This window comes from Alosa sapidissima, chromosome 4 (assembly GCF_018492685.1).
Source record: "Alosa sapidissima isolate fAloSap1 chromosome 4, fAloSap1.pri, whole genome shotgun sequence".
Taxonomy (NCBI): Eukaryota; Metazoa; Chordata; class Actinopteri; order Clupeiformes; family Clupeidae; genus Alosa; species Alosa sapidissima.
Window position 1 is genome coordinate 17,941,012 of NC_055960.1, and position 221,122 is coordinate 18,162,133.

Sequence of the window (221,122 nt, forward strand, 5' to 3'; positions counted from 1 at the left end):
CTGGGCCCCCTGAACCGCAAAAAAAAAACAGTTTTTCCTAAATAACTACCTGAACCGTGGCACTGAGGATGAAGAATCTTTTATGGTATGTTGGTCTCAAGGGCCCACATCAACCTGGCTCATAATCACTCATTTGTGATTTGCACCCCCAACCCCCGGTAAAAAATGAAAATGCAATATTATTCTGCTTTAATCGCCCCTATCTTCAGTTAAGATGTTCAGAACTGCACCAAATGTTATGTGTATGATTGACCTGGCATTCTCCGGGGGTATGCCAAGTTTCGTAGAATTTCATCCATGGGGGGGTCTAAAAAAATTAGGTTATGTGTACATTTAGTGACTGTACACTCATTGGCCTGTAAATGGCGGTGCACACATATACACATGCACACACACAGGCACCCACATACTATCGGTATTAGAACGGCCGATACATAATTACAAATTCAGTAGGATTAAAAGAAAGCCAAAATAAATATTCATCATCATCATCATGGCTGCATTTTCAGTATTGGCGAGAAGTAGTCGTTTGTCCACTAGATGGCGCATCGTTGCAGTGAGACGTAATTTTGTTGGAAGTTAAAAGTGGGTTGGAAAAAACAATGGACGCTTCATACAAGGACTGTAATTTACCGCAGCGAACATCTAATAAGGATAGGACGATGTTCACATGAAGTGTAATTCCCATTTCTTCTTGAAGCCGAAATAAATCTGAGGATGTTTATCGGACATGCTTGGTTTTTACTGCAGGTACGTTAATCTTGTAATATCAATAAGACCTAGGTAATGTTACCGTTAGCGTTGGTTGAGTGATGGAGGCATTTGATTTATTGCATTTGTAGAAAACTATAAATGCGGTTATACCAAGCAAATGTATAGCAGCACTGTTTGTATCTTTCGACTGTCATTTATTGCACGTGCTACAAAATCATTCTGTGCAATGGAAGATTTACCAACGTTACACCGGTCTGATACAGTTTTGCCTATACATGCGTGAGACTGAGACGCCTGTTTATTTTGTTTTAAGTGCGTGCAGGGTGTGAGAGGGGAATCGATGTGCTTTGATTACAGCTTGGTAGTTGTAGTCTGTGAAATTAAAAAGCACGTGTGTGTGAAGTATCCAAACAATGACACCTTCATTTCATTATGGCTGCTTTAGCAAAACACCTTAAGCTACTGTGTAGTGGGTCCCATTTAGAAGTGGCTACTTCATTCGCGCTTTCCTAGACTCATGGAGCTGCGTGAATGTTATTACAACTTTTCGCCACGATATGACAGTTTAAGTCCGCTTGATACTGTAAGGCGTAAGCCATTGGTTTCCAAAGGAGATTTTATTTGTGTCGCCAGCATAGCCTATTGACAATTTATGTTGTAAATAGGCCTACCTTATAATCCTACCTGTAGGGAAGCTAACAGCTTTCTATTAGGATCTAGTTTGTTAGTTACCGTTTTGTCATAACTCCCTGATGCATTTTTGTATTTAGAATAGCCAGAGCGTGTATATCTCAATCGGAAAATTAAACAATATCGGGTGCCTATGGACTAGGCTGGGTGAACCCAGCCTGAGGCCATCCTTAAAAATATTTTCGTTTGCCGTAACCCGACCGACCCTGTCAATTTAGAACCGACCCAAATATTTATTTTTTTCCCCTTTTAGTCCGACCGACTTGCCGGTTGTAAACTTGCGTTAATACCGACCGATTGTTGTTTTTTTACTCTAAACAACCAATACAAATGCAATAAAATAATATTTCTTTTAGTAGGCCCAAGTATTGTGAATATAAATTGCCTACATGCAAACGTGGCTCACGTGTGGCGTCATCTCTACACCATTGGTTTTACACATGTCACACTATGGCCTACGCTTCGTTTCATTCACACAAACTGATAACGCTTTTACTTGGCACGAAGTTCTGGAAGAACTGTGGCCAGATCTTTTCTCATCCCTCCTCCCCCTAGTCTAACGGTGACCGTGTCGGAGTATTGAAATTGGTTGTGGTCTATTCAGCATTTCTCAAAATATGGGTCCGCAACATGGAGACTGCTGGTCCGCGGAGTCGTGGAGTGAAATTAGGCCCGGTGCTTCATCTGATAATTTGCTGCGCAGTTGATCAAGAAACCGCGGATCGACGAAAAAAGAAAACAAACGTTTCTGCTATCGATGTCATTAAACATGGAGCCCTACAATTAAGTGGTGGTATGAGCATTCATTCAGTGCGCGTCTGCGCGAGAGAAACTGAAACTAATCGATAACGTTGGTATCAAAGCTCCGCTTCAACCTGTTGGAAGGCTATTTATTTATTTAACGAAACTTAATAGAACGACGTTGTTTTTTGGAACTTCCTTAGAAACAGAGCAGAGACTGTATAATACACTGTATAGCATTGAGTATTGTATAGTCAAATTTCAATATAACGTGGCTAAGAGCTATTGTAGCCTTCTTTCTGGGTACATGTAGATGAGCCCTATGACCCAAAAGTCTGCCATGACCGGGCCTCAGGTCAAAGAAGTTTGAGAAAGGCTGGTCTATATAACCTGCATCAGAATGAGGTTTGCAATGGTGCGCCTGAAGGCACGGGTTGAAGACCCAGTCAGTTACGTCACGATATGCACATTTGTGTAAATTCATTCCTACGTAATCACCATGACCAAAATTGTACTTTTTTTTTTTTTACTTTGAATCTTGAAAAAAAAAATATTGACCTACCTACCGACCCATTTTTATTTTTTTTTGGCTGTTACTGCAAACAAAAATATTTTTAAGGATGGCCTGATCTGCCCGCTATTTATTTGTTGATTTCTTAAAAGATTGAGCTTGGTCTGATGAAAGCCAGACTAGCCATGGACCTCAGTTAAACAATGCAAGGGAACATGAATCAGCCTATATTTGCACTAACAATAACGGACAAAAGCTCTTCAACTTTGGCCCGTTAAAATGTGTATGAACAGTCTAGCGACGCATTTTGTTTTTGATAGCTGTTGAAAACGGCATGGAACTGACAGAGATGTTTTTGTTTAAAAATACATAAAAAATAAATAAATAAATAAATAAATAACATTATGCTGATACCTTTTGCTTTTCCCAAATACAATGTAGCCTACAGGTGTAAGTGACCTTTCATCAATCCAGTTGCAATGGATGAACTGTGATGAACTGCCCTACTTGTGATTGTTTAGAGATTTTAAAGGTTTTATAACAATGCTACATCTTCTTTGGCTATTCTACAATCTATTCACCTTTTCAGCACCAGTAGGCTACTTTCTGTGCAGCCGCACACACACACTCAGGCATGCCAAACAAGCATACACAAAAGTTTCAAGAGTGGGGGATGGAGTAAAATATGGAGACAAATTGAAGTGTGATTTATTTTCGCGGAACGGATGTACAGGACTGAGCGGCGGTCATATTTTGTACCGCTATGCGGTACATCTAGTTATTATTATATGCAATGGAAGTCAATGGCAGCCCATAGAACCGTCTGGTAAAAAGTTGGGAAATTTGGCACACTAATTGGGGACGGTCCCATGATTCATGTCACCAAGTTTCATGTCGGCAACTCGAACCCTCTAGCGCCACCAACAGGCCAAAGTTGGAAGTGTGTTCACTCACGTAACTTTTGACCCGTAGGTCCGATTTTCAAAAGTCAGGTATCGTTGGAATCCTTGGACCAAGCCGAGTTCAACACGTCATTTTCCGCCATGATGGATTTTCCGCCATTTTGGATTTCATCAAAAACACTTAAAATGTATCAGGGGTCACATACTTTCTCTGATTCCCACCACATTTTACACAGATCATCTTCAGACCAAGCCTCACAAAAGTTATCACTTTTCGTCTTCGGAAGTATTACCGTTCGCACGTAACAGCCAATCAAAATTTGCGGCGAAGCCGCCAAACAGGAAGTGAGCTCATATCTCAGCAACCCTTGCAGTCATCAAATCCAAACTTGGTATATGGACTCATGACCCCATCAGGAGGACGCTCTAGAAATTTGGTGACCTTCGACCTCTAGGGGGCGCTGTAAATCAGTAACATGCCTTTTGGACTGTAGCTGCTGTTGTGCCTAGAATTACAATGTACTAGTGGTGTCTGGTAATACTGTGGAGGATCCTTATGTCGACAGATGGCAATTCATGACATCAACATAATTGATTTGGCCGCCATATTGGATTTAATCAAAACCACTATCAAATTTCCCTAGGTCACAAATTTCATCGGATCCTCACCAACAACAACAAATTGGCACAGACCATCTTCAGACCATGCCTTATCAGTGCTTTGATTTCCATAACAATTGACGGAAGCGTTTGCCCGTAGCAGCCAATCGAAATTGGTGGCGAAGCCGGCAAACAGGAAGTGAGCTCATATCTCAGCATCCGTAGCATCTATCAAAACCAATTGGTGAGCAAACTAAGTACATTGACTCCTGACCTAATTGGGAGAACACACAACCAATCTGGTAACCTTTGACCGCTAGGGGGCGCTGTAATTAGCAAAACCTTTTTTGCCCGTAGCTGCTGAAGTGTATTATTCTGCCATGGAAGTCTATGGCAGCCCATAGAACCGTCTGGTAAAAAGTTGTGAAGTTTGGCACACTGATTAGAGACAGTCCTGTGATAAATTTCATCAAGTTTTAAGTCGGCACCTCATACACTCTACCACCACCAACAGGTCAAAGTTGGATGTGCGTTCACGCACCTAACCTTTGACCTGTCGCTCTGAGTTTTCAAAAACCAGGTGTTGTTGGTGTCCTTGGACTAAGCTGAGTTCAATGCACCCTATGATGTCAATTTCCGCCATGATGGATTTTCCGCTATATTGAATTTTATCAAAAACACTTAAACGTTTTCATAGGTCACAAATTTTGTCCGATTGACTCCAAACTTGATGCACATCATCTTCAGAGCATGTCTCACAAATGCATTGCTTTTTGTCTTTCGAACTAAAACCATTTGGCCATAATAGCCAATCGAAATTGGTGGCGAAGCCGGCAAACAGGAAATTACCTTGTAACTCAGCCAATCTTGGGTTGTTTGGCATGGAACTTGCTGTGACTGCTTAATGCTATATACCTGATGCAACCGCATTGAGTTACATGACAAATTTGGACTGCTGAACTGACTGCTTGGCCCCCTCATTGCTGCTTGCAGCTATATTTCTAGATGTGTTGCTGGCATCAAATTAAAAAAGAACATGACAAGCCCAATTATTTTCTCAAAGTTGGTTGATCCCTGGATTGATGTGGAAAACCTGTACTATATAATGTGCGTTATTTGATATAACACTGTTGTCATTCTCGACATTAAGTTGTTGTTGAGTATGTTTCAGTTAGAACATCAGTTTACCTAGCGGATCATAGTTTGTTGTTAAGGTGGATTGAGTGTCTTTAAAACATATTTATCAAGTTTATATGTACTTTCTAATTTTCTTTTACCAATACTTTTGTTTTACTTATTATATTGCATGTTATTGATTGGATCATAACTGGCCACAGCAACGAAGAGGAATGACTGAAGTGTTGCTGATCGGATCATAAACGGCCACAGCAACGAAGAGGAATGACTGAAGTATTTATGATAAGTATTTATGATAAGTATAAGTGTATATGATAAGTATAAGTATTTATGATAAGTATATACTTGGCATTGGCAAATTTGGTCTCTGCATTTATCCCAATCCGTGAATTAGTGAAAACACACTCAGCACACACACAGGGAGGAGAAGCACACACTGATCCCGGCGCAGTGAGCTGCCTGCAACAACAGCGGCGCTCGGGGTTAGGTGCCTTGCTCAAGGGCACTTCAGCCGTGCCTACTGGTCGGGGTTCGAACCGGCAACCCTCCGGTTACAAGTCCGAAGTGCTAACGGCCACGGCTTCCCCTTGATATTGCTTGGTATGTCAATATGTTGCTGATCGGATCATAAACGTCCACATCAACGAAGAGGAATGACTGTACATGTTGCTGATTTGATCATAATCGGCCACAGCAACACCTAATTCAATGAAACACCTATGAAGGAAGGTGCCTGCTTGATAACCCAGGTCAAATGCCCTTGAAGGCTGTTCTGTTGTTGTTAGTGATTTGTGATTTTGATTTTGACGGTAAATAGGCTTGGTTGTTGATGTGTGAGATCCCCTATCTATAGTACTAGGAATTTAACATCTCTCCTGTGTATATATAAAAATTACTGCTATTTTGATTGTTGAAGTTAAAATAGTACTGGGATGGCACAAAACAGCCACAAGCTTATAGTAATGGAGACACTTACTTTATTATAAATAGGAGGGAAAACAAGTCAGAAAACTTGAAATATGTTTTGTATTGTTTACAATTTTTTGTAAAAAAAAAAGTCTACGCTTGGGTAAAAATGTAGGCTTAATCTTTGTTTTCAGATTCCGGGCTATGTTACATGCACCATTGTCTTAAGAACATGTCTTAGAACATGTATTTAAATTAGTCAAAGGATTTACATGTGGGGAAATGCAAATTCAAATGTTACAATTTATCAGGGGACACACAGCATATTTACAATACCAAGAACAAACACACATTCAGAATAAATATGGTGTATACAGGCTTCTAGAACTTTGTTGCAAGTACAAAGTCTCCCTTCTCAATTTCTGTGCCCCTGTTCTTAAAGTTTAATTTGTTAAAGTCTTCAGTGATCTCCACCATAGTTTTTCCTTTTGTTTCTGGGATAAAATATAACATGAATGCTGCGCTAAAGATGCAGTATGCAACGAATATCAGGAAACAGAACTGCCCCAATCCCTCCTGCAAAAAAGGAAGATACATTCAAATCAATGATATACACACTCCAAACTGCTTCATACAATTTGTCCAACTGTTACTAGGTAGATACAAAGTTTCCAATGTGCCTCTAACTGCCCTTTACTGTCAAGGCTGTTAACCGCAGGAGGCTTGGACTCACCACAATGTATGGGAAGAGCATCCCAATGACAAACAGGCTGAGCCAGTTAATGGTGCCGCTAACCACATATGCTGATGGACGCCAAGCCTGCAGGAAGAGGTCAGCTGGCAGGCACATGGACACCCCCGCTACAGACACAGTAACATACTGGATCAAAATGTATTCAAGGCAATCCCTCTCCTGGACAGAGGAGGCAGTGGAGTATGTCTTTGCCAAATATCTGTGAGTTTGTTCCTGTCTTTGCGGCATCAATCACTACATTTAGGTACTGTATCCCCCCTTTCATCCTTGATTTGAAAACTGTCAGATCCATACGACTTCATCTAAATTATGTCATCAAATTCACATATAAAATACTACTCTATTATTGAAAAAAAAAAACTAGGCCTGTTTTGAGTAACTGAAAGTTGGTGTCACAAAGCCCTGCACTTCCTGGTATGCTTGCTATGTGAAAAACAATAACCATAAGAGAATGCTTACATGGTCCCAAGCCATAGACGCAGATGACAGAAAAGATCAGTGCGATGTTGAAATAGGGAACCCAGGTGTACATATCCTAAGGTGGGATAAGATCATTACTCATAGATTCTAAATTAAATTAATGAGACTTGGATGAGTTATGGCTTTGGCAGTGGCAGTTACCTTGATTGTCAACATGACAATCAGCACGGACATTATCACACCCATCATGAGGTAACCAAAGCCCATGAGCTTCTTTCTGCCAGCTCGGTCAATCACAAATGCCTGTATGTAGACACACATTCACAAACACAACCACATTAATAGCTTTCCAAATGCATGAGATGAATGTGTATTTATGTGTGTATACATGTTTGAGGAATTACAACATAATAATAACTAGATGTACTGCAGAGCGGTACGAAATATGACTGCCGCCCAGTCCTGCACATTATCTCCGCAAAAATAAATCACTCTTATCAATTTGTCTCCAACTCCTACTCCATCCTCTACTCTTGCATGTAAATGAGTGTGTGCATCTGTGTGTTTGTGTTTGTGTACATGTGTGCTTTTGTGTGTGTGTGTGTGTGTGTGTGTTCGCTTGTGACTGTGTGTGTTGGGAGGGGGGGTCATGGTGTGTGTGTGTGTGTGTGTGTGTGTGTGTGTGTGTGTGTGTGTGTGCGTGTGTGTGTGTCTGTGCGCACATGTGTGTGCGTGCTGGTGTGCGTGTGCATGCCTGTGTATGTGTGCTTGTTTGCTTCTGTGTGTGTGTGTGTGTGTGTGTGTGTGTGTGTGTGTCTGTGTGTGTGTCTGCGTGCATGGATATGTCAACTCCACCATCTACAGGACGATTGGTGTACAGTGACTAAATGTATGCATAAATTAATTTATTGTATGGCCCCCCATTGAACGGAATCCCACGAAAGTCAGCATGCATTCAGAGGTCATAGTGATCTTACACGTCAAATTTTGTGCAGTTCTGAACACATCAGCCTCACAACACCTCATTTTTGCATTTTCAACTAGGTAGTGCTATACCGCAAATGAGTGGTTATAGGATGGGTTGAGATGGCCCCTGGAGACCAGCGTACAAAAAAAGGCTCTACGGTCCTTGAGATATTCACAGAAAACTGTCCGCCCAACCCACATTTGGGGGGGTCTGTTGTGGCGGGGGTGGGGGGTGGGTTGGTGGTTGGGGGGTGATGGATCAAAACGAAAATCAATGGTTCCGTGTCATCCTTGTGGGGCTACATGCCCACCAGCTTTTGATGCAGCCCGGTCTTTCAGTGTCCGTTCGGAATCGATAACACAAAATCTGAAAAAAAATCTCAAGAAATCTGAGAGCACTACAGGATAAAAAAATGGCATAAAAAGAAAAAAACAATAAAAAGCAACCATCAAGATTTAAATTAGCTGCTAGCCAGATTAATGAAAAATCAAATACTCTGCTAAAAATAAAACTCAGTAGACTGTGGTGCCCTCAGAGTGTATGGGAGGGCACTCCACAGGCGAGGGGAGTAAAAGGCCCAATCACTCATTGTTGTTATTTTGGTCCTGGGGATGTGGAGGTGGTTTGAGTGAGTGGAACGAAGGGATCATGTCGAGTTTAGTGGGGTGAGTAGCTCTTTGAGGTGTGTGTGTGTGTGTGTGTGCGGGGGGATGGGGGGGGGGGGGGTTCAATTCTAGCAGACTTCCCAGACTCCACAGACTTCCAGTAGAGTGAGTGGAGAATGGGGGTTCAAATTTCTGCACTCTCACCAGGATCCTAGCAGCAGAGTTTTGAATGTATTGTAGCATTGTATCCATTGGCATGGTACTCTGGGAATCCAGAGTTCTCGCAGAAGCATTTGCTCAGCGAGAGACTCTGGCAACGAGTAATGATGCACGTAACTTTTGCTCCTTGCATCGCGGGGAACCAATCATATTTGTGTAACAGATGACAGTCATAGTGTTATCCAATTGTGTGCAGTGAGATTTTCAAATGCATGCTTGGTGCCGCCCCTCGAGTTGGGCCATTACATTATTCGTGGCCAGACCCATAATCTTTCAGATTTGGATCTGGAATCTCCAGGCTATTGGCATGGTATCACAGAATAGAAAACTAAAATGCCATGGTAATGACATGTCAGCAGCCAAAAGATGTCGCTTCTAATGAGATTTTAGCAGAGCAATGGCTTGGTCAGGTGACTCTCCACCTCTAAATTTGCACCCTCCAGTTCAAACTGTTCTCAAAATTTATAGATTTGGAAGTGAGAGACAGACACCATACAGCGTAAACATTATATAAAATGTGTCAAAAGTATATAACTTAAATTGATAGACATTAGAAATGTACTACATTTAGTTTTGTCACACTGTTCATTATAAAAGTTTTTTGTATAAAAAATGCATAGGCCTATAGAGGACATGTCTTAAGATACTCACGCAGATTATTACAGTGATCAGTTCTGTTGCTCCAATGCCAAGGGAGAGATAGTGCATCTTGTTCTCTTCAACTCCAGATTCACGGAAAATGTCAAAAGCATAGAAATAAAGCTGTGCACATAAGGGAAATAAAAACGATCCTTCAGTTGCAAATCATGCTACACATATCTCTTTTTTTCTTCATGGAAAATAATCTTTCAACAAAATAAGCAATAAGTAAGCCATTGCCCTCCCTCACCGCGTTGATGCCACAGAACTGGACACCGGCACAGGGAATCGCCAGTGCCAGCAGCTGCCAGCGCACGCATCGAGATTTCAGAACGTCCAGTACAGTCTTGGCCTTCTCGCCCTGGGCTTTCTCCCTCTCCTTCATCATGTCCTCCAGCTCCAGCTTCAGGTCATCTTCTTGCCACAACCAGTGCAGGGCTGTAACACACACACAAAGGTTTGAGGTGCCTTTATATTTCTTGAACCTTTTTCACTTACAGGTTACGATCTGTGATTAAACACATTAAAGCACACTTTTTGTAAAAAGGAATTAGAACATGACTCGGACATAGCTAGCGTTACCTACACTATTCCAGCTAATCAACAACTTGGAGGCGCTGTGGCCCATACCCAGTATTGTAATGTAATTAAGTAGAAATTTCACGTATCTGTACTTTACTTCGCTATTTAAATTTATGTCAACTTTCACTTTTACTCCACTACATTTACTAGATAAAATGTATACTTTTACTCCGTTATATTTCCACTAAGCATCTTTGTTACTCGCAACTTAAACATGACATTAGAAGAAATGTGTGCGACTGCAATAAGGGAGGTTTGGCGAATCACTGCTCCTAGATTGCTCCGCACGCTGCGCGCTCTATTTCAGCGCTTGTTTGTTGCTTAAAGGAGAATTCCGGTGTGATATTGACCTAAAGTGTATTGAAACATGATACCGAGTGTGAACGTATGTCTCATAGCCCATCTCTGCTGCTAATAATTCAGTGGAAATGCATGGATTCCAGTTTCTTCCAGTAGCAGCAACTGGAATCCATGCATTTCCACTGAATTATTTTTGGAATCTGATCCCTTATCATAGCTGTTCATTCTTACTCGTTGCTCGACTTATTGTGACTAAATTCAAGATGGCTGCAAACGCTAAACTTCGTGAAGATACTGTCTGTATAAATCGTCTTGTAAGTAAACTACCAGTGCTTTTTCAAAGTTCTCAATGTCTCGTTTTAAATGTCAGGGCCCTAGGAAGTCTACCAATGAAGTGTGGAGATACATTGAGCCTCGTAAATGGGTGTAAAACAGTGATTTATTTGCATGGCTAGCCCGATGCCGAAGCACCACTATTGAAGAAGATGTTGGTAGCATCGGCTAACTAGCGCCAGATTTTGGAGTGCAGGGGACAAGCCGAGATGGGCTATGAGACATACGTTCACACTCGGTATCATGTTTCGATACACTTTAGGTCAATATCACACCGGAATTCTCCTTTAAGGAGGAGGACACATAACTGAAACCGCCATGGAAGCACGAGCACCTACTGGAGGACCTCCCGTTATCATAGACGACCACCCCGACGATAGTGGTGAACTCGGTGAACAGGGTAGTGGTGAAGATAACGTCATACACCCGTGGCCGTATTTGCAAGAAATGTTTCTGTACATTGGCAGCTTTCTGTGAAGCTGAACACTCCGCTACCTGCCTCAGCGGCCTGTGAAAGGCTATTTAGCATCACAGGACTTGTCTTCAGTCCAAGAAGAGTAAGACTGATTCAGGCTCGGGTGGGTAATCGGGAGAATTCCCGGTGGGCCGCTTCACTTTTGGGCCGGTCGAGGAAAAACATATTGCAAAAATATTTGTTACGTTATTCTATCTTTTCTTAAAGTAGGACACGTTCCGCATTCTGTGCATGACACCAATGCAATGCCTCTGTATGGGTTGTAGCCTACGTGAGGGAGTTCTCCCCTCCCAAAAAGAGTTGGTTGGGTCCATATAGCCCATCTTTTCCAAAAAGTTTTCTCAGATACGCATAGCCGAGCCGGCCCTACAGTAGACACAAGCGTCAAGAAGGATTGATGGTAGAAAGAGGCCAGGAGAGACTGAGCAACAGATCAACCAGTCGACCACTGAAAATACATTGGTGGCCTGTGTGTGTGTGAGAGTGACCTGGGGAGTAAGCCCTAGGAATGCTCATACCACATGACCAAAATGTTCATGCAGGTGTACAATGTACAAGCAGGTCATTTTTTTCAAGTCAAGTTATTTATTTTTCATTTTTACCTGAGGTTCATACAAAAGTGACATTTCTGTTTCTGTTTTTTTCTTTGATGTCAGCTCTAAAAATATACTGTTTGTTCTTGGAACTTAAGAGAATTGTGCCTAAAAGTCCTAGAAAATAATGTGATTTTGATTTGATGAGTGAGATTAAGAAGATATGGGAACCCTGACTATGCTTTATTATAAGAAAGCTAAAATTAAGTTCACAATAAAAGTTCAAAATAAAACCGCTTGCTTTTTACTTTTTACTTTTACTTCAAATACTTAAGTACATTAAATATCAGAAAATTACTTTTGATACTTAAATACAGTATATATCAGATACTTTAAGACTTTTACTTAAGTAATATTCTAAAAGGTAACTTTCACTTCTACCAAAGTCTTTTTCTAGTACGATACTTGTACTTTTACTCAAGTATTGCTTTCTAGTACTTTATACAACACTACTTTATACCACATATGGGTTCAGGTGCCCATGGGAACCAAGATTTAAGTCCGGTAATTACCCGATCCCATCCCATCTCTCTCTCCCACTCTCTTCCTGTCGATCTCTAACTGTCCTATCACAATAAAGGCAAAAATGCCCCCCCCCCCCAAAAAAAAACAAAACAAATAAACAACAAAAACAAATGTATGTGTACTCAATGTTTTTTTCTCTGTGTTTAAATAAATGGCTGAAATGAAAGACGTTACTACCAATACTACTACTAGTATCTATTAACTGCACAGCTTATGCATTTTACAATGATAATTGTCACAAAAAAGAGCATGGAAACCATAATGGTGGTGAAACCATTATCCGCCTCTATCTTAAGGATTAACTGGGATCTAAGAACAGAATGTTAGACGTAAATATCCCTTAATATCTCTCTTAGCAGGACGGAGCTCTCTTAGCAAAGACACACTGGGACTATAAACCTATCAAGTTGATTTTGACTTATTTGCACCTTGAGATACAGGAAATATGACTGGAAATGTCTGAAGCTCTTCATATTCAGTGTCCATTTGTCATACATGTGAAGTGTAGCCTCACCTTTCTTGCAGCCATCCTCGTCTCCCTTGTCGATGTAGAGGTAGCGCGGAGCCTCTGGGAAAAACAGTAAGGACACAAACTGCAGGATGGCAGGCAGGCCGCTCACGGCCAGCAGATACGGCCACATGTCCTCTGTGCCCATCAGCTCTCTGTGGAGAGAGAGAGAGAGAACCTATTTGTTAGTATGATGGGAAAGATAAGAAAAAAACAGCTGATGTAACTGAGGCACATGACACAACTCTTTGATATCATATTTTGACATGACACGTTTTCCTGCTTCTCAGTCATTGTTAGCCATGGTATTGTGGTATTTGACCACAGTATATGTGTACAGTATATATATAATTTATATGTATATATGTAATTTGTGTGAGAGTCACTAAAACAAGTCACTAAAATGACTCACTTGATTCCAACCACCTGGCCCAACAGTTTACCGAGACCGATGAAGATGGAGCAGGTCAAGGTGAGAAAGCCACGCAGCTTCTTTGGTGAGCTTTCTCCCACATACATCAGGTGCACACTTAGCCCCAGACCTGGATGAAACCATTACATGGATACAAGTCAGGATATACAAACAAGAAAAAGGAAGTATTGCATTTATGAATATTTGACAAAGAATGACAAAAAGTGATTCATTAGACAAGAATGATTAGACAAGAAATTCATTAGACTATGGCATGTAAAGATGATAGCAAATAGAAACACATACCAACGTTGTATCCATACAAAAATCTACCAATCAAGATCATCTCAAATGATTTAGCTGTCCGGCTCATGATCATAAACACAGCTGCAACGATGGCCACCACATTGTTAAAGAGGAGGGCCTTCTTCCTGCAAGACAAATGAGTGACAGGACAACAAAGTTGTCACTGAGACAATATGCTGATATGCTGTAAAGTATGTATTGATACAACAATACAGATCACATTACATGATACAGTATACAATAATGCAAACAACACAATGAGCTGAAAGTGATGCATATTGTGACGACACACATGCTTGTGAGCGTGTGTCCTTGTGCTGAATCTCACCGTCCATATTTGACTGGAAGGCTGCCACTGTGGACAGCCCCAGCCCAACCCCCAAGGCTGAAGATGGACACGATGAATGACCATATGAGGGTGTTGGTGGACTCTCCCACAGGGATGTCATACCTGCCCAGCCATGTCTGGTTCACAAAGCTCTGGACGTGCTGCAGGCAGAAACACATTATTTGTATTTGGTATCATCACCACACACTTCGAAGAGTGCAGGCTGAGATAATATCTTTGCATGGTCCTTGACATTTGCTCCTTAAAAGTGTTTGCTGTGTGTAGTGTGTATACACTAACCTCAGCAGGCGAGGCCATGATGGAAACTTGAACTCCATACTGGAGTGATCCCCCAACGCCAAGCACTAGTGTCAACAGGTACAGCCTCCAGTACTGAGTCTGAGAATGCAGAAGCAGATTTCACAAACATCCATCCCACAAAAGGAGAGCATGTTAGACAAGGAGAGCATGTTGGCCAACTCAAAGCAAATTATTATACACATCACAGAATAACAATATGAGCAGGAGCAACAGTTTTCCAATTAAACCTACACAGTCCACAAATAAACGAGGAGTTCACTCCGAGTGATGTGCATGTGACCTGTACCATCCCATCACTCTGCTCTGGCACAGAGAAAAGGCTGTTTACACAATTTCACAAATAATCACCGGGACCGAAACATACCTGCCAACTTTTTCCAGATTTATCACGTAGCCTATTTCAACTCCCCCCCCCCCCCCCCTCGGTCTTGTCGTTTTAACATTTTCCCGTAAAAATATCCCAATACTCTCATAACATTAGCCCTGCCATCGGGGCTGTCTCTGTGTCGCCCTGTTGCTACCCCCTTTCCCTTCCAGCGAAACAGATGTCTTCAAATCATCGTTTTGCTTGCTTGAACACGAACTTAGAGTGATGTTAACCTATTTAAGTTAACAGCGTGGTTGTCTTGAGAGCACGATTCATTGGCGCTTGCATAGTGTACACTACGGCCGTATACGTGCGCACCTACCATCAGCCTACACAGCTACGAGTAGAGAAAGAATTTCCCCTGTTTGTATATTCACTCCAAGTTGGCCTACCATAACTTACCAACCCGGTCTGCACTGTAGACCATAAACTGGTTATTTATATTTTTCTGTAAAATAACCAAATGTAGCCTATTTGTTCAACTTTATGAAGCAGAATTACGCACTAGGCTACTTGGAATGTAACACATTTTGTTTGCGCAGGAGAGAGAATGACAGCGATTACAACTTGCATTTGTTGCTGGTTACCAATTTACTATATTTTTTGCAAACAACAAAAACAGAAATGATGGAGACAGCAAAGCTAGAGAGATGGGCAGGAACAAGGTCAATTGGTAGATATGCTTGTCAAAACGTTAGGAGCTGAATGTGTGGAATGAAGCACAATTATGCTACTAATGTTAAGCATGCACACTGTTTAAAGTCACACAGTGGTACCAAATTACCAAGGGTAAATTTAGCCTTTTTAGGGCTGTATAAGGTGACCAAATGAATATAGGCTTGAATAAAGTAGGCTACTTTGTTGCTACTACTGCAACCCTAATGGGGACGAATGTTGAAATTTTCCCGTATTTTGGGTGAGAAACACGGGAAATCTCACTTATTTTCAATGTTGACAGCTATGGAACGAAAGAGAAGATATAGAATATTTGCTAGAGGACCCTCAGTCTCTCCGATCGAAAGCCACAGCGCGAGGCCTTTATAGGCTACCCTGCAAGAAAGAAGGGAATGAAGGATAAACGTGGTGTGTAGGGGAAAAATATGCACCAAACCAAGCCAGTTGGGTGACCCCCCAGACTAAAAAAAGTTGGGTGACCCTCCCCTCAACAAAGAATAAAAAGACATGACCCTCCCCTATTTTCCTCCGGTGGTCCAGAACGGTCCCTTACCATCTCTTGCAGCGCGGTCTTCATGGCTGTGGACTTCCTGGGTGATGACTGGTTAAAGGATGGAACACAGGCCAGCGTTTTGCTGAGGCGAGGGGGATGAGAGAGGTTCTCATATGCAGCACTTATATATTCTCCTTGGTCCCATCTTGGCAGGTTATGTACAAAAACTGGTCATGTGTGTGTCATTGATCATTGACTGAGAAGACATCTGGACGTACGTCACGGATGTAAGATCCTTCCTGTGTCCTGATGGAACTGGATCTAGGCAGAAGCTGGATATGCTCAGTTGCTTTGGAGTTACCATGTGTTAGTCTTTACACATTGTACAGCATCTAGGTAGTTACAGTGCATGAAAACGTTCTTCCAAGGCTTCTTCTTATTCTTCTTCTTCTTCTAATGTAATTAATGCAGCTTCAACCGTTTAACGTAGAACCTTCATTAAAACTATGTTACGTAGGTCTTACTTAGGACCAGGGGCGCAGCTACCGATTTTTGAGGGGTATGCAACAACAATATTGCCCCCCCCCCAAAAAAAAAAAAAAACAAACAAAACACAAACAACTAAAGCAAAACAAAAGGCCAATAATTTACACTATTATTTTGCATTGGTGTCTATTGAATATGTTTTTAAAGAAATGCTGCCAATTTAATGTTTAACTTGATGTTATACTTTATAAGTGTTGATAAATGGTGCATTGCCACTTTAAGAGAGTCTAAACGGTTCTCATAACGTCCTTTTTTCCAGCTATTGCTTGCAATGGATAAGGTTGATAGGCACTCTAGCTTTGTTTGTTTGCACCATTGACAACACAATATTAAGTTATTACATGGAGCCTTCATTGTTAGGATATGGAAACATGTAATGAGTTGCTGCTAGCATGACATTTCTGTTTGCAGTTGGTCATTAAAAGTACAGTATGAGCATGGTAGCCACCTAGCTATCTGAATGGAATAGGCTATGTTTCAATCGACATTTTGCTTAACAAACGCTAGTTAGTCTGTTAACATTCATATTTGCAAGCCTCCAAATACAGACGTCATCACTTTAAATCCTACCTGTTGCCTTTCACCGTCCACTTATTTAACTGCTGTTGCATCCCTTGACATGCCATCTCCTTTTCTCTCTTTCTTTTTCTATTTTTAGTCGTCAACAGCTTTTTTTTGCTGTATCCATCTTTTTCCATAGACGGCAACTCACTACTCGTAGGCCTATCTGCTCGTCCAGCGCTCACGGCGCCCCCACTCCCTCTTCTATGTCAAAATTCTGATGGAATCTTATGAGATAGGGCGCCTACTCTAGCCTGTTAGTCCTCTAAAATGTTATAGAACATTGAGAAAATGTTGAAATGATTTAGAAACGGACAGCAGTAGCTACATATAGAAAATACCAAATATATTATTTTATTTTTTTTTACCATATCTTTGGCGCCCCCATGGAGCTGCGCCCCTATGCGCCGCATATAGCGCATACCCACTTTTTGCGCCACTGCTTAGGACATCTGGGCAATGTATTTTTCATCTTTGTAACTTTTATACTTTTTACTATTTATTAAAAACTACTCAACATTTCCCCATAGATTTAACATTAGGCTGATGACCGCGTCATAGGTGGGCACTCTATACAGATTTCTTCAAATAGTTATGTCTACATATGCTTCATTTTGTAGTCACCAAGGACACAAAACATAGCCTAGGCCATTAGAAGGTTAGGAGTTTTTGTGACATTCTTATCTCTCTAATTACTAACTGGTTGAATGGATCACTGCTAGGGACATATCTTGTGGTTTTCCATTCCACAAGAACTCACTTCAACCACAGATATGTGGGTTACTTTGACATTTTGTGTGGGTAACATGCTCCCGGTAATGAGAATAAAGGCATCATGTTTCTCTGGCACGTTTTTGGATTAACATAGTAAATTAGTACCTAGGTTGACGTAGAAAAAACATTTACACATTTATTCGGCGGAAGACTTGATGTATGAGATGACGTGCAAGGAGGAACTGAAGCATGAAAGGCCACAATAACAAGAGACAAGATTTGTATAAATATAAACACATAGATAAAAATGCTTGATTGTGTTATTTCCTTTGTGGAAGTTCATACAGCACCATGCACCATTTGTGTACAATATGATTATCTCAACCCCAGCAATGAAATGTATGCTTGCTGACAGCTAGCAAAAGTCTCCAATAAAATGTGACATGTCCTCTAGTCAACACAGAGTAGAACATATCATGCCAACAGCCATGTGGCTCATAGGCCAGGATCTGCTGCAGGTTCTGCTCAATCAAGACCAGATCCACCTAAACAGTTATCCCCCATGGCCATTACTGTCATCAACAACCAATAGTTCCCACCTAATTCCCATGGCAAAACCCCTCCACCCCCCGGCCACACACATATACAGTGCCCATAAGAAGTATTCACCCCCCCCTTGAATATTTGCCTCTTTCTTGATTTTATAAATAGAATCTTGGTCAATTTAATTGGGCCTTTCTTTAAAAACAATAATTTACAAAAAACTCTCTTTAGTATCAAAAGTGAAAGCAGATTTCTACAAAGTAATGTTAATTAATTAAAATATATAATGTAGAATAACTGGTTGCATAAATATTCACCCCCCTTAAAGTGACTGACCTAAATCAACAGCAGTCCAGCCAATTGGTGCTAGTAGTCTCACAATTAGTGAAATGGAGATTGCCTGAGTGCAGTGGATATGTATAGTTTACAGACAACTGTGTCTGGACAGTCAAGTCACTGGGTAATCAGTATTCCTGGCTACAATTCCACCAAAACAGATTGGTGAATGACTATCCAATTGCATACAAAGTCATTTGAACTATGCCTGTTGATCACGCCTCTTGTGCAGTAGAAAATACATAGCAGACTCCCCAGACTAATGTTCAATCCTAAAAGACTGAGCTTGGTCTGGTAAAAGCCAGACTAATAATTGAGGGGATGGATACAAAAAATGTACAAGTCACTGAATATTGCAGAGACCAAATTCCTTGTATACACAAGTATACTTGGCCTATAAACCTGATTTACATTTACAACTATTGCCGAAGTTCTTCACCAGTCTATAGGTGAGTGGCAAAGCTCTTATTAAATCTCGACCAAAGTTCACCCAAAGACATGTGGGAAACTCCAAGGTCAGATGGAAGCAAGTTCTTTGGTCTGATGAGACCAAAATTGAGCTTTTTGGCCATCAGACTAGATGCTACTGTATGTTTGGCAGACACCAAACACTGAACATCACTACTCCACCATCTATAAACTGAAGCATAGTTGTGGTAACATCATGCTGTAGGAATGCTTTTTAACAGCAGGCCCTGGAAGGCTTGTAAAGGTAAAGGAAATGGTTTAAAAGATAAGGCTTGAGCAGTTTTGCAAAGATTTTTTTTTAATTGCAATATCCAGATGCGCAAGCCTAATTGAGACCTCCACGCCTCCATGCTGAATACTTTTTATAGGCACTGTACGTATTGTTTTTCTTGTTTACGGCTATTTAATTCAAGTGTTTCCCTTTCTATTCTCACTTTATGTCATCTTTGCCTGCTCATCTATTATACGCCTTGTTTCCTTATTTCTCTGCGCTGTATCACCATGTTAAATTGCTGTGTACATTGTACATTTGGCAAATGAAGTGATTCTGATAGGTATTTCAGTTTTCTGCCTTTAATAAATATCACTTTCATAGCTTATAGCACGTTTATTTGCTTTTTCTGAGATACCATGTTGTAATTTTTTTAACAAAATGCTCCAATCAGGTACCCATTTTACAACTTGTATTGTATAATCTAAAAGATTCTGAACTTAAAGTTACAATTCTTACAACAAAATCAAAATAAAACAAGAAAAAAAATGTCCAAACATGAATTAAATTAAATTATGTTCACAGACATTTTTGCAACTGGAGAGGCATAAAGGCTATGACCCATAGTGACCAAAATCACTATGGTAATGGTGATTGAGATAGGTAATGGGAATTGATAATTCATTGAAATGCTTGCATTTCAGTTTTTAATATCAAGCCCACCTCCACACATTGATATGCTCAAAATATTGTTTCAGTCATTAAGTCATTACTCACAGTTCAAGTGTTAGTGTTCAGCCCAGTCGCTACTCCGATATGAAATATAATGTTACCATATCATATAATAAAAATATGATAAATATAATTTATCATATATAAATAAAATTGCATTATATCATATATAAATATAATTGAGTCATATCATATACAAATATAATTTGTATCATTCAAGGATGGGCTGCATGAAAATGTAACATACATATCCCTTTACCAACTTATACAGCAACAATTAGTCATTGAGCCAGAGGGGTTGGTCAGTACCATCTGTAGGGTTTTTTGGCAAGGTGTACCACCCAGAGTTAGAAAATAAGTGATAGCATAGCATTGGTAGTAGCTTTTTGTGTGTTATCACCCTGTATATGTCTATTTTGCAGGGATATATTACAGGTGAATAGGCTAAAAAGAAATAACAACAATAACTAGAAAATGCAATTCCAGGGAATTACGAGTGCATGAAAAGCAAAAACGACTGCTGAATAAAATATTGTTATTGTTTAAAATATGATCCAAGTAAAAAGATGGAGGTCAGATAGAGAAAAAAGTCAGCAGGAGTCATAGTTAATGTTAACTGACAGTTGGAATGGCTGAACAGTTAAATAGTTGGATAGTTTAAAAAGTTAAATTATTTAATAGTGAATTATTGTAATGATGACTTTTATTTTGAAACAGCTGTGGAAAGAGGAAACAGTTGACAGCATACCTGGAAAAAGGTAACGATAAAGCACATAGATTTGTTTACAAGCTAGCAAAACGGTTAGCATAAGTTCGGCAGACAATGTGGATGTTACAGGGTAAGAAACATGATTTAAAACGAGTTTCTTGTTTCACACTTCTCTTTCCGGGACGGTAGTCTCAATGTTGCAAGGTTGGTTTTCCGCCTGAGGACGCTAGGGCAGCGGGAAAAGTCACCATTTTCACCGGAACAGGTCATTTAACCATCCAAATGATTTCTAAACGGGTTTATTACGTTGAAATAGTTGCCATGTTCCCCTTTAAATGGTTAAATTATTTAATAGGGAATTATTGAAGTAAGGACTTTTACTTTAAAACAGTTGTGGGCAGAGGAAACAGCTGGCGGGAGTCATAGTTGATTACAATTGAGAGTTGATATGGCTGAACAGTTACATAGTTGGATAGGGAAAATGGTTAAATTATTTAATACAGAATTATTGTAGTGAGGACTTTTATTTTGAAACAGTTGAGGACAGAGGAAACAGTTGGCGGGAGTCATAGTTGATGACAACTGAAAGTTTGAATGGCTGAACCGTTAAATAGTTGGATAGTTAAAATGGTTAAATTATTTAATGTAGAATTATTGTAGTGAGGATTTTTATTTTGAAACAGTTGTGGGCAGAGGAAACAGTTGGCGGGAGTCATAGTTGATGACAACTGACAGTTGGAATAGTTGAACAATTAAATATTTGGATAGTTTAAATTGTTAAGTTATTTAATAGGGAATAATTGTAATGAGAACTTTTATTTTGAAACAGTTGTGGGCAGAGGAAACAGATGGTGTGAGTCATAGTTAATCACAACTGACAGTTGGAATGGTTGAACAGTTAAATAGTTGGATAGTTTAAATGGTTAAATTATTTAATAGGGAATTATTGTTGAGTACTTTTATATTTTGAAACAGTTGTGGGCAGAGGAAACAGTTGAACAGGATCTGTAGTCTTAAGAGAGCCAGGTTGTATGCTTAAAGCCTGAGACAGACAGTTGCTGCAGGTGGCCAGAGCACTTGGCATAGGATTCTAATTGCCCTATTGTGATGTCATAATCGCCAATGTTAAGTCTATGGGGACATTTTCAGTAGTTTTTAATGAATAGTTTAAAAAGTATAAAAGTGACAAAAATGAAAAATACTTTGCACACCTGTCAGTTTGAATGAAGTTTCTACGTTAAACGGTTGAAGCCGCATTAAACGCGGAAAAAGCGTTAGAAGAAAAATAAGAAGAAGAATTCGGATAACAGTAGAGTGCATTTTCATGCACTCTAATAAGATATCCCCACATGACACATGCATTATAGAAATCTAAACATTGGATGAAGTCAGGTTCAAAATTCTTGGTTTTGTTTTTCATTTTGGAGACATATTAGAGTAAAATGTTATTCCTGAAATTTCTCAACTGCTGTATTTTTGAGATTGTCTTCATACAATTTCTGAAAACCCATGTTATAAATGTTCCAGAACTGTTATTTACTTTCCATACTAACAAATCATATGAAGAACCTTCTCTATAAAATCCTCTGGCATATAGGAGTATAACTGGAAACAGTGTTTGTAAGTACAATTGAAGTGGAGATTTCTGGTTCAGAGTTGTGAAAATGGCAATAATAGATTTTTTTTAATGGCTGTTGGCAGTATTATGATCTATTCAAAATATCCAAATTCAAAACACCCACTGTAATAACATTTCACTCCAATATGTCCAAAATGAAAAACAAAAAGAAGAATTTTGAACATGACTTTATCCAGTGTTGGTTTCTGTACTTAAACCAGTAGATAATGGCTCATTTACATGCTTATACTATACATCAAATTTCAGAAAAGTTGCAATCCAAAAAAATATAGACATAATGTAAATAATCATGTGGGGATATCTATTAATTATTATTTTAGTTTATTCACCTGTAAGATATCCCTCTATAGACAGACAATGGACATAAAGAGGCTGATAAAACACAAAAAGATACCCGAAATGCAATGCTATCACATATTGTCTAATTCTAGGGTGGTGTATCGTGTCAAAAATCACTATGAGACTTATTCCCCTTGAATGGTACCGATTGACCAAAATTAGGGGGTCTGGCTCAAGGACTAAATCCTTGATTGTCACAGGACACAATCTTTGATTGCACCGCTTTGTTACAGTAGTGAGTCTGCATGTGACTACAGGGCGGTGGAGTGTTGGACTTCCCCTAGTTTGTACTCTGCTTGGCCAGTCCTATCCTGATTGCGGAAGTTGAGCCGGTTAAATTCACTGGCAATGACAGGGAGGGTCTTGCCTTTGGTCTCAGGCAAAAACAGGCCAATGTAGAGCGCCGTGAGGACACAGACGGCACAGAACGGAACGAAGCAGAACTGGCCTAGTCCATTCTGAAGACATAAACACACAGTTAACACGACAGAGTGCCTAGGATGGAACAGAATACAGAGAGGTTTGAATTATATTCCTTAGTGAAATGATGTGCATTTGTGTAGTTATCAGTGCTTATGCTCCCTAATAATCGCTGTTCTCCACATTTTTAGAAATGTATGAAGGATTGATAATATTTTTCTCCTGTAATTTTTGCTGGATTGACAAAATCATGACATAAAACTGTCTTTGTCACACATCCTTTTGTGAGACACAGCAAGTCACGTAACACTTTTCCAGACCTAGAATGTTCATAAATCACTCCATCTTTGAAAGTTAAGGCTGACTGAGTAGTTATAATGTGTTCTTTATACTAAATATGGTGAAAACACTGTGTAGAAACTCAGGAATGATCTCATTCTAATAGTTGACAACAGAGCTTCCACATGCATATCCAATCTGATTCAGGTCAACAGCTCTTACCACAATGAAGGGGAAAATCATCCCCACAATGAACAGGTTCAGCCACATGAGGGAGCCAGCAATCATGTAGGCAGCCGGCCGAGCTGTCTGGTTAAAAATTTCTGTGGGCAGCACTCCTGTTACACCAGCTGAATGGGAGACATGCAAGAGAAACGCGTGCGCACACACACACACACACACACACACACACACACACACACACACACACACACACACACACACACACAAACACACAAACAAAAACACAAACACACACACTAATGAAATATAAAACTTAGTTTAAAACTGGAAACCCAAAGAAACATATGAATATACATTTGCCTATTTTAGATGCAGAAAAAAAAACTCTTACCTGGTCCCATTCCAAAGCTGAGTATATACGTAAAGATGCAGGCCATGCTGAGGTAAGGCATCCAAGTCACTTTATGCTGCAGTGGGAAATTACAGTGGGAAATTACAATGGCAAACAACACTGTCTTTGATGCGGAGAACTATGAAAACTCCATTGTCACATAAGAAAAATATTTACTGTGTTAAATGACTGTAAATGTGTTAATATGTACTGATGAGTACATATTCCATCTTGTTAGTCTTGAAACACATGGCCTATTTTCCTATGAGATACTGCAACACTGGTGCTTGCATTACGATCATGACTTGAATTATCAGTATTCCATGTGTCGAAACTGAGGCAGAAAATGGTCAGCGCCACCCTCCCCACCCTGGTTGACATGTACAGTACAACTCTCGATGTCTCAGCAGAGTGAGAAACATCATCACAGACATTTCACACCAATGCCACCATCTGTTTGACCTGGTGCCCCCAGGAAGGCGCTACAGGTGTATCAAGGTGGAGAGTGAGGGAGAGTGAGTTCTGTCCATGCCCTTTAAATTGGAGTGTACCTGAATGCACTGTTTGATTGAGTTAACACTTGAACACATGTGGTTGCATGTTCTCGTTGTTCATGTCGGTGCCTAGTGCACTGCTGTTATCACAGCTCACTGGTGTTGCTAGCCTCAGTCAGCTCCTGTGGGACTTAACATCGCTAGTCATCAGATGCTGCATTTCACTGGATGAACTTGGTGGTTACTTGCACTGTCTCTGAAGTGCTATGGTACTTAATATGGAGCTGATAAACAATAAAACAGATTGAAGCCATTTACATGTCACATTGCAGATATGCACTTTACTGTATAATGCAAAGCTTTTCATTTCATTGGACTTGTCCAATGACAAATAAATTCTGATTCTGATTCTGTCAATGTGTCTACGTGTCTGTCAAAATCTCATGGGAAAATGATTCATGTAAGTATAAGCCTTACACAGAGGGACCAAGTTGTAGGAAAGCAGATGTCTGGATACACAGGCTCACAGATTTGTTCAATATGCTGACTGAAGTCAAGCTGGTGTATGGTGAGCGTTCTGGCGCATTTTGGCTGCCATGCATCACCCAGGTGGGTGCTACACATTGGTGGTAGTTGGTGAGGTTCCCCCTTCACTTTGAAGCGCCTTGGGTGTCTTGAAAAGCGCTATATAAATGCAATGTGTTGTTGTTGAACTGTTAATTCAAATTCAATTAAAAGAACTCCATCAAAGGTCAAAATCCCTGTGCACAGCTCTTCTTGCTCCAGGTGCTGATGGTGTGCAGTATAACTATTGAAAAGTCAAAAGAGTAGTATACATCGCACACTGGATTTTGATGACTTTATTTGGCGTGAACAACACGTTTCGCAAGTTGCTTCATCAGGTTCACGTTCACAGTCAATCTGACACCCACAGGTGAAATAGGTGGTAACATCATCACATGACCACACCAGACCCAGTGAAAGTACTCCACTAACAAACCAGAAATTGCAATCAATATCATCAATTCAATATCCTGCATATTTTAGCTTGCATATAGGCCTACATATACACAATCTATGTCATTTATGATTGATGTCATTTATGATGATGTTACCACCTATTTCACCTGCGGGTGTCAGATTGACTGTGAACGTGAACCTGATGAAGCAACTTGCGAAACGCGTTGTTCACGCCAAATAAAGTCAGCAAAATATACCCTCCAGTGTGCGATGTATACTACTCTTTTGACTTTTCAATTAAAAGAACATTCCGAAAACTACAGCATTTCATCTCAGAATAACAAGGAAACAAAGAAGAAATACTTCCCCTCAAGCTCATTTCAAATATTCATGATTTGGACTGACAAATTGTTAGTCTTATCCAGTGTAGTGTTCCAGTGTATTCAGTGTGTAGTGTAGAGTGGTCAGGTATCACCTGTGGACAGGAGGGGGTGTACCTGTAGTGCCGTTGGTTAATAATGCATACCTCAAACGACAGAGCCACAGTGAACACCACAGCCCAGCATGCCATCAGGACGTAACCTCCCATCAGTAGCAAGCGCCGGCCCTGTCGCTCAATCAGTAGGCTCTGTTAATCACAGGCATTTACATTTACATTCATTTGTTTACATTGCAGGACCAGACCAGGCACATTCAACACGCACAGGCTTTACGCGTTTATCTTGCATTACATTTACATTTAATTATTTAAGAGACTAATCCAAAGACTTTATCCAAAACAAGGGCCATTCTCCTCAGAGCAACTCAGGGTTAAGTGCCTTGCTCTAGAGCAGGGGTTTTCAACCAGTGGTCTGCGGCCCACTTGTGGTCCGTGAGGACTTTGCTAGTGGCCCGTGACCATGGATTCAGTAATGTAGTTTCAATGTAGGAATCAGTATTTTCATTCAGAGGTGGTCCTGGGGTTGCGTAATTAGTCAGAATGGTGGTCCCTGGTTCACACTCAGTTGAAAACCCCTACTCTAGGGCACAACAGTGGAAGGGAAATGAACCTGTGGTATAATTTCTTATATAAGTTTCTCATTTAATAAAATATTAAACCATGTATATGTGCTATGAGAATATAGTTCCCTTCCTCCTTCTTAGTAGTATTGCCCCTGAAGCCTCCATCTGTGGAAATTTCCAGAGAGTGAGAAGAATGTTTGTTGTAGGGTGTCTGATGGTCCTGACCCCAGGGGCACAAACATGGCCAAGGAGTGGGGAGGCTAATGCAGGTTAATACTAACTGGTTGGATGAATCATTGTTAGGGTGGCATCTCCTGATTTATGTGTGTGTGTGTGTTAAGGATATAAGAAGTGACTTCAAATACTGAGATTTGGGCTTGTTACTTGACATTTCGTGTGGGTAACACGTCCCCGGTGACGTGAATTAAGCTGCAGTATCACACCTAAATTGTCTTGGATTATTTTGACCACAACCCCATAATTTTTCAGGCTACTGCATGCTAGCCCAGCTCCTTAGTCCCTACTACCACCCTCATCTTCCATCTCTACCTTATATAAATATTTTAGAATATTTATTATAAAAGCACTATTACCTTTTGGAAAGCACAGGCTTTACACATTCATCTTCAATCTTTACCTTACTCCTATCATATTTTGTCTTCTATCATAATCCTATTATCATCACAATTCTTTCTGCCAAAAAGCAGTGATAATATCTCTTATAAAACATTTAATGACAGATCCAGAGTTCACAGCTCAAATAACTCGTTTTCTCAAACTGTTCAACAGCCAACCAGCATACATTTTTGCAAGCCTTTGCTAACAGAGGTGAAAGGTCATTTTACAGTTTGTGTAATCCGGATAAGTCCCATATACTTACAGATATTATACAGGCAGTGAATTCACACGTGCCCGTGCCAATGGTAATATACTGGATGGCAGCGGGATCTATGCCAGCTTCCTGAAATACGTAGTAGGCGTAGAAATAGATCTGTACAAGGAGACATAGAGAGGGAGATGTAGAAATAGATCTGTACAAGGAGATATATAGAGAGGGAGATTTCAGTGATGTTTTAAAGAAACAAACACATTCACTAACTAAAACAAAAAGGGTTTGTTTTTGACAAAAAAAAAACAAATACGTTCCTTGTTTCTTGTTTGTGTCTACTGTATATCAACCATGATTTGCTTGGTTATTATATTCACACTAAATATGTTATCAATTACTATGAAGTGGTATTCTCCAAAATCTTTCCCTCCTGTATTATTAAAGGCACATATCAAATTCTCAGGTCTATTACAAACACAGAAATAGGAGCCACAAAGTCCACTGGATCACTGACTACAGCGTGGTAAGTGGAAACATCACCTTGTTCGATAACTAGATGTACCACAGAGCTGCACATTCTCTCCGCAAAAATAAATCACACTTAATCTGTCTCCATCTCCTACTCCATCCCCTACTTTTGTGTATGTAAATGAGTGTGTTCATAGTGTGTTTGTTTTTGTGTATATGTGTGCTTCTATGTGTGTGTGTGTGTGGGGGGGGGGGGGGGGGGGGGGTTCGCTTGTGAGCGTGTGTAGGGGGGTAATGCTGTGTGTGTGTGTGTGTGTCTTTATGTGTGTGTGTGTGTGTCTGTGTACCTGCTTGCCTGCATGTGTGTGTGTTTTTATGTGTGTGTGTGTGTGTTTATGTGTGCATGTGTGTGTGTTTATGTGTGTGTGTGTGTGCATGCATGCGTGTGTGTGTATGTGGATGAGTGTGTGTGTGTAGCTGATATGCCCCCCCATGAACAGAATTCTATGAAACTTGGCATGCATTTAAAGGGTGTCATGATGGTCCTACACTTAAATATTTTGTGCAGTTTTGAACCTCTCAGCCTGCAAGTACAATACCTTGCTTTTCCACATAAACCATCTACAGGCCGATTGGTGTACAGTCACTAAATTTACATTTATATTCAAAAAGTTAGTAGGCCCAACGGTTCTCAAGATATTCACAGAAAACTGTGTCCGGCCTACCCTCCTTTCGGCGGCCCAGTGTGGCGGGTGGGAACAGATCAAAGTGAAAAACAATGGTTCTGTGTGATCCTTGTGGGGCTATGGGGCTACATGCCCACTAAGTTTCATGCAGCCCTGTCTTTTGGTGTACCTGGAATCGTTGACTGAAATTCACTGAAGAAGAAAAACCTCTGACTAAATCTATAGCTTCGCTAGTGCGGCAGTCATAATAAGGTACTGTATTAAAGAAGCAGTCCACGATTTTGGTGCAAGGATGATCTCACAGTCAATTAAAATACACCCCTCCCTTCCATGCTCCATGCTCCTGGACGTGCTGATTGGATGGAATTGTTTAGGGCTCCGCCCGAGCCACCATGTTTGATTCTCATTAGGCTTATTCGACTTCATGCTGCCCTGCGCAGATCTGGCTGAATGTGATGCATGCTGGCCCTAACACAACGCCTGTTTGCACTGTGCAGAAGTCCAGCATGCGTCACGTTCAGTCAGATCTGTGCAGCGCTGCATGAAGTCGAATTAACCTATTCACAGGGGAGATGTTCCGAACATTTGCAAACAGTTTTCTGTTTGCCTTGAGTTTTCCAAAAATGTTTGTGAATGCTCAAAAACAGTTTAAGGGGGTAGTTTTCTGCTGGACGGATGGCTACTATTGAAATGGAATGTTTACACAAAATCACTCAAATGTATCTGCTCAGAGAAAACATGTTTGACACAAAGGTTTGCCTCTGTTCAAGGAATTTTATTGCATCTCTTTTAAAGCTGCAGTTGGCAAGTTTGACAGATTGAGGGGACTTGTTGTGTTAATGTTCACAACTCTCATGCCCCTCCCCCACTACCACCGAGCACCCTGTCATTGAGTTTGTGCTCGTCAGTGCACACCAGACTGCACCAGACTGTGATTGACAGTCAGATCTGACACAGCCCTGCTCTGATGGGACCAGAAGAACCGGGAGCTGTGGATTTTTTTCAGTGAATATGATCAAAAAAATCTTGCCAACTGCAGCTTTAAGAGCACATGCATTGAATAGACAGCTGGAGGACCATGTGGAGCAACTTTGCAAAACACAAAAAGTGTACTAGATTAGAATCACTGACTGAGCCTTCATGTGAGTACGAGTGTGCATACTGACCGAGTCATTACCACAGAGCTGCATAGCACTGCTGATGATAGCCACGGAGATGACCTGCCAGCGGACCGAACGGTCCGAGAAGAGCTCCCACATTCGCCGCGGACGCACACCCTCCGCCTCGGCCTGCTCCTGAAGCATCTCCTCAATCTCGACAGGCGTTACCTCACAGCCCCTGAGACGCCTCAGCGCTAAGGAGGCCGCATAGAGAGACATCAGGTCATGAGCTAATAACACCATTTCTTAGCATTACGGGTGTACTGGGCAACCAAGCATGACTTGGGAGAACACAGTGCGAGCATTGTTTTGTGATAATGGTGGACACTGTAATACCTCAGACTGTGGGTTTCCTCTGAACTATTGGGGAGGGAGATAAAACTAAGGTGATTGGCCTATTTGGAATTCAATATCATGGCAGAATGACAGGTTAAAGAATTAGAACATAAAACCCTAATGGGGAGATGTTTGATCCATGTGAAGCATTGTTGAGTTTGCCTCGCCCTGCTCGAAATGTCCTACCTGCGAAGCAGGCTTCCTTGTCCCCACGGTCTATGAGGAGGTAACGGGGGCTCTCAGGGAACCAGGGCAATGTGAGCAACTGTATGAACCCAGGGACCGCATTACTAGCTAGCAGGTACTGCCAGTATGGCTCGCTGCCCAAGATCTCCCTGTACAAAGACCAAAGCACCCCAAACATAGCACACCAGATTATCCCAAAAGCACTCAAGAATGAAGAAAAAAATTCAAGCAAAAGAGAGTAAATACATGAATGCTCTTACACTACTTTAACCTAGAGTCTTTCTCAATTTATATAGTTTTAGAGGACATGACTTTTAGCTAGCAGGTGCCTTGGTCTTACCTGAGACCAACAATCTGTCCTAATACCACTCCAAAGGCTGTGAAGACAGCAGAGGACAGTGATACTGCTCCTCTGAGATGTTTTGGGGCACTCTCACCAAAATACATGGGCTGAACATTCATGCTGATCCCTGCAAAAGGAAAAACGGAAGAGGCCAGTCATTACTTTCAATTAGATGACCGACTAATCTTATGGTCTTAGATGTCAACTAAGGCGATTAAGCTCAAATATGGGAGTCTTTTTGGTCAGCCATTAAGGGTGAATGTGAACGTGCCTGCATTAATTCCCACAAGGATTCTGGAGAGGATGATCATCTCAAAAGATTTTGCTGCTCTACTCGTAAGACCTAAGAGTGAACTCAGCATAAGGAAGATATTGCTCAGCAACATTGTCTTCTTCCTACAACAGGATTATAAACCAAATAACATACATTTTAACAAAAAAAATGAATGTGTCTCAAGGACTCAATTTACAATTCATTCTACATTTTGCAATTCCACCAAATAACTGACAGGCAACCCTCTTCAGAACACAGGCAAATATTATCTTCTTCTATTATCTCCTTCTCAACTTCTTGATAACAGGAAGCACCAGTAGCCTACCTCCCGAACCGTATTGACATGGGTCCAGCAATCAGTGCACCTGTCAGTCCTCCGAGTGAAAAAATGGACACAATGAATGTCCAGATCAGAGTGACCTCATACAACTCCAATTCCATGCCCCATCGTTCCAAAAACGTTTCATTGATGAAAGTCTGAATATACTGCAGAAGGAAACAGGATTGGAGCCAGGAGCCATTGATTGCCATGGATATACAAAGCCAACAAATTCAGTTATGTATGAAACCAGCACACATTAAAATGCATTTAAAGACACAAAGAAATACATACAACCAATAGACGTAATACAGAAGAATGCCCCTTACAGTGGTTGGTGCATTCATAATAGCAAGATTATAACCATATTGTAGTGTTCCCCCTATGGCTGTGCAAGTCACCATCAAAGCCAGTGTCCTGGAATTACCCTGAAAAATACATAAAAAATACTTGTCATGTCGGTTAAATGAGTGTAAAAGGCTATTGACCAAAGTGAAACCATCTGCATTCGAGACTATCTGCATTCGAGCATCTGCATTCTGAGCCATATCCAGATGACCTTATAGGACAGAGGTGGGCAAACTAATTCCCGCGAACCACATTGTGGTCCGTTGCAGTTTAATCTGGTCCGGCAACCATTTACAAATTAGGTCTAAAATTAAGGTAACAAACTGGTATTGATGTCTTATTATCGTTTGTCAATTAATAATAGCCCAAGGGTTATCAGAAGGGTTTTCACGAAGGGTTATTACGCAACAGTTGGTTGTCTGATGAATTGCATAAGACATGTAGGGTTAGTGAACTGGCTGATAGAATACCACACATTCCTCTGTGATCATTATGGAAAAGTGCCTGAATGTCACGATGTTTGTATTTACAGTGATATCTATATCTTGCCTTGTAGCTAGACGGAGAAAGCAACCACTGTTGACCACAGCAAAGTCACCTCTTTACAAAACCTTTTATTTTTCTTAGTTTAATAGTTACTTGATTCTAACCTTTTAATGGAGCATTGCAAGACCCGTTTACTTAGAGCTACATTCAATGATAGACATGATCAATTCACATTCAACATACGGTGCGTAATAACTCCACAGTAAATTCTGGGGTTTAAACTTATTATCCCATGGGACAAGATTAGTACAGCAACCTGCTAATGCAGTTCTTGTGACCAGAAAATGCTCATATGGCCCAACTTTCTGTAAACCTGACTTATGCAGATCAAGTTGTAGCCTACAATACACGGTGCGTGAAATAATGCTGCGTCATAAAACGTAAATTAAACTAGAATTACCTTGTTCTGAGGATCAGCTTTCATCCTGGCTCACGGTTGCTAATGTCGTAGTGCTATCAATGTATCACAGGCATATCTCTCAGACTCAGTGCAGTCGCTTTAGTAAAGTGATCATAGTGTCAGAGGGTGAACGTTTTTGCAAGCATCTGTAGAGTGCGCCCAATTTGCATGGATTCACGTGAGTCGTCTTTGCAGCCTGGCAACACATTTTGACACCCTGTAACTACACGTGTGTAGGCCTATGAATGCGTGTATGAATATATTATGTTAACTTATTACAACGTCCTCTCTAACTGCCCTTACGGATTAACCATGTTTTTACTATTTAATGTATTTTTTTAATAACCAAACCATGGTTTATGACTATGCTTTTTATCATGATTTCACTACGGTTAAACTCTAGTATAACCACAGTTACCATGAAGGTAAACCATGGTATAGCAAAAATAAGATTGTTCTACCGCACACTGTTGACTTTTTACTCGGTTTTATTCAACCTGATATGCGAAACGCGTTGTTCGCTCTGAATAAAACCGAGTAAAAAGTCAACAGTGTGCAGTAGAACATCTTATTTTTGCTATTTAAGTGTTCCTGCAATCTACCTGCACCTAACCAGGCTGTGCGTGGATCTTGGTTTCATTTGGAATATTTAACTGTAAACCATGGTATACCACAGCCACTGTGAAGTGCTATGGATAAACCACAGTAGTACCATGGTTAGGGGCATAGTAATCGTATATCACCATGATTTACCATAGTAAAACCATGGAAACTGTACAACCCGAATCCTGCAAAGTTGGGACGTTTTGTAAAATGTGAATCAAAAAAGAATGTTATGATTTACAAATCATGTCAACCCTATATTTAACTGAGAACAGTTCAAAGACAACATACACTGTTTAAGGAGATACATGTAATTGGTTTTGTTTTGAAAAAAAGAAATATGTTCTTTTTTTAATTTAATGCCAGCAACACCTCTCAACAAAGTTAGGACAGGGGTATTTTACCACTGTGTTGCTTCACCTCTTCATTTAGCAACATTATGTAAATGTTTAGGAACTGAGGAGACCAGTTGCTAAAGTTTTGAGAATGAAATGTGGTTCCATTCCTGCCTGATATACGATTTTAGCTGCTCAACAGTCTGGGGTCTTCTTAATTATGCTTTTCATTCCATGATGCACCCAATTAGACAGGCCTGGACTGCAGACAGGTCATTTTAGCACCTCTTCCTCTATGGAGAAATACTGTTTAAATATGTGCAGAATTAATGTTGACATTGTTTTTGTAAAATATTCAAGGTATTCCCTTAAAAATATATTGTATGTTTCTCAAACCTTGTGTACATCATTCAGAATTGATTGTACCTTGTCAGATGTGCAAAATGCACCTCCACACCATCATGGATGCTGTTTTGAATCGACCATAACAAGTTGGATATGTTGGCTTAATAGGCTCTCTCTTTAGCCCAGAGGAGTTCATGATTTCCAAAAATAATTCAAAATGTGATTGGTCTAACCACAGGGCCCTTTCCAACTTTACCTCAGTCCATTTTAGATGATGAATTTCTGTATCATATCTAAATAGATTTCTTCTTTGCATGGTAGAGTTTACAATAGTACTTGTGAATGGAACTTTAAACTGTATGCCTACTGTAGACAATGGTTATCAATGTTTTCTTGATCAATGATTTTCTTTACAGAAAATGGTCTGGTTTTAAGTATAAGTATACTGTATACAATATACTCTTTTGATCCCGTGAGGGAAATTAATGCCATCCAAAAGAGCTCAGCCACCCAATATTTTTTTCAGCCCTGTCCCTTGTTTGTATGAGGAAATCCTCAAATCCTTTGCAATTGTATGATAAGAAACATAATTCTTATATTGTTTCATTTGCCCACACAGGTTTACACAGAGTGATGAATACTCCACATCTCTGGGATGCTCTTTTTTATATCCAGTCATGGTTCCAGTTCACCTAATGAGTTGTGAAATGTTCCTCCTTTTGTTGTCTTCATCATTACACCAATTTTCCAGCATTTTGTTGCCCCCATTCTAACTTTTTTGAGACATGTTGCTGGCATGAAATTCAAAATGTGCTTATATTTTCCATGAAATAGTCCAAGTTCTCTCCAACAGTTGATATCATGTTGTCTTTGAAATATTCTCAATTAAATAGGGCAAAATCTGCTCCATCAAGGAATTAAACCTGGATAACTCTGGAGCTGTGTACATCAAATTAACCAAATCACCTTATGAAAGTACCCAGTGCGGTATAGTCTTGCATTTGTGTACCTTATTTTCTATTTTGTTTTTCTTCCAAATCAATAACCTTGGCTGACTTATAAACGCTGTTCATGTCTGTGAAGAGTTTATGTTTTCTCAACCACTAATGCCCTTGTGTCAGTGTTTGAGGAGCACACTGGCAGTATGCAATAGATCTACACATTTAATGAAATTAGGAGAGCAGAGATTTGGCAAAGCAGTTATTACTTCCGATTTTTTTTTTATGTTTGTTTGATATGGACATAGCAATTACATTGGACAAACCAGATGCATTGTTTGAGTGTTTTAGCACAGGTGCTAATTCTCAACACTTGTCCATAGGCGGCTTTTGGCCGAACTAATTGACATTGTGCTACGAATACATTGAGGTTGGTACACAGTTGAACTCTGGTCTGATGATCTGGAATGGGGAAAAACTGAGATACCACTCAGCAAGCAATTAGCTAATGAAGTTTTATTATTATTTTATTATTAATCTTCATTACTATTGCTATGACCCAACCCCCACTTTGGTAAGCATTTGAATAGGGCAGAACTGCCATTATGATCTATTTCAATCAAGGGGTAGAAAGAAACATTATGCTATACTGTAAATTGTCTTCAACATTCTCTATTACAGACAAGAGACAAGTTACATAATTCTGTTTTCGAGTTGAATTTGGGATATGGCACGTTTCTGATTCTATAGGTAATGCTTAATGCAGGTTATAATGTTATCAATGTTCATTAAAAAGATACATTCAATTGATATTAAGTACGGTAGGCATAAATGTACAGTTTAGGGAGTCACTCTTTATAATGGCCTATCCTTAACACTGGTAGGCATACAGTAGCTTAAAAAGGCTAGTCACATAGGCTAATAAAACTCTTTTTACAAATTATAACCTTCACTGACAACTATTTTCTCATTAAATGTTTTGTTAAACAGAATAAAAAAAATTCTGCACTGTGTTTGATATCACTTATTAAAACCATCTAAACAAAGAAAATCGAGATGGCTTTACCAAAGTGATTCTTCATTTTCACCCTCACTCTTCAGGTACTTCCTAACCAACTACACTCCACACTGCAAGTTATGCAAGAATATCTCAGACGTTTCCTTTGGTGTTAAACATGACAACAAAGCCATTCTGACGACACAGAATATCTCAGACGTATTTCCTTTGGTGTTAAACATTACAACAAAGCTATTCTGACGACACAGTATGCACTGAGGTAAAAATTCCAGTTACACATTTGTTGACACCCTGTGGAGCTGGAACGAGATGGGATTACTGCGGCACTCTGGGGAGTATTGATGCAGTGCAAGCTGATACATGAGAATGGAGCAGATATATACACAAACTTCTCCTGTGAAAGTTGGACATGGTCTCATGAAATAACAGTATTTTTATTTCAGTTTCCAATTAAAATAAAAATGAGTAGTTGCTGAATTTGTAGCAGAATTTCAAGCACAAAAAAACATGTATGCTTAACATATTTCCATTAGACTTACTAACGTTACCCTCTCCTCTACCCTTTATCCTAAGATATAAATATTACAACCTGATGGGATATAATTTCTAATAGGCCACTGAACAAAAATAAACAGTAAATATAAACACGACACATTTGTTTTCATTCCCATTTTTCATTAATTGAAGTAAAATATATCAAATCTGTTCAACGCACACAAAAGGCTTATTTCTCTAACATGTGAACAAATTTGTTAAAATCCATGTTAGTGGGCACTACCTTTAATCCATCAAAAATCATAATTGCACAGATGTTCACCATAAAAGGCCATTCTAAAATGTGCAGAGTTATAACACAATGCCAGTGATGTTCTTTTGGGGGCGTGGGCCGTTGCCAAGCTGACAGCAGGAATGTCGGCATGTCAGATATGTTGCTCATTAACTGAATGTAAAGGTCAAGTGCTCACTAATGTTTTTTGTTTTTTTTACCAAATTATTGAATCTTATATCTTTTACTTAAGTCATGAAAAAAATCAATGTGTGTTTGTTCATTATTCTGTATTTATGAACGTAGTTGACATCATAGTGATGACCTTGGGGATAGCCCCTTTAATCCCCATTTCATGAGTTATCCACTGCAGTGCATTATAACCCCACCCCCACTCCTTGAATTAGTTGTTTGTAAAGAAGGATTTGCAAGATACAGCCAATGTAATTCAAAGCTTAAAGACTAACTTTTGATTTTTTAAATATTGATATTCCTCAAATGATTCATTTTTTGCATCTGACATTACAAGGGTTGGCAGGGTTTTGTTTTCAGTTGATTAGCACATATGCATATCATAAGAGTAAGACACAAAACTCCTCCATGTGCATCATCTTGTCATTAATTCAGATGTTACAGAGTTGCACAACCAATAACAGTCACAAGATGGAGCCACAGTCATAGGCAGCAATCTCATCTGAGGTGTTTTACTAGTGGTAAACCACAGCCAAGATAGCAGTTATACTCTTTGTGAATACTTTTTTACACCAATCAATGAGTCTGCTGAGTGGTCCATCATAGTGTGCTTACATGCCCTTATGCATTTTTACACAGGCGGCGCCCCTAATGCATCCACTAGCCATACTTCTCCCATCCCAGCATGCCCCACACACTAGTGGTTTACCCATCTCTGACGTCCCTTTCTCAGGTGTAAGGGATTCCCAGGCTGATAATCCTTCCAACCAGGTGAAATATTTGCTCAATTAATCTGCCTCATGGTGGTGTGGGTTTATTGTGGGCCTATACTGTCACATATCACTGCTGTCTCTTATCTTACACCATTTCTCTTTAACTCTGACCTTTCCTCAGAAGTTAACTGGAAACCAGAAATGAAATCAAATATGTTGCAATGACTTCATCTTTATTTATGTCAAATAATCTAGATTGGATATTAACAACATCAACCTCAATGGCTACAATCTAGTTGTGCCATCTGAACTGACACACTTCACACAAAGGGTAGCTGTTTCAGTATTACATTACACTGCATGAAAGAACATAACATACATGAAAACACACACACTTTGGGAAGTATTACATATTCTACTAATAACATTTACATGATTTAATAACCAAATATAACCAATAACCAAAACATTATGAATATCCAGCAAAGCACAATGGGTAATGAACATTCAACACTTGCTATAGACTTGTTGCTAAGGAATCAATACTAGGAAGTCCAGAAGATTCCTCAGCCGCTACAATATATATAAATGTAGGGACATTCATGTAATATTTAAATATTATATATTTAAATTTTATATTATTAATATTATATTATTATATATATATATAAAAGTTTTTTTGGGGGGGGATTTTTGCCTTTACTTGGATAGGATAGTGAAGTGTGACAGGAAGTAAGTGGGAGAGAGAGATGGGGTGGGATTGGAAGATGATCGCAGGTTGGATTTTTGGTCTCTTGGACCCGAGCATGGTATGGACACTGTAGCATATTGTGGGTGTTGATTTTTGAATATTGGAGGATGACTATCCCTCTCACTTCAGCCTATATCAACCCTTGTCTCTTACAACTTTTTTGTTAAATGACAGAAATCAAACTTTTCCAAATCATACCATGGTGATGTAGGCTATATCTTCTAATTTTCTGAATTAAATAAACTTTTTGTGATGATCTTGTACACACATGTCCTGGCATGCATTTTATGTGACACTGATGCAACACAACTTCCTTGGTGTGCTCCGTTTGGTCCTTGGTTAAAATATAATGTACATTGTTTTGGACAAAAGCATCTGCTGCTAACTTTAAATATAAACATAAACAAATGTGATTTCCTGAGCAATCACTGACTGCACCTTTAATGTTTTTAAGTGATTTATACCAAATTAGCTATAAGATTGTTTTTAACAATCTTAATTTTAGGCTAGTCCTAATGTCAAATTCTCTCATCTTCAATCCATAATGTTGAGACCCTAAGTATTATCCTGACCTCTGATGGAAGGAAGGGTGTCTTGTAATCAGATCTGTCTGTCTATGTGCATCTTCTCACATATACTGGTCATATTTACTTCAGATTATTTCAGGTAAGCTGAAGGGTTAACCATATGTTGGCCCACGGGACATGATTATGTCTCCTGATCTGAGCCCTGGTATTTTCTTTCATTTCATTCAACACTGCAAGATGCAAATGATGGACACACCAAAACCAGTGGACATCAGCCGATTCTTTCCCCATGCCATCACTCTCATAAACAGCTGACCAGAACTATCAATGGCACATACAGTACACTTAAGCCACTTGGGCCCTGTGTCTCTCTTGTTGTCTCAACTCTTGTTGCACTATCACACTGCACTTAATGCACATTTTTCTGTCTTTTATACAGGGTGTATGTCTCTGTGTCCAATAAGCAAAGACAAATTCCTTGTGGGAGTTACATATAGGCAGCTACCTGGCCATTCTGTTTCTGGAGAGTCTATGGTTGCCTAGTTGCTCTTGCCCTTTAATGAAAGACACTTCTAATTGTGTTAGTAAACTAAACCCATGATAAGTTAAGGAAAGCCTGCAAGAGGAGGGTATAGGACAATAAACAAAGTTGACTAGAAATAGGCCCTGTAGGCCTGCATTTAAACAAGATGTGCCACAATTGGACGTGTCTACTTAGCCTACAATAATGCATAGATTTCTGTTTACATGATGTGATGGTTGCACTTCATTATAACCTCAATATGTGCTTGAAGCATACTGATAAAAACCTCAAATACCTGACCAGAGATCTACAGAGAAATGGCTCAGCTTTGCGAGGATGAGGTCCTGTTTTAGATTAATCAATCACAATCACAGCTCTATGACAGTAATTAAACATCGCTACACTAAAGCATTGTTGACATTCAGACAAGATCAAAAAGATCATATGGGGTGAAAGAGCAGAGTCAAGAAGGTCGAGCTAGAAAGCGATGAAACAAATTTGCGGCCCAATATGAAAGACATCTACCGACCAAACCAAATATAGGCTACGAAATATGAAAATTTGAAGATTGAGTTATCTTAATAAGATTCTTGTGATGAGAGAGGTATTTCAGATTAAACATAACTCATGAACAAGCTATTTCTGGAGGGAAAATAAAGATATCGCCAGTTGGTGAAACTCGCCTATACCCCGCCTCCTTGTCTGCCTGTCAATCGCAAACACATTCCTCACCATGCTGTCAGTCACCCATACGTTCCTCTCCCGACGCACACGCGCAACCATATGGTAATTCCGTCATTCCGGCACATCAGCGTAAGACCAAGGTAGTTCAAGACAGAGAGAAGACTTTCTGAGAGAACGTTTACCTCGATATTGCGTATGTCTTTGAAGCAAGGAAAATAAGTGTGCATGTTACAGTACTGTCTGCATTTCTGTAGTCAATTGACCTGAGAAGCTCCAAACTTGAAGAAAATTGTTATCTACTGGGTAAAGCAGGCTCATGGCTTTATCAGCGAATGAGGGGATCCTTGCTCAGCCCATTTCACTTCTCCAGCTAGGAGCTGAACTCCAAATTAAACGCGTGTCACCACAAAAGTCGATGGCCTTGGACTATAATATTTTTTTCAGCGCATAAATCCTACAAGTGCGCCGATAGGTCTTGGTTCTCACCACAGCCTTATAATGAATCTAGTTTTTTGGGATACGATTTTTCTCCTTACAGGTGAGTATTGGAAAACACATCTGTGTCAAAGTTTGTTTGTTTAACCTGGCTGCATTCAGCATGAAAAGATTGCTACCGGATTTATTGGGGATCTTGAAGTAAAACCAACTGAGTTTTAAACATTTTTGCTTTTGCTTGATGTTGTTTGTGAAATTATTGGAAGAATGTGAAGGGTGTATGTTCTTTCCTGGGATCGTTGACACCAGTATTTCGAGTGACCTAACTAAATTAATTCAAATAAAAAAAGAAAGAGTTGTGTTATTATTAGGAATATTTTGTTCAAGTTGAAGTCAAACACAATTTCACAGAACAAAAAGGATAGGCTAGTCACAACAACAACCACCGTGAATTGGTAGACTGCGATTATCTGTTCATGGCTTTACCACAGAAAGGTCTTTCCCTCTCGTAATTAATAAGTTTAGGTAAGCTTAGGTTAAATTTAGACCCATTGTTGTAGGTCCTTATAGCTGTCTCAGAAGGGGTAGCCTATATAGGCCTACACTTCGCCTTCAGAGCTATGCAAAGCAGAATTAGACATAGAAAAGACTTACCATTAACATTTACCAGCAGTTACATGAAATACTGCTTCACTGTTGTCTTTGTAGGTTTAAATCGTTGTTGGATTAGCAAAATGATGTTATATAGACTGATGTAGGCTATCTCTATTTAATTTAGTTGCTGCGTTCCCCCTCCCAACAGCCTATTTTGAAATTCAACAAACCCATAGCAGGTAATAATGGAGTTTCAAATTGAACTTGAGTCATGGATATTGCTCATGTCCTATCACAAAAAATAACATGAAATGTGTAACCTATGCTGCAGAGTAGCCTACTTTTCAAAGTTCAAAGAAATTGATAGGAATTATTAGAGAGAATTTAAAGCATTTTCACACAGCTCCATTTTACCCGGTTTGTGAGAATACTTACTGTAAAGAGGAGCCTTTTGATATTGGCTAATGATGAGTTTCATCTTGAGATGTTAATATAAGGCATCAGTAGGCTACATGTAAGGAAACTTAATGATTTAAAAGTGAATATTAAATCAATGAACTATCATTCATTTTTTTGCCCTATATTTAGATAGTGGACTTTACAGTGATGCTATTTATTTGATACTGGATGTGCTTGTGCTCTCCCTGGGATGACTTAAACTCCTCATGCCTTTATGTTATCACCCTTCTGGAAATATGTGCAGATATCTTTACAGATCCAAAAGTCACCCTTTGACCCTGTGACTCTGTGAAGGGGATTTGGAGCCAGCTAAAAACAGGTGCCATGACTCATATTGGAGTATACATGCAGACCAATGACTTGAAATATGTTGCATTCCATTTTGCAGGGTCATTTTTTAGCTATGGACAAGTCCCAGAAAATTCTACTTCAGCCTCAACCACACAATCTACACCGACCACGCCAACCACACCTACGGCAAGTCCAGCCACCAGTACTGTGTCCAGTCCTACCACGAGCTCCACCACTACAACCCATCACCCAGTGAGAAGTGAGTCCTCATTCTTCAGGCTTGACTGGAGATGGCTATGCATGACCACTGTTCATTGTGCATGTGAGACGAGGGTCTATGGCTGTTGTGTTTGTGTGTGCCCTCTGGTAACAGTTGTAGGTTGTTTGCTTCTGCCAGCCAGCCAGACGTGCTCCTGCATACGACGCCTGATAGATTTAATGCATCTTATTATGAAGTCAATTAAGCCAGCAACGCACACAATGTTTGAATAGAATGGGCAGCCAGTCCTGATTAGGCGGAAATCTGCGTGTTCATGGGAAAGGAACTCTTGGGTAATGGTTGAGTTAAAGCTTTACTTCATCCTTTGGGTTACGCTTGGCCAAAATGCCGATGAGAGAATGACCGGACATCTGTAGGACATCTGCCTGAGGGACACAGTGCTTTTACTGCCACTGAAAGCTGGGGACAATACAGGAATACTGGAATTCTAAGCTTGTTCATGGTCTCCTATGCCATTCTCCTTCTCCCCCCCCCCCCCCCCCCCCCTCTCCCTCTCTGGGTTGTCTTTTTGATGATTTATTCTCTCAACCTAATTTCTTTAACTTTTCACTCTTTCCCTCTTTCCCCCTTTCCCCAGCTGTTATATTTTGAAGTGTAGGCTACTGTGTAATTTGTCAACAGGTAAACATCATCTAACAAATAGAATTTAGGCTAATACAGGGGCCATTTAGCTTTTTTGTGTTAGTGTCCACTCAGACAATCCACCTTCATCAATAATCTGGAGAATTGTCTAAGGAGGCAGAGACAAAGGGGTGAAATGAGGCTGAAGGCTGAAAGAAAGAAAAAGATAGACAACATTCAACCCTTTTGCTGATTTGAAACGGTCATGAAAATAATTCTTATCTTGATATAAAATGCTACACAACAATGGAGACCATGAGTCTAACGGTAGCATTGTGTATCTGAGTATTTGCATGCACACAGTGCACATGTGCTGTTGCCTTTAGCCTCTCTTGACCCGTTTTCCAAGGCCTTTGTTAAATGATGACACAAGGCCAGTAATGACAAGCAGCCTAGTATAGATGCTGTCAATATGGTTTATTGTTACACAATATACCTTAACCTTCTATTTATTATGAGTTTTGTGGTTTAAAAAAAAAATTCTATTAGGCCTAGTCATTAAAACGGGTAGGCTATTTATTTACAGTTGTTTTCTCTGTTAGTTTGACTGCAGGCTGGAGGCTTCAATGTTTAAGAGATCATCATGGAATGATCATAGGAATTGATGTGATCCAAGAGAAATTATTTAAATGTCTTTCAAAAAATGGGAAACGTAACGTGTTTGAAATGGGTTTTATGGCCGTAATGGGCAATTCCACGGAAAATTGACTTTTTGTCACATCCATAACGCCAGTGAAATGCCTTGGCTTTTGTATGATGTGAATGATAACATTCATTTTTTGTGCATTTTTTCTCATTTACATTCTTCAGCCAAAAATAGCAAATGCTCAAATTTCATGTAATCATTCACATCATACCATACCATCACATTTTATTGGCGTTATGGATGTTACAAAAAATGTAATTTTCCATGGAATTACCCTAATGTTTTTTTTGCTCAAAATCACTACATAGCTGAGGACATCATTGAGAAGTAGAATGTTCTGCTAATTGCTATGGCGCCCATTATTCTGATTGGTTGATGATAGGGTTAAAGGGTTGGTTCAGGATTTTGGACATAGGACCTCATTTCCAAGTTAGCAAGTGTGATATTTATCTGTGGAGACCGTTTTCAACACATATCCTCCGCTCCTTCTAGTTGCAGAGTTCGCAGGTGCTAAGCTAGCGCAAGTCATCAGTATGTGTTAGCCTGCCACTAAAAACGGTCTTACCCACTCCACAGTACACCCGAGGCAAATAAATTATAACGCCAGACTATCGATGTAAATGTCTGTGTTGATAGTTTTATTTCTAACATTATACAATGGGGATGCCTATAGTAACCTTGGTAATATCAGTCCGCCGCTGCGTTACTTAAATGCCTAGGCCTAGGTCTACTACCAACTTCAGGGAACAAAGTATAACTAGAATGTAATGCCAAAGAAATTACAATAGTGGATGGAAAGCTGCTAAAGTTGGTGGGGAAATTCCTGAAAAAAAACATTAAATCACTTAATCTTTGAGTTCATACAAACCCTCATACCAAAAGACCTTGTGTGTCAAGGCGTTCTTGAGATATAACACTCAAGGTGTTTTTCACCTTGACATTTGACCTTTGACCTCCAACATCAATTCACTTCATCTTTGAATCCATACAAATACTCATACCAAATTTCAGGCATGTATGTCAAGGCATTCTTGAGATATCGCACTCAGAGTGTTCATTGACTTGACCTTTGACCGCCAACATCAACTCACTTCATCTTTGAGACATACAAACACTTGTACCAAATTTGAAGCACATGCGTCAAACCGTTCTGGAGAAATAATGCGCAAAGCATGAGATATGGCTGTGACTTTTATTTTGACACACGGGAAACACTTAAACAGGATGTGTAGTTTTAGGGAGCACCAGATTGTATGCATTAGAAGCTGAGACAGTTGATTTCACAGGTGACACCTGTGTCAGTGTTCTAATTAGCCCGGGAACTACTCTGGGAGCTTAACAAGCGCAGCTGCCTTTAGGCCATTATGACATCACAGCCTTTGAAGTCTAAGGGGGAAAATTGAGCTTTTTAACATTTTTAATCCCCTATTTCTCAAAAAGTATAAACTTTATATAAAATCTGAAATAATAACTCTCTTGCCCCACTCCAGACCTTCAGAACGGTTATTTCAACATGTCTGTACGTTAAGCGGTTAGAGTCGCATTAATTCTTGAAAAGGTAAAAAGAAAAGGTTATAATAAGAAGAAGAAGAAGCCAGGAGATTTCAAGATAGTGGATTCCATCCACTATAACTATTGCAACGCGATGTGAGGTAGTTGTATTTCTAACACTATTCTATCAACACAGACATTTATATCGATTGTCTGGAATTTGCCTCAGGTGTGGGTAAGACTGTTTTTAGTGGCAGGCTAACACATACTGATGACTTGCGCTAGCCTAGCACCTGCGAACCCTGCAATTAGAATGACTTGATGAAACGTGTTGAAAACGGTCTCCACTGATAAATATCACACTTGCTTACTTGGAAATGAGGTCCTAGGCTATGTCCAAAATCCTGAACCACCCCGTTTAAGTAGGCTAATTAGATTTTGTTTTAAATGAGAGTCTGGACTACTGACAGAAACTTGACTTTTTTCTGGCCATCTACTAACTTGATAGCTTATGTACTTCTGGGGAATCTTGTATACATATTTTAGATGCAATAAATACAATAAAATATAATGTAATATAATGAATGAAATGTGAAAAAATAAAAATGTAACCAAATAAATGAAATGGCTTACTTAAAAACAGGTAATTATGTGTATATGTAACCATATGCTACCCTGGAAATCCAGAGTTCTCGCGAGAGCACAATTTGAATCTGGTTTACCAGGCTAACCATATGCGAGTGAGACACTACAATACTTGACACTGCAAAATTTGATCAGGTTTGTGTAAAATAGCACATTGTAGTTATTGTTTAATTTTTTGTTTGTAAAAGCTTATGCTTAAGTGATGGCAAGGCTATGTTCTTCAAAGCTGAAGTAAGCTTTTTTTTTTTTTTTTTTTTTTTTTTTTATCATATTCAGCATAGATTTGAATTCTTTTTCTTAGAATGTATTATGCCCTTGAAAACTAATACAGAGATAATTACTTTTATTTTATATTTTTCTAATGATGACATTCAAGGTGTTCAGTGGTGAAGATGAAAACTATATCAAAGCAAACCACTGACTAAGATCTGTAACTGCAAATGTGAAATATGATCTAGGAAGCCTTTTGTGTAAATAGAATCATGTCGGTGCTGGTTGTTGGTGTATCGCTATGCTTTTGACGCGTGTGTCTGTGTGACTCTACCCCTGCCAGAGTTTGTAGCGGCGGCGGTCCACTCCCACTTTGATGACTGTCCTGACTCCCATAGTCAGTTCTGTTTCCATGGCACCTGCCGCTTTCTGATTCTGGAGGAGACTGCGGCGTGTATGTGAGTACAAAACACCTGATGCTCCCACCAACACATCAAGCACAACACCTCAATGAAATAGTTCTTTCATTGGCTTTCACTTAAATCAAATGGATGTCTTCAATTTCTTTTGTCTGGCTAACCTCCTAAGAGAGCATTTCATTTTGATTAGAGGTGATAACGTAGTAATGAAGATTGAAGATTAGCTTAATTGGATTGTTTAAAAGTCATGGCAGGATTCTCAAATGTGATGAAGAGTGCATTACTTGAAGATGACTTTCTATCGGAGAAATCCACTGGCTAGTTAGAACCGCTGGCTTTGCAGAAATGCGTAGCCCAGGCATACAGCTTTTGTCTTTGGTTGGCTGGAAATGCTGATGTGATGGACGAGGGAAGGATCATTAGGGGACACAGATGCAGGGGATTGGTTGACTTTGCGGGGACTCAAAAGAGCACAATGGAACTCAAGGGCTCTTGCCAGCACAGCAGATCTGCCATCAAAGATATTAACTGGTCTTTTAGTTTTCATGGGACTGTAGATCTCAGTCCTCTATGTATCTATGTTGCCATTCTGTCTTTTGTACCCCTTTCTTTGCTACTTTTAACCCTTTCAAATGTGCATATATGGTCATTCTCTTCTCTCTCTTTCCCACTCTCTCTCTCTCTCTCTCTTTCTCTCTCTCTTTCTCTCACACACACACACACACACACACACACACACACACTCCCTCCTCTCTCTCCCCACTCTGTTCCTCCCCTTCACACTGTCAGATGCCACCCAGGTTTTGTTGGGATGCGCTGTGAGCATGCTGACCTGCTGGCGGTTGTCGCCACCAACCACGGCCAGCACACAGTGGCCACCATGCTGGTGCTCTGTGTGGTGGGATGCGTGATGCTCATGCTGCTCTTCACCCTCCTCAAGTGAGTAGCCACTTCCTCATCCTCATCCTCTTCCTCTTCCTCCGCCTCCCGAAGTGCCGCTGACATCAATAATGCACAGCCTGAACAGTAGAACAGTCGTTGGGGTTGTTGTTTGCTGGAGGAGTACCTGACCATCCCTCTTCATTTTAACCCACCAAAGAATTTGGTCTCCTCTAATCCAGCACACCTGGCTCCAGGGATGGATTACTGCACGGGCCTACCGGGCCCAGGCCCAGGGGCCCAAGGGGTCAGGGGGCCCTGAAGCCCAAGCCTTTGCATGGAATCATTGCCTCAATATCAACAAATCAGGATGTAGGCTATGAATCTGATTGAATTTAGTATTGGCCATCCCCAAAATGGACCAGAATACAGGAAATCACATCAAACTAATTAAAAAATGTCTGGGGGAGGACCCCAAACCCCCCCCTCCCACATATACGACAATTAGTGGGGGGCCCTTAATACATCTTGGCCCAGGGGCCCGAAAGTTCATAATCCGCCCATGCCTGTCTCTAATATTCAGATTCTCCTAAAGGGCTTCATTAGCGGAACAAACAAAGTCCATTTCAGGGTACTAACAGCATTTGGCATGAGTAGTTCAGCAAGAGATTTGCTCTGGTTTAATATGTCATTTCTTTCAAACACTTTAAGTACATCTTTGATACTGTTTTTTATAAACACATAAACCACTGAATCTTGCCTTAAAATGTTAAAGGCCCGTAGTTTTCAAGAGGGGTATTTTCTCTTATTGATTGTGCTTTTTAAAACTAGATGTTCCTCATAGCGGTACAAAATATGACTGCTCACTCCTGCACTTTCTCTCCGCAAAAATAAATCCGCTTGTCAAATTGTCTCCTACTCCATCCCCTACTCTTGCAACTTTTGTGTATGTAAATGAGTGTGTATATGTGTGTTCCTGTGTGTGTTTGGTTGCTTGTGTGTGTGTGTGTGTGTGTGTGTGTGGGGGGGGGTGTTTATGTGCATTTATGTGTGTGAATGTGTGCAGGCGTATGTGTGTGTGCGTGCGTGCGTTTATGTGTGTGTGTGTGTGCCTGCGTGTGTGCATGTGTTTGGGTGTGTTTATGTGTGCATGTGGGTGTGTTATATGTGTGTGTCTGCTTGCGTACGTGCATGTGTGTCTTTATTTGTGTGTTTGTATGTGTGTGTGTACGTGTGTGTGTGTGTGTGTGTGTGTGCATGTGGGTGTGTGCGTGCGTGCATGTGTGCGTGCATGTGTGTCTTTGTGTGTGTGTGTGTGCGTGTTTGTCTGTGTGTGTGTGTGTGTGTGTGTGTGTGTACGTGTGTACGTGCATTTCTTTTTTGTCACAAACACACACACACACACACACACACTCAACACAACCATCTAGGCCTATTGGTGTGCAGACACTAAATGTACAAACAGTGTTTCCCCTACAATGTATTTAACAGCGGCGCAGCGCCACCGCTGGATTTTCAGCGCCGCTGCAACATAATATCACGAGATTCACTTAACACACTGTAAAAGCACAACAGCCAACGTCATCTCGAAATTGTCTTAACGTTAATTGTAGCCTAGACTTGTAACGTTAGCGTAGGGCTATATGTAATGTTTGCATGGGAAAGCTAGGCGAACAAAGTCTAGGCCTGTTTAAACTGTCCTGGAAATATGAGCATATGTTGGCATATACGTATAGCCTAAATTCTGTCCACTTAGCTATAATAGGCTATCACAAACAGACCTTTTCTACGTTTACGGCATTAGACAAATAGGAGCCTACATTCTCTTATCAGAAAGACGTGTTCTCATAACTTCAGCGTTCTCTTGACGGTGAGACGAACGGTCGCACTTAGTAGCCTAGGTCTTTTGTGAGTTAATTGTGAGTGAGTTGTATGGTAACTGTGGGAGTGATGTAGAAGAAAAGTGAGTATTTACTTTTTTATACGTGGGTTTGTTGTTTTGGGACTGAGAAATAGACTACAAGGAGAGCATCTGGCTACGTGCATGCGTGTCAGCATTAATGCCCCCCCCCCACAATTCAATTCAATTACCAAAGAGCCTTAGAGATGTTCTTTGAAAAGCCCAGAAAAATTAAGTGCTCGCAGATTGGGTGTGGCCTTTGCCATTAAGACAAATTTAAATAAATTGTAAATAATCTTTTTCTGGGTTGTGCCCTTTCATTTTTCTTCTATCATTTTTAACCAATAATGTAAAAGAAAGCTGAAAATGTCCACAAAAGAAACACGAAGGTATGATATAAAAAAAAAAGAAATGCGCAACAACAACTTTGCTCAATTGGCCAGACAACTCGTCTGACCTGAACCCCATAGAGAATCTATGGTTTATTGTCAAGAGGCAAATGAGAGACTTGAGAGATGAGTGAACTTTTCCACGATATTCTAATGTTTTGAGACCCACCTGTATCCTATCTAATAAATGGCAGGATCGTAAAGTAAACATCTTCTTAGCACTCCTTTTTAAGGGCAGAATTACCCAAGACAATCTTTAAAAGACATCCTTATAGTCCTGAATAGGATGTCTGATGGCCCTGTTAAAGTGAGAATGTTATATATGTGTAAAGCCTTTTGAAGGTTTAAGTTTCATATAACCTGCATTCAATGGTCACCAATCACATAAGTCCATAACATGTTACCAGACACTGTTTATCATCTTACTAATCAACACATTGCACTTGGCCTTCCTCCCTCTCTCCTTCTCTCCCTCTGTGGTGTAGTTGCTGGTGGAGGCGTGGAGGTTGTGAGAGAGGCCGACTCCTGCCCTGCTTCTCTGAGAAACCCAGCAGCATACTGAAGGCCAGGACCTCCTGCTGCCACTCAGAGACCGGTACTACACTCCCCTATCCTATACTTTCAACCTTTTGGCCCTGCTTTAGTTTTTGTTTTAGTTTTTTGCTTTGTAAGCACATTGTCATTCTTGTCATATTTGTCGTGGGGAGCTTAATTATATGTGCCGATGGGGGATCTGGGTTTTGTCATTCAACATTGAGCTGGACTGGGAGGTGAGATGTGCAAATGACCTGCTGAGCTCGTTTTGCTGAAGCGTTCATGTTCACCTGGTGGCCCATCTGTCTTTCGTCCTCTCTGAGAGGACGGCACAAAGACAAACTCTTTTTGGCTGAAGTTCTGTCAAAGCAACTGATGTAATTTCAGGTTCTAGTTCTGTTTAGCACTGCTCGTTCTGAACATATTAAATTCCTGAGTGCTTTCTCGGCTCTTGTCCTCAGTTGAAAACAGACTTTGGGTGGGATATTCAGTATAATAGCAGAGAGCTTTAATGGCCTTCACAAATTATTAAAACAAATCCATGTCTATGAGCCATAGCATAACATTGAACCAGAGACGTACAGAGCTTGAGGGCTTGAGGTCAGTTTTGCACGATCACAACCTTACAGGTTTGACTGAGAACCATTTGAGCAGTCAGGGGATTTGGACCGAAATGGACAAAATGATCATCCCATCATTTGCCCCCTTGCAAGGCACCGGATAACCACACAAATATATGCAATTCGAATTGGAATTGTAGGAATCTTGGACAGTCGGGATCTCTAATTATCCTGTTCCTAAGGTTGCTGTGTGTGTGGAGTATGCTTTCCTTATTGAATTAAATTTGGCAGCTGAAAACCTCTTTTTCATGACAGTAGCATATGTGAGACTCTCTGGTTATATAGAGGTCATTGTTGCCATAGAGTCAGTCCCATGCTTCTCTTTGGGTTTTTTTCATGAAATGCTGTTTTTTTTTTTTTACTGTCTGCCTTTTAAATCACCATTCTTTCATTCCTTTCTCTGCATGTCTTTCCAGACCATGTTCCCTATGCACGAGGTATCATCTTGTGAAGTCAACTGTCCTAGATAGTATACTGGCAGTCAAAAATATTGCTCATATGCATCATTCAGTGATATTTAGCAAGTCGTCAAAGGAGGAAAAGAACTAAACAACTACACCTACATTTATCTTTTTGGCAGAGTTTAGGCTGCAGATGTGGTTGAAGTTGGCTGCAGCCGTTGTGTAGTCTACAGTACATGATGCGTAGGACTACGCAGTATACCCACTTAAAAAGCATCACCATCTCAGTATACCCACTTAAAAAGCATCACCAAAAAAAAGGTCACCAAGGCTCAAGGAATATCGTGAATACTGATCAAATAGAAACTGTTTAGTGTTTTCCATTGTCCGCAAACTGTTTGGGACTATATGCGATATGAGCAGTATTTTATGCCTGCCAGTGTAGAAGTCAGGACTGATTTTATTAAAGATAATGCTCAACAAATTGCCCGTTCCATCATGATAGTTTTAATGAATATGTTGTGAGAACGTATGTTTGAAATGTATGTATTTTTTAACAGTGGTTTGAAAGCTGGGTCTGCCGAGTGCCTCCAGTGTCCTTCCCAAGGCCATGCTCCCCCTCTCAGACCTTCGCCTATTACATGGACAAAACTTGGAGTCAACCTCACAGGCAGACCGCTCCGAGTGATGGATTTAGAGAAGGATGCAGTCATTTTCTCAATGGATTTGGACACCAAGCAGACCTGTTATGTGGATGGTAGAAGGACCTTGCGTCTCTCTTGAATGTCAAAATGTCCCTGGACTTAATGGGATTGCAGACTAGCAAGAGAACAAGGGTGTGAAACAAGACCGAATGAAAATATTAACCACAAAGATACAAGCTAAGTATTTGAGTTCAGTGGATGTCTGACAAATGATTTAGCATACATCTATAAAACCCAGCCTGAACAGTTACCTAACCCAGGATATTTTAGGGTCTCAAGAATTAATAATTAGGAATGTGACTTTTAATTGCACATATACTTGACCCCTAAGGACATACAAAAACACTCCAGGTGTCCTCCATTTTTGTCTTTTAAATATATATATATATCACTTTTTTAAAAGCGGTCACATGCTGGAAACAACAAGCACAACAGTATTTTAGTCTTTAGTTTATATGGTGTTTGACACTGACAGAGGAACAAAACCTCTATATTAAATACTTTTGTTTTTAGCATCTAATAATGAGGGGTTTACACATTTATGTCACATGTGGACAAAAATGGGACATTAATTTGCAGCCTGAGTGTCTATTATCATGAGCTGAGCCCCAATGCACAGAAAATGAGTAGAAGGATAATGACCACTTCAAAGAGAAATCGTATGCATGTACTTCAAAAACTCCTTTTCACATCAAACACAATGAAGTTCCACTCTTTAAGTGTATGGTGGTTGTGAATGCTTTGGAGAGGAGAACTCTTGCTAAAACAGTTATCCATTATAGTACCCTTTATCGACATGCTAGTTCATAATTAGTTTAACATATTTTTCCTATCTTTGCACTTTAAGCACATACAGCCTTCAGGACATATTTTACATGGCTTAAAGACGTTCCAGTTATTTTTCTGGCATTTCTTGAATTTAGTAAGCAAACAGCATCTTTGTTTGAATAATATTAATTCCTAGGGACTTCTTCAATGTTTGTATGAAATGAGTGTCCCCATTTGTCTTCACTTGATCACATCGAGCACTTATGGATTTAAATATATTAGAGGATAAAAGCAACCGTATAGCTAAACAGACAGGATTTTCCACTTAGAATCAACCAAGATCACTCTAGCCAATTAAGTCCTCACAGTTACACTTAAATGCATTAGGTCAGCTATTATGACAAGCTTTTGGTTTACAGCTGACCAAATGCGCCCTGCCTCAACTAAAAACTACTTGAACTTAAAGTCCATAACAAAGTTCTATTTCAACTTTAATGTGTTTCATGTATAGTTGAAATGTTATCCATTATCTCATTCTAATAAATTATCTTCATCTAGTACGTAAGTTTGAGCACATTTGACCATAATGCTGATTTTATTGTCAGATGTTATAGTTATTATATTGGTGTACTTTTGTAATCTAGTCCAGTCATTTATCTAGATAAAAGCACCACTAACAATTAGTTGAGTTGATCATGCATATACTATGTGAAAAGTACTGGACTAGAGGTTGATAAGCAGATTGCAATATTTTCCCAAGAAATTTATTACACTTCCAAATTTAACATTTAAGATCCCTTGTAAAGCTCAAAGTATATGCACTCAGTCCACCAACATGAGAACCACACAAGTGCACACTAGCACCATAGCACCAAATGTTTTAAACAAAGCCGCCATGCTAACTAATACTCTTAAGGAATGTTGTGGGCTCTGCAGAAGTCACACAGAGACCAGCCCTGTTTGTAAAGCACCTCGGTGTCAATTCTGGAGCCTGGGGGAGGTGTATATATAAGTGCTGATGTGCAAAGGTTTTATCTGCTTGGTAATTATAGCATTCCTGCATTTTGAAGGGAATGCGTAATGGATGGAGAACAGTTTTGTGCTTCAGAGAAGTCTTTTTTTTTTTTTGCCTTTAGAACAGTATAGTGGGTGGAGTAGGAAGGCAGCAGGGCAACAAAGAAGGGAGTTCCCCTCCATCCTTATAGACTCCTGTGGATAGGAGAAGAGCTGAGAGCGTCAGATGTCCTGTCAGGTGTTTGTTCACAAGAATGTACTGATTTTTTTTTGTCCAAATATCAGAAAAAAGAGAACATTGAAAAAATTGAATCCTGTGAAATACCTCAAATGTCTGCAAACATGGATGATGTGTCTAAACATATTTGTGGATACATTTTGTTTATTGGTTTATTTATTTAAGGTGTTTGATTGTTATTTCAGATTTGCTTGTTATGTGACTCCATGTAGAGTAGAGCTGAAGTACGACTAAGATGAGTATGTAAGAAGATTACATCTGAAAGGCTCTACACGTTCTCCATGTTGGGGATAGGGAAGATTATTGGTTTTCCCCTGAAGTTAAGACTCTGTAAAGAATGAAGATCATTTATGTAATTTAATGTAATACCATCAAACAATTATTTTGTGTCCAACCTGTGGATGTTGCATGGTAAAAGTAGTCTTCTATAACTGATAAATGATAATGTATTGACTTGAGATGATTGTTGCATAAGTTGTGGCCTGTCATTTAATTTAGGCCACAAAGACCATTAATGTGTTTCATCAAGGCTGAAGGTTTTTTTTTTGAACAACCCTTCAGTTTTGTCCCCTGTGGTCTACATTTGACATTTGTGTCAGTTTAAGCTCTCAAAATGTACCTTGATAATCACTTCGGAGTTTAAAGACTGTAACTGCACTTGCAAACTGTTTCCTCTCTATGTATAAAAATACCTTGGTTAGCTTGAAAGATATTATGGCATGTTGTTTACAAAGTAGGTGACATCCATGGTAAACCTAATCTGTGTGCACAGCAGGTATACCTTTGTATAATGCCTTTGAATTATAGCCATTTTGAAATGTGGATATATTAACCTCTTTTTGACAATAACCACCCCAATGAAAAACAGTGGTAATATATTCTTCATAAGAGTAGGAAATTTGCTTGTGTAATGATTATCAATGGGTATGTCAATTGCATATTGTCGTGTGTGTGACTTTTTTTTCAATGAAGACTGAAAGCTGATGTTTGTGTGTGTGTCCCTTATTTTTATCATTCAGTTCATTCCCTACCCAGTGTTTTATGCCAGTGCCAGGCCTGACATCTTGTGCTTTCTTACTCATCGCACGCCATGCCTTTACCCTCTCTGACATTGTCCTTCCTTCTCTTTCTCCCTTTTGCTTTCAAGCAGCATCCATTTATTTCCTCCATCTCCTGAATATTTCAAGAGAAGCAAATAGAAAAGCAAAACATAAAAAGTCCTTCAGAAACCCCAGGCACAATTGAACAAAGAGCCTTCGTACCAGAGTGCTCTTTTTGCTGAGGGAAAGGTTTCGACCACTTCCTGTCTATTTACTGACTTTGCCAGTTACAGTATTTGTTTGCTTTGCTCTCCAGACCCTTTTGTGCGCAGAGAAAAAGGCTTTGAGGAGAGTCGGAGAAGTGCAGCACCCGCGTCCGCCCATGAGAGGTGCCGAAACCAGCACGGAGCATGTCAGAGCGAGCATGAGCACTTTTTTAATTTGCTTATGAGTGTGTGCTTCTCTGGAGACCAGATCTCTCTTCACAGGCCTCGGCTATCTCATACAACACCCTTTGCATCGCTCTTTCTCCCCTCATATGTCCAGTTACGGTTGCCAATCCTATTATGTCGAAATTGGATTGGTGTGGAGCTTTTTAGAGCAGACTGGCTAAGCTACCAAAGCCTTGCCTGCTTTAAGGATCTCTGCTGGGGGACTCCCACACAGGCAGCTTAGGAGGAGAGGGAGGGGTGGGAAGAAATCCAGTTGTAATGTAACACACGTGGGCTGCTGGGACTATGTAATCCATTACATGATGGGCACAGGAGCCTTCGCCTCTTGTGTGTTTCCCTGTACCTCATGGGAGGCACGCCCTGGCTATTGTTTCCAATGGTTTAATTTATCTCTGTCTCTTGTCCCTTCAGACGCTTGGCCATCTTTCTCACTCCCCTTTTGATCTTCACCCAAGCTCTCTCTGTATCTGTCTCTGAGCAGATTGGAAGGAATAAGAGTCTGGGGGTATCAGGCTTAAAAAGGATTCCTCCCATATAATACACTGTCTGTGTTGGGCGGATACCCAGCTGCAACATTACTGAACGCAAAGTTGATATATACCAGTTGTGGCCAAGCTGATAACATCTATACGCACTACAAGTCTCCTCTTTTTCACAATAATTTAACATGTTGTGAGCAAAGAATGGAACCCACTTTAAGCCATTTTAGTGCATGGGGGACAGCTGTTCTGTTAGTTAGTATTTGGCTATAGCTGAGCTGTGCTTTAGAACTGTACTCCATAAACTGGAAGTTTTGTAGCCAGGGAAACATTTAACAGATCTTGACCTCTCCGACACGGAGACTGGTGCCAGATGCAGCGTGCCTGTGGGCACGTTTTTATACAGGCTCCGCACTAGTAGTACATTCAATAACAAACAAAAAAAAACTGCATAGTCTTGCTTAAATGAACTGAAGAAAAAATGTATGTTGGGTAGTGTGTGTAACAAACTGTAAATTTGGTTATAAAACTGAAAACATGTTGAGCTTTATTTATGTTTGACTAGATTTGTTTCATATGCCACTGCTGTTAAAGCTGCTCCACTTGCTGCTAGTGGATCAAAATTACACAAAGAAATGAACTGCTCAGGTCGAGAAACTAACACAGAACCAGGTGGTGCTGAGGATCAAGCCAGTCTAGAAGGAAACTCACCCTGTAGTAAGCTGCAGCTGTCACAGTGACAGTGCATGGGAGAATGCTGATTGGTTCTCAGATAAGTTAAGAGAGAATCACAGTAGAGCTTCCTGACTGAATTTAAACAGAAGATTTGACCATACCTTTTTTTTTTATAACTGTTCATGTTCACTAAACCAAGACACACCCAAAGGAAGTCATTAAAATAGCATTTATTAAAATAATGATGTACCTTTTTATTATTCTATTGTCAGCTGATTAATCAAAAATACTGATTTAAAAGGATTTAAAGTGTCATTATTTCCCTAAAAGACTGATGAACTGCACGATTAACCAGGATACTCTCACAAATAATTAATGAAACAATACTGGAATTGTAAAAAATATTCACATAGAAACAATATTTTTCAGAGACTAATAGAAGCTGTGAGAGGAAAGGCAATTCACACCATCCTGTGGATGAACAAGAAACTGAAACGGACAGCTCCACTGTGCTCATGGACCACACCATTGACAAGTAGATCACAATAAAACACAATGAGTAGATTTACACAAAAGTAGATTTGCACCACAAAGGTATAATAATGCCAGCATACATACCGGCAGGCACATTATCTACAGTACCAACATCTACCATTTCATCAGTAGAAAATAGCCTCTGGTCCTACAGCAACATCTCCAGGAAACTATAGCCTGGCGTAGTAAACTCGAGTTCTTTCTCGAACTCAAATTGTGTGGGTGGGGTAAATTTAGGCTGGCTTCCAGGCTACCAGGGAACATGATTACCGGTATGTGTAAAACCATCCAAAACTCATTCTCTCGAAATCTGACAAGCTAGAGATAAAGATAAATGAGTGGTTTTAGTGACTTCATTAGCTATAAATTACATCTGAGTGTCATTATCTCATCTTTACCCCTATCAGTCATTGAGGTAAAAAGGTGCGTAATTGAAAACCAGTGCAAAATTATGGGCCTATAAATCTCTTCATAGCACAGTGCCTGTCCAGTCCTGGATAAAAATGAAAGAGACCTATAATAGGCTACCGCTCTGCAATTTTCTCCAACAGGGCTGGCAGCTCATCTAGGCTGCTGAGCCTGTGGTGAGGTGGAACATCTGGGTGCTGTGTGCCACTATCCCTGTCCAGCAGATACCCACGCATGCCCAGCGAACGTGCAGTGAGGTAATCGTTGACGTAGTGGTCTCCGACGTGAGCCACGCTGGAGGCTGGGTCCCCACAGCGTTGCAGGGCCTGGTGGAAGATGCCTGCGTCAGGCTTGGCCACTTTGGCCCCTTCCGAGGTCAGCAGGAAGCTGAAATGGGGAAGAAGCCCACAGCCGTGCAAGATGCCCTCCAGACGGTTATCAAAGTTGGATACCACACCGAGCTTCAGGCCCATGGCGATGCAGCTCTGTAGTGTACGAGCCGAGTCTGGAAACACCTGAGGGAGAAAACACAAGCGAAACTTTATGTTTTCTTAAGAGAAGTCCCAGCTTATTCAGTCACATTTTTTAAAAATATTTAGCAACATTTAACTAGACTTCTTGAGGGTGAAGTGTTTTAATGTGCAGAAATCACAAGATACAAATTCCGTCCTGTAAATCTCACTTCCCGGCTGTGTGACAAGCACAAAAGATGTCAAGCATGTAAAGAAATACATTTCTGAATTAGAAAGGGCTGGGATGTAGCTTCCAAGCCAGCGTGGTTTGACAGGAAATAAGGTGCTCTTGGTGCTGCCAAATCAAGTATATATACCATCAGAGTAAGCATCATTACCTCCCAGTTCTCCGCATTTTTGAAATTATGGTAGAGGTTGAAGGAGAGCTTATCCAACATGGCTGAGTCCTGCACCCCACACTGGCGGAAAGTGTCCTTCACGACGGCCACCCACCAGCGGTGCCCCCCCAGGCCCTGTGCGATGCCGTAATTGGGGTAGAGTTTGGCCTGACGGCGGTAAGCGTGTTTGAAGGCGGCTTCCACTTGTAAGGGCGGCAGCTCCAGACTGAGACGTGATGCCTCACTGCAGTACTGTTCCCCAACTGAGCGGCGCACCTTGAGCAGTGTGTCCTTCACATCCCACAGAACCCAGCGCACTGGACCCCGCATCTCGCCTGGGCACAAACACACACAAAGGTCCCTCAACCAGTAGATTTGCTTGTCAACTTAGGGCTGCACAATTTGGGGAAAATATCTAATTTTTCTGACAGATATTGTCATTGCGATTTGCGATGTGATTTTTTAATATCAATGGCAAGATTCAGTTCAATACTCTAAATGTAAAAGTACCACATCTGATTGGTGTGCATGCTTAGTGCATGAAAAGCACAGCACTCCTGATTACACTTCATACAAGTGTGGTTACAGAAATCTGTTGATAGATACAAATGTATTTAGAGACTGACCCTAAATTGTTATAGATATTATAAGATCTGTTACATGTTATATATATTATAAGATCTGTCTTAAAGAAAAACTTTATATTTAGATAAATTCTCCCTGTGACCAAGATAGTTTTCCTCTTAACCCCTGACGGCCGACAAATGTCTATAACCAGGACCTTTTGACCGCTCTCTAACCAGAGTGACAAACTTCTGCTCTGAATTCTTTTATTGAGCGAACTACATGATGCAAGTACGAGCATAGGGAATAGGGAAATTAGGGAATAGGAATGCAGATAGAGAGAGCCTCTGAGTCAGACCACCCTTGTTAGTCCCAAACCCCAGATTAGGGAATTTGATTCCGATAGAGAGCCTCTCAGTAGGGTCAACCCTCTTGTACATCCCAAATCCGTCAAAAAGGGGCCCTCGCATCAGACACATACACTGAAAGGTGATTCCTCTTCCTGTTTTTGCGCTTTGAGAGCCACACAGCCTTGTTTCAAGCATGCACACACACACACACACACACACACACACACACACACAGGAGTTGCGATCTCAACTGTGCTATAGGCAGTAGAGTGGTCAAAACACGCACACAACACCCTACAACTCAACTCAAAACAGATGTCAACTCAACTCAATAGATGTCTCCTATTTAGCTGTCCAGATATTTTGCTGGAAGATATGTATCAAACTGAGGTCTATAGGCCTATGCAATTCCATGTTTGTGACACACTCAACAAAGCAACCATCACTGCCTGTCAGGTGTCTTTGATTTCATAAATAATGTAGGCTAATGCAACAGACTGTCTTCTAAATACAGAATTTACAAATTGTAAAAATATAATGTTCAACTTCTATGGTTAAATAGTGCACCATTGTCTGTCATTTATGCAGCTGCCCTGCATTCTCCGACATTTACCATAGGTCATTTAATTAATGTAGTCTCAGCTTTTCCTTGCTTCTCTTCTTCCCCTTGGAAAATAATGCACCACCAAAATGCTCTCTGGGTGAGGATGTGAGTTTACCCATTTGAGAACCTCAATGCAGTATTGTTTGAGGGAAGTTTTTCATTTGTATTATCCTAATCTGTCATTTCTAATTTGTCTTGTAAAAAAGAATAAATGTGTCTTCAACTTCAGTTGTTTACTGGGCACTAGGTTATCCATTACATTAATTGCATTTCAAGGCACCTGGCAGAGCGAAACTAGACGCATACATTTCCCAGCAGCCAGTCAAATAGACATCCCGTGAGGGAAATTTGGTCTCCGCATTTATCCAAATGGCATGCAATCAGGACGTCCTAGCCACTTTATTTGTATTTGTAAAATGCCGGCAGCTGCTGTGGTTTGTCAATGGTTAAGGCTGCAATCATGACATAACACTATTTCTTTTGTACACGATCTCTCTTTTAAAGTTGAACATTTCACACTGCAAATTCGGACCGCAGATCTGAGCGTGACAGGACTAAGGTCGCACGAACAGAGGGGGCAAAATGCATCTCTGACGGACATCCTAATTACAGGTTAAAAATCAGACTGGGATTCGTCAAGTTCAATGTAGCAACCATAAAGTAGCCTACCTGTTCCTACAGATAACCAGTAAAGAGCATAGACAGTAAAATAAACTTAAAGAGGGCACAGGGGCAAGATTGCTTAGTCCGATTAGTAAAACTGTCCGTGTAAAGCTTCTGACTGCAGATGATTGGTTCCGTATGACGTTAGCGTGTTTCCATCCAACTCATGCGAATTAGTGATGCGCATCCGTGGTAATGCGCATAAATCAAATGCGCATTTGTCAGCGTTTCCAACACCTATTGATTCTAAGTATTTTGGGACACTTTGCCTATGTTGAGTGAAATGGACGCCCTCCTCTCTGAGGTCGGAATAGCCTAAACCCTAGGCCTAATTCATTCCTTCATTTTGAAAATATTTTGTTTAATATCGATTAGAAGGAGAAGGCGGAGAATGTTTATATTGCGCAATCGGGTGTTGGCAGCTTCCCATCGCCGGAGACCGCCATACACTTGGGAACGACCAAGGTCTCGGCAGTTTTCTTGTCAAATTTGGCACTTCACTGTAGAGCTTCATTTCTATCATTTCACGCGGGCTCGGGCTTGCGCGGTAGGCTAAATGAGCGGTCAGGTCATGCGTTTCGGTTAGCTGCGAGAAAGATGCAGAAATGGATGCTTAGGAGGTGAAACAGAGGCTGGCCTCTTGTGACTGGCGTTTTAGTTGCACCGGCAAAGAAAGCAAAGTCTGAGGTGTGGAAAAGTTTGCGGGAACCCCTCCCATACTCCAGCTGAGGTGTGGAGACCTTTAGATTCACAAGTCAGGGTTTAAAGAATTATGACGAATGATAGACCTGGCTGTTACCCCGAGTAGGCTACTCGTTGTCGGATGCCTATCCCAACAAACAAGCCATAGCATCTATCTATCCATAAATTGCAGGAACTGTCTGTCTGTCTGCGTGTCGTTGGTCCGTTCGATTTCAAACTTGGCAGGTGTCTTGCTACTGGCATGAGTAGTGTCTTGCTACTGGCATGAGTGTGCAGTGCATAGTTTGACATTGTTTGGATAAGAAAAGCTAAATATATCGTTATATATCGGTAAAAGAAGCACACGTTGGCTTTCTCCGCTCTACCATAGCACCCTCTCACACAGCACTGCGCGCAGGACCAGAGAGAGGATAAGCGGAGATTTGGCAGCACCAAATCACGGTTAAAATGCAAGATGTTTGATTATCATCTCTGAACTCAACAATAAAGACTTCCTGTATGTTTGCTTGCATAAAATGATTACGCGGATTTTGCAACAGCACGCCAACAAACACGGGTAGGCTATGTAGTGGCTATTCAAAATTACATGAAAAGTATGTGCAATAAACTGATGCTTTGAATAGCCCAGGCCAGGGGCGTCACTATACCTTATTCACTGGGGCACGTGCCTAAGTCTCCAGTGCCCCAGTAAAATTCTAGCGCGGCTCTAGCTGGAAACGGCATTCATGAGCGCATCTCCGTGCCTGCTTTAATCATGGCTCGAGCCTGTCACTTACCAGCCAATAAATAATAATAATAAAAAAACAAGGAATAAAGAAAGGGGCCATAATAGCCAATAAGGAAATAGAACGAGATTGAAAAAAAGATTGAACGCAACAACCAATGAAAATCATTCACATGATTCTTCCGAGTGTTTCGTTGTAGGCCTACTGCACACACACTGTGGAATCCGCTGAAGCTCGTTACATCACTTTGAGCACAGAGTAAGTCGTCCCCTGTTTAATGTTACAACAAATTCACAACTTGTTTGACAGAAAAAATGACAAGTTGATCGCTGTTAGAGAGTGTTACCCACATAACTAGCATCTGTTTTTCAATGCTTAGCGTTATTGTAGCCTAAATTTAGCAACAGTTTACCAGCTTGTGCTCTCTCACTCACACACACACTCACACCATGCGTAGGCTGCATGCACACATCCGGACAATTAATAAGGATTTACACGTATACTGTAGAGAGAGTCCTGTAAAAGTAGCCTATACTGTTTGTGAAGCTGTCCTACTGTAAAACTAAACATAGCCTTCTGATAAACTATTCAGAGATGGACATCAGAAAATTCTTCCCGAACAGAGGCAGAGGGAGAGGAACAGTGAGGAGGATGAGGGAGGTATGATAATTTTGCCCACATTAACAGTAACATTAACATTTATGCTGGTAATAGCCAGTGCTGTGATTTGATCAATGGTTTAATGGCAAATGTAGCCTATAATAATATACACAGAATCAGAGTAGCCATCTGTGTAGATTATTATAGGCTAAATTTGCAAATTATCACCAAAAGTCAGTATGAAGGCTTTAGTAGGCTATTTAAGCTACAAAGAACTGCAGTATTGCCAGGATGTCTATAGGACCCTTGCCTGGGAGGGAATTCTATATCTCAATTTTGACTAAAAATAAGCTTCCCTTGTGTTAGTAGGAAAGCCTATTAAATTCATGCAGTGAGTATAGGCCTACTTATGCCTATGTGTTTGGATGTTGCTGGATAGTGGCTGCTACAACAATTGAGGGAGAGAGTGCTGGAGGAGGAGGAGGAGGAGAAGGTCGAAGAGAGGGGAGAAAGAGCACAGGCTGGGCAGTCCAGTACCAGGCAGGGGGAGGAGGAGGAGAGAGACAGGCAAGATAGAAACGGATGAGGACATTATGGGGGCTAGACGTAAAACTATTCAGAGTATGGAGGAGGACGTCTGTGACCTAGGGGAGATATGTGATGGTCCAAATCAGGCGATTTATTTTATATTGCGTGCACAGTTAAATTTTTTTTTTTTTTTTTAATGTATTGGGAGTTGGGGGCCTGTGTCCCAGCAAAGCTGTAGGTCTAGAATCGCCCCTGGCCCAGGCTACATTGGACGTGATACTTTGAATAAACAAACTACATTTCCGACTGTAAGGTCCCAAATTGAAACAAGCGATGGGCTAATGGTCCCGAATTTAACGTTTCAGAAGACTTGCCACACAGCTAGACAACAAGTGGCAGACAGAGAAACGTCACTTATGCTACCAAACTGCTTTTGAGTCACATCGTTGCAAATGTCAAACGATCACAAAATGGCTTGTCTTCACTATCAGGAAAGTTATGCAATAAGCTAGGCTTAACTCAAAACATTTGTTATTCCATTCTGATCTGTAGAAATCACATGCAGCGATCACATGCAGCGCTGCTTACTGCACATTAATTATAGGCTAATATATTATGCTATTCAGTATACATTATTGAATGCTTAGCTGGAATGATGTTTTTCCCTATCATCCTATTGTTAAAGCAGGCATACCTGCGGGCATGTATCGGGCTACAGGTTTTCTACAGGAATGGCATGTTAACGGGCACTGCATAGTTGTATAAACTTGCGATATGTGCCGATCGAGTTGTTGGCGAAAACATAGCTTCAGCAAAACAACTGTGCACCGATGCCTGTATTCAGTTTGTTTTATTCTACGGAAACAAGCAAGAGAACACATCAACTTGCCTAATGTTATAGGGAAGCGCCAGATATGGCTGAGATTCTCTGAAGGTTACGTCACACGATGCGAATAAACCGTTTCCATCAACTTTATTCACATTATAGCCTACCTTATGCGCATCGAGAGTTAATCCACCCCCCTCTAGCGAGCGAATCAAATATAGATGCGCATTAGGATTTTTGATGCGCATTTCACGTGTTTCCAACCGGGATTTCTTATTCGAATAGATTAAAGGGACACCAGGCAACGTTTTCCTGTTAATTAATCATATGGTTAAATGACTCATTACGGGGCGAATGGAGGCTCTCTCGCCCGCCCCTATGCCTGTAGAAAGAATATCCCACTTGCAAGTTCGGTGTATCCTACCCGCCAACCGAAGCAGGATCAGTTTACAGCACAGAGGCAGGCTAACGAAACGCTAGAGATTGTTGCAAACGTGTGTATAATGGCAGAGCCTGCGAAGAAGCAGCGAAACCCCTTGACAGAAGACGCAAAGAAAAGGAAAAGAGCTTCAAACCAAGCGAGGGGGAGTTTCGTAGAGAAAAAGCATCAGGCTTGCCTGGTGTCCCTTTAAATGCGCATTAGTAAGTTGGATGGAAACACGCTAAGTGATTCACCTGATGTTTCCTGCATGTGTTTATTTCGTTTACATAGCCATTATCAAGTGGGCACATGGGCGATAACAGCCCATAACTAATGTAAGAGACACATTGAATTATTTTTGTTTTAGAACAAACTTTATTGGAATATGGGATACACATACCAGTAAGGGGACAGATACTGTCCAAAAAACATTGGCATATGAAATAACCAACACCCAAACATCAGACACCAGTTTTTTTTAACTGTAGTATCCCCAGTATAAATAACAGCTGCACCCTATTAGGGTGAAACATTTTCTGCTGCTTCCTCTGTAGCAGAATGCAGATGCTTTGGGGTAGTGGCAGTAAAATTGGCTGTGGAGTCATCTGCTGTCCCTGTCTTCTGGTAGCGCTGTTTTTGACTGAGCTTTCTCTGCACGTGTGGAATCGCTGACCTTGCTGAAGGCCTTCAGCATAGAACGGTGCACCTTGATGCCCCGCCGAATGTCTGAGGCAGTCCAGTGCTGTCGAGTGAGCGCCTCCTGCAGGCCAAAGGGCCCATCGCGTATGCGCCGTACGCCTCTGCAGACTGCCGAACTTCGTAGCTCCAGACCTACCTCATGTATAAGCTTGCGCAAGTAACGCTGTGTCTCATTCACGCATTGAGCCTCTGTAGGAATACAAGCCCAAGAGGAGAACAGAAGAGGGGAGAGGGGAGGGAGGGAGAGAGAGAGAGAGAGAGAGAGAGAGAGAGAGAGAGAGAGAGAGAGAGAGAGAGAGAGAGAGCAGAGTGAGAAGGATGAACAGATCAAAATGCAGATTTTGGATCTTAAGTTAAGCCGTTACAACTGAGACAGTAAATAAAATTAGCGACATGTATTATCAACTCAACACAGTTTCCGCACATTACAGCTTTTGTATCACAAATACTTCACACCATACATTATGTGCATGTAAGGGTGGAGTGTGAGTGACTAAATGCTTCTGCTGCTGTTACCGAGGGTGAAGTGGGGGGGCTGGAAATGGATGCAGCGCAGACCCGTGAGGATGGGGGGAGACTTGCTGTGTGGCTGCAGCATCCCGTGCACCGCCAGCTCATACGCCTCTTGAGACTGAAGGTCCACACCTGAGTATCTGGGTACCACATATTTTCACAGTTGAATTGCTTGCAATGGCCAATTCATACATCAGCAAAGGATCTACAGATTATCTGTGATTGTCAGTGCATGAGCGTGCATCTGTGAGCACAAATGGTCTTCATGGTGGAAAGACAGACCAACGTACGTAATCAGAGCTTTCTGATGGCCTCCCTGAATCATAGCCAGGATCTTCTCCAGCTTTTCCAGAGTGATGTGATCTAAAAGAAAAAACAGCACATATTTCGAGTGGTGTTTTATTTTGAGAACAGAGGCATTCAGGCTACAGTGATGTAAACAAAACTAGGAAAATGAGGAAAATCAGGAAATTTGACTGACAGGATCAGCATTGGTTAGACTAGAACCCATAATTACCAAATGTAGTCCTTTCTATGATGCGCCCGGTGTAAGAAAAGTCATCTGTGGCCATCCCAAACTCCCCTTCTAATGTGTAGTCCTGCCGTAACATGTGATGACCAACACAACAGTGATCAAACAGTTCGAGGTCTCATATAGTGAATGTCATATGTACCTCATAGAGGTCGACATCGCAACCTTAGAAATTAAAGTCATACTATATATTTCTTGCAGCCATTTTGCTTAACCAGCTGATCCCAATTAGCACAACTCTTCAGCTAGGTAGATCAGCCAATTAGTGATATCACCTGTGTTAAGCGCACAGGCAGAAAAAACACATGGCAGGACCGTTTTCAGAAGGTGGGATATCCACCTCTGCTGTGTGAGAACATTACTATCTAAAAATGTTCATCATTAGTTCCCAATACTTGCCCATAATATCGGTCATCTTCACATTAGTATCTAACTTACCCTTGTAACCGGCGAGCTGTATAACTCTGCTAGGGCCCTGTTTGCTTGTCCAACACCTAGAACTGAGACAGAAAAGACATATATTCTCAGGTAAGGCAAGACGACAAACTTTTCTGATAATCCATCTTGTTACTCAGAGACTATACCATACCAAGGATGAAAACATACCAAGCACTCCAGATGAGAATGCATCCAGACGATGGCCCACTCCTACCTTCAGAGTCCTATACCGCGGCCCTCTCACTAGAGGATACATGTGAAACATTAATTGAACACCTTTATGGTGTTAACTGAATGTCAAATAACCTACAATCAGCTCAGCATTTTATGAAGGCTTGACTAAAGGCATGTCTTTAGCCTGTATAACAGTGCTTTGTTTCAGTAACTGTAGCATTACTTTAAGTTAAAATACATGAGAAAGATAGAAGTAGAAAGTCTGCACACATCACTTGAAAGCAAAAGAATAAAATATCGCACAACCTGTAATGGAATGATGTAGGATAGTAATGCGTCCATGCACATGAACTAAACACTTCAATTATTATTATGGTCAGTGCAATAGAAGAGAATACCTTGATGGCTGGCAGAAAGAACTGGGAGCTGAGTGGCAGCCATAATGAGTTCCTTGGTTGTTCCTGACTCTCCACTGGGTAAAGCCTGGAAATTAACCTCAAGTTTCGGGGCAGGAGAAGGAGCAGCATTGATTTCTAGGGGGAAATACACGTTTTACAATTCGCAGTCATGTCATTGTCAGTCATGCTACTGTGGCACAAGTCCATCTCCAATAGTCTTTCTTGTTGTAAATAACTATCATATTAAATAGTCTTCTTGTAAATGCGAAAGTTATCAGGAAAAAAATATATTAACCTTTAAGGAGATTTGCTTCTATGGTGTCACGGACGAGTTTCCAATGAATTCCGGAGGGCTTAAATACGGAAAACAACCCTTCAAGTTTACGGTAAAGTCGAGCAGGACTTGACATTTTTGTGCTCTGAAAGAATGACGTTGTTTCCACATACGGTTATTAAATGAAAACGAAATAAGGGTACAATGCAGTCGCGATTAGGCTACAGCCAAGAATAGATGGCCCATCAAAATGCGTCAGACGAAAGCGCACTTTTCTGGGGAACAGTGACCGTCCAGGTCAAAGCATTAAAAATCTTTCTTTGGTGGACAAGTATTATAGGCCCATCGCTTCTAAAAAACATTTCCAACGTCCAGACATACCCAAAACATACAAGACTAAAGATAACTCCTGTAAACAGTGACCAGTCCCTGTCAAGTCGCCAGAAATTACCATAGACAGTGGACATTACTAACCTAACCTTATCTTTCCCACGAAGAAAGGTGCATGTGTGAGGATGTGCATAAAAATAAAATCACTGCCACCTGCTGTTGTGGAGAGGTTTGGCATGTACATTTCTGTGTCACTGTCTTCACTGTAGGCTGCATCACATTTGGTTTTATGGCGCACTCTACTGGTTCAAGTTTAAAAATGACAAAAGATTGTAACATTTCATACAGTTTCAACAATAACTAGGCCTTTCAACTGCAATGAGTGACAGGCTATACTATGATATAATATTGAATGTATCCAAGAAAAATGAGGAAAAAAAGTCAGTCTTGGCTGACTGACCAACAATGAAGTTGAATAGAAAGTACACAATTTAAGTGTAAGTTGAGTTTGTATTTGAACAAAAGACTTTCACTGAACTGTTTCTCTTTATACACCCTTGGATGAAGATGAGTTATGTGAAGCAGACAGACAACATGTTATATGGTTATATAGATACACTTTTGTCCAAAGCGACATATACAAATACAAAACAATATAATATTTAAATTTAACAGGGAACAAATTAAAATGTTGGTCAGACTATCATAAGGAGAATAGCAATAATAAAAAATGTCAATTCAATCAATAGCCTAATGAAATAAACAATTGAAAATGAGGTGAAAAAGCAATAATAAACAATAATATCCATTCAATCAATAATATAAAAACAATAACATGGTAAAACTACATTAAGGAGAATATCAATAATAAAACAATAATGTCAAATTAATCAACAGCCTAATGGAAATAAAACAATATTATACAAACCATAATGCATAAGAAGCACTTAAAGGGGAACTTGGCAACTATTACAACGTAATAAACCCGTTTAGAAATCATTTGGATGGTTAAATGACCTGTTCCGGTGAAAATGGTGACTTTTCCCGCTGCCCCTAGCGTCCTCAGGCGGAAAACCAACCTTGCAACATTGAGACTACCGTCCAGGAAAGAGAAGTGAGAAACAAGAAACTTGTTTTAAATCGTGTTTCTTACCTTGTAACATCCACATTGTCTACCGAACTTATGCTAACCGTTTTGCTAGCTTGTAAACAAATCCATGTGCTTTATCATTACCTTTTTCCACAGTTTGAAATAGCATAATGCACAATTTCTCCAGCAGAGGGGGAAATCCTGCCAAGTTTCCCTTTAAAGAACTAAGTGCATGTTGAACAGATATGCCTTTAGACCAGAGGTTCCCAAACTGAGGCGCGCCTCCCCTGGGGGGCGCCAAATGATTTGAGGGGAGGTGCGGAAGGTTGATTAAAAAAAGAAGCAAGTACAAAAGAAGGGAAAACGTTTATTTCATGTCAGAACTATCTATGTTTTTTTTTTCCATTGATTATGTAATTGTCAACATTATAAAATTGAAATAAATCATAGAAGAGATGTATACTAAATCTTTGGGATAGTGGAAAGTATTATTGATCCCTATCCTGAGTGAGAATGTATTGTGCCAAACTTCATAACGTAATTTAGCAGTGCCGCCAGCCGAGCTAACTGCAAGTTACCAGTGAACAGTACAGCTCCAAGCGGATTTGTACACGCAGCCTTACAACACTGTTTACAGCTCTTCGAGTCACGGTAAAATTTATTTTTTGGTAGGCTAATTTAGGTAAACTTATGGTGTGGGTGGTTGCGTTTCGTTAGGAATCCGCCGCCTTGGTTTGTATAGAAATGAATATTAAGTGACAGATACACGTATAGAGGTTGGACATACGTGACGGTAATATGTGACGTTCCGATAGCTAACTTAAAATGGACAGATTTGTCACATTTTATCGCTGCACGGCCCGAGCCTGATATGGGCAACAAAGCCAAACGTCGAAAATATGATGAAAACCCATTGCATTGCATAGCATAGTATAGCACCTATTAAAGTGGCTTAACTGAAGTGAATATCATTATTTAAAAAAAAAAAATATTGGGGGGGAGGGGGGGCACATGCTTTAGACCCCTCTTAAACAAACCAAAACTATCACAGGAACGGAGAGCACTGGGCGACTCATTCCACCAACATTAATCCACTGAGGAATAGAGTCTTGAATTAGACCTATGACTGGTCGACAAAACAGACGCTCATCAGAAGACCGCAGTGGGCGGTTGGGGATGTACGTCTTGATTGAATTAAAATAACAAGGAGTAGATCCAGTCAGTGTCCTATAGGCCAAAGTGAGAGATTTAAATTTAATTCTGGCTACTATAGGGAGCCAATGGAGAGTAACTAGGAGAGGAGTTACATGTGTCCTATATGTTATATATCTGCTTCACACAACTCCCATCTTGCTAGCTATATGCAATAGCTTGTGCAGTCATGTTGCAACAATTATTTGTTGCAACAATTTGCAACAATTGCAAATATATATCTAATATAGCAAATTTCATACAGGGGTAATTCAATGTGCTTTACATAAACAAAAGCAAAGAGTAAAAGTACATAAAAGCATAAAAGGGCAATAGTTTAAAAATGTTTAAAAAGTAAAGTACATAAATTAGAATATAGTCAGGTAGAACTTTGTGGAATTTGGGCATAAGTGTGACATAAGGTACTAATGCAATTTTTTTGCATAAATTGTAAGGGGGTGTCCTTTCAGAATCTGACGGGTGCCGCTCCAGCACCCTTGAGCATTTTCTTTATCATCATATAAAATCATCTAAATAGACATTAACCTATAAACCCATCATGTATGGTATCAAATTAAAGCTCTTTTCATACAGAAATCAGCTTTGACCATAATAAAGTAGAAAAAATTGTTTAGGTCCCTCCAGAGAACAATACCTTTTGCAAAGTGACCTTTAAGGTTAAATTAGGTTTCTTTTTGCTGCATAATAGCTTATACCTCTAAATCGTGTCATGTTTGGTATTAAATTAAACAAATTATGGAACTGTCATGTAGCTTAATACATACAGGAATACAATCATTCAATAGTAATTCATTTTAATATGAATTATAGCAAGTCTGAGGTGTGGGTTAGTTCACCAACTTGCGGGTTAGCTAGCACGTTAGCTTTAATTCCCCTTGAATCAGCCTGAATTTCAGACAGCAATGTTGTGAGGTACTTCCCAGGTAGTTAGCACATTAATTATAACTGTCTTTGGATTTCCCCCCAGAATAGACAACAATATTTTTCATCCTAACATTTTTTTAATGCTTTAAAACAGACAACACAATCCAGGATTGATACAAACTAGTCTGAGTTATGAGGTACTTGCCAGTTAGTCAGCACATTAACTATAATAGTCCTTGAATTTGCCCCCTAATTACAGAGAAAACTGAAAAGTTGATTACAGGAGGAGAGGACAGAATCAAGAAAAATATTTCTTCCAGTATTGCAAGGAATGACACGAATCATTTGGAAATACAACAACAAATGTAAATCAGGTTTATAGCCCAAGTATAGACCCTTTCAACAATAAAATAAAATGATTTATATAGGTTTATAGCCCAAGTATAGACCCTTTCAACAATAAAATAAAATGATAAATGGAACTCTCTTGAAAGGGTCTATACTTGCATATACAAGGAATTTGGTCTCTGCATTTATCCCATGAACACACAGTAAGATGAAGCACACAACGAGCACACATGAGGTGAAGCGCACACTAACCTGTAGCAGTGAGTTGACTTGCTACAGTGGCGCTCGGGAGCAGTGAAGGGTCAGGTGCCTTGCTCAAGGGCACTTCAACCGTGGTTGTGGGCATGGGAGAGCAGTGCTCTTCAACAACCCCCCCCCCCCCACACACACACACACACATTTCTCCTACTGGTCGGGGATCGAACCGGCAGCCCGAAGCCCTAACCAGTAGGCCACGGCTCCCGTACTGGCATATGTAAGTATGCTTACATATGCCAGTACGGGAGTATGCCTATGTTCCCACAGCCCTATGTCCCCTAACCCTAACCCTAGAAATGTGGGAACATAGGGCTGACCCCACCGATGCAAGGAATTTGTGCTCTGCATTTTACCCATTCGGGGGTAGTGTACAACACACCCACACAAACAGTGTACTGTACACCCATTCAAACACACACACACACACACACACACCCTAGAGCAGGGAGCATACCAGGAGTATACATACACACCCGGAGCAGTGGGCAGCCCTTCATCCGGCGCCCGGGGAGCAGGGCTCAAGGGCACCTCATCCAGATGTGGGTACCTCACATGGATGTGGGAGAGCGCTGTTAAGTCACTCCCCCCACTCACATTTTTCCTACCAGTCGGGGATCGAACTGGCCACCCTTTAGTCACAAGTCCGATTCCCTAACCAGTAGGCCATGGATGCCCAAAGTAATTGACATTAATGCTGGCTGCAAAATTAGACAAATGTTATGATTTGTTGGCTGTTCATGCATTGTTTGGTTGTGATAGTGTGTCATATCCATATGGCAAAGGGAAAACCTCAGCAATCAATTTGATGTTCAAGAGGAATCTTGATTTGAAGAATTGTACATATGTACTGTAGAAGCTGATGAGCATGAAGGCAGGAATGGACTTCCTTTCTTGCCTACTATGGAAAGACTGTTGAAAGCCTCAGTAACTTGATACATGCTATTCACCAAGAAAAGAGACCCTGCTAAAATAAAGAGTCTTCCTCCAACAAGAGAATATGCAGCGGAACACATGAAGCGTGCACGGCTGCAAGTCCTTTTGTGGAGAGCTGCTGACAAAAAAAACACCTCCAGTGTGAAAATAGAGGATGGAATTCCTGTGCCTGTTCATGGAAACACTGACATTGCACCCAAAACAGGTCTACAGCTTGTTGCTTGTGGATGCAAGGCAGTGCCAGCATGCTCCAGGGCCTCTTGCCGCTGTCAGTCAGATGGACTACCATGCACCACCTACTGCCATTGCAAAGGTGGTGAACAGTGTGCAAATAAAAATTCGAAGATGGCTACACTTTCAGTGGAGGATACTGATGACAGCGAGGGAGAAATGTCTGATTGAATGAATGTTTTTTGGAGGAGACATTTGATGTTTGTGATGTGTACAAGGCCAGCCTGGCAACATGTTCTGTATTGCTTTCAGAATCTGTGAGAAAGTTCTACTTTGTTCCTTATAACTTTGTCTATTTGATTAATTGTTGAGGGTTGATACAATTCATATGTCTCTTGTGGTTGTTGCTCAGCCTACCATTTCATTTTTAGCATGTTTTTATTGATTGATTTCATTGATTTCTGTTTGAGAAGAGCTTTCATTTGATACCATACATGATGGGTTTATACAGTAATGTGCATCTAGTTATTTTTTATGGTCAAAAAAAGGGGGCGTGACAAATTATGTCATTTAAAAAAAATGCTCAAGGGTGCCGAAGCGGCACCCGTCAGATTCTGAGTCTACACCCCCTAAACTATCAATTTATGCAAATAAATTGCATTAGTACCTTATGTCACACCTATCCTGGGGTTCTACCTGACTAATACTTAAAAGACACAAAACCTCTGCTCGTCTTTGATTAATCCTTGGCCATCAGACAGTTTCTCGACAGGTTATTACTGTGACAAAACCTCTGTCTGCCTATTATTATCTATCGGCACACAACAAGTGCCCTTTATGAAACTCACACAGATTCTTATGTTTTGGCATAAACAGTAAAAGGAATGATGAACACTCTGATTAACAGCATAAAAGCATGAGTGGAGCACTCTGATTAACAGCATAAAAGCAGAGCCAGGGAGATTTTTGTATATTGAGAGAATATGGCACTCATTTGACTAAATTGTGCACTCGTTTTACTAAATTGTGGTCTCATTTTACTAGATTGTGCTCACAATTTAGTATATTGTGTGCTCGTTTTACTAAAGTGCGCTTATTTGACTAAATTGTGGTCTCTCAACCTCAGCAACAACATAATGCATGATAATGTGGTAATGACATTTAGAAATCATAAAAATAAAGAAGAGGGAAGACAAGTTTGATGCTGAAACCAAATACACAAAGTCTTACACAAAGTTTCAGATGCACTACCTCCCTGCCACATTTATTTACTGAATGTTTGGGACAAATGTTGATACCTAATTACAGCGAGACTGCAGATTGCGTGCTGCAGAACAATTAGAAGTTTGCTCTGGCTTACCTCTTCTCATTCATGGGAGACCTGATCTGTGATTTTTGATAGTTTACAGGGAAATTTATAATTGACCGTGACGGAGGCCATTGCAATGGCCTTTGTGTGGGAGGCATTGGGTTAACAATGACGCCTTTTGTGTGAAGCGAACGAATGCACTAGAGGATCCCACAGGTGTTCAAGGCACAATCAAGGTCATCAACTAAAGAGACACACCACAGAGAAAATCATATATACATAATGATAAATCATAGTTTACAGTATCCATATGACAAAATGCAATCTGCTGTCCAGTGACCACTTTGGCCGAAATGTCTTAAAAAAAAATGTCAAAACTATGACAATTGAGACAAATGATAAATAGAGCAGAATGTGTCCTGCAAAATGTAAAACTACCTATAAACACAATCCAGGAAAATGAATTGCCGGAAATCAATGGCCAAAGTTACCTCCAGTGTTTCGGTAAACATCATCAGATTACAACCAATAATAAATATAAGAGAATGGTAGATGAATATCTGTTAACTATATGTTAACTTAACATGTTCTCTAAACAGCAGTGAGGCATTCAATAGACTGATTTAATAATTAACCTCTTATCTTTAAAATACTATTAGTAAGATCCACATGAATACAATAGGAACCTGACATGTAACCTTGCTAATATAAGCATGGCATTCATAAAATTACGCTGTTAACCATAGTTTGTGCAGTTGTGCAGAATTCTTAGAATAATATTCTTTGTTTGCATGCCGTGTGCTTCCAATTGTTATATTGTCTCCTGGTTTACTGCAGTAGTTGAGTAGATTTAACAATTTTGTTGCACATGAAATGATAAAAAGCCACTGCTTGATTTATTGTTTCTGGTCATAGATAAGATACTGTAAGGTGTGTGTGCCGCTTTGTACTCTAATATACGGTATGTTATTATGCTGGACACTCTGTACTGAATGCTGAGGATTACATTTCTGGTATTTTTCATACAGTATTAGCTTTACTATGTGAATGTTTGTTGTCTGTTTCCCAGTGGGTGTGAACTCAGTAAGTTCATGTTTGAAGCTTTGCTCAGGCCATTTCTGACGTAGATAAGAGGCAGGACTCTTGGGAGAGACAATACTATTAACATGTTTGTATGACAAATTCTCTATGTGTAGTTGTCGATAAGCAGTGGAGAGAGAGAAGGGGCATGTTGAACTTTGACTGAAGTGCTTTTAAAAGGTAAGTCTGACAAACATTGTCTGAATGTTGAACATAGCAGCTAGCTACAAGCTTTCAGTTTGGTTAATTGTTGACTTGCCACTGACAGTGGTGATATTTGCTTTTGGTTGTTTATTTTGAGTTTTAATACTCCTAGCTGGTACCCCACCACTTATATGGATATCGAACTTAATCGAAAACATAGTAAATAGATATAGACATTTTGTATTATATGAGAGTGAATGTGCCATGTACTTGTTTTAACATTTATTTATTTATTTGGAGGTGTATAATTGTTGGAATGGGGAAACTACCAGCCAGAAGCATCTTTCTGGGAATCGCTGTGACAGCCACTGTATGCACCACTATCATTGCATTAGTTCTATCCTTGGCTCAGCACTACACTATGGACTTACCCAACGGCACACAGGTGATTGAGGAAACTTTCAGCTCCACCTGAAAGGTCAAAAACAGCTTCTAGGAATAGTCCATTGTTCTTCTTATCCCTGACAGATGTGACCTTACAGTATTCTTGCTAAATTTTTGATCGTGTTCTTCAGAAGTTCTTATGCTGGTGCTGGCTTAGTGGTTGCTTACTCAACCTGTAATTATTTCCACGACAAAATTACTGTTATGGTGGACTGCCTAACTCTTATGTCCTAACAGTCTGTGTGCTTGGTTATTAGTTAGGCTACCATGTTACAGTTACAAAGTTCATTTTGTTTGTAAATTTTTCATTTTTAGTATGGAATAGTCTTTGATGCTGGATCTTCCCACACATCTCTCTTCATATATAAATGGCCAGGAGGCAAAGAAAACAACACCGGGATTGTGTCACAGATGAAGGTGTGCGAGGTGGATGGTTGGTAACTTTTGAATATCACCTATCTCACAGCTTGTTCAGTTTCTTAATGTCACTGTAACTGATGCTGCTGCTCCAACAGAAGGCTGCAAAGAAAATTGCACCCCAACAGACTGTCAAAAACATACTGTACATTTCCAAATTTGGATAAATAAATCATTTTACCCCATGAAAAAGAAAACCTTTTTTTTTTTTTAAAAACTGTCTCAAAGTAAAATACAATGTTGACATTACATGTCTGATAATTTGAGTACTTTTTCCCTTGCTAATATAGCTCAACATAAACAAACACCGAAAGAAACCGAGATACATTCTATGCCTTTGCCTTACTATTATAGGGAACACTACTGGAAAATAGGATGAATCATAATCATAATACATTTCCCATGATAGACTCAGGGTTCTACATTTCCCATGGTGGGGCTCTATTTACAGGAGGGGGTATATCAAGCTACAGGCAAAATCCTCCCGCTGCAGGCCAAAGTCTTCAGCAGTGCTTAGATGTCGCCAAAGCTACAATACCTGTCAGACAGCAGCGGAGCTGCCCTCTATACCTGGGAGCGACGGCTGGTATGCGGCTCCTAAGGTACACTATACTTTGTTTTTATGCTTTACTATTTTAGTTGTCCTACCATGTCTTTGTCATATGTGTGTAGATTGTTTCCTGTATAGATGAGTGACCAAGACGTACATTGTGAAAGAATGAACTTTGAATCTTGCCTAAAAAACCCTGTAAACAGCAAAATATGTAATATCCAGGCTACAAGATCAGAATGCAACAGACCTCATCATGGAGGAAGTCGTCAACACAATAAAGGGTTATCCATTTGACTTCCGTGGTGCACAGATACTCTCGGGTATGGAAGAAGGGGCTTATGGTTGGGTTACTATCAACTATATACTGGAGGGTTTCATCAAGGTGAGTTCTACTATGTGCACATGACCTGTGTTTCAAAGACAAGGAAGAAACACTAAAGATGCCATGGAACTGTAACACAAGACTGTCTCTGTTCTTGTTTGATGGCAGCACACGTTTGAAGGCCAATGGATTCAGCCAAAAGGAGGTAGGATCCTTGGGGCTCTGGATCTAGGAGGGGGTTCCACCCAAATAGCCTTCACTCCCAAAGAGCCAGTTAAGCAGCCTGATTCTGAAGCTGCTCTTCAGCTGTATGGCCATAGGTATGGGGTGTACACTCACAGCTACCTTTGCTATGGAAAGGACCAGGCCATGAAGCAGCTACAAGCACATCTGGTTTCGGTGAGAATCAGGATTTGGTGTTTCTATTGCATGCAGAGCAACTCAATATTTGAAAGATGACAAACACTGTAATTGAAACGTAAAATGATCCAATTGATTATTCCAGACGAGTGGTTCTTCTACCACAATTATGCACCCATGCTATCATACAGGCTTCAACCTGACATTGACTCTGGGTGACCTCTACGACTCCCCTTGTGTGAGCAAGCCAGGAAATACTGACCCTGACAAAAGTGTCACCTTCTCTGGCATGAGTGACCCCAATCAGTGCCAGAGCCTCATTCAGAAGATAGTAAACATAAGCAAGTGTGCCTACAGCCCTGACTGCGGATTCAATGGAGTTTACCAGCCTCCAGTCCATGGAGAGTTCTTTGTAAGTCACTCCAAAATTGAATAACTGAGTGTAATCAACCAATAGCGCTAACCTGTTTAGGCATATGGTTACATTATGTTTCCATATGTAAATAAATAAGGGTATTTATTTATCCTTTTGCCATACAGACTAATACCACATACAAAGTACATTTTTAAATTCAGTGTCTTGGTGGTCTTTGTTCAGCTAGCAGGGTAATGATTTTTTTTCCATTGGCTTCTGCAGGCCTTTTCAGCGTACTATTACACATTTGATTTCCTGGGGCTCGCCCCTCAAGCCCCCTTACCAAAAGTCACCTCGACAATAGAGACCTTCTGCAAGAAGAGCTGGAATACTGTAAGAAAACACAGTTTCTCTCCTTTTACTCTCTACAACAGTGTTTCTCAAAGTGTGGTCCGGGGACTACTGGTGGTCCGCGAGCAGACGTGGTAAAATATAATATAGATGAGTTGTTTGCAATATTGAACCAACTTGTATGTAAATCCAAACAGTTCTACAACACTGTCTATGTATACCAGTTTAAATCATATGGATACTCTGACACAATAATCAAAGTGCAAAGACAATAAGCAAGGTGGTTCAGTGAGTAGGCCTATTGTGTAGGCTAATATACTGTTGAAGTAGGTCTAATCTTTTTTTTTTTAGCTAGGTGATCCGTGCGTTTCTTTTTTATTGGTTAAGTGGTTCTTCATCTGAAAAAGTTTGAGAAACACTGTTCTACAAATGTGTATCTCATAGTTCACACAAGGGCATGTGAAGACGTCAGTCCACCTTCACATGTACAAACGTTACATCAAATACAGATGAATTAAATGAAAATATTTCACAACCTAACAACAGTGTGACTGATGATAATAAAACATATATATAAATATATTTACCGGTATGTAAATACTTCACAACTGGATTTAACCGGTTTTGATCTGAACTCTTCATGTACTGAATGTAGGTCACCAGATCAAAAGAGATAAGTATACGTTTGAATGAATTGGACCGATCTGCTAATGGCTGAATACAAATGTCTCAACACTGTTTGAAATGCATTATACAGTACCCTCCAGAAGTATTGGCACCTCTGCTAAAGTTGACTAAAAACCGGTATAAAAAATATGAAATGAGATGGAAGCTTGATTCTTGATTTTGTGTTCAGCAAACCATATTTGTTTTGATCTGGACATTTGTTTTGGTTCATTGACCTGATGAATGATCCAATCATGACCAACTTTTAGTGTCTTGGCAGAGATTGACAGATTTCCTTTGAAAATGTTCAGGTTTTTCTTGATGTTCATGATACTATATAAGTATATATACTCTTTTGATCCTGTGAGGCAAATTTGGTCTCTGCATTTATCCCAATCCGTGAATTAGTGAAACACACTCAGCACACAGTGAACACACAGAGAGGTGAACACACACTAATCCCGGCGCAGTGAGCTGCCTGCAACAACAGCAGCACTAGGGGAGCAGTGAGGGGTTAGGTGCCTTGCTCAACGGCACTTCAGCCATGCCTACTGGTCGGGGTTCGAACCGGCAACTCTCCAGTAACAAGTCCGAAGCGCTAACCAGTAGGCCACGGCTGCCCTACTATGCACTTTAATTAGGTAATTGGCAGTGCTCAGTCCGAGGGGCAGGATAATCGGTTGTCTTTCAAATTCCCTCTGCATGCAATAGGACAGCGCTATAAGTCCCATGCGTTTTCCCACCAGCGGAGCTAATTGGCTAGTTCAAACTTTTTCCAACTTAAAAAAAGCTTAACTCGTGTCACGCTGTTCGCCAACAGCAACATCCATCTTCTTTGTTTTCAAGTAGGAGGGAATTCAAGCCAAACCGTTGCATCTCTGCCATCAACCATTATGTTAAGCCCGCCTAACGTCTCTATACATGATTTGATTGGCCTGATAGAAGTTTAATTTTACCAGCTCACAAGCCAACGGAGAGTTGCTAGACGGGTGTGTCTAGATTTCTAGGCTAACAATAGACCACACATCCAGACAAAGTCACTGTACCATTCAGTAACTCCTGCTGTTTACATTGGTAATTAAATGACTGGCTTTTACCTAGCATGCCCTCTAAATAATCTTAAAGTATATTTTATGGGCTTTTTATGCCTTTAATTGACAGGATAGTGGAGAATGACAGGAAGCAAGTGGGAGAGTCGGGGTGGGATCCAGAAAGGCCCACGGGGCGGGAATCGAACCCGGGTCGCTGGTGTACGGTGCAGGTGCCCCAGCCAGTCGCGCCACAGCTGGGGCCACTTTTGAAGATTTTGTTGGGGACTTGGTGACCCCAAGATGATACCTTTGTCTGTAACTCTCCAACAGCCTATCCTACCATCCACCATACTGTATGTGGCGGCAAGATAACCATGGGTCTTTGTCCAAGCATGTTTGTCACATTTCCTGTTGATTAGAACCTTTTAATCATTGTTTGAACTGTAAATATAGGCATTTCAACAAAGTTGTCATAGACATTCTCTGACTTACAAATGTCAAAAAAACACTTTCTTTTTATTTAAATTTAGTGTATTCTCTTGTCTTTCCGATGTTAAAAAATGACTAGAGGATGTAGCCTCTGTGTGACTTTATTTTCATACCATAGTGAAAAAGAAAGTCATGAACTACATCTGAAAGTTCACAGACACTCTAATTAACTTAAATACATTGAAATTAGATAGGAAAAAGCTTCTGTTAGGTTAAGATTTTTCAGGGGTGCCAATAATTGTGAGCAACGTGTTTTAGTTGAAAATATTTCTTTATGAGATTTTCCTTTTTCTCAAAATACATTTGCTTCTTATCAAGGCTGGATTTTTCCTAATTTGTTTCATTGTGAGTTTACAATAAATCACCAACAGATTATTTTTTAATACCGGTTTTTAGTCAACTTTAGCAGAGGTGTCAATAATTCTGGAGGGTACTGTAACTGTTTCCAGATCAGGGTGTTTCATATTGTGTCTGTTCTGTTTACCCAGATTCTGGTTGAATATCCTGACACAAAAGAAAAATACCTGAGAGACTACTGTGCTTCAGCTCAGTATATCATGACTATTCTTGTGCAAGGCTACAAGTTCAATGAAACCTGGGACAAAATCTACTTCCAAAAAAAGGTGGGTTGTGTCTTAACCTGCCTTCCAGTTGGAGAAACCATGAGTCCTTTACATAAAAGCAAAAGCAGCGTCACAGCCCTCATTGAAATATGCAAACAACCTGCCAAACTAGACATACAGTGAAGACATTGGTTGGAATGCATTTTCCTATTTGGAAAATGCATAGTCCAAATTGGAATATCCTCATGGGTATTACATACTGGACATGTAATTGCTTCACATGTCTGCCATGTTTAACATAATGCCACAAGTACTATGTGGACATTCCTACTTCCTACTATAAACAGAAACTTCAAGGCTCACGCTGGTATCTCATGCAGTGCCCTTCCTGTTAACACTGAATTCCTTAGGGATGAGGCACTAGATGATATATATGAGCAAATAAATCAAATAGAGAAAATGGAAAATAAGTTTTTTAAATGAATTCAACATTAAAATATAACCAGGACATTTGGAATAAAGGATATACATAAATATGATCAAGCCAGATAACAGATGTAAAAAATGTACTGACAATCAAAATGTCACTGATTTTGACTTTTATGAATCCCTGAGTTACAAATTCATTAATGTGCTACAAACTCTGTAACAGTCTAATTGATAAAAGCCATGACATTTTTTCGTGAGATATCAGGGCTTCTCTTGTTTTTATGTGGTCTTGTGTTATTTGCTAACTTTTCGTCATGCTTTGTTTCGGAAAACACTTTATATTGCAATGTAACACAAAAGGAGCTCTACAAATAAAGATGGATTTGATTTGATGTGTCCTTGGCATTCCACAGGTGGCCGACACAGACATTGGTTGGACTCTGGGCTACATGCTTAACCTGACTAATCTGATACCCTCCAAACACCCCCTAGTGGTTACAGGAGTGCAGCGCAGTCAGTGGGCAGCTGAGGTGTTTTTCATTGTATCTGCACTTTTTCTCAGCCTTGTGATGGTCATCTTCCTCATATTTTGGTCACCATAATCACTAACTGAACACTAGTTATATTTCACATAATCACAAATCAATGGGAAAAGATCAGCACCTGACTAATTTGTGCTTTGTTTACTGTTAACACATTTTCATAAATTAAGTGTTTACGTGTGCAGTGCTGAAGATCCATTAAATTTCAAATATTTACCAACAAAAGAAAACAAAATTTACTGAAATATTTTATATAATACTGGAATAATGTAAAGTGTCTGTTTTATTTTACTGTGCAAAGGTTTTTTTTTAATTTAAAATAAATGTAATTTCTGTTACATGTATAAGTACAATGTATAAGCTAAAGTAGGCAAGTAATGTGTATATAGGTTTACATGAATCGAATATAAGACATGATGAAAAGAATAAGGCCTCAGCAGCAGCCTGACTTCTTCTGTGGGGGCTTCTGGTGCAGTGTCACATAGCCTTGACCACTCTCTTTCACTGTCTGCTTCAATAACCTACACCAACAATCAATCAGAGTTATTATCTAGTTTCATAATAAACAACATAGAATGAAACTAAAACAAGTAAAAACTTAATTTCTTATCAATGGATAAATGAGTGCATCTTACCTGGCCAGACTCTCTATGGACTGTGAAACGTTGTAGCCAGTTACAGCACTGCATTCCATGAAATGGATGTTGTATTCCTAAAGAATTATAATACAAACTAGAAATGCAATCCCAAGGAATAACGAGTGCATGAAAATGCAAAATATATGATGTAAAATATCACACAGAGTTAAAACAGATAATGCAGAGATAGTTACAATGGTGTTGCTATAGTAGACTTGGTGGTTGTTAAGCTAAATAAAACTGTTGCTATGATGGTTGCTAGGGTGGTTGCTAAGTTGACATTATAGTGGTGCTTGCTAGGTTGTTACTAGAGCAAGTAAGATGGTTGCTAGGGTGTTACTAGGGTACATTTGGTGGTTTCTATTCCGAATAAAACAGTTGTTATGCTAGTTGCTAGGGTAATCAAGTTGGTTGCTAGGTTGACATTATAGGGGTGGTTGCTAGGGTACATATGGTAGTTGCTATGCAAAATAAAGCAGTTGCTAGGATAATCATATTGGTTGCTATGGTGGTTGCTATATTGGTTGCTACATTGCTAGATATGGCGTTGCTACGCTAAATAAGTGGTTGCTATATTGGTTGCTGGGGTCATCATGTTGGTTGACAATATTTCAGTGGTTGCTAGGTTGTTGCTAAGGTAATTAAGATGGTTGCTAGGATGTTGCTAGATACATAAGGTAGTTGCTATGCAAAATAAAGCGATTGCTATGCTGGTTGCTAGGATAATCAGGTTGGTTGCTATGGTGGTTGCTAGGTATACATTATGGTGGTGGTTGCTATGCTGTTGCTAGGGTAATTGAGATGGTTGCTAGGGTATTGATAAGGTAGATATGGTGGTTGCTATGCTAAATATGTGATTGCTATGCTGGTTGCTGGAGTCATTGTGTTAGTTGATAATATTTTAATGGTTGTTGTTAGGGTAATTGAGATGGTCGCTAGGGTATTGATAAGGTAGATATGGTAGTTGCTATGGTAAATAAAACAGTTGCTATGGTGGTTGCTAGGTTGGGATTGTAGTGGTGGTTGCTAGGTTGTTGCTAGGGCAAATAATAAGGTGTCTTGAGTGTTACTAGGGTACATATGTTGATTGCTATGCCAAATAAAGTAGTTGCTATGGTATTTGCTAGGATAATCATGTTGGTTGCTATGGTGGTTGTTAGATTGACATTATAGTGGTGGTTGCTAGGTTGTTGCTAGGGTAAATAAGATGGTTGCTAGGGTACATATGGTGGTTGCTATGCCAAATAAAGCAGTTGCTATGCTGGTTGCTAGGGTAATCATGTTGGTTGCCATGGTGGTTGCTATGTTGATATGTTGTCTATGGACAAATAGGTTTGTTTTTGTTACTATCTCAAAGTATAACATTTACAAAAATGAAAATACATAGCAGCCATGTCTATTAGAAGACCTACGTTAAAGTTTGAACAAAGTTTCTAAGTTAAGTGGTTAAAGTTAAATATCTTACAGAAAAGTGGTCAGCGGAATAATAATAATAATACTAAGGAGCCTAGCATTTTCATGCACTGTAATGAGAGTCTACCTCTAAATATAGTATATGAAGTCTTATTCTTGACTACAGTTACTTCCACAAATATTGTAAACATCATTAGGAAAGCTTACACTCATTTATAAACTTACTTATTCATCCAATCCAGAAACTCACATTTAACCAAATTCAAATACTGATTTTTAACAAATTGTCATAGCACCTGAGCCAACCGTTCGCCTTCTGGGTGCAGAACTTCCCGATCTTCACTATCATTCTTGTTCCCAAGAAGCAAGATGATGACCTCACTTGGAGCCCCTTCCTGTTAAGCACATCCACAACATGATGTTGTCTTTAATATTTCGTCAATGATGCAGTTAGCGATGCTCAAAATTCAGTGTAAGCCTGTCTATTCCTTCAAGGCAGTTGCCTGGACCATGCTGAGATTGTAGTTGCTGATTACCTGAGAAAACTTTTTTTGTCAGAAATGAAGGATGCTGTTAAGATAGTCTCTGAAAATCAGCAACTAAAGCTTTTTATTCTTTTAATATTTACTTTTATTTTGTGACATTTACCTCAATGCAGGTAATCCATTTGCGAACAGCACTAAAGGTCTGACAGGATGAAATGTCATACATCAGGATGAGTCCCTGAGCCTTATGTAACACATTATGGGTGATGCTATGAAACCTGGAAGATATATGTTTGACAAAATTGTTTCAAAATCAAACACTCTCAACATGTGCAAACAAATATTCTTCTAAATATCTTAACACACTGGTAAAGGGGATTTTTTTTGTTTAAAGTTGTTAATTATTGATTCAACATTATTACATTACATGACAAGAATGTCAGAATGCTAACTGACGTGAGGTCTAAGTATTTAAGTTCACATCACCTAAGTTTGACTACTCCATAACATCCATACCTTTCCTGACCAGCAGTGTCCCATATCTGAAGTTTTACCAATTCACCATCCACAGCCAATGTCTGGGTGAATGTATCAATACCTGTGATGTGTGTACAGACACATTATTTTGTACACATATCAATACAAAGCGACTATAGATGAATACAAAAAGTGAGAACATAAAAAGAGATCAAACTTACCAATGGTGGCAGAGTGATCATCAATAAACTGTCCACTCTGGAATCGGCGGATAAAAGATGTCTTCCCCACGCTACTGTCTCCAACCATCACTACATTAAACATAACAGCCTCTTCCAGAGATGTAAGAGTGTTGTCTAATGTAGAAAAGCAATTGGAGAGGTTTTAGGGGGTGTTGCTCTCCAAAAGGAGTTCATTTTTTGTCTGGATAATGTTTCATATATGATTCTTAGATAAGTCTACAAAACAATCAAGATGATTATTTTTGTTTTCTTTTGTTGCTGTTGTCACCATCAGGAATGCTTTTACAAACATACATATTTTCTTATTTCAAGTCAATATGCCAATATTTGTTTTCCTAAAATAAAATTAGACTGCCGACAAACTTACCTTGCCCATACTTTCTATCTAAGTCTGATTTGCTTCTTGCTCCTGAAGGCGGTTGTTCCACCTTCTGAAATTGCCCCTCACCAGCTAAGACCAGTTTAGAAAGGCCCTGTGAAAATGTCACAACACAATCTTAATGATACATAGTTCCTTGAAGTTAGTCTTGATGATGGAATATTACTGGTAGTGTTAATTCTGTTGATTTCTAATTTAACATACATGCATCTAGATTCCAAAGAAACATTCGTTCTGACCAACAGGTTTGTTTCAATTTGGCTACAGCTTTGTAAAGTTAACTTTTCAACTTTTGCTGACTATTGTTTTAGAAGAAGCATTATTGTTTAATAAGAAGCAGTCAGTTGGTACCGTATATGGTGTCACCACAGGGCAGAAGTATTTTAGACATATAATCTGTCATATTTACCTCACTATGGACATTTTCCTGAATGTTCTGCAACACACTGCTATCATTTTCAGGGGCCTGGCTAACAGGTTGGTCCTCAGGTCCCCCCACGGCCCCTCTGCAGCCCTGACCACCACGCCTGGAGCCCACCTTCCTCCTTGTGCCTTCTGGCGCCTCCTTGTGGCCAGCAGAGCCATGTCCAGTACCCTCATCTTGTGGTAGGGTATCTTCTGACTCCCCTGTTTCAGTCACTTTCTGGATTGTAACTCTCTCAGTTGGCCCAGTCAGATCTCCCATGTCATCAATCACATTACATCTTTCTGCATTTCCTTGGTCTCTCTTTAGGCCGCTTTTTTCATCTTCCCCTTGTCTCTTCATGTTCTTGCGAGTTGATCCCATTTTCTTTTTTTTCGTGGTGCTTTGTGGATCTATGGATGGGTTATCCTCTTGCAGCTTAGATGAAGGTGATGAGGATGCACTGTGGACTGATGTCCTGCATTGAGCAGATGCAGGTAAAACTCGCTCATCAATGAACTCATCAGGCCTTTCTGCCTGAGCCAGTGGCTGTAGGTTACTCTTGCTTGTTTGAACAGAAGTAATGAGTAACTGTTCACCCTCCATTGACAAGTCTTCTGTATTCGGAAGAGCTGTATCATCCCCGTCTTGTTTCGAGGTGCTGATGTCATCCACGTGCTCGTCTACATTTGCAGCCTGTTTCGCTCTGTTTCTCAGACCTTGACCTCTACGAGAAGAGCCCATCTTTCTTTTTTGGAGCATAGATTTGGGTTCCTTCTGACTGTCATCCTCACAGAGGTTTCCGGAGCTTGTCTCAGCTGCTGTGGTCCCACTTGATTCCGAAATCTCAATTTGTCCCAAGGGTGACTGAACATACATCTCCGGGATTAAATGGTCCTCAGGGTGGTTACAGGCCCCACTGGCAGGTTCAGAACATTTACTCTGATGGATGTCTGTCCATTTATAATTATGTGCACCCTCTAGTCCTCCTCTATGTTCAGCACATAAATCTACATCACCAGTGACCTGCTGAATTGGTTGTGTAACTGTGTTAGTCACACTATCCAAATCCCCATTCTTTACATCTGCCTCACTATGACTGCTATTCTTATTCTTATGTTGACGTTGGGATATTTTACGACTAGATCCCATTCTCTTCTTTTGTGGTTTACTCTCTTCTGAGGAATCTGAATTTTCCAGTGAACATAACTTAAGTGTGTTTTTACAAGAGGGTGAATTAGCAGGTGGTGTCTTACTGTTCACAGCCAGAGTGTCTCCATGAGCTGAGTAATAGTCATTGCCGGCTATATTCTCCAAAGGTGGCTGCTCTGCTGTGGTAATAGTTGGGGCCAAAATGCACTGTTCTTTCTTAATTACTTCATCTTTACTGTGAATGGCATCGTTGCTTCTCTCCTGATCTGTTTCGAGTGATTCTGGTGTAGAAGGTGTAACTATTGTATTTCCAAAAATAGAAGACATTGCCTCTGTGTTTTCCTCAATATCATGGATTTTCCTCTCTTCCTCATCTTTTACTTCCACTGATTTACTGTCCAGACAAGGACTTGTCTCTGTGTCTGTGTGAATGAGCATCCCATCCATGACAACATATTTTCTCTCCGTCTTTTCATGTTGGCTCCTTCTTGTTGAGCCTAACTTTCTCCTCCGTTTCAAGCCAGGACTTTCTTCAGTTTGTGGATATTGGGAAGCAGAAACACTTGTTTCAGTAACTTTATCTTGGATTTGTTCTAGAATCCTTCCCTGTCCTTCAACTGTTGTGTCACACTGAACTGCTCTATGGGTTTCAGGTGGACCCAAGTCAACCTCCCTTTGATTCTCTACCTTACCTTCCAGGATCATTAAAATGTCCTTCTCTCCTTTTTCCTTTTCTGACTCTTGACTGCTTAGATCTTGTTTATTTGGTTCATCCACTGTCTCTTTACTTGCATATTTCATTAGACATTCATTACATCCTACAAGAATTGTGTTTAGACAAGCTGCTTGCATGTTTTCACTGGATGATATTTCCTCTGATTGGAGATTTTCTTCCTGCTGCACCTCAATATCAGTTTCAGTGACCATCCCAGTCATCACCTCAGTTTCATGTGAAGATCTTGTTCCATCCAAATGTACTTCATTACTTTTCCTTTTCTGTCTACGAGTTGACCCCATCTTTCTCTTGTTCCTCGACACATCCTGATTTAAATTCCCCTCCTTTTCATGAGGCTGAAGTCTGACGGTGGATTCCCAGTGATCAGACTCTGCTCTTAATTCTTCCATGATGGAGCTCTCCATACATGTGTGAGATTCAGATGGAGATTCCGTGGTAACCATGCCCTCTACTATAGTGTCTGGACTGAGATCTTCGGTAATATATGATAGCTTACTCTCAACTTCTGCTTGTTCTGATAGCTCTGTGCTTATTCTGTTTTCCTTCTTCAGGTCAGCTAGGGATTCCTGACTCTTTTCTGACTGCTCTTCCTCATGCTTTTTCAGTTGTTCAACATCTTCTCTCATAAATGCTTCACTGAATTGGTCTGCTCCCACTGTTGTGATGGCCTCTGTTTCCTTTTCCATAATGGACATCTCATTGTTATCTTCTAGGTAATTACCATCTATGTGAGCATTTGTTCCTTGTTCTACTTCCTCACTGTGTTGGACATCAGGGCTGAGCATCTCAGGGCTAGAACTCTCTGCATGAACATTCAGTGGGGCAACTGTGATCTCCGTATCTGCGTTCATGTCCTCTTTGACATCATCTGCACTCATGGCTCCACATGGCTCTTCCCTTTTCTGTTTTCTCTTTGTCCTGCGGGTTGACCCCATCCTCCTCTTCTGCCTTGAGGCACCCTGTACACTTCCCTCTTCCTCTTGATGTTGAAGTTTGAAGGAGGATTCTGAGTGGCTAGACAATGTGCTTGTTTCTGATGAGTCTGTGCTTTCCACATGAAATGAATGAGAAAAGGCAGGAACATCTGTGCTAATATTTGGTACTTCTGATTTCATTGTGGAGCTGAGAATGTGAGCCTGTGTTCCTTGTTCTGCTTCCTCACTGTGTTGGACATCAGGGCTGTGCATCTCAGAGTCATAACTCTCTGCATGAACATTCAATGAGGTATCTATCTCTGGACTGTGATCTGATGAAGGAGATGAGGGAGATCCAAGACAGGTGAGAGTCTCAATGGCTAACTGACAGGAGAAAGAGGCAGCCTTCTCAGTGGTATCCATGTCCTCAACTGTCATGCCTGCACAATCTGGGCTGGGATCTTCTGTAGGAGATGATAAAATATTCTCAGCTTGTGCCTGTTCAGATACCTCTGTATTTATGATTTCCTTGTTCTGGTCACGAAGGACCTCAAGGAAGCTTTCTGACATTTCTTCCTCATGGTTTTCGACTTGGTCAACATCTTCTTTCATAAATGCTTCACTGAATAGGTCTGCTCCCACAGTTGTGATGACCTCTGCTGTTTCCTTTCCCAAAATTAATATGTCATTGTTATCTTCTAGGTCATTACCATCTAGTTGCTCTGCAATTATATCAGGATATTGGTGTTGGTTTTCTTGTTCTTGCTCACCCTCCTCTGGTTTGCACTGTGCTAAAGAGGATGGCACAATTTCAGCTGATGAGATACTGTCACAGTACTGATCCTGTTCAAGAGTCAAAAACATACTGAGAGTCCCAACGTCTGAGGCATCTAAGATGCTTTCTTCGATAATCCCCTGTTCTGTCTCTGACCTCATGTCCGTATCTGCATTCATGTTCATGTCCTCTTTGACATTATCTGCACTCATGGCTCCACTTGGCTCTTCCCTTTTCTGTTCTCTCTTTGTCCTGCGGGTTGACCCCATCCTCCTCTTCTTCTGCCTTGAGGTACCCTGTACACTTCCCTCTTCCTCTTGATGTTTGAAGGAGGATTCCGAGTGGCTATACAATGTGCTTGTTTCTGATGGGTCTGTGCTTTCCACATGAAGAGAATGAGAAAAGTCAAGAACATCTGTGCTGATATTTGGTACTTCTGATTCTATGGTGGAGCCGAGAATGTGAGCTTGTGTTCCTTGTTTTACTTCCTCACTGTGTTGGACATCAGGGCTGTGCATCTCAGGGCTAAAACTCTCTTTATGAACATTCAGTGAGGTATCTATCTCTGGAATGTGATCTGATGAAGGAGATGGGGGAGATCCAAGACAGGTGAGAGTCTCAATGGCTATCTGACAGGAGAAAGAGGTAGCCTTCTCAGTGGTATCCATGTCCTCAACAGTCGTGCCTGCACAGTCTAGGCTGGGATCTTCAGTAGGAGATGATAAAATATTCTCAGCTTCTGTCTGTTCTGATACCTTTGTATTTATGTTTTCCTTGTTCTGGTCACCAGGGGCCTCAAGAAAGCTTTCTGACTTTTCTTCCTCATGCTTCTTGAGTTGGTCAACATCTTCTTTCATAAATGCTTCATTGGACAGGTCTGCTCCCACTGTTGTACGGACCTCTGCTGTTTCCTTTCCCAAAATGGACATCTCGTTGTTATCTTCTAGGTCATTACCATCTAGTTGCTCTGCAATTATATCAGGGTATTGATGTCTATATTCTTGTTTTTGCCCACCCTCCTCTGGGTTGCACAGTTGGAAAGAAGATGAAACAGTTTCAACTGATAGGCTACTATCAACATACTGATTCTGTTCAACAGAGGTTAAAGCCATACTGAGAGTTCCAGCATCTGTCTGATTAATGACAAACTCATTTTCCTTTGAGACACCGATTATGCTTTCTCCTATAATTCCTTCTTCTGCCTCTGACCTCATGATCGTATCTGCGTTCATGTCCTCTTTGACATCATCTGCACTCATGGCTCCACTTGGCTCTTCCCTTTTCTGTTCTCTCTTTGTCCTGCGGGTTGACCCCATCCTCCTCTTCTGCCTTGAGGCACCCTGTACACTTCCCTCTTCCTCTTGATGTTGAAGTTTGAAGGAGGATTCCGAGTGGCTAGACAATGTGCTTGTTTCTGATGGGTCTGTGCTTTCCACATTAAGTGCATGAGAAAAGTCAGGAATATCTGTGCTGATATTTGGCACTTCTGATTCCATTGTGGAGCTGAGAATGTGAGCCTGTGTTCCTTGTTCTGCTTCCTCACAGTGTTGGACATTGGGGCTGAGCATCTCAGTGCTAGAACTCTCTGCATGAACATTCAGTGGGGCAACTGTGATCTCCGTATCTGCATTCATGTTCATGTCCTCATTGACGTCATCTGTACTCATGGCTCCACATGTCGCTTCCTTTTTCTGTTCTCTTTTTGGCCTACGGGTTGACCCCATTCTCCTCTTCTGCCACGAGGCATCCTGTTGCACACTCTCCTCTTCCTCTTGATGTTGAAGTTTGAGGGAGGACTGAGAGTGGTCAGACAATGTGCTTGTTTCCGATGGGTCTGTGCTTTCCACATTAAGTGAATGATAAAAGTCAGGAACATCTGTGCTGATATTTGGTACTTCTGAATCCATGGTTGAACTAAGAATGTGAACCTGTGTTCCTTGTTCTGCTTCCTCGCTGTGTTGGACATCAGGGCTGCACATCTCAGAGCTAAAGCTCTCTGCATGAACATTCAGTTGGGCAACTGTGTTCTCTGGAATGTTATGTGGTGTAGGAGATGACAACTGATGTTCTTGTTCTGAATGACCAGAAGCCTCACTGACAGTCTCAAAACCTATCTGAGAAGAAAAAGACTCAGTTTTCTCAGTGACGTCTATGTCCTCTATTGTGATCCCTGCAGAATCTGGACTGGAATCATCTGGAATGCACTGGAATGATAACTTATTCTCAACTTCTGTCTGTTCTGATACTTCCATGCTTGTACTGGATTGCCTTTCTTGGTGTTCAGGTGTCTCTAGACTGTTTTCTGAATTTATCTCACCATGCTGCTGGAGCTGGTCAACATATTGGGTAGTGAATTCTGGGGTAAGATTTGTATTCTCAGTGAATTGCCTTTGGTCCACTATCTGCAGTGTCTCTTCATCTAGTGCATGGTATGACAGATGTTCACTTATTTGTTCCCCTAATACTCCTGGATGTAGTATTTCTGCACCTTCCCCTTCCATGATGAGATGACTACTTCTGGTGCTTGTCCCAATGCCATCTGTTATATTCTCTGTTGAGGGGAATGCGTCTGTAGCCATGGCAGTATGTTCCTCAAACTCATCACCTGTTCCTTCTAACTCTCCCCCTCTCACATTGACAGTAAAGACCATCTCTAACTTATCATTAAATACAGCCATTTCTCTGAACTGCGTGTCCTCTTTGACAGACATTTCCTCTTGCAATGTGTTATCCTGTGTTCCCACCTGGCTGTTTCCAATGTCCTCTTTCAGTTTGATTGCTTTGAGTGGTCTACGGGTTGACCCCATTCTTTTCTTAAGCTTTTGAACATTATGTTCTGAGTTTTTATCCTCTTCTTGTGAAACATTAATAGAGCTGGTTTGTTCACTTTCTGTGATGTTTTGATTTCCAAACTTGTTGTAACCTTCCATTACTGTGCCATCAATATTGGCATCGCTAGGATGGAAGATCTGTGAATTTTCTTTAACCGTTGAAATGTTTTCCATTGTTGATGAAAATGCACTTTTCTGTGTCATATGTTGCATTTGTAATGAAAAATCTTGGATGCCAGCCCATTCCACCTCCATTTCACTGACAGGCTTACCATCTACTTTCTCAATTTCCATTATTATTTCTTGGTTTAAACTACCCTCCAAATGGACCTCTTTTGCCCCCCTTTGTTCTTCACTTTTACCTACATCTTCAGCACTTTCATCTCTCTGCTGATCAGAAAGTCCTCGAGGTGTATTTTGAAGTGGCCTGTCATCAGAACAGATCTCCTTGACCTCAAACATATTGAAGCATGATTGTTCATCTTGTTTGTGTGAAGTTTCCCCCTCTTCTGGATGGGTGCCTGTGACACACACAGGTGGATTTGCTACTGGTGTGGGACTTTGAATAAAGGACACTGGAGGAGAGGGGATTTCTGTACTGCAGGCCTCTGTCTCTGTTTTGAGTTCCAGCTCTGACAACAGCTTATGTCGTTCATTTGGAGACTCATCCCCAGTTCCCAGATCCTTAACTTCACTGCCACCTAATTCCGGCATCTGTGTCTGAGCCTGGCCTGCATCTGAATATTCTTTAAAATACTGATCCTCTGTTTCTGTGACATTAAATTCTTCCTGTACTATCTGCATGCTCTTAACCTCCTCCTGCTCTTTTCTCTCTTCAGCTTGCAATCCTTGCTTGGCTCTTCGAGTAGAACCCATTCTCCTTTTCTTCCCAGAAGTACTTGTTTCTGCCTCAGAAATGTCAGCCAGTGCTCCAGTTTCAAAGTTTTCTGAGTTTGTTTTGCCTGGATCATGTTGGCTACCCTCTATGTTCTCAGGCACAAAATCAAGCTGGCATGTGGGCATTTCAGATGAGTTTGATAGTTGCAGGTGTTGGGCAGTGGAGACCTCTTGAAGTTCTTCATTAGCTCCCCTCTCTTCTGCCTTATACCCTTGGTGGCGCTGTCGCGTTGACCCAATTCTTTTTTTGGACTTTCTGCTGGACATTATTTTCAACAGACCTGTGTTACAAGAAACAGCTATTATCAGCTTAATGAGCACAACAGACAAAATTCAGCTAAAAATTGTTTTTACCCAGCTTGACATGATGCTCTTTGATTATATATTCCATGACATTATGTCAAGACCCAGCGCTTCAGAGAACATCTCCTCTTGTAGCACTACTTACAACTAGTCTTGCTGATCCTAGCACTTACCACCTGACTAGAACTGACACTCGACTGTTTAAAAACTGCACTCACTGATGCACTTATTAGGGCCCGAGCACCGAAGGGCGCAAGGCCCTATTGTTTTTGTAAGGATTATTATTATTATTATTATTATTTTATTAACTTTGTCTCAGAGCGTTTTCCTTTTTTGAGGTGGTTAACATGGTCGAAAACTCTTGAAATTTGGCACACACATCAGGTGTCACGCAAAGCAGTTAGGTACAAGAGCTTGGCCCCGGGCGTGGCCCAGGGACTCAATAGCGCCCCCTTAGGTGATTGAGGCAGTGGTTGGCACATACTTTCAGCTAGACGCATCAAATTTGGTAGGTGTGTGTATCTCCCCAAGATGAACAACTTTCGTATGTACAATGCATTAGCCACGCCCAACAGGAAGTGAGGTATTTGGGATTTTGTGCGGACTAAAATGTCATGAATTGTGATGCCAAAACAGGTTCTTCCCATCGGTGAAAACGCATGAAATTTGGCACACACGTCAAGAGGTACCATGAATACACAGGGGAAAAGCCTTGGCACTGGGCTTGGCCCAGGAACTCCATAGCGCCCCCTTATGTCACTGTGACTTGTGGTTGGCATATAGTTTTAGATACACACACCAAATTTGGTGGGTGTGTGTAACTCCCAAAAACAATCAACTTTTGTATTAACATGCCATTAGCCACGCCCACAGGAAGTGAGGTAATTGGGATTTTGTGCATTGTGGACATGATCAATTTTAACATACTCCTCCTTGACGGTTGATCCGATTCATGTGAAAGTTGGTATATATGATGCCAATATGCTTCTGAATCTAAATTGTGAAGCTTTTTTTGATATGTTGTAATTTGACGAAATGGCAAAACTCTGAATTTTAATACCCTTCCACATAAACAATAAATGTGTCTTAATTCACCATGCATGGCTTGAAATGTTTTAAATTTCACAGGTCTTTGAATACCATGGGAGTGATAATATTCACAGGCCCATAATGCATGTTTGGCATAGCGCCACCAACTGGCAACAGAAAGAATGACAATTATACTGATGTCATATGATCAATTTGAACATACTTCTCCTAGACGGTTTGTCAGATTCATGTGAAATTTGGCAAATATGGTGCCAAGATGTTGCTGATGTTAAATTGCGAAGGGATTTTTGATATGTTGTAATATGTCATGATTTTAATATCTCACCACATAAACAGGAAATGTGTCATAAAGTCACAGTGCATTGAATGAATGGTCTGTAACTTCTCAGGTTAATAGATATTATGATTATGATGATATTCAGACACCCAATGGGCCTGCCTGGCATAGCGCCACCACCTGGCCAAGTAGGAAATGTGCCAGAAATGGACAATGCCTTAAGTGACTGATCTGAAACTTTATAAAATATTGGATATCATTATTGTGATGATATTCACACATATAATTCATATGCCTAGCATAGCGCCACTATCTGGCCAAACAGGAAATATGCCAGAAATGCTCTATGCTTTGAATGAAAGGTCTGAAACTTCTCAGGTTAATAGATATTATAATTATGATGATAGGCAGGCCCATAGGGTCTCTGAATATCATAGCGCCACCACCTGGCCAAGCAGGAAATGTGCCAGAAATGGACAATGCCTTAAGCGATTGATCTGAAATTTTACAAACATTTGGGATATCATTATTGTGATGATATTCACATGTGTAATTTCCATGCCTACTGTAACATAGCGCCACCATCTGGCCAACCAAAAAGTGTATCAGAAATGTTCTTTGCTTAAAATGAATGGTCTGCAATTTCTCAGGTTAACATATATTATGATTATGATGACACCCAATGGGCCTGCCTTGCATTGCGCCCCCACATGGCCAAGCAAGTCAATGTGGCTGAAAATAAAATACAAAAACACATAGCTCACGCATCAACTATGTACATTTCACAAACGTACCACGTCGGTGCTTTGTTTGACTCCGACATGTTACGGGTTGCGGCCCGCAGGTGCTCGGGCCCGCCATTGCCGCTTGCGGCTATATTTCTTATTGTACCTTTTTTTAAATTGTCCTAGAATTGTTGAGAGAATTGCTTTAAAAAGCTTAAACTGTTTACCATGTTGTTAGTCGCTTTGGTTAAAAATGCGTCAGCCAAATGTAATGTAATGTAATGTAATACAATGTAATTATGTGTAAGGCTGATTTACAGGGATGATAATGTCTCCTTCACATGACTATAACAACACTACGAATTTGAATGTGTAGGCTAATAAAAAGAACATAAACAGCTTAGCTACAACATACAGTAGAATATCAATAAACATTATAGTATTATTCAAATGTCAGTTCATAGTAAAATCACATTTAAATAATAATAATAACTAATAATAATGATAATGACAATAATAAGAATGTTCATAATGAATAATGACATATCTAATTTAATGATGACTAACTATGACTATGAAAAATGAAGGAATCAGCTTAGACACAAATTGAAAATGCTTCTTGAAATTACCAAATATCAGTAGGCCTACAGCATACACTAGGTAGGGCAAAATCACCAATGAGGAACCATGAGTCTTGACTGTGTACACTACCTCATCAATTGGGCCCAGTCATCCACTCATACGGCTTCTCATATCACTGCACAGATGATACACAACTTTATTCTTCCCGCCTGATGATGCCAGTCTCGGCGCGGATCTCAAACTCTCTCTCTAATATATCTGCTTGGATAAAAGAACATCACCTCCAGCTACATTCCACGCACCCCAACACACCTGACATGACTGATCACTGACCCTCTTCTAGCTGACTTCTTACTCGTTACTTTGACCTCGTGAACAATTTCAATTGTTACATAAATCCAACTTTTCATTGCATTTTTGCATGCTTCTGCCCTATTTATTGTATCGGCTTCCATAGGCATTAACACCAATGCTTGCATACAAAGTTATTGCTGGGTCTGCACCCACTTACTTAAGTGCTCTCATAAAAGCTTATGTTAACTCTTGGCTGTTGCGCTCCTCCAAGGAACGTCGTATGGCACTGCTGCCTCCACTCCCATGGCAATCCAGACTTTTTGTGGTCCCCCAATGGTGGAACAATCTGCTAAGCTCCATCAGAGCAAAGGTGTCTCTCTCTATCTTCAAAAAACTCTTGAAGACACAACTCTTCCAAGAATATCTCTTCTCCTAGCGCTTCTGATAACCTCACACACCTAATATGCACTAACCATACTCTTATATAAGTATATATAAGAATACAAGTTCATAAAATGAATTTTATATTTCAGTAGGCTATTCAATTTCATTATCCTAAAAACCCAGTCCCCCCCATACCAGGATGGTTCGACCCAACCTGTCACATGCCACCTGCCATTACCTGTCAATCACTGTCAAAACTCAAACGATGGAGTCGTGGTTGAAGCTTAGCGGTAATTCTTGTGAAAACACGGAGGGACAAGTTAAAATTAAAATGTTCAAAATAGTTTTTTTTCCAAATGTTTGAATTTTGTATGTTTATCAGTTCCAAAGTCTAATAAATTAGACACTGATGGCACAGTGCTCTGTTTTAAGTATTTTTTTCTCAACTAAAAATGCTTTGCGCTCGTTAGGGGGTACTTGGCTGAAAAAATATTTCACAGAGGGTACATCACTGAAAAAAGGTTAAGAACCACTGCTCTATAGTACTAGTATTGCCTGTGATAACTCCTAGTCTCCTCTGCACTGTAGTTAAACGTTATTCTAACGCTGTAGCTGTAGCCCTGTAGTTTAACCACATTGATCTCAATAAATATTTCAAGTTTTTGCCTTAAATTGCACTGTGCCTATTTACAAGGGCATTGTTCCCACCTCTTTTGGGGCCTACCATCAAATTTTGGACCTCTATAGAAAGCTGAGAACCTGTAGTTTTCGTAGGAAACAGTCAAACTAACTGTGTGATGTACTCACACAGAGTTACAGAGGCTAGAATATAGTTTTTTCTTTCTGCCGGATTACAAGCATCTCTGAACTGACCACATTTCAGCGCTGTAGGTCACTTGATATCCCTTAGAAACACAACTGAGCCCTAGCACCAGGTCTTGTGGCTGTGTGCAAAAGTAGATCAATATAGAATGAAAATATGAGTACTTTAGACCATTATTTGCCAAGGTATGCTCATGCGTTTTGTAAAATGCCTTTGTAAAATCCCCATAGGACTTTTTGTTATCCAAATTGCATACTGACAATGAAATGCTTACTGCACATGAACCCCTTTGTGTAGAAGCATAATCCTGGTCTCAAATGAAAGGTAACACTTCAAGGTTTCTTGTGGATTATTTTAGATTGTATGTCAGGTGTTCTGATATAGACTGACTACACAAAATATGGAATATTTACAAAAAAGTCTCTAATTTTGCATTTACTTTGTTGGCACATTTAGTGTGTATGAGAGACTATACATCTGTACAACTAATATTGGATAATACAACATGAAGATTACATTTCTATGGATTCTTGTGAATATTTCAGTACCCAATATGTTGCATCTACTTATTGTGCTGCAGCTACACTGCAGCCAGAAGTCAGGGCAGCACCAAAAGTGGAGGAGGGGGGCATTTTGGATCAAATTTAATTGAGACATAATAAGATCAATCTGAGAATGTAAAGCACTATACAGATTGTACATGAAAAAAGTTGTCATTTTTGGATTCCCAAGAGTCAAAGCTTTGAAATGGTGTATAACAAACTATGCTACATAGCAATATGGTGCATACAATTGATTTAGAATGTTGGGGGGAGGTGGGTAACCGTCCCGCCGGCGGGATACTGAAGATTATTAGCTTAAATTGTATTCATTTTTATGATAACTTTAATTATATGTTATTGTTGTAAGTTGCATTTGCTTGCCAAATTAATTGTAAATGGCTGATCTCTTACGAAGACCAACACAACAGATGCAGTAGCCTACCATTTCAATCAAAGGTGTTAGGCTACTTGTAAAGTTATGCAAATACAGTTATTCTATGTTAGTGTAAGTTCACTCAAAAGATAGCCATGTAGGGCCTACTTACAACAGCCTAAAAGAGGAAGCTTATTAACCAGCCTATGAAAACAGCTGCAACTCAACAAACATGACAGCCTTCTTTCAGGATACAAAAAATTAACACAGCAAGAAGCAGGCAAACAAATATTAGGCTTTGTTAGAAAACATTTTGCTGGTTGAAAGATATGTTAGGCTATAGCACTAACTAGCCAACAGCCAGGTTGTTTTAGGTAATTGCAAAAAGGTAAATTAGCCTACATGACTCAAGCTGTGCACCATGCCCAGTTGCCCACGCAAACTGGGCTTCATTTTGAGTGCAATATATGCGACACGAACATTTAGTCTGTCTAGACTTAAGTGTCTGGTTTCATGCATTTCATGGCAAAAAACATACAGGTACATCATGCGTCATAGGTCTAATAAAGACAACTATAGTTGAGCTAGATTTGCATAGCCTGCTTAATTTGGTTAGGAATTGTTGATTTCAAGCTATGTAGGCCTAACAAGCAGATTACAATATTCCCTAAATTCACCCAAAATTCAACTAAATAAATTGTCGTAATGCATTCCGTTAGCCAACTCGGCATTGGCAAATTTGTGATCAGGAAACTCATTTGAAAAGAATTCTAGGCCTACCTTTCTCACAACTCACACCATTAACGCTATACTTCTCATGGAGATAATACAACAGTTGGGAGGTAACGTTAGGCTACACTCAATCTGAGTGACTATGACCTGTAGCATAGGCCTATTTGCACAACTGCTCTACGTTAATCTGTAGGTTGGACAACGGCATATCATATAGAGAGAATCTTCATATTTGTAGGACGGAATCATAAACTTTTCTGCCAGGGACACAGCATCCAGAGCTACAAACATTTCAACACAAACATTTTCTTGTTACTTACCCTGATCAGCTAATAATAAAAAAATAATACTGCAAAGTGCAAATAGCCTATGGCATTTCAGCTATATATATATATATATATATATATATATAAATAAAAGTCTTTCAGTTAGTGTCAACGCGAGGGGGTCTCATTTGGGTGAGGGACGTTTGCAATAGGCTAAAACGGCAAACATTTAACATTTCTGTAATATGTCAAATGACTTATGCACACAAGTTGTGCCACTTTTAGCTTGACAGACACGAAACACTAAAGGCACACACGTGTCAAAAATGCCTGCTGTCAAAGAGCTGCATATGGCCTATGGAGCATCCAGTAGCTTGATGCTTACCTTAAATCAAACGTAAATTCCTGGTTTTCAGCAAACAATTCCTACATATCCCTCAAGTTCCAGATAATCATCATCATCGCAACAGAGTAAACGCAGAGTAAGCCATTTCCTAGTTTTTTTTTTTTTTTTAAACAAGTCAGCTTGGTTTTAAACTTCCTGTGTTATATACAGTCCGAGCAAACTGAAATATGACGGTGTGAACAAGGTTAGCATGATTCATTTCCTGCATTAGTACCAAAGCAAGAAAGTACATGTACAACTTAACCAAATACAATTACATAAATGACAGAGGGCAATATTGCAAGACTGATGTTATCTTTTCCATCAGCTGTGCAAGTTGCTACTTTTATTTGACCAAATACAAAGAGTTCCATTTGTTTTATGCATAGTGCCTTGCTTGCTGTTCTGAATTCCAAAATGAATGGATGAATTTAATATTTTCTACTAGCATAGCAGGTAAAAGCAAGGATTTAACTGGGTATTCAGGTATGTCTTTCAAAAGAAACATAATTGTTTAGCCCTTGTGTATATTTATTTATCAACTATATTCTTACTACAAGTGTTGCTATTGACGGGCATCAGCTTTGCTTTGAATGCTGATATTCACTAGCTGTATAATGGTGAGGTCATTAACAAAGGGTCAACAACAGGAAATAATGATAAACATCACTGAAACATTTTAATTCAAATATAGAGAAACATTCAACGTATTGATAAATAATGATAATACAAAACAATCTATGGAGTTTCAGCATGAACAAGGCAATGGTGGCTGCTAAAGGCAAACATAAACAAAATCACTGGAATAGCAGATGGGCTATAGAAATAACCGTGAATTTTGATATTCATATGCAGTAAACACAGTTACAGTCTCATATTGTTACGGTGATAATGAGAGACAAAGGAACATGACACACACACACTCACACATCAAATAACATCATTCTGGAGATTTCTTCTACCAGGAACTAGTGTAGTTCCTCACCATTTTCATTTCCTGTCGTTGGACCTAGAACGACTACATAAGAAAAAGGTTATTAGCATCACCAGATGGGGGGACTATAGTAACATTCTATTCCAAACAGGCAAAGGGCAAAAAGACAGCATGGCAATGATGGAAATTGTGCTGTGCTGCTTTAACATCTGCTTAATGGCATCAGGTAGAGCCCAGGATTTGCTCCAGAAGAAGGGAAAAAGTGGTATCCACTAGACATAGCATGGCTAAGTAGGGGCAACCCCTATTCTTGTATCCAATGACATTTTTGGAATATTTGTTACATTTTATTTATTTAAATTTAAATAGCGGAGCCACTTGTGTAGGTATGTGGGATATTGTTTGCAATCAGGGGTGCAAGACAAATTCTAAAAGGACAGCGGTGATGCATGAAAGCATGGTGGCTAATCAAAAGCACTGCTACAGGAACATGATTAAAACAGAAGTAGGGGCAGATTCTCTGAAATGTACCACTAAGAGGAACTTACAAAACCAAGAAGTGCTTAATAGTTTACACCATGCCAGTCGCCATTTCAAAACAAAAAATGGTCCCCGTCTTTCGACATTCTTAAACTCACATTGTTGCTCTACTCACCTCTTTGACCTTGAAAAGGACCTTGAAGGCTTGTGGTTCCCATCACGAGAGAGCGACCTCTCCTGTCTCCTGTCTCTGGACAGAGACCTGTGAATAAAAACAAAATGAATAAACACATAAACACCTCAGTGCACATTACAACCCTGGTGTGACCCTGAATTAACCCTTAAATTACCGTTCCTCAAAACCACAGAAAAAAAAAAAAAGAAAAAAAAAAAACTTATTTTGCAATACAGGTTTCTTTAATGCTTACCATAATTTCCCAACTATTAGCCAAGGTTTAACTTATACATGGATTTTGCAAAAAATTTTTCAGCTATGAGGTTAATACACAGGGACAGTTAATATGGTATTAATATGGCTTTGTTTTTTAACTTGCATAAAAACACTGTTCTGAGGTTTATACACATTGTGGCTAATACACAGTAAATTACTGTAATTGCTTATAGGCAGAGGCTGAAATGTGGGCAGCCTGTGATTGGTGTCATTCCATTGTAAAGTTTTTGTGCAAGTGGACAAGCTCACCTGCTGCGGCTTCGACTGAAGCTCCTCCTCCTCGGTGATCTAAATGAAGGGTGAGGCAGAGAGAGAAATGTTACAAGAAAATGTCTTATTGTATTGCCCAACTTAAGCATACCACTCAGGTCTCTGCTACCTGTGGGAGGAAAGTTGCTCCCTGAAACAATGACAGAAGGGAGACCAAATGAGGCCCCATTATGTGACTGGACTTTGGGATTTTACTCCCTTGTTTGGCCCTTTGCTTATGCAACACAACACTGAAGATGATGGGTATATATCGCATGACTAATTATAAAAGTTCAGTGTTGGGTGAGACAGATCAAGTCCAAACAGGAGTTGAGGGGTATTGAATTTACCTCTTCAAACCCAGATTGTGCACACATCCAGCTACTTCACAAACAGAGCAAATTTGTCAAGACTGGGGAGGGGATTCTAATTAATATGGAAACGCTAAGGTATATATTTTTTTCCAATCTGTAATATTATATAAGTGGCTATAAAAAGTAGAACAAAAATGTGTGGTAGTGTATAAAAACCAACTTACTAGTTTCTCAACAAGCTACAGAGGATATGATGCACGGAAGCCAGTTTGACCATCAGACGGGTAGAATTTGCAGGCAGAATTTGCCAGATGGTTGTTACTGTGGTTGGTGTAGCTGTTAACTTTGTCGACTGATATGGTTGGCTGAAGAGGTACATTTTGAGCTCTGATTGGTTAGCTGTGGACAGCTGCTGGTTGGCTGTGATGAAGGCATGTGGGGAAGCTACAACGCTGCTGACTGGCTGTGGTTGTAGGAGGAGGAGGAGGAGGAGGAGGAGGAAGAGGCTGAGAGTGGCATGCTCAGGAACCGATGGCGGTTTTTGTTTTGGGCCATGCGTGGGTCATGTGAGCTGATTGGGGCGCGGCGGGCGGTCAGCGGCCACATGATGGAGTAAGGAGACTAGTTGACAGACTCAGAGGGTGAAGAGGCATGGTGATGTCTCTGTAAGGGGGGGGGTCATCTTCATTAATATATATGTATAAATGTAATATTAATAAAAATACAGAGCCGAAGCAAAAACACAAGCAGCACCAAAAACACAACACAGACAAATAATAAGCCAGTGTCTGCTGCACTTAGTTTCACATCTTCAAGTACTGGCTTATCTTAAGAAATTAACTTGATTATTGGAAATACCTTGCAGTCCAGGCAGCTCAGTGGGTCAGAGACGGCAATGTATGATACTTCCTTGGTCACACTAACACAATGTGGACGGCTCAAGAAGCAGGTTTACTAGTGATCGAGCTAACTTTGCAAGATAGTGAGGATGCATGGGTGGTGTCTCCTACAGGCCTATCTGCCTTATCAATGAGCATGTGTGTCGCATCTCTAATCAAGTTAGCTAAACTTAGTCAACCAGCTTAGGGAAATATCCCTACCGACACCCACCCTTCCCCTCCAGGACTGAGCTGATTGGAATGAGCCTGTGTACAGGTCACTGAGACGGGCCTTGTTTGGTGGGGAGGGGGAGGGGACTGCAGAGACCTATCTTTAGGTGGAGGCTGAGAGGCATTACCGGCGTCTAGGGGGTGGACTGCGTCGCCTGTAGTCGTCGCGTGGGCGGCGGCTCCATGATGGGGGTGGTCCTCTATTCCTGGAGCGTTTCTCTCCAGTGGACAGCTCTACTCTCACACGACACCCACACAGTGTTCTAGACAACAGCACAAAAAGGACTAGCACAACTGCAAGTAGTATCGTTCTAAGAATTTCAGAATGACTCCTAACTCATTAAAACCAATCAAATGTCAAATTCACCACCAACACATTAGTTCAGGCAGGACTGCTTTTGTCTCCTACTTTCATGAATGTTACCTTCCATCCAGTTCTCTCACAGCGTCTGTGGCATCTCTCGGGTCCTCAAATTCAACAAAGGCAAAGCCTGGAGGATTTCTCGCCACCCAAACACTACGGAGGGGGCCGTAGTAGCCAAAGGCTCTCTCCAGTTCTGTCTTATTGCCGTTGTTCCCAAGATTGCCCACATACACCTTGCAATCAAGTGGACAATCTCTGTGCATTGTGGGATCTACGCGAAACCCAAATGAAAGCTGAATTAAGTACGCTAAATTTGAGATAAAACAATCACATCTTAATCGTCTTAACTGCTGGTGCAGTTATGTGCTGATCAGTGTAGGATACATTTCACACTAACTACATTCGTTTAGTTAGAGACAAAGGCACATGCATTGGCCCGGCGGTAACAAAACACTGTACTTTTTAAACAGATCACATACTTACCTCCCATTATTGTTCAGTCAACTGTAATAGATGGATGCACAAATTGTGATTATCTGAAGAAAACAAAACCACGATATTTGACTATTTTCTCGCCAATCCTAAAGGCACTTGCAGGAACTCAGATTGACAAAAACAGTTCAACTTTCACACGAGGAGAAAACAAGTACCGTGCATTCAGATTGTAAACCTTCATTTCCGATGAAAATACCACTAAGAGTGAAATGAAATGACTTACATAGATCTGCATGTTGTAGAGTAACGAGTTTATTTAGGCAACAATCGCTGGGTGCTGTTTACAGCGTAGGCTACTTCTACTTTTCGCTTTATCAATCTTGCAGACGCAAACGTATCGACCTTTTGCAAACATAACAAATTAGGCCTGACACGTCCTCTAGTAGTGTAACGTTATCTAGGATAGCTTTGCTAACATTCGCTATCTAACCTTTACTGTTAGATCTAGTTAGCTTAACGATAAAAATCAACCCTAATAGCTCGAGGTCCTGTTATTCTAACTGTGTCACTGTAGAAGATTATCCCGAAAAATATCACTTACCGCAAAAGTTAATTCACTTCTGCAAGCCCTGATGCAGGCTGCCTTCAAATAGATTCTTCTTCTTCTTCTTGTTTTTATGGCGGTCTGGTTGCATTACCGCCACCTTCTGAAATGGAGTGTGGGTCTGAATAATATATTTCCCTACACTTAAATTATCTTTATTAAACCAGTTCTTCTAAAAAAAGGAAAAGAAAAACCCAAAACAAAAATCTCCAGAATTCCTTTGCAAAATATCTCTTACTATCAAAGGTATCAAAGGTACATCTTTTAGCTGCTGGATTAACAACCATAGATACAATATGGTGTATCTTTCATAGTGAAACGATGTAGGCTACGAATGGTTACAGCGCCATCAAGAGGGAAGGAGTTGTAAGGATTTATGTGATTTTATTTGCTACAGCTTGGCAAATGCAAGCAAGGCATGGCAAGACAAGTAGCCTATAACACATTTCACATTTCCTACACAAAGTCAGTCCAGTGTGCTTTAGGCCTACATAAATAAAATGCATCAGATCAGAAATAAAAACATAGATAGATAATAGAAAAAACATAGAAGATAATAGAAAAATATATAATTTAAAAGTAAAGTATAGCATAGGCCTAAAATCTAATAGTCTAATAAAAGACAGAGTAAAATATATGAAAACATTGTGAATGGTATGTCCTATGTTTCGTTAGCTTGGCTGGATGTATGGATGGGTGTATGTATGTTTGAAGGGATGTATGAATGAAGGCCTATATGTAGGTCACAAAAAATGGCAGGTAGGCTAAATTACATTTGACCACATCTCCAACCTAGTTTAAGGATATCAACCTTTAGACTATTCATAAGCATGGAAAACATTGCATTTTGATAAGCCTAGGTGAAGTTGTGCCCGGTTAAAATTACAATTATGCAGTTGACATGCACTTACCACTCATTGTTGTAGCTGAACCTATAGTGAAATAAGCCATTACTTATTTAGAAAGATGTAATATAATCTTGCCTTAATTTTAGTTACATGTATTTCACAGTGTGACCACCAAAGAACAAACAAACAAATAAACAAACAAGCCCATAAAACATAATGTAAGAGAAATCCATGATTAATGACAAGCTATATTGTGTGTAGTTAGTGTAAATAGTGTAAATGGCTATGCTGGAGTTAATGCACATTGGAGGCCTTGGGGCCGTGAAAAGTCCCGTCATGTTTGTGAGATAACATCTCACTCATCACATCCTCTGACCCTTCTGGGGCAAAAGTTCAGTGCTAGAAAGGATTAGGCAGAATTCAAGGGGATTGCATAACACATGTCTCATACGCAAACAACAAGCTTTATGCTATTCAGTTTTACTTTGAGTGTGTGTGTGTGTGTGTGTGTGTGAGAGAGAGAGAGAGAGAGAGAGAGAGTATCTCTTAATCCTCTTGTCTCAATTTCTTGTTGCTCTTCACATAGAGGTTACAGACATGGTTATCATGTTTTGATGAGTTATTTTTTTTTTTAATCTGAAGTAATCACTCAGCGGTTGTTTTCTCTTTAAGCGTCTGAGACATCTTTTCCCCTTGTAACCGCACACAGAACAGTGTGTTTTTCAATCAGATTAGTACAGCACACTCTGTTCTGCTGCACTTCCTGATGACTGGGTATCCTTGCATGAACTCGCCCTCGTGCTCTCTCTCTCTCTCTCTCTCTCTCTCTCTTGCTTTCTTTCTCATGCATCCACTCACAGACATCACACACACACACACACACACACACACACACACACACGCACGCACGCACACACACAATTTTGAATGTTAAACCTGTTACTGTGTTCCATAAATTAACTATTGACCTGAGCAACCCCATATCACAAAACTTGACCACTCAATACACTTAGAAAGCATTAGACTTTAAATATTTTAAAAGATGGACCACATACTACATACAGATAGACATTTCTCTGACAGAGATTCAGTAACCCATTTAAATCTAGAAATCCATTAAGCGCTTAAAGAATTTTTAAATCTGATGTGTATCAGTTAAAATATACTAGATAATAATTGAAAATATTTGAATATTGTTTCCTTGTGTATGTCCCGTGATCATGAATACACATTATTTAGGCACTTAGTCAGTATTGCTCACTATACGTGCTATAATTATCAAGAGCATTCTGCTCCTGTACAATGACGCTTGACTTCTTGCCAAAATTGTGGTACGTCATGTGAGACAGCACATATTTACTTTCTCTTGGTGCACTGGCATGCCTTTTCAATCTATCACCAGATCTCTGGGTTGAAGGGTCTTTAAGTGCACAACCAGTTTGTCAAACTATGAATGTGAATGTACGTAGATGAACACAGTATAAGTGACTAAGAATCCATCGAACCGATTTTAAAGGCAAAGAGCAACCGGAGTCAAATTCCTTGTTTGTATACGCAAACCTGACCAATAAAGCTGATTCTGATCAGGCAACTGGGATGACAGAAACTCAGCACAGGTCTATGTTTGATGGACATTGATACACCACTGTACATTATTCACAGCCAACCTTTACCGTTTTACTGTGTGTACTTGACATATGGATTCAGGGACCTTATTGAGGGTCAAATGTTATATTCCTTAAGGGCCCCTGATTGTAAGACTGAACACCCCTGTCGTATAGCGGTCCATAATATTCATTATGTTATTTTGTGATTGGAGCCCCAAACTCTGTGGGAATGTACAAAGTGCTTTTACAGCATAACATTGACAAATATCTCACCAGAGCACACATCTGCTATCGGTGCAAATTGTACTGTTGGTTAGCATGGCAAAGCTGTTGTCTGTAGCTTGTTAGTGTGCTAAATCCTTCTAGAGGGTCGTTAATCAGAAGGACCCCATCTTGCACCTGGCCAAATGTTATGCTAATCGAATAGTTTCTGGAGTACTTGGAGCAGCCATAAGCAACAATGGGATGGTGTTGGTGATGGCCCCACATCCCTGCACACCTATCTAGACAAACACCTGGAAGTAAGCAGTGGTGCACAGAAAGTCTTCCATTCAATCCTAAATCTAAATCTAGATAATTTATAGAGAAGAGTACATACAAATGAGTAATGAACATAAGAAATATGCAGTAGGCTAAGCTATGTAGGCCCTCTGTACATAGACACTTTTGTCCAAAGCGACATAAAAATAACATCTATACAGTAACTAAATTTAACAGTAAACAATTAAAAAAGTTACACCAAGGAGATAATAATAAACAACAATGTCAATTCAATAAATAGCCTAATAAAAAAAAAAAAATACTATAATATACAAACAATAACGCAGAAACGCTTAATAAACGAAGTGCATGTTGAACAGATATGCCTTTAGAAATACATATACAGCAATGAGTCTGATTGACAACTCTGTCACAGTACTCGTTGACCTAGAAACTAGAAAGATCTATGTGTAAAATTGCCGGAATTCTCCTTTAAAATGGTGTTGATGATTGTTAAATCTTCATATGTAATTACAGCCTATTTAAACTGCACCCATCTCCCAGTGCTGACAATCTAATTGGTGGTCTTTATGCAGACCCTTCCTCTTACAACTGAAATGTAATTTATAATTTAAAGTTAATTTGTTTACATGAAAGAACATTGAGAGGAAAGTGAAGACGAATTCTCACTTTAGGCCCCTTCAAACTATGTGACTTTTTAGACTGCAGAAGTGTTACCACTCTGCTCACACCACACAGCAGTCTGGTCAGCAAAGCGAGCAACGCAACTAAGGCGTCTACCAATGGGAATGATGTATACCATTGACTGTAAGATGACGAGAGGTTTCCCTATCGGAGACATAATGTCTTCGTGATCTTGGTTCCTACTACAACTGAAGATGAATGGAGGAGACAAACTAAATTAAAGCCTACTACGAAAACCAGAAAATGTGGTGTATAAATGGTGCTGTTTGTGAACTTGTGAACTAAACCAAGTAAAAGTAAAACTGAATGCAAAGGTGTATTGTAGCATATTAGCCAGTAATTTGTTTCCCTCAGACACCTCTGCAGTGGGAAGTAAACAAGTGGGAAACCTAGGCAACCACAGTCTGAAAGCACACAAGCGGCATAATTTCAGCTACATAGCAACGGGAGAGGAGCAAGTCGCCACATACAGTAGGCTATAGGCCTATCTGAATGGGCCTTAAGGCAATTGAGTATGCCAGGGAGTTCACAATGACAAAATAATGAAGAAATATTCAAGAAGTATTTATGTTGTTCAGTAGAAAATCCCATCAACATCAAGACACCTTAAAGACATGTGAGAGTACCTTAAAGGTACCATAAATTATATGAAATACATATACATATGACACATTTAATGATATTTGCACCCAAACACCAAACAAAACACCAGCGAGCTAGCTCATCCCCACCCTCCCCAAACTGCCTTTCCCTTCCACCAGCCAAAATTCAGCTAACACAACACTGATGTCCATAACTGGACATGGGAATCAGTAGCATACATTTTACAGTAATTTGAGCTGAATAAATCCAGAATAAACGGACATAGAGTTACCCCCTTAGTCAGTATAGTATTCTATTGACTTTTACATTTCTTTAATACTGTAAAAGGTAAATTACCATATCATGTAGCTGTCTGTCTATCCATTTGCTGCTTTGTCAAATTATGTTTTGTGACCTGCTTTGTTTATTGGTCCAAATGATGAAACAAATTGGCTGCGTCATGAATTAATTAATGAGATATCAGCCAGCATCCAAATTCTGTATGAAAGAGACATCCTCCACTGAAGTCTGGTCTGTGGGGTTTTATTTGATAAAGTTGCATTGTATTGGGTTCATTCACTAATTTCTGGTGTAAGGACAGAAGTTGTCAAAGGTACCAATGTGATAACCGGGTCTAGAGACATTTATATTAGCCTAGAATACTGAAAGTGTTTTTGGTAAAGGCCTAGTCTATATTTGTTTAAAGTGTCACCAGTCAGGGAGTAGAAACATAATTTGTGTCACATGTGTACTGAATCCTAAATGACTAACTAACTAATCAGTTAGGCTAAGTAGCCTATATACATGATATTCTAAACAAAGCAATGCTTAAACTATAAGGCCAAGTGTGAGGAGAAATTAAATGCCACCTAGAACACAAACTCTGGCTAAAGAAATGTCTAATTAGCCTTTTTCAAATATCTGTGGCACCCGATGGTCATTTAATTCCTGATCAATAAAACAATATTAATTCCTAGATATGTAACACTATAACTTTGAACCAAAATATAGGCTGCTTTATGTTTTGGTTAAAACATAAACGTAAATAATCAGCGTTGTTTTAAAACGAGTTATTGACATTTTTTACCAAACATGCAAATTTTACTATTCATTTGGACGGCGAAAAAGCATTCCTAGTCCTTCCCGCACGGCATTTCCAGTGGCATAGCTGCCAGATGGCGGTTTTTTTTATCACTCCTATTAAACTACTGGAGCCATAAAACGCGACGTTCATGCTGTAGGCTTCGAGCGGTATATCAGAGGCGTGTGCACAGTACAGCCTGTTCCCTACATCGGCACAGCAACCGGCACTTCACGGGTTACGGGTCAGGGTGTCTAGTAGGACACTGTGTTCTCATCAGCGCAAGCTACAGTACAGCCGGAACATTGTGTTACTCTGTGGATACTTTCCAAGACCTGCCCTTATAATTTTTTCTTCACTAAATCGCCCTCCCCCTCCTTTTCTCCGCCTCCTACCTCGTTCTCGTCTAGTTTCCCCTTCTCCCCATGCGGTTGTGATGGTACCGAGTAGTATATTTGTGTGTGCGCTTACGTGTGTGTATGCGCGCATGTGTTTGAGATGGGGGCTGCGGTCTGTCAGACTGCAAGTGGAACACGAAGTACCTTCGGTTGGAGAGGGCGGGTCGAACACAACGTTACCGCCAGCGTCGTGACACTCTACTAGTACAAGCTGCCGGCGCGATTCCCTGAAGTTACATTACGGATATAGAACCACATGAGAGGCAGAAGCGAGAGAGCCAGTCCGTAAGTAGTTTTCTTTATTAATTACATTCTGCGTATTTACGCGTATAGGCAATTATGTTTCTCTTAAAGTCTGATAGTTATTTCAGATATTCAGAAAGGACATCGCATGTCAGGGATGATACAGTGTATCAGTATCAGACCAAGTAATTTAACGTTGGCATTATTTAGGTGGAGGGCTTACAAAATCACATCCCTACACCAGATATAGAGCTATATTTGGTCTATTGGTATGTTTTTATTATGCGTTTCTAATTTAAGCTATGCTGACCTCACAGCATTGAACGGTGTTGTACCCTTGTGTGGACTATTGTATTTTTGGACTATTGTTGTATTTTTGTAAGTTTTACATTTAGATTACTCACTGACATTTCCAATATTGAAAGGTGTTATAGCCTATCTGTTTGCCTGTGTTAATAGATAATTTACAACACAATAGTTAAGTAAGCATTTAAGAGCTTATTAAACCCAAACCAAGATCAGCATAGTGCTCTCTCCATTCAATCTTTCACACACACACACACACACACACACACACACACACACACACACACACACGCGCGCGCACACGGATACACACAAACACACACACATACAGGGATCATTTCAGAACACAGGCGGCTGCTGCTGCTGCTGCTGCTTTTTTTCCAAAAAAAACTCCTTTGTCCTATGTTTCATATGTTGTATTTTTGTCAGAATTCTGAAAAAAAAAGTCTTCAAAGAATTGTTGCAGATTCCTTGCAGAGCCATTGTTCCAGTTGTGTTTAGATGCATTAATTCACACATTTTTGGAAGCAAACATTTTCTCTTTTCACTTCTGCATGTGTGCCTAACGTTACATTCTGTTTGCGGTCTAGACATTCTCTTTTCTGTGATGGTGAGAACCAAGCAGTGAAATCATATCTAAATCAGACAATTATACATTTAACTAAATGGCTCATTGTTTTGTGCTAAATAATTATGTCCCTTTTTTAAATGGATATGTGATATGGATAACACTATGTTGAATATATGGATATGGATATCCCCTGTGATATAAATAAAGCTAACACTATTGTAAAGAGTGCATTTGGTTTATCTGTCAATCATTGTCATAAATAACTGACTTTTGTCGTAGGCTATATCAAGAGTGTCAGGATTGCATATGTGAGATCAGAACGGCAAAGGCCTCAAAGCATTAATGGTTTTCTGTGGTATACCTGATAGTATTTGGTATGTCACAAAGATTGACTGTATGATTTATTCTTATAGATGATCAATTGTCTGTAATAGCTGATCTTTAAGATTAACCCACACAACGACGTGGTCTATCCATTTGTTTAAGGCTTTCAAAGCATTTCAACTATATATATATATATATATATATATATATATATATATATATATATATATATATATACTCATGTCTTGAAATTTCCGAGTGTTTGCAAACAGCATTTCATGAATTATTTTTGTTTCTGTGTTACATTACCATAAAAAAACAACAGTTATAATCAGCTAGATAAGGAGATACTGTCTCCCCAGAAGAAGATGGGGTCATCTCACATTGTTTGTGTCTGTCTAAGGTTGAAAGTATATTCACTGAAACAGCCTGTGTATGTCTATTGAAGCATTGACTTTGTTATTAGGATCCCTGAGTCATAGCCTGTCTGTACTGGCTGGCCAAGAGTGGCCAGAACTGACTGTTCTTTACTCTGTTGCTGTTCTTTGTTCTCTCATCTTTTCCTGAAAGCTGAGTGGAACTGATATTTACGCAAAGTACAACCCCCTCCTCTCTCTCTCCCTCTCTCTCTCCCCCTCTGTCTCTCTCTCGCTATCTGTCTAGCAAAGACATTAAGTGTACTGTATGTTCTCATTGAAAATCCCCCTATTTCAAATATCAGGACAGAGAAGCCTATTTTTAAATGCAAACGCAGTTTTGCTAATGTCACCTGTGACATAGGCATACTTATTAGATCAATGACTTGGGATGGATGCATGGATATTAGGGTAATATAATCTAATGTTATAAGACTGGAAGAGCTATTAAATGCTAGATGTCTTTTTTAAGAGAGCATCTCTTATGTGACAGTGGATGTGTCATTCCCATCATTCTATCTGTGGTCTGTTGTGAAGCAACAATGATGCTTTGCCAGTGGAAGCTAATGTTGAGTTGGTAGAGTTAGCTTGGTGAACGGCATCAGATTGTGCCAGGAACTCTGAATAGAGAGAACATACTGTTCCACACACTCTCAAGCTTCAGGAGTGTGGTAACAAACACACGCACACTGTCTCCCGCTGTCTCTCTCTTTCTCTCTCTCTCTCTCACACACACACAAAAACACACATGACAAGATAGATGGATAGATAGATAGATACTTTATTGATCCCCAAGGGGAAATTCAAGCAGACTTTTTCAACCTGTTCAATTGTATTTGAGCAAAAATGATTAATCAGAGAGTCAAATACCGTTCACGCATCCATGGAAACATACTGTATGCAGAAGTATACACATATAAACAAATATATGAGCACCCACACATGCACACAGTTTTGCCTAATTCAACATCATCAATATTTGGATTTGTTACGTGAAATACAATTATTTCATCAACAGATTGTCTAGCTGATCAAAATAATTAATTGTTCGATGTTCGTTAAGTCTTCAGATAATATGAGTCAGTATAATAATAATAATAATAATAATAATAATACATTTAATTTTTATAGTGCTTTTCAAGACATTCAAAGATGCTTTAGACAACAGAATAGACAACAATACAGTAGAATGGACTAGAATATATGTGTGCTTCTGTTTCTGTTTCTGTCAAGGTGTCAAAATATTTCTATTAGATTGAATTATTTCTAAAACATATGTTTGAAAACACATAACATGGCCTGGTACCCAGCATGCGGAAATCACAACTCTTAGCATGTGAAGGGGGTCATACTCTTAAAACAATTCAAAATGAATACACAGGCTTGTTTTAAATACTAGAGTATAATTCTTGTTACACGAGAAATAAGTTCCAGTCAAGGTCATCACTTTAACAACAAAACAATGGATGCGTTTTTCCCAGAGCATTTCTAAGTTAAGATGTTTCCTTGCCTTTTCCTGTAATTGTAAACTTGGATAGTCTTGTCATCATTAGCAGCAGTTTAGTAACTGTTTAGTATCAGGCCAATGCATAAACAATATCAGTAATCCTCTGAAGAATTCTGGCAGACGCTGCGAGTTCTAGTGACAGTTTAAAACGTGTCAAATGTCAACTCGGGTCTGTTTAACAGCTCTCAAGGAATGCACCCATGTAGAATGTCCAGTCAGGCAGAACATTAAATATTGACATAACAAAATGAAACATTTTGTTGTGTATGATACCACACAGTATATAGTAGACATAGATTTGTTGTCATATGCAGCATAATAGAGTTTGATCAGACAAGTTAAGAAATGCTCTAACTTTTCTGTCTTATTGCTCACTGAGTCAGCGCTCTTAGCTACAGTGGCAACTGTTTTTTCGTTGTCTTTTTCCCACACTGTTGGATAGGATAGGCTTTTTAAAATGAGTCAGCCAAGAAAAGGTATTTGGTTGCCAATGCTAAAAGGCTGAAGACAGAAACAGACACTGTTTCAATTGTCATCTGCCCCATGTTGTCGTAATTATCATTGTGAACGCACTCATGCACTCAAATAAGGTATTCTTAGTATACAGTAGAAGTAGGCCAATTGAGATGCAATGAGAATCATTGAAACATAGAAAACCATACCTTTAAAACATACAAGCATCAGGATTAGTTTAGTGTTATTGAAGAATCTGAGAATAGAATCAGATAATTCTTTTTAATAGCACATGCTATGTACAGGGCATAGTTTAGTTTTCTAGGAATTCAGTGTAAACATAATTTGCACAGATGACGTGAGAGATATGCCACTCTTTAAATAGAGGCTCTTGCGTACGAGATGACCTAAACGGGACTCAATTGGGGAAGTTAGCGTGTCTCGGGGGGTCCCCAGGCACAGTGTGTACAGATATCAAAGAGTACAAGGCAAGTCAGTGTACACACAAACAAATGATAATGCCACTGATCAGATGAGGAACAGATTGCATGAGCTACAGGATATTGATGGAGACATGATAGAAGAGATACAAAAAGATACAACTGCTAGATAGTTGCACAACACAAACGCCCAGCGCAATAGACTTAGTAACTTCACTAGGGTTTGTTAGAAAAGCAGTCAGCCAGTGGATATTATGTAGATTGTCCCTTAACAACATATTGTTTCAATAGAGTGTGTGTTTCTTTTGTTCTCAAAGCTTATCTAAATCAATCTTGATGCTTGTATGTTATATGGTTTTCTGTGGTTCTATGATGTTGCCATCCCAGAAAACTCCTTTAGTGTGTGTGAGGTTGTGCTATATTGTTGATATTGTTGTCTTTTTTTATTTCCAGGGGTAGCGGGACTACAAAAATGAACACGCACAGGGGCGAGTTTACAGATGGGCGGTCCATAGCAGCACTCTTTGCCAAAGAGGGTATTGACATCACTTCGAACAAAGATAAGGGTGTTTGCAAGGTAATCTTACTATTTTCTTCAGAACAAGTGACGTCTTTTAAGATATCACACACTTGACTCTTTGATGTATGTTCACAGAACTCAGGCTGGCTGAGGTTGGTACGTTATGCTTTAGCAAAATAAAATGTATCTGCCAAATTATCTGATGTGATAGAAAAAGAAATGTCTTGATTAGTTGAAGCTGTATCTGACTGATGAGCACACATCTGTGGGCTTTTATCACAGATTCAGAATTCACCTGTGCATTTTCTTGGGCTACTCTTTTGAGACCTCCCAGTCAATAGAAATTGGGGACACAATGTTCTGCTGCATGGGAGGCACACAGCGATGCACATTTTTTGCAGGTCACTGTGTGACTAAGCCGCAGTGTGCTGCCACTGAGACAGTAATGGGCTTGTTAAAACAGATGCTTGTGAAAACAGTTTGACAGAATGTCCATTAGATGCCAAAGGGTGGAGTTACATGACAATAATGTAAGGAAGCAATCTCAGTAATCAAGTTCTTAATGTGCTTGTTATGTTGTTAAGCACATATTTTGGCTGTGACCACTGTAGGGGATGGATTTGAGATGTTTGCGAGGAGATATTTTGTTTTGGCATCCTAATCGCGTACAAATATGCAAATTCTATATGTACGTTTTCATGGCTTGGTGATATAGTATAGTTTAGAAATGCTGTGAAAAATCTCCCATCATGACTGATGTATTCAGAATATTCAGTTCTATATGTATGTGAATAGTCATATTCTACACTTTTACATACATATCTTAACAAATCTGGAAAAGCTACAGGGATATGGTGCAAGATGACGTCTAACACAGGACAAACACCACCACAACATCAGCAACACAGCTTTGGGTGGTATGATTAGGTGTATCCCTAATCCCTTTTAACATATGGTTGCCAGTTTTGGTTGTTCAGATTTACTGGTGCAGTAGCCTAAGGCCTACAAGTGAATCAGTGACAAATACAGTACAAACACGTGCAAAGACATGCAAGCCTGTAACATCCTTAATCTTTTGCTCAATCTTTTATCAGGTAGCTTAAGTTTCTTACGCACATTGATTTTGATGTTATGCCATTATTATTTTGGGAGATTATCACTAAGACTTTGTTTAAAGGTAACAAAAGAATAATCTAAATAATTGTAAATTAGTGATTAACTCTTAAATAGACTGAGAATAGAGTGAAAATACGAAAATACACAAAATACTTTTGTTTCTTCACTCAGTAAGTAATCTGTTGTTGTAACCAAAGATTATTTGACATAACAGTGGTTGTAATTTGTAAAAGGCGGTTTGGATGTGGTCATGATAGCTTTTGGTGTTGACAAGTTGATGTGGCCACAGTAAATTAAATCAGCCACTGTTTGTTGAAATATCACTATTTAGGATGAAATCAAGCAGGAATGTTTTCTTAGCAACATACTCAGGTTCTATGTAGTCTATGAAATGAATTTCTCACTGTTATCCTCAGTTAAGATGTTCTTTTCTGCTCTCTTGCATGAAGGGAGATGACATTTACAGATAAGCCAAGTGGATAATAGGAGAAATTTAACCTTTGATTTCAGCCTGAGGTTTCAATCTGGATCTATTGAAGCATACACAGACCAGGTCAAACTGTACAAAACTGCTAAAACAATGTTTAGTCACTATTTGTCTTTTCCTTAAATATCACACTCCTTTCCTTAAAACGAAACGTCCGAAACAACCCACCAGAAACTATTTCCTGTTGCTTGGTGCCCTCATGAAAACTTGTTTTTGTGTGTTTTCTTTTATGGAAGTAGTACTTACTGCTTTAACTGACAAAAAGCAAGTGTGGGTTTGAGCAGGTGCCAGCTGTGTAAGCAGCATCACACCGATGACCTCTACCACATGTTTGGGAGGGAGGGCGGTTGGCCTTGCAGACTCTGAGCTAGGCCTAGGGCCCTGTGGCCTTAATCTGGACTGCGGAGAAATCCAAAACCACTGGTCAAGTAGCTGAAAGGGCCATGCAAGGACATGGCAGTGAAGTTAGGAAAGAAGTGCAGAGTACAATATGAAATGAGACTATTTAATGCTTTTCAAGGGAATCAATAAATCTTGAAATCAGTTTTAAATATGTTGGAGACAAGTACAAAATCTAGGGTTGGAATTTCAAAATCCTCTTGGCCTTTGTGGGGTTTCTACTGAGGGCACCCAACTTTATTGTTATTTTCTGATAGCTATATGTGTCTATAGTACAAAAATGCATGATGGACATCTGGGACTCACAGCTTAAGCTGTAGCCATACACCCGATGTACCTATACCCAATGTATTATGCATGGACAGCAAAGTCACGAGGGTGGGAAATGTCAAAACCCATGTCAGTTCACATCTTGAGGGTATATGCTTTCAGACAATATATGGTTTAGGTGGTTGAATCATTTTTCTCTAAATGGTACAGCCCAAAAAGGTATCAGCCATATACTCTATTTACCTATACCCAATGTATTATGCATGGGCAGCATACTAATGAGGAGGGTGGGACATGTCTCAAGGTTTATATAGTTGAATCAGTTTTCCCTTCATGGTACAGACCAAAAATGTATTATGTGTACACTTTCTTCACTTAAATCCATAAAATGGGACACTTACTTAAGAGGCTGTAGAAATCTTCAGCTGTGAATTTAAAAAAGTTCATCAAACACTTTTGTCATGTAATAATAACATGAATGCACAAAGGCTTACTGCATGCGCTGAAGGTTGTATAGGCATATTTAAGGGAAAAGTATTCATACAGGGTACATGTTTCATTTAAAAATATCTCATGCTACAAATGGAATTCATGAAAAAGACATTACAGGCAACTGTGCATAAGCAATGCACAAATGTTACTTACCTCATGAGAGTCGGCAAGATGATTTTGGCATTGTCCTGACAACAGCACCTGTAACATGTTGCCGATCTCACCTGATTGGATAGGCACCAACTATTCAAAACAACAACATATCAATTAACACATGGAGGTTCCACACAAAGTGTGGTGTTCACCATAGTGGCAAGGCAGAAGATCAGTTACAAATCAGTCTCATAAATCTCAATAGACTATCAATGTGAAACTACAACCTATCAATATGAAACTACAATATTATCAATATGGAACTATAACCATACTGTGAGTGAAAATGTCAGTTTCTGTGTTGAAGAAAAGTAGAGGTGGTTGAGAGAAGAGGCCTGATACATGCCTGTATCTCTGTTCTTTCCCCTCACACATAGGTGGTGAGGAGACAGGGAGCAGAGGGGGAAAGTCCCATGATCGGTGATAAGGTGTTTGTTCATTACACTGGGAAACTGCTCAATGGGAGGAAGTTTGACTCAAGCATTGATCGCATGGAGCCATTCAGCTTTAACGTGGGAAAAGGTGCGACATTTGTGTCAGGTCAGACACAGTGTGTCTGGCTTGTAAAACGCATAATAAAAGCCTCTGAATAATGCTCTTGTATATACCTAATATCATTGTAATGACATGACTGCATGAAACAATGTATTTTAGCACTTTTAGGAACCAGATGATAGCATCAGCTATTATTTGCACAAAACTGTTGTAGCATTAGCGCATGGAGATAGAATAATAATGGTGATACTGGATTGAACACTACATTGGGCTTTTCTGCCTGATCAAACACCCATGTGACTTTATTTTCAATGATGCCATTTTTTCTTTGGCTGATGCTGATGCTGATGATTCTCCTGTTTGTGTTCCTGCTCTAGGCCAGGTGATTAGGGCCTGGGACATCGGTGTGACCTCCATGCAGAGAGGAGAGGTCTGCACATTCTTGTGTAAACCGGAGTACGCCTATGGCAAAACTGGCAACCTCCCTAAAATCCCCCCTAACAGCTCACTAGTGTTCGAGGTAAGGGTCTCTCTTCCCTGTGAAGTAAAGAACCAAACACACACAGTGCAGCCTTGCAGTATTACTTCAATTGGAAATATATATTGAATTGCATTACTCTACTAACCGATAAAGTATTGTACTAGATAGATATTGGCACAATATACATGAACTGAAAGGAGCTAGATGATTCATGTCTGATATACAGCTCTACCTTACTATCCACTACTGGGATGGTTTAGTGTTAGAGGTGCATGAATATCTGCACCTGGCATTTTAAACACAACAATACACAAAGGAGATGGAAGATCTGTCTTGGCCACATTTAAAAAAGTGAACTTTTACATCGCATACACTGATTTTAGTTTGCGACTCTGTCTGTGATTGGGGTGATATTTCACTCAGGTGGAGTTGCTGGACTTCAGCGGAGAGGAGTTGATGGAAGATGGGGGCATCGTGCGGCGGATAAAAGTCAAAGGTGCAGGCTTCACCAATCCCAACGATGGAGCAACAGTCCACGGTGAGGCTTCTCAGCATGGATGGATTATGAACTTTCGGGCCCCTGGGCCCAGATGTATTAAGGGCCCCCCACTAATTGTCGCATATTGGGGGGGGGGCCCGGTAGGCCTGTGCAGTAATCCATCCCTGCTTCTTAGGCATTCACAAAGCAGCCCATATTATTTCTCTGTTACATAAATGGATTTAGGGTTAATATGACGTAACATATTATGAAAGCCATTTGCCAGTTTCTGATTGAACCACTCCACCGTGTTAGACTGGAAAGCACAAGTTAAATACTACCATGATTAAGGCACACATCCGATATTTAGATGACTGTCTGTCTGCCTCTATCCCCCAGTGCACCTTGAGGGTAGTTGTGGAGGTCGAGTGTTCGAGTCGCGGGACGTGCGCTTCATCGTGGGAGAGGCCGAGGATGTTGGGGTGCCCATGGGAGTGGACAGGGCCATGGAAAAGATGCAGAAGGGAGAATGCTGCCTGCTGTATCTCAAGTCTAAGTATGCACCGTGCTCTTCTGACATGAATGACATAGTATTCTGCTTCTGCTTCTGATTAATCATACTGGTATGAAAATATGAGAGATGTGACTTTCTTGATTGTTTTTGAAAGATACGGTTTTGGAACCGAGGGGAAACAGAAGTATAACATTGGACCAAATGCTGATCTAGTATATGAAGTAATACTCAAAGACTTTGTAAAGGTAGGTATTAACTCTGACATTTTTCTCAGAAAAGCTGTTCTTGTTGGAATTAAAATTGTTCAGATATAACATTTCAAATATCAACAAGTGCCACATTATATTATATCAAATTAAAGTTCTGTATCAGTTATGCGTAAGATATGGCACATTGGTTTAATCAGTCGCTTACTGATTTTGAACAAGGTATTAACTGAAAGGCTGATGAATATTTTCACACGTTTAGGCCAAAGAATCTTGGGAAATGGACCTGAATGAAAAACTTGAACAATCAGTTTTGGTCAAACAGAAAGGGACTCATTACTTCAAGGTAACACCAAGAGAGTAAAGCTTCCTCTGTTAAAACTGAAAATGAAAGTGAATTTGGCAACAGGATGTTGTATATGTGTGTTTGTGTTAGTGTTTGTGCGTGTGTGTTTGCGTGGGTGTGTGTGTATAAGAAAGAGAAAGAGACAGACAGAAAGAGATTGTGAGAGATTGTCAGCATGTTTGTATATTTGTAAACCTCACATCTATATTTTGTTTGTGTCAGTTACAGTTGAACTGTGTTAGTACTCTGTTAAACTCAGAGAGCCGAGAACTAGCGAGCAAACTATATTTCATTTTAAGGACACAAAGGCATTCTCAGACAAGTTGAAATAGTATACCTAAAATCCACCAAATGCTGGTTTCAGGACAGCGCTGAAGAATGTCGATGAGAAAGTGGAGTGACAGATTCTCATGCTTCCTGTCCACAGGCCTGTCGATACCACCAAGCTGTGATCCAGTACCAGCGCATTGTGTGTTGGCTGGAGATGGAGTGTGGAGTGAGCAAACAGCAGCAACAGGCTATCCAGGACCTGCTGCTTGTAGCTCACCTCAACCTGGCACTCTGCTACCTGAGACTGCAGGAGTACTCACATGTGATTGATAACTGCAACAAGGTACAAGACCGCTACCGTAATTTCATGTGTTTGATAACTGCAACAAGGTACAAGACCGCTACCGTAATTTCCCAACTATTAGCCACGGCTTTGATTTTGCAAAATTTCTTCAGCTATGAGGTTAATACACGAGGGCAGTTAATATGGTATTAATATAGTTTTGTTTCTTTTAACTTGCATAAAACACTGTCCTGCGGCTTATACACAATGCGGCTAATGCACAGGAAATTACTGTACTCTTCGGACATCATACCCAACACCTTGCCTCCCCGTGTCCTGCAGCTGAGTTCATATCTCAGGATCTAGATTAGGCCTACTCCCTCACCAGCATTGTCTGTTTGTAAGTGGCTCAGTAGGTTGCAAAATTTGTATCGTAAACGTGCTAATAAACCTTACATTTTTCAGTAGCCATAGATGTGTAGATTTTAACAAAATCTAGTTTGGTTCTTACCGGGGCTTTTACTTTTGTTTACCACGCTCGGAGTTTAGTGCTGGGCTGGTGGGTGCTTATTCCCAACCTTTCTCATGGCACATCAACGGTTAGCCCGAGAATTCTCGTCGCAATTAAAAAATCCACTGGAGCTCCAAGCAGATTCGTACACGCAACCTTACAACACTGTTTACAGCTCTTTGAGTCACGGTAAAATGTAATTTTTGGTACATAGCTAATTTAGATAAACTTATGGTGTGGGTGCTTGTGTTTCTTTAGGAATCCACCGTCTTGGTTTGTATAGAAATTAATATTAAGTGACACATACACGTAAGAGGTTGGACATACGTGACGGTTGGTAATATGTGACGTTCCGATACCTTTCTGTCGATTTTGTTGCATATATTATGGTTAAGAAAGTCTTGAGAATGTCTTTTTTTAGGGTTGGTGCCCATTCAATTAGAATAGTGTAGAAAGTGATTGGATCAGCTCGTAGATCTGGCAAGATCTAATCCCACAACCTAGTTAATCAGAGCCAGTTGGCAAATCAGACTAAACCCATTATACTGAACTCAGTAGGGAGGGCCATAGCTTTTCCCCAAGAGTAGCCGTGGCAACTGTTTGATCAGCTTTCCCTCTTGTCGTTGCAACTGTGTGATCAGCCGCCCCTTACCCTCATCAGTTCTGATTCAAAGAATCCACTGGCTGTATCTACTCTATATTGACCCTTTAAACAACTGATTGCTCTAAAGCTCAGACGCTCAATAGCTCCTCCTTTTTTATCATAAGCAGAAGGTTATGCAACTCACTGATTGGTGGTAAAATCTACAGCTACTGCTTCTTTGTCTCTAGAGTTCCTAGACTTTAATGCATGAAATTGGAGAGGGTGATGTATACGCTGGTTGGTCTAGACTACTGTAGAAAAGCAGCTTAAGGAAAGTAAGGGATTATGTGTCCTCAAAGCCTGGAACATTTAAAATCGATGTCCCCATGTTACAGGTGATTGAAATGGATGCTGACAACGAGAAGGCCCTTTATCGGAGAGGAGAGGCTCGTCTTCAGCGGAATGAGTTCAGTTTGGCAGTGAAAGACTTTCGGCACGTTCTCCAGGTGAACCCCTCCAATCGTGCCGCTAATTCTCAGATCACTGTCTGCCAGAGGAAAATGCGTGAGCATCATGAACAGGACAAGAAGATCTATGCCAACATGTTCCAGAGATTTGCAGAACATGATGCTAAGGTACTTGAGATAGAGTTTTATGTTGTCATCTGCAGACTTCTGTTAATCTCTATGTGGCTTGTCTTATTCTAGTCTGCTGGAGCCATAGTGCTCCCATAAGCAAGAAACAATATTACTGTAATATTCACAATAATACACAGTACCCAGGCACTCTGTAACACATGTGATATTGTTTGTGTTTGTTTGTTGTGTGCATTTGTACAACAGTGCATGTGCAGGAGGCCTTTTACTTCTGGTACATATACAGTGTGGTGAATCTGGTTCCTGGCCACATTATTAAATTAATATTAAAATTGAATTAAAGTTTGCCATAACAGACAAAAACAACAACAAAAAATTGACACAGCCATCCATGTATACACATACAAATTATACTGTATGTACAACATTTCAACAAGTGGGGCCAGCGTACTTTTATAATCTATGCAATGTAGTAAATATGGAAAATAGCACATTTCCTTGATGAATTCCTTTTCGTAGTATATCGTAAATGTGCTAATTACCAACCATTTCGTTCGAAAATTGTAAAACAACAATGTTTTTTAATACTTCAAAATAACATTTGCTAAGTGAACCTTACATTTTTCCAAGGCCGTAGTCATGATGTCAACATTGGGGGGGACCAAATCTGTGGTGGGGTCTGAGGGACCCCCAAACAGAATTTCAATACATTTCCTACCATGCAAAAATATTATTAAAAATCACAAACAAGTCGTTAGGTCAGTCAATTAGGTTATTCCAAACTTTTGACGGACATAGGCATGGCATGGATGGATTATGAACCCCTGGACACAGATGCCCCCTCCCCCGGTGAGTTTTGTGAAAAGAGAAGGGTGGAGAAGAAGCAACTTCACTGGTCCATCCCTGGACCAGTGACTCCATTTGTGTTCAAAATGTATACTTTAAAAGAAATTACAAACTAGAGTATCTTATGATAACCTCTATATTACACAGAATGTAGTTCTTTGACTTAGCCTATTACTTACACATGAAGATTTTTTTAAACTAAGGCTTAGACTCATAGGTTTGGAGCCTAATAAGATTTTGTCTTTTAATTTAGATTTTATTATGCTGGCGGCTAATCACACAATTTTAATATAGTTTGAAAGGGACAGGATTCAGGAATAGGCTACTAAGACAGGCCCCTCTTCTGTCTGACCCACCTCATGTTACCCCTGTATGCATTATAGACTGGCTTCTGACAGAAATTACGTTTTGTGCCAACATGTAGAAAGTAGAAACACTAGGCCTACTACAGCCTTTAATTGGTGAATGGAGGTGCAAATTCCTTTCTTTGGTTATTGTCCGCGATTCACATTAACTGTAGGCTATCACGTAGGCCTATTGTAAACGTCGCCACATTTGATCGTTTTGCCTGCATGGATGCGCGATTGAGTGCGCATCTAAATAATATGCAAGATGCAACAATCATTTCTAAGAGGCCTATACATTTCTGGCATTATATTACTACTAGCATATGAATGCATTATTTATGTTGAAAGACGTGAACGAAATGACACAGGCTTGCACAAATTCATCATTTAAAATAAAACGTTTCACTTTCGCTATCATTGCGAGAATAGGCTACAACAGTGTTTCTCAAACTTTTTCAGACCAAGGACCACTTAATCAATAAAAATAGCCTCACGGACCACCTAGCTAAAAAAAAAAAGTAGACCTACTTCAACAGTAAATTACACAATAGGCCTACTCACTGATTGTCTTTGCACCTTACTTATTGTGTCAGAGAATTTATATGATTTAAACTGGCATGCCTTACATAGGCAGTGTTGCAGAAATGTTTGGATTTACATACAACTTGGTTCAATATTGCAAACAACTCATCTATATTATATTTTACCACGTCTGCTCACGGACCACTTGGGCTAGCTTGCGGACCACCAGTGGTCCCCGGACCACACTTTGAGAAACACTGGGCTACAATATGGAAAATGTTCCCTTTCAGTCTGATCGGCTCCAAACATGTATGGGATTTCCTTAGCCTGTGCTACACCTTTTCAAGAAGTTTTGTGAAAATTGTACCAGTAGCTTTTGCGATATTGTTAACAGCCCTACCTCACCGCAGGGTGCAGTAAATGGAAGCTTTTGATAGCTCACTCCACTAACGAAAAACGGAAAATCACCAGGACAAACCACTCAGGGGTATAGGCTACTCTGGAACCATAGGTCACTAATTTGTGCGTTATTTACGTTTGATTACATTTCAGATACAGTACGTGTTGGTTTCCTGTAGGCCTAGTATAGCGCTTTATTCTTTCTTTATTTTTCTATGTCCGAATATTGGGGGGGGGGGGACATTTTGGTCATGGCCCTGCATTTTTCAGTAGCCATAGGTGTGTAGATTTGAACAAAATCTAGTTGGGTTCTTACCAAGGCTTTTACTGCCTGAAATATCCGATTTTGTTAACCACGCTCGGAGTTTAGTGCTGGGGTGGTGGGTAGCCTACTATTCCCAACCTTTCTCACGGCACATCAACGGTTAGCCCGAGAATTCTCGTCGTCGCAATTCAAAATTCCACTGGAGCTCCAAGCGGATTTGTACACGCAGCCTTACAACACTGCTTACAGCTCATGGAGTCACGGTAAAATGTAATTTTTGGTACATAGCTAATTTAGATAAACTTATGGTGTGGGTGCTTGTGTTTCTTTAGGATTCCGCCGTGTTGGTTTGTATAGAAATGAATATTAAGTGACACATACAGTACACGTAAGAGGTTGGACATAAGTGACGGTTGGTATTATGTGACGTTGCTATATGTTCTGTAAGTTCTTAAAGGAGGAGCAAGCTGCTTATGTTATCGTCATCTGTCCTCATTAGCTTTTCTAGTGTGTCCTGTCCGTCATCTTGTGTGTAACCTTGTGACCTCTGTGTCTGTGAAGGTGGCCCGGCTAAAAAGGAAGAGGGATGGCGGCATAGCATGCAACATCAGCTGTAAACGAAAACACAGCAGAAGCCAGGACTGCTCCTGATCCAGGAGGGGGAGCACAAGGGGCCATTACCAAAACCACATCCCCAGAGGAGCGCAGGCAGGCATGCAGGGGCTAAGTGGCAGGGGCCTGACCTCACCCGACACCTCACACTGAAGAAGTTGGGGGGAGCAATGGAACCCCATGCTCCTGTCTGCCAAAAAACAAACAAACAAAAAAACAAATGAGCCCTGACCCCACCATTGGGATAAGGGGACTCTCCAAAGGGCATTCTGTCAAAGACTCTGTGTGGCAAACAAACAAAACAAGACAAAACTGGGGAAAGCTTGAAAAACTGCACATGGTTCCTTCATGTCCTCTTGCAACTACGCTCCTTAGCCGCTTTGCCTGACCGATCTCTGTCTTGCTTTTTCTGTGTAATTTATAGTTAAATATTGCATTACCTGAACGATCTCTTAATAATTTGTTATGCAACTATGTGGATGCTCCAGATTTAGTTTGGCTTAGATGCAGTATTTTTTTTTGTTATCTGTTTGTTTATTTAGCACAAAGGGACGAGGTGTCTGTCAGCTGGATGGACATGGACCTGGTTGCATTGACATCAGTATGAGTATGACTATCTAGTATGTAGGATACAAGACGCCGTTCAGTTGACACTGTTTAAAGTGTTAACAGTTCTCTCTTTTATGCAGACAAGTGCACTCTTTCCCAAGGGGAAAAAACACGCCTGACTTTAAAGAGGGATAAACTCTTCTGAGACTATAGACGTGCTTCAGTGTTAGTGAAATATCCCGACGCTTCTCAAGGCCCTTTGGATTGCTTTCACTGAATCCTTTATGAAAACATGTTTTTTTTTTAAATCACACTTACTCATCAGCTGTGAACATGAGGGAAAGCACTGGTTTCTTGGCATGTTATTTTGGTACAACCAGATGGTCAAAATGGGCACAAACGTTCTCCAAAAACAAACAAAAAACATCAGACAGCATCAATCTTATTGAAACTTTAATAGTTTGGTTTATATGACCCTTTGACTCCTGTAGTGGCAGATCTCTCTTCCAATGTGTCTTTAAACTCTGCTGCACTCTAAATGAGTAATGCTCTCATTTATACTCATCAGATATAGTGTCATTTGAACTTTCTCATCTGATTGGGTAGTTTACATCAAGTGCTGTTTGTACTGATTCCATTCAATAATGTATTTTGTTGATCAATGAAACTTGTTCTAGATGACACATTTATTTAGCATTGGTCGGTTATAAAGTGTTTGGGTGTTTACAGCAGTTCACGGTAATCAAAAAAAAAAGAGAGAGATTCCAAGCTCACTGCCTTTTCCTTATTCAAGGCTGCTGTTTTATTCTGTGTTCAGATGTTTATACAATCTTTTCAGAGCTGTTTCAGAGGAGACATCGAATTCTTCCTCTTTTCTGTTCACGTCTGTAATGTTATGTGGTTCTTGTTTTTAGCTCTTGCTCTATTGCCTTGGACCACATTATTACATGCATTATTAACTTTTCTTTACGTTGTTTCAGTTGAAGCTTTTTCTCAAGAAAGTAAATAGTAATTGGTGTGAATATTTTGCTCGATACTAAGGAAAAGCAAATGTGCTGGTACTAAGTGATGCACCAGCTAAGTGCTGATATGAATGAAAATGGAAAGTGATGGTATTAATAACTCATATGAACACATATCAGGATCCAGATAGTCAACACACATCACAAAAATGGACTAAATAGCTGAAAATTGAATTAGACTACAAATCAGACCACATCAAACCACCACTGTAAGACAGACATACTGTTCCAGTGCCTTCTATTCTACCACATAAGTTTTGAATGTGTTGAAGCTACTGGCCACTAGAGGGCGCTCTATTGAAATACTTCACACTCTCCTCGGAGTGACAAATCCTGACTATTACTTAAATACTGCAAATCTAACTAGCATCTTTGGTTTATCTGATGTTGCACTTTACAAGTGAATAAAATCAAAATAGGAGAATAGGTGAATAGAAAGTAGTCATTTGATTGTATTTGTGCAAATATAATGAAATCATGCTAAGTAAGCCTTATGCTGTATTTTTTCAATCTGATCATGGTCTGGTTTGAATTCAGGTTATCTGGGTTATTCTCTTTGGTGACCCAATAATGGGTAATAACAAGTAATATCTGAATTATGTTTAAATTATTATTTATTTTTTTGTTCAGAGGAAAGCCACAGGTGGCTGTGAATCACCAATCTAATTTTAATCATTATGTTAGTCTAAAAGGAAAACCATGATTGGTATGTTGGCTAAACTTTATTTATTCTGGACAGCAGGCCTATGGACAACATTGATTTTAGTCATGATCTATCTAAGATAAGAGCGCATGTCAATTATTTTTCTTCCCAGTAATTTAGTACAAATCCATTGATCTCCTCAAGGAGATCAGAGGCTAAAAAATACAACTGCAGCAGCTGATTTTGTATTTTAACATCTTTACTGTTATTTGTAACTCCATTTGAAAATGACCCATCATTTGTCATTGTCAAACCCAGCGCAGATAACTTCATGCCCAACTACAAACACAACAGCTCACACATTTATTTTGACCTTATGTCATGTCTATGTTTGCAGAGCATTAAAAAATCAATGTGTTAACATTCCAGAGTCAAAGGTAGGTGTCAACACCTCACCAGCATACATACAGCAAACATTGTTCAGTTACAGCAACACATAAATACGACAAACACCAAAAAATTGCTAATATTCTACCAAAAGCAGAGTCAGAGCTACAGAAATTGGAAGGCAGGGCTTAAGGAAGGAACAAGAAAATATGGGGGAAAAAAGACACGGTTAAAATTAATAAAAACTGGCATTCAGTTCCCCAAAGGCTGCAGGAATCTTATTAAATATTCAAACGGCTGGCAGTCACTGTTACACAATCACGGCTATTTTGCTCCAAGGGAAAAAGAACAACCAATAAAAACATCAAAGGTGTACACAAAGGGGAATAAACTGTCATCCACATTAACTGGTCCCAACTGAGCAGCAATGAATCATGGCTTTTGACATATTTATCTTCATATTTATTATGTGAAAATCACATATCAGATGAGTACGAGTGTGATAACAAAGACATATACACCTTTTACCCATACACGGCTCATGCACTTAAATCACAGACTGTCAATGTTCCAGGAGGGATATCTGATCATGTGTTGGCACATTCCATGATCTATATGTATTAAAGAACACATGATCAAGGAGAAACTATTCTACTTTTAACTATTCTATTTTCCCTACATGGAAGAACCAATACCCTTCCGAGTGTTCACTTAAATATTTCTGGTATGTTATAAAACATAATGCACAATATCCTGTCTTGGTTATGATATACCAAGTAAATACGACCATGGCACTTCTGGTTAAAGGCCATACGGTTATGCCGACATTTGGCATGTAATAATGCTATAATAGCAACACATACACACCTCCACACACACACACACACACACACACACACACACACACACATTAAGGGAATCTTCCATCTACTCTGAACTTTTTCTGAAGTATGCGAAGAGGATACAGTAAAGACTTTGAGAAGTAAGAGCTTTCAACAGGTCCTGTCATTGTTTTAAGTTGTGAATTGTTCCTGGACACCTATATAAGCACCGGAAAAGACCAACATTCATCAGAAAAAAACCTTCATAAAAATGCCAAAAATTAGTCTTCTTGTTGATCCCCCATCAAAAGGACATCAAATATTTAAGAAAGACATTCCTGAAATCACTCACTCTAGATGTTACTGGTGAACACTAACCACTTCAACACTTCAAACACTTCACCAGCTAACCACAGGAGATCAGTATGAAAATAGGTTAAACTGTGACTGTTCTACCAGAGCTTAGTGTGATTCTTACTATATACTAATACTTTCCAAGATATCTAAAGCGGGCCAGTGTCTCTGAACTTGTTCCAGGCTGCTGTCTCTGATTTCTGGAATGGAACCCCACACTCAGGGTTCTGAGGGCAGTGGATGGCGTTCTTTTGGGTCAGGTTCTCAGGAAGGTCCAAAGATGGAGTGCACAGTGTCCGAAGCCTCTGAAGAGTGCAGAAAGGAGTTGTGATGCAGTCAATAACAGCTGGGGGTCAGAGCAACGCTATGAAATAATTTTCCACTTTTTTGTTGAGGTATGTTTTGGTTTCACATTCAAATTTCTTCGATGGTTTAAAAATGGCTATGTGGACGACAGATAAGCACACTTGTAGCTACCTCTAGCCAGGCATATGCACTATGTAACTGGTTTTTCTGGGACAGAACACCCCACAAAAATAATTGATAATAATCTTTCACCTCACAACACTGCAAACTACTGTATATTGCCAAAGGACATTACATGTTAACAAGCTTTTATCAGGGCCAACTCGGAAGCTGGTGGTGTTTACAAGGGGTAAGTTAGTCAGTTCACTAGTTTTAGACCAAAACCCCTTACTATTGCTTTGATGACGGGGACAATGTAGTACTAAAGATTTGTTATTTTCTTCAGACATTTATGAGGGTATATGAGGATATATTGATATTGTTACATTTATTATTATTATTTATCAGTGTGTCTTCTCAGTAATATTATTGATTTGTAATGAATCATACCTGTCGTAGACTTCCAGGAGTAGAAATAATTACATATATCATCCAAAGGGGCACAAGCAAAGTAGAGGAGAGGGTGAACCACCAACCAATGGCATAACCCCACCACGGGTATTCAGTGGTGTTGTTGAACTTCAGCGGGCTGTATTTGATGAGGGAGAACACAAATGTACCCTAAGAAGACAAGAGAGGGAGTGTGGAATTGAATTGAACAGATCATACAGCACCTTTGCTTCCATAAACAGCATGTGACTATTCTGCTTTTAATGTGCAAGAGTAAAAACAGGCCAAGAAAAGCAATGTGATGGAAGCATGTCCAAACAGTATGTTCTGGAAAGAGAAGCACTCACAGAGCAGACTACAGGTGTGACATATTTCCAACAATACTTAATCAGAGGCAAAGGCCGATACCCAATCATATCTTCTATGTTGTCATACAGGTGGTCAGCACCTGAAGGGACACAGATCGCCAACCACAAGGCACGTTAGAAAAATGAGCTTATGCAAAAAGAAACTAAACTATTAAATCGAAAACGCATAATTACCGTAACAACACATCTCTTACCATAAACCCATCCAATGCATACAGACTGGAAAAAAGCAAACATTAGCAGAGTCATTCCACTGCAGGCATAGTAATCGAAAAGCTGGAAAACATACAGCCCACCCTGCGAGAAAGAGACAAATCAATGTTAGATTAGATCACACATTCTGTACTGGATGATCTGTATTAAAGTGGTCTGATTGTTGGTTCTCTTGTTTTTCTCAGGCAATTGCCACAGTTTGCAACCAGTACTGACTGCAAATGACAGCACTGCTCCACAGTATGATTTGCCATTCAACACTGTTAAAGCTTAAACTGACATTGTCATAAACCAAACTTGCAACGAAAAATAACAGTTCTGGTGAATGTGTATATGCACAGTATATTTCCATAGGGGAGTATGCATAGTTTCACCACTGTATATTTGTGTCAACAAAGAACACAAACATTTTAATTTAGTGCTCTTAACACTGATCGATAGTTTTGAGTGTCCCTGAACTGCTGACTGATGATGATGGGTCCTGAACAAACCTGTCAGGCCACATCCATGTCTCTTTGAAAACAAATGTAAGAAGTCTACTCAGGAAAACTCATCGAAGCCCAACATGAAAACATTTATAGCTAAGCGAAGAATATTAAAAATTCTACAGTGTACTGAGGTGTGTTAGCACAGACATCTTCTCTTTATGCAATGTCACCAGTAGATGGCAGACATCAGGCATATTTAGTGAGGATATTTCCATACCGGTTTCTTATAACAGTGATATGGAATAGGGTCACCTAAACATATGGTATGGTACAGGATTATGACAAATGTTTATTGATATTTATGTCAACTTTAAATCACACCAAATCATTCTGGCATTCTGATGCAATGTGTTGTTTGGCTGATTGAATCTTGAACAGGGAGTCAGGGAGTTTGACCTCTTACCTCAGTGACCATCACTAAGCCAATGAGGAAGCTCGCTATACTGATGATGAGTAGAAGGATCTTGCGTCTGTGCTTGCCCGTGTGGAAGAAGTTGGGGAACATATCTGTGATGGTGGTCATCAAAGCCTCCAGGCCTACAAACTGAACAGACAAGAGATCATCATTCAGTTATTCATCGTTGAAAGCAATAGCTTCAAACACCCTAAAGCAAGAGGTTCTCAACCTTTTTGGGGCTAAGGCACACCAAAGGTCAAACCAATACGCAAAGGCACACCGTCTCACAGTTACTGATGATGATGAAAGTCACAAACATCATTAAAGGCAATTAACATTATTCAGATTGTTGCTCAACAAGAAAAAGGCTGCTGCCAAAGTTGTGAGAGTCCTCCTTGGTTGCTAAACGAATGCTAATTTAACTTGGCAGCCTACGAAAGGTCCGATAACTACAAGTTAAACTGTCAATCTCTGACTAACAAAAACTGTTTTAAATTTAAAAAGCATTTAATTGATGCATTTAAAGTAATTATACCCTTCTAGCCTATTTCATGAGCCTGTATGACTGCAAAGTATGTTTATTCTTCTGAGAGATATCATAGAGCATACAGTCAAGGGTGGTAAACCTGAGCTAAGAAACAAACAAACCCTGTCTGCTATCATCTGGGATGCACCACTTACCTCACTGTCCAGCCCAAGCAATATGATCATAATGAAGAAACATATGGCCCAAAGTTGAGGTAAAGGCATCATGGCAACTGCTCGGGGATAGGCAATGAAAGCCAAGCCCGGACCTAACAGGCAATACAGAAACAACATGAGACAACAAAGCAAGCTAACTGTAATACAATTACACAGATGGATACCAAAGACCTCAGTCAGCCTCTTCCCAACCATAAACATATTCTCTGATGCAGCACATATATATTGAACTTCATTGGTATGATAAAAATATACTTTACATATTTTTTTAAAGATTACCTGATTCTGCTACCATTGAGATATTCGTTTTTTGCTCATAAGCCATGAACCCCAATACAGAGAAAATTGCAACACCAGCCACAAAACTGGTCCCGCTGTTTAATAGGCACAGGTAAACACAGTCTCTGGAAAATATAACAACAACAGAACATCGTCATTTCTTTCTTTGACATTAAGCTTCATGTGTCTGTATTAAAGTTCTTTTTAGAAAACAAGATATGATTAAATTACCCTCTACAGCATTCAGATAATAAAAAAAACATACAGATTAAGTCTCCCACACAGATGGTAAAATAACAATACTGACTTATTGCAACGCAAAGACCATTCTTTATCTCAGTTAGTTTACACAACAATAATGTCATAGACATATGGTGTATGTCCACCTACTTGTAACAGTTGTTGTTGTACTTATTGTAACTGCCCAGCGCAGTCAGGCATCCAATGCAAATTGCATAAGAATAGAAAATCTGTGTGCCAGCATCCATCCACACCTATAAGGTAAGGATGGAGGTTAAGAATGAAAGGAAAAAAGATGACCAGCAAAAGCAAATTTGTCAATGTTACAGAGGAGCATTCCTCTTGAAAAGCTAGTGCACTGCAGACGAGGTAAATCAGTCCTCAACAGGTCTGTAACTTTCTGATGACATCAAAAAGGCCCCAACTGTAGCCAGTTTTAAATCTAGACTTAAGACCAAACTGTTCTCAGATGCTTTCTGCTAAATGTGCCGAGTTACAAATTCTGAATCTGCCTTGATAATTATTCTACCTTGTCTTTTATTACTTTTTTACTACTTTTGCCTTTATTTTTGCTTACTAATTATTTTTAATTTTTAAATGATTTTACCTTGTGTTTTATGTTTTCTTTTCATTATGATCTTTACCTTTTAACTATTCTTTGACTATATTGCCCTTCTATGCTTTTATTTGTTATTATTGTTTGGTTTTGTTTATGTAAAGCACATTGAATGACCTCTGTGTATGAAATGCGCTATATAAATAAACTTGACTTGACTTGACGGCTAGGAAATATTGGCAGCATAATAACTTTTACAAAAGACCAGTAAACAATGTTAAGGCATTTGTGGAGAAGAAGGATGGTTTATGTGTTCTTTCTACAGCTCACGTAAAGCTATTTCGTTGCTCTGATTGGTTAGGTCTATCCAATTGAGTGCAGAGGCATTCCCTCCTTATATGGGTTGAAACACAATGCCCCGTAAACACGTCCCAATGGAGCAATATCAGACTCATATTCTGACTAGAATTTTGAGTATGACAACGTCAGGCTAATGCCGACCTATAGGTCCATGCCCACTCCATGAGAGATGCCCATAAGGAACCACGCCTCACACTTTGTACCTGAGGGTCAGCCAAGCGTGCTGGATCAGGGTAGAGGTAGAACTTGATGCCATCCACTGCCCCAGGTAGTGTGAGCCCCCGAATCAACAGCACCACCAACATCGCGTAGGGGAAGGTAGCTGTGAAGTACACCACCTGAGACCACAGACCGTATGAATCAGTGGACAAATATGGATTTTATTAGATGGAAAAGGATAGAAAACAGAAACTTACAACTTACAATACAGTACATATTGCATACTGTATTTTACCACAAATCAATCAATTTTTTTTTTAAAAAGTCAAAAGAAACAGGTTTCTCACTGAAGAATGCTATTAAAATTGTCTCCTTAATTCCAAATGGAGACACAGTTGACCGAGTAGATTCCAGTGTAGTTAAGAGCAGGTAAAACTTGAGGCTGGCTTGCGAAAGAATAGTTCTTTATTCTGGATGTAACAACAGAGTTCTGGTAACCCTGTTGTACGCACAGCACAGCACAGTGTTGCAAGGTGAAGCCAAGGTAAGAAACTGAAGCAAAGATCTGGGAAACTCCTGGCTAATTATAATACCAGAATATACATTCACGTCTGGGCTCAAATTGGAGGGGGGGAAACGGGTAGTGATATAGCCTTATTCAATTAAGATGTCTCTTGTGGGGGAACAATTAGTTAGGTACACCATTTGCTATTGTAAGGTGACAACATTCTGTCTGCTTACAATAAACGTCCTGCCCCCGCAGTTTCTGCAGTATTAAACAAAGACATACAGAAAACCACTAAAATCTAACATCTCTTTCTCCCACTTTCTTAACTGTCCAATCAAATTAAAGGCATAAAAGCCAATACACACACACACACACACACACACACACACACACACACACACACACACACACATACACACAGACATATATATACATATATATATATATATATATATATATATATATATATATATATATATATATATATATATATATATATATATATAGAGAGAGAGAGAGAGAGAGAGAGGGGGATATATATATATACACTGTATATTCCTTCACAATATCTTTTCACTCTCTCTCTATACACAGCTGTGGAAAAAAATAAGAGAACACTGCTAATTTTTCTGTCATCCTACTGTTGCTGAGTGACATTCAAATGAGTTGACGGTCATATTCAAAATTAAGAGACCACTGTAAATAAGATATATATTAGGGCTGTCAAAATAACTGATTAATTTTGATTAATTAATTTGAGAAAAAATAACTGATTAAAAAAATTAGTGCAGATTAATCGATTCCGTATGACCTTTGACCCCGAGCCATTCTAGTCAGTAAAAATTAGACTGTAAAATGAAGGAGAGAGAAGAAAACGTGCTGCCTGGATCATTGATTGGAACATTTACTTTTAAAAAACGGCCTGATGGTGTTGATAAAAATAAAGTGTTGAAAATAAAGTCCTCTGCAATGTCTGCAGCAAGGAATTTGCATATCACCGGAGTTCATCAACTCTATAGCACATCAATGCAAAGAAATAAGTGTTGACATTGAGGGGAGTGTTAATTTATTTTTTTATTGTGTCGCCTAGGTTATATCTGTGGCCTGAAATGCCTTGTATGTGAAAAAAAAACTTCTTCCCTCAGCATATTAGGTCATATCATAGATTATTATGGCAATTATTTGAACAGTGAAAATAATAATAAAAGACTTTTTGAACTTTAATGTCACTAATGCTGATTATTCAATGATTCATTTGAATTGAAATATTTAAAATACATTCACAGCAAAAATGATATATGCGATTAATTTAGATTAATTAATCACAGAGTATGTAATTAATTAGATGATTTTTTTTTAAACGATTGACAGTCCTAATGTATATTGTTCGAAAAAATTCTAAATCGATTCTAAATCTGATCAGACCCCCTTTGTGAGTTTCTCTATCAAATGTGATGCTTTTATCATAAAATGATCAATATGAAAGCTTAACTGCTTCACTAATAGTAACAGCAGAGTATAACTGAATCTTTCTGTCATTCACCTTGCCTGTGGACTTCACCCCTTTCCACACACAGAAGTAGCAAAGAATCCATGACAGAAGAAGACACAGGGCTAACTCCCATCTCATATTGCCCATTTCATACACATTGTCTGTGATATTCAGAACCCTTCTCCTGGAAAAGAAATGAAATATAACAAATGTTAGCAGCTTATTGAATTCACTCACTGTGAAGAATAATTTACTGCTCAAGCACTACTATTATTCATGGTTGATGATGAGAATATTTTTTTTAAAAAGTGAACTAGTTAATTGGGAAAGGCTGGGGGTCCAAGTATTGGACAGCTCCAACTGTAAATCTTGTTGAGATGCAGCCTACAGGCGAATGACAGAATATACTGTACTGTATGCATTAGCTATGCTAGGTGGGCCGTAAACAGAGCCGGACAGTAACAGAGTACATTTACTTGAGTACAGTACTTGAGTACAATTTTGAGGGATCTGTACTTTACTCGAGTATCATTTTTGGGGAGTACTCATGACTTTACTCAAGTACATTTGAGAGGCAAATATTATACTCTTTACTCCACTACATTTCTATCCATAACTGTGAGTACCTGTTACTTCTTCTAAAAAAAAGGAAAAAAGAAAAATCTCGGAAACCCTTAATTTGTTGTTTCCCTCTCAAACGTGATTGGATTGTGTGCCACTGATTAGGACAGCCTATCAGCAATCACCTTCAGCTTTCCGCCAAAGTCAACTCCATGGTCAGATTTAGATAAGAGACGAAACCATGGACGAAACAATGGATGAATACGCAGCAGGTCCATCCTGGGAATGTGCCAACTTGTGGCCCCACCTCGCCAGACTATTTCAATTTTCTGAACAAGTTAATGATAGTTTTCGCTTCAAGTGTTTCAATAACAAAATAGTATTTTGTATTTGAAATACATATTTTAAATACATGTATTAGAAATACTGACCATCCCTGGCAACATGGTAAAAAGATGAAAATGATTTTACTTTCAATTCCTTTTACATTCTCCAAGGTATTAACATTAACATTTTTCATTACTCCATGTAGGACGTTTCTGTACAGAAATGTAAGCACTGTGGCAGTAGCAATGCAATATTTAGAAAATGTAGACTACTCTTGTACTCTTGACACTCAAGTACTTCAGTACTTTTACTTAACTGTTGTACTTTTACTTGTACTTGAGTAAAATTTAGCAAAGGGTATCTGTACTTTTACTCAAGTAATGAAGCTGTTTACTCTGTCCGTAAATCATAAACCTGTAGCTACAGGTGAAAGTTGCATAACCTTGAGCTGGGACCGTAATCAGCCTGACAGACATGAATTCCCCAAATTTTAAAGCATGTGTGGGCTAACTGATTGGGGCTAAAGTCAGACCAAAATCATAAATCAAAACGATATAAATCGGGCCATCATCATAAATGAGTGTTAAAATGTTGAAAAAATTACTCACTCCCAAAACTCTTTCACTGGTGATGTTGCATTTTCAAAAACTGTAAAGTTGAGTAGGCCTCTGGCTTTGTCAAACTCCATACAGTTCTCTGTTGCAACATAAAATGGGTAAGTGCTGGTGACAAGAAAGCCATTAAAATAAAGATGGATGTAAGTTAAGATGAGGACGGCAATACCTGTGTTCCAGGGGTTTTGACAGTTTGCCCAGGGCAACTCAGATTTGAAGGAGGAGAACAGATAAAAGAATGCCCAGGCCAGAATGATGATGTAATAAATGCTGGAGTACAAAACCACAACTTGGCTTCCATAGCCCAGACCTGTCAATAAAAAAGGCTAGTTAAAATGGCTGTTTTTTATCTTGTCATAAGGTATTCCACCTTTTCACAAACATGTTAGTAGACGCATCATACTTTGGGTCTGCTTTTTTGTAAAACCTTTAGAACAGGGTTCTCACAGCAAAAAGCTTTAGAGCAGGCTTTTCACACTTAATCGTAAATCAGGTTTATAGGTCAAGTATACTTGCGTATACAGTACAAGGAATTTGGTCTCTGCATTTATCCCATATGTCTATCTATATCTATCTATCTATCTATCTATCTATCTATCTATCTATCTATCTATCTATCTATCTATCACACAGTGAGGTGAAGCACACACTACCCTGGAGCAGCGAGCTACCTTGCTTTCAAGCCCGAAGCCCTAACCAGTAGGCCATGGCTGCCCCCAAAAACCTTTAGAATAGGTTTCTCACACCAAAAATATCAAATGCAAACACTTTTCACAGATGTTGGGCAGTCATGTGTTGCCTGCAATGCAGCAGTGTTTGAAATGCACACAGTAAGATATAATCACATTCTTATTGTGGTGTTGCAACATGCAAACCAACCTATCTCTGCCTCACTGAGAAGAAACTGAGGGGTATGGTGTGTACAAAACTGATCGCACATGGATCAAAGTGAAGACACTGAGGGGTATGGTGTGTACAAAACTGATCGCACATGGATCAAAACGCATGTTGTGTGCCACTGGATTCCTAATCACAGTGTCTTTCCATTCATTTTGAAATGTTCTTGTAAGATCCTGCTCAAAAGCAAGCTGACTCTTACGATTCGCTCAAAATGTTCTTTACAGTAGGGGAGAGACGGGACAATTGATATGCGGGACAAATGAAACATTCCAGTTTTGTCCGAGTGCAATGATGACAGACTTCCTTTGGTCAAAATAGAGCATGATAGCCTCCTTCTATCAGCCAAATAAATGTAAATGGTAAATGTGTCAGTGGCACTCGCTGAAACAGTGTCAGAGTGTGCAGTATAGTGTAGTGTCAGTCTGTGTATTCATGTTTTATTTTGAGTAAGTGTTCAACATCAGTGTCCAATATAGATTTAATTTCAATCATAGCCATGATAATATTTAGATGTTTTTTTTATGCCTGGTCCCCTGAAGCTGGCGCTGAATGAAGACAAAGGTAGGCTACAATTTTGGGGCGAGGAAGAAAAACATGTAAGACAGCATAGTAGCGACGTTAGTATAGCAGTAGGCTATAGCTTAGGTAGTAATAAGGTTACTATGGAAACATTCACAGAAGGAACGTTTAGAACTTTGATAAAGTCGTTGGTAACTAGACAATCTTTTATCATTATTAATCAGAATATGCTGTTTGACATGCAAATGGGAATCTGAACAGAATATTCTATTGAGAGAAAGTGGAATAGAACATTATGTCCAATATTCCAATATGTGGTTTAATGTTCTGCATTTCTCATTAGTGGGTCACTTTGATACTAACAGTACGATTCTATGTAATGACTGTATGATATCTGTACTGTCCCTGTGTATATCTGTGTGTGACTGAGATAAGCGGGAATATTATGTCTTTGCAGTGTTTCACTGTTCTGCATGGCTATGTCAGTAGCTACTGTATCTGCTTCGGATTGCCAGGTTGCCACTAATCAGAGTCTGATTCAGTGTAGTTCACGTGAGATGGGATGACCAACGCCATCTCCCGTCAGCCTGGAAGGATATTAAACCCTAAAAACTATTTCCTTGTCTAGTTAGAGCAGCTGATGGATCTTTAGGTGAAGTCATGCTGTTTCTCCCATAATGCGCATCATTGTAAATAAACTCTGTTCCTGATTTTTCATACTATTGGTCTGACTGGGTCTCTATTAAATCTATGGTATCAAAATTACCATCAGTTTATGGAAGTTCCACCGAGATTGATAAGGATTATATTGATCTATTGAATTAAGGATTATTCTTTTTACCAAACCTACTGTGTGTGATCCCTTAGCCCGCTGGTAAGACGTGCTCTCGGTGAGTAGTATGTTTTGTTCCTTTTAAGTGCTATTATGACTGCCATCAGTTGGGCAAAGGGAGGTTGCGTTGAGTAGGGCCCCTGTCTTTTGTAACGGAATAGACAGTTTTGGGTGATAGTTTGTTGTATGCGCATCATTGTAAATAAACTGTTCCTGATTTTTCATACTCTTGGTCTGACTGGGTCTCTATTAAATCTATGGTATCAAAATTACCATCACTATTACTGTAACAACTTATCTAAATAACATATTCACAATATTGTCTTATTCTAAATAAGGTCAATATTAGGAATATTAATTATTTAATAGTAATTACTAACTCACTGACACCTGATTGTATTTGTCACAATGCTTTGAATTAATGAGCGAAACTAATTTTAAGACATTTGACTTTGTCTTACAACAATGGCTTGTCAATTACTTTTTAATGTCAATGACGTTTTAATTACCGTATTTTACCGTATAGTCCGGAAAATACGGTATGTTCTTATGTTCTAAGTGGTGCAAGGTGCTTCTTCCTAAGAACTCTAACCTATGTCAAACAACAAAGACATGGCAAATGAGCAGCAAGCTGAGTGAATGATTGAGATATTTTTACTAAATATGATGCATGTCTTGGAGTGAAACATGGAGTTTCAGGTGCAATACTGTTCATGTTTAACCCAAGATTTTGTCTCTGTACTCTGCACTTTCCAACATAAAGAAGTGAATACATTTTTGTAATGCTCTGCTTAACATCAAAAGAAGGACTTGACGTCATGAACTCTACAGCAACACTGACCAAGAAAAAAGCCTCAACTGATGACTAACCACGAAAGAGGCACTTGTTGTCCATATTATCCTCACAGCAGGGTTAATGCTTACCTTCAAAAAGAGGGCATATCTTTCGCCAACAAGTGACTGTTCCCTGGCTTGTGTACTGCCCCAGAGAGGTCTCCAACAGAAAGAGTGGGATGCCACAGGAAAACAGGAACAGCACATAAGGAATGAAGAACACCCCTTTGGGGGGCACAGAGTAAACACTCACACTTATTATAAAGGGGTAGTTTGTTTCAGTTTGTTTCAAGTCAGGATAAGCCATTTCTTTCAGGCTCAAAACTGAACCTTCAGAGCCTTGCCTTTCTTTAATAACACATCTGGTAAAGGATAACATGCTTGGTCCATGCATGACAATTGGTCATTGATGGATAACATGTTTGGGGGAAAATCAATTAATTTTTAGGTTGTCTGTCTAAGAGTACAAATGTAAAAAATCCATATGTTATAAAAATGGCATTTTTAACATTAAACAAATGGTACAAAACACATATGTTAACAGCATGGCAGCTACACATATACATCATCTATGTGAAGTAAGGGATAACGACCGCCGAGGTGTCCTGTTATACGGAATTAATGGACGAGGGCGAGGGGCAAAGAACTCCCCGACGCGGAATCCATTAATTCCGTCTAACTGGACACACCTTGAAGGCCGTTATCCCGCTTATCACCCGGTTGTCGGTCAGAACGGTGTCCTGTTAATTTAATTTAATAGCCACCCCACCAGCCAATCAGAAAAGAGTATTTTTTTTCTCCGGGTGATAAACTTTGATAATGTACTCTTTGTGTTGGAGTGGACATTATTTGACACTAAGGTAATCTTGTTGTCTGAGGTAGATACTTTTCAAATTCAATTTGATGTTTGATGGAATGTTAAATACCTGCTACATCCACTAAAAGTAGCCTATTCAAATTCTGCATTTTCTGTTCGGCAGACATATTTCAGAAGGTTCCATTTTCTGCTAACAAAAGATTTTTGTGTATATACGTTGAAATAATAGTGTATCTTAAAAAATGAAATGTGCCATTTTGTGCTAACATATGTTATTTTTAAGACTTTTTTTGGTAACACTTTATTTTAATGTGTCGCTGTTACAGTGTACTTACCTAATTAGGTACAGTGGTACAACCTGTGTAACAACATGTACTATCAGGTACTATCATTGTACTTGCATAATGTATTTGTGAGTACCTACATATAGTTGTTACATTGTAATACTGAGTGCTTTTACAAAACTTTGCCAATTTGCCTAAATTTTCATCAGAGGCAAAGAGCTGACCTGAGACCTGCTGGATGGGGTAAATCGGGTCATGATAGATTTGATATACAAAGCATGCTTAGCTCCAGTCAAGGCCTCATTGTCTTCAGTGTACATGTAACAGCTGTGCTGCTACAACCTTGTTACTTTCAGTGAATATGATCAAAAAAATCTTGCCAACTGCAGCTTTAAAGGTGCGATTTGTAGGATTGTTACCGAACGTTCTGTAGGCCAAAATCAAAACACTGGTGAACGTTCTCAAGACCACCAGACGCGAGCCTCTTCTGGGTTGCCAGATGTAATGAAGACTTAGCTAACGTTAGTTGACCTGCAGCTGCTTTAACGTTTCTCCAACCATGACCCAGCTACACATTACGGAAACAGTAAACACAAAAAATACCTCTCTAACCAACGTAACATATTTATCTGAAGTTAGCGATGCAGATTAAGTTTAGCCTAGGCTACCTCTGCGTCATGATATTCTTTATTTGACGAAGACGTCACCATCTCAGGAAGCTCCTCCGATCTCCTCTTAATTTGTTTCTTTTTTTAATTTTGGAAATTTGCCTGCCTCTCGTAGGCGTTCATGACTACAATTGACAGCAAGTTGACAGTTGGCCTTTGCTAATTTGGCAACACAAATAGGAGGACACGCCAGCCCATTATTAATACGTTATTCAAGAATTAATCGTTCAAAACATGAACGAAAATCCCAAGAGATTCCGCCCCGTAACTCATTTTTTTTCATGGGTTTTACGGGTTAGAGTAAAAAAAGCCATTACTTCAATTCATCGTGTTTCCTTACTCTCTGACAACATATGGAATGGTTACAGTTTATTTTCCATTATTTCCTACATACTGGTCCTTTAATAAACAATTTATTATTTATGTCATATATTGAGGTACATAGATACATACATACATTTCAGATGCTTACCCTGATTGTAAAACTATACCCAGCACAGCAGCTCTTTTCACATGATAAAAGCACCTTGGAACATAACCTTGTGCAGTTTTAAAATTCAAAACCATTGTCATAACTAAGCATGTACCTGATATATCCACTAATTTGTCAAATAGCCTAGTATGCCCTACACAAATCCACATTCTGTTTGCAGCCTTTGAAGCATTTAAAACTTAAATGATTATGAATGAAATTATGTTTTCATCTTAAGTTCTGTTTGTCCTCAATAGCTTCTAAACAAAAGTGCATTACATTGATGGCAAGGCTTTCTATATTGTTCAGCTTTTCTTCATCATATTGCAAATATGAATGTTTTCTCTTACCTCCTCCGTTTTTGTAACACAAGTATGGAAACCTCCACACATTACCCAAGCCAATGATCTGGCCGGCTACTGCTAGGAGAAATTCCATTTTGTTGGCCCATTGGCCCCGCACTAGTTGGTTGGATGAAGGTTGGGCCAAGTTTCCATCCTGGTAGGCCAATTTGCACTTTGCACTTTCACACTCAAGCTGCTTTTCCATGGACCTGCATATACAGAGATAATTTTATCCTTAGCAACGACAAAATATGACAAATTCTGATGATGCAATTGAAGTACCTGGAATGACCATAGCTAGCCTGGCTAGCGCCACCACTTCTCAATGAGACGTGGTCTGGGAACCAAACGTTCATTTTCTCGTATTTGAAAAAAATACCCAGATCCGTTTATTGGGTGCCACGGATGTCTATCAAATGCGTCTGTGCATAGCTCATCATCGTCTTGCTTTCCCCCCTGTTCTGTGATTGGTTCCCTATCTGAGGCAAAAATTAGGGCGGTAGTTTCCAGGCTGCCTTAGCAGCGTGAATCAAATCGCGCGCAAGGCAGCATGGGAACACCCAGGCTAGACCATAGCAAGAACAAAAAGCCCAGCTTTAATCACATTGCATCACTCGATAGAAACACAGACTACTGCCAATTGTGGTTCTCCATATCTCTATGACTTTAACCCACTGAGTGCATAAGTGCATATTTAATGAGATAGGGCCTCATTTGCATATTTAAACATTAAAATTGAAAAAAAAAAAAACATGCAATACATTTTTTTCTCATCTTAACATAAGTAATCAACTGAGAAAGTTTTATGGTGATAGCTATAATTTACACATTTTACCCTATTCACGCTTTAATGATCTTATTATGCTAATTATGCTAATTGCTCTAGGCGCAACTTTTAGCAACCAAGTTGAAATCCATCCACTAGGCCTATAGATGACATTTCTAGATAGATAGATAGATAGATAGATAGATATACTTTATTGATCCCTAGGGGAAATTCAATGTGACAGTAGCATACAAACACACACATTCAATAACAGCAGAAAAAGTAATTAAAAGTATATAATATAAAAAAACACAACTAAGCAATAAGGACTGTAGAAGATAAAAAAATATACAAAATATACAAAATACAAATTATACTAAATAAAACTTAATCAAAATCAATTCTAAAAAACAGTATCCACATAGTGGGTGAATAATCAATCAGGTGCGCTTGCAATGACTGAAGCAGGGACTGAGCCTGTGGTTCTCAGTGCATAAGGTAAGGTAAGGTGGTCTGTGTGAATGAGTGTCATGGTGATGGTGCAAATGAGTAAGTCAAACAGTGCAACAGTGCAAGAATAAAGTCTATATATCTATATATAAATAACTATATTAAGAAAGGTATGTGGCATGGAGGGAGGGGTTGTGCATATGTGCTAATACAGCACGCAAACAGTGAGGCAGAAGACAAATGTAAAGTGACTAGTGGACAGACTTTCAAGACATTGGAGGTGGCGAAGAGGCAGACAGACTATGCAGAGAAGTCTATTTCTCCTCTTCCCCTAAGTGATGCATTAAACAGTTCAATGGCCCTGGGGATGAATGACTTCCTGTTGTGCAAGGCAGTGAGCGAAGTCTCCAGCTGATCAGGCTCTTCTGCTTAACAATAGTGCTGTGGAGTGGATGACATTCACTGTCCAAGATGTATGTTGATCAGTTTGTTCAGGGTCCTTTTGTCAGATATTGAAGTGATTCACTCCAGTTCAGCACCCACTACAGAGCCAGCTTTCCTTACCAGCCTGTCTATAAAACTTCTGCAATACAACTTTAAGGTACTCAACATTTCTGGGTTCACTATTGGGCCTATGGGAGATGCAACTAGAATATAGGGCCTCATTTGTATATTTAAACATTAAAATTGAAAAAAACATGCAATGCATTTTTTTCTCATCTTAACATAAGTAATCAACTGAGAAAGTTTTATGGTGATAGCTATAATTTAAAAATGTTACCCTATTCAGGCTTTAATTATCTTATTAAGCTATTATGCAAATTGCCCAAGGTGCAAGTTTTAGCAACCAAGTTTAAATCTATCCACTAGGCCTATAGATGACATTTCTGCAATAAAACTTTAGGGTACTCAACATTTCTGGGTTCACTATTGGGCCTATAGGAGATGCAACATAGGTTTTCTTATAGACAGCTTGTTTCCACCATGAGTGTGTTAGGTATTGAGCATGCACAAAGTAGGCTATCAGTGTCATATGTTTCCCAGGTTTATTTGCAGTTATATCTTAACACATAACGTTAACATTTCTCCTTTCTGGCATGTTCAGTAAAGCTAACATTATCGTTATCCCACTTACAGATAGTTATTGCAAACTACTATGTATCTGTTCTCTCTCAATGAGTTTTTATGTTGACTAATAACCAAAGCGGGAACCACCGTTGTGTTTTCTGCTTATGGATGTCATGAAAATGTATTTGTATACAAGTATGCTAATGTCTCGTCATGTCATTTGTGATTGCAATAGTCGGAGACTCGTAATGTTAGCCGAGTTAGTGAACGAGTGCAACAAGTTCATTATCATCAACTGATCAAGTTTAGATAAATTATATAACATGTGCATGTAAAACAAAACGTAAATCTATGTCAGGTTTAACAGTCCCTGTTCTTGGTGGCATACTTAATCAAATGAGTCACGGTTTCATGCACTATGCTTCTGCCCTACGTTAGTTCATATCCTCATCGTTCTTTAGCTGTAAGGCCCAACTGTCTAGCTAAATCCCAAATAAGTGCAAGATATGCCTGTCTATTTCAGTGAAATCAGTACTCATATAGTATCTTGTTTCCCAGCTTCTCATATAGACCCATGTGAACCATATTTATAACTTTTTGTTAGTGAAAGACTTTGAGACTGTAAGTGAGTAGGCCTATGGCCGTCTATGGGAAACATGAATATATCATTCTTAATGGATCATATATCATTTGATAGAGCCATTTCTCATCTTTAAACTGAAAGAAACATGACACTTTTCATTAGATTTTTAGTTTTTCTTGGTTATTTGAAATGTTTCTCAAATTGCCCTTTTCTCTTAGAATTGTTGTAGAATTCCACTGGGGTCTAGAGGGTTAATTAATTAGAATATATTTAAACATTCAAATATTGAAACATTATACCTAGCCTACATCACTTCAGGCAAATGCAAAACTATGTCTCTGATTTAGGCTAAATCATTTCCCAATTGAAAAATAGGCCATATGCTGTCACTATCTGACATAAAGTATGTGTCATGGCCATTTCTGTTTTTTGTTAAGTTCACTTCGACCTGTGATTTGAATACGCCTACCTAGGCACAGGTGCAGCTATTTTAGGTCACGCCCGCCGCTCTAATTTAGTTGGAAAGTAATGTCAGGCGGCGTGGCATGGTTTTGGCGAGATAAAAAGATTTTACCACACTTAATGCAAGCATTTTGGATAATGGAAAACCTTTGTTGGAACCTCATGTAAAGAAAACCTTTGGACTTTTTTGTTGGAATAAACCGAACCACCTTTTTTGGAAACTTGTGTTTGTGCGTAAACTTGAAGCTGAATCCACGTCACCCACGGCCTTTAGTTTGGAACTTTGGAAAATAGGAAAAGGCCGATACATTAAGTAAAATCTTTTTTCGTTTGGACATTGAACTTGGAAGACATCGAATTGAATTGGATTATCTGTTGGAACTTTTCTGTTGGATTACTGGAATTTGGAAGCCGAATCGAGAAGACCCCGAAAGTTGTGAGTAACAGGTGATTCTTTGATGACCCGCAACGTTGGCGTGGACTCTTTTGAACTGTAATTTAAAGACTTAAAAGACTTAAAAGAACACAAAGCAAAGACTTTTTAGTTTGAAAACATTCTTTGGATTTTTGTGGAAACAAAGTTTTAGTTGGAACATTATGCAGAAGGTAGCCTAGAAATCTAGACGCACCCTAGCAGCAGCAAATTAATTTGCTCAGCCTGTACGTCTAGTATCAAACCATAGGGATTTCTATTGGCTGACGCCGTGGACTTCATCCAATCACAGCACTCTATTTTGTTAGAGAGTCTTAAGGCGGGCTTAACAGGATAACGACAGTCCTGCGACTGTGAACAACAAGAAAGGTGGCTATGGCGAACGAAGAGTTTGAATCGGCGTTGGCGTCAACTTTGGAGGAGTTGGACTTGTGCTTTTCTTTGAAAGTTGAGCAACACAATGCACTTAAGTCATTACTTTCGAAGAAGGATTTATTTGCCGTTTTGCCGACCGGACACGGATATGGTCGTAGCGCTGGCCTATTGCATGCCTATGCCCGCCCCTTGAATTAAGCGAGGTGAATGGTTCAATTCCAGACTATACATTTCAATGATATAGGATGGCTCGCCAGGCTATGCAGAAGGAGCAGGAAGAGGAAGATTTGGGAAATGAGCAGGAGAAGCAGGAAGATTTGGGAAATGAGGAGCAGGAGAAGCAGGAAGATTTGGTAAAGGAAAGGGAAGTTTTAAGTTTAATTAAGAAGCGAAGTGGAAAACTCGGCGCTCAAGCGGAATGACCACACTGACTGCTATGAACCCAAATTGATAAGCTGCAGAGAATTTATTGATGACATAGAAGTGTGGCTAAAACAAGACGCCTCGCAGGATGCCGCTAATAATGTAAACGCTGTGGAAAATGTGTCTCATGCTGCATCTCGCAAAAGTGATGACGTAGAGCCCCACGATAGCGTCTCACAGACTGCAAAACCTGCACGCCCCAGTAGCAAAGCAGCAGCGAGCAAGGCCTCTAGTTCATCCTCTGCCAGTAGAAAAAGTAAAACCCCTTCTGAGATGGCAATTCAGGCCGAGCTGGAGCGCGTAACTCTGCAAGTGCAGGCTGACGCGTTACAAGAAAAACACACGCTTGAACTTGAAGAAGCCCAATTAAACGCAGTAATGAAAGCCAAAAGAAACGCTGTCTGTTAAAACTAATTTGGCCATCGCAAAGGCGAAATCACAGGTGTTTAAAGAACAAGAAGAAACACAAAAATTGAAAAGTCTAGCGTCCTCTAGAGCCTCTACATCCACACAATTCATACCGCCTGGACCAGCTAAGAAACAGACAAAATTGTCACCCGCTCCTGTTCCGTTGTCTACTGTTGGACCTACTACGTCAGTTGCTCCCCCCATACATGCAAAAAGCAAAGCAAAAACCCGTCATCTACAGCAAAGTGCAGACAGTAATAATGACCAACCTGATTTGGCTGAAGCAATACGCAGGCAAAATGAGATCACTGCAATGCTGATTAAGCAGCAGAGACAGTCACTTTTACCACCCATACAAATACCAGTTTTTGATGGTGATCCCCTGCAATTCAGATCCTTTATCAAAGCATTTGAACAAGGCATTGAGAGCAAGACAGATGATATGCAGGATAAGCTTTATTATTTAGAGCAATTCACATCTGGGCAGCCCAGAAAACTGGTGCAGAGCTGCATGCATATGAGCCCAAAAACTGCATTTGGAGAGGCTAAAAAACAATTGGAGTGGAACTTTGGAAGCAGAGTGAAAGTTACAGCTGCATTTCTGAACAAGGCATTGGATTGGCCAGTCCTGAAAGCAGATGACAGTGTAGGTGTAGCATTAAGATCATACATATTTTTCCTAAGAACCAGTTATAACACAATGGAGGATGCCGGATATTTGGATGAAATGGAAAACTCCTCACACATGAAGGTGTTCGTCTCCAAGCTGCCGTTCAGAATGCGTGAGGCCTGGAGGATGAAAGTGTGCAGCATCAGAGAGGAGCAAAAACAAAGAGTGAAATTCAAAAACTTACTGGACTTCCTGGAAAAGCAAGTGAGAGCTGCAATGGATCCTGTCTTCTGTGAAAGTCAAAATTCAAGAGCAAAAGCCACAACACCACCAACTCCCAAGTCAACTGGAGAAGCCAAAGGCAACAGCTTCGCCTCCTCTATTGCTCAGGTGCCACACCAGAGTGACATGCCCAACGCTGGAAATGCAGGTGAAATTCAGTGCTTGTTTTGCAATGACGGCCACATACTTGACAAGTGCACAACATTCAAAAAGAAACCAAACAAAGAAAAAATTAAGTTTTTACAGAACAAAGGTGTGTGCTTTGGATGCTTAACACAAGGTCACTTAAGCAAGAACTGTCAAGAAAGGCTGACATGCCACACCTGCAGTAAGAACCATCCAACAGTTCTCAGTCTCAGAACACCCCAGCTGACCATGAAAAACAAACGGTCTCCATCGCACTTGTGTCCTTGGACTCTGAAGGTGATACTGGGGCCGGTTCTAAAGAAGGCTCGCTGTCTGTTCTACCTGTCAAAGTCAAACTAAACAAAAGTAACTGAAACATACGCTTTTTTGGACCCAGGCAGCTCAGCTACATTTTGTACTGGGTCATTAATGACTCAGCTGAACGCACCTGGACAAAAAATGGACATACTGCTGAAGACGATGGGACAGGAGAAGTATGTGAGTAGTCATAAGATCTCTGGCTTGGAAGTAGCTGCTTTAAATGACAACAAATTCTTGAGACAGCCAGATGTGTACACTCAAAAGTCAATCCCTGTCACGAAAGACAACATTCCCAAAGAAGAAGACCTCAAAAAATGGCCTTACTTACAAGAAGTGGAACTGACGCCCATCAATGCAAGTATTGGACTGCTGATTGGTGCAAATGCACCTAAAGCACTGGAACCATGGAAAATAGTCAACAGTGAAGGTAATGGACCCTACACTGTCCAGACTTGTCTTGGATGGGTCATCAACGGCCCACTTGGACAAGAAGATAGCGACGCCAGTGATGCAGCTTCTGTACAGGTGAATCGCATCTCATTAGGAAAACTGGAAGAAATGTTGATTAAGCAGTATAATCAGGATTTTGTCGAACAGCACTGTGATGAACACGCTGAAATGTCTGTGGAGGACAAACGGTTTATGGAAATAATGTCAAGCTCAGCAAAACTTACCAATGGTCATTACTACCTGAAACTGCCATTCCGTGACTCCAATATAGTGATGCCCAACAACAAACAAGTCGCCCAGCAGAGGGCGCAACACCTGCTGAAAAAGTTCAAAAGGGACCAGTCATTTTTTGAGGAATACAAAGGATTCATGCAAGATGTTAGAGCAGAGGGATACGCTGAGATCATACCTCAAGATCAGCTGAGCCATGAAGAAGGTAAAGTCTGGTTCTTGCCGCATCATGGAGTCTACCACCCCCGCAAGAAAACATTACGCGTGGTGTTCGACTGTGCCTCATTTTTTGCTGGAACATCCCTGATCAAACAGCTCCTCCAAGGCCCTGACTTGACAAACACCTTGTTAGGTGTGCTCATCCGCTTTCGTCAGGGTCCAATAGCACTAATGACTGACATCAAAGGAATGTTTCATCAAGTCAGAGTGGCTGAGGAACACGTGAATTACTTTCTGTGGTGGCCTAACGGTGACCTAACCAAAGACCTTGCTGAGCACAGAATGTTAGTCCACATCTTCGGAGCAGTGTCCTCCCCCAGCTGTGCTACATACGCTCTGCTAAAAACTGCTGAGGATGATGCACATCTGTATCCAGAGGAGGCCATTAGCACCATCAGAAAGAATTTCTATGTCGATGATGCCCTCAAGTCAGTTCATTCAGTCGAACAAGCCACCTCTCTCTACCAGCAACTCACTGAGGTATGTGCTAAAGGAGGGTTCAAGCTCAATAAGTGGATATGCAGTGACCGCTCTGTTCTCTCTCAGATCCCCGAAGCAGATCAAGCCAGTGGAGTGAAAACACTTGACCTAAGCAGAGACCAGCTACCTATGGAAAAAGCCCTAGGCGTCCAGTGGGATGTTGAACAAGACTCCTTCACCTTCAGCATTCTAAACAAGCACAAGCCACTGACAAGACGTGGAATACTGTCAAGTGTGAGCTCCATTTATGATCCACTAGGGTTCTTAAGCCCGGTGATACTCCCCGCAAAGCAGATTCTGCAGCAGCTGTGCAAGTTGAAGCTGGCGTGGGAAGAGGCAATACCACCAGAGATGGCACATCTTGAGCATGGCAAAGGTGGGTGGATGATTTGATTCTGTTACACTCATTCAGTGTCAGAAGATGCTTCACACCTAGTGAATTTGGAAATGTAGAAATGGCACAGCTGCATCACTTTTGTGATGCCAGCGAAGTTGGAACTAACAGCGAGAAGGAAGTGTGTGTTGCTTTTGTTATAGGCAAAGCAAGGGTGGCTCCACTCAAGCACGTCACCATACCTCGCCTGGAACTGGCTGCAGCAGTCGTTGCTGTGCGCCTGGACAAGATGCTGTCAAAACAGCTGGAGCTCAACCTCAGTGAGTCAGTCTTTTGGTCCGACAGCATGACTGTCCTAAAATACATTGCAAGCACCACTACTCGCTTTAAGACCTATGTAGCCAATAGAGTTTCCATCATAAGATCACTGTCTAATGTCTGTCAGTGGAGACATGTTGGCTCTAAGATGAATCCTGCAGATGCAGCTTCGCGAGGCATGAAAGTTGGAGCCTTCCTGAAGTCCTCAACCTGGATCACTGGTCCTGACTTTCTCGGAAAAGCCGAGTGTGAGTGGCCAGCAAGCGTGGACGAAGCATCGCTGCATCTGGATGCTGACCCAGAAGTGAGAGAGGAGGTCCTTTCCTTTGCAGCACAGGCTGAAGAGGTATGTCCTACCACTAAATTGCTGCTGCACTTCTCTAGTTGGACAAGGCTCAAGAGAGCCGTGGCATGGATTATGAAACTGAAAGAAAAGCTAAGGCTAAAGATAAAAGAAAATGCACAATGTGGAGATCAAACTTCTGTTAAACAGGAAAAGAAAACAAACTACTTACCACTCACAGTCGATGACCTGCTCTTAGCAGAAGAGGCAATAGTGCGCTTTGTGCAAAAGAAACATTACTCCAGTGAATTGGCTGCGCTGAAATCTGGTGGTGTGAAGAAATCCAGTCAACTGTACAAACTTGACCCCACTGTCACTGATGATGTGCTGAGAGTTGGTGGTAGGCTGAGCAGGTCCGCTTTACCTGTGGAAACAAAACACCCTGCAATACTGCCAAAAGAAAGTCATGTCTCAAAGCTCATTCTTCAACATGTACACAATAAAGTTGGTCACAGGGGAAGAAATCATATGCTCTCAACCCTACGACGACAGTACTGGATTCCTCATGCAAATGCAGCAGCCAGAAAGATCATCAGTGAGTGTGGGATATGCCAAAAGCAGCGCCAAAGACCAGGTGAGCAGAAAATGTCTGACCTTCCTGTTGACAGAGTCTCAGCTGATGCCCCACCATTCACACATGTGGGCCTAGATTATTTTGGGCCAATAGAAGTTAAGAAAGGCAGAAGCCTAGTTAAAAGATATGGAGCACTTTTTACTTGCCTAACCTGTCGCGCAGTACACCTAGAGGTGGCGCATTCTCTCAATACAGATTCCTGTATAAACGCCATCAGGAGGTTTATCTGCCGCAGAGGCCAAGTCAAAGAAATCCGGACGGATAATGGAACCAACTTTGTCAACACAAACCGTGAGTTGAAACAAGCCATTGCAGAGTTGAATCACAGTAAAATTCAGAAAAGTTTGATGCAGGATGGAATTAAATGGACATTTAACCCCCCATATGGGGCCCACCATGGTGGCGTATGGGAACGCTTGGTGCAAGACGTAAAAAGATTGCTGTGTTCTGTAACTAACCAACAAGTCCTAGATGATGAAGCCTTGCAGACAGTCTTCTGTGAAGTGGATGCCATACTGAACGACCGTCCAATCACCACCTCCTCTGGCGATCCCAATGACATCGAGGCCTTGACTCCAAACCACCTTCTCCAGCTGAAAGGTAAACCCATCTTGCCACCAGGTTTATTCAAGAAGGATGACCTGTACTCTCGGAGACGCTGGAGGCAAGTGCAATACATCGCTGACCTCTTCTGGAGTACCTCCCTCAACTGCAAGAGCGGCAGAAGTGGAACAAAGTTCACAGAAACTTCACAGTTGGTGACATCGTGCTCGTGGTGGAAGAGTCCGCACCCAGAGGTGCGTGGCCCATTGGGTGCATCACCGACACCATGGCAGACTCCAAAGGGTGCGTTCGACGGGTCTGTGTCAAGACACAGACCAACGAGTTGGAAAAGCCCATCAACAAGATCTGCCTCCTGGTGGGGGTAGTTTAAGGGGCAACAGTGAATGTTCGCCTCCAACGGAGTCATGTTCTTGAACCTCTGACTCTACACATTTACAGATGCTCACTTACTGATTTAGTCTGTGATGCAATAGGCGTTACAACCTTTCTGCTGAAAACATGTACACAGTCCATTGCATACACTCGAAGCCTTTTTTCCTTTCAAGAAGAATTTTTTTGTTTACAGATTGAAAACCATTTTTAAATGCACTCGAGTATGAACTTTAATTGCAAAAAAAAAACACAAAAAAAGAAAAGCGGAAAAAAGAGGAATGTTTGAAATCTGAATTGTAAATACTGTATGTACATATGTAAATAGCATTGTATGTAAGCTTACATTTATCGCTGTACTTGTAATGGCCATTCACTTGTATATATTGTATATAGATTTGTAATTACTTGTCGTTCAAGAATTAGGAGCCGGAATGTCATGGCCAGCCCATTTCTGTTTTTTGTTAAGTTCACTTCGACCTGTGATTTGAATACGCCTACCTAGGCACAGGTGCAGCTATTTTAGGTCACGCCCGCCGCTCTAATTTAGTTGGAAAGTAATGTCGGGCGGCGTGGCATGGTTTTGGCGAGATAAAAAGATTTTACCACACTTAATGCAAGCATTTTGGATAATGGAAAACCTTTGTTGGAACCTCATGTAAAGAAAACCTTTGGACTTTTTTGTTGGAATAAACCGAACCATCTTTTTTGGAAACTTGTGTTTGTGCGTAAACTTGAAGCTGAATCCATGTCACCAACGGCCTTTAGTTTGGGGAAAAAAAGGCAGATACAGTATGCATGCATGTCACATGCTATCTGACATATGGGACCACTGGAGTAGGTAAGACTGTTTTTAGTGGCAGGCTAGCACATACCGTTGACTTGCGCTAGCCTAGCACCTGCGAACTCTGCAATTAGAACGACTGGATGAAACGTGTTGAAAACGGTCTCCACTGATAAATATCACACTTGCTTACTTGGAAATGAGGTCCTATGTCCAAAATCCTGAACCACCCCTTTAATGAAGGTGTACACCAAGTTCAAACGTCAGTCATACGTCAGTGACATGCCCCTGTGCAGACGGGGACTGAACCAGAGCCCGTCTCTGGCTGAACTCCACTTTGCCCTCATAGACATGAACTAGGACGACCCATCTTGCTACGCATTAATTATCTTTGATGGAGCTCTCCATTGTGTTCAACCCAGCATGCATCACATCAAGTCAGATCTGCACGGATCTGCATGAAGACGAACACGCCTACTGACTCGACTTATCAGAATGCACAGATTTCATTGGCTGAGTAGCAGCAAGCGAAATGATGATTCCTGTAGCTACTGAAGTAAATGCTGTTATCCTAACCTACAAAACATTTAGCGCAGCTTTGAAATCTTACGTGAAAATCTAAATGCGTATTATTGGCTGGGTCCGGATCCGGACTCAGACCGCGGTCCGCCATTTGACGACCTCTGGCCTAGTGTATACTGTAGGCTATTATTTAGCAGAGGTGGAAAAAGTACGAAAATATTGTACTCAAGTAAAAGTACCAATACCTTGATGAAATATTACTCAAGTACAAGTTAAAATACCGATCTAAAAATGTACTCAAGTAAAAGTAAAAAGTAGTTAATTTAAAATGTACTTTAAGTAAAAGTTACTTAGTTACTTTTTTTTTGGGGGGGGGGGGGGTACCAGAACAACCAGTTTTACCAAAGACTTTCTAATGAGGAGATACAGCACTCAAAAAATCCTCCATAGTAATGCATGGGGTCAGTTTGTAACGCCAATATGGCAGCTGTCTACACATCATATGTCTACACATATCACAACCCTTCCACGGCAAAACGTCGACATGTGAATACATTGAGCCAATCATGTGGTGTGTTGTAAAATACATTGAGCCAATCATGTGGGGTGCACTGAAGACATCGTGCCAATCATCTGTTGTGATCTCGCTGCTGGAGCAAGATTGGTGTCGTGAAGCCTTACGCACACACATTTCTGCTGAAATAGATGCACGATAAGTGCCCAAAAACTGTTGCAATATGGCTGCCGAGTGGAGGTACTTGCCTGAAAAGGACGTTGAGAAATGGAGATCTATGTGAAAAATCACCGGAGTTCTCCTTTAGGTTTGAGCAGTAGTTAATTTTCAAAGTTAGTTGCAGTCATCCTTGGGTCGCTTTGCAGTGAACAGTAATCCAGCACAACTGAAAAGCCCCTCACAGGCAGTTGAGGCAGGCAGGCCAATATTGAGTTGCAGAGAGTTTTTTTTATATTTGGAAACGAGCAGAAGGTTCAGCAGATTAAAGGGCGTCGTACTGGGGGGGGGGGGGAAGTGTAGGGCCCCAATGGAGGAGAGGGCCCGTGAAAATACAGGGGGCACAACATTTTCACCAGGCATTAGTAATAACTCAGGTAATCCACACATAAAAACAAACAACTCCATAAGTATAGTCATGTAATGAAGTGGAATAACACAGGGGAAATGTATTAAACACGCTAAGAAAAAGCACTAAGGCAAGGAAAGGGAAGGAACGAGCTGGAATCTGTATAGAGAGTTGTTATCAGGCTTGGAATTTCAACATTCTGGGGGCAAGGCCACTTGGCCTTCAGTTGGGCATATTTGGTGGAGGGCACAAAGGCCACATGTCAGGGCACTAAGGCCAACGTTAACTATACAGTAGTAGGCTACAAAAATGATCAAAGTTGTATTTAGCCTATTCACTGCAGTAGACCTGCATCACTGTATGAAACATTACAAAAAAATGCAACATGACACATTACATATAACTGTAAATCATCTGATCATCTAATATTTGCAGATATCTAGGCTATATTTAACATTTATTTGATATTTGCCCTGTTATGAAATCATGTATTGAACAATTTAAGCACAGCTCAGCTTTAAGAAAGTCAAATAGCCTAGATGCATGCTTAGCATTTTGTGATCATTAAGGCTACTTTCACAAACTCTTAGTCAGGTGTCCTCTGATTTACCGATATCTAGGCGATATTTGTAATATTTATTTAGTATTTGGCCCGTTATAAAATAATGTGGAACAAACAAACACAGTGTAAAACTTAAAACCCAAATTTGGAGACATCCATGTATGTTGAAATTTACTGCAAATTAAAAACGGGATTACTCTGGAACGGCTAACTGTACAGGGGACTGTACACCTTTACACCTTACACTTTACACCTTTGTGTTCGGTAAGGTCTGCTGTTTATTCTGATATATGGTTTGTCATGTGTTAAACGAGGGGTTCGTGAAGTATTCCGCCGAGATGAATGGGTAGGGAGATGGACGCAAAACCTTCAGTAGAATTTATGATTAAATTGAATGATATTATTTACTCTCGCGAACCGTTCACCACAGCAATTAGCGGCTGACATCGTTTAAAAGCTGAGAAAAAGCTCTTTACTTGTGATGTCTGTGTGATGAGTAGGCTACTTAGTTCAACTGAGAAGAATGGGTGAATTTGGATGCACTTTCTTTCTTGCGCTAACTTTCTCCACTGCGTAATTTGCGCTGTGAATGCTAAGATTGTTTTGACAGGGCATAGGCTAAATATATATCGCTATTAGTAGGACGCAAAGCATAATATTGAAAGAAGGGGGCACCAAGGCCACCGTGGCCTGTAAACCTCTGATTCTCAAAGGGGCGTCACGGCCAACGCAAGGGGCTACGACGGCGCCGCCATGAAATTCCTACCCTGGTTGTTATCCTTTCTATCTGTGCAAATTAATATAAGCTTGGTTAGTAGCCTACATATTGATGGGCTATAAAAAGGTTTTTCATTACCAAGGTGTCACACAAGAAACATTTCATGATGGATAAAAGCAAAAAGCTCTCCCAAGACCTTTGCAACCTTATTGTTGTAAAACATATCAATGAAACTGGTTACAGATGCATTTCAAAACATCAGAATCTTCCAGTAAGCAGCATGGGAGCCATTATCTGCAAGTGGAAGAAACATCACTGCATCATCAACCGGCCATGCACAGGATCTCGTAATATTTCTGACCAGGGAGTCAGAAGGATAGTCAATTCCAAGAGCCAAGGACCACTCGGAGAAAGCTCCAGAAAGACTTGAAGGCAGCCAATTCAATTAAATAGTTCTGGAAGTAACTAAAGATCAGGATTCACTAGAGGGACCCCTGGAATCTGTTTATAACAATGGGCCAAAATCAGACCTGATACTGCGACCAATAAGTTTTGTTATACAGGAAATGTCTTGAAACTGTCTTTACAAACAAAGGCTTTTCCACAAAGTATTGAAGAAATTTCAGTAGGCACATTCAATCCTTTTTTCTGTGTCATTCCACTTTAATACACAAAACTCTTATGTTTGGATTTTTTATATGTGTGTTAATATAATGTGTGGTGAACATTTCAAATAGACTCACTGGAAGTTTAGGCTAATTACTGAAAAAATTCAAAATTCATTCAATACTTATTTCCACCATATATTTATTTTACCTGAATATTATAACTTCCAAATTAAATGTCAAAATGAATGTCAGACGAAATTTAAAGTTTGACTGAGTGGATTTTGTATACAAAACATAGTGAAAACTGTGTAAGGTCACTCTCACTCTCCCTTGCTAAAGAGCTAAATGGTTTAGTCCGCCTGCACGATTCATAAGGTAGTCTATCTTTTGTTTATTTAGTTGAGCATCGCTAGTAGTGGACCGCTAATTGTTTTGCTGCTGGTGCAATGTCTTTCTCCAAGAAAGCCAAGTCAGGTTACTAAAAACAAAGCCCAAAACAGGAAAAAGAGAGACATCAAAATGAGGGGAAACAACTGCTAATAAACTTCTTTCCAAAGAAAGGTGAGCACAAATGTCAAAACACGAAATCCCATGGTGTTTGCTTAAATATCTCCGCAATTATTAGTGCTAAAACGAACTGAGACAACCGATTGGAATAGCGGAAAATACACTTTCATAGGTTAGGCTAATCTGATGCATTTCGTGATCCAGTCTCCATCACTTTCAGAAAGACTGCATGGCGCCAGTTTAATTCATGTGCTGTTGTAGGCTACATGCTGATCATTATCACTAGGCTAGTGGTTTAGGGCGCGATTTTCTTTCTCTCCCTTTCTGTTTTCGTTAGTCTTTTTTTTTTACTCAAGTAACGGATGGGATTTTTGATGTAGCGAAGTACAATACTTCACTCAAAATGTAATCAAGTAAAATTTAAAATACCGATTTTATAAACTACTTAAAAAATACAAAATACACAAAAAAACTACTCAATACAGTAACGTGAGTAAATGTATTTCGTTACTTTCCACCTCTGTTATTTAGCGTGTAGGCCTAGGCTTTTTTCCTTATCAAAAGTGAGGGGGACGATTGCCGCCTCCTCAAAACTGCGGGTGTCATGTCCCCTGTATCCCCCGTGCCAACGGCGCACCTGCTCTTTATAGACTAGGCAGGATTTTGGAAAATGTGCTTATTTAAAGTTCCGAAGGCAAATCATGTTCATTTTTGGCATACAACATTTTTAGGGGTTTTGAAGGGTGCTGAATTCAAATCTACTGTATGTCAGGCTCAAAAATGTCCCATAATGCCTCAAAATGGAGAAATCCAACATGGCCGCCACCAGGTCAAAATCTAATTAAATCACTTATCTTTTGGACTGTACAAGGTAAAAACCTGAATGTAATGTGCTTTTATAGGTTTTCACATATAGGGAATTCAATGCCATACTTAGATTTAAGATCAAGACTAAATAAAATGCTTGAAATGAATGTACATGGTTAAAATTGTTGTCTCGGATAATGAATAATTCATGAAAAAAGAGTACCATGAAACAGGTTGATGGCTTTCTGAAGAATTTACTTGAAACATGTTTAGAAGCAAGGTTGATTACCATATTTTAACTATCTATTTATATTATATATCTTATATATCTGTATTTTAACTATTTATTTAGTATTTGAAGAAAATGCTTGAAACTCTTAAGCTAAATGCCTATGTTTAAAACTACTACCACTAAGTAGTAAGTTGCCTACTAATGAAATATTGTACCTGAGCCTTAGGGCTTTGTTGTTTGTCGTCACACCATAAATCACTTTTGGAAACCAAAAGAGAAATGCTGCATTCATTCTAGACATTTCATTTGTGTGCAACTGATGTACACATTAAAGTACATCTAATGGATTATTTTTTTCAGTGAATGCTGTCATCACTGCAAAACTTGGCTGCTGTAATGAGCCTGAAATACAAAATGTTTAGCTTTGTGTACACTTTTCTGTTTACTACATAACCCAAAGTGTGTTATTTCAAAGTTTTGAGTTTTGATTCTACAATGTAAAAATATAGTCAGAATAAGAAAGACCCATTAAAGAGTAGGTGTTGCCAGACATTTGACCAGTAGTGTACATTTAGATAAGGGGAGACCGGGGCTGGTTGGAACAGGGGCAGGTTGAGACACTTTACACGTTAATATCCAGGCTACTAGAGGGAGCTGCAACAAAATTCCAACACTAAACTGACGGCCTTATTGAGTAGAGTAAACTCATGTATGTAACTGGTCTCCAGGTCATCAAAACTTAGAATATTTTTGACACTACAAAATTAAAAAGTTGTTCTCACCTAAAGGGTGAGAATATTTTAAGTTTTGACACTACAAAATTAAGAAGTTGTTCTCACCTAAAGGGTTAATGACCTGGAGACCAGTTACATACATGAGTTTACGAATTTACTTTAGGACTATAACATGGGTGTTCCAACCAACCCCGACTACATGTGCCAACCAACCCCATGCCTTGGGCAGGACATGTGCACAACCCCACTTTAATCATATATAACATTGAATATATACAGTATTTAGCTGAGATCCCAAGCTTTCAGTTAAACACAAATTGACCGTTTTAACGCATTGTAAGATGGAGAAATATAACCGAGAGTGAAAAGTGTTCCAACCAGCTCAAGTCTCCACCTACATTACAGATTTGTAGCTACACAGTAATTTCCCATGTCATACCCACATTGTGCTAGCAAGGCAACCCTTCACTGCTCCCCGAGCGCTGCTGCTGTTGTTGCAGGCAGCTCACTGTGCTGGGATTAGTGTGTGCTTCACCTCACTGTGTGTTCACTGTGTGCTGAGTGTGTTTCACTAATTCGCGGATTGGGATAAATGCAGAGACCAAATTTCCCCTCATGGGATCAAAAGAGTATATATACTTATACTTATGTTTACCTACTCACATGTTAGGCTACTTGTATCGTCTAAAGTTTAACAACATGACAGAAAAACAAACTTTTGATTAAAGAACACAGTGGCATCCATTATCACTTATCATGAACACATCAAAAGCGGTCATGGTAGAACTGTTAATAAATACTTAATGGTTGAACTGTAAAAGATCCATAAGTTGACAGTGTTATGAACTATCATAGTGAATTTTACAGTAAAACCATCAAATTACCACAAATAAATTAATGAGAATAGCAGCACTCTTTTTATGGAAGCCTTAGCTATGTAGCTATGACACCATGTGTGCAGGAAGACCACTCAATTTAGCTCTATTCTCAGGGTCCCTGGCTCTATATAGTATAATAGCACCTGCCAAGGTTAGAAAGACTTCAGTAAACCTAAAACACCATGGAGGAATATCACAACAGTAGCAAATCAGAAGAGAGAATGTAGGAAAGCTGAACGTAAATGGAGAAACACTAAGCTTCAAATTAACTATATGACATCTTCAAAAAGAGACTCCACATTTATAACTCTGAGTTATGTATAGGGCCAGGCATTCTTTATTAATTGTAACATTATTAACACATTAATAACTCCCGTGCTCTTTTTGCCATTGTTGATAAGTTAACAAATTCCCCAACAGAGCTACCTCAAGATTTCAAGTCAACAAAAATGTTTAATGACTTTGGTTCTTTTTTTCCATCAAAAAAATGAAAATATTAGAGTTCACCACAGGCCTAGACAAAATGTAGCCTCCTTATCTGAATTTACTGCTATGATGGCCAAACCCTTGAAAAAAACTGTGCTGCAACTTAGTTCATCTACAGTACCTGCTGTCTTGACACTCTGCCTACAAACTTCTTTAAAAGTGTTTTCAGCTGTTTGGCATTTGAGCTTGTGCAAATTGTGAACCATTCTCAGCTCAGGCATTTTCCCAGCAGTATTAAGGACTGCAGTTATAAAACCTCTCCTGTTGTGTTTGCGGTCAAATGTGACCGATTGACAATTCTTTTCTCTCAAAAATATTGTTACCTTATTCTGACTACCATGAGGCGCCATGACTTAATACAGGGCATCTGAACACACAAAAGAATTTTTTGATAATTTTCATGACAATTTAAGTGTTTTATTTAACACCCATGTGTATTCCCAGTCTCAAATATGACCGGCCATTATAAATGAATGGGTGACAAAATGGTCAGTGTATAAAATTGAATCCAGACACATACTTATTGATTAGATGGACTGTATGTGTGCTTCTGTACATTAAAACACCCCACTCCCCCTCTTTGCTTCTATGCCAGCCCCCACTGGAACCTTTCCCCAATAGAATCTTCCCCTTTCTGACTTGCATGAGCTCAGGTCAATGAGGCCTACAGGCCATAAATAGCAAATGGAAGTTCAATAGGTTATATCTATAGAACACACATTCATACAAAGGTCTATCACAACATTAGATGATAATATATGTGCTACTATGGATTTATAACAAATGCTGAGATATCATGCAAAACACCTTGTCTCACCCCCCACAGCACAGACAATAACTACTCTTTAAAAAAAGCCCCTACAAGATTCTTAGCAATTCTGACCTTTTGACGATCGAAACTCTCAGAGATATGCCCCCAGAGATATGCCCCAAACAACCCCTACAAGATTCTTGGCAATTCTGTCCTTTTGATGATCAAAACTATCTCAGCAACAGAGACATGAAACTGCCACAACTGGTCCTTGACAATTCAAGTACTTCAGTGCATTCTCATTCTTCAGTGCATTAAAAAACGGCCCTGGCATTTTCACCAACCAGCGGCCCACACGGGGACGCGCATGCATGTGCTCACAACACACAGATATAACTTTACATGCACGGACATAACACGTTTGTAGCCCCATTGGTGATGAACTCTAACTTTAATATGCATAAAGACTGAACCAAGAACATGGAAATATCAATGGACAACTCCAAAAAAATGAATGCAATATGAAATATGAAAATGAAAAAAAGAATAGCCTAGAATACATGGATTTCTATGTAACGTCACGAAAACATGCGTGCGCAAGAGGCAGAAAGCACCATAGAACAGCATAGAATAGTGCTCTCCATGAAAAGAACAAAATGAGTTTTTGTGCTGAAAACTGCACCAATTCGAAATCACGATGGTTAGAGAATGTTCAATATGTTCAATATCCCTAAAGGAATGCATGTCTTCGCCAAAAATGACAAAATACGATGTTAATGCAAATGAACGGCAAACTCTGAAATATAGCCTGAAATGAGATGCTATTGTCATTGAGACAACAGGGGACCAGGGGTATATATAAAAAATACGATTGTAGCTTACAGCAGCCGACTATTTAAGTCAAGTTTATAACGTTGTGGCACCAAGCGTCTTCTGCCCCACGGCTGCGCGCGAATGTAGTTTTGTTGATAAACGGGAAACCCATCAGAGCAGCCGCTCCACAAACGTGTCTTAATTAACGTCATGCAGTTTACAAGGTGCGAAGGAGCTTGCTCTTCTCCGCAACCCTGTCTATCACTATCACAAGTTCATTATAGGACCTCTTTCTCTGTCGCCATCAGCATAAAGGCCTCCAAATAATCCTGTGACAATCGTGTCCTTAGGCGATTCTTGATGAATTTAAGAGTGGAAAAACTCCGTTTGCATGCCACTTGAGTACATGACAGTGTTAGTAGGAATTCATTTGCTAACCATATATAGGCACAGGTAAAGAGGTTTAACTGCTGGAGAAGGAAATAGCAACAGATTGCACAATTTTTGCAGGTAGCACATTTCTTGCTCACCAGGTTTATTTCTGTATCTTCCTATATCTCCGCGGCATCATCAAAGTCCGACGCTTTGACTGTATAGGCCTACTCGTTTAGAGGTGACTTTTTCAGGCTGTCCCAGTGCGTGGCGAGATGTGTCAATTCCGACTGTAGATTTTCAACCGTAGCCATGGGCGGATTATGAACTTTCAGGCCCCTGGGCCCAGATGTATTAAGGGCCCCCCACTTATGTGGGAGGGGGGGTTTGGGGGTCCTCCCCCAGAACATTTTTAATTTGTTTAATGTGATTTCCTGTATTCTGGTGCATTTTGGGGATGGCCAATACTATATTCAATCAGATTCATAGCCTACATCCTGATTTGTTGATATTGAGGCAATCATTCCATGCAAAGGCTGACCTCTTGGGCCCCTGGGCCTGGGCCCGGTAGGCCCGTGCAGTAATCCATCCCTGACCGTAGCACCTTCACTAAATTTAAGCAGACATTCTCTTATGTTTCGAAGTGCATTTGGGGGCAGTTTATTAGCTTTTAGGCCTATAAGGGGAAAATTCCGAGGATCAAGGCATGCTAGATCGGCAATTGCCCGTGCTGAAGGAAGTAGACGCATTCGGTTTTGAAATTCCCAGAAGTCATTGCTTCATGTAGCGTAACTTTTGTAAACCAATAATAAAATAAAAGATACAGGCAGCATATTTATTGTATTCCAATTTCAAAAATGCACTTTTAAATCATTTGATTGAATAAGGTTATAAAAAAATGTAGACTGATGTAAATATTCACCATGATGATGTAAATAAAGGGTCACCATGACTGTAGTGTAGAGACTCATGTCTGGTAAATACTGATCAGTTTCCAACTATGAAGGAGGAATAGGGAGTTAGAGATAAATGGCTTATTCGAAGCCATGTAACACTATTAATGCTCAGTGGTGGAGGAAGTACTGAACCTCAGTACTTAAGTAAAAGTACAAATACACAGAGAAATATTTACTTTAGTAAAAGTAAAAGTACCACAATGACAACCCTACTTAAGTAAAAGTAAAAAGTACCTGCTTTTAAATGTACTTTAAGTATTAAAAGTAAAAGTATTTGCATAATGATTTATTCTCTTAATATCTATATTCTAAAAGGAAAAATCAGTATGGGCTGTGGCATTTTAATTAAGCTAGTTTTAGGTTATACTCGACTAGATAGTTTTAAGTTAATGCAATTGTGCTTACCATCTGTGGCCCAGTTTACATTCTGACCTACAATTCTAGAGACTGTAATTCTGGTTATCTACTAGGGTGATCTGCTGAGTAATATCATTCAGCAAAACACGAGAGCCTGAAGTTTAACGGGGTAGACAAGGGAAACGTCGGGTGGATCGTAATGCCAATTATGCTGATTGAACAGAAAAGTTGCTGAGAAAGGTGTCTTTATGATTAAGTTCAGTTTCACTTGCGCAGACGCATAGACATTGAATGAGCGTTCACGTTACTACCCCCCAATTGTAGGCTATGCATCTTTATTTAATCACACACAATTAAGGAATATTTCCTAATCTGGAAAATGTTACGTTTTTTCCGGCCACCGGTTCATTAATAGTCTACCATTCTTTTGTGCCGCAAATGATCAGACGTGTGACAGAAGCATGGGCATAGCCTGTAACTTCGCTGATCCGCGGATAGCAATCTCATCGGAGAGGAGGCCCTAACGCTGCAGATAACAGACAGAGAAAGGCACAGAACACAGTTGCATGTACAGTGTAGCCATGGGTCTGGTGAATATAGCCTACCGAATGCAGATGGCTACAAGCTCACGCTTTGCCTGGTCTAGACTAGAAGCTTATGTTTCTAAGAATGCACGTAGCGCTCCAGAATCTTTGGTAGCAACCCCCGGGTAAAACAAACGTGTTTGTCAGAGAGATCATAAAATGTATCGTAAAAAGGAACGATGGTGTTGTAGAAATGTAGCGGAGTAAAAGTACAGATAATTGCTGTAAAATGTAACGAAGTAAAAGTCAAAAGTATGCACTATAAATTTTACTTAAGTAAAGTACAAATACGTGGAAAATGTACTTAAGTACAGTAACGAAGTATTTGTACTTCGTTACATTCCACCACTGTTAATGCTTGATAGTGGGCCGAGAGATATTGTAAAATCTTTACGATAAATGGGCCGCGCAAACCCGACAAACATGCCGGCCCAAACGGCGCACGAGGGGCCGCGGCCCTTCTGGCATTCTGACCGTCCAGTGGGTCGTTTCTAGAAAAGTTAGCAACGACGTTGCTCAACCACCATGGTACGACGCAACTTGCGACCAAACAACGACACTGTTACACCTGTTTCCAGAAAGCATCGTACCTGTGTCGCAATTCGCTACCTCCGACGTTCGAACACCATAGTTCCAACAACGTTGTTGATGATGCAGCGATACATATCATTGGTGGAAACAATGGCAACGTGTAATACCCCACCCCCTAGAAATGTTCTGTCACGGCCTATGTCGGCATGTTTCTAATCTAAACCGAGTGATTAATGCTGGTATTGTCATTGCCATCAGCCAAAACCTAAACCTATTGCAAGCATATAAAACAGTTAACTTAAGCAGACCAATATGAGTCATTATTTGTGTTAAATATCTAGGTGTTGGAAAAAATATATAGCCTGGACAAATATCGAGGATCTTACAATCGTTCGTTTGGTTTTTCCAACTGTTTCCCGAACATGCTCGACATTGTGAACGTGCGTGCCCCTTAAGACGGTCTTAAGGGGAGCTGTCCATGTCAATAGTTCTGAAATGTCCTCTAATTTGATGGTGATGTCAGGTGACTGCACGTCACAGCTAGGCCTACCGTTTCAACTTCTGATCTACACGTTAATTCACACCAATACGAAAATAGAAAAACTTTGACAAGCATCCGAAGTAGGCTATATACCACACACAGACATATATAGTAATTATTTAAGATTAGATTGTTGCACCTTTTATGTCTGTGTCACTTAAGAAGACGTTTGAAGATAAGAAAGAGGTCGAGTAAGGAATAAAAGTAACAACCCAGCGAGCGAACAATTCACTCAGTGGAACAGGATAAAACCGAATGTTAACATTAAGGTTAACAGCGTTAGCCAACACAGTTAGCTTTTACCAAACATGTACCAGTATGGGAGACAATACAATATACACTCAAATTAAATCATCAGCTATGTCCCAGCTAGCAGAGGATGCGACCGGCGGAGGATGTTGCTGCAGTCAGCCTGCACACCTCAACAAGCAGCAGCGGGTAGTTGGCGGTTGACACTCCGGTGGGCTCAGCACCGGAGGCAAAACGCAGTCGTCCTTAGGAGGTCTGGCTCCGGTGGGCCCAGCACCAGAGGCAAAACGCAGTCGTCCCTGGGAGGTCTGGCTCCGGTGGGCCCAGCACCGAAGCACAAATCAAGTCCGTCTCCGAAGGAGAATGCAACAGGAGCTAGCAAGTCAGCTACCCAGGTCAGGATAGCTTCAGCTACAAAATAGCACTGACAAATAGCTAGCGGAAAGTCTGACCAGCACTTGACCGGTAACTTAAAATTGAAGGAGTAAACAAATACGATGCGTCGATGTTACGGAGTAAGTGGGCCTATGAACTTGTCCAATGGTCTCCACAAACTACAGACAGCAAAGTATCCTCTCTCTCCAGTGCAAACTCGGACCGGGACTGATAAGCCTTCTCCTCTCTGAGGAGATGGAACCTTCACATTATCCGCGATTTCGCGGGCATAAACAAATAACAACTAGATGTACCGCAGAGCGGTACAAAATATGACGCCGCCCAGTCCAGCACATTTTTTCCAAAAAATAAATCACGCTGAAAGGCCTATATGATTCTAACTGTCTCACTAAATTGCATTATCCACACTCAATTCTCACTGGTATCTGCTAGACAACAAGTACCAAAACATGATTAGTTCATAGATTTCACATGTAAAATTCATTTTATACAACCCCACCCCCATCTTGCCTGTTCATAATTCTGAGAAATTCTTGAATTGTGTGCATGTGTGCGTGTACACGTTTATGTTTATGTGTGTGGGTGTGTGTGTGTGTGTGTGTGTGTGTGTGTGTGCTTGTGTGTTTGCCTGCGTATGTGTGTTTGTGCATAGCATGGTTCCATGCTATCCATGTGGGGTTACATGCCCACCAAGTTCCGTGTACCCCGGTCTTTCAGTGTCCCGGGAATCCTTGTTGGTGTACGGTCACTAAATGTACACATAAATTATTTTATTGTAAGGCCCCCCATGAACGAAAGTTCACAAAACTTGGCATGCATTCGGAGGGTATCATAATGATCCTACACTTTCAATTTCGTGCAGTTTTGACCATCAGCCAGAGATATTGTGATGAAAACACCTAATTTTTTGCTTTTTAATTTTTAACTAGGTGGCACTATACATGAAATAAGTGGTAATGGGATGGGTTGACATGCCCCCTTAAGACCAACATACAAAAAAAGGGGGATCTCCTAGGCCCTACGGTTCTCGAGATATTCACAGAACTGTCTCCGGCCACCTACAGGCCAGTTGGTGTATAGTAACATAAATTAATTTATTGTGTGGCCCCCCATGAACGGAATTCCACGAAACTTGGCGTGCATTCAGAGGGTGTCATAATGATCCTACACTTCCAATTTCGTGCAGTTTTGACTATGTTAGGTCACAGATACCTGCGATTACAACACCTTATTTTTACTTTTTTGTGTTTAACTAGGTGGCGCTATACATGAAATTAGTGGTTATGGAATGGGTTGACATGGCCCCTTGAGATCAACATACAAAAAAATGGTCCTCCTAAACCTTACGGTTCTTGAGATATTCACAGAAAACTGTGTCTGCCCTACCCTCCTTTTGGGGGGTGCAGTCCAGCGGGGGGGCTACAGATCAAAACGAAAAACGATGGTTCCATGCTATCCATATGGGGTTACATCCCCACCAAGTTTCGTCTACCCCGGTCTTTCAGTGTCCCGGGAATCCTTGACGCTGCGCGGCGGTCATAAATAATGATTGAGTAAAAAATTCAAATAAAAGCAAACAAACAAAGACATTTGATTGGTGCACATGTATAGAATGTTGTGAATCACAGAAGCAAGTAAATTACACAGCATTCTGGTACATGGAGTAAATTCATACAGAAACAAAAAAGGACATTACAAGGTTATTAAGCATACTGAAATGTCAATTTTACAGGTGCTTACACAAATATATCGCTAAGATAGGCCAGCTTCGTCAAGAAATGTTCATTAGTGAACGTGCTTGCAGATTCAAACATGTGCTCTTCCTCCAAGAAGAGGCAATTCGGAGCTCACAGCTGCCTCGCTGTGAAAGATGAGCCTACAGCCTTTTGGTCAGCTCCCATCTCCTTGCAAAGTGCGGAGAATAGACGCGCTTTTAAGGGCCGGGTCGATGAAATTCACCACTCTCACAACCTCGTTCAAAATCTCATTCAGGTCGGGACTAACTAAGCTGCCTTGACACGAGCGCTTCCCTATGAATAACACAGTGCGTCCATTGCGCATCGGGTGCTACCTGGGCCTAGGCTACAGATAAAAAAATAAATAAAAAAAACTCCTGTTTTCACGTCAGTTCGCGCCCCACCAGGCATGTCTCCCCGACCCAGTAGTGGGTCGCTACCCACAGTTTGAGAAGCGCTGACCTAGCTCGAGTTGCTGCAGCCATAGATATATACTGTATAATAAACACTAGATGTCTTATGGCGGAGTCTCTAACGGCATCACCGGCAGCCATCTTGTCACAGGCAAGCTTTCTGGGGGGCTCTGTGGTACCTGATGTAAGGTATATCTCTTCTTCTACTAAAGGCAGAACAATGCCCCCAGGCTATAACAATGACACCTTCAGGTACCTGTCATTATAGTGCACCATTAAAACACAATGTTATGAGTTAGCGAGCTGACTGAGGCAAGATGGCTGTGAGGTGCGGACGGACACCGACCTCCATTGGCCAGCAGCGCGGAGAGACATCTAGCCTTTATTATATATCTATGGCTGCAGCCAGCAGCTAAGGCTGCCATGTTAATGATCCCAGCGTGTAGCTGCAGCAACTCCAGGAGGAGGAAGTTTAGGCTACTTATACTGAAAACAAATAATTAAAGCATTCAATATTTATTTCCACCATATATTTATTTTACCTGAATATTTTAACTTCCAAATTCAATGTCAAAATGAATGTTAGACAAAATGTTAGACTGAATTTTGTATACAAAACATAGTGAAGACTGTCTAAGGTCACTCTCACTCTCCCTTGCTAAAGAGCAAAATGGTTTAGTCCGCCTGCGCGATTCATAAGGTAGCCTAGGGCTATCTTTTGTTTATTTAGTTGAGCAGTCTAGTAGCCTAGGCTAGTAGACCGCTAATTGTGCTGCTGGTGCAATGTCTTTCTCCAAGAAAGCCAAGTCAGGTTACCAAAAGCAAAGGCCAAAACAGGAAAAAGAGAGAGATCAAAATGAGGGGATAGGATACTGTGCGTAGTTGGGAATGTATGGTAGGCCAATTTGGTGTGAATACTCCTAGGAAAACTTAGATCATCTACCTGCTGTCTTGATGCTCTGCCTAAACTTCTTTAAAAGTGTTTTCAGCTGTTTGGCATTTGAGCTTTTGCAAATTAATAAACACACCCTCACTCCCCCTCTTTGCTTCTATGCAATGGAACCTTTCCCCAATAGAATCTTCCCCTTTCATGAGCTCAGGTCAATGAGGCCTACAGGCCATAAATAGCAAATGGAAGTTCAATAGGTTATATCTATAGAACACACTTTCATACAAAGGTCTATCACAACATTAGATGATAATATATGTTCTACTATGGATTTATAACAAGTTATAATGCAGCGGTCATTTTTGACCGGGAACACAAAACTAGTAAACATGAAATGAACATAACAGGAGGGTTAAAAAAATAAACCTTATTAATTATTTATTTACAGGCCTATTTCAAGCCTCCCCTTTATAGACAAGGTTATTGAAAAAGTAGTTTTCAACTAAATCAATAAATACTTATAAATATGAATAGCTTCTATGACAACCCCCAGTCAGGCTTTCCTCAACATCATGCTCAAGCAGCCCTAGTCAAGGTCGTAAATGGCATTCACCTGAATGCAGACTCTTAATACGATACAAACATTTAATACAATCAAGTCCTACGTAGTAGACAAGGACTACTTTGTTTCTATCAGCACCTATGTATCAGAGAAAACCACCATGCCATATAGGGTTCCACAGGGATCTGTTATTGGGCCCCTTAACCTGTACCTGTTTAAGCACAATCTGATATCACCAAGTAACTAACAGGCCTGGATCAATGACGAAGTTGTTTGCCCTGGATTAACATTACAACCAACCAATCAGTGGCATGTTTTGATTATGATTAAAGTGCGACGTGGAGCTAAAAAAAAAAAGGCTCCCGCCAATTTTAAATTTCAGAGCTACGTTGCCATCGCAGAGAAGTGGATTCTTCACAATCGTGAAGGGTAAGATAGCCTACTTCCAAGAGTTTTTAGTACAAATTTGGGGGGCATGGGTTGTATTTGTAATGGGGGAAAGTGACTCCGACATTATATTTGATGGCAAAATGATAATAGTTTTCAAAACCATTATAGAAACAAGCTAATAAAGACTAGCATGACCAGGTAGTGTGCTAGCAGTTATTAAGTTTGAAAAGGCTGAGCTACCAAGTGTGATATTGATAAGAAATAAAATATCAGTGACCAGTTATATCTTTTCACAAGATGGAATGTCTGTCATTAGGTTATAACCACTTCAATTCTATGGGAAACAGGCTACCTAGGATCACCAGCTAGTGCGCTAGCAGACGTGTGGTGGTAGCCTATGAACTAGCCTAAAGGTAGCTTAGCCTACTACTAAAATGTTCAAGCCAAGCCAGTGTGGATCTGTAGACATTTTTTGCGTAACTAACATACATTACAGGCAAAACTCCAGCAACTTATATGCAATGCTACAATTAGCTGCAAGTCTCCTGCCTGGCATTAAAGTAGTGGTGTTGGGGGGCAATTTATTTTTTACAGACAGAAATATCACACCTTAATTGATAGTCCAGGACCATTACAAAGTCTAATTAATTCTGTGGTGTTGAAAAATGTTAGCCCAGGACCATCACAGACTGACATTCATTCTGGACTGTTGAATATTGTCTGTCCAGGGCCACTATAATGTCACATCCATCCTGTTTTGTTATTAAGTGTTAGTCCAGGACAATCACAGAGTTGCATTCATCCTATGCCATCATTAAATGTTAATCCAGGACCACCATAGTATCACATTCATCCTGGACTGTTGTTTATTGTTAGTCCAGGAGAATCACACCCTCACAGTTATATTCTGTGCTGTCGTCAAGTGTTAATCCAGGACCACCATAGCATCACATTCATCCTGGACTGTTGTTCATTGTTAGTTCAGGACCACTACCAAGTCACATCAATCCTGTTTTGTTATTAAGTGTTAATCCAGGACCATCACAGAGTTGCATTCATCCTGTGCCATCATTAAGTGTTAATCCAGGACCACCATAGTATCACATTCATCCTGGACTGTTGTTTATTGTTAGTCCAGGAGAATCACATCCTCAGTTATATTCTGTGCTGTCGTCAAGTGTTAATCCAGGACCACCATAGCATCACATTTATCCTGGACTGTTGTTTATTGTTAGTCCAGGACCACTACCAGTCACATCAACCCTGTTTTGTTATTAAGTGTTAATCCAGGACCATCACAGAGTTGCATTCATCCTGTGCAATCATTAAGTGTTAATCCAGGACCACCATAGCATCACATTCATCCTGGACTGTTGTTCATTGTTAGTCCAGGACCATGTTAAGACAACTTTTCAGTTATGGTTCATCAAGCTTACTCATAAGCACTCGTTGCATCTAGGCTACAGGTAGCGATGTTCTGATGACATGTATGACCATTCAACCAGTCAAGCATTTGTTGTAAAATATTGAAATTATGGGAAGTTTACATAGCTCAGGCTAAACTGTATGTTTCTTTCGTCCCGATCAGGAGGGATAAATGAAACATTGCGCACATTCCACTTTTGCTTAAATAATTCCTGAACGCAGGGCTGGACTGGCCATCTGGTATACTTTTTTCTTTTTTTAAAAAAATATATATATAACCCACTTAAAATAAAATAACCCACTTGGTGATGTGATTATAAAAGTGCAAAACAATGAATGCAGCACTGGTGCTGACTTAAAATTTGCCCAGAGTTGTTGTGATCAGAATATTGAGATTTAGGCAGATAAGTAACATGTAGGTTGTTCACACACAATACACTCCACCAACCTCAAGTTTCTTGAAAACTTATATCATCCAATTCGAACACATGGTACCATCTGGTTGCCAATAAGTCAACAAGTTGCCCCATGTATTGCCTAGCAAAATGTTAAACATTTTAATAATTTGACTTGCTCAGACACATAATACACACCCTTATACCAGCCTCAAGTTTCTTGAGAATTTTAATGATCAGTTTCTTGAGAACTTTAATCATCCAATCGGAACACATGGAAATATGTGGTTGCTCTGCAACATTGTTCAATCTGGGCATGCATCGACAATGTCAGAGACTTGTCTCCACTTTGTACCGCTTGATTAAGTTCAGTTGTGACTTTTTGAGTGCATCTCTGATACAGTATTTAGGCGATGAGATGTGACAGGCAGGTCAGCATAGTTGATCTGTTGACTGTTTTCAGGTTCTCGTAGGCAGAGAAAAACTGAAAAACTCAAACACTGTCCACTTAATCAACAGAGTCAGTGTACTAATGAAGGAATAGATTAGTTAGATATGGAAGGTTTGCAAAGTGATATCATACTCCTTTTAAAGAGTATTTTTGGTACTTTCAAAATACAGTTGATTTTGATACATGGTGTGACTATGTATTTTATAGTTTATTTTGATACATTTAAAATTAGGGTATTTGATATTTTATTTTAAAATACACTGATGTATTTTTGCCCATCCCTGCCAACAGCTAGAGCAGCCAGGTAGCTACAGTGCTACACTCTGTTGGCTGCAGTGCTACCTAGGGCTGGCCCTGATTCAGGGTACTGTCAATTAGTGAAGTGATATGCAGGTAGCCAATGTTTAAGTGACCTATCTGAGTTAGAAGGCGAGCCCTGCTTGCTCTGTTAAGGTATTTCTGTCCCTCCCAAACTGCGTTAAAATGGTATGTTTAACAGCACCCCTGGACCCTCATAGGCCAATATGATCCTCAATATTAATCAAAATAGTAATAATAACAATAATATCAATAGAATATTAAATAATAAAGAAATAAACAAATAGACAAAAAGCAGGTCAAATTATTTTAACAGCTACAAAAATAGATGGCCATAGTATAAGTTATTGTGGGGGAAAATGTCTTGGATGAGTATATTTGTTTCATTTAAAAGAATAGAATAGAATGGAATATATTTTAATATCCCCATGATGGAATTTGTTTTAGCACAGCATAGCCCAGTGACAGATAATTAACTTTAATATGTTTGGTTATTTGTATTTGCCTTTTATTCAAATACAAAGAAATTTTATGTGAGAGTAGGTATTTGTGTTTTTTGTCCTTCAATTTATGAGTATAGTGTTTGGTGCCTGGTTTTGTATTTGTACTAATTTCACATCTTGAGTCTGTTTATCTGGATGTCTTGCCTCATGCCACCTTTGAATTAATCAGTGCCTCACTAGTGCCACCCTTGTTAAAAATGTCTAGAATCGCCACTGTCCCTACAACATACTACAAAATATTTTTACCTGCATATACTGTATAGAATAAAATTAACTAACTGATATCCCAGAGGTTGTAGGGTCAGATTTATGATCCAATATTTCAAGTTGCAAATATTATTAAAGACAATGTTTATGCACACAGTACATGAAGGTTTTAGGAGACCACTCCACTGGTGGTTTGAAGTAAATATTGCAAATCCAGTAGTTTTAAATTAAGTTTGAGAATCCGTCCACTGTAGTGGACACCATGCATGAAAGGGCCGGCAGATCAGGCTGGGTTCACCTACAAATTTCACAAATTCCAAACTAACAGGTTTAATGTGTAGTTTTGACCTTGAACAGACCCACTCCTGAGCGTCCTAAAGGGCAAGTGTCGGCACACTTTCATGGATTTTGGTTTTAAAAAAAGTGGCCCTCACGCTGCAGGTGCTGTAAATGGGCTGTCTGAGCCTGCTGAAAAAGTAACCCAAGGCATTCACCTGAGGCACTTGGAGTGATTGAACTTCTGCACTGAGACACATCAGCAAAAGCGCTAGAATTTGCGCTAGAATTTTGGAGACACAAGGACACTTGCACACATGCATGGTGCACAAACACAGGCATTTTGGACTAGTAGCCTGAAAAGGCAGTACAAATATTCCTGAATAACAATGAATTAAGAAAAGAAATGCATATTCATGTATAACCCGCACTTGTATTAACCTCATTTTGCCAAATCAATGCATAAACTTTGGTTAATAGGCAGGAAATTATGGTATTTACCTTATGTTTCTGCTGCTGCATTGTTCCTCTCTATTCATTGTGTTTTTCTTACTGCAGTACTGCTAGTCTCTGCATTATCATTATCAGTATCTGAGGTGCAAGAGAGGCATCGCTACATACAGTAAATGACTTCCACCCATGTTTGGGCTGTCCTATGAGAGATGTAACGGGGAGGAGTTACAACAAAGATCAACACAGGGCAACCCTTTTGAGCAATGATGCACAACATTCAGAGCTTGTTGTTCTGTCACTTTCCAATTACTACTGGACAAAACATATTTTATCTGGAAAACTTTGGTCATTGATCACATTTGGTCAATGGGCAAATTCCATAGCCTGGCTTTTACCAGACCAAACACAATCTTTTAACCCTTTCATGCATGAATTATTAATTCACTGAGGTAGATTTTTTCCTAAGCTTTTTCTTACCCCCAAACAAGACTTAGAACATATTCAATTGTTTTTTTGTTTTTTATATTTATTATTTTGACGGAAATACTCAACTGTCCACTTTAATGAACACCGCGCATCAACGGGTAAAATGCAATTCAATGGTAAATGTTCTTTTTGCATGTAAAAACAGGTGTTATAAGCTAAAACAGGCTCTATGAACAATTTATCATGTATAAATCAAATTTAAGACAATAAAGTAAGACAATAAAGTAACTAGATGTACTGCATATTGGTGCAAAATATACTACTCACAAGTACATTATCTCCATCTCCTACTCCATGCCCCTTGCATCTCATGCCATGTTTATGTGTGTGTGTGAGTGTGTGTGTGTTTGCGTGCCAGTTTTTGTATGTGTGAATGGTGGTGGTGGGGGGAGCGTGTGTAGTAGGTGTGTGGAAGAAAGTATGGATTGTGTGTGTGTGTGTGTGGGGGGGGGGGGGGTGTAGGTGTGTTTGTGTGTGTTGGGTAATGGTGTGTGTGTGTGATTGGGGGGGGGGGGGTAGGCTACCTGTGTTTGTGTGTGTGTGTGTGGGGGGGGGGGTATAGTGAAATGGTGTGTGTGGGGAAGGGGAGTGTGTGTGTGGGGGTATGGTATGTTTGTGTGAGTGTGTGTGTGTGTGTGGGGGGGGGGGGGGGGGGGGGTGTTCATATATGTGCTTGTGTGCTAGTTTATGAATGTGTACAGTATGTGTGAATGGGGGAGGAGGTCATGCATAGGTGTGTGTGTGTGGGGGGGGGGGGGTGTAAAGGTGTGTCTGCGTGTGTTGGGTAATGGCAAAGATTCTAGTTAACTAAGATGAATCATAAGACGATTCACCAATGGAACGAAATAGCACTGTACAATACTGAAATATTACCATGGTTTCAAATTTCAAATTTACCAGGCTTTCAAATTCGGATTTTAGCCTACTGTGTAAAATAACATTAGCTGTTAGGATTACCCAGGATATTGTCACAGCTAAACCTAGCTTCTGCAATCTTTCAACCAAAGTTAGGAGTCATGTTGAATATGGGTGTGCCGTACGGAGAGTCGCATAGGCTATAGCACAGAAAAGAAGCCACTAGGCTGCCAATCTTGCAGTATATTTGTCAATGTAGCCTGCACAATGCAAAGAAATAAAAGATAAACTAAGTGCATTTCCATAGAAATTAAAAAAACATTGCGAGACACCAGATATTTCTTCTATGATCTCATCCCATAAAGCTTTTCTTTGACTTGTTAGTTTTTTGAACATTTATTTTATCTAATGACATAGCAAACATGATTAATTGAATCCACATATCCTTGCACTTGCGAAAACTATTTTTCACTAGCCTAAAACAATGAGGTCGCAAAAACAATGACTTCAGACTTGACTTGCGACTCCACTCAAAAGACTTCAGACTCGGACGCTTCAAGACTCCTGAACAAGCTGTATTTCATTAATTATTTTTTAATCTAAATGTATTCATGTATTTCTATTTTATTGCAACATACAGTATACTTTGGAAAACGTATAACGAGCGGCATGGCCCCTTTGCCATAATGTGCAACGTAACGCACACTCACAGATAAAAAATGCATTGACCATGGCGACAAGAAGTCCTCCCGGAGTTGTGCCTTTTATCATTACTTTTGGTTACAATAACTTTGTGCACAGAGGAAATAAGCGAACAGCTACATGCAAGGTGTGTGGCAACAACGTCTGATTTCATCAGGCATCTCCAAACGCACCCATATAGGTCAGTCACTTAGGCCTAGCATATATCGTCACAGGTGACAAGCTAACCATCGCAAAGTGTTGTGCTAATGCTGGGAACAGGCAGGGATGGGCAAAAATACATCAGAATGTATTTCAAAATAAAATACCTAATAGGCCTACCCTCATTTTTAATGTATCGAAATAAAATACTGTATTTTTGTATTTAGAAAATACTCAAAAAAAAATTTCAAGGAAGTATGAAAGCACTGCAAAAAAGCTTTTTTTTATCCCAAACATTGAGCCTATAAACTATACAGTAAAAAATACGTTTTGCTTTAAGAAATACATGGGGCAACTTGTTGCAGTGCAACCACATTGTTCCATCTGTTCGAATTGGAAACTTGAAGTTCTCAAGAAACTTGAGGTTGGTATGAGGGAGTGTATTGTGTGTGTCTCATAATTTCAGAAACGCTGCAGATCATAGACAGAGAAAGCTCTGGGAACAGAACGCAGGCATGATTTTGTTGTCACATGCTACTATGGAAAATTAACTTTATAAAGACCGGCTCGGCCAAAAAAAAAGAAAGAATGCCAGATAGCCAGCCCTTAAAGCAAAAATGGAATGTGCGCAATGTTTAATTTATCCCTCCTGATCGGGACGAATAAAACAGGCATGAGGGACGAAAGAAACATACAGGCATTGGGGCAGCTGAAACATTGAAACATTGGGGCAGCTGTGGCCTACTGGTTAGCGCCTTGGACTTGTAACCGGAGGGTTACCGGTTCGAAACCCGACCAGTAGAAAGCGGCTGTAGTGCCCTTGAGCAAGGCACCTAACCCCTCATTGCTCCCCGAGCGCCGCTGTTGATGCAGGCAGCTCACTGCGCCGGGATTAGTGTGTGCTTCACCTCACTGTGTGTTCACTGTGTGCTGAGTGTGTTTCACTAATTCACGGATTGGGATAAATGCGGGAACAAAAGAGTATATTATTATTATTTGGTCCTGACTCCATGTACCTAGTTTGGTTTTAATACGTAAAAGCTTTGCTGAGATATCACTTCACTTCCTGTTTGGTGGCTTTGCCGCCAATTTTGATTGGCTGTTACGGGCGAACGGTTTTAGATTTGAAGACAAAAAGGGATAACTTTTTTGAGGCTTGGACTGAAGATTATGTGTGTCAAGTTTGGTGTCAATCGGACAAACTTTGTGACCTGTGAAAACTTTTAGGTGTTTTTGATTAAATCCAATATGGCGGAAAATCCATCATGGCGGAAAATGATGTCATAGGGTGCGTTGGCTTGATCTAAGGATTCCAACGATACCTCATATTTGACAATAGGGCCAACGGGTCAAAAGTTACTTGCATGAACGCACGTCCAAATTTGGCCTGTTGGTGGCGCTAGAGTGCTCGAGGTGCCGACTTGAAACTTGGTGAAATTAATCATGGGACTGTGCCTAATTTGTGTGCCAAATTTTACAACTTTTTACCAGACGGTTCTATGGGCTGCCATAGACTTCCATGACGGAATAATAAATATAACCGCAAGCGGTGATTTACAGGGTCCGAGCAAAACGAACATGAGGTAGCATAGCTTTTTAGTTTTACATATGCTTTGATTGTTTGGGCCCAATTGTTCAAAAGAAACGTGATTGGATTTCGGTTATCGCATTGGATCAAATCTTGAAAATGGCTTGTTCAAAGGGAAACAAGGATCCTGAAATTTGATTAGATCACGTAATCTATTCTTGGTTTTGATCTGGATAAAACCTTCACTTTGTGTTGTTCAAAACTATTGAGTTGGATTGGAATAAATTTGATGCATAAAATTAGGATTACCCTGTGCTGTAACGTTATAGTGTGCTAACCTCCACAAACTAATAGTATTCTAACAATACCCTGTGTGCTAACCTCCACAACCCAACAGTATTCTAACAGTAGTATTCTAGTGCGCTAATCTCCACAACTCAATAGTATTCTAACAATACTCTATTCTACAGGACTATGCATTTGTCATGGATAAGATGAAGGGTCTGATAATGGAAGGCAGTGTTTCCGACAGAATGGAATTGTATTTGTGGTGGTAGGTGAAGGGGGGTGGGGGTGGGTTCTGTGTTTGAGTCAATAAGATGAACAGCCTATAATTATGCAGTTATAAGGCCCTTTCACACTGGCAAAATTGCCGCGATTTTATGTACCAGAATCGCGGATCGACTGTCCCTTTCACATAGACCGAGGCGGGACAAAGTGTCTCGCCCAATTTACTACCAAGCCCCCTAGACATTTTGCCGAGTTTTTTCGTTCCGCCACCAGTGTGAATGGGTCAAGGCAGAAAGGGGCTGAACCAATTACTGCACTCTATCTACGACCATTGGCCCAGTCAAGAAGTGTAGCCTACGGTTCTGATCACATCGTGAGTAGGCCTAGTGCAGCAGCAGCAGCAGCGGGACAATTCAAGTCATCTGTTAAAAACACTTGACAGTAGACTAGGCTAGCCTACTACTTAACCTCAGTAACAGGTGAGTTGATGAGTTGGAACATTAATGCTAATAAGATGTTAGAATGTGTCACGAATCATAGCCAAGTGAGCTGCGTTGGGCTGTCCTTGTTAGGTAGCCTAGGCTCTGACATTGATGTGTGGGGCTGATCAAAAATAATCGGATGCCCGCGGGAACGCTGTTACAAGAATATTTCGATAAAATTTGGGTGAAATGCAAGCATATTAGGCACATATCTCCAGATGGCTCCAGGTAGGCTAATAGGGCCTAGCTACTTTACAAATACATAATTTGCTGACTGCGTGTGGTTCTTGCCATAGCTGGTCAGGCAGAGGCAGGCTGCTTTGCCGGAATTCTTTGTTACATTGCTCCGGAACTGTTCATCGCAGCGAGATGAAACCTTATTTGCGTGACAGAGCAGAAGTGGGGCTTTCCAACGAGACTAAACACTTGTCTGTGCGATCAAGTATGAAATCAAATAAAATTGATTCATATTTACAGTTCACCTGCGCACCCATTACTCTAGTTTGAATTAGGCCTACTCGCGAACCCGTGATCGCATAGATATGGCAAGCATATCAGAAGAAAGAGGAGACACAGGGCTATCTATTGGTACCAAGTATATCGTTCCTTCTGGGCTATAAAAACAGACAACGACGTGACTGCAAAATAAAATCATGTACAAAAACCAACGCTGCACACCCATTAGCCTATTCTCGTTTGAATTAGTCCCTACTCACGAACCCGTGATCGGATAGATATGGCACGCATGTCAGGTGAAAGATGAGACACAGAGCTATCATTTGATGCGATCATTTGATGCATCCGCCTGGGTTATAAAACAGACGAAATGACATCAAAATAATAACTTCATATAGCTCGACTTACCCCACGTTTTTGTGTGTTGTGGTGGCAAAGTATGTTCATAATCCAACGCTATCATGTGTTTCTCTATGGCAAAGCATGTTCATAATCCGGTTTTGAGATCCTAGCAAATTCCTGCATTGCATCCCAATTTATTCGACAAAGAAACACCTTTTTGCCTTCACTTTGTTCGTGACAATGCAGTAAAAAGTTGTTTTAGAATCATCATGAGTGTACAGAACATGCAAACTCGGGTTCAGTCAGGTCAGATCAGTTCGTGTCACAGATATGGAGCGCAGAAAGGGCATTTTTCATTACTGTGTCAATGGCACTTACAATGACCAGGATAACTGCTTATAACTAAAGGTAGTGAGAATGGCCAAAAATAGAGTAGCCATAGGGCTAAATAAAAAAAAAGCATTTATTTCCATAAGGCACACCACATATTTTTCACATTTGCTCAGCCCCAGAGAATCCCTCCACCATGGCAATGATATTGCCAGATTCAGAACAGTCTGCCCTATGCACACATGTGCCAGCTTGCAGTGGTGAGATACATGTCAAAATATAAGAATTTTTATTATACACGTTTTGTATTTTTATTATTTAAAAATCAAAATGAAATCAATGCAAGTATTAATACATTAAATAGTGGCAGATCTCGGTAGCCGAGACTCTGTTAAAAAACAATATATAGCATGTGTGTATGGCACTTACATTGACCAGGATAAATGTTTCTGGTAGTGAAAAAGCCCTTAAAACAGTCTAGGGTTCTAAGGGTTAATTTCTTAATTCAGAGCCATGTTACTTACAGCCAAGTACTTGGAGTGGATATCAGAAAGAAATATAGTTTGGCCATCAGTATGAGATCAAATATATACATATAATATTTGTAATATTTATTATTGTTCTTTGAGTTAACATCATTTGAATAAAACTGATTAAGTAAGGTGCATTATCATAATACTTTTTATTGGCATTGACCTATTTATGGAAAATATGTTGGAGTGGCCAACAAACTGACCTGTGTATCAGTGTTGGCTTTGCACAATTTATTGCCATTATTAAAATAGGCTATCCTAATCTTCAAAACTTTTTGAGTAGTTTTCAAATAGTAGTTTTGATTCCCAAGTGCCACCCCAATAAAAAGTCTGGACCCAGCTGGCCCCCCCTATAAAATAATCCTGGCTACGCCCCTGCATATGGCTCTCTTCTGGGCTGTGCTCTCTCTCTTTGACTTAACATTTTGTACACTGACAACTGTCATAACAAAATTGATAACCGCCACATTGTAAAGTTTGCAGACGACACAGTCATTGTGAGCTTGTTGAGGGAGGACGAAACATCTCACGGTCCTGTCATAGACTATACTGTAAGATGGTGTCTTCTTGGAACTAAACCAAGGACATAAGCATTGAGTTTAGGCACTCTAAAGACTCTAACCCTGTCAAAACAAATATAAATGGTCAGGACATAGAAGTAGTCAATCTGGGGATTATAATTGACAACAAGCTAAGCTTTGATGGGAACACTAAGAAAGGTCAGCAGTGTCTGTATTGTCTGAGGAAGCTGGCCATGTTTAATATGAACAGGTCTCTGATGACTCTTTTCAACAAATACTTACGGTAATAGAATGAACCCTTAGGCTACCTTTTCCCTCATCTGTTGGTATGCTTCAATTAATGTGAAACAGAAAATGCAACAACAAAGGTCATCAAGGTGTGTAGCTGTGTCACTGGTGTTCAACTGAAATATCTGTCTTAATTGTATAAGAAACAGGTGCAAAAGAAGGGCATTGGTAGCGTAGTGGCTGGGCTTGTAGCCTGAAAAGTTGGTCTGGGGAGAATTGCCCTTGTCAAATAATTTACATATGTAAGGTGCTTTGGACAAAAGCATCTGCTAAATTAAAAATAAAAGCCGGATCCATTCTATCTGAATTTCAGACACTGCCCTCTGGCTCTCCCTTCAAATATCCACTAGCTAGAACTGAACAGATATAAACACTGTTTTGTACCCTCAGCTATACTGCTACTAAACTCAACAAGGAAATAGGTAGCTTCACTATCTCCCCCACCCCCATTGGGGACAAATATAATTCTTCTACTATTATGCTGACGACACCCAGCTCTACTTATCTACAAAACCCATTGCCACTCTTCCTCCAGCTGCAATTACTGCTTGCCTGCATGACATAAACGTGTGGATGACACAAAACTACCTGAAGCTGAATAGCAGTAAGACTGAGCTCTTAGTGGTTGGCTCCAAATCAGCTCTTGCTAAGATGGAACCTTTCACCCTTTGTATAGATGGCAGCACCATCCCTTGCTCCAACCAGGTCAAGAGCTTTGGTGTCATACTGGACAACACACTTTCATTTAGTGCGCACATAAACAGTATGTCTCAAAGTGCTTTTTTCCATCTAAGGAACATTGCACGGCTTCGCCCAGCGCTCACCCAGCAGAGCGCAGAAGTCCTTGTAAATCCCGCCTTGACTACTGTAATTCCATCTTGTCCGGAATCCCTAACAAGGTTCTCAAACGGCTCCAACTAATTCAGAATTCTGCAGCAAGGATTATTATAGGCTCCAAATCCACTAGTCATGTAACACCATTACTGATGCAACTGCACTGGCTTCCAGTTGCCTACAGAATACATTCCAAAGTCCTATTCCTGGCATACAAGGCCCTACACAATTATACCCCCACCTACCTCACTGACCTCCTAGAAGTCTACACTCCTGCCCGCTCACTGAGATCCTCCTCAGCAGGCCTACTGCATGTCCCTAATGTGAACCTCAGCACCCAGGGAGAGAGGGCTTTCAGCTACATCGCCCCCAAGCTGTGGAATTCACTGCCAGACTACATGAGACATTGTGACTCAATTACTGACTTTAAAAGCAGACTTAAAACATATCTCTTCAAGATGGCTTATGGACTGACTTACTTTTACTTTTAATTTAATTTTTTGAGATGACTATAATTTTACAACCTTTTTGTTTTTGTTTATTTGTGAAGTGACCTTGGGTGACATGAAAGACGCTCTAAATAAAATGTATTATTATTATTATTATTATTATTATTATTACTATTATTATTATTATTACTAATACATACACATATTAGTTATGTATTAATGGCTAACAAGTGTTCCCTAAACAAAACTATTACTAGAACTCCTTGTTAAACCCATTGTTACATCATGTCAGACAGAGGTAGTGTAAATTGATTAATTATGTTTGACTCACGCCCACGTCTTGCTTGCGGTGTATATTTTCAGTAACACAGATAACTTAGATATCGCCAGAACAAACACCCTAACAATAGACCCTTATTCCATAGCCATAACAATTCTAGGAATGTCTGTTTTTGGAATGACCTGCTGTCATAGCAACTCGAGAAGCCTTTCTGTCTGGGATTAGCCTATTATTATATTTTCCTCACAGAGACTAACAGGGCCAGGCATAGCGTGGAAATCCAGACCCTGGAAATCTAGAAAGATTAAGGGTCTGGCTATGACTATTATAATGGCCCAACTCGAGGGGCGGCACCAAGCATGCATTTGAAAATCTCACTGCACGCAATTAGATAACATTACAACCAATGTTTTCTGACTGATTCCGGACTTCGACGCAATTGGATAACACTCTGACCAATGTTTACTGATTGGTTCTGGACTTTGCAGACGTCGCAGCGCTGTCGTCATCTGTTTAGCTTGCCTCTGGCCCGCCTATATAAGATACACCGATATGATTGGTGCCCCATGATAGAAGGGACATCATGAGCATCATGATGCCAGCACTCATTGCCAGAGTGACTCGCTGAGCAAATTCAAATTGTGCTCACGCGAGAACTCCAGTTGAGTTTCCAGGGTAGGCCAGGCAGACAAGTATGGCAAAATATTTGGACCACACAAAACAGCCTGTCTCTCTCAAAGAGTAGGAGGGGGGTGGGTTGTTTCTGTGGAACTGGTACAATTATGTCCAGCTGCCTTTGTGCTGTTCTACTGGAAGTTGGCCAAATGAAAATTGTAAGAGTTTGTTCTTCGCATCTGTATGGCTCAAAGGCCTTGGCGTGCTGTAACACATCATGTGTTTGTTTTATTCAACATGGTTTGTCTGGCGATCGAATGAAGACTTTCCATTTTGACGAAAAAAAAGAATTTCCATGACTTACTATATAAGGAATGGTGCATGCCAGTAATTTTTTTTTAATAAATGGGCATTGAATAAACAAAGTTGGGATATTCAAGCAAGCAGTAAAGCTAATAACCAGTTATACACCAGTTATGCGTGGGAATATTTGTTTCAATATATTTGGCAAGTACATTTTAAACTGTTACAACAAAAGTCCCATGACTTTGCCCCAAAACTGATACAATTCCCTGACTTTCCATGTCTGGAATAGACTTTCCAAAATTCCATGATATTCCAGAAATTCCATGACCCGTGGGAACTCTACATTCCTTATTAGTGGTTCTAACTGTACTAAAACAGTTTAAAGTTTAAGTATGCTTGTTGAGGTTTAAGTAGCAAACATGGTGAACTGATCAATCATCCTTGTAACCTACAGTAGTGACCTATGAGGAATTCAAGCAAAGTAAACTCTATTTTACCCTGACCTTATTCCACATTGTCACCATAGACACAGTCAATAAATTGGTAATGCCCATAAAAATGTAAAGTTTTGTGGAAATAGTTAAGAGTGAATTATGGATAATGCAGCAAACCAATTTCCCCCTACATGCATTTTATTTGTCAAGGTTACACTACCTTATGTTAAAACTTTCAATAAGTTGTGAATTTACATAAAAATATTGAATTCCTTACTGCTTGATTGTTGTAAGCTGCCCTTATACCCTACAAAGTAAAACAGGAAGACACATACGCATAGCCCTCCCACCTTAACCTTTGGCCCATATTCCACAGCTTAGTTACTACAACGCCTGTCTGGGAATGGGCTTGCCGGCTGAAAGCTAGGAAGTTTCCTATTTCGCAACATAACATTAGAGGAAATCCCAACAAAGCCACAAAACAGGCACATTATACCCTGCTGCGGGTGATCAGTAGTTAACTACAGCACTAGAAAAGTGAAAAAGATAGAGGATGAACAGTACCTGATGGCAGTTGCTACTGCTGAAAGTATACGAAAAGCCGGATATGAATGGCCTAGTTCCCCATGAAAGTCAGAAAGGACATTGAAGGTGTTGTCTCTGTACTGTGTGCCATGGAACCCTTCATTCAGCCTCCGCTTTCTGCCTGCTCTTCTCCCGCTGCCTGGAGCTATTCGTGAATGTGTCCATGCAGAGTGCTTAGAGCATGTGGATGTGTGTGTATGTGTGAGGGTGTGTGTGCGTGCTTCGTCGCTAGGCGGAGCTTACTAAGACGACAACCGTTCCTTTGCTGCTGACAGACCTCTGGCTTGCATAACTAGCACATGGAGAGGGAAAATCAGCTTGATAAATTAACTATCCAGGCTTGGATAATAAATATGACTAGCATGGATTACAGAATAAAGACACTTTAAACAGTTCTACATCCACAATATTCACTGAATTTAGACAGAGGGTTTACTTTCTGTCTGAACATCTAAATCTACCCTAGACGGATATATTGTATTTGGTACAGTAGATTATTTAGTAAACTTGTTAAGGGACCATCAAAAAAGGCAGAAAAGTAGCCCCACACCTCCACATTTCCACCACCATGCTTCACTGTTGAGATGGGGTCTTTGCTCGGTATACAGTGTTGGCTTTCCTCCAAACATGACGATTTAGATTGTGACCAGATAACAGAATTTTAGACTCACCTGTCCAGAAAATGAACTTCCAAAAGGCCTCTGAAAGTTGAATTGGGCAGTTTTGTTCTTTCTTGAGAGCAGAGGCTTCCTTCTAGCAACCCTCCCATAAACGTTGTGTCGGTTCCAGTTTCGTCTGATTCGTCTAGATTCATTCCACATTCTGCCATCGAGGTCTGTAACTCTCTAGAGGTAATGTGTGGATTGGCTTTTGATAGGAATCCACTTCTAAATTGCTGTGATGTTGAATGCCCTCCATTTGCAAATATTTTTTGGAGTTGGAATCTTTTAGAGGGGTCACACAGAAGAAAAAGGTGCAAACCAGAACCAAAAATGGTTCTTTAGAGTGGGGAACCATTTTTGGTTCAACAAAGAACCATTTAAACTAAGGTTCTTTAAAGACCCATTTCATTGAATGGTTCTTCAAAGAACCCTCAAAGGTGCTTCAAAGAACCGCAAAGAAAGGGTTCTTCAAGGCATCATTTCTGGTTCTTCAAAGAACTTATAGAAAATAAGGTTCTTTGGAGAACCTCTTTTAAAGGGGTTCTTTAGAAACCCATATGGTTCATTGCAGAACCATTAAAAAATGGTTCTTCAGATAAGAATGGTTCTTGCTTATATGTAAATGGTTCTTTATGCAGTGTATGGTTCTTCAATATTGCAGGGTTGTGTACAGAGGAAAAAAACAAGTTCTTTTTTTTTCAAATTATATGTATTCAAACACCTTTTTCATTTTTTTTACATTCAAACACAATTACTTATGAAAAATCTTTTGCAACCCCCCTCCACCCCCATGTATTCCAACATCTTTCTTTTATTTCTGTTTTGTTTTTTACATTAAAAAAATCACCTGTGAAAAATCTTTTGCAATTACATCCCTGTCCCCATTACAACTTTACAATACTTATAATATTAATATTTGTACTCTTATATATTATATATTTTCCTTTTTCAAATCATTAAGCATTAAAAATATAAGAACCTAAATACATATATATTTTAAATCACTCATTTAAAATTTGTCGAACTGCTTAAGGAAAGAAACTCCTCCTCAGTCTGTTTTTGCCATGTGGGAACAGAGACGTCTGCTTGACCTCAGTGGTTAAAACAGTCCATGGCCAAGGAATGAAATGCCCGTTAAAATAGTTTGGGCTCTTGTCCGTACTCTTCTGGTATAGATGTTCTGCTCTGATGGTACCTTCGGCAGTAAAAGTCAAGTGTCTGTAAAACAGAGAGAAAACATATATAAGAATATATATGACAATTGACCCTGTCCATGAATATAATTTAAGGTGCTCTAAGCGATGTTGCGGTTTCTAAGCGAAAACATTTTTTGTCACATACACATCTGCTAGCTGCCTGTTCCCTGAGTACACTGTAAAAAACACGGTCTCTGGACTGCCCAAGCTCCAAAAACAGCCTGGTCCAGCCTGGACCATGACACATAACAAACTGTTCCAGCCAATCACCAACGAGATGCACGTTCAGGAGAGTTTCAGTTGCACGGGAGGGAGGGGCAAGCTAGCTCTCTGTTTTGTTTGAACGTGATGTTACCCAACATCGCTTAAAGCAGACATGTCAAAGTCAAGGCCCGCGGGCCGGACCCGGGGCCCGCGAATGAATTATCTACGGCCCCCGGGATGATATTTGATTAGTATTAGAACAGGCCCGCAGGCCACAGCCGCCAGGTGCTGTTTTGCGCATCAATACTCCAGTCCCCGCAATGCAACGGTAGACCACGAACTCACTGCGGCGCCGCAAGTGGGCCTCGGCTTCATTATTCATCAGTATTCAGTCAGGGCAGATGTCAACTTTCAGCTACCCCCCTCCCCAGTGTTGTGCCTGAACGCGTTCATTGAACGAAAGTCACTCGTTCATATGTATTTTGAGCGAACGTGAACTGAACGTACTGTATTAGGCTACTACTGCCTGATTAACCTCACTGTGAACTCGTTCATTCTGGTGTCTGAACAGCACGCTCTTTCAGTTTAACTTTAACAGTTGAATAGGGTGCCAGATTTCTACAGAGCCTTCCACGCAAAAACCCGGCTAAAACACACCGTAAAAAGGCCTTAATATGGCAGCATGCAGGTCACCATTTGTCAAACTATGGGCCGCGGTCCGCAATGTGGACAATGGTCTGCAGAGTGAAATTATTCCCGGGCCATCGTCTGATAATTTGCTGCGCAATTGGTCAAGGAGCCGCGGACAGAAAAAGAAAACAAACATTTCTGCATTTAGTAGGAAATACTTGTTAATTTGGTGTCATCAAACATAGAGGCATAGAATTAAGTCGTGGTATGAGCGTTTATTCAATGCATGCGTGTGCACATTGGTAGCAAAGCTAAGCTTCAACCTATTGAAAGGCTAATTATGAAACGACATTTAATAGAACGACGTGGATTTATGCAACTTCCATAAAACACAGAGCACAGACTATATAAAACACTGTTTGGCATTAAGTATTAAAGTCAGCCAAAAACTATTAATTAGTCTTAGTTAAAGATCTCCAGATCAGTGATTTACGCATGATCTGACCCGCCATTTACCATTCACACAAGCTGGTATTGTGTCTCCTGAATCCTTACATTCAGGCATTCAAATTAAATGTAATTAAATAACATATCAATATTCTATCAGTGTATGATGCTTGCATGAGGAAACATCCCAAAACAACGGCATATAACTGCAGTTGTTTTGAGAAGTATTTCTCATGCAAGCATCATGCAACAATGCAAAAACAATGAAACTATTGTAGGCCTAATTATATTTTACATTAGTAAAGCAGTACTCTGATGTGCATGAGTAGTATATTATCATGAACTATCTGTCAAAATAAGCCCCGCCCCCTGAAACGTCATAAATCACGTCATAACCACGCCTCCTTTTTATGCAAATTAGCCACGTGGTTGTCGCCACGTGTTGTTTGTTATTGTTATTGTTTTGTGAGTCATGTGACAGTCATGTGACTGGTGTCAAACCCCTGGGCGGCCATATTGGATGTAAAGTCATGTGACAGTCATGTGTCTGGTGTCAAACAATGCCACGCCCCCTTGGCATCCATATTGGATGTAGTGTCATGTGACAGTCATGTGCCTGATGTCAAACCCCTGGGCGGCCATATTGGCCCCCAAACCCCCATGTGTGTTTTGTGGATAATGGGGGATCAGATAAACTTTGTAAGAGTTGTATATGTTTAGTGGTAAATGGGGATAGATATAAAGTGTGCTGCTAGCCCAGAGGAAAGAAAATGTTAAAATGAGAGCTCCTCTCTTTCTCAGTTGTTTCTCCTAGACAATAATGAGATCACAGTGATATAAAAATGAGATTATTGCTTTTGTCTCCCGCTTCTCAGGTTTGTCTCTGGAGCAAAAGAGTTAAGTTATCTCAGTGTAGACTCCCTTTAATATACAAATGAGATCTCATCAATTTTTTAAATAATGCTCAGTGTTGTCTAATTTATACATCTCATATTTTACTCAGGCTGATCCACCAGAGAGCTCTCTCTGTAAACTCATGCAATTCTCATTTCAGATCATTTTGGTAAATCTCAGATTAGGCTCCATCAGTTCTGTAAAAGAGATCTCTTCACAAGCTTGAACCGTTCTCATTCTAGTCATCTCAGTTTAGTCCTTTTTTGATTTACAAAAGAGATCTCAGCAAAGGCTTATACAATACTCAGACTTGCTCAATTTATATATCTCATATTTTACTCAGGCTTATCCATCAGAGAGCTCTCTAAGTGAACTAATGTAATGCTCATCCAGAACTATTTGTTTTATAAATTAGTCTGATCTGTAAGAGCCCTAGCTGTTGTACAACAATTCTCAAATGATTTTCATTGGCTTATTTGTTTTAATTGCACATATTTTCAAGTTCACATTTGCAAACAGTAGGCCTAACCATGTGATGTGACCACCACACATGACGATGCTCTGACAGACCTCTGAAGTTCGCCTACAAAAAAGCTACCATCTATGCCCATACAAGGAGATCACCTGTTAAATTCTCGCGCAGGCCAGGGAGACGACGAAATCGGAGAGGCAGACGTTTTCCTGAACGCACTTTTGTCTTCAACCTTCGAGTAGATATTATAATCAATGGTACGTGAAGGCGGCACAATTTGATTTTTGCTACCCCAGAGCTAACTTGCGACTTGTTAGCAAGTTAGAGAAATCAAGTTAGACTCCAGAGGTCTATGATGGTCGGACGTGACAAACTCGCGTGCAGAAGACTCCTATACCAGAAAATGCAGTCTAGATTTGGCGCCCAGTGAAACCAATTGAAACGGTGTGTGGGTATGAAGGATTGTGCGGAACTTGCCACCACGAAAACTCAGAGAAGGTACATTAACATTTTGGTAATTTGCTAACGTTCTTGCATATTTTTAGACTCAATATATCATTGAACAACCTGACGAAGCAGCACAGAAAGTTAGCTAGCTAGTTAATGTTAGCTACTTGTAAGTTACATCACTGGCTGTGCCGCTTGTATATAAAGCTAACGTTAGACAATTTAACGTTGCTAGCTTACTTTGCCTTATACAGCTTTAGTCTGTATGTTTTGAATGGTGTTAAGCCATGCTGTAGCCAAAATGCACGGAATTTTAAAATGTCTTTGGGATGTCAGTCAAGATGACGAAGCTAACGTTATTGCCACTGGTTTAAACTGGTTCCAGCTCAATTCCACTGAAAAGAGGCCGGCAGCTCTGGAAGACTACGCTAGACCATCAGATCAAATTGCTGAACAAACAGCGTACCAAAATGGTAAGTATATTTTCCCCCACAATATGTTCTCACTTTTGTTTAACCTGCTATAAATTACAGCATATTGTAACAGGAGTGAAAGGGCATTCTTGTAACCCAGGTAAACTAGGAAGTAGCGTTGCTGCGGTCGAGGGATCGTGAAATAGGCAAGTCAGCATCTGCAGTCATGAATAACTTACCAGTCAACATTTCTTTTGCAATTAATAGAATCTGTAGCATGCAAATCAAACCAGCTATTAGCCTAGTATAAAACCATGATATATCTAGGTATGGTGAAGGGTATGTGATGTGGGGTTATCTATCTATCTTTTAATGACAAAGGCCAAGGGAACATTATCAGGATGCATAGTATCCCGAGTCCATTCAATAACTGGCCTTTAAAAATAAAAATCTGCCTGCCTCTATGGGATTTTAACATAGGGGGTTCCTTACTTATGCCCCCTGTATTTTAAGGAATAACATTTATTAATTTACGATACCTGGTTCATTCACAAAGAATATTGGTGTGTTTAAAGGTTGGATGTTATGCACTGTGGAACGCTCTGCGGATGGACAGCTGTGGAATCCGCAAAGGTCAAGAAGGCTTTTGTTACGAGGGCTGGAGGTTCCAAAACATCCATGAAGCTGGGGTAATTTTCTCTTATTTTAAATTATTTCCAATTGTGGTGAGCATTATTGGTGGGCTTTTTATAAAGGGTAGGCCTCTATTGCACTAAAATTATTCAACCTTTATACAGTTAACATCAAACTGTGTAGCTACGAAAGCTACAAAATCACATTGTCATAGAAATGATAGAGGCGAAATTTCCACTAGGTTTTATGAAGATATTTTACAGATGGGCTGAACATACATCAAAAGTAAAAAAAATGACATGGCCAAAATTATTAACTCACCAACAATATTTGTTGTATGGTGTATACCAGGGATCACCAAATGGTGGACCGCGATCCGAGTCCGGACCGTGACGTGATCCTATCCGGACCCAGACCATAATAGCCTAATTTAGATTTTCACGTAAGATTTCAAAGCTGCGCTAAATGTTTCGTTGGTTAGGATAACAGCATTTACTTCAGGAGCTTCAGGAACCATCATTTCGCTTGCTGCTACTCAGCCAGTGAAATCTGTGAATTCTGATAAAGTCGAGTCAGTGAGTAAAGTAGCCTACTATGGGGAAGAGACTGATAGCCTGAAACGAGCGAGGAGAGGAGACGGGACGAGAAACAATCAGATGGATATCTAAGTTAACGATAAGTAAGTTATTTTCAAATCATCGATTGCTCAAAGAGGAGGAAGCTAGACAGCGAGAACAGAGCTTTATATAACGATACGGGGGCAATACCACGCAAAACTGTCACGTCCGTAACGCCAACTAGGCTAAATATGGATGTGACAGTTTTGCACAGAATTGCCCTCGACCTCTTCTATTCTGAGACAGGCGATTTTTAAAAGCGCCAATTTGAAGCACCTCTACTAGACAAAGCATATTGAGCAAGCATAGGGTAGGCTAGGCCCATTCAACAGTGAACTGAGACCACAGAATATTTTACGATTTAAGAAGGCAATATGATTGATCCACCACAATCTAGTTAAGCCAACATGCATTCACTGCCCAACAACGTGATGTTCCTGGGTTTCCAGGATTTCGGGTCAACATAAAAAAAAACAAAAAAAAAAATAAAATTAAACTTGCTGATTAATGGGTTCAAGGAACCAGCCTTGTCTCAGCTCAAATTTTATTTTAAGCTCACGTTAAGATCTTTAAAATAGCCAAGGCTACTCAGTTTTTCTCCCCAATCACTCTTATCTTGCCTTATTTCTCCTCATTTCGAATGCTGCCTTTTAGGCTACTTATTTTATTTCACATTAAACATTAGGCCTAGGCCTACAATCTTCTTGAATTTCCCCTTGGGGATCAATAAAGTATCTATCTATCTATCTATCTATCTATCTATCTATCTACAACTAGGCTCCATCCATCCATCCTAATATTATATATACACACAGTGGCGATTCTAGACATTTTTAACAAGGGTGGCACTAGTGAGGCACTGATTCAAGGGTGGCATGAGGCAAAACATCCAGATAAACAGAAACAGGCTCAAGATGTGAAATTAGCACAAATACATTAGGGAAACCAGATGCAAACACCATACTCATAAATTTAAGGACAAAAAAACACAAATACCTTACTCTCACATAAAATGTCTTTGTACTTGAATAAAATTTAATACAAACATATTAAAGTTAATTATCTAAGTTGTCTGTCACTGGGCTATGCTGTTCTAAAAAAAATTCCATCATGGGGACATTAAAATATAATCAATTTTATTATATTACTGTAAATGAAGATATACAAAATATACTCATCCAAGACATTTCCCCCACTCTATGGCCATCTATTTTTGTAGCTGTTACAATAATTTGACCTGCTTTTTTGTCTATTTGTTTATTTTCTCAAGAAACTTGAGGTTGGTATGAAGGAGTGTATTGTGTATGTGAGCAATTTCATCTTCCTGAATCTCAATATTATGATCACAACAAGTCTGGGCAAATTATTAATTAAATTTTCACGTGGGGTAACTTGTTGCAGGGCAACCATAACCGGTTCCATGTCTTCCGATTAGATGATTACAGTAATCATCAGTTTCTTGAGAAACTTGAGGTTGGTATGAAGGAGTGTATTGTGGATGTGTGCAAACATTGTGCACATTGCACATGGTGCAACTTCTTGCAGGGCAACCACATAACCGGTTCCATGTGTTTGAATTGGATGACTAAAGTTTTCAAGAAACTTATCTACCTGAATCTCAATATTCTGATCACAACAACTCTGGGCAAATTACAAGTCAGCACCAGTGCTGCATTCATTGTTTTGCACTTTTATAATCACATCACCAAAAGTAGGTTATTGGTTTTACCAAAATAATTTGGCACTATTTTTAAACTACAAACCTATAAAGTATTTTGATACAAAATATGATGCCATTTTTTTCCAACTAAATAAAATAAAAATGACCACATACTATTTTGTATTTTACATACATGTATCAGACATACTGCCTATCCCTGGCTGTTGGCTGCAGCAACTCAAGCTAGGTAGTACTGATTGTTTTGTGTTTGTTTTGTGTTTATGTTAGTTTTGATCCAATTTGACAGCTTAGCTATGTTGCCCACCCAAAATTTCTACCAGCCCACCCAAATATAGTAGCCTAGCCTAGGTTAGAACCAGCCCTGCCCTGCATGGAGACATATTTTACGATAATAATGGAGAAAATGTTAGCAAAACTTTAGGTTTTTGTTAACGGAATCTCCCGACCCTCATTCATCTATTTGCGCAACAGCCCACATTCTGCCTTCAATCCAGCGAGACAAGTGAAATAAATGTTTTTTTTTGTTAAAGCTGTCATCGTCATAGGCACGATATTTAGGCTACCTCTGTTAAGCCTACACAAAGTTGCGTATTAAGGAGTATTTCCTGATCGGGGAAACCTTTCGTTCCGCAGTTCAATTGTGCCGCAGGCCAATAAAGGCAAGTGTGTTTGCCACTTACATTTCTGACGTCTGACACTTCACACTGCTGCCAGTGCATCAAGAAAGGTCCCGCCTTACACCATGTTAATGGCCAATCGTAGACTAGGATTTGGGGTGGCACCTGGGGTGGCCAATCGAATCTCAAGGGTGGCCTGTGCCACCCGGAGCCACCCCTCTGGCTCCGCCCCTGTATATATATTATACATACATACATATACATAGCCTAAACATTATAATGCTCCGGACCTTTGCTTGAGGAAATTTTCTGTAACGACCTCGCTGAAGATTAATTGAATACCCCTGGTGTATACTGTATTTTCTGTATTTTGTTTTTGTTCTTGACAATTGTCAGTGTCTCTTGAGTGATCAGAGCTAAATGTTTTGGGCTAATTTAGATGTAATATTGAGTCATTGTCTTTGATTTACCGGATTGACCCTAAAGCACTCCTTGTTTACAAATCACTTAAAGGACGAATTGATCCATAGCTCTTGTTGGAAATCACTGTGTGCTGTTCATAGGAAAAAGAAAATGTGGCACAGCCAATTCTAGTATCAAACCATAGGGATTTCTATTGGCTGACGCCGTGGACGTCATCCAATCACAGCGCTCTATTTTGTTAGAGAGTCGGGCCCCCTTAAGGCGGGCTTAACAGGATGGCGACAGTCCTGCGACAGTGAACAACAAGGAAGGTGGCTATGGCAAACGGTTATGCACAATGTTTGCACACATCCACAATACACTCCTTCATACCAACCTCAAGTTTCTCAAGAAACTGATGATTGTAATCATCTAATCATCTGTAATCATCTAATCGGAAGACATGGAACCGGTTATGGTTGCCCTGCAACAAGTTACCCCACGTGAAAATTTAATTAATAATTTGCCCAGACTTGTTGTGATCATAATATTGAGATTCAGGAAGATGAAATTGCTCACATACACAATACACTCCTTCATACCAACCTCAAGTTTCTTGAGAAAATAAACAAATAGACAAAAAAGCAGGTCAAATTATTGTAACAGCTACAAAAATAGATGGCCATAGAGTGGGGGAAATGTCTTGGATGAGTATATTTTGTATATCTTCATTTACAGTAATATAATAAAATTGATTATATTTTAATGTCCCCATGATGGAATTTTTTTTAGAACAGCATAGCCCAGTGACAGACAACTTAGATAATTAACTTTAATATGTTTGTATTAAATTTTATTCAAGTACAAAGACATTTTATGTGAGAGTAAGGTATTTGTGTTTTTTTGTCCTTAAATTTATGAGTATGGTGTTTGCATCTGGTTTCCCTAATGTATTTGTGCTAATTTCACATCTTGAGCCTGTTTCTGTTTATCTGGATGTTTTGCCTCATGCCACCCTTGAATCAGTGCCTCACTAGTGCCACCCTTGTTAAAAATGTCTAGAATCGCCACTGTGTGTATATATAATATTAGGATGGATGGATGGAGCCTAGTTGTAGATAGATAGATAGATAGATAGATAGATAGATAGATACTTTATTGATCCCCAAGGGGAAATTCAAGAAGATTGTAGGCCTAGGCCTAATGTTTAATGTGAAATAAAATAAGTAGCCTAAAAGGCAGCATTCGAAATGAGGAGAAATAAGGCAAGATAAGAGTGATTGGGGAGAAAAACTGAGTAGCCTTGGCTATTTTAAAGATCTTAACGTGAGCTTAAAATAAAATTTGAGCTGAGACAAGGCTGGTTCCTTGAACCCATTAATCAGCAAGTTTAATTTTATTTTTTTTTTTGTTTTTTTTTATGTTGACCCGAAATCCTGGAAACCCAGGAACATCATGTTGTTGGGCAGTGAATGCATGTTGGCTTAACTAGATTGTGGTGGATCAATCATATTGCCTTCTTAAATCGTAAAATATTCTGTGGTCTCAGTTCACTGTTGAATGGGCCTAGCCTACCCTATGCTTGCTCAATATGCTTTGTCTAGTAGAGGTGCTTCAAATTGGCGCTTTTAAAAATCGCCTGTCTCAGAATAGAAGAGGTCGAGGGCAATTCTGTGCAAAACTGTCACATCCATATTTAGCCTAGTTGGCGTTACGGACGTGACAGTTTTGCGTGGTATTGCCCCCGTATCGTTATATAAAGCTCTGTTCTCGCTGTCTAGCTTCCTCCTCTTTGAGCAATCGATGATTTGAAAATAACTTACTTATCGTTAACTTAGATATCCATCTGATTGTTTCTCGTCCCGTCTCCTCTCCTCGCTCGTTTCAGGCTATCAGTCTCTTCCCCATAGTAGGCTACTTTACTCACTGACTCGACTTTATCAGAATTCACAGATTTCACTGGCTGAGTAGCAGCAAGCGAAATGATGGTTCCTGAAGCTCCTGAAGTAAATGCTGTTATCCTAACCAACGAAACATTTAGCGCAGCTTTGAAATCTTACGTGAAAATCTAAATTAGGCTATTATGGTCTGGGTCCGGATAGGATCACGTCACGGTCCGGACTCGGATCGCGGTCCACCATTTGGTGATCCCTGGTATACACCATACAACAAATATTGTTGGTGAGTTAATAATTTTGGCCATGTCATTTTTTTTACTTTTGATGTATGTTCAGCCCATCTGTAAAATATCTTCATAAAACCTAGTGGAAATTTCGCCTCTATCATTTCTATGACAATGTGATTTTGTAGCTTTCGTAGCTACACAGTTTGATGTTAACTGTATAAAGGTTGAATAATTTTAGTGCAATAGAGGCCTACCCTTTATAAAAAGCCCACCAATAATGCTCACCACAATTGGAAATAATTTAAAATAAGAGAAAATTACCCCAGCTTCATGGATGTTTTGGAACCTCCAGCCCTCGTAACAAAAGCCTTCTTGACCTTTGCGGATTCCACAGCTGTCCATCCGCAGAGCGTTCCACAGTGCATAACATCAAACCTTTAAACACACCAATATTCTTTGTGAATGAACCAGGTATCGTAAATTGATAAATGTTATTCCTTAAAATACAGGGGGCATAAGTAAGGAACCCCCTATGTTAAAATCCCATAGAGGCAGGCAGATTTTTATTTTTAAAGGCCAGTTATTGAATGGACTCGGGATACTATGCATCCTGATAATGTTCCCTTGGCCTTTGTCATTAAAAGATAGATAGATAACCCCACATCACATACCCTTCACCATACCTAGATATATCATGGTTTTATACTAGGCTAATAGCTGGTTTGATTTGCATGCTACAGATTCTATTAATTGCAAAAGAAATGTTGACTGGTAAGTTATTCATGACTGCAGATGCTGACTTGCCTATTTCACGATCCCTCGACCGCAGCAACGCTACTTCCTAGTTTACCTGGGTTACAAGAATGCCCTTTCACTCCTGTTACAATATGCTGTAATTTATAGCAGGTTAAACAAAAGTGAGAACATATTGTGGGGGAAAATATACTTACCATTTTGGTACGCTGTTTGTTCAGCAATTTGATCTGATGGTCTAGCGTAGTCTTCCAGAGCTGCCGGCCTCTTTTCAGTGGAATTGAGCTGGAACCAGTTTAAACCAGTGGCAATAACGTTAGCTTCGTCATCTTGACTGACATCCCAAAGACATTTTAAAATTCCGTGCATTTTGGCTACAGCATGGCTTAACACCATTCAAAACATACAGACTAAAGCTGTATAAGGCAAAGTAAGCTAGCAACGTTAAATTGTCTAACGTTAGCTTTATATACAAGCGGCACAGCCAGTGATGTAACTTACAAGTAGCTAACATTAACTAGCTAGCTAACTTTCTGTGCTGCTTCGTCAGGTTGTTCAATGATATATTGAGTCTAAAAATATGCAAGAACGTTAGCAAATTACCAAAATGTTAATGTACCTTCTCTGAGTTTTCGTGGTGGCAAGTTCCGCACAATCCTTCATACCCACACACCGTTTCAATTGGTTTCACTGGGCGCCAAATCTAGACTGCATTTTCTGGTATAGGAGTCTTCTGCACGCGAGTTTGTCACGTCCGACCATCATAGACCTCTGGAGTCTAACTTGATTTCTCTAACTTGCTAACAAGTCGCAAGTTAGCTCTGGGGTAGCAAAAATCAAATTGTGCCGCCTTCACGTACCATTGATTATAATATCTACTCGAAGGTTGAAGACAAAAGTGCGTTCAGGAAAACGTCTGCCTCTCCGATTTCGTCGTCTCCCTGGCCTGCGCGAGAATTTAACAGGTGATCTCCTTGTATGGGCATAGATGGTAGCTTTTTTGTAGGCGAACTTCAGAGGTCTGTCAGAGCATCGTCATGTGTGGTGGTCACATCACATGGTTAGGCCTACTGTTTGCAAATGTGAACTTGAAAATATGTGCAATTAAAACAAATAAGCCAATGAAAATCATTTGAGAATTGTTGTACAACAGCTAGGGCTCTTACAGATCAGACTAATTTATAAAACAAATAGTTCTGGATGAGCATTACATTAGTTCACTTAGAGAGCTCTCTGATGGATAAGCCTGAGTAAAATATGAGATATATAAATTGAGCAAGTCTGAGTATTGTATAAGCCTTTGCTGAGATCTCTTTTGTAAATCAAAAAAGGACTAAACTGAGATGACTAGAATGAGAACGGTTCAAGCTTGTGAAGAGATCTCTTTTACAGAACTGATGGAGCCTAATCTGAGATTTACCAAAATGATCTGAAATGAGAATTGCATGAGTTTACAGAGAGAGCTCTCTGGTGGATCAGCCTGAGTAAAATATGAGATGTATAAATTAGACAACACTGAGCATTATTTAAAAAATTGATGAGATCTCATTTGTATATTAAAGGGAGTCTACACTGAGATAACTTAACTCTTTTGCTCCAGAGACAAACCTGAGAAGCGGGAGACAAAAGCAATAATCTCATTTTTATATCACTGTGATCTCATTATTGTCTAGGAGAAACAACTGAGAAAGAGAGGAGCTCTCATTTTAACATTTTCTTTCCTCTGGGCTAGCAGCACACTTTATATCTATCCCCATTTACCACTAAACATATACAACTCTTACAAAGTTTATCTGATCCCCCATTATCCACAAAACACACATGGGGGTTTGGGGGCCAATATGGCCGCCCAGGGGTTTGACATCAGGCACATGACTGTCACATGACACTACATCCAATATGGATGCCAAGGGGGCGTGGCATTGTTTGACACCAGACACATGACTGTCACATGACTTTACATCCAATATGGCCGCCCAGGGGTTTGACACCAGTCACATGACTGTCACATGACTCACAAAACAATAACAATAACAAACAACACGTGGCGACAACCACGTGGCTAATTTGCATAAAAAGGAGGCGTGGTTATGACGTGATTTATGACGTTTCAGGGTGCGGGGCTTATTTTGACAGATAGTTCATGATAATATACTACTTACATTTGTGCAAACTTTGCCCGCACTTCAGTCACAGTCATTATTCATTTAATCATTAAATAAAATACAGTACACGTCTTGGTTCAATAGGTTACGTGCAGTCATTTTAATATGTTTTAATAAACATTGAACCAGTCCGGCCCTCGGCTTGTAGCAAATTTGTTTTTTTGGCCCTCTAATGTATTTGACTTTGACATCCCTGGCTTAAAGCAACTTTAATGCAAAGTACTCAGCTTGTGTGACGAATAAAAGCAAACCCACACTAGCAGCCTATAAGTCAGGTGCAATTGAAGTAATGCAGATGTGTACTATATACACCACCATTATAAAGTTTGGGATACACTTAGAAATGTTGTTTTGATAAAGAGTACATTTAAAAGTGACCCTACACTTCTGAACAGTAGTATGTCTGTGTGATATCATCATCATAGCACTTGCCTTCTTGCTTACACCACCTTTCTGATGCCGATCATCCTCCATCTGACGTGCAGTACCAGCCTCTGGCTCCAGACTGGGACTGCTGGATGGCACCTAAACAAATTAAACAGCAATTGCCATAAGATAAAAATCATAGCATTAAAAAAATAAGTAAGTTAATCAGGTGTACAGAAATCATCGGACAGTATCAAGTTACAGAAATTGTAATTACCTTTGGAAGGCACCCTGCCACCATCACCAACAATGTTAATTCTTGATATCAGTTTATTTGTGAGGGCTCTGTCAATAAAAGATAGGATTAAATAAAAATGATGCATGCTGTACAATAACTTGAGTTGCTGTACAATTATTCAAATAATGATCAGTCAATGATTATTATTTGAAATAATGATCAGTTTGGCAGATATTAAGAACACTGCTCACATTACCACCAACACAATGGTAAACAAATGGCTAAATTGCAAAATTCAATACTAATTTAAGTAGCTGCAATAATCATGATTAGTTTCTGTATTTGCATTACATAGCACATATGTCAAAGAGCATGCACAATAACATACCCCATGGCCCTCACCATGTAGCAAAAAAATACAATAAAGCCCACTGATAGGCTGTCACTACTCTCTTCCTTATGTCCTCGGAAATCTCCTTTCCGAGGGAATTTCCTTTTGGAATCGTTGATCCCTGTGGGTATGCCTTGACACTAGGGCTATAACGATACACCAACCTCACGATTCGGTTTGTATCACAATTTTTGAATATAGTATATATTATTATAATACTGTATATCTGTACTATTTTATATGATATAAAAAGAGAGAATACTGAATTTTTTATATTTATGACAGCACACTTTATGCAGATTAGCCTATAGCCTAGGCCTACTATTTCCATTACAACTCTACCTCTTTAATTCAGCTGTCTGGTTGAAGCCTGGAAATATTGGAAACAAAGTAGCATAGTTGGCTAGCTTAGTCTACTGGTTGGACTGTTCAGTTTCCCCATGTGTGTTTAAGTTTCAAGGTAATACTTGTTCTCCTTGGGACAGGCCCTTTTGGGAAACATTGGCATTGAGATAATCAGTCATGGCTGGAAGTACCCCCATCTTTTGGCTGCTACCTACTTTACAGGGACCTCCTTCATCCAACTGGAAAAGGTACACATTTTATCATTTCAAACATGTGGATCTCTCTGGTGATGGACTAAACTAGTCTAAAATGCCATTGCTTATTTGCCTTTTGTTTAAAGCTGTGCAAGGCCATGCAACTCCAGATATTTCAGTATGACACCTTCAGAAGGCATGCAAGGAATTAAATGGAACCTATAATCCCCTTTTCCCTAAATGTCTGCATCCTGACCACGCCTCAAGGGACCCCAATAAATTGCTAGAACCTTGTGGCAAATTAACATTACTCAGAAAACTAACAGTGCTACATTTTTTCACACTCTTTTGTTATAATGCAAGGGGTTGATATTTGGCTAATTACCCTTATTACATTCCGAATAGTGGCAGGTTCTAACACACCTGGCTCCACAGGAAACAAACAAGCTCACCTAGAGCCTTTCGTTCAGCCTTTCGTCATAAGCAGAGTTTGCGGGGGGCAGGGGGAGCACTGCCCCCCCTGGTCACTGAAAGGGGTAATTGCATTGTTTCAAAAATTACATCTGGCACAGGGTTTCCGTTGTCTGGTAATTACCGGAAATTGGCCGGAAAAAAAAAATGAAATGTCCGACAAAATTAAATCTCTCCGGTCAAATTGTCCGATTGAAATTGGCTGATAATCCCGTCCCCCTAACGCAATCTGACTTTGAGAATAAGCCTTAAAATGTAAGCCTAAGCAATCCGTCCTCTGGCTATGTTTTTAAATGTAGGCCTACAGGCTCTACCATTTGAAAGCTATTAAACAACACGCATAGCCTATGCTGCATTTCAAATAGGAAACATTTCAAATAGGAAGCGCACGCTTAAAACGTCCATGTTAAACAACAAACAAATGAGTGAGGCGGTTCAAACATGGCCAGGCCCAGGCAGACTAGCCTTAAAAGTTTTTTCAGAGGCCAGACGCGATGGATGATGATAAATTGGTAACGCCTGAAGCCTCAGATGTCCGGTAAACTCCACCACCACCAGATAAAAAGCAGAAGTGTCTGGCGTGCGCTATCTGTTGGAATCATGACATTGGAAGTGGAGTTGCGGGGTTGCGGCCTCTCCAAGACACTGTCATTCTCCTTGTACACTGGACATGCAACATGTGTTCTGTACCCAAAGCATACAGTAGGCCTATGCTTTCTATGTCTATGATCTCCAGGGTTAGGACCTCCTTGACGAGGACATTGCTGGTCCGCGCACAATTAAACGGTATCATTGAACCGCGGACCGAAAGAAAAAGAAACTAAACATTTCCCAGAATAGGAAACATTTCTTAATTTATTGTTATCAAATAAATTATAGCCTTAGTGGTGTGAGCGCTCATTCTTGTGTTTGCGCATCTGTGCAAGTTAAACAGTGGAACCACTGGAGATAATGTGGGTAGCAGCAACAAACAACATAGCCTTTTTAAAACAATGAACGAAGCGGACTCTTGCTGTTAATGAAAACATAGATACTGGCTAGATATTGTTAGGCATGTTTACGTAATGAACATGTTGCATTCTATTCAGCCTGATTATGTCATTCTTTAAGCTACATAGCCTGTCTCCAGTTTTCCTCAACTTGACTAATTAAGAAGCGATAATAGGATATTTGACCGGCATATCATCAAAATGTCTGGAAAACGAAACCTCTGCCGGTCACTTTGACCGGCACCATTTTTTTTTCTAGCGGAAACTCTGGTCTGGCATAACCAGATATTTTATAAATAATTGGAAAAAAAAAAAAAAACATTGGCATGGTGTTATTTCAGTTAGCCTATTAGCTGGTTTGATTTGCATTGAGCTCAATGAGCATCAAACCAGCTAATAGGCTAACTGAAATAACACCATGCCAATCTCTAGGTATGGTGAAGGGTATGTGATGATGTGGGGCTATTTTAATTCCAAAGGCCAAGGTAACTTTATCAGGATGCACAGTATTCTGGATCCATGAAATAACTGCCTGTCTCTATGGGAATTTAGCATAGGGGTGGGAATACTTATGACCCCTGTATTTTAAGGAAGAACATTTATTTATTTATGATACATTATTCATTCACTAAGAAAATTGGTGTCCTTAAAGGTTAGATATTTCCTCATTTTTCACTTAAGGCATTAAGATCAATTTCCAAAAGATGATTTTATATTCCTCTTTTCAGTCAACTTTAGCATGGGTGCCAATACTTTTGGCCATCACTGTACATGTGACGATTCCTTCAACCCAGTGGCAACTAGCCTATGTTACCGTTCAATTAGACAAGATGTAGGCTATATATATAACAACATTTTAACAGAACAGAGATGTGAATATCATACATTATCTCCCAAGATATGAATCATGTACGTTAAACACGGTGTATAAATAAGTGTATGATACATTATCTATTATTATCTGGTGAAACAAATCATGTTCGATAAACACAGTGTATAAATGTGTATATGATACATTATCTGCTGAAATATGAATCATGTAGGTTAAACATGGTGTGAAGGAGACTGTGGCAGAGCTTCAGTTCAGGGAGATGTGTAGTGTAAGTGCAATAACTTTATTAGCTTTACTTTTGTAAGTGCTGTTCTTAATTAACTTTACTTTTGTAAATGCTGTACAGTTTCTAACTCTAATCTGCTGGAATTTTCAGGGCCTTAATGGAGGTGTGAGGTGCCACATTGAAGGTGTTAATGTCCTCTGCTACCTCAGACCTCAGGCACCTCAGAGGTCCAGATTCAGTAGGTGCTGTGTCTGGTGATGGTGGGCGTGTGAGTTGTGACAAACGTGTCCGTAGTGGGAGACGTGGTGACGTCAGAGAAGTGGTGGTCTAAGTGGCAGGGAAAATGTTGTGTTCAGTGGCATGAATGTCATTGACATTGGTCAGACAGGTTTTATGAGTAGTGTCAGGGAGTTGTCATTTGGAATGGATGAGATGTTGGGAGAGATCTTGTCTGCTGATGTGAGTTGTGGGCCTGATATACCAGTTGTTAGCCCAGTGACGAATAACTTGAAGAGTTTGTTGGTATTTGTAGGTGTCCTCGTCAAGGGCATCATTTGGTGTATAGGATCGTAAACGGCCACAGCAGCTAAGAGGAGGTCTATGTACTGTGCGAGTGGGTGCTTCCTTACCTTCTGGCCGAAGTACATAGACAGGGTGGTTTTCCCGTAGCTGCTTGCTAGACCACCACATATGGTGAATCCCCTCTGCCATTGCCAAACAGGTTAGGGTACGTTCAGACTAAGCACGTTTTTCGCAGGTGCCGGCCTCCGTTTTACATTATAATCCTATGGAGTAGACCTTGTTTTCAAAAAAGTCGTTGGCTTCTTTTAAAACGCGGCCGCAACCGTCTTTTTCTGCAGCAAATTAGTTGAGAAATATTCAACTTCTAGCGGAAAAAACGCCATACGTCATGCTGTCTTTTTTACAGCTGACCAATCACAAGCGGATTACCGAGACCTGTGGTTTCACATGAAAGCAAGTACAAAATGGAGAAGATGACAGAACAACAGTCGAGAGACTTGTTTTAGTGTCTGAGCAAAGGGAATTGTTTGACATGACTTCGCAACTTTACCATTACATACCAACATACCCTTTGGGCTCAGGGGAGGTCCTCGCTGGCGGGGTCCTCGTCAGCGCTGTCAGGGACCACTCTCTTAGCACATGTTGCGCTTTGTGCCATCTAAAGTTCTCTGCACATACTCAGAATATATTCTAGTGATAAAATAAAAGCGAATTTTGGGGTGGTCAGAGGTGTACTGTGTGACCTTGTACTTCGTTCCGTTAGACATTTGTCCTTTTTTGCCAGCCTTGAAAGCTCTCGTTTCAATATTGGGCAGGTGCTGCCTCTCCCGCTGCAATCTGAAGCATCATAAAACAAGTATGGTTGTTTTAGTCTGAATTATGTAGGTTAAAGCAACACCAAAGAACTTTTCCTCTGTCACACGCACGCTATTTGTTTATCCAGCAAATCAAATTTGTAGTTTCTTATGTATCATTCCATCGAACTACAAACCGATCTGGCAAACTTACATAGTGCGGTTACAGCCGATAGAGTGCCGTTCACCCTGTTACGAGTTGATGAACCACGGAAACAATTTTGGAAACATTATTTTAAGGTACAAAAAACTCTTTGGTGTTGCTTTAAACACGGTGTGAAGGAGACTGTCAGAGCTTCAGTTCAGGGAGATGTGTGGTGTAAGTGACTTTATTAGCTTTTTTTTTAACAACTTTATTAGCTTTACTTTTGAAACATCACAAAAACCACACAAAAAAATAGAACAATATTTACGAATATGGTTATATACTAAACACTTATGACCGAGCAAAGCGCTTATACAATCCTGCATTTTTGTGGGTCCATTCATCCAGGGAATACAGACTTTTCCCCACATTTTTCGGGTTGATAGTTTCTGAGACGTCAGCGCCTCTTCTGACCCTCAAGTCTCACCATCCGATGAGAGCCCTCTGGGCAGCCTTGGAAAGAATAAAGGCCACGCCTTGGGTGTGTGGTGCAAAGCGCTTATACGACCCTCCATTTGTGTGGGTCCATTCATCCAGGGAATACAGACTTTTCCCTGAGGTGAAAGAAAAAACAAACGCCACATGAGTGCGGGAAGACTAACAGCTCTAGAACATTGTTTCTTAACTGAGAATCTTGCTGGGAACAGAGAGTTTTGTGTGTGTGTGTGTGTGTGTGCGCGCACGCCCTCATGCCAGCTCCTTAGAGTGGGACTCGACCCTGCTGAGCGAGAGTTCTGGTGAGAATCTGACCTGCACACACCAACATATGTACAGTATAACTATAAGAAATGGGGGATTACAGTGGATTATCATTATGATGATAGACTAAAAACAAACAATGTATCTAAATCTCCCTCCCCCTCCTTCTATCCTCTCTCAGCATTTGTTGTTTGAGTTCAAGCGTTACTTCTCACGGCTGGATATCTGTGATGTGACGCCGGACACTGAATGTCGACAGCAGCTTCTGGAACACCATCAAGTCATGGCACCAGGAGACACGTTACAAAGCACGGCCGGAGGATGCAGGAACAACCCCAGTACGACACACACACACTGCCCTCCCTCTAGGTTGTTGGTGCTTCGTTTTATGTGTAGAGGCCAATCAAGCTACTGACGAGGTTTGGTGCTGTTTTGAACAATATTACTGGTTAAAAAAATGCTATTTGGGAAGTGTTTAGCTTACTGCCCATAGCTACTCCACCGTTTGCGTTTTGGGACTATAGCATATAGCCAAGCTCTGTAGTGGTTGAGCAACGGAAATTATTGTCTCCACTGCTTATTTGATGTGTTTTAATCCAGAAAAACACCCAGGTCATCTGCTGGAAACATTAGGCCTAGTTTTTGGTTTTCTCCATGGATTCCTGGTCAGAACCCCTCCCTATTGGAACAGATTAAAACTTGGGGCATGTTACATTTTATCCAAAAATCCAATTTTGTCAGGTATTTGTAAAATATCAGAAATCATCAAATTTCCTTCAGACATAAACCTCTTACAGGTTAAAATACAGTTCAAATAAATTAGGTACCTTAACTTAAACAAATTAAAACATATGGCATTTAGACATTTTCCCAAAAACTCAATATAAATTCTAGCCTGATTAGCCAGACCCACATTAAAATGTAGGGTCTGGGGACTCACCGTTCGCAGTGCTCAGTCCGAGGGGCGGGATAATCGGTTGTCTTTTAAATTCCCTCTGCACGCAATAGGATAGCGCTACAACCCATGCGTTTTCCCACCAGCGGAGCTAGTTGGCTACTTAAAAAAAGCTTGACTCGTGTCACGCTGTTCACCAACAGCAACATCCATCTTCCTTGTTTTCAAGTAGCGGGGATTTCACGCCGAACCGTTGCAACTCTTTAACTTTAACTTTAAATTTTCCAGCTCGCAAGCCAACGGAGAGTTGCTAGATTAGCCCGCTAGGGTGCGTCTAGATTTCTAGGCTATATAAATTAAATAATATCCCCAAAATGGTGAATTTTTGGGCCTGCACTTTTGGCTAAGCTAGAGGTTTTTTTTCCTATTAAAAACATTTTGACAAATGTTAATTGATATAAGAAACAAGATAGTTCCATAAAGGTGATGGAATTATAAAAAAATACTATTTTATCACTCGGCTAGATATATTGTTACTATTATTATATTATTATATTAATAATAGTAATATTTAGAGCTGCTGAGAGAAAACGACGTAAATCCAGATCACCTTTTTCATTCACTGTTACACTTGCAAAAAAGACAATTCTATCAGAGCAAGATTGAGAGCGCAGCTGACAGTAGAAAACTTTTTTCAACTTTCAAGTCTCTTCTCAATCCTCCACCAGTTATTATGACCGCCGCTAGCGTAGCTAGCGAAGCAGTCATATAAGGGATTGGTAGAGTTTTTTTTTTTTTTTTTTTTTTTTTCCCCGTCATCTACTTCCTGAATTTTTGGTCAACGATACCCGGGACACCGAAACACTGGGGCACATGAAATTTGGTGGGTATGTAGCCCCACTAGACTTTTACGAAAAAATTTCGTTTGGTCCCCGGGGTCCACTCACCCCCCCGCCCCGTGCTGGGCCCCCCGAAACCCAAAAAATGCAGTTTTTCCTAAATAACTACCTGAACCATGGCACCGAGGATGAAGAAATTTTTATGGTATGTTGGTCTCAAGGGCCCACATCAATCTAGCCCATAATCACTCATTTGTGATTTGCCCCCCTCCCGGTAAAAAAATGAAAATGCAATATCATTCTGCTTTATTCGCCCCTCTCTTCAGTTCAGTCATAAAATGTTCAGAACTGCACCAAATTTTATGTGTATGATTAACCTGGCATTCTCTGGGGGTATGCCGAGTTTCGTAGAATTTCATCCATGGGGGGGATCTTCATTGGCCTGTAGATGGCGGTGCACACATATACACACGCACACACATACTATCAGTATCGGCATTTAGAATGGCCGATACATAATTACAAACTCAGTAGGATTAAAGGAAAACCAAATATTCATCATCATCATCATCATGGCTGCATTTCCAGTATTGGCGATACGTAGTCGTTTGTCCACCAGATGGCGCATCGTTGCAGTGAGACGTAATTTTGTTGGAAGTTAATCTAAAGTGGGTTGGAAAAACAATGGACGCTTCCTACAAGGACTGTAGTTTACCGCAGAGAACGTGAACGAGAATAAGGATAGGATGATTTTCACATGAAATGTAATTCCCATTTCTTCTTGAAGCCGAAATAAATCTGAGAATGTTTATCGGACATGCTTGGTTTTTACTGCAGGTACGTTAATCTTATAATATCAATAGCTATAGGACCTAGGTACAATAATGTTACCGTTAGCATTGGTTGAGTGATGGAGGCCAATTTGATTGCATTTGTAGAAAACTATAAATGCAGTTATACCAAGCAAATTGATAGCAGCACTAATTGTATCTTTCGACTGTCATCTTATTTGCTTATGACCATAACCTAGGCCAGTGTTAGGAGATTTTATTTGGGTCGCCAGCACAATTTATGTTGTGTTATAGGCCTAACTGATACCATTTGTCATTTGATACCAGGAAAGCTAACAGTTTTCTATTAGGATGTAGATTGTTAACTACCACAGTCAAGGTTTTGTCATAAAAGCTGGGGGACGAACGCATCGCAGAGGGGGTGCCAGCATGGATATCTACCTTTCAAAATGAAACCGTTCTGTGGGGCGCCTGCCATGTACCTCGCAGTTGCAAACTGCAAGGAACATGAATCCGCCTTTTTGCACGAACATTAATAGATACCAGCTCCTCAACTTTACCGAAAACCGACTTTTTCAAATCTAGTGACCGCGCTGTCAACTAAAGCAGACATCCATAGACCGGACATAAGGCCATTCAATTTGCATACAGTTTCGATTGCAGATGCAATCTTTAAAGTTAATAGCAACCTCTTCACATTCTTATTTCTGATTTAAAATGCACAACAGTGCATTATAGTCTACAATTTAAATGGGCATTTTAACCCATTTAGGCCGGGAAAGCTTTGCCGCATTTCTACCATTAAAGCCGGGGGGCGCTGTTGCGTAATTCTACCATTGACGCCGGGAAAGCATATATGTCAATTGTCGGGTTTAAGGGGTATTTTGCACCAATTACCGGCCTCTGGGCCAATGAAATGCATCAGAATAGACACGTAGGGGTGTCGTCATGTTCCTCATGTCATTGTTTTGAAATTTCTTCGAGCAAGCATGGAGGACTTTGATAGTGAAGAAAATTCAGACGGTAGTGATTTTGAGGAGTTTTTCGGCTTCGATGGCATTGCTGATGACTTTGATGATTTTGAACGTGCAGAACCTATCGACCGGGATTTATGGTTACGACATTTGTTTGAAGACGATGAGGAGGACGAGGACGATGAATTTGAAGGGTTTGAAACTGAATGGAAGACGGAGAATTACCACTGTAATCGACGGAGTGTTTTCAACCGCACACCAGGGGTGAAAGTCGATTTACCTGCAGATGCCACATCGCTGCAGGCATTTAATTTAATTTTTACTGAGGAGCTTTGGGAGCATCTCGTTACTGAGACGAACCTACAGTGAGCAGGTTCAACAAACTCCATCAAGAGCAAAAATGGCAAGGTGGTCACACATAACTGTGCCGGAGATGAAGACATTTATCGGCATTTGTATGGGCATGGGACTCCTTGTGCTGCCAGTACGACGAGATTACTGGCGACAGAGTAAAAATTTCTTCAGAACGCAGTTCCCCAGAAACATGGCCCGGGACAGATTTGTGGCCATCTGGAGGTAAGGACAATAATAATACTTATTGATTGTGATGATGCTGTAATAAGAACTTATAACAGTTTATGATGAGAAATGTATAATAAATAAAGTATAATATACTCTTTTGATCGCGTGAGGGAAATTTGGTCTCTGTATGTAATATGTAATGCATAATACTTTTATTCAGTAATCATCACATACAAGTGAATGTAATTTACAACACAGACAGATGTATTAGTATTATGCATAATAATTTTTTTCAATAATCATCACATGTGAATGTAATTTACAACACATACAGATGTATTAGTATTATGCATAATACTTTTTATTCAGTAATCATCACATACAAGTGAATGTAATTCAAAACACAGACAGTTTTTATGCATAATATTTGTATTCAGTCATCATCACATACAAGTATAAATAGTAGCTTACAGTCCAAAGTAATTTACAATATAGACAGAATATTATGTCACAACACATGGCAATTATGACAATATTTTATAATATGCTTCCATCCAAGGTAACTTACCTGTGTCTATGTCTGCATTTTCAGGTATCTACACCTCCAGAACAACCAGGCAGCAGATGTCAACCACGAAGACAAGCTGTGGAAAATGCGCTGGTTTCTGAATTACCTCATTGCCCGATTCCAGGCACTGTATGAGGTAGATGGCAAGGTGTCTGTGGATGAGAGCATGATCAAATTCAAAGGGCGTCTCTCCTTCAGGCAGTACCTCCCCATGAAGCCGACAAAATGGGGTGTCAAGGTATGGGTAATGGCAGAGAGCTCCACAGGTTACGTGACCAACTTCCAGGTCTATGCTGGTCGTGAAGGGTCAATGGAGAAGGGCCTCGCACACCGGGTGGTAATGGATTTAGCCAGACCATATTACGGCTCTCACCTGTCCATCTATATGGACAATTTTTACACAGGGGTAAATCTCTTGGAGGAGATGAAGACCCATGGCCTGAACGCTTGCGGCACTGTTCGTGCCAACCGGGCGGGACTCCCAAAGAACGAGAGGCTTAGAAAAAAAGCTTCAATGGAAAAGCATGAGTTCAGGGTAGCTCAGAAGGGCGAACTCACATTCTGTATTTGGCAGGACACAAAAACTGTCATGTTGCTGTCCAACCATCACGATCCAACTCAGACGGGGACAGTGAATCGAAGAAAAGACAGAGCCAACCAAGTCCCGGTGGTAGTGCCAGCTTCACTCGCAGACTACCAGAAATACATGAAAGGTTTGTTTGACTTTTGTTGGTCTTTTGAGTGCAAATGTGTCAGTGTAAATGTGTGAGTGTCAGTGTGTGTCAACTGAGTGTCGTGTGTGTTCCAGGCGTGAATCTGATCAAATGGTTGGCTATTATGGATTCCAGCATCGATCGAAGAAATGGTGGAGGAGGGTGTTTTTCTTTTTCTTGGCTGTGTCCTGCCACAATGCCTACATTGCTGCGAGGTCTGTTGGAGGAACAACCTTCAGAAACAAGTACAGAGGCTACAAAAGCTGGCTGGAGGACCTGGCAGAGCAGCTCATCACACCACTCAGAACAAGGGCTGTTCCTGTGACTCCTCCTCCTCCTCCATCTCCATCTACTCTTTCTGCTTCTCCATCTCCTCCTCCTTCTCCATCTTCTCTTCCTTCCTCTTTATCTGCAGCACCATCAGGAAGAAGATTCTTACCTCATTCTCCATCGCCTCCTCCTTCTCCATCTCCATCTGTAGGAAGCAGAGGAGACACACCTCCTCCACAGCATGACTGGAAAAGTCTATGACAAGCGTAAACAGTGCTGGGAGTGTCAGCTTGTCCCTGACAATAAAAAAGTAGGTGGGCCAACTGTTTATGGCTGTAAACAGTGCAACCTACCACTGCACATTGAGTGCTTCGGCAAACACTATCGCCGTTACATGTGAGGCAGACTGTTACAGTCATTACATGCTGTTGTTGATATTACTTTATTTTCTTACTGTTTTTTAATTGAACATAGTGCTGTTCCTGCACTGACACTTTACTTTTACATGTTCAATTTTGTGAAGGTGTATCCTAAATAAACTCAATTTCCCAGGAAAGCCACAGGTGTAAGCTCTCAAATACTTTTTAAATTTTGTTCCTATCTGCTACAGAGGCTGAGAAATCAATCATTTAGTAGGCGTTGACACAATTGCTGAATTTCCAGAAAAACTTCAGGTTTTAGGGGGGTTTTCTGAAATCACCCTTAGGTTTTACAGGCATTTTTTCCTGGCGTTTTAGGCCTAAATGGGTTAAACACTATTCCTCTCGTTTTCTACCTCGCTAACTCCAAAGTAAAGGCGCATTCTTCCGGCTATTGCGCAAACGCCTCTTGTTCTGATATAACGACTATACAATATAATATAATACAACAATACAATTTAACGACTTGAGTTATTTGCTGTTTACATTGGAATTGATGTCCACAGTGTTATGGACCCATTTGTCTGCAACGCAACGTAGCCTACAACATTTTTTTTTTAGAAATACAGGAACAGCTTACTATGCTGACGAATGACGACTGCACAACATGCGAAAATTCCCCTACTCTCGGATGCGCATTAAAACGTATCTTTTCAGTAGTCATTTCCAACTTTTCACGTTGATGGTGCTCAAAATGCAACACAACCGTGTTCAAAGCAGGGATCCTATAGCAATGTATGGTTGGGGGAGGCATAGAAAAGTTGGAGAACCTGTGGCCTAAAACAATATTCGTGGTTGCAGGGTAGATTTAAAATGTAATGGGTCGCGATGGTCTGTCATTTTTAAAAAGTGGGTTGCCAGAAAAAAAGTTTGGGAAACACTGACCTAGGCTACTAACAGGAGCTAATGAGTTAGCCACAACACGCTCGCTACGTGATGGTTTTTTAATGGTAAATATAGGCTACCTGAAAGATAATGCATCCTAAACACCGGGCTGGGACATTTCTGCTCAAAGTCTCCAAAAGCATCTGAGTCAATGTTCATTCCCAAACACCCATATAGGCTACTTCAAACCTCTATTTCAAAGGTGATTCAAGTAAGGAAGAGCATGGCTCAAAGTAAAGTAACTAGGACTGAAACTACATAAATTCGTCAAAGTGAATAATTTGTGTCAACTCGCCACAATGTAGATTTATTAACGCACCGGTGATGATCTACATCTCCATTTAAAACCAAATGTTTTAGAGCGCACGTTGAGAGATGTATCCAGGGCAGGGCTGTACCTACACATATTTGTTGCACGTGCTACAAAAATCATTCTTTGCGATGGATGATTTAGTACAAACGCACCGGTCCGATACTGTTTTGCCTATGGCTACCGTGAGACAGAGATGCTTTTTGTTTGTTTGAAGTGCGTGGATATCTCAAACGCAAAATTAAACAATACTTCTATCGGGTGCCTATGGATTAGGCTGGGTGAACTCAGCCTGATCTGCCGGCGATTTTCTTTTTCGATTTCTTAAAAGATTGAGCAACCATGGACCTCATAGTGCAATGCAATAATGCAGCCTATTATTTGCACGAACAATAACGGACGGTAGCTTAGCTCTTCAACTTGGCCCGTTAAAATGTGTATGAACAGTCTAGCAACGCATTTTTGGACATGTCAGTTATTTGCATTTAAAACTGCATTTTGTTTACTACTGGTATTTAATTTGTGCATTGACAATAAAGCTGAATATCATATGAACTAGATGACTAAACGTATGCATATGTAGAAGAAGAAACATTCACAAAAATCCATGACATGACCTCTCTTCTTGAAAGCTGTTGAAAACGGCATGGAACTGACAGGGATTGTTTTGTTTAATAATAAATAAATAAATAAATAAATAAATGATGCTACCTTCTGCTTTTCCCAAATACAATGTAGCCTACAGGTGTAAGTGACCTTTCATCAATCCAGTTGCAATGGATGAACTGCCCTACTTGTGATTGTTTAGAGATTTTAAAGGTTTTATAACAATGCTACAACTTTTATGGCTATTCACTTCACTTGTGATAAGCAGTTCTTTAAAAACGCAAGGTTCCATTCAGTCATAAATCATTCAAGCGTAGGCCTAGTGCTCGTCATGAAAAGAAAACAGAAGCTTAATATTTTTCATGTGTTTAACAGTAGGCCTAGGCGCACTGTTAGCAGTTATGCCGAAGGCAGTGAGATTATTAGGCATTGCATCCTGTCACTCTGGAACATCGCAGTTCGGGTTGATAAGATTCAGTTAATGCGAGTATGGATCGTCTCAAAGTTTGCGACAACCAAACGCAGTGTAGGCAAAGCAAATAATTATTAGGTTACCATCAGACGGGGCTCGTTCACTTGGGCAGGAGGGGCAGAGCCCTACTAAAGATTCATCCACTAGAAAAGTAGATCCACAAAATATATTTTTTAAATAAAATGTTGTTTTGTTTATTATTGTAATCAGTGGCAAAATACTCAATCATGTTACATTTTTGTATGATTTGCAAAGAAATTTCGAAAAGATTGCAAAGATCTTGTTGATCATATCTATAGTTGTTGTAGGCCTACTATAACGTTACATTTCATTTCTGGTCACTGCCCTGAAGAAATTGAACAGCGCCTCCTGTTTGTCTATGTAAATCTGTCGACCGATAATGGAACTGCAGCTAAAGCACGGTTAGTAGAAGGTCGGGTGGGCAGATCATGCCACTGCCCACCCTATACGACGTCAGAACTTACTGTAATATGCCTACTGTACTCTAGTATGCCTACTGTATTAGTCCGCACAAAGTTTGTGAGGTCAGACAGACAGTTGAAAAATGGCGAGTGAACAGCGTGTGTGCAATAGTGTGGAGTTTCTCTTAAAGAACTCATTCGAAAGACTTGAGTTTGTAGTTAAATTAGCTATCAAAGACCTAGGACCTGATCAGCCCGACATTAAAGGAGAATTCTGGTGTGATATTGACCTAAAGTGTATTGAAACATGATACCGAGTGTGAACGTATGTCTCATAGCCCATCTCGGCTTGTCCCCTGCACTCCAAAATCTGGCGATAGTTAGCCGATGTTACCAACAGCTTTTTCAATAGTGGTGCTTCGGCATCGGGCTAGCCATGCAAATAAATCACTGTTTTACACCCATTTACGAGGCTCAATGTATCTCCACACTTCATTGGTAGACTTCTGAGGGCCCTGACATTTAAAACGAGACATTGAGAACTTTGAAAAAGCACTGGTAGTTTACTTACAAGACGATTTATACAGACAGTATCTTCACAAAGTTTAGCGTTTGCAGCCATCTTGAATTTAGTCACGATAAGTCGAGCAACGAGTAAGAATGAACAGGTATGATAAGGGATCAGATTCCAAAAATAATTCAGTGGAAATGCATGGATTCCAGTTGCTGCTACTGGAAGAAACTGGAATCCATGCATTTCCACTGAATCCCCCCCCCCCCCCCCATACACACAGAATATTTCCCTTTTTAACTCATTGAGTGCCAAAAACATAATATTACGTTTTTAGCTTTTTTTTTTTTTATTACGAAACAAGACACTCTAACACAGCGGTCCCCAACCGATCGAAAACTCATGAAAACGCACAATCTGGACATTTTATCTGGACATTTTATCATAACTCGGTTGCCGCTTTGGGTTGAATCAGTGACGCATGCACGTCAGGTCAAAACCAGGCCATTTTTCGTGGGTCTATCACTAGGTGGCAGTCTCGCCAGGTCTCGCTGATCACTTCCCGGAAAGTTTACACAAGTAAGTAACAGGCAACACTTCGTTGAAAGACGTATATCTCCATTTCTAAAAAAAACTGTGATTTTGATGAAAACTAGCCACTGTTTAGCTTGGGATTTCTCAGGAACAGAGGCGTGTAGAAATACACGGTTTGCACCCACCGAGAGCTTAAAGTCTCACCTTTTAAACAAGCCATTGTATGTGTTCATAGCTATAACACAGAATATGCTGTGGCTGTACAAAAATCATCAACAATGGTCTAGATTGCTGGCACTCTAGGACAAAGCTCCCGAAAACAGCTTGGCATTCAATGAGTTAATAAATAGCCTACTTTTAATTTACTCTTTAAAGTTGAGCTGGCTCTTGAACACAATAATTTCGTTACTTATCATTTATTTTATGAGTAGGCCACATGACAATAAACAACTTGAACTTGACTATGAGAGCTGAGTGGTGTAATGCGGCGTGAAGCCTACGCTTGGAGCGGTCATATAATGATTGTCAAAGTTTTTTTTTTTTCCCCCGTCATCTACTTCCTGAATTTTTGGTCAACGATACCCGGGACACCGAAACACCGGTGCACATGAAATTTGGTGGGTATGTAGCCCCACTAGACTTTTACGGAAAATGTTTGTTCCCCCCCCCCCCCCCGTGCTGGGCCCCCCGAACCGCAAAAAAAACAGTTTTTCCTAAATAACTACCTGAACCGTGGCACTGAGGATGAAGAATCTTTTATAGTATGTTGGTCTCAAGGGCCCACATCAACCTGGCCCATAATCACTCATTTGTGATTTGCACCCCCCCGGTAAAAAATGAAAATGCAATATTATTCTGCTTTAATCGCCCCTATCTTCAGTTAAGATGTTCAGAACTGCACCAAATTGTATGTGTATGATTGACCTGGCATTCTCTGGGGGTATGCCAAGTTTCGTAGAATTTCATCCATGGGGGGGTCTAAAAAAATTAGGTTATGTGTACATTTAGTGACTGTACACTCATTGGCCTGTAGATGGCGGTGCACACATATACACATGCACACACACACAGGCACCCACATACTATCGGTATTAGAACGGCTGATACATAATTACCAATTCAGTAGGATTAAAAGAAAGCCAAAATAAATATTCATCATCATCATGGCTGCATTTCCAGTATTGGCGATAAGTAGTCGTTTGTCCACTAGATGGCGCATCGTTGCAGTGAGATGTAATTTTGTTAGGGTTAGGGTTAGGAAGTTAAAAGTGGGTTGGAAAAACAATGGACGCTTCAAGGACAAGTAGACTGTAGGAACGTCTAATAAGGATAGGACAATGTTCACTTGAAATGTAATTCCCATTTCTTCTTGAAGCCGAAATAAATCTGAGGATGTTTATCGGACATGCTTGGTTTTTACTGCTACATGGTTTTATCTGATACAGTTTTGCCTATACATGCGTGAGACGCCTGTTTATTTGTTTTAAGTGCGTGCAGGGTGTGAGAGGGGAATCGATGTGCTTTGATTCCAGCTTGGTAGTTGTAGTCTGTGAAATTAAAAAGCATGTGTGTGTGAAGTATCCAAACAATGACACCTTCATTTCATTATGGCTGCTTTAGCAACACACCTTAAGCTACTGTGTAGTGGGTCCCATTTAGAAGTGGCTACTTCATTCGCGCTTTCCTTGACTCATGGAGCTGCGTGAATTTTATTACAACTTTTTGCCACGATATGTCAATTTAAGTCCGCTTGATACTGTAAGGCGTAAGCCATTGGTTTCCAAAGGAGATTTGATTTGTGTCGCCAGCATAGCCTATTGACAATTTATGTTGTAAATAGGCCTACCTGTAGCTTAGGGAAGCTAACAGCTTTTTAGCAGATTAGGATCTAGTTTGTTAGTTACAGTTTTGTCATAACTCCCTGATGCATTTTTGCATTTAGAATAGCCAGAGCGTGGATATCTCAATCGGAAAATTAAACAATATCGGGTGAACCCAGCCTAATCTGCCCGCTATTTATTTTTTGATTTCTTAAAAGATTGAGCTTGGTCTGGTGAAAGCCAGACTAGCCATGGACCTCAGTTACACAATGCAAGGGAACATGAATCAGCCTATATTTGCACGAACAATAACGGACAACAGCTCTTCAACTTTGGCCCGTTAAAATGTGTATTAGTCTAGCGACGCATTTCATCAAGGCCCATTTGGACATGTCAGTTATTTGCACCACTGGTTAGATGTAAAACAGCATTTCGTTTCAGACTACTGTTACTTAATTTGTGCATTAACAATAACGTTTCAGACTACTGTGACTTAATTTGTGCATTGACAATAAAGTATCACATGAACTAAAGATGACTAAAATCTTATGTAGAAGTAGCCTGACGAGCCAGACCCACATTAAAATGTAGGGTCTGGGCACTCACCGTTCGCAGTGCTCAGTCCGAGGGGCGGGATAATCAGTTGTCTTTCAAATTCCCTCTGCACGCAATAGGACAGTGGCAGCGCTATGAGTCCCATGCGTTTCCCACCAGCGGAGCTAGTTGGCTAGTAGCTACAAACGTTGGCCAACTTAATAAAAGCTTAACTCGTGTCACTGTTCGCCAACAGCAACATCCATCTTATTTGTTTTCAAGTAGCAGGGAATTCAAGCCAAACCGTTGCAACTCTGCCATCAATCATTATGTTAAGCCCACCTATCGACTCTGTACACGATTTCATTGGCCTGATTGAGTTTCGATTTCTGGAGCTCACAAGCCAACGGAGAGTTGCTAGACTAGCCCTGGCAGCAAATATAATTTGCTGCAGCTAGAGGCGCGTCTAGATTTCTAGGCTAATGTAGAAGAACATTCACAAAAAATCCATCCATCCAAAAATGACCTTTGTTTTTGATAGCTGTTGAAAACGGCATGGATCTGACAGAGATGTTTTTGTTTATAAATAAATAAATAAATAACATGCTGATACCTTTTGCTTTTCCCAAATACAATGTAGCCTACAGGTGTAAGTGACCTTTCATCAATCCAGTTGCAATGGATGAACTGTGATGAACTGCCCTACTTGTGATTGTTTAGAGATTTTAAAGATTTTATAACAGTGCTACATCTTCTTTGGCTATTCTACAATCTATTCACCTTTTTAGCACCAGTAGGCTACTTTCTGTGCAGCCGCACACACACACTCAGGCATGCCAAACAAGCATACACAAAAGTTTCAAGAGTGGGGGATGGAGTAAAAGATGGAGACAAATTGAAGTGTTATTTATTTTCGCGGAACGGATGTACAGGACTGAGCGGCGGTCATATTTTGTACGCTATGCGGTACATCTAGTTTTGATTTTGATTTCGAATTCTCAGTTAATTTGTTTCCCTCTTGAGTTTTTCCCCCAAAAGTAGTTCTCCACTGATCTGAGCTAATGAGCTGATTACCGGTACCTACCTTGTAGCTTTTATTTGTCTGGAATCTCAAAATTTTAAACTTCACTTCTTATGAATAAAATAATTATTAAGTAGGTTAACCATAGGTTAATAATGCATGAAAAAAATGGTGTTTTGACCGCAAGTGGTAACATTATGGGATTCCATTCCCCAGATTTCGCTCATAGCCTAGCCATAGAAAGAAAGAGCCGTAAAATTGAACAAAATCTCTGTGGACCATCCTTAGTTTGCCTTTTTTTTTTTAAACTTGATCATCAGACTCTGCCCCACCTATTTGTCAACCCAGGAGCCGGTAATGGATTCTTCTAAGAAAATGTAGGGGTGTTCCATTCTATTTCAATAAAATATTCTTCTATATTCTGCGAAAAGGAATATCAAGGTGTTGTTCTTCCCTGAAACCCACATACACGTCTGAACATTCTTTACAGGTTTGTTTATCTGGCTTAGGCCAGGAACACTGAGGAAATGCAACACACTCCCACTTATCAGGTGAGTGAAAACAATTCCAAAATGCTACACCAGCGCACCCCAGAGCTAACGCCCCCACATTACAATGATCAAGGCCAAGATAATGGATACATACATCCATCGTATCAGTTAGGCAATATCAAATCTCCATCTTCCTGTAAAGCCAATGAACTGCAATCCCACTACATTCATATGTATTACTGTATTACAGTATATTTGTTACATCATACCCCAGTGCATTTAGCAAAAAGTGTATGACCTCTGCTCACGTAACCACAAAAAAACATGTTGCTTGTTTTTTTATTATTATTATTATTATTACATTGTGTGATCAATATGCCAGAATAAATGCACAGGGGTGCAAATAGCATACACTGATATTTGTACCAGACGGGGTATTAATAGAGCACATTGCTGTGTGCACCGGGGTACGAATAGCATACATTGATATTTGTACCAGACGGGGTACTAATAGGACACATTGCTGTGTGCACCGGGGTACGAATAGAATTCACTTCTTATTGCACCAGGGTATGAATAGCATACACTGCTAATTGTACCAGGGGTGCAAATAGCCTTACCCAATAAAATAACATTAAGTAGGTTAACCATAGGTTAATAATGCATGAAAAAATGGTGTTTTGACCGCAAGTGCTAACATTATGGGATTCCATTCCCCAGATTTCACTCATAGCCTAGCCATAGAAAGAAAGAGCCGTAAAAATGAACAAAATCACCAAAACCGCCCTTAGTGTGCCTTTTTTTTCTAAACTTGATCATCAGACTCTGCCCTGCCTATTTGTCAACCCAGGAGCCGCTAATGGATTCTTAGAAAATGTAGGGGTGTTCCATTCTATTTCAAGAAAAGATTCTTCTATATTCTGCGAAAAAGAATATCAAAGTTGTTCTTCCCCGAAACCCACAGACACGTCTGAACAGGCTTTACAGATTTGTTTATCTGGCTTAGGCCAGGAAAACCAAGGAAATGCAACACACTCCCACTTATATCCGAGTGCATACCAGGTGAGTGAAAACAATTCCCAAATTCTGCACTAGCGCACCCCAAAGCTAACGCCCCCACATTACAATGATCAAGGCCAAGATAATGGATACATACATCCATCGTATCAGTTAGGTAATATCAAATCTCCATCTTCCTGTAAAGCCAATGAACTGCAATCCCACTACATTCATATGTATTACTGTATATTTGTTACATCATACCCCAGTGCATTTAGCAAAAAGTGTATGACCTCTGCTCACGTAACAACAAAAAACATGTTGCTTGTTTTTTTTAAATTATTATTACATTGTGTGATCAATATGCCAGGATAAATGCACAGGGGTGCAAATAGCATACACTGATATTTGTACCAGACGGGGTAGGCTATTAATAGAACACATTGATGTGTGCACCAGGGTACGAATAGCATACATTGATATTTGTACCAGACGGGGTACTAATAGGACACATTGCTGTGTGCACCTGGGTACGAATAGTAGAGCGGCTACAGGAAAAATCGTGCAAATTATGATACAAGCGTGGAATTCGGCAGGTATGTGCTCAAGACCAATATAATCAAATCTACCTGATTGGCCACTTGAAATGGTGGCCATTTTCCAAGATGGCCGCCAAAAAAGACCCCAGAAATTGATTTGATACAGCCATGAAATATGGCAGG

General features: G+C 40.1%; 11 protein-coding genes and 1 long non-coding RNA gene across 22 annotated transcripts; 4 read left to right on the forward strand and 8 right to left on the reverse strand.

Moving 5' to 3' along the window:
- Nucleotides 1-6,304: 6,304 nt before the first annotated feature.
- On the reverse strand, nucleotides 6,305-16,256 carry LOC121706599 (solute carrier family 2, facilitated glucose transporter member 11-like). The gene is made up of 12 exons (XM_042088486.1): nucleotides 16,084-16,256; nucleotides 14,468-14,566; nucleotides 14,168-14,328; nucleotides 13,840-13,964; nucleotides 13,534-13,663; nucleotides 13,128-13,276; nucleotides 10,056-10,243; nucleotides 9,818-9,928; nucleotides 7,577-7,678; nucleotides 7,415-7,490; nucleotides 6,935-7,062; nucleotides 6,305-6,777 (listed from the first exon to the last, which is right to left on the reverse strand). The coding sequence occupies exons 1-12, from the start codon at nucleotides 16,105-16,107 to the stop codon at nucleotides 6,583-6,585; spliced, it is 1,488 nt and encodes a 495-aa protein (XP_041944420.1). The 5' UTR covers nucleotides 16,108-16,256; the 3' UTR covers nucleotides 6,305-6,582.
- Nucleotides 16,257-22,819: 6,563 nt separating this feature from the next.
- On the reverse strand, nucleotides 22,820-32,522 carry LOC121706594 (solute carrier family 2, facilitated glucose transporter member 11-like). 2 transcript variants are annotated; one of them, XM_042088475.1, is made up of 12 exons: nucleotides 32,446-32,522; nucleotides 31,481-31,579; nucleotides 31,158-31,318; nucleotides 30,830-30,954; nucleotides 30,556-30,685; nucleotides 30,216-30,364; nucleotides 29,700-29,887; nucleotides 27,431-27,541; nucleotides 26,075-26,176; nucleotides 24,095-24,170; nucleotides 23,743-23,870; nucleotides 22,820-23,279 (listed from the first exon to the last, which is right to left on the reverse strand). In XM_042088475.1, exons 1-12 carry the CDS (start codon nucleotides 32,467-32,469, stop codon nucleotides 23,073-23,075), a joined length of 1,500 nt encoding a protein of 499 aa, XP_041944409.1. In that variant the 5' UTR covers nucleotides 32,470-32,522; the 3' UTR covers nucleotides 22,820-23,072. The 2 variants fall into 2 exon arrangements, with proteins under 2 accessions (XP_041944409.1, XP_041944408.1); XM_042088474.1 differs by lacking the exon at nucleotides 32,446-32,522 and having other exon boundaries at nucleotides 31,481-31,839.
- Nucleotides 32,523-39,911: 7,389 nt separating this feature from the next.
- tgfa (transforming growth factor, alpha) lies at nucleotides 39,912-54,362 on the forward strand. The gene is made up of 6 exons (XM_042088507.1): nucleotides 39,912-40,378; nucleotides 41,717-41,878; nucleotides 45,856-45,970; nucleotides 46,721-46,870; nucleotides 49,585-49,694; nucleotides 51,215-54,362. The coding sequence occupies exons 1-6, from the start codon at nucleotides 40,339-40,341 to the stop codon at nucleotides 51,220-51,222; spliced, it is 585 nt and encodes a 194-aa protein (XP_041944441.1). The 5' UTR covers nucleotides 39,912-40,338; the 3' UTR covers nucleotides 51,223-54,362.
- A 1,876-nt stretch (nucleotides 54,363-56,238) lies between these two features.
- Nucleotides 56,239-60,152, reverse strand: hdhd3 (haloacid dehalogenase-like hydrolase domain containing 3). The gene is made up of 3 exons (XM_042088504.1): nucleotides 60,004-60,152; nucleotides 57,817-58,151; nucleotides 56,239-57,481 (listed from the first exon to the last, which is right to left on the reverse strand). Exons 2-3 carry the CDS (start codon nucleotides 58,144-58,146, stop codon nucleotides 57,083-57,085), a joined length of 729 nt encoding a protein of 242 aa, XP_041944438.1. The 5' UTR covers nucleotides 58,147-58,151; nucleotides 60,004-60,152; the 3' UTR covers nucleotides 56,239-57,082.
- Nucleotides 60,153-64,151: 3,999 nt separating this feature from the next.
- trub2 (TruB pseudouridine (psi) synthase family member 2) lies at nucleotides 64,152-67,328 on the reverse strand. Its single transcript, XM_042088491.1, has 8 exons — nucleotides 66,849-67,328; nucleotides 66,554-66,688; nucleotides 66,150-66,224; nucleotides 65,982-66,043; nucleotides 65,529-65,610; nucleotides 65,302-65,374; nucleotides 65,015-65,151; nucleotides 64,152-64,687 (listed from the first exon to the last, which is right to left on the reverse strand). Exons 1-8 carry the CDS (start codon nucleotides 66,961-66,963, stop codon nucleotides 64,401-64,403), a joined length of 966 nt encoding a protein of 321 aa, XP_041944425.1. The 5' UTR covers nucleotides 66,964-67,328; the 3' UTR covers nucleotides 64,152-64,400.
- On the forward strand, nucleotides 65,895-81,394 carry entpd8 (ectonucleoside triphosphate diphosphohydrolase 8). 3 transcript variants are annotated; one of them, XM_042088485.1, is made up of 11 exons: nucleotides 65,895-66,071; nucleotides 74,539-74,602; nucleotides 74,867-75,011; nucleotides 75,326-75,443; nucleotides 75,879-76,029; nucleotides 76,203-76,362; nucleotides 76,471-76,701; nucleotides 76,808-77,074; nucleotides 77,300-77,410; nucleotides 80,043-80,177; nucleotides 80,960-81,394. In XM_042088485.1, exons 3-11 carry the CDS (start codon nucleotides 74,883-74,885, stop codon nucleotides 81,146-81,148), a joined length of 1,491 nt encoding a protein of 496 aa, XP_041944419.1. In that variant the 5' UTR covers nucleotides 65,895-66,071; nucleotides 74,539-74,602; nucleotides 74,867-74,882; the 3' UTR covers nucleotides 81,149-81,394. The 3 variants fall into 3 exon arrangements, with proteins under 3 accessions (XP_041944419.1, XP_041944417.1, XP_041944418.1); XM_042088483.1 differs by lacking the exon at nucleotides 65,895-66,071 and adding an exon at nucleotides 68,532-68,898; XM_042088484.1 differs by lacking the exon at nucleotides 65,895-66,071 and having other exon boundaries at nucleotides 74,469-74,602.
- Nucleotides 81,094-99,342, reverse strand: rab44 (RAB44, member RAS oncogene family). 2 transcript variants are annotated; one of them, XM_042088447.1, is made up of 10 exons: nucleotides 99,167-99,342; nucleotides 90,337-92,711; nucleotides 85,132-87,864; nucleotides 84,711-84,816; nucleotides 84,323-84,457; nucleotides 84,141-84,222; nucleotides 83,788-83,902; nucleotides 83,436-83,534; nucleotides 81,724-81,800; nucleotides 81,094-81,609 (listed from the first exon to the last, which is right to left on the reverse strand). In XM_042088447.1, the coding sequence occupies exons 2-10, from the start codon at nucleotides 92,695-92,697 to the stop codon at nucleotides 81,522-81,524; spliced, it is 5,796 nt and encodes a 1,931-aa protein (XP_041944381.1). In that variant the 5' UTR covers nucleotides 92,698-92,711; nucleotides 99,167-99,342; the 3' UTR covers nucleotides 81,094-81,521. The 2 variants fall into 2 exon arrangements, with proteins under 2 accessions (XP_041944381.1, XP_041944380.1); XM_042088446.1 differs by having other exon boundaries at nucleotides 85,132-87,788; nucleotides 89,211-92,711.
- Nucleotides 99,343-99,832: 490 nt separating this feature from the next.
- On the reverse strand, nucleotides 99,833-104,471 carry srsf3a (serine and arginine rich splicing factor 3a). Of its 4 annotated transcripts, none has more exons than XM_042088512.1 (7): nucleotides 104,104-104,471; nucleotides 103,551-103,571; nucleotides 103,128-103,338; nucleotides 102,832-102,966; nucleotides 101,281-101,319; nucleotides 100,756-100,842; nucleotides 99,833-100,184 (listed from the first exon to the last, which is right to left on the reverse strand). In XM_042088512.1, exons 2-7 carry the CDS (start codon nucleotides 103,555-103,557, stop codon nucleotides 100,157-100,159), a joined length of 507 nt encoding a protein of 168 aa, XP_041944446.1. In that variant the 5' UTR covers nucleotides 103,558-103,571; nucleotides 104,104-104,471; the 3' UTR covers nucleotides 99,833-100,156. The 4 variants fall into 4 exon arrangements, with proteins under 4 accessions (XP_041944446.1, XP_041944444.1, XP_041944447.1 ...); XM_042088510.1 differs by having other exon boundaries at nucleotides 103,551-103,603; nucleotides 104,104-104,363; XM_042088513.1 differs by lacking the exon at nucleotides 104,104-104,471 and adding an exon at nucleotides 103,786-104,093.
- Nucleotides 104,472-109,869: 5,398 nt separating this feature from the next.
- fkbp5 (FKBP prolyl isomerase 5) lies at nucleotides 109,870-128,071 on the forward strand. Its single transcript, XM_042088487.1, has 11 exons — nucleotides 109,870-110,092; nucleotides 114,521-114,644; nucleotides 117,882-118,026; nucleotides 118,377-118,519; nucleotides 118,904-119,018; nucleotides 119,358-119,514; nucleotides 119,627-119,717; nucleotides 119,941-120,024; nucleotides 120,452-120,637; nucleotides 122,067-122,306; nucleotides 125,208-128,071. The coding sequence occupies exons 1-11, from the start codon at nucleotides 110,064-110,066 to the stop codon at nucleotides 125,295-125,297; spliced, it is 1,404 nt and encodes a 467-aa protein (XP_041944421.1). The 5' UTR covers nucleotides 109,870-110,063; the 3' UTR covers nucleotides 125,298-128,071.
- LOC121706592 (sodium- and chloride-dependent GABA transporter 2-like) lies at nucleotides 127,821-185,964 on the reverse strand. 4 transcript variants are annotated; one of them, XM_042088473.1, is made up of 15 exons: nucleotides 185,846-185,964; nucleotides 142,830-143,032; nucleotides 140,329-140,463; nucleotides 137,323-137,463; nucleotides 137,148-137,235; nucleotides 135,703-135,835; nucleotides 133,696-133,830; nucleotides 132,727-132,830; nucleotides 132,337-132,461; nucleotides 132,037-132,149; nucleotides 131,362-131,502; nucleotides 130,452-130,554; nucleotides 130,237-130,337; nucleotides 129,890-130,060; nucleotides 127,821-129,339 (listed from the first exon to the last, which is right to left on the reverse strand). In XM_042088473.1, the coding sequence occupies exons 1-15, from the start codon at nucleotides 185,941-185,943 to the stop codon at nucleotides 129,184-129,186; spliced, it is 1,947 nt and encodes a 648-aa protein (XP_041944407.1). In that variant the 5' UTR covers nucleotides 185,944-185,964; the 3' UTR covers nucleotides 127,821-129,183. The 4 variants fall into 4 exon arrangements, with proteins under 4 accessions (XP_041944407.1, XP_041944406.1, XP_041944405.1 ...); XM_042088472.1 differs by lacking the exon at nucleotides 185,846-185,964 and adding exons at nucleotides 174,546-174,697; nucleotides 185,154-185,372 and having other exon boundaries at nucleotides 137,148-137,463; XM_042088471.1 differs by lacking the exon at nucleotides 185,846-185,964 and adding exons at nucleotides 185,154-185,168; nucleotides 185,290-185,354 and having other exon boundaries at nucleotides 137,148-137,463.
- On the reverse strand, nucleotides 168,600-173,795 carry LOC121706619. The gene is made up of 3 exons (XR_006031083.1): nucleotides 173,785-173,795; nucleotides 172,783-172,789; nucleotides 168,600-168,681 (listed from the first exon to the last, which is right to left on the reverse strand). It is a non-coding gene; the product is annotated as an uncharacterized LOC121706619 (long non-coding RNA).
- Nucleotides 185,965-210,166: 24,202 nt separating the features above from the next.
- LOC121706608 (piggyBac transposable element-derived protein 4-like) lies at nucleotides 210,167-211,643 on the forward strand. Its single transcript, XM_042088501.1, has 2 exons — nucleotides 210,167-211,106; nucleotides 211,202-211,643. Exons 1-2 carry the CDS (start codon nucleotides 210,479-210,481, stop codon nucleotides 211,429-211,431), a joined length of 858 nt encoding a protein of 285 aa, XP_041944435.1. The 5' UTR covers nucleotides 210,167-210,478; the 3' UTR covers nucleotides 211,432-211,643.
- Nucleotides 211,644-221,122: the final 9,479 nt, after the last annotated feature.

Bases quoted from the DNA above. Each gene is read 5' to 3' on its own strand.
- LOC121706608 (XM_042088501.1), top strand. From the start codon at position 210,479: ATGCGCTGGTTTCTGAATTACCTCATTGCCCGATTCCAGGCACTGTAT. The intron at 211,107-211,201 runs GTTTGTTTGACT...TGTGTGTTCCAG, and splicing joins CTACCAGAAATACATGAAAG to GCGTGAATCTGATCAAATGG.
- trub2 (XM_042088491.1), bottom strand. From the start codon at position 66,963: ATGTCAAGTCCTGCTCGACTTTACCGTAAACTTGAAGGGTTGTTTTCC. The intron at 65,375-65,528 runs GTAATTATGGGT...TTTTTCTTTTAG, and splicing joins CATAGAAAGGACTACATTTG to ATCACATCACTCTGGAAAAG. The intron at 65,152-65,301 runs GTACGTTGGTCT...TGTGGTACCCAG, and splicing joins CATCAGAAAGCTCTGATTAC to ATACTCAGGTGTGGACCTTC.
- hdhd3 (XM_042088504.1), bottom strand. From the start codon at position 58,146: ATGCGGGGTCCAGTGCGCTGGGTTCTGTGGGATGTGAAGGACACACTG. The intron at 57,482-57,816 runs GTAATGATGCTT...TTTCTCCCTCAG, and splicing joins AAAATGCGGAGAACTGGGAG to GTGTTTCCAGACTCGGCTCG.
- srsf3a (XM_042088512.1), bottom strand. The intron at 102,967-103,127 runs GTAACATTCATG...GCTGTTGTCTAG, and splicing joins GTGAGAGAACTGGATGGAAG to AACACTGTGTGGGTGTCGTG. The intron at 100,185-100,755 runs GTGAGTAGAGCA...TTTCTTATGTAG, and splicing joins TCCTTTTCAAGGTCAAAGAG to TCGTTCTAGGTCCAACGACA.
- LOC121706599 (XM_042088486.1), bottom strand. From the start codon at position 16,107: ATGAAGACCGCGCTGCAAGAGATG. The intron at 7,491-7,576 runs GTAACTGCCACT...ATCCCACCTTAG, and splicing joins TTGTCATGTTGACAATCAAG to GATATGTACACCTGGGTTCC. The intron at 7,063-7,414 runs GTAAGCATTCTC...CTGTGTCTGTAG, and splicing joins CGTCTATGGCTTGGGACCAT to CGGGGGTGTCCATGTGCCTG.
- rab44 (XM_042088446.1), bottom strand. From the start codon at position 92,697: ATGTCCAGCAGAAAGTCCAAAAAAAGAATTGGGTCAACGCGACAGCGC. The intron at 83,903-84,140 runs GTATGGATGTTA...TATATCTTCCAG, and splicing joins GACACTGCTGGTCAGGAAAG to GTTTCATAGCATCACCCATA. The intron at 83,535-83,787 runs GTAAATGTCACA...TGTGCTTAACAG, and splicing joins AATGGATTACCTGCATTGAG to GAAGGGGCTCCAAGTGAGGT.
- entpd8 (XM_042088485.1), top strand. From the start codon at position 74,883: ATGGGGAAACTACCAGCCAGAAGCATCTTTCTGGGAATCGCTGTGACA. The intron at 77,411-80,042 runs GTAAGAAAACAC...CTGTTTACCCAG, and splicing joins GCAAGAAGAGCTGGAATACT to ATTCTGGTTGAATATCCTGA. The intron at 80,178-80,959 runs GTGGGTTGTGTC...GGCATTCCACAG, and splicing joins AAATCTACTTCCAAAAAAAG to GTGGCCGACACAGACATTGG.
- tgfa (XM_042088507.1), top strand. From the start codon at position 40,339: ATGAATCTAGTTTTTTGGGATACGATTTTTCTCCTTACAG. The intron at 41,879-45,855 runs GTGAGTCCTCAT...TACCCCTGCCAG, and splicing joins AACCCATCACCCAGTGAGAA to AGTTTGTAGCGGCGGCGGTC. The intron at 46,871-49,584 runs GTGAGTAGCCAC...TCTGTGGTGTAG, and splicing joins CTGCTCTTCACCCTCCTCAA to TTGCTGGTGGAGGCGTGGAG.
- fkbp5 (XM_042088487.1), top strand. From the start codon at position 110,064: ATGAGAGGCAGAAGCGAGAGAGCCAGTCC. The intron at 110,093-114,520 runs GTAAGTAGTTTT...TTTTATTTCCAG, and splicing joins AGAAGCGAGAGAGCCAGTCC to GGGTAGCGGGACTACAAAAA. The intron at 120,025-120,451 runs GTAACACCAAGA...TCCTGTCCACAG, and splicing joins AAGGGACTCATTACTTCAAG to GCCTGTCGATACCACCAAGC.
- LOC121706592 (XM_042088470.1), bottom strand. From the start codon at position 185,943: ATGGGAGGGTTGCTAGAAGGAAGCCTCTGCTCTCAAGAAAGAACAAAA. The intron at 133,831-135,702 runs GTGAATGACAGA...CTGTGGTCTCAG, and splicing joins GGGTGAAGTCCACAGGCAAG to GTGGTGTACTTCACAGCTAC. The intron at 130,555-131,361 runs GTAAGAGGTCAA...TCTTTCTCGCAG, and splicing joins GCTTAGTGATGGTCACTGAG to GGTGGGCTGTATGTTTTCCA.
- LOC121706594 (XM_042088474.1), bottom strand. From the start codon at position 31,699: ATGGCTCAGAATGCAGATGCTCGAATGCAGATAGTCTCGAATGCAGAT. The intron at 30,955-31,157 runs GTAGGCTACTGG...ATCCTGTTGTAG, and splicing joins ATGTCAATACGGTTCGGGAG to GAAGAAGACAATGTTGCTGA. The intron at 27,542-29,699 runs GTCAGTATGCAC...CTCCTTGTACAG, and splicing joins AGCTCTGTGGTAATGACTCG to ATCTATTTCTACGCCTACTA.